Consider the following 281494-nt stretch of genomic DNA (forward strand, 5'->3'; position numbering starts at 1 on the left):
TCGTGGTGTTTACTTTCTCCTCCCTGAGATGGAGCTGAGTGTGTCATCCTGTGGGGATAACAGACCAAACAATGCTTTGGAATCAAAGCAAATCCTGGTTTTTCCATGGTTGTGACATCAGCAAAGCTGGCTTTACATGGCCAGCAGAGTTTGGGTTGTTCCAGAGTCCCATCAGTGCACGTTTTCACTACAAGCTGATTTCAAATGATGCTCATCAGGAACAAAAATAGAAGGAAAAATAGAAGGAAGATCAAGTCAAGCTGCTGGAGAGGTGTCCTTCACTCTTCCCATTATCTTCTTTATTTTCCAGCTGCTAATTCCTGTTAAGGACATGCACAACTGAAAAGTCTTTTTTGGGGATTTGAGAACCCTGGGTGCTTTCATTTCCTGACCCAAAGAGGGTCACGTTTTGCTGTGTGAATGTTCAGGTGCTGTTGAGTGAAAGCACAGTTGGACCAGGGAAACCTCATGGAGGAGCAGAAAAGCAAAATTTGGCCTATTTTATGGAAGTGTAGAGTCCAGGAAGGGTTTGGCTTGGAAAGGACCTTAAAGCCCATCCCATTCCTTTGGCAGGAACACCTCCCACTATCCCAGGCTGCTCCAAGAGTCCAGCCTGGCCTTGGACCCTTCCAGGGATCCAGCATGGATTTCCCCAGGCTGCAGTTCCCTTTTTATGCAATCCTTGTTCTCCCTGGCACCAGGAGTGCTGTTCCCACACACAAGGCTTAGTCACTGCAAAGCCAACCAGCTCAAATATATCCTCATTTCCAAGCTGAGAAGGAAAATACTCGGAAAAAAGGAAATGATTTATTAGAAAACAGCTTTGCCGTGTAAAATATCGGCGTGAAGCACAAAGGTGAGCAGAGCAGATTGGTTTTCTGTACCTCAGAGGCAGCATGAGCACAACCTCTGATGTAAATGTTACTATAGTAACAGTGGTTTTATTTAAAAGCCATTAAATAGACATATCAAACACATCCAGCCTGTCAAAATGAAAGTTAAACTGCACAGCCTGCTGCTTCAAGGACCACTTTTTTTTGGCCAAACTTGTATATTTTGCTGCAATTTCCCCCTTGAATGCACTCAGGATCCTCTTTTTGCCAAATGACACCGTGGCTCTTGGGAAATAAGCTGCACTAATGGTGACAGCACTAATTACCTGGAACCTCTTGTGCAGCCATGTGAAGGCTTAAAAAGGGATGGAAATTTGCTGTAGATCATTCCCTTCTGCCTCCCTCAAAAGCTTATTCCTAACAGAGCTTAACTATTAAAAAATAAAGAACATATTATGAATTCTTATCTGTTCATCCTTCTTCTTCCACAGGTTCAGCTGAACTTCCCTTGGGAAGCCAAGGGTGTTTGGTGCCTCTTGGTTTTCCTCCCTTTTTTCCTTCTTCCCTGTCCATGAGCAGCTGCTGTGGCTCTGCCCCTGCTGGCCCAGTGTCAGTTCTGCCTCTCAAACCAGGCTTTGATTATAAAGTAATTACAGATTTGCATAAATGAAGAGTCATATCTTGGGAATATCTTGGGTTTTATGACTTCTGTGCTCTTATTTTTTATTTTGGAAACTTCCCTGTGCTTGCTGTGGTGTAAACTCCTGGTGTTCTTTGCCTAAAAGAAGAATAGTTTGGACAAGGGATGGAGGGACAGGAAACGAGGGAGTGGCTTAAGGAAATTTAAAGGAAAGTAGGTTTGGATTGGATATTGCAGAGAAATTCCTGGCTGGGAGGGGGGCAGGCCGTGGGATGGAATTCCCAGAGCAGCTGTGGCTGCCCCTGGATCCCTGGCAGTGCCCCAGGCCAGGCTGGAGCAGCCTGGGACAGTGGGAGGTGTCCCTGCCATGGGATGGGATTTAAGGTCCCTCCCAACCCAAACCCAGCCTGGCATCTCTGCTCCTCCTCAGAGAATTTACATGGATGGAAAAGCAGGCAGGAGATTATTGACTCAGGAGAGCTGAGCAGGGGATTAGGAATTTTTCTTTGTAAGAGATCGGGGAATTATTATGAAGTGCCACCCAGAGGCTCTGTGACTGTATCCAGCATAATTGGTGGAAGGAATTGCTTTAATGTCACATATTTAAAATAAATAAACCTTCAAGGCTGAAGTTTTGTTCTGTTGGAGAACAGTTCTGTGTTTCTTGCGCACACTTAAATTCAAAACATGCACATAGGTCACTGAAATCTTCTCATGAGCTTTGCAAAACCACTCAGGGCTTGGTATTTTATGGTATTTTGATGTTTTTCAACATGAAACTCGTTGAAAGGCTTCTGGCCCCTTGTTATTTTTATAGTGCTTTGAGGGAGAGAATCTGAGGTGAAACGTGGAGGCTGAGGGGAAAAAAAAACATTTCCTTGTTTGTATTTATAATAAAAGCCTCTCCAAAAGCCAAAAGTTGTTCTGGTTCCACAAAGGGAGGAGGCCTGAGCAGAGGGGGTGCTGTGCTGAGGCTGGAGGACATCCTGGATTTCCATATCCTGGTGAATAAAGCACAGAGAAACTGAAAATCCACGAGTCAAAATAGAAACTCGCTGAGCTAATTCAGACAGGAAGAGAAACACAGCAGGGATGAAAACGTTGGAGCAGCAAGATGTCAAGAATAAAATATTAATTTTATTATTATTATTATTATTGATTATATATTACCTTATAACAAAAAAACTTATAACTACTCTTAAACTATAACCAAATACTTACTCCTGTAAAATCTCACAACCTCTAAAACGAATATTTATCTAAACAAATCCCCTTTCCATGGGGAAATTCCTGCTGGTCCAGCCTGAGCCTCCTGTCCTGTCCCTGTTCCCCTGTCCCAAATCCTGCCAGGGCTCTGCCCTGAGGCCTCCAGGAAAGCTGATCTATAAAGAAAGACAGAATAAACTGGAATTGAAGTTTACACAAAGGATGAAACCACAATGTAACACACGTCAAAGACCTCTGAAAGGAGGAATTACCTGTCTTCTGTCTTCCTCAAGAGGATTAAGCTCAAGGAAGTTTTAGTTTAGGTGTTATGGGCGGGGAAAAAACCTTCAAAAATAAATAAATTTGCACTAGTAGAGGCTTTGTAGGGGATGGGTTTTTTTTTCCTGGCACATGGGGAAGTGAAAGAAAACTCTGTCAAATGTTTGTCTCAAAATATTCTAAATAAAAGGATTTTCTAGTGGCAGCTTTTGACAGCTTTTGCTTATGCTGTGAAAGTCTGGGAAACGAAAGCTTCAGTGGCTTCCTAACCTCAGACATGAGCTGTATTTAGTCAGATTTCCCAAACTGCCATACTATAATCAGAAAATATTTTAAAAATAGAGTTTATCAATTAAGAGATGGTTATTTTAATAAGGAGCGAAATTGGCTGATGCTGCTTTGAGGAAATGCGTTGTGAATTACAGAAAGTCAATAAATAAATTAAAGCCAATCAGTGGGTTTGCTCATGGGAGAAGTGTTTACACCACCCAAAAGATAGTTCCAGTCTGGTTACTTGAGAAGAGCTTGCAATAGGGAAACAAAAATATTTGTCTTTATACATCAGGAAGCAGAGATAGTTGGTTTGCATTTCTTTTACAATAATATTGCTGAGAAGAAAAACCATTGTATAAAACCCTCAGCTGGGCCTGGCTGGGACTTTCCAGTCTCCAGTTCAGTGGTTCTAAATTATTGCTGCCTTTTACAAAAGGATGAGCACAAGCAAAATTAAAGGTCCATCTTTCCTAGCAGGGCTCAGTCCTTGCTTGAAATTCCATGAAATAATTTTTGGGTGTTATTTTTTTAATTGCAAGTTCCTGTTAAATACGTGATATTGCTTTATATCTGTCATCTCCTCAAATGCTGAAGAGCAAAAGGGTCAAAAATGTGATTTAGTCCATTACTTGTGGAGTAAAAGGTAATTTATAGCAACTGCTCTTAAATTAGAGCCAGCAGATGATGGATATGTGCATTATAGCACAACCAGGTCCTGAGATATTTGAATTAATTAACATCATTAGGAGGCGCCAGGCCAGGTTGGATGAGCCTTGGGCAACCTGCTCTAGTGGAAAGTGGCAAGGGTGGAACGAGATGGGCTTTAACTCTTCCAAGGTTCTCCCTCCTGCTGCGTCTGTAGGAATTTTATTTCCCGCTGCCTTGTTATCCTTCCTGCTCCTGGTCAGCATCGGTGTTTTTATCCCAAAGAGGAGATTCTGCTCCAACATGGGGAGCACAGCCCGACCCCCTGGCTGTCCCCTCCTGGCAGGAGCTGTGCAGAGCCACAAGGGCCCCCTGAGCCTCCTGTGCTCCAGGCTGAGCCCCTTCCCAGCTCCTCAGGGATTCTCCAGCCCCTTCCCAGCTCCTCAGGGATTCTCCATCCCCTTCCCAGCTCCTCAGGGATTCTCCAGCCCCTTCCCAGCTCCCCCAGGGATTCTCCAGCCCCTTCCCAGCTCCCTCAGGGATTCTCCAGCTCCCTCAGCCTCTCCTGGGGCTCCAGACCCTTCCCTGCTCCTTCCCGGCTATCCCGTGTGAAGGTCTCGGAGTTTCAAACCCTTCCCGGCTATCCCGTGTGAGGGTCCCGGTGCTCCAAACCCTTCCCCGCTCCCTCCCGGCTATCCCGTGTGAGGGGCCGGGGCGGGCGGGGCGCTGGGCCGGGGCGGGGCGGCGGAAGGGTCGGGGCTGAGGGGAACCGGGGGAAGCTGAGGGGAACCGGGGGAAGCTGAGGAGAACCGGGCTGGGGACGGAGGGATCGGGGCTGAAGGGAAGCGGAGGAGGCTGAGGGGAGCCGGGCCGAGGGGTCGGAGCTGAGGGGAGCCGGGCCGAGGGGAGCCGGGCTGAGGGAAGCGCCCGTGCGGGGCTCGCCGTCGGAGCCGTGGCAGCGTCGCTTCGGCCGCCAGTCGGAACCCCGAGAGCAAGGAGAAGCAGGTTGGTGAATTTACTTTTTATCCGCTTTTTTTAAAATCCGCTTTCCCCCCCACTCTATTTCCTGAACCATCCCCCTGAACACAGCCCGCAGCCGGTTCCACATCCCGCTCGCAGATCCGGGCGGTTTCAGCACTTTCCCTCCTTATATTCCCTGAGATGCAGTGTCAGAACAAAACAAAAATAAATCTGGGTGAATCTGGCTGTGAGTCCCCGGTGCTGCGGGAGCTGTGATAGAAGAGAACTTCGGAAAGTTAAAGAGAGGTACAACATTTATAAATGTGTTTTATAAGGAACACACTGAGAGCTCTTAACTCCCAAGCCTGCCTATAAGGGGATGTAACCTCTAAGTGCCAAGGAATCCCAGGAGCTCTGCTCGAAGGAAGGACAGATCCACAGCATGAATGAGGAGCGGTTTCACTACAAACGAGAGAAATTCGGCGGTCTGGAGAAACTCTGAAGAGTTCGGGACGTTTTGCTGTCGAGTCTTGGGGGAGAGGCTCCACCAGCAGGTTTAGAGTTGGATTTGTAGCTGTGCTTCTGCCCAGCTTGGGTTGCCTTTATTAAAGCTTTAATATGAACAAAATTATTCAGTGTGGGTCGTACTCATTTTCTATTTTGTGTGTACCACTTATTCAGAACTCTTTATTAAGAATGGTTTTTAATATACTCATTGGCAAATGGAATTCCATGCCCAGACTGACAGGACTGGAAAGCCCTTGGCACCCTTAAAGAGCAGGTCAGAAGATGTTGTGCATAGACATTACAGCTAAAATATTTTTGTGCTTTTTAGAGATTTTTAATATTTAAAATCAGCTGTAGTGCAGTGCTTGCAAAAATCAGGGATGGTTTATGTGGGTTTCCATGCCCAGTGTGGGTGTTTGTGGGTCCTGCTCATTTCAGGTTGTGCTGAACCTGTTTCCCATGCTGAGAAGCCAGGGAATTCTAGGACTTCTCACCTGTCCTGTAAATAAAAATGATCTTATTTCATTGCTCTCCTCCTTGCCTCTCATATCTGTTGTGTTTTGGTTTTAATCCCGACTCTTGGTGCTGAGCTATTCTGTGATTGATATGGAGAGGAATATAGTATTTATATAAGAAATCAGAAAATTTCTTGTACACAGCAGCAGCAAAGTCAGTGGTTCCAGAATAATTTAAGATACATTTGTTCAAAAGGACTCAAATTCCTTCCTTTTGTACAGACACTTCCCCAGCCTCAAATAAACCAATTTGTCCTGGCTGTGTTCATTTATTCTCTCCAGGACAGAGCTTGCAAGTTGTAATAATTCTCTGTATTTAACTTCCTGTTCCCTGTAAATGCTCCTGTAAAACTTGTATTCTTTCTCACAGTGGAGTAAGGAATTCTGGCAAGTTCACTGTTCTCACTGGAAAAGATTTTGGTGAATCCTGTCTGCTCCAGCCGTGCATTTATCCTGCCCTGGGATTTATCTCTTTTTACCCAAAGTTTACACAAGGAAGGCTGAACTTTGAACAGAGAGGTGCTTGATTCTGTGGCCATGCAGCTTTCAGGGCTTTTTGGTCATGTTCAGCACTGGGTTTGGTCAGGAATGTTGGAAAAACAGCTCTGTAAAGCCAGCCTAGTTTGATGTGACAGGAGATCCTAAGCTGGGATCAAAAATGGTTTTGCCTTCTGCTCCAAATGTGAAATTAGTGCTGACATCTCTGACTGCTCTGTCTGGCCATTTTTATGTCAGAATCCCAAAATCATTAAGGTTGGAAAAGCCCTCCAAGGCCATCAAGTCCAGCCTTGTCCCCAGCCCTGAGTGCCACTTCCAGGAGTTCCCTGGACACCTCCAGGAATGGGGACTCCAAACCTCCCTGGGCAGGATCCAATCCCTCCCTTCCAATCCTGACCACCCTTCCCAGCAAGAAATTATCCCTTAATTTTTTTTCCCTTCCATCTGGAAATTAAAAAACCTTTATCTTCACTAAACTACATAGAAATTATAATTTCCCTTCTGTATGGGTTCCAGGACTCTGTGGTTGTTTTTTTCTCAGTGTAAATGGGTATTTCATTGGGGAAACTCTAACACCCAGGGCCTATGGATAACTTTATACATTTTGGAAATGGATGTCCAGTTTTCTTGGAAGTGATCTCTGCCAGTTTCCTGCTGGGAAGTGGTTGAAGGATGGACAGGGATTTTTGTTGCACCCTTGAAAGAGGAACATGGGCTGTTTCTCATTAGATCATTTAATAGTGTGAATAATGTACATTTATGTCAAATGAACTCCTTTAAAAGGTACTTTTTGCTTCTGAAATTAGGGAAAATCTAACTAATTTCAGTTATTTGCAAATAATTCCTGTCTGTATCTTTGTGAAATGACCTGATAGCTCCATAATTCCTCTGGCCCTCATGGCTCTCTAGCAGAAATAAACTAATGGAAAAGGAACGGGTGAGGTGGGCCACCTACCTGCTGTGCTGAGAGCCAAATTGTCCCCTGAAATTGGGGCTGGGAAAGTCTGAGATTCCCTCTTTAATTGCTGAAAATGGAGCTGAAAAAGCCCAGTGGATGGGGAGAAAAGTGGATGGGATTGGCTGATCCTGCAGAGCACAGTGCTGGGGAAATTCAGCTCCACAGGCAGGAGACAAGGACCTGGGAACTGTGACTTCCCTGGGCAGCTGGCTGTGCTTCAGGTAGATATGGAACATAGAAATAAATCTATTTTCCAGGACATGCAGCCCCAAAATGTGTTACATAACCTTGGCACTGCCTCTTTTGGCTCCAGGGATGCTCTCAAGGAAACTGCCCTCAGAAATATTCCAGGAATGGAACCCTTTGGAGGGATTCCCTAACTTGAATTTCTCACCCTGGCATTTGCTGCCTGACTTGAGCTGTGGATTTTACTCAGCACTCAGCTCTTGACTACAACAGCAGCCAAACTCTCCTCTCTGGAGCTTTAACTATAAAAATAGATTTTGATTTTAGCAGAATTTATGTAACTATTGGATGAAAATACAAAAGAACAAAGTACCTGAAATGAAGGAACAATGATGAAATGTTGCTGTAAGGTTTAGTGAAGTCTTCACTGTTGGAATGGGTGAGTGCTTCTGTGTCTGCTGCACTTGGAAAATTCTGATTTTTTTCTCCCTTTCTGGCCTGTTCTTCCTTTCCTGGTGTAGAGAGAAGTGTCTCTCCCCATCCCAGTGTTGGGAATTAGATGATTTTTAAGTCCCTTTCCAAACCATTGTGGTTTTCCATGATTCTGCTTGCAAAGGTATGAGCACCAAATGAACTGAAGTGCCCCAAAATGAAATAATAGACTGATAATTATAAGCCCTCCATTAATTTTCTGTGTGTTTTTCAGGTCAGCACTACAAAACAAGATGTGTTGGCAAGTCATTCCAACCATGTTTGTGCTGATGGGTAAGTCACTAAAGAACATCCCAAAACGCAGCTTGGGATAATTTTTCAGATCAGGAAACATCAGCACACATCCAAATAAATGCCATGGACAGATCTGATGATACAAAAACTTGTGGGGAGTTTGTTTTGTTGCCCAGAAGTGCAAGGAGAGCTCCCCTGCTCCTGGGGGATGCTGCCTTTCCTGCTCCCATGGGCACCACAGGGCTGCCAAAGGGTGCTCAGCTCGCTCCAAATGCTGCATTAATAAACTGGGAAATGCCTCTGACAATATTGGCATCTGCTCTGCAAGGACAGCTGGTATTTGCCTTCCTTTTTAAATTTTTTCTTGTTAAAATAAGGACTATTTAAAGGGTTTTGGTGGTGGCGCTTAGGGAGAAAGCAGACCCTGTAATCCAGTGGAGTTATTTGGAAAATTTGTGTCATCTTTGCAAAATATGAATCAAAAAGAGGAATAAATCATTCAATTTAGGTACCTTTTATATAAATAAACACTTTTTTGTCTTGCTCTATATGCATTGTTATCCACTCAGTATCAAATATTGCATTGTTGAAATTCTTTTAAGTACCTTTTGTGATCTGAACATGTTGAATAGCTTTAATTGGAAAACCTGGATGCTGCAGGGAGGTTTCCTGGGATTTCAGAGCAGTTTGTCACCATCTGATGGCCCTGCTGCTCTGGGGACAGAACTGCAAGTCAGGCCTTCCTCTGGGTCATTTTAACCTCAATTTTTCTGTTTCTGAAGAAAGGGGCTGAGCACATTTCTTGACTTTATAATGTTTAATTAATCCCTTGAGATGATCTGTGATACACAAGGGGGAAGTTCCTTAGAAAAAGAGATGAGCTGGGGACAGTGCTGCTTCTCTGTCCTGCTCTGTGTCGCTTTTTTGTCTTTTTTTAATCATGGCTTATGGCCTGAGAGTTTGTTTGCTCCACTCCTCCTGCTGGAGGCCTAATGAAGCTGGGATTTACAGAGGCACAAACTCTGTTTAGTGGGAGAGGAGGGAAGAGAGAGCCCTGCAGGAGTCTGGCAGCACAAAATCTGTGTGGAGAGAGAGCAAAACCCTCTGCAGAATAACACTCTGCATCTTCTGCTTTTAACAGCTTTTTTTAGAGCTCTCATTTCATGTTTTGGTATTATTTAACTCATGCTCTGTGCTAGAGAATTATGAACTTCTATTAATCAAACAGTGCCAGAGATATTCTGGTATTTCTTGTTTTGGCTGTGGCAAGGCATAGAGCATCAATTAATTTCTATTTAATGAACTGCTTAAAATTTCTGCCCTTCCCAAGCAGAATGCAAAGTGCACCCATGCCCCTGTGCCTTGCTGCAAGCAGAGCTTTAATCTTTAAATTCAGAGTGTTTTACAGGAAGTTGTTCCCTGCTCATCCTTGTGAGCACAATTCAAGCTATGACATCAACAAATGTGCTCAGAGTGGTTTTATTTTAAGTTTTATGGAAAAAAAAATTATAATTTTCCTGCCTCTCACTTCCCAGATAATGCCCTGGGGTTGTGCAGTTGCACCCACAGTAATATTGCCCTTTTTCATTTCAGAGTTACAGTGGGACTGTGTTTTATATTTATAACAGGATTATATTTTTATTGAAATGGAGCTGTTTTAAAAGAGCTGGAGGGGATCTGTTCCAGCACTGCATGGGGAGATGCGACTCACACCCAGTTTAGGATTCACTTCAGGATTCACTGCAGTTTTGGTTGATAAAAGCCAATTTATCCCAAAGAGGTGCTTTGCCTCAATCTTGGCCTTGACTTTTTCAAGAGATTGAGAAAGCAGAAGTTAATTTGCAGTGAGGTTGGGGTAAAATCTGGAATCTGTCACCTGTGACATCATTCAGAGAGGATGTTTTTATTAATTTTGTCTTTACCTAGAAGGGATATTTTTATTAATTTTGTCTTTACCTCAGGGAACAACCCCTGGAAACAACCTCATTTTTACCTATTTCTGTATCACATAACCACTGTCTTTTAGCTGTTCAAAGATATGAACTTTTCCTTTTATTTCCAATACTTTTCCCTTTATATTTGCAGACTTCCTTCAGATGGCAGCTGCCCATTGCATGGTCCATCCAGTTCCTCCCAGGAATTTCACACTGCCCTGTGTGCTGCTGAATGAGACCTTTTTGAGCCCTTTCTCAGCTGGGAGCTGGTCTGGTTTGAGGAGAGAACTTGGAGCACCCAAATTTAAACCTTTAATGAATGAAGAAAATTTTCTGTGCTGCCTTTGGAGTGCCAGCAACATTGATTGTTCTTTGTACAGAGCAAGCATGCAGGCAAGGAAGTTTATTCCTTCAGAAATAAATCTCTCTGCTCCTCAGAAAATAGGTGGGTTTAGCACTCAAGGGCACACGGAGTTAATTATTCCAACAATATTTAGGGTTTTTTGTTGTTTGGGAGGAGAGGGGTGGGTTGGATTAATGAGAATTCACTTTTATCCTGGGCAGGCAACACAGTGTGGCAAATCCTTCCTTAGGGTGGCAAAATGCTTCCTCAGTGTAGCAAAATGCTTCCTCAGAGTGGTAAAATCCTTCCTCAGTGTGGCAAAATCCTTCCTCATTGTGGCAAAATCCTTCCTCACAGTGGTAAAATGCTTCCTCAGAGTGGTAAAATCCTTCCTCAGAATGTAGTGGAAGATGGAGGAATTGTACAGCAGAGTTTCAAAAGGGGAAAAAAAAAAGTTGGCTGTCTTTCCAGGGGAATTGTGAATAAAATATGGAGCACTGCATAAGAGGACATAAACCCAGATCTTCAAAGGAGTTTAGACAGTGTGAGGAATATTTTAAATATTTTTGATGGATGTGGGCTTTAAACTCCATCAACAGGCAGGGGAGATGGAGAGCAAATGGCATCATTTCTACATGAATTATGAGGCTTTAAATAATAAATGTGCAGTAAATGTCTGTACATGGATTAGGATTTTTTTCCCGAGGTTTTTTTTCTTCTCCTCCTGTCTCTGAGGAGCACGGAGCTGGCATCCTGCTGCCAGGAATCTCCTTGACCTCAGTGGGTAGAATTTCATTTTACAAATCCCCAGCTGAGGCTGTGCCGCTTCCCAGGACACAGCAACCACCATCAGCTTCATTTTTCTTCACCCTGCAGCCTTGTACCTAAATCCAGGTAAAAAATATTCCTTCTTTAATCATGACAGTGCACAACCACGTGGATTGTGAGCCTTGGGAGTGTTTAAGGTGCTCAACTCAGATTATTCATAATTATTTTCCCATCTGTGGTGCAGCCTCACTTTCAGGAATATCTGTTCCTTGTCCTCTCTTTGTAAGCAGCTTCTGTCCAGGTATTTTATTTTGTTTTAATATGGTTCAGAAATGTGTGATCCCTTTCTTTTGTCCAGACTGGAGCTGGAACATAGAATGTTGGATTAGAGGCAGGCTGGACCTGTTGGTTTGTAACCTGCAGCTTTTGAAGCTGGACCTGAGAGCTGACCTGAAGGTGAATCTTTTATACTCTGGGTAAGTACAGGACTTACTGTTAAATCTGTCTGGAAAACTGAAAGCATCTCCTAAAATATCAACATTCCAGCTTCCAGCATGGTGGGAGCTTTAGCTCTGCAGATTTTGCTTTGTCCTGTCTAAAAGTAATCCTAGGTAAGATGGAAAGTTTTTGGTTATTGGAATGAAAAGTGGTTGGAATGGAGAGTCCCCCTTCTCTGTCCTTCCCATGCTTCTTAAAATATTTTAATGAAATCATCACTGACTTCTAAAAGTATCTTTGCTGTTAGAATTTCTTAATTTTAAAGTCTTGGTTCTGCTTTGTATTTTTTTTAACCATAATATTGTCTCTCTTGAAGTAACTGTGGTACTTTACCTGTGATCCAATGGCAAATGCTGCTCTCTTCTCATTGTCACTGTGGTGAATATTGCCTGGAATGCTGAGAGATGGAATCCTCCTGCCTGTGGGATGGGCAGGTCTGGTACACATTGGTTACAAAAAGATCTGTTTGATACCATGAAACCACCCTGTTTTTTTCTGGATTATTGATAGGTTTGAAGAGACACACAGAGACTTCATTTCCTGATGAAACAGGATAAACTGAAATAGTTGAATTAGCTGAATTTATAGAGGAGGACTTCCTGAGCAGCCAGATCTCATTTGGCACAAATCATCCCTGTAGTCAGAGCTGAAACCAAATGTATTATTTAGGAATAAATATGGTTGTTCAGCTGACACAATATTTAAATCCCATCTTGGTGAGGTGGGTTCCCATTTCCAGTGCTCCTCATGACTCTGACTCCTGAAATACCATTCCATGGGTGTTTGTGGGGGAAGCAGCTCTGCCTTTGCTCTGCTCCATCCAGGCTCAGCTGCACAGAAAAAGCTTTGCCAGTGATGCCAGTGCAGAAATCTCTAGATGGAAATTTTTTGGGATGCCACCAGACTGGAGCCCCAGCTGGGCTGAAGAGATTCCTTGTGTTAGGAAGGGAATTCAGTGAGTTCCATGCAATTTAGGAGAGCAGGCCCTGTGGACTCAACAGGGTCTCTGTTTGATTCCTCTTTGCTGCAAAGATGAGAAGCAAAGCAAAACCTTGGAGAACTCATTTCCCTCCCCACATCCCCTACTAATATTTTCCTTTTAGGGCCCCTGTGTTCTGGAGGAGCAGCAAGCGCAAGCATTTCAACCTTTGGGAAGGTGACAGCTTTCCCCGTTGGCTCTCTGATACCTTAGCATTTTATTCCTGAGCCAAAATACCTTGAAAACATTCCCAGTTTTAAAAATATGCATTCCTGGCATGTGTTTCTCCCTGGGAGTCTGGAGATCCAGCCAGGATTCTCACATGCAGGGCAATGCACAAAAATAATGATACAGGAGAATCTACAACAGAAAGCTTGGGTCTCTCACAGCTTTTTTTTTTTTTTTTTTCCTTTTCTTTTCCCCAGCATTGAAAAAGTCTCCTCTTATTTACCACATCCACAGTTTTCCTGCTTGGAAATAGGAGGAATGGGAATGTTCTGTCCTGCCCATGGCAGTGCCCTGTGAGAGGCTGAAGTGAGGGAGAGGATGGGGCTTTGAAAAGGTTACTCCAAAAGAATAGAAAAGAAGATAAAAGGTTATTCCAAAGCTTCATTAGACTAATGGGTTGATTGTATACCAAACATCTTTCCAGCTGTCTGATCCCAGGAATGCTGTAAAGCCCAGGGTTAATTCCAGGAGCTGGAATCTTTAGCCTCAGGGATCCCCTTGGTTTAATTTTGAGCACTGATTATCATTTGCCCTTTGAACTCATGAGGCTGCATTCATATTTTGACTTATTTGAAGTACCTGGGAGGCTCTCCTGCAGTTCTGGGCCTAAATTCCCATGTTTTTTAAGGATAACTCATGCAATCAGTTGTACATTGAGCCTCTCCAGCCAGAGAAAATCAACCTCTCATTGGAGATTGATGAGCTCAGCAGCCCTCAGATCTGCTGCAGCTTCATGGGGCAGCTTCTTCAAATAAGGATTTTTCTAGAGCTACCATTGATCGAAAGAATCCGAGGTGATTGAGCTGTCAGGGTTTGTCTTGGCTTTGCTGCTGGGAGAAATTTGGCCACAAATTATTTGCACTATTAAATTCCCAATCTTGGGAAGGCTTTAGACACTGGATACCTGCAGAATTCCATAAATGTGGGTTTCTGGAAGAGCCTGAACAGTGGAGATGAGGATGAAGAATGCTTTGGGAACTGCTGGTTCTGAAGATTCCGATGGGATATTGGGAAGGAATTGTTCCCTTGGAGGGTGGGGAGGGCCTGGGATAGATTTCCCAGAGAAGCTGTGGCTGCCCCTGGATCCCTGGAAATGTCCAAGGATGGGGCTGGGAGCAGCCTGGGACAGTGGAAAAGGTCCCTGTCCGTGGCAGGGGGTGGGATGGGATTTAAGGTCATTGTACATTCCATGATTATATTATTCCCTGTAATGCTCAATTGTAGCAGGAGCTGGAGGGAACATTGACTTGTTTTGGTATTATTTCAGTGCCTCACGAATGGGAATTAGAAATTCATCTCTTTTGGGAGGGCAGGGAAGGTAAAACAACACTGTGTGCCTAAAAAGATCTGGGAATTCTCTAATGGAATTGTGTTCATTACTTGAAAAGGATTTTTCTAGAGCTACCATTGATCAAAAATGTTGGAAAATATTTATGGGAAAGATCCTGGAAGCCCCAGACAGCTTTGCTCCATCCTTTCCCAGTAAAGGCAGTGCTTGGAAAGGATGTGGGAATAATGTGACAGCAGAGTTACAATGGTGACCCTATTTCACAACCACCTGCTTGGAATGGACCTTTCCTGAAAATTCGGGTGATTTGCCCTAAAAAGAGTTTTACTTTTTCTTTTCAATTGCAAGAACAGGATTGAAATTCAGTCAGGACATTTTGCAGCATCTAATTGAAAGTCTCCCAGTTCCCCATGGGGCCACAGATGAATTTAGCAGGAGAAGCATCACCTTCTGAAGGGGGTTTGAATATAAATATAAAACATTTAGGACTTCCTACATGTTTTTTTCTGAAGTTTTCCAAGGTGTTGGCTAAAAGAACTCTCTGTGACAGGATTTGGGTGGAGGAGCCACTGACCTCTCCTCAGCTTGTGAGGGTTAATAAGTCAGGAGAGGAGGTCTTTAGCATTTTTATTCCTTTATACTGCTTTTTTTTTGGTGCAAACAAGTTCATTTGGATGGTTAAAATTTGAAATAATTATTAGGAATGATGAGGAGCTGGTGTGGTGGTAACCACTTTCCAGATAGATCAGATCAAAGACATGGTTTGAAGAAAAAAATATGTTTTCATGGATTGATTGTGGCTTTTGGAGACCAATAAAATCTGTGAGCAACAGGAGAAGGCAGAAAAGCTTCAAGCAAATTCTGCAAAGTTTTTGAAAGGAAATTCAGGAGAAAACAGCGGAGCCACATCTAGAAAAAACAAATTATTCCAAGTAATTTCAGAGCTCTATGTCTGCCAGATTCCATAATTCCTGTGTCCTAAAGTCTGTGAGTCCTGGTGAGAATTACTCTAGGAATGTCAGGATTGACTGTCTGGGGCATTAATAAATGTAAACCATACCTTGACATGGACCTGCTTGGGGTTGTTCCTGCAGAGCACAGGAGCTGGGAGGGCAGGGCTGCCCAAATTCCATGGTTTTCCAGCTTCAGAGCATCCCAAGATGCAGAAAAATCAGTGAGGGATGAGGCCAGTGGGGCTGGGGTGATCCAGGAGTGGTTCCCTGCAGTCCCAGCCTGAGCTCTTCCCATCCTCCGTAATTCTCCTCAGTTTTTTGCCCTTTTCCTCTCTAAGCAGGGCAGGATATGGAAATGGAATTGGTGAATCATGGCCGGTTGCCTGTGCTCTGCTCTCAGATAAATGGAGCAGATAACAAATGGACTAAACCCAAAAAATAAAGCGGCAGATCTCGTCCTTCCCTCTCCTCCAATGCAGGGATCTCTGCCCTGCCTGAATCCAAGTGTTCCAGTGACTCATGCCAGCTAGAAAACCATTGGAAAAATGTACTGAAAGGCTCTTATTCCATGAATTTCCATTTCTTTCTCTGAATTAGTAAAACAAAACTGGAGAGAAGTACTTCCAAAATCACTTCAGAACAATTCCAAATAGGAGTTTTTTGGTTTTTTTTTTTTGGGGAGGGCCTGGGATAGATTTCCCAGAGAAGCTGTGGCTGCCCCTGGATCCCTGGAAATGTCCAAGGATGGGGCTGGGAGCAGCCTGGGACAGTGGAAAAGGTCCCTGTCCGTGGCAGGGGGTGGGATGGGATTTAAGGTCATTGTACATTCCATGATTATATTATTCCCTGTAATGCTCAATTGTAGCAGGAGCTGGAGGGAACATTGACTTGTTTTGGTATTATTTCAGTGCCTCACGAATGGGAATTAGAAATTCATCTCTTTTGGGAGGGCAGGGAAGGTAAAACAACACTGTGTGCCTAAAAAGATCTGGGAATTCTCTAATGGAATTGTGTTCATTACTTGAAAAGCATTTCAAAAGGGAGAAGCAGCAAAGTTAAAGTGATTGGTTACAATTATTATTTTTTAAATTAATAATTTTTTTTTTTTTTATAAATAAACCATATCCAGATGGCCACACCTATTGAGGTACAGAAAACTCTTTTGTTTCCTGGTTTGTTTTTCCCCCCTGCAGGTCAGAGCTGTCCCTGGGGGCTGCATCCACGAGCTCTCTGCAGGGCTCAGTGAGGGTGGCTCCGTGTGACTGCAGGGACCAGGCCACCTGCCAGTGCCTGGTGGCCACCCCGAGCCTCAACCACACCTACCTGCTGTGGCTGGAGATGGTGGCAGCTGGCACAGCCCTGGGGACACCGCTGATGGCCCTGCAGCCCACGGACATTGGTGAGCATGGCTGAACCCCCTGAACATGGAAAACTGAGCCAAGGGGTCGAGCTGGGAATGCAGCTAAGAGAGGGAAAATTGTGTATTTTAATTAAGAGCTTCAATGATTCAAGGGGTTAAGGTAGAAGTGTAGTTAGCAAAGGTCATATATTGAGTAGAGCTTAACAAGGAAATTAATTGATTCCAGGTGGGGATAACTGAAACAAGGTTGGGAATGACAGGTGATGGATGAATATTGAAAAAGTGCAAGAGCCATAAATACAAGTGGCTTCTAAGAGTGAGAGGAGGTTTGGACTGCGAGCAGCAGGCCAAGGAGCCCTGGCAGCTTGACATGGGTGAGGAGTTTACCATGGGGAAGAGGTCTTACTTCCTCTTCAAAGGAAGTAAGTCAGAACTTACGGTTCTGAAATGGTTCAGAGCCATTTCTTTGGGTTCTGATCCATTTCAGAGCCCACTGCCCATGGTGGGCTCTTCTGACCCATCTCAGAGCCCACCAACCCAATTAAAGAGGACAATTGCACAGCCCTAATGGACATGCAGCTAATTGTAATACAAAGTGAGAGGGTTAATGATTATGTAATAGGTGTCCTGGAAACCATCTGAATATGTAAAACCTTTTTGGATAAATAGAGAGTAGGAGTTTGGGACACCTCACACATGTCTTTGGGAGGTTACTCCCCAGGTGTCCAGCACTGTGATAAATAAAACCTCTTTTCAGCACTGTGATAAATACACCCTTTTGTCTGCACTGTAATAAATGTACCCTCTTGTCAGCACTGTAATAAATGTACCCTCCTTTCAGCTTTAATTAGTTGAAGAATCATCTGTCCATGCTTTAAAACAGCAGCAGGATGGCTCTGCTGGGAAAGGGGGCACAGACAGGGCAGGAAAAGCTCCCTAATCCCTGTCTGGGCTCCAGTGCAAACCACACTGAGCACAGCCCAAGCACTCAAAAATTGCTTATTTCTCATTTTTTCCTTTCCAATCAGAACCTCTCTGTGCACAAGACGGGCCCAGTGGTGGAGCTTGTTGCTGAGGGCTTCAAATAAATTTAAAAAGCTGTTCCCAAAGTTGCTTAGCAAGAAATCCCACCCATTTTCCCACCAGCTCTCTGATCCTGATGTTTTCTTCCTCACCCATGCAACCCCAAGCTGGAAAACATTCCAGTGTGTTTGATCAAGCTCAAACTCTCCTGACATGATGAATTTGATATGTGTTGCTATCCAGCGTGCCCAGTTATTACAGATTTTGGCAGATTTCATATAGGCAGGAGCTGACAGCTGCAGGGGAAAAAAATTAAAGTTTTATGAACATCTTATTAACTTAAAATCTTAGGAATTTTATGAACTTCCTCCGAACTGATGTGCTCTGCAGACAGAACCAGTTAAAATCTCTGGGTGGGCTGGTTTGGAAGATGAGAGGTGGCATTTTTCATCCTGCTGCTTTGAAATGATGCTGCAGGAAAAAATTAAAAATTCAGGCTGGAGTCTGCCAGTATTTAAAAATGACACAATGAGTTAAGCTCTGCTTAGTGAAGCATGTTTTAAAAATGCACAATATTAATATATGTTCTGCCAAGATTTAGCTCAATTAAAACTATTTCGAATGTAAAACTCTGAGTGCTTGTGCCACGTGGATTTTATTTGCTGATAGTGGAGCAGGTGGCATCACAACCATCATTATCTGTGGGATCTGATTCAGGGAAATGTGGTGGCAAAGCCAGTCAGTTTTATTTGCCTCCTCCCCAATCACTCCCTGCTGGCCTTCCTGAAGTTAATTGCTTTGAGATGGTCTAGAAGTAGAAATTAAATAAAATCTGACTTGGTGTGGTAGGTCTGAAAATTATAAGAGAATTTTGATATAAATAATTAAATAAAATCTGACTTGGTGTGGTGGATTTATACTGAAAGTAATTAAAGATATTTGATATAACTGAGTGACATTCCAGTAACGCACTTAAATGGGACCCTTGGAGAGCTGGACCCCAGAGCAGATGGAATTTGAAGGGAACATTTGCCCACTGCCCAGGATTTCTGGGAATGTTTTCCCTTCTGCACGTGATGCTCACCCTGCAGTGGTTTGGAGCAGGGTTTTACTCTTCCATGGGCAGAACTTGGCTGTGAACAAGGACAGGGCCAGCCAAGGTCTCAGTACCAGGGAAAAGCAGGGCCTTGGTTCCTTGGCATTGTCCAAGGAATGGAATCCTGGGGATTTCCCACCCAGAGCTCCCTTCATCCCCATGGGAATATCCAAACTCTCCGTTTTCACTCTCCTGGACACCTTCTTTCACAGCCATAATCCCTGTGGAAGGATGGGAATATTTAGGAAATCCCTGTGTACGCTGTAAGGAGCAAATTGATTTTCTTAGCATTCCCATCCCTCTCCTCCTCATTCCCTCTTCCCAGCAAGGCAGGTAAGCCAGGGCTTGGCTACTGGGAAAAGCTGTGGCCTGAGGGAAGAAATTCCTGCAGGTTTAAGGGAAATGGGAGGTCAAACACATCAATTTCTTGATGACTGCAACAGTACCAGAGTGACTTTTCCAGGGATATTACACAACACTGCCATGCAGTAGAGCAGCTCTTGAAAACTGAGTTTAAGAGAACTGAGTTTAAGGCCTGGATTGTGAAAACCCAGTAAAACCCAGCAGCCCTGGAGGAAGCTGGGGCTAACCTGTGGATGAATTTGTGTGCAGTGAAGCCTGAGGCCCCGGTGAAGCTGCACCTGGAGCTGGCTGAGAGGGGCCAGGTGAAGCTCTGCTGGTCCAGCCCTGCCCCGCTGCCCTTCCCTCTGCAGCACCAAGTGAGGATCTCTGCTCCTCCGGGACACGGGGACAGCCAGGTGAGGCAGCTCCGTGCCTCCGGGGCTGGGGCATTCCCAAATCCCAGCATTCCCACCACTCTCCTTGGCCTTGGACTGGGAGTGTGCCTGATCTGGTGGAGCTGGGCTTAGCTTGCTGCTGTTTCCTGGAGAAGCTGGGCTTAGCTCGCTGCCTTTTCCTGGAGAAGCTGGGCTTAGCTCGCTGCTGTTCCCTGGAGAAGCTGGGCTTAGCTCGCTGCTGTTTCCTGGAGAAGCTGGGCTTAGCTCGCTGCTGTTTCCTGGAGAAGCTGAGCTTAGCTCTCTGCCTTTTCCTGGAGAAGCTGGGCTTAGCTCGCTGCTTTTTCCTGGGGAAGCTGGGCTTAGCTCGCTGCTGTTTCCTGGAGAAGCTGGGCTTAGCTCGCTGCTGTTTCCTGGAGAAGCTGGGCTTGGCTCGCTGCTTTTTCCTGGAGAAGCTGGGCTTGGCTCGCTGCTTTTTCCTGGAGAAGCTGGGCTTGGCTCGCTGCCTTTTCCTGGAGAAGCTGGGCTTGGCTCGCTGCCTTTTCCTGGAGAAGCTGGGCTTGGCTCGCTGCTTTTTCCTGGAGAAGCTGGGCTTGGCTCGCTGCCTTTTCCTGGAGAAGCTGGGCTTGGCTCGCTGCTTTTTCCTGGAGAAGCTGGGCTTGGCTCGCTGCTGTTTCCTGGAGAAGCTGGATTTTACATCTGTCCCCACTGAGAGAAGCTCCATCTCCTGCTGGCTCTCACAAACAAACTCCCATTTTTCTCCTTGGGTGAAATCTTGGATTCTGTGAAGTCTAAATCCATTTTCTTTCAGCATTCTATATGTTCTGTAACTCATTTGTGTTTAATATTTATAAGTTTTATTATAAATAAGGGTTTTTTTCTCTTCCTACCACGCAGGTGGCTTTGGAATAACAAGCAGCTGTTAATTAGCAACCCATAATGAAACAACTTGTTTTCCACAGAGATATATAACTTCCAGCAGTCTCAAATTGACACTAAATTTAAAGAAGAAAGATTTTTAACCCAGCTTGCTACCTAAAAACATAGAAAATTCTTGTGTAGAATATGAGGATGTTATCTCCTGTCTCTTAAGGAACAAATGTATTTGCTCAGCACTCCCATCCTTCTTAAAAACTGAGTAGAAAGAGAAGGCAGGAAAGTGAATTCAGGGAATTCTGACTCCATACAATTTATTTATGTTCCTTCTGTCTCTTTTCCTCTTTCATTTTACAACAATAACGGATTTGGACAATCCAGCAGATGCTTCAGGTTGCCCTGGAAAGCTCTGTGGCCGTGGACAATGCCCTGCTGGACTCTCCGTCCTCAGTGCAAGTGAGGAGCAGGAATCTCCGTGGTCCAGGCTTCTGGAGTGACTGGAGCACACCCTACAACCTCACTTTGGGAGGTAGGACACCTGCAGGGTTTGGGGGATAAAGCTGATTTTCCGGCTGGTTTTGTGGGTTTTGTGTTGGAAATTGAGTTGGGATGAGAAATCCTGTGGGAGTTTTTCCTGCCTGAGGCTCAGCTCCCTCCCTGTGCCAGGCTGGCACTAGGAACTCTGGAGAGCCCACCTCTGGGGCTGGCACTCCCTCAGCACCACCTGCCCAGACCCACAAAAAACTCTTTTCCTCAGAGCTTTTCCATTACCAATTCCAGTTGGCAGCCCTGAACCTCCCCTCAATTCAGGATTTTTCTCCTGATGCTTTCTCTCACTTCTGGTTTTGGTTCTGTAGCTGAACTGAAGGCCCAGAGCAAAATCAAATGTGCTTTTTATTTACAAACCAGTGCAGCCTGGTTTGTAATGCTGAGCCCGGTGCAAAGCTGACTTTCTGATTATTTTGTTGTATTTTTCCATGCTCTGCTCAGAATTCCCTGGGAATATTTTGGTCTGTGCTGCCACAGGAATTCTCTGAACTCTTTATATAGGCACCTACACCAGAGAAAGAGCTACACCTTGGAGAAAGAGCTTTTTTCCTAAAGCTGCTTTACTGCCTGCAAAAGGGAAATCTGGGGCAAATCCTAAAAATCCCTGCCTGGTTCCTCAGAAGGGGAAGCAAACCTGACCTTTAAAGGATTTAATGCTGGTTTTGGGGTGTGCTATGCAAAGCTCCATTCCAGCTCCACCTGTATCTTCCTTGAATCCCTGACTGATGGGGGCTGAGTTCAAACTTCTTTAAATCCTTGGAAAAATTCAGTGTATTTGAGCCTGCATTGGGCCACTGCTACAATTTGCTGTTAGTTTCAGTGCAAAACCCGTTTTTGGGACTTCAATCTCCTGCTGACTTCAGGAGGAGGAGGAACAGCAGCTCCTGGAAAGATGGATTCGTTTTATTTTGTTCCCCTTGTGTTGCTTGCACTGCACCCTCCAGGGATTTTCTGCTCTTTTCATTCAGATTTGCCTGGGGATATTAAAGATTATTTAAATCAGAGTTTAGAAACCTCAGGTGTGGAGGGAGACAGACCAAGGCCCATTTCTGCTCCTGTTCTTAGTGGTTAAGAAGTAGGAAAGTTAGAAAAACAACTGGATGATGATATTATTATTATTATTTTCCATTAACAAATGTTTTTATGGTTTTTTTGTTCCATTTTCAATTTCAATGGATTTCTCCCCGCCCTGCTTTTTCCTTGTGTGTAACCTGTGGATATTAAAGATTATTTTAATCAGAATTTAGAAACTTTTGGTATGGAGGGAGGCGGTCCAAGGCTCATTTCTGCATCTGTAGTAGTAGTAGTAGTAATAATAATAATAATAATAATAATAATAATAATAATTTATTATTATCTTTAATTTATTTTATTTATTATTTATTTATTATTATTCATTATTTATTTTAAAATAACTATTAATTAGTTTATAATTATTATAATAATATTTCAATATTATAACACATAACAATATAATATTATACTATTATATAATGATATAATAATATAATAATATAATTATAATTATAATTATAATGTAATATATAATTATAATTATAATTATAATTATAATTATAATGTAATATATAATTATAATTATAATTATAATTATTGTATTAATTTAGTAATACTAAATTATTATAATAATTATAATAACAACAACAATAATTATTATAATGGTGATGATGATGATTATTATCATTATCATGAAATTATTTTTGTAAATTATTATTTTATTGACAAACCCTTTTACATTTTTTTGGTTCCATTTCTACTTCCAATGGACCTTTCCCCCTTTTTTCCCCCAGCTCCAGTGCTGTACTTCCCCGCCCGGAGCCTGAGCCGCGCTGGCTCCAGCCCGTCCTTCCTGTGCCTCTTCAGGAACGTGTCGCGGGCGGTGGCGGCCCGGGAGCTGGTGTGGTGGCTGAACCTGGCCGAGCCCGTGCCCGCCAGCCAGTACTCCGTGCTGGGCAGCCGTGTCAGCAGGGTGACCCTGCCCAACGTGAGAGCCACCCGGCCCAGGGGGAGCTTCCTCTACAGCGCCCTGTACTGCTGCCACCGCGGCGGGCAGTGCCACCACGGCTACGCCGAGTTCTACGTAGTAGGTGAGGCCCAGGGCAGTTCCCGTTCTCCTCTGGGCATTTCCCATTCTCCACTGGGCATTGGCATAGCAAGGATGGAATATTCCCAATTAAAATTCCCGTATCCCCCTTGGCTTTTTGGTTTTTTCCTTTTTTTTTTGTTGTTGATATGCCCAATTCTACGTAGTAGGTGAGGCTCCAGGGCATTTCCCATTCTCCACTGGGCATTGGCATAGCGAGGATGGAATATTCCCATTTAAAATACACTTATTGCCCTTGGCTTTTTGGTTTTTTCCTTTTTTTTGTTTTTGGTATGCCGAATTCTATGTAGTAGGTGAGGCCCAGGGCAGTTCCCGTTCTCCTCTGGGCATTTCCCATTCTCCACTGGGCATTGGCATAGCGAGGATGGAATATTCCCATTTAAAATACACTTATTGCCCTTGGCTTTTTGGTTTTTTCCTTTTTTTTGTTTTTGGTATGCCGAATTCTATGTAGTAGGTGAGGCCCAGGGCATTTCCCATTCTCCACTGGGCATTGGCATAGCGAGGATGGAATATTCCCATTTAAAATACACTTATTGCCCTTGGCTTTTTGGTTTTTTCCTTTTTTTTGTTTTTGGTATGCCGAATTCTATGTAGTAGGTGAGGCCCAGGGCATTTCCCATTCTCCACTGGGCATTGGCATAGCGAGGATGGAATATTCCCATTTAAAATACACTTATTGCCCTTGGCTTTTTGGTCTTTTCCTTTTTTTTTGTCTTTGATATGCCGAATCCTACGTAGTAGGTGAGACTCCAGGGCATTTCCCATTCTCCTTTGTCATAGCAAGGATGGAATATTCCCATTTAAAAGGCACTTATTGACCTTGGCTTTTTGGTTTTTCCTTCTTTTTTGTCTTTGATATGCCGAATTCTACGTAGTAGGTGAGGCTCCAGGGCAGTTCCTGTTCTCCTCTGGGCATTGGCATAGCAAGGATGGAATATTCCCAATTAAAATGCACATATCACCCTTGGCTTTTTGGTCTTTTCCTTTTTTTTTGTCTTTGATATGCCGAGTTCTACGTAGTAGGTGAGGCCCAGGGCATTTCCCATTCCCCTCTGGGCATTTCCCATTCTCCTCTGGGCATTGGCATAGCAAGGATGGAATATTCCCAATTAAAATGCACATATCACCCTTGGCTTTTTGGTCTTTTCCTTTTTTTTTGTCTTTGATATGCCGAGTTCTACGTAGTAGGTGAGGCCCAGGGCATTTCCCATTCTCCTTTGGGTGTTGTCATAGTAAGGATAGAATATTCCCATTTAAAATACACTTATTGCCTTTGGCTTTTTTTTTTTTTCCTTTTTTTTTTTTGTTCTTATTGTTTTTGGGGTGTTTGTTTGTGGGTTTTGTTGGTTTTTTCCTTTTTTTTTGTTGTTGTTGTTCTTTTTGTTATTGTTTTTGGAGTGTTTGTTTGTGGGTTTTTGTGGTTTTTTGTTTGTTTCTTTTTTGGGTTTTGGATTTTTTTTGGTTTTTTTTGTTGGGTGTTTTGGGTTTTTTGTTTTTGTTTCATTTTGTGTCGGAATTTGAAATGTAGGGAATTCTCAGAACTTCAGGTTTATAAGTCAAATCTCAGAATTAAACACAAGATTTGATCTGAGGCTTTGGAAAAAAATTCTAAACTTAAGTGTTAGAAGCGAGGATGTGGATTTATAGTTTAAAGACATGCTAAGTAAGGTTTAGAGTTTTGGAGTTTAGGATATGGAAAAAATAAAAGTAGTTATAAAGGTAAACAAGAAATTTAGAGTGCAGTACTGTAAGTTTGTGTGTTATAATAAGATTAGTTAAGAAAGCTTACACTGTAGCATGAGTCTATGAGACAAAGCATTTAAAGATTGAGTTAAAACCATAAATATTTTGGTTAATATTGTTTTATTAGTTAATAACTCCTTAAAAAGTCTTGTAACTAAGCGATGTGTGACTTTTTAAACTGTGCTGTAAGGATGTGAGCTGAACTCACTTTTCTTACTTATGTGGAAGATAAAAAAAATAAACCACATCATCAAAACCAGTTCAAAACTCCCATCTCAAATTACATCAAAAATTCCTCACTGCTTTTTGTTTTTTTGTTATTTTTTTTTTTAGCAACCATTGTGTCTTTTTAATTAAGCTTTTCATGTCTTTTAATTAGACATGGATTTTAATATCTCCTGTGAGACTGATGGATACCTGACTAAAATGACTTGCAGGTGGTCTGCAAACCCAACCACCTTGCTCCTGGGGACTCTGCAGTTAAGATATCACAGGTATGGATTAAATTAAATTAAAAGAGAATTAAAATCTCTTTTTATGTTTGGAAAGCACTGCTCAAAATATTTTAGTATCAAAGAATTCTGGAGAAATGTAATTATAGAACTAACAGATTCTTTAGTCTGTGTGCAGGAAGGGAACCAGAGATAGCTGAGTATGGAACAGATTTATGAGGTTTTTCAGCATTTTTCAACCTTTTTGGGAGCCAGTTCTCTTCAAGAAGATTTCTTGGATCAGTTAAAAAGTTATTCCAGTTGCTCCTGCCTACAAGTTGTAAGGAAATAAGGGAAAAGCCCATTCCCAGTGGGAATGTGTGGCCTGGGGGAGCTGTAGAATCCCTGTCCTTGGAGCCTCTCAGGTCCTGCAGCTCCATCTGGTCTGAATTTAACTCTGCTCTAAGTCTGAGATGGGACTTGAGACCTCCTGAGGTCTCCACTCAGTCTTTGATTTTTCTATAATTCTGTATCTTTTTTCTTTTCTACATACACACAGGTTAAAATAGAGGCTGAAACAAACTCATTCCAAGGTGGGAAAAAAGTCTTGCTTGGAGAACCAGACCTTAGCTTGTGAAGGGAATGTTGCTTTGTGAAGGCAGCAGCAGGGACTGCAGCAATTCCCAGAATCCCACTCTGGTTTGGGTTGGGAGGGACCTCAAAGCTCATCCCATTCCATGCCTGATATGTTGAGGGTTTCCACTCAGACAGACAGACAGACAGCTCTTCCTGAGGCAAAAAATCCATAATTTTACTGCTCTGCTGGGCTGGAGATGCAGAAATTTTGGCAAACAGCTTCCATCAGCCCTGCCTAATCCTTTGGAAAGGCAGCCTGTCTTCTCTGGTGGAGTTCTGAATGATCCTGGTGCCCAGGTGAATATTTCCCAGGGTTTTGTGGACTGAAGGAATAACTGGAATGCTGGAAAGTTCAAGTGGAGCCTTTTGGGGCAGGATTAATGCCTGGCTGAGTGCTGAGCTAGCTCTTGTTTACTCTGCCTTCACAAATATGAGTCTAATGAGTGCACTGCTGGGCAGGGAGCTGGGAATAAACCCCATGCTGCTCATCGTGGCTTTTATTCCCACTTCCTCACTGTTCAGGTTTAGCTAAAAATGTAATTTTCTAGTAGGAGGTGATAATGTGGAGATTTGTTCATGTTCCTGCAAGATCAAACAGTGACATTACCACTGCCTGCAAATCCTTCCCAGATGCTGCTGATCCTTCTTTTTGTTCTGGTTTTTGTGGTTATTTGTTCAGAGTAAGACCTGAGAGAGGGAAATGCAATAAAATTCCTGCTGCTGTTCCCTTTAGGAGCTGGAGTGCAGCACTGCTGTGCTGATGCTCCGGCTGCGGGGTTTTGTTTTGCTTGGGCTGTTCCTACATCTTCCTCTGCAGGCAGTGAGAAACAGCTCCAGAGGGATCATCCTGAGGGAGCAGGGAATGCTCCAATGCCAGCCTCCAAAGCATCAGGCACTGCTTTAATCCTGGGGACACAAAGAGGGAACTCCAACCCAGTGTAACTCTGGTGGTTCCTCTGAGGAACTCACGCCCCCTCCAGCCCCTCTCCTCACAAGTCTGAGGAGAAAGCTGAAAAATTCCCACTCCAAGGATTTACCCAGTTACATTTTGTCCAGAATCCAGAACCTTCTCTTGCCAGGTGTGATAACTGGACATGGGATTTTTAATTCAGAGTTAATGTTTTGATGGGATTTCCATCTCCTGGAGACCTCAGTGGGTCTCTGCAGCAGCTTCCTCCTGGTTGCCAGTTGGGATTTTGGAAGTCATTCCTGACTGGAGTAGATTCTTGGCAGATTTGCCTTGCTGTGTTCATTGCCAATCCCTAAAATCCCACAATTGATGAGGATTTGGAGCTGCCTTCTCTTGTTGTACCTGCTGCTTTTGTTGTTTGTCCTGCTTTTTCCAGAGCCAAAGCTTTGAGGAGTGACACTGAAATGTTTTTTATCCCTTCAGTGCAGATCCACGTTCAAGATCCAAATAATCCTCAAAATCCCAGGCCATTTGCAGTGCCTCCATTCCTTTTAATTCCCTCCAGATTTACACTTGCAATGTATCAGCTGAATGTGGTTTGGTTTTTTCCCCTCTTTTAAGGAGCCAGATTTACTGCTCTGACTTTCCAAGGCCGTCTCCAGACTCAGAGGTGAAAGAATGCCTTTTGCAGAGGAACCATTCCTACGAGTGCACATTCCAGCCCATTTTCCTCTTGTCTGGATATACCCTGTGGATAGAGTTTAAACACTTCCTGGGAACCCTGGAATCCTCCCCAGTTTGTGTCATCCCAGCAGATGTGGGTAGGTCAAGATCCATGAATCTCTCTTCCTTTGTGACCCTGGATTTTTAAATGGTGTAGGGAAAGAATTTTTCCACAGGTTTTCAATAAAAACATGAGAGTTTTGATATTACCTTAAAGAAAAATTGGTTTAAGTGTTATTTCCATACAGGATTTTAAATGAAACATCCATTTCTGCCTGTTATTCTCTGTACAGAAAATGCAAGTGTTATATTGCAAATATAATGAAGCTCATTTTTAAGGTTTTGGTTATTTAATTTTTCAGATTGATTTGTCTTCAATTAATTAGTTTATACTCCAGTATTATTTGCACAGTTGGTTTTTATTATTTTTTAAATTGATTTATGTATTTATTTATTTATTATTATTATTATTATTTGCACAGTGTGATGTTTACACAGTTAAAAACCCATTAAAATCATGGGGACTGTCCCTGCTCTTCCATGCTGCTGCAGCATTTTGTGACACTGAATTTCAGAGCACTGAAATTTGGATAAAAACAAGAGGCAGGAGCAGTGTTTGGGTGTTTTGAAAACTCCAAAATGTGCAAATCACCTTTTCTTACCTGCTTTGCGACAAAGAATTCACTGGGTATTTTTTGGAAACAAATGTGAACATGGGTGAGAGCAAACAAGGCAGCTGGATCCCAGAGGTGCTACATGAAATAAATTCCAGCTGTTCCCATGCCTGACCACCCTTCCCATGGAGAAACTTTCCCAAATATCCAACCTGAACCTCAACATTTATTGCCAGGCTCTGTCTTTTGTTCTTTATCCCAGGGCAGGTGGCAAGTGCCAGCACAAAATAATCTGCCGTGCTTTAAATGAAAATGAAAATGAAATACCTGGAAACATTCCCGTGGATTCTGCGTTTCCAGTCCTGCTTTCCCTGGAATAGCAGAGGCCTTGTGTTACCCACCACCCTCAGGACAAGGAGAAGCCATCCATGCTTTGATTTATTGGGAAGTGCCAGTGCAGACGTTGCAGTCATTTTTTAATTTTTCCATTTTCCAGTGAAGCCTCTGCCCCCTTCCAATGTGGGAGCTGAACTCACCAGGAACGCGGGGCTGCTGAACGTGAGCTGGACCCCGCCTGTCTTTGCCAGCAGGGATCTGACATTCCAGATCCGCTGGAATTCAGGGAGCAGGGAGGAGAGTCCATGGCAGGTATGTCTGTTCCATCTGGCCTGGAGCAGGGGTCATTGCATTGCTGTAGTGTGGAGCTGGTTTTTATGGAATCTGTCCATGGGGGAAATCACAAAATGCAAAAGCATTTGCAGTGTCCACAAAGGAATTTTCCTCACAATCCCGCTTCCTCATGGGATTAATTTTCAGGAATTTTGACTCTTAAGAGCTGCCTAAACATCCCTTCATCCTCACTGTGACTGTTTTGCCTTCTGTGCCAGCTCTATGAAGTCCCACAGCCCGCAGGCAGCTGGGCTGTGATCCAGGTGGAGCAGCTTTGTGTGGAGTACGTGGTGCAGGTGCGCTGCAGGGAGCTGGAAGGATCCGGGTACTGGAGCGACTGGAGCACAGCAGCCCAAACCCTCCTTCAGGACATCAGAGGTCTGTGCTTCCAGGGACATCCTCAGGGCTGGGACTTGCCACACTCAGCTGGGACTGTCCCTCCCAAATTGTTGTTTTGCAGCTCCCTTGCGAGGCCCGGAATTTTGGAGGATCGTTTCTGAGGATCCAGCAAGGAAGCAGAGGAATGTTACACTCCTGTGGAAGGTGGGAGCAGCTGCATTTGGGGCTTTCCCTGTGATCCTAAAACCAGGTGGGATTGCCAGAAGGGGAGTCTGACAGGCACATGAGGCTTGTGGGAATTGGGATTTGCCTTTTTCTGTGCTCCTGATAATGGCTTGGCTCATCCTAGAGGCAAGAGGTGAATCCTGGTGGGAATTCTTGGATAAAATGGGAGATGGTTTTGTCTTCTTTGCCTTAAAATGTTAATGCAGGACAGGAAAAAATTCCTCAGTGCCCATTCCTGTTTGTTCATATGCTGCTCTGGGGTTTGAACCCTGAAAAATGTGTAAATTAGGGAATTGCTGTGGGAATCTGAAAGTTTGGCTCTCCTTGTCCTTCACTTCCCTTTGCTGGGAGGAGAGGGAATGAGAGTCAGCCTTTAAAAGGATTCCAGTCCTTGGAGAAAAAGACAGCAGCCAGAATCTCTTTATTGGGTCCTGTTTTCTTAAAATTGGAGCTGCCCAAACAGCCTTTGCTCTGGGAATCAGGGATGGAATTCAGGAATTAATGCCCATGAATGAATTGCTGCAGCCCCTGATGCAGAGTGACTCGTTGTGCAGCGTGAGCAGATACATCATAAAGCACCAGACCCCAGGGAACACCTCCTGGGAGGAGTTTGTGGATCATGGCACCAGCTGGACTTTCCCATGGATGGAGCCAACCCACACCATCACCATCTTAGCCATGAACTCAGTTGGAATTTCTGCAATTAATTCCGACTTAACTCTATCCCAGCAAATGAGCACAGGTAAGAGCAGCAGTGAGGGGGATGTGGGAAATGCCAGGAGTCCTGGTGATGTTCATGGGGAAAGCTTTCTTTGGGATAAAATTCCCTCCATTGGAATAAGGAATGTTTTATGGGGATACATTCAGCACCAACAGAGCTGTTGGAAAACTCAGATTTCCTTCATGAAAATCCTGTGATTTTTGGGATAGGAAAAAAAGTTGTCACTGGGCTGTCTTCATTAATAAAATATAAAGTAATTAATCAAAGAAAAACAAAATCCTGCTGGAGAACTGATCTTTCATCTCCTTTGTTTTGGGAACACCCAGTGTTCCTGCTGGAGAATGTTTTGTTGTCTCCAAAATGAGATGTGGTCGTGTTTTGGGCTGCCAGGGTACAGAATCCTCAGACTTCCTGAGCAGCAATTCCTGCTCAACTTCCTGAGCAAATTCCTGGATTTGGCTGCACTCTGCTTAATTTATTTCTGAGAATTCAGGAATTTTTAATTTTTCGGTTAAGGATAATTAAGGAATTGCAGGTAAGATCTGGGATTTTTGATGTCTGCAAGAAACTTGATCTGTTTGTGCTTGGGACTGGTTTAGTGTAACCCAAATTTTTGGTGGCTTGAAGAAAAAACCTCTCTGCTGAATTATTATCTGGCTTTATTATTCAAAAGGCAATTAAAGTGATAGAGTGGTGACACTTTAGCAGTTTATGGAATGTGGATTCCAGGTGTTTTCCCTGTTTCCCCAGTGGATGCTGTGCAATCCCTGAGTGCTTACCTGGTGAACAGCACCTGTGTGGTTCTGGTTTGGAGTCTCTCCCCCCAAATCCCTGGGATAAAATCCTTTGTGATTGAGTGGAGGAACCTGAACAAAGAGGAGCAGGTGAAATGGCTGCGAGTTCCTCCAAATCTCAGGAAATATTTCATTTATGGTGAGTGTGTGCTTGAAAATATAATTTGTGCTGTTAATTGGTGTGGAACAGAAAAATGTGGAATTTCTGAGCTCTGAGCCCTTTTCCCCCTCTGTGTTTCTAATCACATTTATTGACCAATAAACCAAATTTTGATGCTCATTAGAGGATTGCCTGTTGTATTAATAATCACTTTAAGCTCTGGAGTGAGTTCATTTTGTGGCAACACAATAAAATTAGTTCTGGAATATTGAACACGCCAGCTAATTATTCAAATGAATATCTGCATTTCCTTTGCATTTTGACTTTACTCCTGGAAATTATCACAGGAGCTCCATAAGGTGTTCATTCCATGACAGAATAATGCTGGAATAATAGCTTGAGTCTTGGATTTTGAAGTAGGGATCTGTAAAAGATGGATCCATTATTGCCCTCTCTGGGCTGATCTGAGCTCTGATCTGTGCCCAGAGGCTCTGTGGAGGGGATTATTTAAAAACTGGATGATAGTGGGTTCCAAAGGCTGATTTTCCCTTTGCAGATCACTTTATCCTGATTGAGAAGTACCAGTTCAGCCTCTACCCTGTGTTTGCTGGAGGAGTTGGCAAAGCCAGAGCCACGGATCAGTTTGCCAAAGGTGACTGACAGGAGCTTTTCCCCTGTTTTCTATGAAGTAAAAGTGATCTTGGGAAAAAAAAAAAAAAAAAAAGAAGAAAAAAAAAAAAGTGGTAATAAAGTCACTGTAATGTACCTACAAACAGTGAACAGCTTTAATTTGAAAACTCTCTGTGGGCTGAGCTGAGGGATTAAACTCCTATTTAAATAATTCCTTTTTGTCTGTTTATTCCCAAGGGAAAGGTTTGTCCATGTGCAATAAAACTGTTGCTCAAGGTTATTTCCCCATCTAAGCTGTTGTTTCTACTGTTTGTTATTTCCCTGTTGCCAACTATTTGCTCCCAGACAAATCACTTTGCTGCATTAATAGCTGAACTCCTTTATTTCCAGGGGGATTTGAACCTGGGAATACTGGCAGCCTCCACGTGGTTCTTCCCATTGTTTTCTCCACCTCAGTTCTGCTGCTGGGAGCGTTGCTGGTTTCACACCAAAGGTACCTTGTTCCTGCCACCCAAACTCCAGCTGCACTGGGGCCACTCTGCTGAACTGGTGTCACAGAATCCCAAACTGGTTTGGGTTGGGAGGGACCTTAAAGCCCATCCAGGGCCCCCCCAGGGACACCTCCCACTGTCCCAGGTGCTCCAGCCCCAGTGTCCAGCCTGGCCTTGGGCACTGCCAGGGATCCAGGGGCAGCCACAGCTGCTCTGGGAATCTCTGGGGCTCTTCCCAGCCCCTCCCCACCCTCCCAGCCAGGAATTCCTTCCCAATCTCCATCTAAATCCCCCTTTTCCAGCTTACAGCCATTCCCTGTGTCTTATCCCTCCAGCCCTTGTCCCCAGTCCCTCTCCAGCTCCCCTGGACCCTTTTAAGCCCTGTGGCTTGTGGGCATTCAGCACAGACTGCACCCTTTATATTTTGCCAAACTGCCACCTGGAATGTCCCTTCTTTATGGTTTGGGTTAAATTTGGGCCATTTCTCATCTCTCCATTGATTATTCCATGGCCATAGTGCTGTGGATAAATGAAATGGCAGAGATTCCTTCCCAGCACCAACCCCAGCTTTTCCCTGACATTTCAGGATGAAGAAGCTGCTCTGGGAGGATGTTCCCAATCCCAAGAACTGCTCATGGGCACAAGGAGTTAATTTCCAGCAGGTTTGTATTTCCCTGGGGCTGCTGCTTCCTCCACCCAGGGCTGTTGTTCCAGCTCTGTCTCCAGTGGAAATCCAGCCCCATTCACCCCTCTGGCTCCATCCAGAGGTTCCAGGCCTCTGGATTATGCATTGGATGTAAAAAGTATCTGCTTTTAATGATAAACTGTTAAATAATAAACTGAGAAATACCAGTTTTTAATAGGTGACAGATGGTGGCCTTTGCCAAAACAGCCCTGGCCTTGGCTGGGAGGGGTTTAATCTGTGTTTGCTGTGGTGTCCATGGAGAGGGGAAGGGACACAAACATCTCCATTAGGGATAACCCACATGCATGAGGAAAAAATTGTTATTTTCATTGTTTAAAAGCTCCCTGTTCATTTTGATGTGGGAACGTGATGGATTTGTGTGGGAAAATCCCAAATTCAGGGCCCAGGTGTCACCAACAGCGAGTCTGGACTGAGTAGAGCCCAAGAGTTTTACTCTTTGCTCTGATTTCCCACAACTCTGAGTATTTTGACATTTTCTTCATTATTTTGGCAGCTTCCCTGCTGTAAAACATGGTTTGTTAATCCACAGAAAACCTGGGTTTATCTGTTTTGTCCTGAATTCATTAGGAAATACGAGGGAATTTTCCTTTGGAGCTCTCGTGCTGCTGTCAGTTCATGCTGGTGGATAGTTTACATCTGCATTTATTAGGAGTAGTAAATCCTGCATCCTCCCAAATAGAGGAGTTTCACTCAGTTCAAACATGCAGCTGCTATTCAGGTGGGAATATTCCAAAAATCCTATGGAAAGGTTGAGTTTGACCTGGATAATCCAGTCCTAGCAGGGAACGTTCCTTCAGCTGATGGTAAATCTGTCGAGGAAATTTTGTCATGGAGGATTTTCAGCTATAAATTCTTAAAAAAATAATGTGTGAACTCGATGTGGCAAAATTCCATCCTAGCAGGGAAAGTTCCTTCAGCTGATGCATCAATGGTAAATCTGTCGAGGAAATTTTGTCATGGAGGATTTTCAGCTATAAATTCTTAAAAAAATAATGTGTGAACTCGTTGTGGCAAAATTCCAGGCTCCTGGGAACGACCTTTGATGTTGGGTGCTGTGATCCATAAAACCTGGAGAGTGAAATAAAGCTGTTCCATAATAAATGAGCATTAAAATCCCTCTTTTCTTCCAGCCTGAGACTCTGGAGCATCTCTTTGCCAAGCACCCCGAGCCAATGTCATGTGAGCCCCTTCTCCTGGAGGCAGAGATGGTGCTGGAAGACATCAGCATCACCAAAACCTCGGGAAAAGAAGAGCCAGGGGATTTTTTAGGAATCGACTCCACGTTTCCAAGCCCCCAGGACTCGGAATGTGACTCGGCGTGCTCCAGCAGCCACTTCCAGAGCAGCAGCTTCTGCAGGAGCTGCCAGGATGGAGAAGGCACGGCTCAGGGTGACCTCAGATACGCCGCTGTCATCAGCAGCTGCCCCTCCAGCGGGCTGTGCCGACGGAAAAGCAGCCCGAGGAGCTCTTTGGATAGCTGCTTCCCAGGGGAGCATTCCATCGTTCTGGGGGCCTTCTCCAGTGGTGCTTGGGAGGTTGGGAGTGGGGCAGTGCTGGTGCTCCCTGGCTCCCAGCCCAGCAGGGCTCTGTCCCTGGTGTCCTCGGAGGGGTTCTCGGAGCCTCTGGACGAGGCTTTCCCAGGCAGCGCCGAGCGGAGCCTGTGTTACCTCGGGATAACAGCCCTGGACAAAGGACACAGGGACATTCTCCTGGCAGACAGCTCCAGGGGCACGTGGCAGCCCCAGAGCACGGATCTGCTCACGGAGGGGGAGGTTCTCCAGCACATCCCAAGCAGTGTCAAGGAGTTTATCCCAAGCAGCCTCAAGCCTAAAGGCGCCGTTCCCTATGTTCCGCAGTTCCGGATGGCTACAGCCAAAGGGCAGGAGAAAAAGTGACAGAATCACCCCAAAATTCAATATTCTTGAAGTTTTTCCAGGTGTTGATGCATTCTCCCATTTCCCCTCTCTTTATTTACCCAGCTTGTTCTGGTTTTAGGCTTCACCTGGAGCCCCCAAGGGTGACAGAGCTGATCCGTGGCCTGGAATATTTCTGAGGGAGAAAAGCTGGAATGGGCCATTTTCCTGAGGGTGATTTGTGACATTGAGTCAGCCTGGATCTGCTTGCAAGGAATGAATCAAGGAGTGAAAGGCTCAGGGTACTGCAGGAGGAGGAAGAGAATCCAAACTCCTGTGTCTCCATTAATTGGATAAAGTGATGTATTAAAGTATCCACATTTTATTGTTGAACACAAGATTCCAAATGGTGAGTTTTACACTGACATCTCTTCCCAAGCTCTTTCCTAAGATTCCATGGGAGAAAAGACAGGAACTGGATCCAAGGACCCTGCATTTTTGATTTTGGGGGATCCAACGTCTCTGTATGGCCTTGGAGAAGTCACTTTGCCTTTACAACCCTGCCAGGAAGCCTCAGGTGGGAGTAAATCAGGACTGCATTTTCTGGAAGAAGCAGAAAAACAAGCCCACACCTATTTGCGAGCCAAAGCTATTTTTTTTTTGTTTTATTTCATAGTTCATAAATATTTTTCTACACCTGTCCTTTTAGAGAACTATTTTGAGGAGTGAAGGAGGATGAATTTATTGTGTATTCCAAAGAATCTATTTCTGTCAGAGAGACAAAACCAAAGGGCAAAACTGATGTTAAAAACCAAAGCAAGGGTGAATTTAAGCCCTTGTGAATTTAAGTTTAACACAAAACCCCACTGCTGGGTTTTGTTAAGCTGCTGGCCTGGCTCTTATGGGGCTCTTTGGTGCTGGATGTGACACAGATCCCATGTTCTAGTGTGGGGTGAGGAACTCAAACTTGTTTTGTGTTAGGAACCAAGACTTGTCACTGTGGTTGGAGATAAACTGCAGGCTCCTGTGGCATTCCAGGCTAAAGCTGTGATGGATGCTGGATTTAGGATTCACTTCCTGCTGTTGGGAAGGACAGGAGAGCCCAGTTCTCTGGAGAATGGAATGATCCTTTCATGAAAGTGTCCAGAGAAATTATTTGGTTGTGTTTGAAGGTCATCTTTCTCCAGAAATAAAAAGCTGATGTTGATTTTGACCTGCCCAATCCTTTCCCAGTAATTCCATATAAACAGAGGGAGCTTAACCATGGCAATGATCAGCTGAGGGACCAGGGAAGGCTTTCCTGGGAACATGGAAAATTCAGGAGCTAGGAGATGTGCAGGAGGTCTCTCCTCAGTGGACCCTGGCAGATTCCCAGGTTTCACCTCCTTTGGGAGCCCAGCCCATCCTCCCACTGCCATCCCATGATTTTCCTAATGGCCAGAGCAGGTGGTGCTCCTCAGGAAAACCAGTGGATCTCCTCTGCAAAAATCCTGCAGGAAATGCAGCAAATCTGAGCTGCTTCAGCAAAAAGGGAAGATTTGGGGTGTGATGAGTGTAGAACCAAGGGATGGATCCCTTCCTGGGCTGTTCCTGTCCACATCTGCAATCCCAGTGCTCCTGAGGATGCTGCAAATCCAGCTCCTGCCCCACAGCACGGGGCAGGCCACGGCTCCATAAATAATTCCTGAAAGTGGCATTTCCATCCTGATGGGAGGGACATTCGATCCTGCTCCTCACCTCTCCGTGCTCCCACGGAAAGCCAAAATCTGCATATCCTGAATGCTCCATCTGCTGCCTCTGGCTCCGGTTACGGCTCCGGCCGCTCCCTCGGGCAGCAGCTGCCTCGGGAGGGAAAACTGGGAGCTGGGGAGAACTGAGAGCTGGATTATTTTCCATCATTATTTTCCCCCTCAGCTTCAGCTCGGGTTGTTTCCCACAGATGAGCCTTTCCCGATCTGAGGGATTGCTGTGTTTGCAGCCACAGGAGCAAAATCTCCTTGGCTCATTCCTGGCTGAGCTGGGGATGGCAATGTGCGCTGCCCGGGGATTTTGGAAGGTAAGGAAGTTTTTGTTGGAGCCACAAGAAGCTGCCACTCGTTCCAGAAGAACTGTCCCTGCAAGGGACACAGGTGTCACCCGGGGGAGGGCTGGAAGGGGCTTTGTTCCAGGAGCTGTCCTTGGAAATGTCTGGAGCAGGGAATCTGTGCTCGCTGCCTCTCCCAGGCTCCGGTTCCTTGGCAGGAGAGCTGGGAAAGGAACCAGGAGCAGGGAGAAAGTAGGGAACAGGGTCATGCCAGGACCTGTGCTGGGACAAAAATGGGTTTCAAGTGATGATCTTCACCTCCAGCTCTGCTCCGAGGGGTCTCCTCCACTCCTGGCTCGGTGCCTGGCAGACCCAAAGGGATTCACCTGCCCCTGGGCATGGGGAGGGAGGAAAAATCTATGGAATTGCATTTGGGAGCATCCCAAGAGCAGCCACAGGAGTGACCCAGCACAGTTCCTGTTTCCTTCCCAGGGAAAATGTTGCTGCTTCTCCAGAAATGTTCCTGTGCCACAAACAATCCTGAGCCAATTCCCAGGGAATGTGGGCATTTTGCAGAGAAATGGGATTTTTTGGCCGTGGCCTCACACTCACCAGGAAAGGCTTTTTCAGTTTGAACCAAGCAATTACAGGAACCATGTGCAGCTTCTGAAGTACAAATTAAGATCCTGCAGATTCATTTTGAAGAGCGTTCAGGACTGCAGCTCTTTTATGTAAGAAAATGAATCAAATGTGTCATTTTCCCTTTTCCATGTCACTTGCAGCTACAGTTAAATTCCCTTTTTTTTTTTCCTTTTCTTTTTTAATCCGGGATTGATGTTTGAAGCAGCAAAAACTTCCAGTGCTAGGGATTTGGAACTCCATGATCTTTAAGGTCCCTTCCAACCCAGGCCATTCCATGATTCCCTGATTTAAAAACACAGAAGGGACCAATACATCCTCCAAATCCTTACCCAGGCCGTGATTTTGTCATGGACATTCCAGATTTTGTGGTCCCTGCTGAAGAAAAGGGAATTAAAATGCAGGTTCCTGGTGGGGATTTCTGCAAGAGGAAGGATCCCATTCCTCCAATCTTCCCTCTGCTGGGAAAGCAGCTTATCTCGAGGTTTGAATTGAATCTATTTGGGGTGTGCATCCAGGTTTTTCCCAGTAAAACACCGGGATTTCAGCACCTGCCCCAGTGCCCAGATCCTGCTGTTGGCAAGGACACTGCAGCACTGGCACACAGCCCCAGCCACACCAAAAGGACCCAAAAAACCCCAAATTCCTTTCAGGAAGAGCCAAACTGAAGCCCCAGCATCCTTGTGGTTGGAAAAGCGGGAGGTTTGGCAGGTGCCATTGTGCTCGCTAATGATCCCAAACAAAAACCGGGAATTGTCTGTGGGGCCTCTCGTTAATTAATGACTCCTCATCAGGAGCTGCTTGTGCCAGGGCTGTCAGCAGCAGGGCAGGGCCGGGCTCTGAGAGCTCTCCCCGGGAAGCTGCAGAGCAGCCCCGATGGCTCCTGGAATAATGCAGAGTCCTGCTGGCAGGGGATGAAGGGAAAACCAAGGGATGCAGAGGGATGGAGGAAGGGACAGCCCGGGGGGGTTGGATGCTGATGGAAAGCCGTGGGCAGCTCTGGGCTCTGTGAGAGATAAAGGTCACGGCAGTGCCACCTCTGCAGTTCAGAGCTAATTAAAGGGTCTCGTCTGGCCTTTTTAATCACCTTTCTTTCACACAGCCTCCCTTTTCCCATCGTCCTGGGTGGGCCCTTTTGGGATGCAAATGAAGCTCGTTTCCTATCCCTGAAAATTCGTTCAAAAGCGGCCATTTGTACCTTCAGATCCAAGAGGAGACTAGGGACAGGTGACAAACACAAACCTGCCTGCTGCTGCTTTCCCAGCAAAGAAAGCAATTTCCATATGGATCCTGCACTTGGCAAAGGAGAAGGAGCAACCTGGGCTGCTGGAAGGTGTCCCGAGCCTTGGGTGGAATGAGATTGGCTTTAATCTCCATCCAAATCCAAACCATTGTGGGATTCTAGAATTCTGTGAGTTCTGTGAATGGGATTTTATAATTCCGTGAATGGATGGGATGGGAAAGCCAAGGAGCAGCTCTGTTAGATCCCCCAAATCTATCCAGGACACACAGGTGGGCAGGAGACTCAGCTCAGGCTGCAAAGGAGCACTCAGAGCCCCATCTCGAGCCTCCAACGATGATTAAAGATCTGGCAGGGAAAGAATTATTTAATCTTGTGCCTGCCTAATGTCAGGAGCTCGTCAGAGACCAGCTGCTGTTTGCAGGAACAGCTTGGAATCCCTCTGCTCCAGCTGGGTGGTCAGGAAAACTCCAGCTGGATCTTCAGGAAAACTCCAGCAGGATCATCAGGGAAAACTCCAGCTGGATTATCAGGAGAACTCCAGCTGGATGGTCAGAAGAAGTCTTGCAGGATCATCAGGAAAACTCCAGCTGGATCATCAGGAAAACTCCAGCTGGGAGAGGACCACGTCCCTCCTCAGCACAGGGAGCAGCAGGGACAGTGATGGACTGAACCCTGCTCCCCATTTCTGCCCCCTGAACCATCCCACACTCCCTGGAGACAACTTCTGGCTGGAGCAGGGATGCTTCCAGAGAGATTTCTTCCAACAGCTCCAGCTGAAGTGAAGGATGTTGGGTTCCTTTATGTTTTCCATCTACAGCATTTTGAAAAGATTGTTTTAGGTTGCTGCTTGTATTGGAGCTGGGAAGGATCTGGAATAGTGGATGGATCTGGGAAGGGTCTGGAGCCCCAGGAGAGGCTGAGGGAGCTGGGAAGGGGCTCAGCCTGGAGCACAGGAGGCTCAGGGGGCCCTTGTGGCTCTGCACAGCTCCTGCCAGGAGGGGACAGCCGGGGGGTCGGGCTGTGCTCCAGGAACAGGGACAGGAGGATGAAAGGGCTTCAAGTTACCCCAGGGAAGGTTCAACTTGGAGATGATGGAAAATTTTTTTCATGGAAAGGTTCTCCAGCCCTGGCACAGCTGCCCAGGGCAGGGCTGAGTCCCCATGCCTGGAAGGGTTTAACATCCCTGTGGATGTGGCACTTGGGGACATGGGGCAGTGCTGGCCTTGGCAGTGCTGGGAAACAATTGGACTTGATGGTCTCAGAGGACTTTTCCAAGATTAATGATTCCAGGATTCTATGATTTTATAACTGTGGGAGCCTTTTTCTCTTTTTCCCATCAGCTGGATGTGGAAATAGATGTTGAAGCAGGAGCCCTGTGAGGACTCCAATCCAATTCCCTGTCTGGAGCTGGGGGAGATTGCTCTGAACCCCTCGGAGCTCTGTGGCCTCTCTGACTGAAACAGGGAGGTTAAAACTGCACAGATGGGAATCCAGGAGATCTGAGGATTATTTCCCTGCAAGTCCTGCTTTGTGTCACCTGCCCAGACCCTTTCAGTGGTGACAGCACCCAGAAATACAAGCCAGGGCTGCCAGGCTGAAACACAGAAAGGTTTCTTGTTAGTTTAAAAATCTGCTCTGTTTGTTTGTTTTTGTTTGTTTGGGTTTTTTTGTGTTTTTGATTTTGGTGGTTTTGGTTTTTTGTAGGCAAAAAGACAGTGGAACCTTTCCTGCCAATCTGAGCTTCTTTTTCCCACTCCAAAAAAACCCCAGTCCTAGGATTAGGGGCTAAAATCTTTATGGCCACTGCTTTGGTGTGGTTTTAAGGAGCTGATGTGAATTAGCTGAGCTATTTACAGTGAGGAAAATCCCTTCCCTGGGCACTTCCCAGACTGTCCCTGGGAGGGTGGGCAGGCCCTGGCACAGATTTCCTGTCCCTGGCAGTTTCCCAGGCCAGGTTGGAGCACCCTGGGATAGTGGAAGTGTCCCTGCCCATGGAGGGGGGACTGGATAATCCCTGAGCTCCCTCCCAACCCAAACCATTCCAGCATCCCATTCCATGAGGAATTCAAGCTTTAATGTCAGGACTTCTTGTCTCTGTTCATATAAACTTGTGTTTATTTAGACAAAATTTTAGCTCCTTCCTTCATCAAATCCAAGGACCTTCCAGCCTTGGCTGTTTTGCAGGATGAATAATCTTTTCAGTGGCTATTTTTTCCCAGAATACATCAACACCCAGACACAAATCCTCCTCCAGCTGGATAAACTGGGCTGGGGACAAGCTGTGGGTTCAGGGCTGGCAGCAGAGAGGAGAACATTCCCCAGCACCTCTCAGCCCTAACCCACAGCTCCTCCTGGACCCTCTCAGGGATTGGGATGCTCCCAAAGAACTCGGTGGGATGAGTCAGCTCCGTGTCTGCCAGGCTGGTGCTGAGGGGGAGGAAGAGGAGTGAGGAGCTTGTGATGATCCAGGGAAGCTGCAGCACTGGAGAAAAGTGACAGAATCTTCTTCCTTTCTCAGTTCCTTGCCTGGAAAATCCACCTTTTCCTGTCCTTCCTGCTAAACCAACACCTGGTCCCTTGGTGGCACCTTTGGGGCTGCCAGGAAAGCTGAGGCAGTGGGAACATCCGTCTTTTCCAAAGCAGGCACAACATAATCCTAATCCACCTTCCTGCTGGTATATTTTCTGCTCCATTCCATGTTTTTTTCCAGAGCACCCAACACTTCCCAGCTCTGTCAGGGATGATGCCCATGGCTAAGGACTCAAGCCCATCCTCCCTCCTAAAGCCCAGGCTACAGAAAAATTTGGAATCTGAGATCTCAGCCTCACATCCCAGGAAGTGCTGCAATGTTCCTTGCTGCTGTCTTTAACCAAAATATTTGGATTTCTAGGTTTGTTTCAGGAGAAATCATCCATGGAATTACCCTCGTTGTTTTAGGACTATGACAAATCCTTCCCACTTCCCATCTTCTGCACCTGCCTGCTGCTTTATGGATGAGAAATTCCAGTGGTTCCATTCCAGCCTTGGCATTGCTCCAGGGAAGTGTTTGCCTTTAAAAACTGCCCAGCATTTTCAAAGTAATAAAAAGCTTCAGTGGCTCCATAAGCTCCTGCCCTTTTCCTAGGAAAGCTGGTTGGTCTTTTTTAGGGAAGCCACCCTGCTGGATGGGAGCTGCCTGGATTGCTGGTTTATCCATTTCCATGCAGGATTTGGGAATCCACAGCAGCATCCTCAGCCACTCCTGAGAGTGAAAAACCTCATCAATGCCTCACAAAGGGATTTTTGGAGGAATAGGAAGCACATCCTTCACTGCACAGCTGCTGCTCCATGCACTTCTCCCAAATAAATCCCTAATAAAGCTGCAGGAGGGATGGAATGTCTGCCCTGCACCTCTTCCCTCCTTGCTCAGCTTCTCTCTCCCTCTTGATAACAAAACCAACAATTCTTCTACTCCTGGTGTGAAATGGGGAGGGGAAATTCCATTGCCTGATCCCAGCATCTGTTACATCCTGTTTAATTCCCATTTATTTGATGTCCATGAGCTTCTTCAGCTGGGAGGACAGAGAAGAGAGCACAAACATTCATTAATTCTGCCCAGCTAATTAATTAATTCATGGATCTCTTACAGCATCCGGGGTGTTTGTTTCCTTTCCCTGTTTCCATCCTGTCCTGCTCATCTCCCAAAAATCCACAGCCTCCCTCAGTTTTCAACTAAATCCCTTTTCTTGGCACCAAGATCTTTATGGAAGAGGAGGGAAGATGACAAAGACATTTGGGTTTGATGAGCTGAGGGCACAGAGGGGAAAAAATCCTGTGGGGAGTCCTTGGCTGGCTTTGCTTGGTGTGGGCAGTGCCAAGGATCTCCTGATCCTCCCTGAAAAGAGAGATTTTGGAGGGGGGAGGACACCAAGTCCAGAATAAACCAGAAAATCGTGGAAAATACCCCAGAATGGTCTCAGTGGAGGATCTGAGGCTGCCTTGGGGGTGCTGGAGGGCACAGGAACCAGGACCCACTTCTGTTTATATCAACCATTCTCATTCCAAACTCATTTCCTGCGGCTCCCTTCCTGTTTTAATGGGAAATGTTTCCTTTGACAGGACCTCACCGAATCCATTTATCCTGCTCTGTTCCAGCTCTCCTGCCACATTTATCACCCAAGGATCTGAGTGCATTCAACACAACCACAGACATCTGCCAGCTTATTTTTTTTTCCCTCTCAGTCTCCTCAGGAGAAAAAAATGAAATGAGTGCAACAGTTTTCCTATTTTAGGAAGTTGGACCTTTCCCCCAGCTTCTCTCCCACAAACATTGCTTTAGTTTTAGTTTTTCTAGTAGAGAAAACAAATCCCCACAGGGTCCACATCCTCAGGTTTGATCCTGAGACAGTTTTAGTTTCCAGAAACAAAGCTGGACCATCCCTCCACTGCCCAGCTCAAGGGAAGGGATCAGGAATATCAGGAATACTCTTCTTCTCACCAGGCAGCTTTTTGGCTGGAGGATTGGGAATCTAGGAATCTTGCACCACAATGGGACAGAAATGGCCACAAGTCACAGGAAAATGAGGAAAAGCATCACCTGGACTGGTGAGAGCTCTGTATCAACAATGAATCCCAAAAATCCTCCTGAGCTACTGCCCAAAGTGATCCCTGTGCATCATCTCTATGGTGTTGGCATTTAAAAAAGAACATGGAATGGTTTGGATTGGGAGGGACCTTAAACCCATTTAATTCCAAGCTTTGCCATGGCAGGAACACCTCCCACTGTCCCAGGTGCTCCAGCCCCAGTGTCCAGCCTGGCCTTGGGCACTGTCAGGGATCCAGGGGCAGCCACAGCTGCTCTGGGCATCTGTGCCAGGGCCTGCCCACCCTCCCAGGGAACAATTCCTGCCCAATATCCCAATATCCCATCCATTCCTGCCCTCTGGAAGCCATTCTCTGTGTCCTGGCACGGCAGAACTCTGGAACACGGGTGTTCACCCACAAATGTTCATCCCCTGCCTGATCTTGGGACCTTGCCAGGGGAGGAACACGGAGAAAGGGATGTCCCCCCTCAGGGAGCAGCCTCAGCCTGGTTGTGCACTATCCTGGGAATTGCTGTGTGGAAGGCAGCGGGATCCCAGCTAAAAATGGGGAAGAGAGAGGAGGTGCCTCCCTCCCGGCTGCTCCTGCTGAGGGAGCTGTCCAGTTCCTGACTGCCCGGAGAATTCCTTCATGCCCCGTGTGCTGTCACAGAGACGCTCCCGGAGGTGCCTTTGGGCAGCTTCCCGAGGACTCTGCCAGGAATGGGGAGGTCTGGCCAGCAAGAGAAGCTGGATAACCAAAAATCTCCAGGATTTCACAGAATGACAGAAGGGTTTGGGTTGAAAAGGACCTTACCGATGACCTCAAACCTGATCTCAGAGCTGCTGTGTGTGAGAGCTCAGGCTGTGGGAAGGACAGGGGCAGTGAGGGGACAGGGCTGCTCACTGGGAAGTGACCTTTTCCCAAGGCTGCCAGGATCTCAGATGGATTTATGGATATGGAGTCCTTTGGCATGGTCAGAGCTTCTCAGTAGTGAAAAATTGGTGCCTGTGAGTGGCACTTGGTAACTGCAGCAGGGCAGGGAGTGCTGCAGCTCTCAGGATCCACTTCGGTGTGGATCAGGAGTGCTCAGGGCCTCTGGAATGTCTCAGGAATGACTTCTTGGAGCTGGCTTGGCAGGCTCAGCAGAGGCAGATGCGAGTAACATGAGCCCACGATGCGATCACAGCAGGAGCTCTGAGGAGTGCCTTCATGTCATCCTCCTGCTCTCAGCATCCCTGCCAGCATCCAGCCTGCCAGGAGGATGGCAGGGAGGAGAGGAGGAACCCTGGGAGCTGCAGACAGGAACAGCCCCGTCCTTCCCAGCAGGGTGAAGCACTGCTGCTGTTCCCAGCCTCTGGAATTGCATCCGTGGCTCTGAATCGCTGTCTGGATCAGGATTGCTGCTCTCTCCTGTTGCCAGGGAGCTGAAAAGCTTGGATGTGCTGCCTGGAGGCTGGGAATGACCAAGAGCAGGATTTGAATTTCCCTGGCCTTGTAGTCTGGAGGAGCAGAGTTTCTTTCAGCCATTTGGGAATTCTGTATCTTGCCCTAATTTGTGTTGTCCGGTGCTTACAGATAAGGGACAACTCCTAAATATTCCAAAGATTTGCCTGAGCCTAAACCACAGGGTTTACACCTAGAATCCAGGGGAGGATTGCAGAGGTGGCTTCTCTGTGGAGTTTCACAGAGTTTAACAAGTTTAACACCTTTGCACACCAAACTCTGGACCAGATTCCCTGATCTGTGTCCAAGGCAGCAGAGAAGGACAAAAATTCACCTTGGTTCTCCTTGCTGCAGCCCAAATTTTGTAAAAGGTATTGGCATGTTGAAATTCGATTGATAATTACTTTTGTATTTTAAAATAAACTCCTGTGTGTTATAGAAATCTCTCCATTAATTTTTAACTCTTAATTTTACTGAGCTGAACAGACAATCTTTTCTCCTCTGTAGGATTACGTGGCACAAAACTTTCATTCAATATTGTTCTTTTATTGCATAAAGAGTGGTTTATCAAGATCTGCTGTGGTCTGCCCTGTGGGCCTGTGGGATTTTGGGCCATGGGATGGGACTTGAGCAGGAATCCCAACACAGCTGCCTTCTGTTCACTTTTCAGAGGCTGAAGTCATGAATCCCTGGAAAAAATCAAGGGGCTGTGTGTTATCCACAAATAACCAGTTTAACTCTTCATTTAAAAGGTTAAAATCTATCATGAATAGATTTTATTTTTCCCTGCTGGACTCTGAGGTTTTGGGGAATTGGGATGGGTTCTGTAAGCCTTTTAAATGCTGCTCCTCGGCCCTGAAGGCCAGAAAATTCCTCTTTTACCACGTGAGCCAAGTCTTCATGTTATTACTCCAGAAACTTGGCCTTTGATGAGGGCACCAAACACCCCAAGATCTCATGTTTAGGACGAAAAATAAGTGAACAACCATACAATTACCCTTTATGTGCTGGGTGTTTGGGGTGGTGTGACCAGGCAGCAGCTCCCACAGGTGTGACATGTGACATTAAATCCTCGAGGTGAGCAGCTCCTGTTTGCCAGGGCCTCGCAGGGAAGAATTCCTGCCCAGAATCCCGGCCCAGCCGTGCCCGGGGTTTGTACCTGCTGCTTCCCCCGGCTGTGGAGCATCCTCTGCTCCACGCGACATTCCCTAGGGACACTTCTCGAACCACCACCACCACCAGCTGCTTCCTCTCTCCCGCTCTGCCCCTATGGATGCAATGATATCGAGGAATTCGTGTTTGATTCCTCGGAATCCCGGGCTGGTTTGGGTTGGGAGGGACCTCAGCGCTCCCCTCATCCCACCCCGCCACGGGCGAGCGATGCCACGCACCAGCCCAGGCTGCTCCCAGCCCCATCCAGGCTGGAATTTGGCTGGATTTGCTGCAGAGCCGCTCCCGGGGCTCGCCTTGGCCCAGACCCGGCCGGGGAGGACCCGGGGCCGGGGCTGCGGCGGGGGAGGGACGGACGGAGCGGGGCGGGACGGACGGAACCGGGAGGGGAGAGCGGAGCCGAGCGCTGAGGGAACGGGAAGGAAGGAGCAGAGCGGAGAGGAGCAGGCGGGGAAGCAGAGGGAAAGGAAGGGGCGGAAAGGCAAAGGAAGGGAAGGAGAGAGAAAGGAAGGGAAGGAGAGGAGCGGGGAGCGAAGGGAAGGCAGGCGAGGAGCCGAGCCGAGCCGAGCCGAGCCGCCGGCGCTCCCCGCGGGGCCGGCCCCGCTCGCTCCGCAGCGCTGGGGAAGCGCGGCCGCCGCTCCGCCGCCAGCGCCGGGGCCATGGAGCGCTGAGGGCGGAAACCTGAGGGGAGCGTGAGGGGAGCCTGAGCAGAACCGGAGCCGCCGCCGCCGCCGCCGAAGGTAAGCGCTGCCCGCCCGTGGGGCCGCGGCCGCCGCCCGGGGCCGGGGCTGTGAGGGGACCCTGCCCGGCCCGGCCCGGCCCGGCCCTGCCGTGAGGGGGCCCCGGTGGGTCCCGCTCCGTGCCCGATGGAGCCCAAGGACCGAGTCGCTTGTGGGGTGTTTGCGTGGCCCCGGTTAAGTTTTGTCGTGGGGAATCACATGGCTTTAAGAGAAGAAAAACCCCAACAAACAAGGGTTGCGGTTTGCCAGGGAGCAGATGTACACTTTAATTGTTTTGTTTTTTTTTTTTAATGACTTTATTTCTGCGCCCTCTGCACCTTGTAGATATTCTGTGTGTATGTTTATTTCCCTTCTATTTCTCCCTGTATTCATTCCGCCTCGAATTCCTGTTGGAGTCGCTCATTTTATGCTGGCCATCGTGTTCCCTAGAACCGCATTCCCGGGATTTGCGCCTTCCCGGCCCCGTGGGATGGCGCTGCCCTTGCCGCCCAGCCCAGCCCCGTGCCGAAGCCTCGGCGGCGGTCTGCAGCCCGGATCCTCGGCACTCCGAGCGGGATGAGCCCTCCCGGTGCTCCTCTGCCGGAGACATTTCCTCTGCATCATTTCCCTGCCATGTGCTTTCAGCCAGTTTGTTTTTCCTGAGCCTCCTTTTCCCAGTTCGGAGCCTGGTGGGAGTTGAGAGTTCAGAGAGGGTCTGGGAGTTGTTTCCTTGGTGTGGTGAGCTCTTTGCCCTCCTCAGGTGGAGGTCGGTGAGTTATAAATCAGTTCTGTTGAGGAGCGAGGTGTTTGCTGTGATCTCTGGGGCTGGGATGGAGCCACAAGGGCACCGAGTTGTTTTGTGTGATGCTCAGCATCTGCTGCCACAGGAAACATCCCAAGAGATCCTCCACTGAAGAGAGAATTCCCGGTAGATCTCTTTTGTGTGAGACTCTTTCCAGCAGAATCCATACAATGCCTTTTGTTTTTTTCCTCTGGAATCCAGGTGTCCATAAGAAGCAGCAGCGAATAAGCTGAATAATTGCATTTGCAGGTCATAAATCCAGTGGAACAGGGAACTTTTTTAGGCCACTGTGAGAGAGATGCTTGTTTGTAGTGTCCCTCATTATCAGCTCCGGAGAGGGAGCTGATGGTTAAAAAGGTTCTGAACAAATCTGTGATCTATAAATCATCTGGAATAAAAGCTTGTTAGCACAACAAGTGCTTTTCCTGGCAGATTATTCATTGGAATTCTGTTTCTCTTGTCATCTCATCTATTTTAATGTTTTCGTGTGCCTGCTGAGGTGCTCCAGGTACAGCTGTATCCTACTTTATTCTCGTTTTTGGACATTTTAGATTCCAGGAAATAATTTTCAGTGCTTAATGTGAAGCTGAAGTAAAGGACGATATTGAGCCTTTTTGGCTGTTTTTCCAAAAACATATTCAGGTTTTTTCTCCACCACTTCTGTATTTACTTCCCAGCTCTTCCCACGTCACATGGAAACCTCTCCTTATTCAGCATTCAAATCCTGATTTATCCATCAGGAAGCTTAACCCAGATTAGCTGAGTAATCGTCTCTGGGAACACAGGGCTCCTTTAGAGAGTCATTCCAACCAAATCCCTGGAATTTCCATCTTTGAAATGGATAGCCACGGGTAGAGCTGGAAAATCCTGCCTAAAATGGCAGCTTTTAATTGGAATGGTTTGTTTTGTCCAAAAATCCTTTCCTTGGAATGATCCACGTGGAGCTGTCCCTGGAGAAATGGGGGAGATTTTAAACATTTGGGAACAATAGTGACAAAACAGTGCTTGGAAACACCTTTATTCCTTTAAATTAAGTGCCTGTCTTTCCAATTTTCAGTCTTTATATGGTTCCCTCAGCAAATAAAATGGGATAATTATGGCAGTGGGATAAATACAGCCTTGGCAGATGGGGAAAAAAACCCAAAAAGAAAACACTGGGAAGGTGTAGGACAAATAATGAGGTGAAAAAAGTCCCTTAAACTTGATGTCTGTTGCAAACAGATGAGTAGATATTTATATGAAATATTGCTTTGAAGGAAAAGGATTTTAACCTGTTATAACTCACGCTGTGGGGTTTTTTTTTTCCCCTTTTCCCTCAGTTTAGAGAATGAAAATAATTTGACAGTTTCACTTTGGGCTCCTTGCTGCTGCAGTGTTTTGGTTTCAGGCGATGCAGGGGGATGCTTGAGCTGGGGTAGGTGAATTTCAGCTGAATTTTTTTAATTATGAAAACAGCTCTCAGCTTCAAGCTTGTTTTTACAAAAAATGAACAAATTGATACCATCCTCTTGTGCTAAAACATGCAGGGAAAGCCTGGCTGTGCTTCCTGTTACATCTCTGACTGTTCCACTCATCTGTGAGCCCTTCGTATCCCAAATAATTCAAGGATCTATCCATTATTCAGGTTAAAATCTTAGAAAGAGTTTGATGAATGGTACAGAGAAAGTAAATTAAGAACTTTCCTCTTGGTTATGCAGCAAAATTGAAAAATCCAAGCCTTTTAATTTAATTTTTAACTTAATCTTTCATTAGATGTCTAATTGGACCAAGGGTCCATTTGCCAGAGTGTCCTTGGAGCACAAAACATGGCAAAGTAATTCCTGCCAATCACAGAAGTCTCCAGAAGTCTGAGAAACTTTGCAAATGGAAAAAGACAATTTATGAGAACAATAAAGAAAAGGGAAAATGGTTTATCCTTTGTACTTTAAACCAGGCTGAGAGATAAGAGGGAACTTCCTGGGAGAGCAGATTATTCCCTGTCTGCCTCCAGTGGAATTCCTGCACTTTCTGCTGCAGCATCTGGCACTGCTGGCAGTGATGAGAAAATAGATTAGAGGATGAGGCTGGGTTAAATCCGTGCTTATTCAGGTGCTTAAAAAATGTCATTTTGTGCACTCTGAGTTCGGCTTTTCCTCGTGTTTGGCCACTTAAGGATACACTTTGTTTATAAAGAACTCAGGGGAGGAAAATCCAGAAAATTCCCTTTTTTTTGGTCTTTGTTTCTCCCTTTTCTGTCTGTCCATGTGGGGTTTTGTGTGTGGATCGTGGGATTTTTTCCTTTCCTCCATCCATTTTCTTTCCTGAATTTCTCTCCTCTCTGGAAGCCAAGAGGGTTGTGGATATTTTTACCGATGGGAATGAAGTGGAACCAAGGCAGATCCAGGGCCTGGGAGAAGTTAAGGACAATCTCGGTGGTGCTGAAAATACAGGCTGGGAATTGGGACAGCGTGGAGCAAAGATATTGCATAGAGTGAGATGTTTTATAGAGCAAAATTATAAAAAGTGTTCAGGCCTGAGCACTGGAAAAATGCTGAATTATGGTCTTTAAACTGTGGGGGCTGGAGCCAAGTGGGCAAAACCCTTTTGGGCTGGAGGTCAGACCCAGTTTTCCATTAAAGCCTGCTGTGCTTCTGGGATTCCCCGTGGGGATTTTCCCCTCAGCTTTCCCTGTTGGTTGCCCAAGGAACATCACAGCATTCCCGTTGTCCTGTGGGCTGCAGGGGAAGTGGGGAAATGCCAGTATTTCAGTAGATAAATGAGGTTAATTTCTGGTGACAGAAAAGCAGCAGAAGTCCCAAGATCTCCGTGTCAGAGCAGTTGAGGGCACTGATGTCCCCTCATTTTTTGGAGGGTCCTGAAAGGGAATTGATGTGTGGAAGAAGCCTCTATAACTGGTAGATTCTTCTGCCCCCATGTCTCAGGGTGAAAAACCTCCCCAGTGGCTCTGTGATGGATGAGATGGCATTTCTGAGGAACATTTGGAATATTCCTTTGCAGACAGCTGTTGAGAACGTTCCACTGAGCTGTTAAAGAGTTAACTCAGCCTCGTTTGCTCTCTAATTAATTTGCTGGGGGATAATACCCCACGTCTGACCTGATTTTGGCAGCAGATTTGGTGGGAGCAGCTGCTGATCCTGGCGCAGGCTTTGCCTCCGTGCAGGAGGTGTTGGGGAGCAGCTCAGGACCAGGGGACACAGTGAACACACAAAACTCTGCTGCAGGTGCTGCTCCCTTCCTCATCCAAGCCCTCCTGGCCTGAAGGAAGTAGGACACGGAGTGTTGGCAATAAAAGGATTTATTTTTTTTTTCACTGTTCAGGGCAGATCTTGTGGAACAACAGGCAGAGCTCGCTGTGCTGCAAGCGAAGATGTGGGAAGAGAGAAGAGGGGAAAGAGAGGTCAGCTAAAATAAATCCAAGGAAACAATCCAGCCTTGGTGACTCCAGAGAGCCAGGGAAGCGCAGCAGAGAGGGAACAGCGAATAAACTGATGCCAGGGGGGTTTATAAGCCAGAGAATTTCCCTGAGCTCTCCTAAATGCAGAGGGAATCTCTGCCTGCTGTAGGGACAACAATCCCTGGGTGTTTTTGGCACAGGGAAGCTGAGTGGGGCTGCCAGAGGATTTGCTCCTCAGGATTCTTTTGGATGCTGTGCTTTTATGTCAGTGGTTCTGAACCTGGAAACAAGAAGTTGACCCTTTGCTTGGGTAAATAAGCACCAGGTTTTTAGTTTTGTTTCTTCCTGGGTTCCTCTGTGAGCTCAGGTGCCTCTGGCACATGTAAGGAATTGTGTTTCTTCTGGGAGCTAAGGCAAATAAAGGCACTGCCTGGAGCTTAGAAGGAATCTGAGACTTGGAGTTTTCTCACTGATGTGCAGGAATTGGCTTTGGTGTCTGAAATCTGAAATTTAAAGAAAAAAAGAGAGAAATTTCCCCTGATGGAGGAGAACCTTCTCTAACCTTGTTGTTGCTAAACAAAGCTCAGCTTCTGAGTCACTCCCATGGATCTGGGTTGAATATTTGCTGCCTGCAGGATGGGCACCGAGGGATAAATCCCTCCTGAGCTTTGGGGAAGGATTAGGGCTGTGCTCAGATGGAAAAATAAATTCTTGCCATTGATTTTTGTCCCATTCACGCTTTTGTAATTCAGCAATTGCTCGAGGAGGGCACAGACAGGATCCCACTGGAATAAACAGTGCAGAAAATCTGGGGTTGCCAGAGCTCCTGGGAAATGTGGGAGATAAATCTGGAGAGGAGCTCCTTGCAGCAGGGACACTTGCAAGGGTGCTTATAAATAGTGGGAGCAGGAACTTGGGGAAGAGAGAAATCCAAAAGGAGGAATCCTCGGGAGTCACCGTTTCTGAAAGCAGCAGCTCAAACGAGAAGCAGAAAATGATCCAGCAGCACAAGAGCTCTTGAGGAGAAAATCAGTGGGAGACATACGGAAACCTTCAGGGCCAGGCTGCTCTGTCTGATGGGATTCTGCTCAAGGAGCAGCAGATCCTCGGCATGCCCAGCGTGCTCAGGAATACTGGTCAGGAACCTCCCAGGGCCCGTGGTGCCATGGCTAAACCCACTCCTGTCTGGAAGGAAAAATATCCCATTTAACATTGGAAAAGTGTCACTGGAACAGCACAGCATTCCTCATGTTCCAACTGGGAATGGCTGCTGGGGCTTGTGGGGGCTGGAGCCAAGTGGGCAAAAGCCCTTTGGATTGGAGAGGAGCTGGAGTTCACACCCAGTTTTCCATTAAAACCTGCTGTGGTTTCCTGTTGGTTAGCCAAGGAACATCACAGCGTTCCCATTGTCCTGTGGGCTGCAGGAGAAGTGAGCCTGGGCAGGAGCAGAGCAGGATGTGGGATATTCTTTGGAGAGCTTGGATTCCCAGCACTGCTCCTTTCAGAGGTGCTGCTCTTCCTGCTGGAGAACTCTGTGTGGAACTTTTGGGATCCTCAGAGGAAAGCAGGGAGCCTGTCCCAGATGATCCTTGGAGAGAGGCCTTTCCAGGAGGGGGTTCCAGGGCAGGAGCAGCAGCTCTGGGGTTCCTGCATCCCACTGATCCCAAGGATTCCATGGCAGGCTCTGGTCTGAGACGATTCCAAAAGAGGCTCCCCATGGCAAAAAATGTTCCCCCTGTGTTTATCTGTGACTTGGTGACTAAAGCAGCAGGGTTTTCACACAAATAGAATCAAATCATCATTTCCATGATTTTTTAAAGGATAAAATATCTGGAGAGGGCTTCTTTCCCAGTTGGAATTCCAGGAGAAGTGTCTCCCCCTGCCATAACTGTTACTGTTCATCCAGAAGAATTGTTGGGGTGCCCTTTCCCACTGGTTCCTCCCAGGCTGGGAGAAGGGAATATTCCTCAGTTGGTTTTGTGTGGCTTTTTCTTTGCCTTCTTTCTTTCCTCTGCATTCAGTTCTCAATTCTGCATTTCCTTTCTGGAATTCATCCCATAATTGCTATTCCAAGGCCCTTTCCCTGCACTTTCCTGAGGAGTCCATGAAATCTCTGCCTCTACTTCCATTGTTTGAGGTGTTGTTTGTGTGTGTGCAGTTCTGGGGGAGAACTAGGGCCATGGTTTTCCCATTTTCCTTATTCCTGCAGGAGCCATGGGAACATTGTGGGGTTTTTCCCAGCTTGTGGGTCACTGATGAATCAATTTCCATTAAAAAATGGAAAGATTTCCATGCCTTTTTCCCAGAAAAGCAAGAACAAGGCAGTGTTCAAATGAAGTCAGGCAGAAGAACTATAAAAATAAACATTTCTTTCACCTCATTCTTCAATTCCTTCTGGAGCTGTATTCCCAGAAATCCAGTTAGTTTTAAAAAAGGGAAAAATAATCCAGTCACAGGCACTGAAAAGAAGTAGAAAAATATGTTTTTGTCATCTTTCCTTGTTTTTTAATCACCCACTCTCAAGATAAAAATATTTAGTGCAAGACTCTTGTAATGTAAAATAATTGTAATTAATTCCTCAAGTCAGGACTGTGTAGGAAAATTCAGGAAGAATTTCCTGAGTGCAGGATAAGGGATTTATTTAGACTCGTGGAAAACTAAAGAAGTTTTATGATTAAAAAATAATGATTTAGTTCTGAGCAGACTCTTCCTGACTTTTAAGACGCTTCAGTGAGTTTTCCTGGATGAAATACTGGATTTTTTCCATGACCTGAGGTGTTCCTGGTGTGGATTTTGCTGGAGAAATTGAGGCAGCATTTTTGGGGATATTTGTTCATAAAACAGGAGCAAGCAGGAGAAATCCTGTCATGGAATGGCAGCCAATCCCCCAAAATTCCCTTTTCCCTTCCCATAATTCACTGTATGATCAAGTTGGAATATTCTTGGCTATTCCTGACTATTCCTTTTCCCATTTTACTCATCAGAGTTGTTGAATTATTCCTTTTTTTGGTCCATCCTGTGCTGTCTCATGGATCAGCTTCCCAGTATAGCAATTCCTCCAATTTTAGTTGGATAAACCAGATTTTCTTTAACTTTGCAGGCAAACAAAGCTATTTTGGGTTTTATTATTGACATTGTGCCCTTGGGAGTAAGGCTGGATTGATGCTGGGAACCCTGCAGCTGCTTTGGTTTGGATTTCAGATCCACCCTTCCACCAGTTTTTTTAGGAATTGTGGTTGCACTGATGGGTTTTTAAAGGGTATCTGTAGGTGTGTAACAACTGCCCTTTAATCAGAGGGATGGAATTCATGGAAATTTGTCATTTGAGATGGAAAAAATTGAAGGCAGCATAAAAATGTTCCCCCTGTGTTTATCTGTGACTTGGTGACTAAAGCAGCGCGGGTTTTCACACTGGAAATAGAATCAAACCATCATTTCCATGATTTTTTTAAAGTAGAAAATATCTGGAGAGGGCTTCTTTCCCACTTGGGATTCTGTGGGCTCGGATCTTCTTCCCTTTTCCTGCAGAGGAGGGGAAAGGAGTGTTCTCCATCTGGCTGGGGGCTGATCCTGTGTTTTGATGGCTCTGCAGAGGAGTTCAGTTCTGCATTCCACGCCTGAACCTGAGGGATTCAGTGGGGAAAAGAGCAGGAATGCCTCATTCCTGAGCCATTCCAGCTGCAGGAAGTGCAGGTTCTCCACTGCACCCAGTGGTTTCCATATTTCTGGGCTGGTATTTGAAGTGGGACTTTTTTCTTTCAGCGAGCAGGAGACACATTCCTAAAAATAAACGGATCAAGTGATATTGGAATTTTCATATATACATTCTCTGGGGATCTGCCAAAACTTCCATCAGAGACCTGCAGTCATTTGGGAGGAGGCACAGGCTGTTCCCAAGCCGAGGGAATTCAGGTGGGAGGGAGGGATGTGGTGAGGGGGAAGAAATTCCTTACTGAGGGTAAAGATGAGGTTTTCCAGAGGATCTTTGGCTGCCCCTGTATCCCTGGAAATGTCCAAGGCCAGGTTGGACGGGGCTTGGAGCAGCCTGGGACAGTGGAAGGTGTCCCTGCCATGGCAGGGGTGGGATGGGATTTAAGGTCCTTCCCAACCCAAACCAGTGTGGAATTCTGTGATTCCGTGGGGTCGGTGCTGTTGGATCCCAGTGGGAATGGAGCAGGGAATGCCCTCTTTCCCTGCTCTCTGCTCCCCTTCCCTGCTCCACTTCCTGCTCTCCAGGCTGAGGAAATGTTTCCATTTTCCCCATCCCATCCCATGAGGGAAGGGAAGGAAAAAGGGAAGTGAAGGAAAAAGGGGAAAGGGAAAGGGGAAAGGGGAAAGGGAAAGGGAAAGGGAAAGGGAAAGGGAAAGGGAAAGGGAAAGGGAAAGGAAATCCCTCTGTTCTCTAGGGTAGAGTTGTCCCTTCAGTTCTCCAGCTCCAAAGCTGATCCAGAGGAAAATAAAAGGGGCTCATTGTGCTCACTCCACCACGTCAGGACCCTGGGATTGGCCCGGAGTTTGTTGCCTTTTCCTGCCTTTTCCAGCAGCAGAGGTTTCCCGTTCAGACCCCAAGGATTCAGCCCCAATAAATCAGATTGCAGCTGCTCCTGTGCTCTGGCTCCCAGCTTTGCTTCCAGAGGGCTCATTCCCTCCATGCTGGAGTGGATTATATTCCAAGCTGTTCCCTGCTCCACATTTGCTGCACGAAAACAGCTGAGGGCCCAGATTTTGCGGTTTTATTTTGGGCATCTTGTTTGTTTTGAGGAAAAAACCCATTTCCTTCTATTCTGAGTTTTCAAAGGGAGGAATATCAGCATTTCCTTATCTCAGTGGAAGCAGATTCATGAGGAGAGCACCTGAATGTGGGAGCGAGCTGGGAATGAAAAGCCTTTGGAAGGAAGAAGGGAGAAGGGAGAGGGGAAGCTCTCCTGGAGTGCCTGATCCTGGAGCAGCAGATTAGGGCTGAGTGTAATTAATAACGAGAAGAAATCCATGAAGTTGTTATAGTAACTGGGAAGTGAGGTTGGAATTTATGATCCGAGTGACTCAGCTCTGGGGGAAGGGATCTGGGAGCCCACGGAGGGAGAGCTGGAGCCTCCCTTTCCCTGCTCACCCTTCCCAGGAAACTCTGGAATGCCCATGGACAAGGATCTTCCAAACCCTGAGCGGGAAAACCAGCTCAGCCCATCCCTCTTGTCTCTCTGCATGTCTTGAGATCCTGGAAAAGTTGGGAAAAGTCTTCCCAAATAATCCATGTAGCAATTAAATCCTAATGGTTTTTTTCCCCAGGAATGCCCTTTAGCTTTCCAACAATTTCAAAAAATGACAGCTGTAAAACTCCTCCCCTGTTGCTCCTTTGGGAATTCAGGGAGCTGGGTGGGGATTTCAGGATTTGAGGGTTGTGCATCCTCTTAATCTGCATTTTTTGTCCGAGGAAAACACATCCTAAGAATAAAATGGGAAAACCTGTGGAGAAGTTGAGTTGTTCCTGTGACTTGGAGAATTTTTGTGTTGTATTTTTATATTTGCTGCACTGATTGCCCAAAAAGAGAATATTTGGGTGTTGTTGGGACATGGTTCTTTCCAAGTAGCCTCAAGTTTGGGTGGAAAAGTCTCCTGGATTAGTTTGAAATGCTTTTTTTATGCCTCAAGGCCTCAGCCTCCAAAATCCCAGAGTTCAGGACTGGTTTGGGTTGGAAGGGAAATTTAAAATCCTCAAATCCCCACTACCCCAAACTGCTCCAAGCTAGCCTTGGACATTGCCAGGGATCCAGGGGCAGCCACAGCTGCTCTGGGAATTCTATTCCAGGCCCTCCCCAGCCTCCCAGGGAGGAATTCCTTCCCAATATCCCAGAGAATTCCATCCTCTGGCAGCTTTTTCCATTTTCAGTCACAGTCATTCCCCAGAACTGAGATTTTCCTGGTGAGGCTGGATGGATCCAGGCTGGGATTCCTCTTGGAACACCCAGGCACCCTCCTACATTCCCATATTTCAGAATTCCCACTTTTTCTATTCCCTCTGCAACCTCAGCGTGGAACAATTTGACCAGCAGAGGCAGATGTTTTTTGTGGTGTCACCCAAGGACCCTGGCACGGAGCTGATCCCTGGGAAATGAGAATTTCCTGGGGGAAGTGCTGGGATTTTGGGAGGAGGGGTTACTGAACAGAGTTAATTGCAGCCTTTGAAGTGATGGAATTGGATAAAAACTTCCCAAAATGTTCAGCAAGAGGCAGTGCAAGGATCACTCCTCGTAATTAAAGGGGTTTTTGATAGCTGGGAATGAAATTACCAGGAGAAGTTGGGAGAAAATGCTGGAATTGCCACTTTCACCTCTCTTCAGAGCTCTTCATTTGGGAGAAAATTGCAGAATGAGCTAAATCACTTCTTCATTAAAAAAAAAAAAAATGCTGATCATTCTGCCTGGCATCAATAATAATGCAAATATTTGCCCAAGAAGCAAAATATCAGATCCAGAAGGAAAGAAAACAACCAGAGTCTAAGGAAACAGGAACATCTGCTTTGGCTCTGAGGAAAAATCCTGAAGTAAGAAAGCTGAAATGTCCCTGTAAATCAGGTTTTTCCCCTTTCATCTCCTGTTATAAATTAGTGCTGTCCAAGATGCCACTTCAAATATCTGAAATAAAATATGGAAGTGGCTGGTGGAAAACACGGGGGCATTTCCAGAATGCCAAATGCTTTTTCTCTAACTTTAATTTCCTTTTTTTTATTGGATGGGCAGACAGAAATTTCAGTCTGGAAATTGCTAACATGGAAAAAAACCTGGAATAAATCAGATTTGGAACTGACCACAGTGCTGTCATGTCCTGTTTAATATTCCCAAAGCCAGGCTTTGCAGTTTTGGATGAATATTGAGGAAAATGCAATTTCTCTGCTCCAGAATCCTTTTCCTGGGAAGGAGAGGACACGGAGTGCAGGATTTAAACAGCAACAGGAATTCCTTGTGGCACAAATCCTCATTTTCCCTTTTTATTTGGATTTTGCGTGTGCCTGTGGTCAGAAAAGTTGGCTAATTGATTGGAAGTGTTTGTTCTAATTGGCCATGGAAGGTGTTTTTCCTCAGGCCCTGGGGTTGGTTTTAGCTGCTGTTCCATGGTTGTGTTTGGGAATCTGGGATGGGAGAAAAGCAGGATTATTTTGGGCAGAAAACCAGGATGCTCCATCCTGAGGAGCCCAGATCCTCATCTCCCATTTTCTGGGTGGGAATCCTGGAATGATTTGGCTGGAAGAGACTTTAAAGCTCATTTTTTCCAACTTGCTCCAAGCCCCTTCATTACAGGTCTCAACTTTCCTTCAGTTCTTCAGGGTTCTCCTTTAAAAAAGTGGATTTAAAAGCCTAAAAAAGTTGGGTTTGGGGCAATTTTTGGCTCTGCAAAATGGAATTTTGGGTTTAAGGACTTTGAGGTTTCAGCCTGGAATTCTGTGATGGAATTCTGATGTTCTTGTGGTGTTTCCACAGGAGGTTGAGCTTGGAAAGCCCATAAAAAGGGAGCTTAAAAGCTTTAAAAAAATAATTTTAGGGCAATTTTTGGCTCTGTAGACATGGAATTTTGGGGTTGAGGAGTTTGGAGATTCAGCCAGAATTCCTTCATGGAATTCTGGTGTTCTTGTGGAGCTCCCAAGGGGCTTTGAGCTTGGAAAACCCTGAAAGAGTGGACTTAAAAGCCTAAAAATGAAGTTGTTGCTCTAATTTAGGATTTAATCTTTCCCCACTATATTTATTTCATCTTCCCCATTATTCTTATTCCATTTTCCAAGAGGAAAAACTGACAAGGTTTGGAATACTCTCTATTTTCCAAGACTTCTGGAGGATGAGGTTGGTCTCTTTGCAGGCTCAGTTCTGTTTTGGTGTTCTTGGGGTCATTGTGTGGCTTTGCTGCTCGGCTCTGAAACAAAATTAAGAAGAAAAAAGGGGGAAATTTCCTTCTTTTCAGGCAATTTGGCTTTCCCCAGAAAACTTCCTAGGGAAGGAGATCTGAGGATTTTAAAACCTTTTCTTCTGGAGCAAAGGTTCTAAAACTCAACCTGAGGGAGAGTTTAGGAGGGGAAGGAGTAAATGAGGGACAAGAGGCAAGGGCTGCTTTATTTCTGCAGTGTTTATCCCATAATAATCCCAATGGATCTGCAGCATTCCTGTTTTCTGGGAGGCCCAGCAAAGCTTAGGGATGACAATAAAAACACAGGGGGAACATCAAGTATAATTTAGAAAAAAATTAGCCTAAAAGTGTGTGGCTGAATTTTCAGGGGTTTGGTGTATTTATTATTATTATTATTATTATTATTATTATTATTATTATTATTACTATTATTATTATTATTATTACTATTGTCATTACTATTATTATTGATATTATTGATAATAATAAAATGAAATATTGATAATTTGAAAATATAATAATTTTTATAATGCTAAAATCAAATAAATACATTATAAAATAAAATAAAACGTGATGATAAGAATGATAATAATTGTGATTATGGTAATAATAACAATGATAATAATGATAATAGTTCTGATCTCTGAGAGCTGCTCAGCTGCCCTGAGGAGTGGGAGGCTTTGCAAATAATTTGCTCAAGGAACAAGAAGGAGAGAAATTGCATCTTTTAATAGTCTGCCTCATTTTTCCCTTAATTACCTTGGAAGTCCTGATGTGGGGAACACTTGAACTGAATCTTTTGGAGCTGTCAGAGCTGATTGTTAATTTCACTTCATTTTTGCACAATAGGAGATGAGCTTTTTAGAAAGAGACAAGATTAAAAATCCCTGACATAATCAGGAAAATGGAAATTTTTTTCTGCTCAAGCTGTGAATGTTTGTCTGGAAGTTTCCTATGAAAAATGGGCTGGTGAGAATTCAAGAAAAAGAAATCAGTGAAAATTTGGGAAAATGTCACCAAAAAAAAACCAGTGAAAATTTGAAAATTGTGTTTCATGGGAATTCCACAGAGCGCCTCAGGCCTAAGGACAGCAAAATATGAATTTTTTTTTTTTTTAATTGGAACTGAAGGAAATGAAGAGAAATGACAACCTGGTTGTCCCCTCTGCAGGAAATCCAGGAATTCCTGGAATTCCTGGGACAGACTGACTGGGGCATTCCCAGCTTTAGTGCTTGGACTGACTCCAGAGAAAGGAATCCTTGCAATCCTGTTGACATCCTGGCAAGGAACCTCCTAATTAAAGCTGAGGCACAGTTTTAATATTAATTAGTTATTTAAAGATAATTTTTTGGCCATGCCCAACTTTGTTGGAATTTTCTCAAGCATCTACAAAGATCATTCTGCTTTTAACATTTTTTTTACTGGTAGGAAAATCGGCTGGTTTTATTCCTGGAGATAAATTTTTGACTTTATTCCAATGTCTGATTGCTTAAACCAGCAAATTTGGGTTTTAAACTCAGCCTGGAAATTGGGAGAGGTGAAAGGGGGAAATCTTTTCTCCAGAGCCTTGGGAGAGACCAAACTGGGGAAATCCCTTCTCCAGAGCCTTGGGAGAGACCAAACTGGGGAAATCCCTTCTCCAGAGCCTTGGGAGAGGTCAAAGGCGGAAAATCCCTTCTCCAGCTTTATGATACTGGTGGTCTCATGTTGGTTTTCCAGGAAAATTCTGGGAAGCCACGTGGGAGAGAGGAAGGTGTCGCATGGCAGGAGTTAGAACTGAGCTCTAAGGTTCCTCCCAACCCAACCAATGATTCCATGAAATCCCTCTTTTCTGAATCACTTTTCCCAAGTTCCAGCCATTAGTGCTAATAGATGCCCTTGCTTATGTTTTGCAGAGCTCTGTGAAATCCTTCCAGCTTTTGCTGGGAATGAGAACAGCTTGGGTTTTCTGAGGAGGAGGGAATTTCTTGGAGCTGCCAGAAGCTCCGCAGAGCACTTGAACTGTTGCTGCTCACAAGAAATGGGAAAAGGTCACAGAAAAGAACAACATTTTCCTCAGCAAATAAGTAATAAAAAGGGGAAATTCTTAGGGATGTGTCCAAGGAGGGCTGGAGCAGCTGAGGGAGCTGGGAAGGGTCTGGGTTCCCAGGAGAGGCTGAGGGAGCTGGGAAGGGTCTGGAGCCTCAGGAGAATCCCTGAGGGAGCTGGGAAGGGGCTCAGCCTTCTCCAGAAGGATCAGGGGGCCCTTGTGGCTCTGCACAGCTCCTGCCAGGAGGGGTTTGGGATCTGCTCCCAGGGAACAGGAACAGGAACAGGAAGAGAAGGAACAGCCCCAGAGGAGGTTCAGGTCGGATACTGGGGAACAAATTTTCCCTGGAAGGGCGTGGGGCATTGGAATAAGTTGCCCAGGGAGGTGTTGGAGTGACACCATCTGGAAGTGTTCCAGCCTTTCCCTCCTTTCTCGTTGCCCAGAGAAGCTGAGGCTGCCCCTGGATCCCCGGAAGTGTCCCAGGCCAGGCTGGAGCAGCCTGGGGCAGTGGGAGGTGTCCCTGCCCATGATGGGGTGGAATGGGATGAATTTAAATCTCCCAGCCCAAAGCACTCCATGATTTTATGTGAAGCAGGAGCCCATCTGTTCCTCCTGGGAGAGCCAGACCTGAGATTGTCACTTTTTTTTGGTGGCTGTCACCCTGTCTGAGTTGGTGCCTCTCCCTGTGAAGTGCTCATGGATTTTAAGGAGAATCCAGTTTGAATCCCAGCTCACAAATTATGTAATTCCCTGTGGGATCAGATGATCTCCTTCATCCCTTTCCTTAGAAAAGCTTCTGCAGTAATTCACAATTCAGGTGCCTGGGGTTTATCTCTGAGCTTTTTCAGGATCAGCATTTTGTTGGGAGGAAAAATCCTGCTCTGGTGCTGTGGTGGAAGTGAGGAAGAAGCAGGTGTGGGACTGCGGGATGTGCTGTTACCAAAATTTCACTGGGATTTGTTTTGGGTTTCCCTCTGTGTTTGTGTCCTGCCTCCATGAAAAGTGGGAGGAACTGGATTGGGAGGCTGAGAGGAGCTGGATAAACACTTCTGCTTCCCAAAACTGCTGTTCATCCAGGCAGTGGGAAAATGGGATTGGGAGCCAGCCTTGGCTGTGCTTGTGGGACAGGGGGATCCTTTAGGGTGGAGGGGCTCCATCTGCTCCTCACACCCCCTGGAGTTCTAACCCTGCCCATGGAGAAGCCCAAATGTGTGGGAAAGCACACGATGGAACGTGGGTCTCATATTCCAAACCCTCCCGAACTGGCACATGAGGATGTGTTTTAGGAATTGCTGTAAATAGTGGATTTCACACAGGATGAGCTGAGCAGCTCTTTTGTAACCAGTGTGCAGGAAAATCAGGAAAACAGTGCATCCATGGGATTTTATCCTCACTGTCAGCTGCATCTTGGGAACCCTTTAACTCATACCCTGGCTGGATCCCTCTGGAATTGCTGGAGTGCTTTCCCACCAGTTTTGAAACATATGAAACACAAAAATCTTCAGGTGGAAGCTTGGTGTAAAAAGAAAATTCAAATTCCACGTGGGATACGTTCCAGGAAAATGGATCAGACCCAACTGCAGCACTGATTTTTTTTCGCATTTTATTGACAAAGCTTTGCTGCTGTTCAGCATTCCCTGATCCCAGACCCAACCAATCCTCTGGGATACAGGGTTTTTTTGGAGGATTTGGGTACTGGAACTGTAATAAAAGTCTGCATCAATGAGAAAATGTTCATGAGGAAAGAATTCCCAGGAAGCCTCTTTGGAGCGTGTTCCTCTGGTTTATTCTCCCCTTAAATGTTCATCCCAGGTGTCAGATTTTTCTGGGAAGGCACAGGAAAGAATGAGTCAGATTTTAATGGGAATTTAGTCATAACTAAAGGAAGTGTTGGGTTTTCTTCAGGCCTCAGAACTGCAATTCCTGTAAAACAAAAGCTGGATTTTATCGTTATCCATGTTCTGCTTAAATTAACTTTGACAAATCAATAAATATTTATAAAGTTGTGGTGTGAGAGGGGTCAGGTTTTCACAGAAATGATCTTCCAGTCAGCCTGGTCCATCCCTCCACATCCCATTTCCTGCTGTCTAGCCTGGTCCTGGAGTTCAGCAAAATTTGGGAAATATTCTTAAACTCTCATTCCTTTGGATTTTTTCCCCAAAGAATGTGTGGATTGAGGTTTAGTGGAGCATATGGAGGTGGTGCTGGTTGGAACTGATGATCTTAAAGGTCTTTTCTGGCCTTGATGGTTCCATGATTCTCAGAAGTTGCTCTGGATATTTATTTATGTGGGTGTTTCTTTATTTTGTCTTTCCTTATGAAATTCCACATTTTCAGGAAGCAGCTTCAGTTTGTGCTGGGATCCCAATCCCTGTAGATCAGGGCAGTGACAAACACCCCAAACTGGCTTTGTTGATTAGGGTAATAACGAAATAAAAAATGCATCACCACAGCAGGGGCTGAGCTGCTGAAACACTGAGATATTTACACGTAGAAAAGGTGGGATCCAGAGCAAATATTCCATAAATCCCAGCTGGGATTTTAGTGGCTTATTTGTTAGCAAACCCAGTTTAGCATTCAAAAATATGTAAAAATTTATATACAAAAGATATAGATAGATAGATAGATAGATAGATAGATATTTTATATATATTCTGATTGGCATATAGTTAATTAATATAATTAATATTAATTAATTATTCTGTAATGGTATATTGGTATAAATATATAATATATAATTAAGAAATGTATATACAATTTATATATAATTGTATAGTATTTATAGACATCATTATATATCTTATATATTTATATACATAATTAGATATATTATATATAATTACATCTAAATAACTCATACATATTCATATATATGAATTTAAATGTATGAGCAATATATAATTATATATAATTTTATATGTATATAATTATATACATATGTATTTCAATTGAATTATATAAATATATAATTTACGTGTGTTATGTATTTCACTTTAATTATATAAATATATAATTTACATGTGTTTATAAATAAAAATATGTAACAGTTTTTTTCTTTCAGGTTGCCCCTCTGAAAAAATTCTGTTTACCTGAAGTTTTTTATCCTGGTCTGCACTTGAAACTTGATAATGAAGAAAAGCAGAAGTGTCATGACAGTGACTGCAGATGAGGTGAGCTCCTGCTGAAGGTTTATTTTTTCTTCTTTTTCTTTCCTTTTCCTTTTTTTTTTTTACGTTGTGAAAATGAGCTGGAAAGTTGATTTTGTCTTCTTTGGTAAATATAAACTGGTTTGGCTTTGATTGCTGATGGGCAGTCTTAGAGGATTTTTAGATAGGAAGAAGAAAATAAAAGCTGCACATTAAAAAATGAACTCAAGCCCTGGAAAGGTTTGGAGGAGTTTTATCCAGGTCTTTTTGCTCTGGTGGTCTTTGGCCAGTGTGGTGTGGGCAGGGAGCAGGGAATGCTGCTGGGATTTATGGAATATTTGCTCTGGATATATCTCACCTTTTTATGTGTAAATATCTCGTGGAAGAAATTCTTTGTTTGTAGAATTTAGTTGTGGAGTTGTGGGATAGTTCTGGGTGGAGAATTGAGTGTGTTTTACCCTCATGGAGGAATAATAAATAATTTGCAGAATTTAGTACTGGACTTGTGGAGTTCCCATCTCCTGGGATACTTCTGGCTGAAGAATTTAGTTTCATCCCTGTGGAGGAAATAATTTGTTTGTAGAATTCAGTTCTGGACCTGTGGAGTTCTCTTCTCCTGGGATAGTTCTGGCTGGAGAATTGTGTTTTATCCCTGTGGAGGAAATCTTTTGTAGAATTCACTTCTGGAGTTGTGGGATAGTTCTGGTTGGAGAATTGAGTGTGGTTTATCCTCGTGGAGGAAATAATTTGTTTGCAAAATTCAGTTCTGAAGTCATGGGATAGTTCTGGCTGGAGAATTGAGTGTGTTTTACCCTCATGGAGGAAATAATTTGCAGAATTTAGTTCTGGACCTGTGGAGTTCTCATCTCCTGGGATAGTTCTGGCTGGAGAATCGAGTGTGTTTTACCCACGTGGAGGAAATGCTTTGTTTCCAGAATTGAGGGATCTCAGAGGCCTCTCTGTTGCAGAACTCCCTGGATTACCTGGAATGTGGGCTCAGCAAATCCTACAGCACTTCCAGCCACGCCCTGGGCATCGACCTGTGGAGGGGCCGCCGGTGCTGCTCGGGCAACCTGCAGCTGCCCCCGCTGGCCCAGCGGCAGACAGAGCGGGCCAGGACACCTGACAGGGACATCAGGACACCTGAGAGGGACATCGTGTGCAGACCCACCACCCTGCCCCTGCTGCCACCGCCCAGCATCGCCATCACCACCTACCACGACTGGTAAGTCTCGTTTCATTCTGCTTTCAGTAATTAATTGATTCGTTTGCTGGTTTTCTGGTTCCAAATTGGCTTTTTCCCTTCTTTTTTATTATAAACACACATCTAATTATCTTATATATATATTAATCTGATTAATCAGTCTCTATGAGTTGTTGTATCATGGATATAAGTTTATAAAAAATTTTTTTTTTAAATTCTACTTTGTTAAAAACCTCTCTTGAAAATTCTGATTCTGGTCTCAACCAGAGGATTTGTGTTCCTAACTTTGCTCCCACACGAGTTCAGGATGGTGCTAAACTCTCCCACAAAGGGTCGAGGGAAAGGCTCTGACTGTCTGGATGTTTCCCATCCCTGTGTGAGGAAAAAGGCTTGGAAAAACCTCATTGGGATATAAAGTTAAGCTGGAGATAAATCCCCAAGAAACCATCAGAGAGCTGATTACAAGGGGGTTGCTCCGAGGTGAGATGCAAAGTTGGAACTGGGGTGAAGTGCCAAAACAAGGGAATCAATCCAGACGGGAGGAGAGTTTTCCTGTACTGGAATTGGGTTTTATGGCAAAATAAGGACGTGTGTCCTGCTTGTCATAGGAATATTGAGGTGACATCAGTGTGACCTTAAATTCTGTGCTCTCAACTTTGGGTTTAGAGTCAGTTTTAGGTTCTAGCTTATAAATGCTCCACTCTCAGCTCCATTTGCTGGTTCATGTTCCTAAGCTGGAATCTGGGTTTCTGTTAAGCTCAGCACTCTGCATTTGTACAACTGGAAAGGATCCCATAAGCTCAAGGTAAGTCCCAAGAAACCATCAGAGAGCTGATTACAAGGAGGCTGCTCCGAGGTGAGATCCAAAACTAGAACTGGGGTGAAGTGCCAAAACAAGGGAATTAATCCAGAGGGAGAGGAGGAAGGCAAAACCTTGGGTGTTCCTGTGCTGGAACTGGATTTTATGGCAAAATAAGGATGTTGGTGTGCTTTTCATGGGAATATTGAGGTTATATTAATTACACCTTAAATTCTGTGATCGCACTTGGGTTTAGGATTGGTTTTAGATTATTATCTTTTCTCTCTTGGCTCCGTTTGCTGCTTCATGTTCCCATCATTATTCCAAGTTGGAATCTGGGTTTCTGTCAAGCTCAGCACTTTCCATTTGAACAGCTCTAGAGGACATCCCAAATCCATTTGTTAAAGTCCTTTTGAAAGTTTTCCTGCTGAAAATAGGATTTTTAAACTGCCCTGGAATAGCTGAGATAGAGGAATTGCAGGAGCTTTTGTCCAGGTTTTGTGATTAATTGCTGAGATAAATGTAACCAAACGAGTTCCCTGAGTTCAGATGGATTGGGAATTTTGGCAATAAAAGTGTTGGCTCACCTCTGTGGGCATTGTGTGACTGTTCCCTTTTGTGGGGCAGGAATTTGCATTCCTGACAGCGGGAGCCTTTCCATAGGGTGGGCTCGGCAGGATGGATTCGCTCTGAGCTTGGAATGTGCCTCTGTCCATGGTTTGGGAGGAATTGCCAGGGATTTATCAGGGATTTATCACTTGGAACACAAGAGGGCACCGCTGCTCCTCTCTCCCGGTCCAGCAGAATCCGTGCGTGTGGATATTCCTGGAACCCTGGCAGCCCTGCTCGGTTTTTGCTGTTTCTGTAGGGCTGAAAATTCCCGGTTTTCCACAGGAACTGGGAGTTACTGGTGTGACTGGGATGCAGTGCTGTCCCAGCTCCTTTTTCTGCATCCTTCTCACCTCCCTGAGCACTTAACATTGGCTGATCCTATAAAAACTGGGCTTAAATTTCCCATTTTTTACTGAACTAATTCTCACCTTCCTGACCACTTACATTGTCTGATCCTATAAAAACTGGGTTTAAAATGCCCATTTTTAATTTTAGTTCTAATCCTCACCTCCCTGATTGCTTACATTGGCTGATCGTATAAAAACTGGGCTTAAATTTCCCATTTTTTATTTCAGTCCTAATTCTCACCTCCCTATCCAGTTACATTGGCTGATCCTATAAAAACTGGGCTGAACATTGCCATTTTTTATTGAAATTTTAGGCATTGAGGGGTTCTGGACCAGGTTAGCACTGAGCTCTGCCCCGTTCCAGGCAGTTTTTCCCTACAGAATTCCCAGTGACTCAGGGCCTGCCACCCTCTCAGGAGCACAGCCATGGAATCATGGAATGTTTAAGGTTGGAGAAGATCATGGATTTGGGATGGAAATCCAACAGAGCTGCAAGCTCAGTGCTTATTAGTGATACAAAACCCAAATTAATTGAAGGTTTGAAGGAAAAAAATAGTGGATGAAACATGGAAGATGTTTCTGGAGACAGCCAGAAAAATAAGGGAGATTGATCCCAAAGCAGTAATTCCAAACCAGGTGTGATGTGATAAAATTTTCTGTGGAAAAGGAAGGGAGTGTTCCCACAAAACAGCTTTTAGGGATCCTGCAGGGCAGGAGGGACATGGGATAGAGATCTTCAGGTGACAATCTGAGTGGAGAAGTCTTCCAAGCTTCTTCTCCACAGTTTTTGTCCCTGTTTTCATCCAAGTTGTTCAAATGTTTCCCCACTCCAGCTCCATATTTTCTGACTCCAGCTTTGTGATAGGAAAGCCAGGCAGGAGGGAAGAGTGAGGGTGTGAAGAATAAATTTGTAGCTACACTGGGAGCATCCAGAAGAGTTCTTTTCCCAATTTTTTTGCTCCTTAGCATCTCCTGGGTTAGATTTGGCTGCTCATTCCCACCATTTCTCCACGTTTCCCTCAGGTGTGTGGGGGGTATTTGGATATTTTGAAGGGTTTGCAGCAAGTTTTGATGTTGAAACAAAAATGGGATTCATGGTGAATCCCAAAGCGTGAGGAAATCAAGGCTTTAAGAATTCCATGAGGAGTTGATCTGGTTTCATATTAAATATTGGAATGCACTTTTTTAGGGATTGGAGAGGCAGATAAATATTTAGGATATGGCAAGAAATACATTAAAATACAGATTTGTTGCCTTATTGTCCCTCATTTATGGCCTTTTTCTTCTGGAATTATTTTATTGTGGAGCCTGGAGATGAGAATCCGTAAGGAAAATATGAAGGGATTGATCCTATTCCCCACATCCGCCTGGAATTGGGATAAATCCACTCAGTCTCTACTCCTGTAGTACTCCCGTTGTTCTCCAGATGGTGGTGGTGGGCAGCAAATTAAAAACAGCGTTAAGAGCTAAATCAGCCCGAAATTCGGGATAATTTTGGGCACTGAGTTACTCCAAACCTTCCTCGGGAATTCTGACTTCAGCCAGAGCCCGCTCGTCCTGCCTGGGAGGCTGCTGGGAATTAATGCGGGATTGATAAAATGGGCATTAACTGGGAATTGATAAAATGGGAATGAATTGAGATATTGATAAAATGGGAACTAATTGGGGGATAGATAAGTGGGGATTAATTGAGAGATTGATAAAATGGGAGTTAATCGGGGGATCGATAAAATGGGAATTAATTGAGGGACATATAAGTGGGGATTAATTGAGGGGTAGATAAGGAAAGTTAGGATGATAAAGAGGATGAGATTTGCATGGAGAATTAAGTATAACAAAGCTGGAATCAGGATGAGAAACCAAGCTGATGCTCCTTCCATATCCCATGGATGAAAGGAAATATTTGGGAAGTTTTAAAGGAACTGAAGGATGAATCCCAGAAATTCAGAAGGAGATGATGTTTTGAAGAAATGTGGTTTTGAGGTTTTTTAAATTTTATTTTGTTTTTTCAATGCTGTTCCCGACCTTGTGATAATGCCCTGAGAAACTGGAGTTTTATCTCTTAGATAATTTCAAATTCTGGGAGATGGGAACTGAAGGAATGTGCTGCGAGCTTGGAATGGGGGAAAAAAAAAGATGAGCTAGTTTCCCGTGTGGAGTGAAAAATAGAAAACCTGAAGGAAAAAAATATTTAAAACCAGGGTTTTCATTTTTATACTGATATTTGAATTGTGTAATGGACATCACCAGGTTCAAAATGTGGGTAATTTCCATAAATGCCATCAGTTTCTGTGCTAATGAGCAGGATCAATTATTCTGATTGAGCATCCCTCCTGGATTTCAGAAGTCTGCTCTGCATTTCTGGGGGACATTTCCTTACCTTGGAAAAGGAGGCCAGTGGTGTTCCTCAGAACATCCCATAATCTGCAGGCAAAAGAGGTTTTCATTATTCCTTGCTGTTTCTGGGAAGTGGCTGTGGGAACTCAGAATTCCTGGGGTTTTTCCAAAGTTTCCCAACAATATCAGAGGTGTCTTGGAGAAATCTTGGAACAGCCATGAGGGATTTTCTCCTCTGGGAAGAAATATTTCCATGGAAATATTTCTGGGTCTGTTTAGGGCTTTTTCCTGGGAATGAACTGGGGATTTGGTGGGATCTTGGAGAGCTGGGATCCCTCAAAACATGGGAAAAGCTGGGAATGTTGTTGCGAGATGAGAGCCCCTCATTATCTGCAGGGGGGATCATAAAAATTCAAGCTTAAATCTGTTTGGAATCCACAAAGTGGGAAGCAGGGCCTTGCTTGTTGTGGGAAGAGGAAATTCCTTGGATTTTGGCCTCATTGCCACCATTTGGACTCCTCAGAGACCTGGAGGAGGAAATGGCCATGGGAATTCAGGGAACAACTTCCATAAAATCTGCTGTTCCCTCACGGTGTGAGGTGTTCCCACAGGGAATATCCCACATCCCTGCTGAGGTTGGGATGGGGTCATTCCCAAAGTTCTGAGGTGCTCCCATGGGGAATGTCCCATATTCCTGATGTGGTTGGGATGGGGTCATTCCCAAAGTTCTGAGGTGCTCCCATGGGGAATGTCCCATATTCCTGGTGGGGTTGGGATGGGGTCATTCCCAAAGTTCTGAGGTGCTCCCACAGGGAATGTCCCATATTCCTGATGTGGTAGGGATGGGGTTATTCCCAAAGTTCTGAGGTGCTCCCACAGGGAATGTCCCATATTCCTGATGTGGTAGGGATGGGGTTATTCCCAAAGTTCTGAGGTGCTCCCACAGGGAATGTCCCATATTCCTGGTGGGGTTGGGATGGGGTCATTCCCAATGTTCTGAGGTGTTCCCACAGGGAATATCCCATATTCCTGGTGGGGCTGGGATGGTGTTATTCCCAATGTTCTGAGGTGCTCCCACAGGGAATGTCCCATATTCCTGGTGGGGTCATTCCCATGTGGAATTGAGGCTCAGTCAGAGCCATAAACCCGAGCCATGGCTCTGTGTGGCACTCAGGGCTTTGGGTGTCACATCTGACATCGACCCCAAATCCTGGAGACCTTCTATCTATAAAATGAACCCCAAAAATCCTTTCCATCCAAAAAAACGTGGGCAGGCCAAATATCCCAAGGTCGCTGCTGCTGTGTCATTGCAAATGCCAACCTGTCCCAAAAAAAACTGGGAAAAAAAGGTGATTTTGCTCTCTCTGACTTGAATCTGCTGTTATTTCTCAGCCAAAAATACCCAGAGAAGTGTTTTGTCTGCCTATATTTAGGTTTTGGCTGGTGCCATCAGTTTCTGAAGCTCTTGCACCTTCAAAAAACTGTATTTTTATGTTTTCTTGGAGGCCTAAATAAAAGAACTATGATTAATATGAGGTGTAGTTACCCAGAGGAATTTTAAGATGGATTAATCATAGGTCAGGAATTAAAATTATGGTTATTTCAAAATCACTTGTTGTCCGCAACTTTTATTTTGTTGTTGCCACCTAATGTTTTAATTCCTTTCCATTTATTGAATTCATTGAATTTTACTCCAAATACTCTACATAACATCCCCTTTTTGTGTGAATTGCAAGGTGATCCCAATAATTTTATTAAGGATGAGCCTGTAAGTTCAGAACTGCAGGAGATAAAAGTGGTTGAAAACAGAAGCACACAAAAAAAAAGGCTTTTAATGATTCAATTTTAATTATACACCTCAATCCTGAGTGCAAAAAGACAGCTTGGGATGTGTGTGGAAGGGGAAGAAATGAGTCACTGTTAATCAGCAGAAGACAACGAAGCTTCTGAAATATTTTCTTCAAACTTCACCCTCGCTAGCAGAGAAAATAAATGAAAATTATGGAAATAGAGTTGATGGAAAAGCTGAATCAGACACGAGGTTGACAGGATTTTCTGACTAATGATAACTCATCTCCAGGGAAAGAGCAAACCCCGTTTGTTTTCACCTGCACAACCTGCTGGGGCTCAGCTGCTCCAGGACATTCATCCCTGGGAGGGTCCTGGGCTGGGCTTTGGAGTGAGCTGAGCTCTGTGTGCCCTCCCAGCCCAAACCCTTCCATCATTCCACCATTACATGGGTTTTCTTCAGGATTCCGTTCCTTTTGTCCAGTTTTTGATTGGTTTTGTTCACTTTTTTGTTGTTTTTATTCAGAATTTAATTGATTTTGTTTAGGTTTTGATTATTTTTGTTCAGTCTTTGGTTGTTTTATTCAGCTTTTGATTGGTTTAGTTCAGTTTTTGGTTGGTTTTGTTCCGTGTTTTGGTTGGTTTAGTTCAGTTTTTTGTTGGTTTTGTTCAGTTTTTTGGTTGGTTTTGTTCAGAATTTGATTGGTTTTATTTAGGTTTTGGTTGGTTTTCTTCAGTTTTTTGACTGAAAGCCTGGTTATTTTAGTTCAGGATTTGGTTGGTGTTGTCCAGTTGTTGTTCAGTTTAGTTCAGTTTTTGGTTATTTTCCTTCAGTTTTTGGTTGGTTTAGGTCAGTTATTAGTTGGTAACACCTGAGGACATGGTCAGTGGTGGACATGGAGGTGGTGCTGGCTGAGGGTTGGACTTGCTGATCCTAAAGGTCTTTTCCAACCTTACTGATTCTCTGATTCCACGATTTTGTGATTTCCTAAGCAAAGCTCCCCAAAATCCACCTATAAATCCCATCTTCAAACACTTGTGGCCAAGTTCCTCCCTCATTTCCCAAATTCCTCTTGGTCCACCTGGCCCTGGGGGGCTGTGATGCCTTTGGACCTTTCCTGATGTTTTTTTCAGTACCTCCATCTGGAATATTTCCAGATTTCCCTTTTGTGGCAATTTCCTGATGTGTTTTCAGTACCTCCATCTGGAATATTTCCAGATTTCCCTTTTGTGGCAATTCCCTGCTGGAATATTTGGAGCAGAGGCCTGGAGAACCCTGGGAATGTCCCTGGAAGGAAGGAGAGGATTGGGAATGCAGGATTGTCCCATGCTGCTGCCTCACCCCAGCTCCAGAGTCTTTTTACCCAGCACTGGAGATTTTCTATCCCTTAAAAAATCATGGAGTGTTTGGTTTGCTTGGACAGGCCCCAGCCACCCCCTCCCTGACCCTGTTTTTGTTGGCAGTGGCACCAAGCTGCTCTCGAGGAGTTTTGGCTGTGGATTTATTCCTTTAATTAAGCCATAATGGACAAAGCTTCCTGGGAATTCTGACAGCAGAGCAAATCCTGCTCTTTCCCAACTCCAAAATGTGAGGCACTGGCAAAGCTGGAAGCTGTTGAACAGGGAGTGTTGTGAGTTTTGCCTGGAATTCCTTAGGGAAAAATAGCTGTAAAAAAATCCACCTTATAAACTTGATTCTGGTTTATCCAAGGGAGCTGATAAGGGGGAGATGAGCTGAGACACAAATAAATAAAATAACTGGAATGAAACTGGAATTATTTCTGTAAATCAACTGAAAGTCTGGGAGAGCAGGAGGAAAATAGAAAACTTTGGATTAATTTGGTGGAATTTTCTGTTCCTCGGCCATTGTGGGACCAATATCAGAGAAATTTGTGGGCTGGTGAAGATGATTTCAGTCCTTTTGTGGCAAGGAAGAGGAGGGTGCTCCAAGATTCCTTTTTTGTCCTTTTTTTTGGGCAGTTTTCCATAGGAATCCATGGCAGGATGCAAAAATGGCCAAGCAAAGTGGGTGTCTGGATTAGATCCAGGGGATTATTTGTGAGCACTAAGAAATGACAGAGCAGTATTTTGGGGGGTTTTGTATTTGTCATTGTATTAAAAAATAATGGAATTGTTTAGGTTGAAAAAGCTTCTGAGGTCATCAGATCCACCCATGTCCCCAAGTGCCACATCCACAGAGCTTTTAAATCCTGCCAGGAATGGAGGTTCCACCCCTGCCCTGGGCTGGAAAAGCCTTTCCAGGAAGGAATTTTCTCTGCTTCATCTCTGTATTAACACAAAGCCTTTTCTCATCAGGATATACCAAATTTTCAGATTTTTTTCCATCAGTTTCTCCTTTCTCTGGAGTCACCCTGGAGGTCTCTGCCCGTGAGGAATAAATTGAATTTTTGTGGTAATATATTACAAATACTTTGTGTAATCTATAGCTGTGAAATGAGGAAATAATCACAATTAATACAGATTGCTCTGACATATGGGATTACTCACTCTGGATATATAGAAGGCATTTCAGTGTTCTCTGGGAATAAATCAGGCACAATCCCAAGTTGCTAAGCAAATTCCCTTCTTACATCACGCCCTGGTGGCTTATATAATTTGATAATAAAATCTAAATGATATAAATTTATAATGGATTTATAAATATCAATTTATTGCCAGTTACTAGGAGGGAACAGCAGAAATACCTGCAAGAATAAAGCGTGGTATAAAATTGTATTTTTTGGCAGATGAATTGCGTTTTGTGGGGGATTTAATATGGAAAAAACTGATCCAAATCCAGTTTAGGACAAATGGGAAGGGAAAGGCACCGGGTTTGCTGTTCTTCCCAAATCCTTCATGCGTGTTCTAAATGCAAATAATTTCCTGTGCCAGGGAACACCTTGTAAAGCTCAGCTCAAACAGAAGCAGGGCCTGCCTGACGTCGGGGATTAATTCAGGGTGAGCAGATGAGCACCCAGCCACTCTCAGCTCCCAGGGAATATTTCCTAAAGATGGAATTGGTTTTTTGGGACTCATCTGGAAATTATTCTGGGTTTTCTTAGCCTTCTTGAGATTCTGGGTGTTTTAATACTGGAAAACTTATGGTTTAGTTCAGCTTTTGGTGGGTTTAGTTCAGCTTTTGGTTGGTTTAGTTCAGCTTTTGGTTGGTTTTGTTCCATTTTAGGTAGGTTTCCCAACCAAAAATTCTCTTCCCAAAAATTCCAGGGCCCCCTAAATCTGTGGGAATGGAGATCCAGACTGGATGATTTTAAGCTATTAAATATAAAACAACCTTATCTCTCAATAGGAATCTAAATAACAGTGGATTGTTATTAATTTTTTTTGCCTCTCAAACGTGGGGAATTTGTCATTTAAACCTGTAATTAGGGATGGATTCCTGCTTCTCTTGCTGCAGGAAACTTTCAGGGAAGGAGAAGGAAAGTCCTTAAACATGTAATTTCCAGTTTTCTGTTGTGGAGCCATCTTTTAGCAGCTCAGCCTGTGAGGCAGCAGATGCAAAGGCAGGTGGTTTTTGGTTTGTTTTTTTTTTTCCTTAAAAATTGACCAGCTGAACACCATGAAACCTTCTGTTTTTGGGCTGGAAAGATTTTCCTGGGATTTGTTCAGCCTTCTGTTAAAAAGAGATGATTAAGAGAGGGTTGAAGATTTTTTTATTCTGTAGAATTCCAGACTGGCTTGGGCTGGAAGGGATTTTAAGGATCTTCTCATTCCATGGGCAGGGACACTTTCCATTATCCCAGGGTGCCCCAAGCCCTGTCCAGCCTGGCCTTGGGAGCTGCCAGGGATCCAGGGACATCCCCTTTATCTCTGGGAAATATCAACAGCACCTCTTCACAGATAAAGGGATGATGCTCCCCAAAACTTCTTTGCTGTTCCATTTTTGTTCTGTTAAACCCTGGCTTTGGTTTGGGTGTTCTGGAGATGTGGCTGGTCCAGTGCAGCTCAAATTCCAATGGTGAATTCCTGTTTTTCAGGTGAAATCATCTTTTTATTCCCCAGGGTTGGGTGGGATGGTTAAAATGCTGGTGGAGTGTTTAGGTCAGGCCTTAAGCAGATTTGCTGCTTCTCTGAGGGAGCTACAGCAAAACTGGGACTAGGATGGAGTAGAATTAACTACTCTAGGACTGCTCTGTCCCTGATGGAATTAGTGGCAGTCACCTGGGATGGGCACAGGACATCTCTTGGATGTGATGGAAGGGAAATAAGGGGAAAAAATGAATTTGTATAATTTCCTCTCATGTCAGTCCCTTCGTGCTCCTCTCCTTTTTTCCCCCCTTTTTCTCCACTCCTGCTCCACCCCTGCAGAGGTCCCACAAACAAAGGGGTTTGTACACAAAGGGTTCTTTGTGGGTTCTGTACCACAAACACGTCCTTCCCTGCAGCTCCCTTGGATTTCCTGGGAATCTTGTCCAGCTTTTCACAGAGCTGCTCCCAGCTGCCCTTTCCCCATCCCTGCCTCCTTCCCCTCACCTTCCCCGCAGCCGCTGCTCTCACTCCAAGCCTTGCCTGTCACTCCTTATCCTGACATTTCAATCCACTTCCAGTTCCACATTCAAGCCCCTTTCCCTAGCTTCTCTTCTCCTGGCTGCTTCCTTCCTCCAGCTCCCAGCTCCTTGATGTTTTCCTTGTCTTGCTCCAGACATTTCTCTCTCTGATCCTTTTTCTTCGTCTCTGCCTGTCTCCACTGCCGGGGTTGCTGTGATTTATTCCTGGTGCTGCCTCATCCTGGCAGCTCCAGCTGCTGCCTCAGGGGCTGAGCTCAAGATCACATCCCTGTCAGTCCTGTGACATTTCCACCACAGATTTATTCCGTGCTCTGCTGCTGGCTCTGTAACCCAGTTATTTTCCAGTACAAATGACAATTCCCGTATTCTCTGCTCTCTCACTCCTTCTTTTTTTCTCTCTTCAGTCTCTGTGTTGGTTTAGTCCAAGAAAAAGTTGTTGTTTTGTAGGGTTTTCTCCTGCCTTAGCTTGGTTTGCTTTTCCTCAAAATCTCCTTTTCCCACCCTTTCCCAAACCCAGACATTCCTCCTTTCCTTTTATTTCCTACTGGGAACGAGCTTTGGCTGATTTCCCTGTCTCCTCCTCAGACTCATGTTCATCTCTCCCAGAGCTAATGGAGCTGGTTGGCTCCTGGAATTTCTCTCCTGGAAATCCATCATAGATCCTTTTCCAACCCATTTGGCAGAACTCCACCTTAAGTAGGGACGGTGCTGTGAAATCCCATCAGGTCCTGGCCCAATAATGGGCTTTTTTCCCATCAAATGTGGTCTAATTTTAGTCTAAAAGGGATTTTAAGAGGTTGACTTCTTCCCTCGTGCACCCTCAGCTTTATAAATGTTTGGAATTGTCCATCTCTCCTGACCTTTCCAATCCTGGGCCTGATTTAAGCCAAGGAAATGCTGCTGTGTGTGAGGGACCTTCCAAGTAATTCCAGAACTAATGAAGCCCCTGTTGCTCCAGGAGCACATGGATTAAATAACAAATTACTGAGCAGCAATTAAAAGACACATAGGGGATCTGTGATTTTTATTTTATAAAGAAAAATCATAATTTTCAGATTGTTTGGAAGTTTAATAAAGATTTTATATTTTCCTGTTAAAGGGGGAATTCTATCAGCCAGGATTTCTGGAAAGGAGACTTTGTACTTGATTAAAAATATGTTTTCCCCTGGGTTTCCTTGCTTGGAAAAAGAAGCCCAAGTAGCAGCAGCAAAGTGCAGTCCCTTGAAGTAATTTCTCTCTAATTAATTTGCTGTGGGGTTGGTGGAATCTTTTTGGGATGCCCTTGGGATGGCACAGGGGCTGGAATAAGAGAGGGGAATTCCTGACTGTTTTTATCTAAATGTGCTCTCAGGAAAAATTTTCCAATTGCTGTGCCCCTGGCTTAAAGTGCTGTGAAAAGTCAACTAAAAGCTTTTCCTTTGCTACTGGAGCGTGTAGGACACTTCAGAATTCCCTTTTCCCTGGTGTTTTACTCCATCCTGGCTATCAGGACTCAGGAACAGGTAAATAATGGTGCTGCTGAGGAAGAAAGATGTGTTCTTGTTGCTTAGCAATTGCTCTCAGCACACTCGAGATCAGCTTTTGATGAGGAGTTGCAGGCTTGGAAATGTTGTTTCCCACCCTATCAGGTATTTTAATCAAATATATTGAAACTTCCAGACTCTTCAGCGAGCTGGGAAGCGGGGATGGAATCTCACCCAAATGCACTTAAACTTCTGAAAGTTTCCTTAATTGTCCTTTTTCTTCCAAGTGGTCTCATTTTCCTGCCAGGCACTTTCCTTCAATCATCTTTTCCGCCTCCTCAACAATTCTTTCATATTTCTGCTCCCTTTTCTGATGGAATTGCTACCTTGGGCTGCAGACAGTAATCTGTGGGGATGGACAGATCAGTGCAGGGTGTTCCTGGGCTCTTCAGGGAATCGTTTTCATTTGTTAACCAGGGTCAATCCAGGCTTGGGATGAACAGAGGGGAAACAGCCCTGGGAGGATTGGGAGGGATGCGAGGTGAGACTGGGCTGGATCTGCCCCACTCAGGTGAGACTCCACTGGCAGAGCTGCCCCAGCCCTGGGGCACAGGGATGTGGAGCTGCTGGAGAGAGTCCAGGGGAGCACCGGAGCTGCTGCAGGGCTGGAGCCCCTCTGGAGCCAGGCTGGGAGAGCTGGGGGTGCTCACCTGGAGAGGAGAAGGATCCAGGGAGAGCTCAGAGCCCCTGGCAGGGCCTGGAGGGGCTCCAGGAGAGCTGGAGAGGGACTGGGGACAAGGCATGCAGGGACAGGACACAGGGAATGGCTGGAAGTTGAAAGAAGGTAGATTGAGATGGGATATTTGGCAGGAATTCCTGGCTGGGCTGGAATTCCCAGAGCAGCTGTGGCTGCCCCTGGATCCCTGGCAGTGCTCAAGGCCAGGTTGGACATCGGGAGCACCCTGGAATTGTGGAAGGTGTCCCTGCCCCGGGCAGGGGTGGCACTGGGTGAGATTTAAGTTCCCTTCCCACCCAAACCATTCCAGGATTCCATGAACCCCCAGAAGCTCTGATGCCCTGGGTACTCTCTATTCCCTGCAAACATGGGGAATTCCTGTCAGGATTTTCAGATCCCAGCTTTCCTGCCAGTTAGCTCCAGTGTCTGCTTCTCACCTCCTCTTGGCTCATCCTGGAGTGAAGCAGTGTGTCTGGCCAGAATTCCAAGCTCTAAATCCATGGTGAGTTGGGAGATGTTGGCTGCAGGGTCCCGTGGGTGTGGAACACCAGGAGTTGGCAGTGTGAGGGGTGGGAGCTGGAGCTCCACGAGAGCTCCCCTGGGACCTTTCCCAGGGAGTTTTGTCAGGGAAGTGTGGATCCACTGCCACCAGGAGCTGGAAGGTGCTGGAAGAATCTCCTGTGCTCAGAATCATCCTCCAAAGTGCTCCAGACAAGCTGAGCTTGGAGAAGCTCTGGCACTCCGATGGATGGCACTTTGTGTCCCTCTCCTCCTGCTTCCCCGAGGGAATGGAGCCTTTCTTCCTCCCCCAGTCTCCTCTCCCTCCTCACCAGCTCCATTCTCTGGGGTTTCTCTGCCCATCTCAGCACAGGACCTGGTCCAGGCTCCGGGGCTGCCACTTCATTACTGATTTATGGATGGCCAAATGATGGGAAGCACTTCCTTAATGGACACTTTGGAAAACAGTTCTATTGCTTTTGAAATGGGATTTCCCTCTGTTCTCCCTGCCCTTTGAAAAGCTTTAGGAAAAGGCATGGAAATTTCTTCAGTAGCAGATGTATCCTCACAAACCCCCTCCAACCTCCCATTAGAGTTAGAAAGTTCATTTTTATTTCTGTTTGGGATTCCATTGATTATTTCTCTTGGAAATTTCATTTTTTATTTCTGTTAGGAATTCCATTTTTTATGTCTGTTTGGAATTCCATTTTTTGTTTCTGTTTGGAATTCCTTTTTTTTTTTTTTCTTCTGTTGGAATTCCAGATTTATTTCTGTTGGGAATTCCAGCTCCAAAGCATGTGTGTGGATTTGGTTCCCCCTTCAGCTCCCAGGCCCCCTTTGTCTCTCCCTGCCTGTCAGTGGAGTAACAGATCCCAGCCTACCATGTCAGAATTCCTGAATCATCCAATATTCCCGTTGTGCTGCTGCCTGAAGCTCTCAGGATTAAATCCCACTGCAGTTCCAGTGCCCTTAGCGAGGCTTGGGCAGATATTTTGGTTTATTTTGGTTTTTAATAACTGGGAATAGCGCACAGGGAAGTTCTCTATGATGAGGCTTTGCTGGAAGCAGAGGAAGGCACACTGGTGTTCCTGGCAAGAGTTTTGGGATATTTGATGGAAAACCCTCTGGAATGGACAGGGATTTGCTGTGTGATTGATGCCTGCACAGTGCCACCAGAGCACTTCACTCATGTGCTCTCCTTGAGTCCTCGTCCTTTAAAAACATTTATTGTGTTTGCATTTTTGGTCACCGTATTTTTACCAGTTTGAAAAGTGCCCCTCCCTCAGGGATTTATTGTGCTGTTACACTCCTTGTCTTTAACTTCTTTACTTGAATGTTGCTTTTTATCCTTGGAAAAGTAGAACTTGCTTTCATGGTGTTTATATCCAGAGATAAAATTCCTATTTTTTTTCTGTTTTAAATACATAGACTCTAAAAATTACTGGAATTGGCAGGGAGCTGCCAGCTCCCCCATCCTTTGATTTGGCAGAGGTTTGATCCTTTGGCTCTGCTTCCCAGGACGATGGAGCCTTTCCATGGAGCAGGAATTCCTGCGTGCTTTGTTCCTGCAGAACAGAATTCCTTTGTGTTTGTTCCCTTTTAGCCTTTATCTCCACTCTTAGCGCTCTCCCATCCCTCCCAGAGCCAGGGAGCAACATCGGGATGTTGGGCAGGTCCTTAAAATTTCCTGGGGATGCCCCGCGCTCCCCGCAGGGCAGGACAGAGTCCGGCTGTCAAAATAACCCCGAGCCAATGAGCGCGGCCTGGGTGGAGCCAGCGCCGTGCGGGCAAAACTAATTCTCAATGAAAGCCCGGCCTGAGAGCGCGGGATGCGCGGTGCGCGGAGCTGGTCCCTGAAATCCCAGCGCGGTCCGCTCCGGGGAGGGCGGGATGCTGGAGCAGTGCGCGATTCCCTGAGCTGATCCCTGAAATCCCAGCGCTGTTCCGCTCGGGGAGGGCGGGATGCTGGAGCAGAGGCTGATGAATTTTTCATGAGCGGCCACAACAACAACACCGGGAGCATCTTCCCAGGAAAAGCGGGGGCTTTGTGGCAGCGCTGCCGGATCCTCCTGCCGCGGATGCTGCCCGCTGAGTGAGCGGGGGCAGCTCCGCGTTGCCAGCGCCGGCGCTCGGGGGATGCGCGCCCGTGGCCATCGCTGAGCGCTCGCAGCTCGCCCAGCGCCGCAGCGATGACGGCCAGGGAACCTTCCCGGGAACTCGCCACTCCCGAGGCCGAGGTTTACATCAGGACTTTCAAGGAGCAGATGCACCTGGAGCTGGAGCTGCCCAAGCTGCCCGGGAATAGACCCACGTCGCCAAAGATTTCTCCTCGCAGCTCGCCCAGGAACTCTCCCTGCTTTTTCAGAAAGTTGTTGGTGAATAAAAGCATCCGCCAGCGCCGTCGCTTCACGGTGGCACACACATGGTAAGCTCTGCCGGGTTTAAACTGGGTTTAAACTGGGTTTAAAACCAGTGGAGCTGTGGTTTGAAGCGGGGAGAACGAGCGCGGGTCGTTCGTGGGTTCTCCCGGCGGTGAATGGAGCAGAAAAGCAGCCGGGGGATGTTTGGTGCGGGGCCTCGGCCCTTGTTCAGCCGCCGTTCTCCGGGAGAAATCCAGCCCTTTATTCCCGGGAACAAAGGCAGCAGCCGGCAACTTTGCCAGGCGCCGTGTGTTTGTGTGGGAGAGCCCGGGGTTTCACTGCAGAGCCCAGGAATTCGTTGCAGCGCCCAGGAATTAATTTCATGACCTGTGAATTTATTTTGTAGCCCATTAGTTCATTTCAGAACCAATGGAATAATTTCAGAGCTCATGAATTCATTTCAGAGCCCAGAAATTAATCTCAGAGCCCATGAATTAATTTCAGAACCCAGAAATTCATCTCAGAGCTCATTAATTCATCTTGGACCACATTTCAGAACCCAGGAAATTCGTTTCAGAGCCCATCAATTCGCTTCAGGACCTGTGAATTAGTTTCAGGACCCAGGAATTCATTTCAGAGCCCAACAATTCATTTCAGGCCCCATGAATTGGTTCCAGGACTCATTTCTGAGCCCATGGATTCATCTCAGAACCCATGAATTCATCTCAACACATTTCAGAGACCAGGAATTCATCTCGGAGCTCAGGAACTCATCTCAGAGCCTTCAGGCCACGTTTTTTCCTTCACTCTCTCAGCTCAGGGTGATTGGAGCAGGGCACTCTCAGAGCTAAATCCTGGAAAAGGCTTGGAGACAGTTCTTGCTGGCTACAAATCTCCCTCTTTTCCACCTTTTTTTCCATGGGAATCCTGGCTGAGAGGCTTCTTTTCCCTCCCCACAAATCTCTAACCCCAAACAGTCGATTTGGGTGCCATTACAGCTGATTGGGGCTGCCTCTGACAGTCACTTATCCTCCTTAAACCATAAACATCAATCAAAAGATGGAATAAAATCCAGGAAAATCCGTGAGGATCTCACTGGTTCATTTCCTAAATTTCCTCTTGCAGGATCCACCTTTTAAATTCCAAAATATGCACCAGTTGAGTGTGGGAATTGAACCAGAAAACTTTGAGTAATGTGAATTTTTTTAATCCTTCCTCACACAGCCATATATCCACTACTTTCCCATTCCTTTAGAATTCTGGAATCCTGCAGAATTCCTGCTTTTTGGTTTGTTTATTGGTTTTGGTTTGTTTTTTATTTAAATCCAAGCAGTAATAACAGCCTCGAGCTGGTTATGAGCTGTAGCAGCTCCAGAGTGTTCTTGGGGATTTTAATTGCTCGGAGTCACTGGTGATGGGGTTATTCACATTAATTCCCTGGAACATCTGTCATGGAGCTCATCTGATCCCAGCAGCCTATCCAGGGAAATCAGGGAAAGATGCTCCAGCTGGGAATTAGAGGAGCAGGATGGAACCAGACTCAGCGTCTGTGGTGTTTGGTGAAAAAGAATTCACATATTTCATTTGGAGATGAAACTTGGATCAACTCGTAAAGGAGGTGGGATCCCTCTAAATGGAAAAGAGGGAAGGTTTTCAATTCAATTTTTTGGTGATTTGGAACGGTTTTAAGCTTAGATAAGAAAGAAATAAATGTAGAAATTAAGAAAATCACTCCTAAAAGGTTCCAAGGATGTTTGAGTGTGAGCACACCCTCAACACAAACCATACACCAAACCCACCTGACATTTAATTTAAATATTTAAATTAATGTTCAATATTTCCCTGTGCTCCAGAATTTCCTTGGAGTGTCTGGAGGGTGTTCCATGTGTGCTGTGGGGTCCAGCTGAGCCCCTGGATGTGCTGGGGAATTTTGGGATTGGGATGCAGGGCACGGAGCAGCCTCACCTGTGCCCAGCCAAATGCCACTTACGTAAGGTGCCCTTTGTGGGAGCTGGGAAGGAAGGGAAGGAGTTGCCTCGGGAATAAACGGGCAGTGCCAAGCCAGGGAATTCATCCATGTTGGATTTTATGGAATCTGTAACTTCTCCAGCCTCCTAACCAGAGAACTTCCTCACACTGGGGGGGTAAATCAGCATTTTCACCACACTGATGCTGTTGTTTGAGGAATCTTCTGCTCCTTTTCCTTGTTTCCAGTTTTCTGCCTTCCCTCACTCCTCTTTCCCTTTGAAATAATGGCCTTTCCGGGCATTTTCCTGCTTTTCTGACAGTACATGGCAATTCTCTCCTCTTGCTGGTGCTGATGGAATCTGTGTCACCACAGCCTGCTCCCATATCCAGACAGATCTTGCCCAGAAAAAAAAAAAAAAAAAGGAAAGCAAATATTGAGGTTTTTTTTTAAGAATAAGGCCATGATTCAAGTGTTTCCATGATCCAAATGATTCTTTTCCTCAGGGAAAAGCTGTTCCCACTGGCCACGATCCACATGTTACCACAGTGACCTCCAAACCTGTGTCAGCCTCATCCCTGCCTGCTCCAAACTCTGGATCCCATTTCCAACTGCCTCATTCCCATAAAAGAACAGCACAAAACCTCTGTAGCTCTGGGATTTTCCTCCGCCAGGATCTGCCAGGCTCATTCCTGTCTTGCATCTGGCAGTTCTGCCTCAGAGATCCCAGAATTCCAAATGCTCCTTCTTCCTTTGATAATTCCCCTTGGTGCATTTTGGGGAGATTGTATGTGAAAAAAGGCAGGCAGAAGCCATGGAAATTTTGGACATGGTGAATTTCCTTTGGAATGACTGGAGAGGGAGCAGCATCTCCTGGAGGTGGTCCTCAGCTCTTTCTCCTGCCAGCCAAATCCCAGCACGTTCCCATTCCACATCCCACAATCTGCTCTCCCTCACCCCATCCATACTTTGAGGATTCCAAAGGAATAATTTTTAAAATATCTTTGATTTTTACACTTCTTCCATCTTATTTTTGCCAAGCAAGAACTTCATCCATTTTACCCCCATAGCAAGGTCCTTGCCAGCAGTGGCTTGGAAGATCCCAAAATTCAGTGTTTTCCAAGTCACTCTGCAGTTTCTAACACTCATTCCTTTGTTTTGCTGGATTTAGCCTCCAAATATAAATAGTTCCTCAAGGCCAGGTTGGACAGGCTTGGAGCAACCTGGGATAGTGGGAGGTGTCCCAGCCCATGGGAATGAGATGAGATTTAAAATCCCTTTGAACCCAAACCATCCTGGAATTCCGCGAATATTTCTCCAACTGAAATAATATATTCAGTTTTTATTTACTCAGGCTCTGCTGAGCTTTTAAAGAAGGGATTTCTACAATATGATGTTGATTGTCTTTACTTAATGAAGATTTTTGTGGATTTTTCCCAAATTAATTCACATTTAGCTTCATTAATTTAATAGCTACCTGTTACCTTGTGGATGAAGAAAATACAGAACAGAAATTTAATCTTAGGAAATTTCGCTCTGTTTTTTCTCTTGGTTATCCCTGAGTGCAGCTAAAACACAGCCAGCAATTTGCTTTTCAAAATATAATGTCAAATATAAATAATTTTATTTTAAATAAATTCTTTTTTTTTTTAAAAAAAAACATGCTTTTGTTTTCATGGCACAACAATCTCCCGTGGAGGAATTCAGGGAGTTAAATAAGATGGCACAATCCACAATCCAGTTGAGATTTTTCCAAGCCTGGTGAGTAACAACAGAGCTCTTGAATTCCTGGAAGCTGCAAAATTCCATGGAGGCGGATGGAAGTGGCCAAATTATTGTGTTGGCTTTTGTTTTATGATCATGGAATGGTGCTTCAAAAAGATGGAATTTTGGAGAGTATTTACTTGGAATTACTGAGGAGAACAGGAATTGATAAGGTCCATTGATAAGGTCTTCTGTGGTTTGGTGGTGGTGGAGGAGCTCAGGTGCTCCTGGTGCTGGTGGAATTGATGAGATCCATGAATTTCTCAGTGGTTTGTTGCTGTTGGAATTGATGAAATCCATGAATTTCTCGGGAGGTTTGGTGCTGGTGGAGGAGCTCGGGTGCTCCTGGTGGCTCCCTGGAATTGATAAGATCCATGAATTTCTCTGGGTGTTTGATGTTGGTGCTGGTGGAGGAGCTCAGGTGCTCCTGGTGGCTCCCATCCATGGATAAGATCCATGAATTTCTCTGGAGGTCTGGTGCTGGTGAAATTGATGAGAACCATTCCCAGAGGATCCCTGGTGGCCGAGGCCTGCCTGGAGAGTCCCTGGCCTCCAACCCTCATGCGTGGGCTCAACTGAAGTGAAATTTTCTGTGGCAAAAGGGTTTCCAGGAGGTTTTCCTGCTGGGTTTGGCTTTGTTGGAAGTGTTGATGTGTGGAACTTCCCTCGTGGCAGCATCCCCACGTTCAGGCTGTGTTTTTGGGATGTTCACTTCCCACGTTTGGGCTGTGTTTTTGGGATGTACACTTGGCTCTTCCCGGGCTCCGCTTGGTTGCCAGGACAGACTGTGGCAGACACATTCCTGGTTTGTCATCATTTAGGCACTGTGGGTTGGCTTCACTGTAGATCTCAACATTCCTTGATCCCATTTTTGGGGGGTTTTTTGTAATTTTTTAGCTTTTTTAGTTCTGAATAATCCCCATGTTTTACTTGGATTGTCTGGCATCACCTCAGAGGTTCCACAGGGATCAGGGGATCATGGAATCATAAAACCAGGATGGTTTGGGATGAGAGGGACCTTAAAAATCATCCCATCCACCCCCTGCTGTGGGCAGGGACACCTTCCACCATCCCAGCTTGCTCCAGGCCATCTCCACCACTGCCCTGGGCAGCCTTTTCCCATGGATCACAGCCTTTTCCATGAAAAAATTACCCATCTATCCAACCTAAAAATCAACTCTCCTCCTGTCCCTGTTCCCTTGGAGCAGAGCCTGACCCCCCCCAGCTGTCCCCTCCTGTCAGGGGGTTGTGCAGAGGCAGAAGATCCCATTGAGCCTCCTTTTCTCCCATTGGTTTTTTTTTTTCCCTAGGATTTTCTGTATATTCTTAAAATGTTTTGTGCTGTAGCTCCAGAAGCTTTAATGAACCCTGCAGGTTGAAACTGCAGAATGATGGATGACTTCATTAGGTGGAAGTTGCCTTCCCTACCAATAACAGAAAATTAGCTTTTCTGTGTTATTGGATCTGTTATTCCTGAGCTAACTGCAGGAGATGAGCCTGGAGTATTTTGGAGCCCATTCCACAAAAATGAGGTTTAAGGAAACTCAGAATGTTCAAAGGCATCCAATCCTTGTAGCTTCAAAGGTATTTTCAGATTTCTGTCCCTTAAAGCATCATAGAAGTCAAATGATGTGTTATTAATTAGAGCTGTTAATGCAGCAAACCTTGGGAACATGGACAACGCTCCCTGGGATTCCAGGCTGGAATTCTGGGGTGTCTGCAGGGCCAGGGGTTGGACTGGATGATCCCTGTGGGTTCCTGTGATATCCCAGGATTTTATTTTGGTTAAACAGTCATCTTGCTTGGTTAAACAGTCATCTTGCTTATCTAGGGATTCTTTTATTCTGTGGTTTTTTTTTTTTTTTTCTGAGGAAGGTGGAGAAAGAATGGAAACACATCAAATATGAAAAGTGGAATTTTGGGATAGGGTTGACACAAGGAGCAAGGGACAAGGCAAAGAGAGAAAGGGAGAAGGGCAAGTAAATCCAGGTCTGCTGCTCTTCATACATCCTAAAATCTTGTGAAAATAAGGAAAATTCACAGCATGAGAAGTTCATGTTCCTCATCCTTCCTTATCTCTCAAACGTGGGAATTTATCCTGGAATTGCTGGTGGATATTGGAGTGCTGGACAGCATTTTAAATTTGAGTTTTTCCTTAGTGGCTGACTGAGGGAGGAAAGTTTTGAAAGCAACTGGTAATTATAGAACTGGGATCACTCTAAATTAATGATGGCAAGAGCTGAGTACCCGGCTGTTTTCCAAAGCTTTCTCTTGTCCTTAGGGAATGTGTCCTTTTAAATCTGGATTGTCAGACTGGCTCCCTTAACAGGCTGTTCTGTGGAGTGCTGGAGGTCAGGGCTGGGACAGGAGCACAAATGGCCCTGGTGTCATCTCCCCCATGGACTGAGCTGCTTCCAGCTGGGCTCAGTGTTCCCCTTTTCCAGGAGTTTTCTGTTGGATTGAACCCCCGGATCCGTTTGTAAACAAACTCATGGAGAGACCACAGTGGGTTCATAAATTATGACTTTGGGTTTGGTGCTGTTGGATATCGATTTCATCTGGAGCCTCCTCCAGCTCCACAGGAGGTGGATAAAAGCAGCAAATGGATTTATGAGGCAGAGCCAGGGACAGCATTTATGGATTTGGTTTTCCTCTCAAAGACAGCTGGGAACAAAGGAGGAATTTTGTCCTTACCACAAAAAAACCCACAAACCCTCAGACGACTCCATTGTCGTGTAAGTGATACTTGGCAGACAAATATCCATGGGTTTTGAGAGGAGTCCATGAGGAACAATCCTGCTGGCTCAGGAGATTTCCGTTGGTGCTGAGATCCAGGTGATCCCATTGGGATATGGCAAAGAAGGAACATGAGGGAGGAGATGGGACGGGATGGAGAAGATGCCTATGGAATGAGAGCTGGGGTGATGAGCAGCCCCTGCTCTGTACAAACTCTGATCAAACCTGAAGGGTTTCCCTGGAGTCCAAGGTCTTGGCAAGCTCCAGGCTGGGATCCAGACTCAGCTGTTGCCGTTTTTTCCAGCTTTTTCTTCCCTACAAACACAAGGTTCTCTTCTCCCACCCTGCCTCCAACAACACCTTCCCCAGTCACCCAATCTTCAGTCTTTGGTTTTTCTAGCAGAGGTTGATGGAAATCCATTCTGCTGCACTTCCAGGCTGCCTCCAGAAGGAAGGAGAGAAATCCTGAAATGCTGAAATGTCAGCCTTTGCTATTTTTACAGCCTTTCCCGGGAAGCAGCTCCGGCTGTGCCGTCTACATCCCAGTCGGGATCTGCCGGAGCCGATGATCCCTGTTTGGCTTGGCCTTGTCAATTGTTGTTGTACAGGGTTAAAAGCTGTTGTAGCAACTTGGAAATGCCTCCGTTGGTCAGACCAGGATGAGTAGAGTGGGAATAATCCTCAGCCGTGCTTGGAACGCATCAGGAGCTTTGGGCAGTAGCCTTGAACCTTTGGATTGGGATTTCATGGATTTGAATTCTGTGAATCACAGAATCCTGGGATGGTTGGGGTTGGGAGGGACCTTAAAGCTCATTCCATGTGCAGGGACACACCCCAGTATCCCAGGATGCTCATCCAGCCTATCCTTGAACAATTCCATGGGGAGCCCACACCACTGGGATTCCTTGGCAACAAGAACCAAGTCTCCAAGGAAAAAAACATCAGGGCTCTGTGGGGTGGAAATCCCTCCTGAGAGGTTCTTTTGTGGTGTTTGTTTCTATTGTTGGGAATTCACTTTTCCCCACTAACAACCTTTGACAGGGAACGCTCGGAGTTGCCTCCAGCTGGGCTTGAGGTGGGCTCAGATCAGCTAAAATTCCTTAAAAGGACTTCAGTCAATGTTAGTCACAAAGCAAAATGTGAAAAATATTGTGAATTAAGCTTGTGGATCTATTGTGTAGTAACAGATGGAAAAATGAGGAATTCTCGTGGGCTGTGCTGACAATTGGATTTGTGAGAGAATTCCTGTCGATCCCAATCTGGATCACTCATCCCCATCACTCCTGTCACTGGACATCATTCACACTCACATTTCAGACCAGTCTTTTTATTAATTTTGCTGTTAATTAACTTATTTTTGCTTATTATCTAAATCTCAAAATCGCAATTAAATGGAAAACCAGGAGTTGCTTCAGTGCTGTGAGGTGAGAGAGGAACATCAATGGTGGGATTTGATCTTAGGGGTCTTTTCCAACATTTCTGGTTCTGGGATTTTAAGGAGCAGGAAATAATCAAGCACAATAATTACAGTTGTTTTATTAACGGCGTAATGAGGATGGAAACAAGCGCAGAAATATTTGGGGCTGATGTTTTCAATACTCATTTAGAGTTTTGTGTGTGGCAATATGAGGGAAATATCCAGAAATCTCGAAGAGATGGAATTTATGAGTTAAAATTTACAAAACCAGTGACTGGACAGTCGAAACTGGTGTGAACTGGGGGTAGCTGGAGAGGTCAAGCTGGAGATTCAAATCTCAGGCATTTCATTGTCTCTTGGTTGGGTTTTGCATTTATTTAGTGCTTCCCACTGTGTTTTATTGTTAAAAATCTAATTTTCGAGTTGTTCAGGATAAATTGCTCTCCTAAACCAGGTCTCGGCTTATTTCTGGTTTCTCTTAATGAAGGCAAAGAGAAAGAAACTCGAATTATTTCAGTGCTTCAAAGCAAACATTCCCTGTGCAACCAGCATCCCGGGCTGGTTCATCCAGATGTCCCGCGGTGGGAAGCGATTCCCTGGGGAAGCAGCAATCTGGGGACGAGTGGCAGCAGCCATTGTCACATCCCAGTTCCCTCTTTGGGAAGGGAAGGGCCTGGGGAGCAGTGACACAAACTGGGAATGGCATTGCCCGAGGCACATCAGCCCCTGTCGGCTGGATTTGATTTTGCAAAGATAACAAGCTGAGCTCCAATTTTGCTTTCACTTCCATTCATGGCTCAAGGAAGGGGAAGAGAAGAAACTGAAACAGATTATTAAATGTGCCTTTTAGCCCGGGATCACTCCAGGCAGAAGGCAGGGTGCCTTAAGGAATATCTGGGAGAAAAATGCAGTGTTTAGAGAGAAAAATAGAATATTTAATGTGGTTTTGTTCAGTTTAAAACGACTGGGGGCTTGGGGAGAGCATTTGGCTAAATAGCTGATGAATAATTCAGGGTCACTAATTTAGGAACTCTGTCATGTAGACTAAAATCCAGCGGTTTTGGCTGTAAACAAAGAGAATAAACACCCGGCATTTAACTAAACAGCAAATTCGGGGTTGAAGCCTGTGGACCTTTGAAGGGCACCAGCTCTTGGCTGAGAGAGGGACGATTTAATTAGCATGGATTTTTGTAGTAGTCAATATTAAAACCTCTCCCCAGAAACTGTAATTCTAATTCCACGAGATTATATTCCTAAAGCTCCAGGATTTATGGGGAGGAAAGTTTGGATCCAAGCACAGGGGGGATTTTGGGAGCTCCATCTTCATCCCATAATTCCATGGAATGGTTTCGCTGATCCAAATATCTGAGGCATTTTTGATGCTGTCCCTCTGCCAGGCTTGATCTGGAGCTGAAAAACAAAGGGGAGGATGTTCCCTGGTGAGCTCGCAGCCTTAATTAACACGATTAACAAATACAATTACCAGAGAGAAAGGTTAGAAAGAGATAGGAGAGATAAAAGCAAATCTCCAAGAGGGACAAGAATGAACGCAGGGATATCAATGTGCAATCCTGGGAACAGCAGCCCCGGATCCAGATGCTTTTCCCAGCTCCAAGTGCCCCATTTTCATCCTGGATCTCTTGATCTGCGTTGGCAGGAGTTGAAATGCTGCATTTCAAAGGCAAAGGAAGAATTCCTGAGACTTGGAGAACAGAGGAGTGTAATGTGTGTCACCTTTCCAGGCAGACACTTCTGAGGCACTGGGGATTTACAGGAATGCAGAAATCTCCAGAAAATGTTCATTGTACTTGGAAATAACCCTTTAGTTCCCATTCCAGTGTGATCCCAGGGTAGGGAATTTCCAGATATTCCTATTGGACAAATAACTATTTCCCATTCTGGTGTGATCCCACTGTAGGGACTTTCCTGATGTTCCCATTCCATGATGTTCCCATTGACAAATAACCCTTTATTTGCCATTCCAGTCTGAACCCACTGTAGGGAATTATCTGATATTCCCACTTGGGAATCCTGTAGTTTGTAAGAATTAAGTGGATGCTCCTGCTCCTGCTCCAAGGGAGAACTGTTCCAAAATTCCCAGTAATTTTACCTGAGACAAAAAAAAAAAAAAAAGCAGCGATTACTTAGAATTTCAGAGCTGTCCCTTCAGTGGCTTTTTTTTTGGGACAGACATCTCCTTCCCTTTTTCCTTGATTTTTGCTGCTCCGGCAGTGCCGTTGGGGGGTAATTTTATTGATTTGTTTATTTAGATGTGGTTGGTAGTTTTTTTTCTGAGGATCTGCTGTTCCATAGGGCTTTCCTGTGGATCTGGGAGCTGGGCTGGGAGGATTTTGTGGTGCAGAATTGATCTGTGCAGCCCCAGGCTCTGAATTAAATTGATGTGAGAACTGTGACTGGTCTTGTCACCAATAATTCCTGCCTCGAGCAGGATATTAGAGGACAAATGAATTCAAAACAAAGCCACCACCGACCACACATTTTTTATTTCACTTCCTGAATGTTCAATTAATTGTTGACAGAGATTTTTTGGGTAGATTGGGTCGGGGCTGTAAATTAAGCTTTTGTGGGTTTGTTTTGCATGCAGGGAAGATCCTGCCCGATTTTGAAAAGGTCACCACCGTTAATCATTTCAGGAAGGCAAGAAAATATTCCAGTAATGACTCAACTGAAAGGAATAACCAAGATTAAAAGCTTCTTAGTGCTTAATAAGTGTGATCTTGATTAATTCATGCTTTTGTGACAAAGGTTGGATTATCGAGCTGAAAGATATCATTTTTTGGGGGGGTGTTATTTTGGTTTTGGGTTTTTGGCTTGATTCTGCAATTTAAAAATTGGAGATTGATGAGAGGAAGGAATAGCAGGTACCTGGTGCAGCCAGTCCTGATCTGGAATTGTCCCAAATGTATTTTCCAGGAGATCATTTGGGGGTGGAAGAATTGTCCCAGGTCTCATAGGAACGAGATCCTGTTTTCATTCTCAGGCTGCTTTATTTGTCAGTGGTTTTAGTCATCCTTTCAGCACCACAAAGTGATTTTTGGAAATGATCCATCACATTTCCATAGAGCTTGGGTTTATGTTAAATAGGATGTATGGATATAATACAAATAGAGAATTGATCATCTTTGAAGGAATTCAGAGTTGCTTGTTCTTGGTTTCCTTCCCCTCACCCCAAAATCTGGGATTCCTGGCTAAATACTGAAGGATTTATCATCATAATATTAATTTATTGTAGTTTTTATTATCTGCCTTGTGTTTAAATGTATTTTTAATATACCAAATGATCAGGACTATTCATATTTAGTAAATACAGCAATCTAGAATGATTTTTTTTAATAATCCACAGTTCTATTCTGCATTTCATTCCATTATTCCTGGTAATACTTTCATCTTTTACCACTCTAAGATGATTTTATTTTTTTTATTAATACCTGCAAACAAATGTTGACAATCAGCATAACTATTTTAGCTAAAAGAGGGCTGTTTTCCTATCTTAATCCTTCTATATTCTAATCCCAGGGGGGTTTTATGCTGGTGTTTTATTTCCTTTCTAACCCATCTCGTTTCTCACACACGTTTCAGGTGAATTTCTGTGCTTGGAGTGTCCCTATTGTGCTAATTTCTCCCGCTAAACAAGGGAATTTGGAATGCTTCAGACACATGATCCAAAGAATCCAATTTCATCCCAGTGTCCTGCTGCTCTTGCATCTCTCTAATGCATTTTCCTGTAGACAATTTGTTTAGCTGAGGATTTAATCAGCTGGAACATCTATTTTTGATCCTGCTTTTACCAGGCCAGGCCTCATAGGGAGTGGATGAATTTGCACTCAAGCTGAGGTGAATGATGTCACATTTCTAATCTTGAGTTTAGTTTTTAGAATGATGAGGTGCATCTTCATATTTTTCAATATTTTTAGGGCCCTGGCTCTAGCTTTTAAAGCATTTTCCCTTGTGTCACTGCTCTAATCCTTGGCTGTACTGGTTTGGATTGGTGGGACACGTGTGGGGCTCCTTGGATTTACGTTCCCTGCACCAGATTAATCTCCAGGTCATCAAGTTGAAGTCTCCTGAGGACAGAGAAGGAGGAATTTTCTGTGTGGATCTTTCTGGATTTCAGTGGCTCCACCAGCATCCAGGTGGTGGCTGCTGTCCCTGTCCCCACTGTCCCTGTCCCCTTGTCCCTTTGGAGTCCCAGTGGGGTCAGAGTGCCCAGGGAAAGGGCCAGCACTGTCCCAGTGATGCCTTAGGATTTTGGCTTTCCTGTTTTTCATGTATTTGTGGTCCTGCAGTTCTTTAGTGCTTAACTCATATTCGGTGTGAGCTGCTGCTGTCCCATTTTGGGCAGACTCAACAATTCCTCTCCAGGCCTGGCAGTCAGGGACTCCTCACTGCCTCAGGTCCCAGAGATGGAAACAAAAGGGAGTTGGGGGAGCAAACTTGGGGTGAATGACTTCATTACCTGAAGCTGTAATTGGAAAATTAACCCCCAGTATGCAAATGGGCCAAACTTATAAAAATATGAAAACCCCAGACCCATTGTAAATTTTGGGTGCAGCCCAAATTTGGGTGGGCTTTGTCTGCCCAAAATGTACCTGAAGGCCCTGAGAAATGTAACCAAAAGTGAGTTGGGGGTGCAGACTTGGAGTAAATGACTTCATCACCTGAAGCTGTATTTGGCAGATTAACTCCCAATATGCAAATGGACTAAATTTATAAAGGTGTGAAAACTTGTGACCCATGGTCCATTTTGGGTGCAGTCCCTGGGTGGGCTTTGTCTGCCTTAAAGGTACCAGAAGGCCCCTCAATAAATAGAACTGCTTTTTATTCCCTTAATTTTGGCCTCTGCTCCTAGGTGTCCCCCTGACGTGGTGGCACTGCTGAGCCCTGGCAGGGGACAGCAGCAGGGCTGGCAGTGGCTCTCGGCTCCCCTGGGGTTTCACCAGACATCCCTCGGGTGCAGGGTTTGGTGTTTGGGGTGTGGGATGGGGAGCTGTGGGAGCTCTGGATGAGGGAGAGGAGCAGCTCCAGAGGAGTTTGTGTCCAGAGGGACAACGGCAGAGGAGATGGAGCAGGGAGGGGAGGCTGGTGGCAGAGGGAAGGAGCCACACCTTAAATAAGAATTAACTTTAGGGGAAACGATTTTAAACTGCCAGAGGGCAGGGTTAGATTTGGGATATTGGGAGGAAACTGTCCCCTGGGAGGGTGGGGAGGCCCTGGAATGAATTTCCCAGAGAAGCCATGGCTGGATCCCTGGAGTGTCCAGGGAGGTGTCCCTGCCATGGCATGGGTGGCACTGGATGGGCTTTGAGGACCTAACTTACCCCAGGTTGTGTTTGTAGGGTTTTTTTGGGTTTTCTTTTCCTGGCAAACCAATATTCCTGGGCACCACGCTGTGTTTGAAGCAAGAGCAGACCCAATTCAGTAATTGCACCCAAAAATGTTCAGGTTCATCTGCTGGTTTTAATTGGGTTTTGGTCCCTTAATAAGCCCCCTGTGGATAATTCTGTGGAAAAGTGCAGTGTGATCACTTTATTTCTTCATTCTCAAAATGTCTTTGTATGGAACCTGTGATTCCTGGCAGTGTTTTGGATTTTGGAGAGCTGGATTTTATGAGTTTGCATTAATTTTTAACAGCTGAAGATATCCATAGGGTGTCCTGATGGAGTACAAGTGAAAATTGTTCCAGTTTTGTTGTTGAAATAAGAATTGGGAATTTAGCCACTCCAAATTTTGAGTTGTTGTGTGGTTGAGGGCAGTTGATCTGATAAAAATGAGGCTGAAACGCAGGAATTTCCAACATAAATCCCAATTCTTTGTTTTCCTTGCAGCACAAATTGGCCAAGGTCTCTTTTCCGTGCCTGTGGGTGAGTTCTGAACTCAGCACAGCATGAGGGGAACCTGCAGTTTCCAGGAAATGTTTCATTCTTAAGTTCTTTATTATGGATGTTCACAGTCATCCCATTAATTCTTTTGGGATTTCAGTAGTTTTTCCCTAATGGAATCAGTAATATTGCAGATAGAAATTCTTTGTATCTGTGGGACTTTGGTGAACGGTGTGGTCAGGATTTATGGGCACTGAGTGTATCTGGTTTGTTGTTTTCCTGTCAAAACCATGGAAAAAAGGGTTTGTGGAAGCTCTCTTTGACCTAACACCAGGCTCTGGTGGAAATTATGACGGGAAAAAAGAGGGAAAGGATATGGAATTTTGAGATTTCTGCCTCCTCTTGGCTGCTGATCATACCCAGAGTGGGGAATTTCCTCTTCTTGGAGGAGTGACCATCCCACTGTTGGGATTTTGGAGTGACCATCCCATTGTTGTTTCCCGTGGGATTTTGGGACTCTGTGCAGACACCTGCCAGGTGAAGCTGCTCTGTGTCAGATCCCAGCTGGAAGCTGTGGGGCATTCTGGAAGCTGGCAGTCAGGAGAGATTGCTTTTCCCCCATTATTTCGGGCTGTTCATGGCTGATTTTGCCCTTTGAGGAGCATGACTGTTCGATGATTCACGGCTGCGTTCGCGGAGGCATTCCAGCAAGGAATCACAGCCACGCCGCTCCTGTTGCTGCTTGTTTACTGCAGCAAACATCCAGAACACAAATTGGAATTCATTAATCTGCCTGCATCTTCCCAATTAGAATTGTTCAATTAATTTTCAGGGGTTTTGAGCCAATTTCATGGGGATGATCTCTGTGTGTGCATCACACTTCACCACCGGCCTTGTGCTGAAAGCTGAGCTGCTTTAATACTGAAATCTTGATTTTAGGCCAGCAGAGAGGATTGATATTTTTGCCTCCAGCACTAAAAAAGAATTGTTTTGTGCTTTGTAATCTGTTACAACAACAATTTGCTTCTTCTTGCAATACATCTTTTTATTTGGCTGGCTGAGCAATATTTTCATTTGTAACCTCTGTGTCCGGAATGGAAAATGTAACATCAGAGCAGCCTAAGGAAACACCCTCAGAGCAAATAATTTGCATTTTCACAGGTTAATTTTAGGAGATGCTACAGAATTTTGCTGTGAAAAAAGTGTGGCAGACAGGAAGAAGCAAAGTAAGATTTTCACCAGAAAAGAAAAAGGCAGAAATAGCAGAACATCAGGGGAGGTTTAAAAATTGGTATTATTTACTCTCCAGGCAGTTGCTTTCTCTTAGTTCCATGAAAATTGCAGGAGAAGGAAACTTCTTCTCATTTAAGGCCAGGAATAATTCCAAAACTGCGGCAAGGAACGTAATCAGGATCTGGGCACTTGGAAGAGCTTTGGAGGGAGGATGGAGAGGAGCTGAGCTCCATTCCCTGGGCAGGCTGCGAGGTCTTGAGCCTCAGTCCTTTGCTGAGTGAGGCTGCAAAGTTTTGGATTAATTAGGACCAGCTTTGGAGGGTGGGAAGAGCTCAGAACATTCTGGAAATGTTCCTCACAGGCAGGAACATCTCACCTCACAGGGGTGGATTTCTGCTCCCAGCAGAGGGACAGTGGAGCTCCAGGGAGCTTCTGTGGGGAGCTGAAGGAATTCCTGGAGCAGGTTGGGTTGGGAGGCATCTCAGGATTGTCCCGTTCCCCCACCATGGCAGGGACACCTCCCACTGTCCCAGGTGCTCCAGCCCCAGTGTCCAGCCTGGCCTTGGGCACTGCCAGGGATCCAGGGGCAGCCACAGCTGCTCTGGGAATTCTATTCCAGGGCCTCCCCACCCTCCCAGGGAGCAATTCCTTCCCAATATCCCATCTAAATCTACTGTTTCCCAGCTTCCAGCCATTCCCTGTGTCCTGTCCTTGTCCCAAATCCCTTTCCAGCTTTTTTGAAGCCCCATCAGGCCCTGGAAAGCTGCCCCATAACAAGGTAGTACAAATAGTAAAACAGCAGCTCTGAGCATAAAAGACCATTTATCTTAAAAACCATTACTCATTTATCTATTTAAAGACCTTTTTTTTTTTTATGCAGGTGAGTACAAATCTCATTGTACTCCATAAATTCAGGGAAAAGGAGCCTCTGGCAGCAGTGCCAGGGTGTTCTGTCAGAACTCCACCTCCCACCTCTGCCTCTCTGGGCTTTGTTGGCCCACACAACTCCAAAGGAATAAAAGCTGCATCTGCTCTAAAAAAGAGCTGGGGAGAGAGGGTTCGAGTGCAGTGGGAAGGGAGGGTTGGAGCAGTCACATCCCTGCTTTGCCTGGAGGTTTATTCTGTAAAAATCCATGGTTTTGGTGAATTTGTTGTGTCAGAGATACCCTGCACAGGCTGATTAGTCACTGTAATTAAAGGTTGAAGCTCCCTGGGAAGGCAGAAGTCCCATTATTTCTGTGTGTGTTGTTTGAACTGTGGGTCAGGGAGGGAAGTAATTGCTGACAAATTGCTGGCTGCAGCTCCCAAAGTCACAGATCCACTTTGCTCCCTCCTGCACTCCCAGGGTGTGAGGTGAAACATGGCAGGAATGTCACCAAAAACAGCAGCAAAGGGGGGATTCTGCCCCTCCCAGGTGAGGCCCCACCTGCAGAGCTGCCCCAGCACCTGGAGCTGCTGGAGAGAGCCCAGAGGAGCCCCCGGAGCTGCTGCAGGGCTGGAGCCCCTCTGGAGCCAGGCTGGGAGAGCTGGGGGTGCTCACCTGGAGAGGAGAAGGATCCAGGGAGAGCTCAGAGCCCCTGGCAGGGCCTGGAGGGGCTCCAGGAGAGCTGGAGAGGGACTGGGGACAAGGCCTGGAGGGACAGGACACAGGGAATGGCTTTAAACTGGAAAAAAGGGATTTAGATGGGAGATTGGGAAGGAGTTCCTGGCTGGGAGGATGGGGAGGGGCTGGGCTGGAATTCCCAGAGCAGCTGTGGCTGCCCCTGGATCCCTGGCAGTGCCCAAGGCCAGGCTGGACACTGGGGCTGGAGCACCTGGGACAGTGGAAGGTGTCCCTGCCATGGTAGGGGTGGGATTTAAGAATCCTTCCAACCCAAACCATTCCAGGATTCTTTGGTCCTGCAGCATTCCCATCCTCATTGGGACTGTTCCCAGCAGATTATTGAATTCCATGAAGACTCAGATCCTCCAGGTCTCTTCAGTGAACTCATTTTATTGATAGGATTTTTTCCTGTTTTTTGCTGGAGCAGCAGCTCTGTCTCCCCTTCCTCCCTCCTCCAAATAGTGATGTCTGGATTGTTGGGAAAGCTGGATTCCATTATCCCTCCCTATGAGACCAAAGCCCTCTCTCCAGGTGGTGCTGCCACCTTTACATCCCTCCGAAGAGGAAATTTCCCTAAAAGTCTTGTCCCCCTAAATTATATCCATGTTTACATGGAACAGCAATGGATTTTTTTTTTTTAATCCATCAGAATTGTGTCTTGTCCAGCACTGGAGTGAGACTGGATTTGCTTTATTCCAATTATTACAATGAGTGTTATATGAAATCCAGGAAATTCTTATTTAATTCCATTTATTTTTTTTATGGAGTTGAGGAACTGGCAAATGGTGCAGCTCTCCCAGAGAAATTTTCACCTGGTTTCAGTGCTGGGAAATGGTTCCAGTTACTGCCTGTATCCCCTGATTCTGTGGATCCAACTCTGTGATGCCAAAACCCAGCAGGGTTTTTCTGGGCAGGATTTAATTTTGTATTTCTTCCTTACTAAAGTATAAATCTTTGTGTTGTTAATCCAATTCTTTGGTCTCTGAATAGAATAAAAGCAGCCCTTTATATTAGGCAGGACCTGGATCCAAGGTTAATTCGAATTTTATGGATAATCCCTCATTCTGTTCTGGACACAATTGGATAGACCTTCCCAGAATTTGAACATCACATCCTTAATAAGGTTTTATTTTGTTTATAAAACATTTTAGTGGCAATGGATGAATGTTCCCACTCAGGTATCACCTCAGGAGTGTACTCCTTGATTGTTTTATTTTTAATTTATCAGGACATCACTTTTTCTTTACTCTTAGGTTAAAAGCTCCTTTGCTTCCTGGGACACTCTGTCCCTTCACCCAGGAGTTCAGTCAGTGAGGTGAAGCCCTGGAATTCTCACTAAAAAACCAGAAATCTGATTTTTATTTCTTCAGTTGTGCAAATTACTGCCCATTTTCAGGGATTCAAACAAAGATGATTTCTTTTTGCTGTTGGCTTCTCTTCTTAAATCCCCTTAAATGTCATTTATACTGTAGGATATTATGGAATCATGGAATGGGTTGGCTTGGGGTAGAGCTGGATGTGCTTCAGGGCCCCTCCCAGTCCAAACCAGTCTGGAATTCCATGGTCATGATGAGATGACAAAACGAATTTAGGAATGGAGTGAATTCCATTCCTAGGAATTTCTGCTTTGCTCCACAGTGCTGTCCAATTCCCAGCACTGGGAATCCTTCCTGCAGAAATTTGGGAATCCTTCCTGCAGGAATTTGGAAATCCTTCCTGCTGGTATTTGGGAACCCTTCCTGCTGGGATTTGGGGATCTTTCCTGCAGGAATTTGGGAATCCTTCGTGCTGGGATTTGGGAATCTTTCTTGTGGGAATTTGGGAATCTTTCCTGCTGGTATTTGGGAACCCTTCCTGTGGGAATCTGGGGATCCTTCCTGCTGGAATTCTGTGTGCTGCTGTGGATGCAGATCCTTATTTTTAAACCAATTCCCTCCTTCCCAGTTGGCAGGACCCTGTTGCCTGCACATGGAGCAGAGTTCAGTGCCAATAAATCCAGAAGAAGAGGAAATGATTGGATAATTCCCTGGGTCAGCAATAATGGGAACTAATTCAGGGTACTTTGGGAGATTGAATTAGGGTTTGAAGTGGACCCTTTATTAAGAGCAATTTCAGAGGGTCCCCTTCTCCATCAAGCAATAATTCATAGGGAAAACTGCTCCTGACACCTGAAACCAGCCACACAAAATGGGATTTTCAGAGCTGTTTTTAACTGGGAGCACTGGCAGTTTTGACCTTTAAATACACACTTTTTTTTTTTTTTTTTTTTTTGCCTTTTTAAATTAAACAGGATTTTTTCTTTCCTGTGTTGGGTGTAACACTCATTAAAGGAGGTGCCAGCACCCAGGTCCTGTTCTGTTGTAAATAAATAAGAAATAAATTATAATTTTGGGGTTGAATTACCCCAAAGAGGGCACTGAGTATGGAAAAAATATCCTTAATTTAGGAGAATGGAATCAGCAGAGCCTAATAAAGGAAATAAATGCCTACCACTAAAAGAATTCATTTTTTAAAGTATTTCCATGGGTGGAAATTTCCATCCTGTCCTGCAGTTGGGTGTGTTTGAGTTTGACTTTGAGGTGACTTTGTGAAATGCTGGATGTTATTCCAGCCCTGGAAAAAGCAGGAGCTGCTCCTCTTTAGTCATCAGGAATGAACAGATTTTACTCCAAGTTCTAACAATATTAATTTCTGGCAGGGCTTTTCCATAGGATCTGCTGATGGGAATTGCTCTCAGAGGTTTCTTCCAATCGAAACAATTCTCCTGGAATCCTAAAACCTGTTTTTGTAGGAACCTTAGTGGTTTAAATGGAGGAATGTGGATGTTGCAGCAGTGTTGGGATGCTTTTCCAAGGAATTTTCCTTGTTTTTATTTCAGTGGAAGCTTTGCTTTCCCTCATTTCCTGACAATGGTTCTGTCAGTGACAGAACTTGGGAATTCAAAGAGATTTTACCAGAAATTGGGAGGTTTTAATTTAATTTAAAATTTTAATTTAATCATGCCAAAGACTGAACATCTTTGACTGCAGACACATCCCAGGCATTCAGCTGATGATTAAAACCCAAATAAAAGGTGGAAAGGGCAAAAAAAGTGGCTGAAAACAGAAAGATTTGGGCTTTGGCCTTTTCAAATTTGTTTTAATTGGTTTGAACTGTGTGGATGCTGTGGCATGGAGTGGCCTGGAGTAGGTTCAGTCCCAAATCCTCGGCTGTCACTGCCAGTTCCCTGTGACATTTAATGTCTGTCACTTGCTCATCACTTTAAAAACAGTGGTGGAGGGGGAAAAAACTGGGAAATAATGGGAAAGCAACGCTTGTGTCAAGAAAATGCTTGAAATTCTGCACTTTAATTATTGCCTTCTGCCGTGAAAGGCACAGGTGGGAGTCATTAACTCCAAAATAACCCCGAAAAAACAACACACCCCAAAGCAGCCTCTTTGAAAACAGATAATGGGGAAATTACAGGTGAATTCAGCAATGAGAAAAATGAGAAAATTGCATAATAAGGAGAAGATTGACAGCAGTAAAATTTTTCTTGGAAAGGACCAACAGGGAGCAAAAAAGGGGGAATGTTTGGAAATTCCAGTGAAGATCTCAAACTGCACACAAGGCCCAGGATACAAGCCAATATTGTGAGGGGAAAACCACTGGAAAGACCAAATGTAGGAATTACTGCCTGGAAAAAGGCCTCTGCATTCCAGAGCATTTACTGGGGTATTAATCCAAAGAACGTTTGGGAATTCCGATGAAGATTTCAAATTATGAGCTAATACGAGGGAAAAAACACTGGAAAGTCCAGCTGTGGAGATTCCTGCCTGAAAAGGGTCTCTTATCTGTACTCCAAAGCTTTTATTGGGGCATTTATCCAAGGAATGTTTGGGAATTCTGATGGAGATTTTGAATTGCACACAAAGCTGGAGGTACAAGATAATATTGTGAGGGAAGAAACCACTGCAAAGGCCAAAAGTGGAAATTCCTGCCTGGAAAAGGGTCTCATATTGGGGTCTCTCTGACTGGGGTCTTAATCTCAGAAATGTTTTGGCAAAATGGAACATGAGTGGGTTTGGAAATGAAGGAAGATAGGCTGGAATTACACCTGGCAGGAAAAAAGGTTCAAAGACCTCTCCTGGAGCCCCCAGGGGTTGCTGAGTGTCCCTCCAGTCAGGAACATTGCTGGGATGGGCACTGGGACAAGGGACAGAATAATCAGGAGAGCTTGGAGCCAGCTCAGGAGCCCTTGGAAGTGCTGAGGAACTTGTTAATAATCAAAGCCATTAAAATATAATGAGAAGAGGGGGAGGGCTCATCCTGGCTCATCCCCTGCTTGCTGCTGTGCGGGGGGAAATTTCCCTTGGATTCTTCCTGGGATTTTAAAACACCAAGTGCCCCCTCCAAAAGCCCCTGGATGGGGAAGGGAAATTTCCCTTGGATTCTTCCCAGAATATTAAAACAGTGACTGTCCCCTCCAAAAACCTCCCTGGATGTGGGATCCGGGGTGGGGAAGGGAAAATTCCCTTGGATTCCTCCTGGGATATTAGAGCAGTGACTTCCCTCTCCAAAATCACCCTGGATGTGGGATCCAGGGTGGGGAAAGGAAATTTATTTCCCTTGGATTCTTCCTGGGATGTTAAAACACACAGTGCCTCCACCAAACCCCCCTGGATGTGGGATGCAGGGTGGGGAAGGGAAAACTCCCTCTGATTCTTTCTGGGATATTAAAACAGTGACTGCCCTCTCCAAAAACCCCCCTGGATAGGGAAGGGAAATTTCCCTTGGATTCTTCCCGGGATATTGAAACACCAAGTGCCCTCTCCAAAAACCCCTCTGGATATGGGCACCGAGTGCCCCCTCCAATCCCCCTGGATGGGGAAGGGAGAATTCCCCTGGATTCCTCCCGGGATATTAAAGCACCGAGTGCCCCCTCCAGTCCCCCTGGATGTGGGATGCAGGGATCCGTGCCGGCTCAGCTGTTCCCGAGCGGGAGAGGCGAGGGATGCTTCCTGCGGCATTGTTGTAACCATGACTCCACGGACGTCATCCCGGGAAAATAGCGCCGGGAACATTTGTGGAACAAAGCTGAGGGTCCTGGCGGAGCGCTGCCATATGCACGCCGCTCATTTGCATATAGATTAACTCGCAGAAATTGAAATCGGAGCTGCTAACTGAGCCGCGGGAATAATTGCAGGATTCAGGAAGGTGATTCCAGGGGGATGTTGGGATGGGGACGGGGTAGGTTCATTCCCAATGATGGAATGAACCTACCCCGTCCCCTGCTGATTCAGCAGCTTTGGTCCTGCCCTCTGGAATAATCCTGGTGGGAGCTGGGATGGAAAAGCATCAGAGCCCTGGGAGTGCTGTTGAAGTTGTTTTCATGGCTCTGTTGGACCTCGAGTGACCCTGGTGATAAAAAACACCGGAAAAAGGGGGGAAACAGATGGGAAACAGAGAGGGATGAAGGAGTGCCAGTGGAGAGGGAATGGCGTGGAGGGAAAGGACCAAGGGGATGGAGGCTGGAGGAGGAGAGAGGAGGGATGGATGGATGGATGGATGGATGGATGGATGGATGATGGATGGATGATGGATGGATGATAAATGGATGGATGGATGGATGGATGAATGGAGGATGGATGGATGGATGGATGATGGATTGATGGATGGATGGATGGATGGATGAATGGAGGATGGATGGATGGATGGATGATGGATTGATGGATGGATGGATGGATGAATGGAGGATGGATGATGGATGGATGGATGGATGGATGGATGATGGATTGATGGATGATGGATGGGTGGATGGAGGGATGAAGGATGGATGGAGGGAGGCAAAGTGGAGCAGGGGTCAGCAGAGCTTGGACACCACAGCCGGACCTCCCTCCTCTTCCCCATCCTACCAAGATTCCATTCTGCTGCCTGGTTTTGTTTCCAAAAGCTGGAAAGGGGAAGGAGCACTGGGCTCTGGGCACAGGCACAATCCTCTCTGGATCCACATGGATTCTCTGCTCCTGGGAATGTGGGGCATCCCTGGGCCCTGCTGCCCTGCTGGAGGCACATTCCCTTTCCTTCCCAGCCACTCCATGCCATGGTTGGAATATTTCCCACCTGGAAGATCCTAACAAGGTACAGGGATTCTGCCCAAGGGCTTCTGTGTGCTGCTGCCTTAGGATTTATCACAAAAACACTTAAAATTGAATTTTTGGGTTTTTGTTTTTGTTTATGCCAGGGCCTTCCGGTTCTGCTCCAGTTTTCCCTGGAGTGGAATGAAAAAATATAGTGGGATTGTACAGGAATGATCCCATTGGAAATGGCCAAAAAGTAAATCCCCCCTCGTTTGCAGTGGAGTTGTTTGGCACGAGGTCAGAGCAGCAGGAAATCATTCCAAGGGAATTCCCAGGTGTCCTTCCAAGCTGACAGGGTTTTCCTGGAAATTTGAAATGCACCTCCAAGGAACAGGCTTTCTTACCCCCTTGAAAATTGAAATTTTACCAATAATTCTCAATTATTTTTCCATGAAAACTGAAGCTTTACTGATAATTAATAAAATTAATGAACGGAAAGATTAATTATTATTTTGGATATTTGACCTTTTAAAGAAGACAGAGTTATCCATGTTTGTGGATAAATATTGCTATCAGAGCTTTTTTGTGTGTAAAATAAATTGTCAGGAAATAAACTGGTAGTAAACATTTTTATCTCTTGATGTAGTGAGAGGAAAACGATGTTTTGAATAAGTTCCTGGGGTTTAGGAATTAGTATTCCAGAGAATACTAATTCAGCAGAAAATTTAATTCAGCAGAAATCCTGGAGAAATTAAGATTTCTTTTCATTCCTGTGGGTTTTTCCAGTCTAAAAACTGGGCATCACTTTCCCAGTCAGGAATATTCCTGTGCTCAGGTGACTTTCCTGCTCTCTTTTAAGCCAAAGTGCATTTTTTCCCAGTAAAAATTTCCAGTAAATCCTAAAGTAGTTATCATCCATAACCGTATTCCATGAGAGTGCTGCTGTTGGGATTCTCTGGGCTGGAAGGAGAATTTGGGCAGTTTTTCCCTTTATTGAGGGCATCCAGATCATCTCCAATAGATCAAAGTCCCTCTTCGAGAAGTGATGGGTCTGACTCATCTTCAGCTGAGTCATCCCGAATATTGAGCCATCCTTCAAAGGAAGGAAGTCTTGGAAAACTTTTCTCTCCTGGCAACCCCCACAAGAAAGGCTCGAGTCAATAAATCCAACACGGGAGAGGTGACATCAAAGGATTCCAAGTTTTCTTTGGCAAAACACATCCCAGCGTGAGAAGGAAGGTAAATCCCTTCCCAGCTGTGCCAAAATCCTGGGATTTTGGGGGCTGTGACCTCGGATCAAAGCTTCCTCTCTCCATCGTTTATCCACGCTGGGAATCATTGTTGGGTTTTCCAGAATTCCCTGGCGCTCTGCAAACCTCTGTGATGCCTTGTGCAGGCTGCCCTGGAGCACATCACCTGAAGGTGGAGTTTGGAGTGAGCCACAGGACAACCACAGCCACCCTGGCCTGGGAAATCATTCCAGGCAGGAAGAGAGGATGGGTGGGATGAGCTCACCCAGAAACTTGGGAGCAAAGGAAGTGGCTGCTGCAGCGATTCCCTGCTGGATGCATCCCAGGATTTGTGCTGGGTGTCGTTGTCCAGAGAGATTCCTGCCAGCCCTGGGCCAGCCTGGAAGGAGGCATTGGAGTGAGGAACATCCTGGGTGCAGTTCAAACGTGGAATCTGGGAATGGATTGGGTGGGAGAACCTTAAATCCCATCCCATTTCCACCCCTGCCATGGGCAGGGACAGGGAGGGACACCTCCCACTGTCCCAGGCTGCTCCAGCCCCAGTGTCCAGCCTGGCCTTGGGCACTGCCAGGGATCCAGGGGCAGCCCCAGCTGCTCTGGGAATTCTATTCCAGGGCCTGCCCACCCTGCCAGCCCGGAATTTCTTCCCAAAATCCCAATATCTAAATCTACCCACATTCAGCTCACAGCCATTCCCTGTGTCCTGTCCCTCCAGGCCTTGTCCCCAGTCCCTCTCCAGCTCTCCTGGAGCCCCTCCAGGCCCTGCCAGGGGCTCTGAGCTCTCCCTGGATCCTTCTCCTCTCCAGGTGAGCACCCCCAGCTCTCCCAGCCTGGCTCTAGAGGGGCTCCAGCCCTGCAGCAGCTCCGGGGTCTCCTCTGGGCTCTCTCCAGCAGCTCCACATCCTCCTGATCCCATATTCCTGGTGTCTGCAGCTTTAAAACTGAGCTGGGTTGACTCAAATCCCTCCCTGGGATGTGTGGAAGAGGGATTTGTACTACTCCATCTGCTACCTGAGGAGGAGGGCGAGAAACGCACTTTAATGAGGAGAACTTGGGGAAGACAAACATATGGACTTGGGAATTTGATGGATTCCTTTTTAATAGTTCAGAGCTCTCCAAGTGAGGCTGAAAGCATTATAATTCCCAGGAAAAAGGCACAGGGAGCAGCTCAATTGGACGTGAGCAAGATGATGTGAGTGGAAAGCAGGGAGTACTGAAATAGCTTCCCGTGGTAGGTTCTCTGTCAAGAAAGTGGAGTTTTGCAGTTCTTCCCTCCTAAATCAACAGTTTAAGATAAAAACTGAGGAATTTCTCAGCTGGATTTTTAAGAGGTAGAGGATTGTAGAAATTTGGGGAAAATTGAACAACTGGGGACTTCCAGCATGGTTACAAAACTCACACTGAGCTATTTTTATTCCATATCCAAGTGGAGAGAGGTGGAGTTATAGGGAGGGAGTTTGGAAACAGAACAGATAAATTTGGAATATTGATTTGCCACTTGTAGTTTTTCCCTGGTTTCCACCTTTCCTAAAAAAATTCCCTTTGGATGGGAGGTCACACCCAGCAAAGCTGCATTCCCACCTCCTGATTCCTCTGCTTCCCACCTCAAATTTTCCAGATTTTTCCTTCCCTTTTCTGGCTTTGGAAATTTCTGAGCTTATTTAAAGATTTTGAATGAAAATTTTATTTAAATGCAAATAAAGCAGAGTTTATTTTAATTTAGATTTTAAGAATTTATGGAGTATCCATTCCAAACTTAGGGAATACTGCAGTGGTGTTACCACAGAATTCCAGTGGTGCTCTTTATCTGTTTATCCTCTTCCAGACCTCTATTTTTGAGGATTCTGATCCATAGGCACTAAAAGAGCTAAAATTTGATGTTTTGTTCTCTTAGAGCATTTAAATACCTTTGGAAAAGAGCTTTGCTGTAAATTATTCAAGTGATAAATATATTTGGGAAGCGTTCAAGGTTGGATGGGACTTTGAGTAACCTGGGATGGTGGGAGGTATCTCTGTCCATGGCAGGAGGTGGAATGGGATGGGATTTAAGCTCCTTTCCATCCCAAACCACTCCACAAAATACAGATTTTATCTTTCCATACTAAATGTGAAATCCACGTTTTTATTGACTTGATATATTCAGCATTTTTCCCAAATTTCTTACATTTGTGGGAAGGTTCCTAATTGCCAGCCGTGGGATTTGATGGTTTCCTTGAGTTTCATCCCAAAGAAGTCTGGGAAAATATAGGATAATAATTAGGTGCTATTTTCTTATATAGAGATATAAAAACATACATATAAATATGGATCTAAAATCCTGGAATGACAAACACGTGCACAGTCAGGATGCAGCTGTTGGGGAAAAACATCCCTCAATCATGGGAACAATTGGGAAAACAAATCCTGTGCCATTTTTAGGCCATCTCCAGAGAAGGGCTCATCAAATCTGCATGAATTCCATCCCAGAAAGGGCTCCCAGCTCTCCCTGGGCCCGTGTTTTCTCTGGAATGTCGTGCTCTGCACATCCAGGCAGGGTTCAGGAGGGTCAGGCTCTGATGGATTGCACTTGGCAGCTCCGTGGCCTCAGGGCTTCCGAGGGAGCTTCCTTGGAAGGCAGGTGAGCTGCTGGGAAAGAGGAATTAGCCTTTTGTGTCCCTGCTGCAGTTTTCCCCTGCAAGTTTCCCTTCTTTTTTTTTTGCAGTGTTATGGATTAGCTGGTGGTTTCAAACATCCATGGAAAAGGCAGAGCAGCTGGAGCCCTGTGGGGGTCAGAGGTGTCCTTGGGGGTTCCTCTAACACCTGGAGGTGGCACCAGGGCTCCCGTGGCTCATCCAGGTGTAGGATTGGATCTATTCCAATGGGAGCCCACCAGAGAGAGCCTGGCTGGGAATTGTCACGCCTGGTAGTTCTGAGGGAATGGGAATGATTCTGAGAGCTGCTGTCACCATCTCTGCCACCAGAGATTCCACAGGGATTAAACCTCTGGACTGGAGAGGAGAAGGATCCAGGGAGAGCTCAGAGCCTCTTGCAGGGCCTGGAGGGGCTCCAGGAGAGCTGGAGAGGGACAAGGAATGACAGGACAAAGGGAATGGCTTCCCAGTGACAGAGGCTGGATAGGAGGTTGGGAAGGAATTCCTTGCTGGGAGGGTCGGGAGGTCCTGGAATAGAATTCCCAGAGCAGCTGTGGCTGCCCCTGGATCCCAAGGCCAGGTTGGACACTGGGGCTTGGAGCAGCCTGAGACAGTGGGAGATGTCCCTGCCCATGGGAATGAGATGGGATTTAAGGTCCCACCCAACCCAACCCGTTCCGAGATTCCATGCTGCACAGCTAAAGCAGGGAGTGCCACATTCCATCTTTTCTGGATTTTTTACCTGGAAAACAAACGTGAGCCTTCACAACACCTGGGGATGGATCCTGGAGTTCCCGAGCTGCTGCCTTTTCCTGCCAGGGTTTGCTGGGAGCTGCCATGGGATCAGCACTCCTGGAATGCTTTTTAATCTCCTGTAATCACATCCATCATCAACATAATTCCCATCCTGCTCCTCTCCTGCCTCTCATGGAAAACCATCCAAAACTGCTCCTAATGCGGGATTTTCCTGAAGTATTCCAAGTAATTCTCTTTTGATCCAGCTGTTAATTGATATTTTTGATGGCATTTGTTTTACCTGGAATTATCTTTTCCCAAAGTGTGGAACAGCTTTGTTGGGAAGTTCTCTTGGCATAAATTTCAATCCAGGGAAGGATTTTCCTGAACATGGAACTTTTCGTGGTTGTGTTGGAAGTTTTCCACAATCGACTGGGGCTGGAATTTCATGTGAAGGGTGAACTTTGCATTCTCATTTGATTTTATGATTTTAGTTGAATGCTAATGAGCCTTTAATTATAATTTCTGAAAGTTAATGACTGAGATAATGGGCTTGGGGCTGTTCCCTGTGCTGCTCCATGGGGAATATCCAGATTCCTGCACATCCTTGGGATGAGCAGTTGGATGCAGCTCCAGGCTGGGAACAAGCCCTGCTTTCCCCAGCTCTGGCTGCTGGAGGAGGAATGGAGGGGCAGGTGCCAATCTTCCTCTCCATGACCAGGGACAGGATCCAGGGGATTTCCTGTGCCAGGGACAGTTGAGGTTGGATATTGGGAAAAGGGGGAGGAGGGGCACTGAACAGATCCCCAGGGAATGGTCCCATTCCCAAGGCTGCCAGAGCTCCAGGAGCGTTTGGAAAACAGGCCCAGGGTGGGATTGTTGGGGGGTCTGTGCAGGACCAGGAGCTGGATCAATGATCCCTGTGGGTCCCTACAGCTCAGCACATTCCATGATTTTCTGGTTGTGACATTCCTTTGTCCCTGATGTTCTGTTCTGGCACCACCTCACTCCTGTCCCTCTCCACCCCTGCGTGGTTCTTCTGAACTTGGAAGCACAGGATTGATCCCAGTGCTGGACAAACCAACTTCCCATCCTCATCCTCACATTCCCTATGAAACTCCCCAAAAACTATTGAACTGGGTCAACCAAACCCAAATTTTGAGTTCTCCTCAAGACCCCGGAGCTGATTGTGCTGTTGCTGCTGCAGACCCACTCTGCCTTCCCCATGTTGTTTTCCTGTTGCTTTTCTATGGAAAAAGAGGATTATTCTGGTTGCAATTTCCATGGAAACAATTACCATAAAGTATTGATCGCCCAGGATAGATTGGGAAGCATGAAAGGATAGAGGTTGTCTCCATGGAAACACGGACATTTCGAGCTTTTTATTCCTTAAGAAAAGAATTCTTATGGCTTTCCTTTAAACAAGTTCCTGGTCCAATTGAAAATAATTGTGTAGTTTTAATTAAAATTCTTGGTGTAATCAAAAATCTGTTTTAATAGCATTCCTATATTGCAAAGAAAAGTGTGGAATAGCATTTTCCTAAAAAAAATAAATAAAGAATTTGCATTATTTGCACAGTATTTTTCACACTGAGAAGTAGCTGAGCCACATCATTAATTGTCCATGAAAAACAGGTCAAAATTTGGCTTTTTCCTTTTGGAATTTTGGATTTTTTGGTAGGATTTTAGTGTTTTGTAGGATTTTAATGGGTTGGTAAAGGAATCACCAGCGTGGGACAGTTCCATGTGGCACAGGGATTTCAGCTCCTCAGGTTGGAATTTGCTTCAGGAAGAGCTGAAGTTGGTCTTGAATTCTTCTGATTTTAAATCCTTTATTCCTCATCTGGGAACCTCCAAGGATTCAGTTGCTGGGGATGTTTTGGGCACTTCAGAAATTCCTCAGGGAAATGATGAGAGAACAGATCCTTTGTTGCTTCCGGAGTGGTTTGGATGCTCAAACCTCAAATCCCAGAATCCCAGGCTGGTTGGGGTTGGAGGGACCTTCAAGTCCATTTTGTTCCTCTCCGGACACCTTCCACTGGCCTGGGACACTTCCAGGGACCCAGGGGAGTCCGTGACCTCTGTGGCTGAAAAATTCCCAAAGAACCCATCCCAACTGCCAGCCTGGCAATCATTCCAAGCTTTTCCCTGGATGGTTTGGGATTTACAGGCGTCTTGCAATGGGTTTAGAAATCTGGTGGAATAAATGGCCCAGAGGAAAACCCCTGGAACATCCAAATCCCCGTGGAGGAGTCTGGGTTTGGAACTGGGTGGGCTTGAAGGTCCCTTCCAACATGGAATCGTGGAATGATGTGTCTGGAAAGGACCTTAAAGCCCATCCAGCCCCACCTCTGCCATGGAAATGGATTTTTTCTATTTCTAGCTTAATACTCTTAAAAGCGGATTTTTGCTTTTATGGCTTCCTGTCCATTTTTCTGTACCAGACTCCAGAGAGTTTTTCATCATTCCCTTTTTCAAATCAAAAGTTCAGAGCTGACCTCACTTCCAGATCCTGCTCTGCATCATTCCTTACGTTTAAATCTCGATTATTCCCAACAAATCCAGTATTTTTCCTGCTCTATCCCACAAGCCTTTGCTTTCTGTGCTCTGTCTTCCTGCTCTGGTTCCCTTCATCAGCATGAGAGCTGATAAATATTTAGTGTGATATAAATAAGTACCTCAATACCACATTAAACATTCCATCAATTAAAATTCCTGCTAATTGAAGGCAAAACTTGTCAGTCTGAGGGAAAATAAGTCCATTAAGGCAGGAAAAATGGCATTTAAGAAGGAATGGGATTGTTTTGGCAGCTATGAAACAATTGCAGCTTTTTCAGACTAGATATAATTATTTTCTACTCTTTTTAAGCTTTTTTCCATGGAAATTGAGGGTGAGACCTTGCTAGGGATTTGGGTATTCCAGAAACAGGAATGTGCAAACTCCTCCTTTTCAGCAGGAAACAATCAGGCTGTGGAGACAAAACAAAGGGTTTTTTTACTTTTTTTTTTTTTCATTCCAGGATATTTTCCCTCCCCTTTTTAGTGGCATCAGGAATCTCTGGTTTTTGTAGCTTGGTTTCAGACTGTTTCTATTTGTACTTGGATTTAAGGAGTTAATCCCTGGTTACAATCACAGAACTCTGGAATGTTTTGGGTTGGGAAGGACCTTGAGGATGATCCCATGGGCAGTGACACCTTCCCACTATCCCAGACTGCTCCAAGCCCCATCCAACCTCAACCAAAACTGGGAAATACTCCGTGTTTAATTTTGGAAATGAGGGGAAATGGGAATTACTACATAGCAGATCTGCTGAAGCAAGAGGAAGGGGGAAGTGAGAGGATCCAGGAAAAGCTGAGGATGACGGAGCAGAGGAAAACCAGGAGCTGGAGGATGCACGGGTGTGTGGGCTGGCAGAAAATGTGGATCAGCAGGAGACAGAGCAGTCTGGGATGTCAGCAGGGGTGGGGGGATGACAAGGCAGGTATTTAAAGCTGAAATCTGCCACTGGAACTGGGATTTGCTTCCCAAATTCCTGGTTTAATCCAGAGTTGGCAGCTGCTGACGTGTGGCTGGGAGCAGAGTTTGTCCTGGAGATCTGCAGGGAAAATCAGAGTTTGTGGTGGAGACCTGGAGTGAAGGACTTGGAGAGGCCAGGGAAAATCCTAACGAGTCCAACATTCCCCTTTTGTGTCCTTTTTCCTGGAAAAACACAAACAAATGGATTGTGGGGAGGGCACAAAGGGTTTCCTGTGCTGGGATATGAGGTGGCTCTGGGCTGATGAGGTCAGGGAAGGGATCAGCCTTGGAGGTTGGGATGTTCCTGCTGCTCCTTGATACTGAACCCATGGGCATGGGTTGTTTTCCTTCTGCTCCCAAAACAGGGGTGGTGAGAGCTCAGCCTCTGCCCCAAAAACGGGAGGAGCACTGGGAAATCTCCAGCTGGGAGTTCGTGCTTTGATCATGGACATTGCCCTGTGGAAGCAGGAATTCATTGGGAAGGAGCCTGTTCAAAACCATTCATTTATCCCTGATTTAGGCAGAGTTTTCTGCCCAATGTTTCCCTATTTTTATGTAATTCTTGGTGGCTTGGGAAGTTTTTTCTCAGAGTCCCCTTTGGCATTTGGTGCAGTTGGAGATTTTTCCATCCCGGACTGGTTTGGATTGGGAAGAACCTTAAAGCTCATCCCACCCACGGGCAGGGACACCTTCCATAGACCAGAGATCCAGCCTGGCCTTGGGCACTGCCAGGGATCCAGGGGCTGCTCTGGGAATTCCATGCCAGCCCCTCCCCTCCCTCCCAGCCAGGATTTCCTTCCCAATCTCCCATCCATCCCTGCACCCAGCAGTGGGAGCCATTCCCTGTGTCTTGTCCTTCCATGCCCTGTCCCCAGTCCCTCTCCAGCTCTCCCAGAGCCCCTTTAGGCTGTGAGAAGCCCCATAAAGCTGGAATTCCTGGAGCAGTGCCCATGGGACCACTGCTCCTGATGGAGGGGGCTCTCTTCCACTTGCTCTTCCCTCGGGATCTATGGAACGATGGGAACAAGTCGAGGTTTGGAGCTGAGTTGTCATTCCAGGGATCTCTCTGTGTTTCTCATTTCGGTGTTACCTGAATCAAATCAGGGACAGCAGCAGTGGCTTTGTCACTGCACCCAGCAAATCCCATTTTTATGAAGTCAAACCTTTCCTGTTTGTTTTGAGAACTCTGAGGTGAATATTGCAATATCCAGAGGAATAACCTGTTTTCCCTTGGGAAGGAGAATGTCTCCTTTATCAGCCTCAGCAGAATACTGGGATTGGAGTTGTCAGGTGGAAAAGAAACTTTTTTTTGTTATTATCGAGGCCTTCGCTGACATCTTTAATCTCCAGCTGAAACTCTTTAATCTTTTATGAGAAAGAAATGATTCAATATCCCTGCAAGGTGCACAGCAAACCTCTGCCTTGCTTCCCCATCATTCCATCAGCTCAGTCAGCTGGAATTCCAGCCCTTTCCCAGCCCTGTTCTGCAGGAAGCCCATCTGGAATTTTATATTTTAAATTCCAAGCAAACCCTTTAATCTCCAGCTGTCCCAGCTGCTGCTTGCCTGGAAGTTGAGAGGTTATTTTTGTGTTACTTTGGAAGGAATACTTGGAAAATTTCTGTCTGTGCAGAAGTTTTTGGGATACTTTCTGTCTGTGAATTCCAGAATCCCAGGATCACTGAGGCTGGAAAAGCCCTCTAAGACCATTGAGTTTCTTCACAGAATTCCAGGATGGTTTGGGTTGAAAGGGAACTTAATCCCATCCCATTCCACCCCTGCCACCCCTTCCACCATCCCAGGGTGCTCCAAACCCTTTCCAGTCTGGCCTTGGACACTTCCAGGGATGGAGACTCCACAACCTCCTTGGAACCCCCAAACTCACAATTAACCCATCCTAACAGCCAGCCTGGAAAACATCCCAACCATGGGAAGAAGCTGCCATCATTTCAAGGATCTTCCCAAATTAAAGGTGCCATCCAGGAGACCTTTATTCCTCTGGGACCTGATTCCCTCTTGGAAAAACACGGGGAAAAAAAAAGCTCCTGCACTTCATCCCTGCTGTTATTTTCATTCCTTTGTGTTCTGTTTGCACAGAAGCTTCACAATCCCATTTGCTGCCTCCCACACGGAGCTGGTGCCTCCCAAATGCAGCAGGTTCCTGTGGAACCGGGAGCAAACACGCCCAGAATCCCAAAAAATAATGTGGAATTTTGGTTTGTGCTGTTATCTGAGTGACCAGGCAGAGAATCGGGATGTATTTGGATTTTGGGATGGGATTTGCCTCTGGGAAAGGCTCTAAATTAATTTTAGATGTTGGTTTTGGAATTGAATATTTGTGCTTTCCCATAAAATATAAAATTTATTAAAAGTATGGAAGTGTTGTTTAATCCTGGTTTTACCTCCCACTTCCCAGTTCACATCAAATTATTTGGTTCTAAATTCCTTTGGAAAAGAACTTTGTGATGAAAGAGCAGGGTTTGGGTTTTGGGAGTTGTTTAGATGCTTTCCTTGTGTGTGGTTTCCATAATTTTATCTGGAATTTCATTATTTGGAATAATTAAATGAATAAAATACTCATTTAATGCCATGAAATTGTCACCAACAAAAAGTAGAAGAGGTTATGGTTTATTCTTGGTTTTGGCTGAAGATTTTATTTAGATTTAACTGGAAATTCCTGCTCAGAGTGCAGCAACTCATCCCAAACGTTGGGAATGGGCAGATTCCATGGGATCCTGGGAGTGGCTGCCAGCCTGGAAAAGCCAAATTCATGGATCCCACAAAATTGGGGTGGGAATTAGAGGGTCACACAAAATTGGGATGGAATCCAGAGGTTTTGGATGGATGCAAAAACAGAACCTGAGGCAGGTGAACAACATTCCTGGGAAAGGCAAGCTGCAGATGGATGTGGATCAGTTTCTTGGGACTGAGCTTCCTGGAATTCCATCCATTTCAGGAGCTGTTCCCAGGAATATTTTGAATATTCGTGGCACATTTTATGTACTAAGAACAGTGTGTTATGGATGGATGTTATGGCCATTGTAATTGTAAATTACAGCATTTAGCAGGGTAAAATTCCTAATTAACTCCCTAACGAGCAGCCAGGGCAATTAGCAAAGCCAGGCCTTTAAAGGATGTGGGGAGAGCTGGATTTCATGGATGTGGGTGAGGAAATTTGGAATTAAATCTGGAAAAGTAGAATTTATTAACCAGTGTTCCACTGCTCCAGTGCTGGCTGGGAGACATGGACCTCATTCTGTGGGATTCTTTTTGAGGAAAATAGGAGTTTTCCTAAAAATCCCAGCAGTTGCCTTTGGCCACATCTCCAACCATTCCTGATGGATCAATCCCTAATTTTTAGCCTTTCTGGGGCAGATTTCCAGGGACAGGCTTTAACCTGAAGGGTTCAATGGGTTTTTGGGATGGAATTCCTGGCTGGGAGGGTGGGGAGGGGCTGTCCTGGAATTCCCAGAGCATCTGTGGCTGCCCCGCATCCCAAGGCCAGGTTGGAGCACCCTGGGACAGTGGAAGGTCCCTGGGGTGGGAATGGAGCTTTAGGGTCCTTCCAAGCCAACCCATTCCCAGATTCCATGGTATTCCAACAGGATTTAATTAGAGTCAAAGGTAATTAGATTAATTAGCTTCCCTCAGATAGAAGGAGTTAAAAATGGGAGCAAACCAGCTGAAAACACATCAAATTCCCCATTTCGGTTTTCCACATGGGGAGGACAAAATTCCTCATGAAAATTGGGACTAAAATCCATTTTAAGGAGGATTTGTCTGATAAACTGAATTATTCATGGCAGCTGCAATGGCAGGGAGGGGCTGCAGGGAGATTAATTAATTAATTACCCCCCTCAGCCTCATTAGGGCCACTGGAAGCCCCCTGGGTGGAATTCCTGTCGTGTCCAATTAGCAGCTCATTAATCCAGAGGTGACTCTTTCCTTGGGGAGGGATCCCATTTGTTTAGTTCTGGTTTTATTAATTGGGATCTGATTTTGTTGACTGGAATCTGATTCTGACTTGTTTGATTCTGATTTTAATAATTTGGTCCCATTTCCAGACACAACAGTTTCCAGTTCCTCTCCAAATCCCAAAAAATTAAACATTCCCTGGCCTAAAACCTCAGTTTTCTCAGTTTTAGCTAAACACACCAATGTTGGGGTTTTCTAGGTGGGCTCCTCATGTGGAAAACTTGGGGAAAAAATCAGACTCAGGCCAAATTTTTGTTCTTCTAAATTCAGGAGTAATTTTGCAGCTAAGTCTGCTCCCCCCTGGAATTGCCCTTTGGAGTGGCAAAGCCTTGGAGTTTTCAGAGCTTCCCATTGCAGATTTTGTGGGAGTTGTTGGAAAAATTTGGATTTTTGTGTGGAATGTGTGCGAGAATCATGAAATCATGGAATATCCTGAGTTGAAGGACATGCAGGGATCATTGATCCAAGTCCTGCCCTGCAGGACAATCCCAAAATCCCACCCTGGGCATCCCTGAGAGTGTTCTCCAAACTCAGGAGGTTTGGGAATGTGCCCATGCCCTGGGGAGCTGTTCCAGCTCCATTCCTGATATTTCTAAGGGAATGAACTCCAGTGGTTGAACTGAGCCAAACCAATCCTGGTTTTGTTCTTCCAGGATCCACATTTCCCTTCCCCACATATCCATGGTTTTATCTGACTTCCAGATTAAGTAATCCGTGGCACAACAGATCCTGTGGGAATTCCTGGCATTCCAGCAGCTCAGCACCCCATCTTTTACAAAAAAAAAAAAGGAAAAAAATCAGGATTTCAGTAGAGTTTTATAGTTTGAAATGGTCATTTCAGGTTTGACTCCTCTCAGTAGCTGGGATGGTTCCCAGGACACTTCTTTGGTGATGAAGAGATTAAACCTCTGTTTTAACAAGAAATTTAATCTAATTTTCAACACCAAGCGTAATAATCTTTATCCATAAAAGATGAAAATTCCCTGCCCTGTGCTTCACCTCAACTGCTTCAACTCAGAATGTTGGGATGCTTCCTTTCATTGAAAATTCCTCTATTTATGGTGGAAAAAAACCCTAAAATGCAATGTTTAATCCAAAAACATGACAGGCAGAGGATAAATCTTCCTCATTTCCAAACATTTGTACAAGGAAAAGGAAAATCCATCCAAATCCAAGGGAAGAATCTCCAGGGAGCAAATAAAACTTCGGGGCTGTGGAAGAATTTCACTCCCAGGCTCTTTCTTGCTGTGTGGAACATGAAGTTACGACTTTGTAGCTCTTGTTTTTCATCTGGTTTTTAATTTGATAAATTTGTTTTTAATGTTTTATTTCCCTGAGCAACCCAACAGTGAAATTTAACAGAAATGTTTGATGATCTGCTCAGTGCACAGCAAGAATACCCTGGAATTTAGGAAAGTATCCAAGGATCAAACCCAGCAGTGGAGCTGGAGAATGACTCAAAATTACGGATTTAGAGAAGAAACAATTGCATGATTTTTGATATTTCTTCTTTGGATAAAACAGCAACTTCACAGGAGAATTTCAGAGAGAATTCTCTTAAATTTCAGGGTGAATTCTTTCAAAATTCAGAGTGAATTCTTTTAAATTTCAGGGTGGATTCTTCCAAATTGATCTTTTCAGGTGATTTTTCAATACAATGCCTTTGGTATCTCTTTAATTGCAGTGCTACAAAGATTTTTTCCAGGAAAACTACCAAGGTATCATCAGCACAAAGGATTGGCCAATATATTTTCAATTAACTTCTCCAATTTCTTGACCTAATTCTGTTATCCCAGGGTTGGAAAAGAGTTCCAGGATCAAATCCAACCTCCAGGGAATGAATCCATTTTCCCTCTTGATTTTTCAGCTTTGTCACCTGCAGGTTTTCTTTCATTCTCTCGTGTTCATCACCTCAAGTTTTTCTTCTGATCCTGGCTCAGAGCATCCCAAAATCCAAATATTCCAAATTATTTTGATTTTCAAAGGCCAAGCAATTCTTTCCCTCAGCATAAGTCCGTGGGTTTATTGTTTGGGTGGATACAAAGATTTCCTCCTCCAATAATCGAGATAAGTGTGTTTTCCTTGGGTTCTATTCCTAATAAAACAGTTGGGATTTCACATCTCGGGGGCTAAAAATAGCCAGGCCTTGGGTTTAATTACAGAGTTTTCTTTTCCCGAGGATTGTGTGCGCCGCAGGTTGGAAGGGTTTTGTTTCCAAGGAAACAAACGCTCTGCGCTCACCGTGCGCGGAGGGGTCCTGCAGGAAAACGCCATCGCCATTCCCGGGAGAGGGCAGGGATGGGGGCACCCGAGGTGGGAGCCAGTGCCAGTGGTGCTCCAGAGGCAGAATGCTCAGGGAGCTCCATCAGATCCTGCCCTAGCTGAGATGGACACCATACAAACACACTCCATTTTCAGAAGGCTTGAGTCTGTTTTTATTCTGGCGTGCATGCTTTTTGTACATCCTTACAAAACTCAGAAGTTTGCACTTTACTCATTGGTCACGAGAGACAAACAAAGTGCTCATGGAATTGTTGCAGGTTTCTGTTATTTATCCTTCTTTCTGTCTTGGTTTCCATGCCAATCGGTCTTGGTAGGAAATTCTTTCAGGGGTGAACATGGATCCTCTTCTCAAACTTCTCTCTGGCTCACAGAAGTCACTGTAAAACCTGTTCCACAAGAATCATCAGCCCCTTCCCCAGTGATCCAGAACTGCTACCCCCAGAGGGAACTGGCAGCTTCCAGATTAATGTGCTTTATAATGGGAATAATGCTGTAATTCCCACAGGAGTTACTGGAACAAGAATTTTTGGTTATAGGTAAAGGCAGAAGTGGTGTTTTGGGGTCAGAATTGACCCGTCCCTTGTTTTGGCAAATTATCATGAAGAATTAACGGTTTTAGCTCAGGCTTTGTGCCCACCATTGGGATGGGGGCATCACCTCTGGGACAGCACCTGGATTCCCATTTTCCTGGCACTGGCAGGGTTTGGATCCAGCTGCTGTTGGAATTGCATGGAAGGGCTGGTGGCCCCATCCCAACCAGCTCCGTGGGGTCACTTTGTGCTCCAGGGCCCTTGGAAGATGTGGGGCTGCTGGAGTGATGTTTGCAGCTGGAATGACACCCCTGGGATTGATCCCAGCTCTGCTTTCTCATGGAATACTAAATTCCAGAGTAAATAAGGAAGTCAGAGTGGTTTTGCACTTTTACAGGGTGAGGGGACACATGGAATGGCTTCCCACTGCCAGAGGGATGGATGGGATTTAGGGAAGGAATTCCTCCCTGTCAGGGTGGCGAGGAATGGAATCCTGGAATGGATTTCCTAGAGAAGCTGTGGCTGCTCCTGGATCCCTGGAATTGTCCTGGACAGGGCTTGGAGCAGACTGGGACAGTGGAAGATGTCCCTGCCATGGCAGAGGTGGAGTGGGATCATCTTTAAGATCCCTCCCAAGCCAAACCATTCCAGGATTTTGGGAATATTTTGGGAATAGTTGTTTTTATGTGTTGCAGGTGTGATGTGGGAAAGGGCAGAGCAGTGCCAAGGGGAGAGGCTTCCCAACCCTATCCCCATTCCCCTAAAATTAGGGAAATGGGAGCAATAAAAACAGTCTGAAAATCAGAGGAATGGGCAAAAACTTGGAGTCCAAACATTTTTGTGTGAGTGGAGGGGTTTTGTTGGGAAAACTTTGGGAAGAGCCTCTCTTCTCCCTGTTGTGAGATAAGGATATTTACAGGGTAGGGAATGTAAGTGATGAGGAATTAATTAAATATTTCAGTTAAATCCATGACATTACAGTTAAATTCAGACATTCACCGTGTGTGGATGTGTGACATGGAATGTTCTGGGAATTGGGATGAAATCCCCCAAAGGACCTGAACCCCCCTGAACACTGCTCTGGGAGCAGCACTTCCCACCAGACCAAAGGGACTCCCCAAAGCCATCATTTTGTGTTTTTAAGTTTCTTGTTGAGCCTCCTTGGAGAACAGGTGCACCCGGGTGGAATTTGAAGGAAAATCCACTTTTATTCCCAAGGGAGCAGCTCCAAGGCTCTGTTTTTCCCCACCAGGCTCTGCATAACAAAGCTCAGCTTATCTGTGTGCACTTAACTCTGGGAAACGTTCTGGCACATTCCCTCTTTCCAAATTGTTTAAAAATTAGTGCTGTTGTGAATGTTCACAGTTTCCAGCGTGCCAAAATCTCCTGGCTTGGCTGAGTGCAGGGAGAAAGGAATATTAATGTGCTGCTGGGGGTTGGAATGGGAGTTGTTTTCCATGGAAAAATAACTGCTGTCTGTTAGAATCCAAAATGCAAAATACTCTCAAAGCTTTAAGCCTGTAAACCAAAGCTTAAATTAAACAAAAAATTTAATCTGAAACTTTAGGAAAAACTTCCAAACTGAAGTATTAAATACAAGAATGTAAAATTACAATTTAAAGCAAAACCACATTAAATAAAAAAATTACAATTTTAATGTTTAAAATATATTTAAAAAATAGTTACAAAGTAAATAAAAAAGTAAAATACGAAGCTATAAGTTTATATTTCATAACATAATTAACTAAAAACTTACACTATAACATACATCCATAAAACAAAATATTTTAAAATTAAGTCAAAAACATAAATATCCTTATTAACAGTATTTTTTTAATCAATAACTCCTTAAAAAATCTTATAACTAAAAGTCTAAAAGCCTTATAAACCTATTATATAAACCTAAACCTAATATACTATTACAATAGAAACCAAACTCACCCTTCCTATCTATATAAAAATTAAATTAAAAAAAAATAAAAAATCAACTCAAAATGCCATCTCAAATTCCTTCCAAAATTCCCCACAAATAAATGATCCCACTGTCGAGAGGAGTTAATTTGTAATTGATGGGGGAGCTGCAGTGGGTCAAGGCAATGATCCCAGGATTCCAGCCAGGTTTGGCTGACATTCCATGGGCAGGGACACCTTCCACCAGCCCAGGAGGCTCCAGCCTCATCCAGCCTCGTCACCCAAAGGATCTGGGGAACTGAATCCCAAGGTTCGTTGGTTTTCCAATATTTCTGCTCCTTTAGTCGTCAGAAAGGGTTTGGAAGGCTGAAGATTCCCAACTTTTCATGGTTTAGGAGCTGTTTTGGAGTGAAAATCCGCGGTTGGAGAGTTTGCTAGAGGGGGATGAAGAGCTTTGTCCTTAGGATGGCAGGTCTGTCCTGTCCTTTCCGTCTGTCCTGCCCCAAGGCTCCTCGTGTTCCCGAGGGGACACCTGGAGATGGGACAGTGGTGACAGCAGGCAGCCTTCAGGAGCTGCTGGTGGCCATCTGCAAAGATCTGGGATCTCCTCCTGGGATTCACCTGGGAATTCTCCATGGCCATGGTGGGGAAACCTGTGGAAAACGGGATTAAACTTCCCTGGCTGCCCCGGGGCTTCCTGCCTGCCTCAAGCTCTGAGAAACATTGTAAAACATTTCCATGCCGATGGATTTGTGCTCCAAGGAACTCGAGAGATGGTGGGAATGAACATTAGGGGAGAGGAGAAAGGAGCAATCTGAGGAAAGTGCTGCTTTCCCTGACTCCTGGCAGGAAATCGCTCCTTAAGTGGCACTCCCGAATTGTCAGCTGCTTGTTTTAACACAAAATGTGTAAAAATTCCAGCCCTGCTTCTCTCCAGGAGATGGGAAAGCTCTGGAGAGCTGCAGCTTCAGGGCTTGGAGACAGGGAAGAAAAAACTGTGGGGGTTATAAGTCATAATATTATGGCCTATTCCACAGGCAGTGATTTTATTCCCAGATAAATCAGCGCAGTGGAGGAGGTGCAGGGAAACCAGGAAGGTTTGGGGATGCTCAGGGCCTTTCCTCCCCCATCCTGCTCCTTGTTCCACAGCTGGAGATCCAGATCTTTGTGTCAGGATCTGGATGCAAATCCAGCTTTGGACGCTGTGGGCTGGAAATGCCATGTGGGGGTTTCTTACTCATCCAGGGGCTCAGCTTCCCTCCTGGCCTGGAAGAGGGAAGAGAATTCCAGCACTGGGCATTCCTTGGGCTTCTCCAGAGGGCTTCCCTGGTGGAGAGGGACCCGCAGTCAGAGCTTGGAGAGCTCGGGAAGGCTCAGGATGCTGGGTGGGAGAGATGGCTCATCCCGGGTCATCAGCGTGCCCACAGGGGTCCTGATCCACAGGGAATGTGCAGCTGGAGCACAGGAGGCTCAGGGGGCCCTTGTGGCTCTGCACAGCTCCTGCCAGGAGGGGACAGCCGGGGGGTCGGGCTGTGCTCCGGGAACAGGGACAGGAGCAGAGGGAACAGCCTGAGGAAGGGTCAGGGTGGACATCAGCAGGAATTTCTCCATGGAAAGGGTGGTCAGGCCTTGGAAAGGGCTGGGCTCCCCATCCCAGAGGTGTCCAGGGAATTCCTGGCAGTGACACTCAGTGCTCTGGGCTGGGGACAAGGCAGGGCTTGGGCACTGCTGGGACTTGATAGCCCGAAGGCTTTTCCAACCTCAGTGACTCCATGAATTCCAGCACTTTTCCCCTGCTGCTTCACTTCACCCAGGGAACAGCCAGCACTGCTGCTTCCCTAACTGAGGGAATATCTGCATTCCAAAGGTGTGGAGCAGCAAAGAAAGTTCATTTGAGGCCCAAAGTTTGTGTCAGTTTCTGCTCCTGGAATCACTTCCATGCTGGGAACCCACATCCCTGCAGCAGCTTCTCAAGCTGTGAAAGCTCCAGAGGCTGGAAGGAGCTAAAGTGAAACATAAAATTCCAGCTCCCTGAAGGTGCAATAAAACGGGAGGTCAGGATTTAATCCAGATGGGAACCTGGGAATCTGCTGGGAGCTGCTCATTCCCAGCCCCGGGGTTCTCCGTGCTCCATCAGCGTGTGCTGGAAGGATGTCAGCAGAGCTGGTGTTGATGGAAAATAGATCCAAACATTCATTAATTGCCAGCTCAGCGAGCCCCAGACCCCTCTGCACGGAGCAGCTGCCGCCGTTGAGTCATTCTGTTGGAAACTCTTCAGGAACTTTGCAGGGATGAGATGATTTTCCTTATTTTTTCCCATGTTTTCCTTCCCTCTGCTCCTGGTACAGCTTTTCCTGCCTCTGTCCCGCTCCCCCCACCCCAGTCTGGTGGCTGTGGCTCCCAGTTTGGCCCCTCTGGGTGCGGGGTTTGCTTGGGAACTCCTCCTCTTCCACGCTGGATTCCTGGGACAGAGCGTTACCTGCCAGAAAATGGGATTTTGTTTATGGGAAGCTGGGAAGGGCAGTGTTGGTGGGAAGGATGGAGGTGAGGTGTCTGCCTGGGGAAGGTGAAAGCTCCTGAGGGCACTTGGGGTTGGACTTGTGGAGCACAGGTCAGGGTGGCTTCAGAGCAGCTCTCCAGAAATTCCCGCCGGAAAATGACTTTTAGGGATCCCATTTTTGGAAAACGTTGAGTGCCTGTGCCATTTCCTGAGAGTTTTTATCCAGAGCTCTGGAAGCTGAGAGGAACTTTCTGGAATGAGTCCAGGGGATGCCCTGGAGCTGCTGCAGGGCTGGAGCCCCTCTGGAGCCAGGCTGGGAGAGCTGGGGGTGCTCACCTGGAGAGGAGAAGGATCCAGGGAGAGCTCAGAGCCCCTGGCAGGGCCTGGAGGGGCTCCAGGAGAGCTGGAGAGGGACTGGGGACAAGGCCTGGAGGGACAGGACACAGGGAATGGCTGTGAGCTGAATGTGGGTAGATTTAGATATTGGGATTTTGGGAAGGAATTCCTGGCTGGGAGGATGGGGAGGGGCTGGGCTGGAATTCCCAGAGCAGCTGTGGCTGCCCCTGGATCCCTGGAAGTGCCCAAGGCCAGGCTGGACAGGGCTTGGAGCAGTCTGGGACAGTGGGAGGTGTCCCTTGAAGGTGGCCCTGGATGGGCTTTCGGTTCCCTTCCCACCCAAACCATTCCAGGATTCCATGATTTAACAATGCAGCACCTGGCACACCAAATCTGCTGCAGGTTTCAAGCCACCCTACTGTTGGTACAGCTCATTATTCGTCGGATAGAATTCCCAAATGTCTGAAAAAAAATAGCTGATCTGAAAATTGGGGTTTGTGAGCTAATTATTGTGAGTGGGTCTGTGTTTCGGGATCTGAAATAAGTGTATTGTTCAGGACTTCATGGAGAATGGTGTTTATTGTGAGGGTTGGTAAAATAATATTCCTGGAGCTCTTGGGCAGCCTGTTCAGGAAAAAGAAGCAAATTAGAATTGCAGATCAGGATTTCATCATCCTCAATCAGCGTGGCCAGCAAGGAGGGATGAATGGAAAGCTGCTCAGGAGCCTCGGCAGGCGCAGCCTTCCCAGACCCATAAATGGCTTTGTGCTCCCTGGAGGGACACTGGCATGTGGCAAAAAACCCCAGGAATTTCAATATTTGGGAATGGGTTAATGCTGTGGAGAAAAACAGTCAATAAAATGCCAGGAGCAGTGTGGGGGAAGCTCCTTTTGGGGTGGTTTTTTGGTGATCAGCTGGGGTGGTTGTGTGCTATCCTGATTATTCCATAATTAGCAATGAGGGGGAAGAAAAATATCCCTGAAAACATATTTAGGATTTCTTTAGCTGGGGTGAAACCCCATTATCTGGGGTGAAAACCCCAATATTACATCAGTGTAGGTATTTCATCTGGGAAGACGGAGCACGGAATAAACTTATTTTTATATTCTGTGCTTCTGGTTTGTCTCAAAATTCCCAAAATATCCGCTGGTGTTTTTCAGGCTGCTGTGAGGACAGGGAACATTCCTGAGCCTTCCCTGCTGCTCTGAGGGAATGAAGGTGCCCGAGCACTGGGGGCCTGGAGAGTTTCAAGGCAGCAGGAGAGCAGGGGCTGCCTTATGTAACTTTGCTCAAAGATGTGGAAAAAAAAAAACAAACCCAAAACCATTCCGGGCTGGTTTTCCGGTTTCTGTGTGATTTTTCAGGAAATGTTTGAAGTTTCCCTGGAGGAGCATCAGTGTTGGGGCTGCCAGGATGGCCCGGTGGGAGGAGGCTCCTCGTTAGCACGGCTTGCAAAGACTAATTAATAAATACATGGAATCTGGAGATCCAAATGAACAATTTGGGGATTTGGGAGTGGGAGGGAGGGAGGGAGGCCCAGTGGGTTCTGATCCCAGCCCTGGGATTTTATTCATTTCTGTCCTGTTGATCCTGCAATTCCTGGGTTTTCACTCGGGATAATTACTGAACTGTCTAAGAAACTACAGGAGGAAAATCCCAGGGAATGATTATTCCCCTTCCCACCCAGCACCCTGTGATTACTGCCACGCTCTCTGCAATTCCCCATGTCAAATTCAGGATGCTGATACTGGGAAAGGCTGGATTGTGAAGGGAGATGCCAGAAAAATGGGAATGGGAAGGGAAAAGGCACAAACTCAGCGTGGTGGGGTCAGAAGAACCAAGCTCATGGAAGTGGCTGCTCCAGAATTAGCAGAGAATTCATTTTGGCTCTTTCCCCAAAAACAATGAGGAGAACATGGCAAATGTTCATTCCACAGGATGGGGGTTTCCAGGCATGGAAGGTGGAGGGACAGGACACAGGGAATGACTTCCCACTGCCCAGAGCAGAATTAAATGGGAGATTGGGAAAGAATTCCTGCCTGGCAGGGTGGGCAGGCCCTGGATCCCTGGCAGTGCCCAAGGCCAGGCTGGACAGGGGAAGGGGTCCCTGCCATGGAATGAGGTGGGATTTAAGGTCCCTTCCATCCCAAACCATTCCAGGATTCCATGGAATTAAGGGATTTAAGGTCCCTTCCATCCCAAACCATTCCAGGATTCCATGGATTTAAGGTCCCTTCCATCCCAAACCATTCCAGAATTCCATGGATTTAAGGGATGTAAGGTCCCTTCCATCCCAAACCATTCCAGGATTCCATGATTTGGACCTGTCTGTGTATCTGTGTATTTACCTCTACCCATGGATGCTGGGCACCTTTTTCATGGATAAGAGGCAGAATTCTGTGGTTTACACAAAATTCTTCACTCCTGTGAGTAAAACTGGCTCCTGCCAAACCAGAGTGGAGATGGAGCAAAGCCAAGGAGAGGTGCAAACTTTTGGAATATTGGTCATCCATGATCCATCCTGATAATTTCCTTGTACCTTTAATTTGCCCCTATTTTTATAGGTTTTTTAAAATCTTATTATCAATAACGTCAATAGAATAAAAATAAGGATTTATGTCTCATCTCCCAGTCAGAGGAGAGAACCACACAGTTTTCCCAGTCTGGAAAAGCTTTTCCTGAGCTTTGAGTGTGTCAGAGCAGCTGGGGAGTCTGAGTGGGGATGGAATGACACTGCCACTCTCCCCCTTCCCTGGATTTTTAAATTGGATTTGGCATCTTAATTGCTGAAACAGCTCCTCGTTCTGCCTTTCCAGCTCGGAGTTAACTGCAGGGAGGGGGCTTGGATTGTGGATCCTCTGAGATCCGTGGGCTGGCCCCTGCTCTGTCCCCTGCTGTCCCCTCCTGCTGCTTTGGGAATAGGGAATGTTACGGACCACTGATGGCTGATGAAATCTATCCATCACCTACAGAAATCCCATTTATCCATCACCTGTAAAATCCCATTTATCCGTCACCTGTACAAATCCATCACCTGTACAATCCCCTTTATCCCCCTTTGCCGACACCTTCGATTCCAGCTGATGGATAAAATCCCTTCCCTTGGTTGTCAAGGTGAAACGTCTGGAGTCTTCAGGGGGAAAACAAACAAACAAACAATCAAACAAACCAACCCGGCGAAGGGAGAATGTTCCGGTGCCTGCTGCGCGTCCGATGCCACCGAACTTTGTCCTTCCCGAGGGGAGGAGGCGCCATCGGGTCCCCTTTGTCACCCCCGCAAGCTGCGGGCGGGGCAGAGCCCTGCCAGCATTCCCGATCCAGCGCGGTTTCCTCCCCATCCCTCCCTCCATCCCTCCATCCCTCCATCCCTCCATCCTCGGCTCTCCCAGCCCTCCCTTTGTCCCCGGGTCCCCTCCCGGCTCCGGCGGGGGCGCGGCGGGGGCCGGAATTTCGGGAGCCGCTCCCGAGCGGATGCGGCCCCATCTCCCACCCACCCCTGACGTCTCGCTGCACCAGGGAGCCGCGTCGGGTTTGATGTGGAGCGGCGGGATTTAGATCTTGTAAATCTTGTAAAATTCCATTTTATGCAGAGAGAGAGGCACACACACGCACAGAAATCCGCCGGCGCCGCGCGGGGCGAGGCTGCGGCTGGCGCGGTCCCGCCGCCGGGATTTTCCCGCAGGAGCAGCACCTGGATCGGGATGGACGGGGCTGGGAGGCACAGCCCCGCGCCCGGGTGACAGCAGTGACAGAGGGAGTGACAGAGCGCGGAGCACTCCCCTCTGCGCTCGCGGTGACCCCTGGCAGGGAGCTGGCAGCTTTCCTGCCGTTCCCGTTGGGCGGGATGGACGATCCAGGCCTTTTGCCACCAAAACCCGCTCCCTGCTGCCCGTAACCCCGCAGCCGGAGCTGCGTCCCTGCTGCAGCCCGCATCTCATCCCTGTGGATGCTCCGCGGGAGGGACCCGCCGCCGGGGCTTCTGCAGCGTCACAAAACTTTGCCTCGGCTCCGGAGGAAGGAGGGATGTGACCTGGAAAGGAGGAACAGCAAAAAGGGGATGTTGCTGCAGCTTGGAAAACGTTTTTTTCCCCCCCTCTCTCAGGATCATTGGAAGGGATTTTACAAATGAGAGCAGGAAGCTGCAGTCAAAGGGGGGGTGCCAGAAATAGATTTATTTTTTCTTTCTCCTGCTAGAAATGAAGAAATTTGGGAGTCCATAGAGGCTGTTCCACAGGCACCCCCACTTTTCGCTTGCCAAGGCATTTGCATTCCTCTGGAAAGTGGCATCCACCTGCAAGGGGAGTTGCCATGTAATCCCAAAGAATAAAAACTCCTGGAAACATCTCTGTGCCACTGAGCCAACTCCAGAGGGACCCAAACTGGGAATTGGCAGGACATGTCCTGACTCTTTTCGGATGATAGAGGAGAAGGATCAGCTGGGAAGATGTTAAATATTAATATTTTACCCAATCGCCGCCATTCGTGGATTTGGTGAGTATGCCATGGGTTTGTCCGGATCACAGCACTTCTGGTGGGCACAAATGCTTGGAAATCAGGATTTTTCCAGGCTGAGAAGCAGCTGCTGGATGGGTACATGGATAAGGGGGTTCCTGGAGATGTGGGTTTGCTGAATATTTTCTTCTCTGATCTTCCCTGCTCAGAGTTTGATCTGAGGCACCCTCGCGACACCTCCGAGCGGGGACTGTGGGGACAGGGTGGGGAAAGGATGGAAAATTCCCCGTTGTCCTGGTTTATTTTCCTTCTCAGGTGTTTATGAACCTCAATTTTCCTTTAAAAATTAATGAGTCCCTAAAACGTCCTTCTCTGGAGCGATTCCATGGTGCCACCTCGGCACCTTCTCCCTGTTGCATTTTAATGAGCAGATGGAGCAGCTGCTGCTGCCTCTGCTCGGGCCAGGGCAGGGGGACAGCGAGAGCCCTGGGAATTCCAGAGGCATTTCCAGCTTGGGGCTGGGACACAGCACCAAAACCTCATTTTATAGGTACAGATCCTCTGGTGGAGTTCAGGGCTGGAGTCTTTGGCTGCTGTGATCCATGTGGTCTTCCAGTCTGGATAGTCTATGGAATCTGTGGGAATCCAGGGATAATTTTATATTCTGCTTCTTCAAATCCTGCATTCTGTGATCTCTCCTACACACAAATATTCTGGGTTTACACAGAATTTATTCTCTGTAATCTCATTATGGTTTTTAATCGTTTAACTGTGGCTTTGGGATCAACCTACAGGTCAATATTTGTATATAGGAATAAAATTATCCCCTGAAATATAAATATATACATAAAATATAAACAAATATGTATAAATATCCAAGGCTCTGAGCCTTGGAATGGTGCTGGGGAGAGATTGGGTTCTCCAGAGCACGTCCTGCTCCTCTTGTGTGCAGTTCCAGGGAAGAGAATGGGAAGGGGAATGGAGAAGAGGACAAATAGAGGGCCTGTATTAAAATTATGGAATCCTGGAATTGTTTGGGTTGGAAATCATCTCGTTCCATCTAGGGACACCTTCCACCATCCCAGGCTGCTCCAAGCTGGCCTTGGACACTTCCAGGGATCCACAGCTTCTCTGGGAAATCCATTCCAGGGCCTCACAGCGAGGCATTCCTTCCCAACATTTCTTCCTAACACCCAATCTAGCCCAACCTATCTTGGGATTTTTCCCATGGCTTCCCCTTGAAGTTTAGCAGGGGCAGTTGTTGGTTTGGTTTGGAAAGTTTCTCCTGAGGAGAAGCCCCAATAAGGCAAGAAAGAGGAATATTGGGGAGTGCTAATTGATTTGCCAGATTTACAAATGAAGGGAAGGGGAGAGACTTGTGCATTAATTATGGACAAAATCAAGGCCCAAAGAGCCCAGGAAGTTATGGAAAAATGGATTTCCTTTGGAGAAGGCAGAACCCCATTTCTGTGGCTGCAGGAGAACAGAAATCATTTTAGCTGTAGGAGCTGAAACAAAGCCTGAGCAGCCCCAAGTCCCAGCAGGGGAGATTGTCAGGGATGGGGCTGGGACAGATCGGAGCCATGGGATCAGCCAGGGAAGTTTCAGGTGATGGAAACTGTGCAGCTCAAAGGGAGCCTTGGCAGGGTGTGGATTTATGAAGGAAGGGATAAAGTTATCCCAAGAAAATTCCCTTCAACTGTACCCAGGTGAAAACAAAGCCAGTTCTTCACCTTGTGCTGGCTTAGCTTGAGTCAGGCTGAGCCTTGCCAAACCAGACCTGTGTAAGCTCCTGGTTGCTGTTCAGAGCCCACACAGGGGGTGAGACTCATTAATTCCTGTTTGAAATGTTTTCAGGGATTCCTCCCCTCTGGAATAAATGTTTTCGACTTCTTTGGAGCTTCTCCCTCCTCTGTTCCATCATCCAAAAGGAAATGTTGAACTGGATCTTCTCCCTGGCCTGGGGGAAGGAGTCCTGCCCATGGCAGGGGTGGGTTTAGCTGAACTTTCAGTCTCCCAAACCTTTCCATGATTCCATGGATGATCTTTAGCTTCCACGTTCTCCCCAAGCCCAGGAGAGGAGCTGCTGGCTTCCATCCCCTCGTGGACCATGTGGGGTCTTGGTCTCTGCTGCTTTGGGCTGCAGAGGGGAGGGCTCTGCTCTGTGCTCAGGGCTGGGAATGGGGCTAGGAACTCATTTTGGGGAAATGGCAGCTCATTTCCAGCAGAGAGAGCAATTCCTGCTGGAGCAATGTGGGAATTCGTGGTTGTTCATGGGGACGGCCCCAGACTCAGGCCTGGCCACTGCAGCTGCAGAGGCTGAACTTTGGCAGGGGAGGGAGCAGAAACTCTGTCCTGAGGTGAAGTGGTGGGATCAAATCCCGGGATTTCTGACAGCTCAGGAATCTTGGAGAGGCCACAGCTCCCAGATAGCAGCTGGAGTGGCAGCAATATCTTTGTGTTGGGATATAAACAGATTTATCAGTGCAGTGATAACCACGGGCCAGGAGTCACCCTGACCTTGGCTCCCTCTGCTCCCTGGCTCAGGCTCAGCTGTGGCACTTGCATGTGGGGCTGGAGGGGTTTTCCATAATGTGGCACCATAATCATGGAACGACTGAGGTTGGAGAAGCCCCCTGAGACCACCGAGTCCCCCAGCACTGCCAAGGCCACCCGTGTCCCCAGGTGCCACATCCACAGGGCTTTTAGATCCCTCCCGGGGTGGGGACTCCAACCTTGCTCTGGGCAGCTGTGCCAGGGCTGGAAAGGAAGAAATTTTCCCAAATATCCAATCTAAACCTCCTCTGGGACAACTTAAAGCTGTCTCCTGTTGTCCTGTCACTGTTTCCTGGGAGCAGAGTCCGATTTCCCCTCATTTCATGGACAAAAATTTCACTTTGATTTTTTATATTGACTTTCAAAATGCTCTGGGAATTAACACTCTCCAGATCTGTGGGTTAAACCTTCCAGTCACCTTATTTCCATGGATTTCAGCTGGATCTTAAACCATTTCAGTTCTCCTGACGGATTAATTCCTCAGCCTCCTATAAATAGGCAGGATTTCCAACAAAGCAATGATTTATATGCAGCAGGTAGATTTGAGAGACAGAACTCTGAAATCTGTAGGCACAATTTAGAAAAGGAGAGGCCAAATATTTCTCCTGCGCTCACAAGAGCCTGGAGGAAGCACAAAGAACTCGCTGTGTCTGCAGCAGAGACAATGCCTGCCTGCAAGGAGCTGGGGAGCAAGTGATGGGATTTAATTGGCAGCGTTTGGCAGTGGGGAGCTGGATGTGGAGGGGCTCTGGGGGAGCAAGGGGTTGGTATTTCATTCTTGGTATTTAGTGACCTTTCCCTTCTCCTCAGGCTGGGTCTTTTCAAGTCGTTCCTGGCTGTGTTTTCCTGCTGCTTTTGAAAGGCAGAAGATAAGAGTTAGAGGCTGCTCCTGATGTATTTGTATTTCCATATTTCCATTCATTATCTTCACTTCCAGGGAAAGGATCTGGGTAGCTTCACTGGGATGGGAAACTTTTCAGCTGAGTTCAGGGACATCTCTGCCTGTCATGCACACAGAGCTGTTTTTCCAGGCTATTCCTCCTCCTCCTCCTCCTGCTGCTCCTTGCCTTGTCCAAGAGGCACAGTCCGAGTCCCCCCTGGCTGCAGAGACCCTCAGGGTGAAGGAGCTGCTCCCCAGCCTGGTTTGGCGTCTCCAGTGAGCATCCCTTGGGAGAGGTGACAGCCAGGGAGGACTGGAGGCCCCAGGATGACTTTCTTGGGTTTGTGTGACTCCAGGAGGAATTGGAGCTGCTGGAACAACTCCAGAGAAGGCCTTGGAGCTGCTGCAGGGCTGGAGCCCCTCTGGAGCCAGGCTGGGAGAGCTGGGGGTGCTCACCTGGAGAGGAGAAGGATCCAGGGAGAGCCAGAGGGCAGGGATGGATGGGAGATTGGGAATTAGGAATTGTTCCCTGTGAGGATGGGCAGGCCCTGGAATAGAATTCCCAGAGCAGCTGTGGCTGCCCCTGGATCCCTGGCAGTGCCCAAGGCCAGGCTGGAGCAGCCTGGGACAGGGGAAGGTGTCCCTGCCATGGCAGGGGTGGCATGGGATGATCCTTGAGGCCTTTTCCAGGCTGAGCCATTCCAGGATCCTGCGAATGCAAACTCAGCTCTCAGCATTTCTAAGAAGTTCTGGAGCTTTTTCCACTCTCACATCTTAGCAGGCTTAGGAATGAGATTCCTGTTCTGAAAGCCTGATCAGGATTTCTTTCCTAACCCTCTTCTCCAGGGGCTAATAACTGGGATATGGATTTCTTTTAGCTCAAATTCCCTGGCAGATTAGCCAATCTCAGGCACTCAGCACGATGGGAAAGGGGTTTCTTTTCTTCTTTCCAGGAGAAAGAAGAGAAATTTAATAAGGGAAATTTGGGCTTCCTGCTGACCTGGAGTTTGTCACACACAAAGAATCCCAAAGTTCAGTGAATTGTTCTGTTTCAACACGGCCTGCACAGCTTGTGCTTTCCAGCTCTGCCATCCTGAGAGCAGCTCCCTGCTCCTGCTGGGCCAGGCCCCTGCAATTTATCCCCTTGGAAGGTGGGAATAATGGCAGAGCTTTTCCAGGGGCTGGGCCACATTCCCAGGCACCTGCTGTGCTCCAGTTCTTCTGCAGGGATAAATCCAGGTGCCTCCTGTGTCCAAGTTCCCTTCCCAACACAGAGCAGGGCAGGTGGATGTCAGGAATTCCCTCTGCTCCCCAGGCCCAAAGCTCAGCCCAAGTTTAATCCTAAAAACTAAACAAAGGATTTTCTAGTGCTTTTCCCCACCCTGACTTCCACAGCAGCCTCCTCAGAACTTCTCAAAGGAACCCAGGTGTAATTAAAAACCTTTCCCTCCAAACTGCAATCCCAAAGCCATCATCCTCATCATCATCACCCCTCTGCTGTTCCCACTGCCCTGGGAATTCAGGGCTCTGGCAGAGGGATTAAGCTCTGGGACCAGACAGGGAATGTCTTTGCTGCTCATGCTGAGGGCAGCCACTACAGAAAGAAAGATTCTGGAGCTTAGAATGATGGAATGGTGGAATAATAGAATCATGGAATGATGGAAGAATGGAATCCTGGAATCGCAGCATCCTGGAATCACAGAATATCCTGAGCTGGAAGTGACCCAGAGGGTCGAGCCCAGCTTATATCACAGAACACCTTCATTCCATGCACTATGAAATGGTTTTTTAAATGAGGGTTGGAAAATCACTCCCTAAGCCGTGTGAACCCCAGTGCAAGGAGCCATTCCATCCCCTTCGGAGGCACACAGAGTGTCCTCCACAGCGTTTGCATTGTCTTGGTTCACTTTGTCACAGAATCCCAGCCTGCTGTGGGCTGGGAAGAGCCTTGAAAATCCTCTCATCCCAGGAGCCGAGGCCGAGGCAGCTGGGGCTGACCCTCGCTGCTCACTTTAATCGTGTTGTGTTTGATTTAAAAACTCGATGAAGGGTGCGAAGAAAGGCAAACAAACCAGCAAAAGGTTCGGGAAGGAGAAAAAGCCCTCGTTCCGCTGGAGGAGCCGCCAGGTTTTTCAGCCTTTCCTCGCCGAGTTCAGACGTGCGGGGCTGCTTTGAAAGCTCCGGCTGACGTCAATGGAGCGGCGGAATGGGAGCATCCGCACATCCCTGCCCTGGCACCGCTCCAGCCCCGGGCTGCTCCCAAAAAACCTCCCCGGCGCCCAGGGAATCGCCTTTGTCCAGCACAATTAACTACAGCCATATTAGGGATGCGTTAAAGCGCTAACGCTGCTCCTTAATGCTGGAGTTTTCTTTTTTTTTTTTTTTCCGGGGAGAAAAAAAAAAAAAAAGCAAATTTCCAAGTGGCAAAATTATTGCTTGGCTTAAAAAGTGGTTTAATAATCATTTTATAGGGTCTATTCATCATTTTATAGGGTCTGTTTCTCCCCAGCCCCAATTACTTGGGTGCTTTTGTTGTTTTTTTAATGTAAACTCATTTATAAATCTCATATTTTTTTATGTAACTCTAAATTCTAGGGCAGAAAATGCCTGCGAGCCTTTCAGAGCAGTTTCGCTTTTTTTAGCTTTTTGTTGGAAGGAAGAGCCTGGGAAAAACGTGTTAATTGTCTCAATATGGGAATGCTGCAGAGCAGCTCCGCGGGAACCAGCCCGTGCCACCGAGCTGATGGATTCCTGCCGGGAGCCCTCATCCCACAGATCCTGTGGCTTTTCAGGGATTGTCCCAGCTCACCCAGCCTTTCTGAGCACAGGACAGCATCTCCTCAGCCCCCACGGGGCACGGCAGTGGGAAATGCTGGGAAAATTTGAATTAGTGAGGGAAACGTGGCCGGGATGAGGTCTCAGGACGCAGCAGGGAAGCGGAAAACTGTGTAGGGATAAATCAAATTATCTTCATTCTCTGTAGCACTGTGGAAAATTAAACTCCCAAGTTTATTCACCCTGGTGATGAGGGCAAAACACCTGGGATACAGAGGTTGGAGAGCAGGGAGGGGATCAGGGGAGCTCTGCAGACCCACTGGATGCCCTTGGTTGGGATGAAACCACCGGCAGGCATTCCAGAGTCCTGGAATGGTCTGGCTTGGGAGTGACCTTGAAGCTCATCCTGTGACAGGGACACCTCCCACAGCCCAGGCTGCTCCTGGGCCCCCTGAGCCCCTCAGGGTCCCTTGGGAATGCTGAAGGGGCTCCCAGCCACGCGTGGATTCCTTTCCAAAGGATCATCCCTGAGCAGCCACGGGTGTTTCCTCGGGAAGAGGCTGCTCCTGGCTAACCCTGGGCTCTCCTGCCAAGTGGAAAATGGAGCCTTTGCAGAGAGAAAACAAAACAAACAGAGCCTGGAGGCTGCTGGGCTCGGGAAGAGCAGGTGGGGCGGGGCACTGCGGCTTCACCGTGGGTTTATGCCAAAATCAGCTCCTGAGTTATCCCAAAATCAGCTCCCAGGTTTATCCTGAAATCATCTCCGGGGTTTATCCCAAAATCAGCTCCCGGGTTTATCCTGAAATCAGCTCCCAGATTTATTCCTGAAATCAGCTCCTGGGTTTATCCCAAAATCAGCTCCTGGGTTTATCCTGAAATCACCTCCTGGGTCTATTCCTGAAATTAACTCTGTTTCTCCAGGAACTTTCTGAGCAGATTCCATCCCGAGCAGGGGGAGCTTGGCCCAGCTCTGGAATCATCCCTGGGATTGCAGTGGGAGGTTGTAAGGAATTTTTGCTGTGCCTCCCTCAGGTGTTTGTATTTCCATGTTAATTCCAAATAAACTTGAACAATTCCGGTAAGGAGCAACAAGAAGACTAAACTGAATTCTGTGGTGGTTACCACAGCTCTAAAACTTCATGAAAATTCCCACTTTTCTGATGGAACATTCCCACATTTCATTTTCTGGCTGTTCAGGTTTGCCTGGATTGGATATCAGCAGGAAATTGGGGTTGTAATAGAAATGGTACATGTGGAATTTGGGATGAGGGCAATTCCCTTCCGCGTCCCTTTGCTGCCCAGGCACCTGCTGGATCACAGGATTGGGGGATTCTAGGAAACATCCCAGGCTGTGCTCCCACTCAGTGTGAGGGAATGGGGCTCAGTGTTCCCTGGAAGCTCCAGGATATCCCAGCCTGATGTTTATCCCTGTTTCCTTGGATGGAGGCCATGGGTGTTGCTGGTGAAATGGGAGTGAAGTGAATTAATCCAAAGGGTTGGATTCCTTTGTAAAATATTCTTAGGAGCCATGGATGAAACACGACAGGTTGATGATATGAACTCCTGGAATTATTTAATTCTTTGATGATTTTTTGGGTAGGAATACAGAAAAAACCAGAGGACTGGGAAAAGCAAATATGACTGGAAAAGATGCCCAGGTAATGGTGGGGATTCTTGCTCCCACAGGATTAACCTTTGCCATGGATAGCTGCCAAAAAAGCAGATTTGCCCCATGGAAGCAGCAGATTCCAAGGGGAATCTGGAGCTTTTGTATTCCAGGGGTTTGGGCCATGCTGGGAAGCCCCAGCAGGAGCCAAGCACAGCAGCTGGGATGGGTGGGATCCTTCCTGGGAGGCAGGGAATGGGACAGGAGCTGCCTTGGGCAGACAGGACATCTATGGCTTTTAGGAGAGCACAAAAACAACTTGGAGCTCTCAAGCTGAGGCTCCCATCAGGGGGGCTGGGGCTGGAGCTGAGGGTGGGAGTGAGAAATCCATGAGGAGCATCCATGGGATCCCACCAGGACAGGAGCTCCAGGAGCTGGGATCACCCAGCCAGGAGGGATTCTGATCTGCAGGGGAATGAGGAGGAATCCTGGGGTGGAAAGGTTGGAGAAATGAGAAATAAAAACTTGGTTTGCTGTGTGTTGGAGGAGGAGAGGGAGCTGGGAAGGGCTGGACGTGGGTAGCAGGAAAGGTGAAGTGAGGATGAAGCCAAAAATGCAGGGAATATCAGAGAAATAAAGGGGATGTCTGGGAAGGGCCGTGTGGAGCAGCAGCCTCGGTATCTAGGGCAGCACTGACGTCTTTCCTGGGAAGGCAGAGCAGCTCTCAGGAGCTCAGGGCTGGAAGCAGCAAACGAGGCAGATCCAGCACGAGGCAGGGCTGGGGAACCTGCAGGAGCCCCCCAGGTGAGGCCCCACCTGCAGAGCTGCCCCAGCACCTGGAGCTGCTGGAGAGAGCCCAGAGGAGCCCCTGGAGCTGCTGCAGGGCTGGAGCCCCTCTGGAGCCAGGCTGGGAGAGCTGGGGGTGCTCACCTGGAGAGGAGAAGGATCCAGGGAGAGCTCAGAGCCCCTGGCAGGGCCTGGAGCTGTGTAATTAGCTGTCAGGTACCTGCGTGTGTTCTCTGACCTTCAGTGCCACACCAAGTTTACCACTCCCAGGGAATATCAGGGTTCTTTTGGAATTGTAGGACAGATCCGCACGTGGGGGAGACTGGCAGAGTGACAGGGCTAAGAAAGGCCTTTCCCCATCTGACGTCACAACCTCATTTCCAAACAGGTTCTGCTCTTTCATCTCCTGGTGTTTATGCACATCTCAAAGTGCAGCTGCTGCCTTCACCTCCCAACACACTCACTGCAAAGAACACTAGGATCATCCCAAGTTTCCTTTTGGGATGATGAAAAAAACCCTCTTCTTGTGCATTATCATAGAATCCCAAACTGGTTTGGGTTGGAAGGGACCTTAAAAATCCCTACATTCCACCCCTGATGGAGGGACACCCTGGGCAGGGACACCTTCCCCTGTCCCAGGCTGCTCCAAACCCATCCAGCCTGGCCTTGGGCACTGCCAGGGATCCAGGGGCAGCCACAGCTGCTCTGGGAATTCCATCCCAGGGCCTGCCCACCCTCCCAGGGAACAATTCCTAATTCCCAGTGTCCCATCCATCCCTGCCCTCTGGCAGTGGCAGCCATTCCCTGTGTCCTGTCCCTCCAGGCCTTGTCCCCAGTCCCTCTCCAGCTCTCCTGGAGCCCCTCCAGGCCCTGCAAGGGGCTCTGAGCTCTCCCTGGAGCCTTCTCCTCTCCAGGCTGGGCATTCCCAGCTCTCCCAGCCTTGACAGTCTCTTCCTGTTGGATTCCCTGTATCCCATGCCTGGACCTGTTCCCTTATGTTTTCCTGATTCCATGGCTATTTTTCTCTCTCTCGATGGTTTTACTGCAGGAGGATCTCCTCTGCTGCCAGGACAGAAGTGTGGCATTGGGAGTCATTCCCTGAAATCCCCTGGGGTCAGTTAAGGCCGTGCCACTCCTTGGGATGGCAGCAGAGCCCTCCAGGCCGGGCATGCCCCATTCCCTGAATTCCACGGAAATATTCCCATTCCCCACATGCAGTAAAACATTGCCCAGTTCTGTTTTTATGGCACGGCCACATCAGTGCTGACCCAGAGCTGTTGCACTGAGCAGCGAGCCCCTGCTGGCTGATTCTCCATGCAGCACACACAGGAGCAGGATATTCTGGGATCGCATCCCGGGAACAGCCGTGACTCATCAGCTGCAGCAGCAGCCAGGAGATGAGGAGCTATTTATTACGGCTCTTCCAGGCTGTGAATTCTTCTGAGCAGCCAGTTCAGCTAGGAATTATGTAATTATTCCTCCTGGATGGTTTCTCTTATTGGTTTGTAATTACAAAATCTTCGCAGCACACTCCTGGATTTTCAAATGAAATCCTGGGAATGACTTAATGTGAGGAGAAGGGAGAGATTCGATCTCTTGTTTGTGTTTGTTTTGTTCGGCTTTAGCGGGAATGGCTCTGCGCAAACTTCCCCTTTTTTTTTTTTTTTTTTTTTTTGGTGAAACTGTTTCGCTCCTCGTTTACGGGTTTGGAAGTTTATAAACAAATGTTTGGGATGAAATCATCTGGCCTTGCTTGGAAGCTGGCAGGAGGGGAATTCCATGTGGGAGTTCCCGGCTGGTTGGGTGGGAGAAGGGCTGGATCTGTAGCTGTTGGAGTTGTCCTCATGTCTCCCAAACGCTGGCTCATCCCAGAGAGGGATGAGGAGATCCAGGGGTTTGTAGGGAGGGAGTGCTGCCCTCCCCCAGCTCTGCATGTTCCATGAACAACCGGCACTGCCCGTGCCTGCTCATCCCAGAAGTGAGAGGAGATTATTGGCAAACCCTTCTTCCTAAAAAAGAGAGGAAAGTGGGCGTGAAACCCTCTCTGAGGCTCCTGGAACAGGAGCTGGGGGTGCTCCTGGTGCCACCCACAGCCCCTGGAGCTCTGGAGCAGCATTCCCAGCCCAGTGTGCCCCTTTCCAGCCCTGTGGGAAGCAGATCCTCTGCCCCATGCTCAGTGGAATCAGCATCAGAATCAGGATCCTGCTCCGTGGCATGCCTCCCTAAAAGCAGAGAACTGAGGATCTGGCTCCTGACAGGCTCCACTTGTGCTTTGCTGAGGAGGTTGGATAAATATTTCTTAGTTTTAATCCCCAATAAAAGAGCTAAAAGTCACATCCTTCAATTTATAATCTCAGAACTGTGCTATAAACTCATCACAACCTGAGTATTCCAGAAGTCACACGGAGGGTGAGCTGGCAGAGCTCTTGGAAAGCTCTAAATCACATTTCAGTGTCCAGTTTTCTTAGGGAAGTCTATTATTCTTACACTGATCGTGGATAATTTGGCTCTAATCTTTATTCTATGCTCTGTTTTGACTTTGCTGGTCAATTTTTATCACTCCCTTAGGAAGAGGCATTTAAGGATGGTTTGGCAATAAGTTTGGAAGGAGAGATTAATTCAAAATCTGAAGGTGGGGATGGAATGGGTCTGTCTCAGGTGCATCACTCGAGCTCCTATTGGCTGTTTCAAATGAGACATTTTTTTCCCCCCCAAGATCATGTAGGATCATGGAGTGGTTTAGGTTGGAAAACCTCTCTCAGATCATCGAGTCCAACTTTGCCCCACATCCCCAAGTGCCACATCCACAGGGATTTTAAATCCCTCCAGGCATGGGGACTCCACCCTGCCCTGGGCAGCCGTGCCAAGGCTGGAGAACCCTTCCATTAAGAAGTTTTTCCAGTATCCCAGGTGGGTAAGGAAGGAGCCATCCCATTCCCGATGGTCTCAGAGTCCCTGGTCCCTGCTCTTGTTTTTTGGGAACCATTCCCTCTGCAAGTCCCTTCTGCCATCCATGGCATCAGTGGCTCAGTGTCCCTTGCCCACCTGTGTCCAGCTCCAGGAACCCCTGGAACATTCCTTGAGCGTTGGGCTGGGTGGGATTGGCAGGCTGAGCCTGAACAAACTTTACCGGGAAACGCGCAGGGGAAGATCCTGAAGGCAGCCGGAGGAAGCACAGGCAGGAATTTCTCCCAGCTCATCCCTGTGTCAGCTAAAGGAGAATTCCCACCACGTCAGCGCTTCCCGGCTCCCCAAAGCCCCGGGGCATTGGGGCCGGTGACATCACAGGGATCGGGAATGATTTCACCACCAGGCTGACGCCAGGGAAAATTCCAAGCTTTGGCGGCTGAGCTGAGCCTTGCAAAGCGGGGCAGGGAAAGGCTGAGCGCACAGAGAGGCTCGGTGAGTGACTCAGTTTGGTCTGAGACTGGTTTTGGGACCAGAGTCCTCTTGTTCTCCTAAACAAACCTTTCCTGGTGGCCCCGAGCGAGGGGCAGACACAGCTCCGTGGTTCTGTGTGATCCCACCTCAGTGCTGGAGCTGGATAAATCTCCAGTCCCCTGGGACCACCTCCAGGGCTGGGGGACACTGGAACCAGAGGGAGCAGCTGGATCCCAGCTCTTGGCACTCAGGGACACTCAGGAGGACAGAGATTTATTGGGGCACAGTGGCACTGAAGGAGAGGCTCTGTCTGTGTCTCTCCATTTAAGTGCATAAAAGAACTCTGGAAAATCCAGAGAATAAATATTGGCTGAAGGAATTGAGGTCTGTGAGTGAAGGCCCAAAGTGGGGCTGTATTGAATGTCCCAGTTTCCCTCAGATCACAAAAGGCTCCGACATTTTCCATCCATAAAGACATTAAATTGTTTGGAGTGGAGGCTGGAAGAACAAGCTGACCCCCTTTTGCTTTGCTGCATCCAAATTGTGCAGTGTAAGAATTATTCCATTAAACTCTGCCCTCACTGCTGCTCTCCCAGACCAGTTTAGCTCCAGGAATGAAAGCCCAGTTGATGACAGATGGAATATGATGGGTTTATTTCAGATTAAGAGTGTTAAAAAGTGGGTTCTGGCAGGAAAAAAAACCCCAACCATGTTTTCCTGAGGAGACACAGGAAATTGTCAAAGCTCTAGGAAACTGTCACCTTCCATGAGATCTGACCTGGCAGCACAGCAGCTGTGGAGGAGGAACTGTGTGAGGCTGACAAAGGTCAGTTCTTCATCCAGGCTGGGAGGGGCTGGGGCTGCAGGGATCCACAGGCAGGGGAAACATTCCATGGAATCATGGAATCATCCTGTCCTCCCCGTGCCGTGGGCAGGGACACCTCCCACTGTGCCAGGCTGCTCCAAGCCCAGTGTCCAGCCTGGCCTTGGGCACTGCCAGGGATCCAGGGGCAGCCACAGCTGCTCTGGGAATTCCATCCCAGCGCCTCCCCACCCTCCCAGGAACAATTCCTATTTCCCAGTATCCCATCCATCCCTGCCCTCTGGCACTAGGAGCCATTCCCTGTGTCCTGTCCCTCCAGGCCTTGTCCCCAGTCCCTCTCCAGCTCTCCTGGAGCCCCTCCAGGCCCTGCCAGGGGCTCTGAGCTCTCCCTGGATCCTTCTCCTCTCCAGGTGAGCACCCCCAGCTCTCCCAGCCTGGCTCCAGAGGGGCTCCAGCCCTGCAGCAGCCCCTTGGATCTTTACAGAATCAGAGATGGAGTTTCTGAGTGTTGACCAGCCCCTCATGTCACCCTTCAATAAACTCTGGCATTCCATCCTCCCTTCAGAAGAGGTGGAGTTTCTCGGGCTGGATCTGCAGGGCTCCAGACTCCCAGCTGGGGACAGTGGCAGCCAGGACTGCCAGCCCAAATCCTGTCTCTCTCTGCTTCTCCAAGTTTGTAAATTTGCCTGTCACCTATTTTTATGCAGTTTAATATCTTTCCCATGGCTTCTTTTTCTCTCCTGTTATTTGAGAAGCAAAGGAAAAGCTCTCCTGGGCATGAATGAGGAGCTGTGTAATGGGTTGCAATGGCTCCATCCAAACCATTGTGCTCTGCCTTGTGAATATCTATTTAATCAGTGGTTTTAAAAGAGCTGATTTGTGCTAAGTGATTTTTCTTTCTTAGGCTGCAGCAAGAGTCTCATCCTCTTGTGAGGATGCAGCACAAGCAGTGCAGCTATTCTGGGCTTCAATGGCCCCATTGAGCCGGGAAGAGGTTCAGGAGCAGGGATCCATTGAGATGATTGTGGGGAAGGAGCTCTGCAGGAGGCTCTGCTGGGATGAAGCACCAGGCTTTATTAACTCAGCCATTCCACTCAATCAGGAGCTGAGTTATGTTTTCTACTCACAGATTTGCTGTGCTTTAGGAGTTAGGCCAGCTCTGGATGTCTTTGAGGCACGCAGCCTTCAGGTCTTGCTGCTGGAGGGAGCTTTGCTCCTGGCAGGAGCTGCCCTCAGCACGTGTGCCTGAGGTGGCACTGCCGCCTCTCTGCCACCCCAGGGCAGTCACAGGGTGACCAGAGCCACCAGTGTGGCCATGGCTGCATTCTCAGGCTGTCTCAGTGGCTTTTTGCTTCCCCCTCATGGAAAAGGATTGGGGTTCATCATGTATTTGCTCACTGCAGGTACAAATTTAGCCAGAATTTGGATTTGTGAGTGGCCACTTAACAGCACTGATGGGTTTAGGTTCAATCCCAGAGAACATCCCTTGCAAGAGCACAGTAAAAAGCCATCATGGATGTTGTGAGCAGCAATAAATCTCTCACCTGAGCACGGTGAGTCCTGCCCAGCTCCCCAGGCTGGCACACACTGCTGCCCTCACTCCTGCCCTGAGCCCTGCTCAGCCTCCCTTGCCCAAACACAGCAGCACCTTGGCACAAGGCAAACCCCAACTGTTTTGGCCAAGTGCTCAGCACAGAAGGCTTTGACACGAGGGTTTTGTTGTCCTCTCCTTATCTTGTTTGCTCCTCACATGATCACCAGCAGGCCCTGGCTATCTGTGTGGCATTTGCTGTCCCCTGGGTCAGCTGTTCTGCGGGGTGACACCGGGGTATTAATAGACACTGTCACGTTGCACTCTGGCTGAGGGCTATCAGGACAATCCCCTTGTTTGCCTCTCACCCTGGCTCTGCATGCTGATGGTTCCCAGAGGCTGTCAGGGCTGGCACTGGCCAGCAGCCAGCCCCAGGAACATCCACACAGTGCCACAAACATCTCCTGACCTGGGAACCCAGGGCTGGCCCGAGAAGGACAAACGGAGACAGATTCCTGCGGGAGGCAGGGTCACCCAGAGCTGTGACACAGGGACACATCCGGGTGGGTTTGGAACATCTCCAGAGAGAAGCTCCATGACCTCCCTGGGCAGCTGTTCCAGTGCTCTGCCACCCTCAGTGTAAGGAAGTTCTTCCCCATGTTCAGGTGGAATTTGTGTTTTCATGTATGGCCATTGCTCCTTGGCCTGTGGCACCACTGAAAGGTCTGGCACCATCTAGTCCAGCAGCTCCTCATAATTGCAGGTGTTTTAATCAGCTCCTCATAATTTCAGGTGTTTTAATCAGCTCCTCACTAATTTCAGGTGTTCCCAGCAGCGCCTCACTAGTTTCAGGTGTTTATATCAGCTCCTCACTAATTTCAGGTGTTTTCACTAAATCCTCACTAATTTCAGGTGTTTTCATTAAATCCTTACTAATTTCAGGTGTTTAATCAGCTCCTCACCAGTTTCAGGTGCTTTTATCAGCTCCTCACTAATTTCAGGTGTTTTCACTAAATCCTCACTAATTTCAGGTGTTTTATTCAGCTCCCCACTAATTTCAGGTGTTTTAAGCAGCGTCTTACTAATTCCAGGTATTTTGTCTCCTGTGTTCCATCAGTGAACTCCAACATCTCTTCCCCCCCATGAGAGTAACCCCTCAGTGCCTCCTCTCCACAAGTGTCACCACCCCAAATGTTTGCACACAGTGAGTCAATATTTTTAAATGGATCCACTTTGGCCATCGATTACCTCTGCCTACTCATTCTTCATTAGCTCAGGTCAAACCCTTTATCAATACCCTTTATCAATAGTCTAAAACAGCCAGGATGGCTCATTTCTCATTAGCTCAGGAATGAAGCTGTAACTGCAGTCAGATACAATGATTTTGTGCCAGGCACACACATTTGTGCTTACTCACACTGCAAACTTCACCTTCTGTGTAATTAAGCATTAATTAATTGTAGCAAGTGCTCTGCTTGTATTCATCCCAAATTTCCAAGTGTCTGTGGCTGCTTTGTTGTGTTGTTAGATGCTCCTGCATTTGATGACTTGTTTTAGACTTTAGTTTTGGGCTGATTTTGCTCAGTGCCCCCACGTCTCTTATTTCTTTTGAAAAGCTTTATGGTTTGGAGGAAGTGATTCCAGTGATTCCAGCAAGTGATTTTCAACATGAAACAGAGCTTCTAAGGGATCATTAATTAAGGAAGATCAAAATGAGCCCCGGAGCAGGTCTGGAGAGGATTTGCAGGTCTAGGGAACATTAATGGTGTTATTAAATGATATTTTGGGTGCCAGCAGCGCTCTATCTGTTTTTACATCACAGCAAAATCATCCCAACAGGGTTTGATTTGCTGCCTGACCCCACCATTTGGCACAAACCCCATGAAATGTGCTGCAGGAGTTTTACCCTGCCTGGATTTTTGGCCTCACAATCATTCCTTTAAAAGGTTTTGTTCTTGCTGCTCACCACCTCTGACTTCTCTCCACGCTGGAGAAGCTTTTCCTTCTGGTAAATCCAGTTTGCTGTCCTGAGTGATTAAAGCTCATTGCAGACCATGTGATTTAACGGCAGAAAATTAAAATCTGGGGTTTAACTTGACCCTCTTTTTCCCCCTTTTGTTTTGCAGCTGCCCGAGGAGGAGGGGAGGCAGTGCGGGCAGGCAGAGCTGTCCCTTCCGCCTCACTGGCCTTGGGAAAAATGCAAATTTATGGAAATACTGTCTGGGCCGGCAGGCTTTGTATTCCCTGGCTCTGCCTGCTCGAGAACTGGGCTGGGCATTTCACAGAATTGTGGAATCCTGGAATGGTTTGCATCGGAAGGGATCCTAAAGTTCATCTCGTTCCTGCCATAGCAGGGACAGCTCCCACTGTCCCAGGTGCTCCAGCCCCAGTGTCCAGCCTGGCCTTGGGCACTGCCAGGGATCCAGGGGCAGCCACGGCTGTGCCAGGGCCTGCCCACCCTGCCAGGGAACAACTCCTTATCCCAAGTCCCTCTCCAGCTCTCTGGGAGTCCCTTTAGGCCCTGGAAGGGCCTTTAGGATCTCCCTGGAGCAATGTTTCATAAGTTACACTATTAATCCCACCAGGAATAACATCAAGTTGGTGTTTACCCCCATCACTCCCACAGGAAAGCTGTTCAGTGCTCTGGCTGCTCTCGAGGCACAGATTTCCCACTGATTTCCAACCTCAGTTTATTCCTGTCCATTTTATCCCCTCTTGTTTTTACACCAGTGTTGTCCTTCAGCCGTTTCCTTCAGTGGCCTTTGCCTCAGGCACTTGTGACACCCGTGTGTGGGGAACAGCAGGTGCCATTCCCAGCCATGGCTGAGCCCCTCAGGCAGAGCAAACCCTTTGTGCCACAGGGCCAGGACTTTCCATCTCTCAGATTTCCTCTCAAACAGCAGCAGGTGGCAGATGCTTGGGAGCTGGATGACGCAACCTTTGCATTGAGCTTCTGCTGGCCCTGAAATGATCAATGAGAGCTCTGAAAAAGATTGCCCTTGGAATCACATCCGTGGGCTCTGACATTTGCTATCACAGTGTCCTTTCCCGTGGATAGGGAAGATGGGGAGTGCAGGCATTTGAGAGATGTGAAGCAAGGAAAATTTTGCTGAAATGTACCCAGCTGGATTAATTATTGTTAAAGGCCGAGTCTCCAAAGGATTTAAAGATCTGAATACCATCTTAGGACATTTCACTGTCTTTTTACTGACAGGCTCCACGGATCCCAATTATGGAGATAAATCCAAAAACCAGGTCAAATAATTATTCCATGAATCAAGTGGAAAGGCTGGATACATTTCTGAGCGCAGCAGCTTTCCACACACCCATTGCTGGAGTTTTGGATACCATGGAAGAATGGGGGAATTTAAAACTTTAGTGCAGGAAATGTGTAAATCTGCCTCCTCAAAGGCTGCCTGTTCAGCTCAGGTGAAATGGAAACTCTGTGGTGTCTGTAAGTTGTCACCACGGTTGTCACTTTGTTCCTGTCTCCAGTGTGGTTGACAGCAGATGAGAGGAGCTCTGTGAAGTGGGGCTGGACAGAATGAAGCAGCTCAGAGCTTCCCCCCCTGCTTGGAAAGGCAGAAGTGCCTCTGGAGCTGTGCCAGGATCTCTGTTTAAGGGCAGGATGGAATAAAGCCTGGCTCTGGCCAGCAGCCTCCTGATGCTCCAGCTCTGTGCAGAGCCAGGAGTGCTTTCCTGTGTGCTGGAAGCACAGGGCGTTTGTGCAAGGAACCCTGGAGACCTGCTGAAGGCTTGGCTCTGGGAAGGGAGTTAAGTGCAGATTGCGCTTTAGAGGGGTAGGAGATCCTTGAAGATGCATCAATAAAAGATGGAATATAGGACTGGAATTCCCCTTCTGTTGCTGGTAATGTCCCAGTGGGGGAAAGGCAGGGCTGGACACCGTGTTCCCACTTGCTGGGTGGAATTATCCCCCCACACTGGTTATGGGCAGGGATCAAGGCTTGTCCAGAGGCAGAAGGGCTGGAAGGTGTCCTGGAGCCCCACCAGACAACAGCAGTGTCCATGTCACATGAGCCAGGCCACCGCAGGCAGCCTCCAACATCCGTGTGCTGTGGATTGGGAGAGACAGTCTGAGAAATGCTACAGGGCTTGGCTGGAGCTGGGAAAGCTGGAAAAGCTGAAGTGACACTGAACAGAGCAGAGCAGCCAGGCCAGGCTGGGTAAACACTCCCTGTGGCTGGAATGGAAACATCTGTGCTGTGGGACAGCAGTGTGTCACAGAGCAGGTGCTGCCAAAATCCCGTGTCTGGAGCACTGTGCTGTCCCTGTGCCACCTGTCCCACCGGCCACGAGACATTCCAGCACTTCCCACAGGGACAAGGGGCAGCTTTCACCCTGCGGAGACTCAGCTGGGTTCTTCATGCAGCAAAGGCACAGCTGGTGCTGGAGATTTGGTGCTGGTGAGCTGTGGGTGGGTGGAGGGTGCTGGGCAGAAACCCCTGGAGGGTGAGCGGAGCTGTCAGTGCTGCACAGGGAGCGGCACCACGGAATCCTGGGATAGTCTGGATTGGGAGGGACCTTCAAGCTCATCGTGGGCATGTGCAGGGACACTTTCCACTGTCCCAGGCTGCTCCAGGCCTGGCCTTGGGCACTGCCAGGGATCCAGGGGCAACCACAGCTGCTCTGGGCACCCTGTGCCACTCATACCTTGTTATACCTTAGCTGGGTAGGAAAGGAAGCAACTGCTCCATCAGTTGATAGCTGGAATGTTTTCAGGAGGAAAAAGCCCTTAGGAAATGGCATTGCTGCCCATGTTGGGAATGATCACGCTCACATCCATATGTCTTTCCAAGCTCAGGAAGTAAAAATACAGGCAGGGTGTCTGCTTTGTTTGACTGTGCCTTGCAATTTCCAGAGATTAATGGCAGAGAACCATTGGAAGAGGATAAAACAACCCAGGATGTACATTTGGAAAAATAACAACTGGATTTAAGCACTCTGGATTCCTTCTCTGGGGGACTTAAAACAACCCCATGATGTTCACTTGTTACAGGATAATGTCAAGCTGCTTATCTGTAGTAAACATTAAAAGGATTAAGTTTTTTGGAACCCTTTGTGCTAAGAGAGAATCCAAACTCATTTTTATCTCCTGCTGTACTTTTCCAACTATCTCCTGGTGGCTGCTCCAACCTGGCATGGTGCTGGATACAATCCCTGACATTTGCTGTGCAAGCCAGGAGCCTCCCAGGGTGCTGCTGGATGGGTTCTGAGAGCTGGGAGGGCTCTGGAGACTCATTTTTACCTCGGGGTTCTGCTGAAGGTGGATTTGGGTTGCAGAGGAAGCAGCAGCAGCTCGTGGTCTGTTTTGGGCTCCAGGTGTGAGCAGGGCAGGGGCTCTGGTTGTTCTGTCTTTATTGTACCCATTGAGCAGGAGAACAGAAACAGAGAGTGAATTAAAGTCACAGAATGGTTTGGATTGAAAGGGACTTAAAGATCATCCAGTGCCACCCCCTGCCAAGGGCAGGGACACCTCCCACCAGCCCAGCTTGCTCCAAGGCCTGTCCGACCTGGCCTTGAACCTTCTTTATTCAGAGATTACAAAGTCAAGTAAACATATATTTTTGCTTTTGGATACATGCAGAGGCTTAATGATGTGTTTAGCAGCAGCTGACAGCTTCTGTTAGAAACACTTCAGTCAGTGCTGCCGGGCTCCTGTGCCAGGCAGCTGTGACAGCGCTGGGAGGGACTGCAGGGGCTGCTGCCTTGGTGTGGGGACACTGAGCTCTGGAGACTGTGGGATCACGGAACCAGAAACCAGACTGGCTTTGATGGCACCTTAAAAATCAGCCCATTCCACCCCTACCATGGCAGGGACACCTTCCCCTGTCCCAGACTGCTCCGAGCCCCGATGTTCAGCCTGGCCTTGGGCACTGCCAGGGATCCAGGGGCAGCCACAGCTGCTCTCAGAATTCCATCTCCGTCCCTGCCCACCCTCCCAGCCAGGAATTCCTTCCCAATCTCCCATCCATCCAGAAGGCTTCCCTTCTGGCAGTGGGAGCCATTCCCTGTGTCCTGTCCCTCTATCCCTTGTCCCCAGTCCCTTCCAGCTATCCTGGAGGGAGAGAGCTCGCCTGGCAGGGGCTCTGAGCTCTCCTGGATCCTTCTCCTCTCCAGGTGAGCACCCCCAGCTCTCCCAGCCTGGCTCCAGAGGGGCTTCAGCCCTTGGAACAGTTCTGGGGCCACCTGGACTCTCTCCAGCAGCTTCACAACCTCCTGAAGTTGGACCCAGGGCTGGAGGTAGCACTGCAGGTGAGGCCTCACCTGGATAAAAAAGTCAGGAGCCACATGAGAGACAAACCCAGCAGAGGGATTTGAACTTTTAAGGGGTTCCTCAGAGTAGCAATGTTTTCCCTAAGTGGGAGAAGGTCGGGAGGGGAAGAAGGTCAGTAATGCCTGTGGAGCTGTGAGCTGTCACCCCGGGGAGCCCTGATCCCCTGCCAGGGCTGTGCTCAGCTCCCTGGGTCCCATCCTGGGCCATTAAGTGCTGATGGTTTCAAGCACAGCCCTTTCCACATGGGAGATTATTTAGGAAAGCAGCAAGCTGTTCGGATAATGGGGAACAGGTGCACAGCGTTAGAGAGCGGCTAGGCGGTGGAAGGAACAGCATTTTTCCATGTTTATGGAATCTCAAAAAGGAGCTTTGTAATTAACAAAGTCTGCCCAAACCTCTGGAAATATTTTGGAAACATTTGATATCATGAAGGTGGTACTGTAGTTAGGAGATGGGGAGTAATGTCCTCAGGAATGACTCTGGGAAGGCAAAGCAGATGGTGAACCTTCTTGGAGAGTCAGTGCTATCATCCTCGGGAAAAGTGTCAATTCCCAACATAAACAAAAATCCCCGAGCCTGCCTGGTCTGCTGGGCTGGAATGTGTTTGTGTTTCATACTCCAGAGCAAACTGTGGGCTTTGCAGCTCTCATGGAAACCACTTGACTGGCAATGACGACTCGAATGACTCTGAATTACATCCAAATCATGGCACATTCCTGTTTCTCAGTCCTTTTGCCAAATTTTGCCACATCCCACTACTGGTGGGAAATGCTAATCCAGGGACATTGGTTCCTGAAGCTGGTGAAAGGTCTGGAGTGGAAATATGAGGAACAGCTGAGGGCACTGGGCTTGTTCCTCCTGGAGGAGGCTGAGAGGAGCCTCAGCAGGGTCTGCAGCTCCTCCCGAGGCACAGTGGAGGGACAGGCACCAATTTATTCTCTCTGCGACCAGGGACAGGATCCCAGGGAACAGCTGGAGCTGTGTCAGAGGAGGTTTAGGTTGGATATTGTGAAAGGTCCTTTCCCCGGAGGGTGCTGGCACTGCCCAGGCTCCCCAGGGAAGGGTCCCCTCCCGAGGCTGCCAGAGCTCCAGGAGCGTTTGGACAGCACTCCAGGGATGCCCAGGATGGGATTGCTGGGGATCTGTGCAGGGCAGCAGTTGGATCGATGGTCCCTGAGAGTCGCTTCCGGCTCGGGAGGTTCTCTGATCCTGTAGTTGTTACAGTAGCACTGCAGCATTCGAGCAGTTGGGGGTTGCTGTTATGAATTCTCTTTGTTTGCAGAGTGACTCACGAAGCCTCGCTGTGTTTTACAATGATTTCTCCTGGCTCGCCGTTGTCTGCTCATTACCGCGGCTCAGGCACAGCTCCGCACAGGTCCGGGGCCGCTGCCCGCTCGCAGCTAACTCCTGCCACCTGCTGTCTCCTTCCTTCTCGCTTCCCTGAGATCCTGGCTTCTTTCGGGATGCAGAGGGATCAGGGAGAGGAGCCGCAGCTGCCCCGTGCTGAGCGGTGCTGTGCAGCCGCTGCTCCCCGCTCTGCCCTCCCTGCTCCCCCCTGCTCCTCCATCCATCCCCCGGAGAGCCGGCACGCGGAGTCTGGAGAGAATCCAGGGAAAGGCACCTTCCTTCCCAGCTCCGCCCTGCTGAGCGACAGCACTGCCTGGGCTAGGGCCCGTCCCACTGCATGGTGGAATCATTTGGGAAAGATCTCCAAGATCATCAAATCCATCCATTCCTACCTCTGACCGTGTCCCCAAGTGCCACATTTGCACGGCTTTTAATCCCTCCAGGAGTGGAGGCTCCACCACTGCCCTGGGCAGCTCTTCTGGTCCTGCTGTCACCTTTCCTCCTCTGGAGCCTGTTTGACTCTGGCAGGGCTCAATGGCCTGGAATCCCTTGTGGGGAGTGTCCAGCACTGGGAAATGTTGGTCAATAGATCTGATAACATAGGTTGGAGGCAGGCAGGGAATGCTGGCAGCTCCCACATGTCCTAAAGGGACAGGGATTTCTGAATTTATTTCTGAAGGATTTATAGGGACCTTAGATATCAAATTTCTGGTCCATATGTTTAGATAACACAATTTATATCAGAAATGGGGTGTCTTGCTGTGAGTGCTGTTACTTGGGGATAAACTGGAAAGAAAATTTGGGGGTTTTTTTGGTGCTTTGTACTCTGCCATCCTTATTTTTAAGCAGGCAAATGCAGGTTTTTTTTCCACTTGGACAAAGCCTGGGGGGTGTGCAAACTGTGGGGAGGACCTCACAGTCTGTGCAGTGTTCTGAGCACAGTGATGAAGTTTTTCCAGGAGAGCTCAGCAGATAACTTCCAATAGAAAAAAATTAGTGGGAAATGCAGCTCTGAGAGGGCAACTTTACAATCCCTCTGCAGTTCTTTCCAATTCCAGCAAGTTTGTTTGGGGGATATTTTTGGCATCAGGACACAGTTCCGGTGTTGTGCAAACCAGGAGCAATAGGTGACAAACACAAGGTTAAACTCTTGCTCTGTGTATCTCAGGTCACATTTTCCTGATGTTGGATCATCCAAGGGGAATATTTTCCCATATTCCCGTTCTTGTACCTATTAAAAAGCAGTGACAGCAGAGTTATTCCTGGGTTTGAAGATCTTGTTCACAGGCTGTACCTCTGGGAGTGCCTGTTCACTCCTGGCAGAGGTAACTCCAAACTCTGGGATCAGTCCCTTTTTGGGGAATTTTCTGGCTGAGCACATGGGTGGCTGAGTGCTGGATCAAGGCCAAGGAAAAAGAGCCTGAGGAGCACTGGTGTGGCTGCACATTGAACTTGAGGAAAGGAATAAAAGCACTTTTCAGTTGGACTAACCACGTGATCCGTACGGCAGCATTCCAGGTGCTGGAACAGGGAACATGGGAAGCAGGCAGCAGGAGCTGGAGCAGCATGGTGTTCCCAGCTGGGCATTGGCTGTGCCAGGCTTCTCACCAAGGCAGCCAGAATGTGTCCAGCTCATCCCAGTGATGTAGAAATCTGGAAAACTTGCAGGATTCAGGCAAGTTCAGGCATTAATATTTTATGTGCTCTTCCTGCTGCAGTTAAAGCTCTCCCTGCAGAGAGGAGAGTAGAGGAGAGGAGGGAGTGCTGGGGTCTTCTCTGCCACTGTGCTCAGGGAATCTTCTGGATTAAGGAGTGGAGGGATGGAGAAAAACATGGCAGAAAACACAGCCTGGTGTCCTGGTGTGGGATGGCTCATCCCTGGCATGGGATGAGCCGCTGGAGCGAGCACTCAGCTCCTACTGCAAGAGACAAAACCTGACTTCCAAAGGCAAGGAAATTCCTCCTGAGCATGGCTGTACCTCACTTGGCTTTCTGGGCCATGGTCACACATCTGGTGTTTCTGTCAGGCCCAAAGGAGGCCAACCTGCTCATTTTCAGCGTTTACGAGGGGTGTCACTTGCTGGAGTGGCCAGGGAAAACATCCGTCATGGGATGAGCCGCTGGAGCGAGCACTCAGCTCCTACTGCAAGAGACAAAACCTGACTTCCAAAGGCAAGGAAATTCCTCCTGAGCATGGCTGTACCTCACTTGGCTTTCTGGGCCATGGTCACACATCTGGTGTTTCTGTCAGGCCCAAAGGAGGCCAACCTGCTCATTTTCAGCGTTTACGAGGGGTGTCACTTGCTGGAGTGGCCAGGGTGACTTCAGCCACGGGTTACAGCAGCCAAGCTCTGAAACCACAAGAAAGTGGGTGTAAAATGGAAAAGGTGACAAAAAGTTTAGTGCTTTTTTTTTTACTTTTAAACAGCCCTGCATTTTACAGCACAGCTGTTTAAAATTCACTGAACTGATACCTTGAATGGATAAAACATGGTTTGGGCATCCAGCTCCCACAACTGCCCAGTGCTTGCAAATCTTGCAGGGTTTCAAAAGTTTGGCTCCGGAGCAGGTGGGCACAGGGCTGGGCTGAAGAGTGTTGTCACATTGTGGTGCCTTTGTCCCTGTTTTGCTTGTAAGACTTGGAGTGAGGTTTGGCAAATTGAACCCCAGGGCTTGTGCAAAAGGCATGGAGGGTGGAGTGGGGTGTTTAGAATAATGGAATCTTGGAATGGTTTGGGTGGGAGGGGCCTTAAAGCCCATCCCATTCCATCCCCTGCCATGGCAGGGACACCTTCCACTGTCCCAGGCTGCTCCAGTCCCAGTGTCCAGCCTGGCCTTGGGCACTGCCAGGGATCCAGGGGCAGCCACAGCTGCTCTGGGCACCCTGTGCCAGGGCCTGCCAGGGATGGATTCTCCATCATCTCTAATCTATCCCTGCCCTCTTCAGCTGCTGTGAGCTCATGCTGAGAGCTGTGCTGGGCTGTGAGACATTCATGCTGAAGGAAGCATGAGCAGAGGCAGCCAGAACAGGAGCCTCCAGGGTAAATGTTTATGGCCATGTAGGACCCTCCTTGCACTCAGGAGAAACGGGCCAGCGAGCGGCTCCGGTGGCCACAGGCTGGCACGGTGTGAGCCGCGGTGAGGTGACACAGTGGGAGCCGTGCTGAGTGACACGGTGGTAGAGAACCGCCCTGAGGCGACACGGTGAGGGCCGTGCTGAGGTGACACGGTGGTAGAAAGATGCACTGAGGTTACACGGTGAGGACCGTCCTGAGGTGACACGGTGGTAGAGAGCCGCGCTGAGGTGGCACGGTGGTAGAGCCGCGCTGAGGTGACACGGTGAGCCGTGCTGAGGTGACACGGTGGTAGAGCCGCACTGAGGTGACACGGTGGTAGAGCCGCGCTGAGGTGACACGGTGGTAGAGCCGCGCTGAGGTGACAGGGTGGTAGAGCCGCGCTGAGGTGACACGGTGGTAGAGCCGCGCTGAGGTGACGCGGTGGTAGAGCCGCGCTGAGGTGACGCGGTGGTAGAGCCGCGCTGAGGTGACACGGTGGTAGAGCCGCGCTGAGGTGACGCGTGTCCTACGAGCCCTCTTGTGGCAGAGTGTGACCCGCGGTCTGTGTTCCGTTCGCAGCTTCGATGTGGAGAATGGCCCGTCGCCGGGGCGCAGCCCGCTGGACCCGCAGGCCAGCTCCTCGTCGGGACTCGTCCTGCACACGACATTCCCGGGCCACAGCCAGCGCCGGGAGTCGTTCCTCTACAGATCCGACAGCGACTATGACCTCTCACCAAAGACCATGTCCAGGAACTCCTCCCTCCCGAGCGAACAGTAAGCATCAATCCAGCTCGTGTTTTACACTCTCCTGGAGCGTTCTGTGCTGCTCTAATCCTCAGAGCTCTGTCAAAAGGAGCTGATGGGTTGTTCTGGCACATTCATAGCTGGAGTGCACAAACAGGTGCTGATCCAACATCTTCTCCCATCCCATCCCTCAAATATTCCCATTTTCTCCAGAATTTTTCAGAAGAGCTTCCAAAGGCATATCCTGGAATAACAGGGAAGTTGTGCTGTACTTTTATTTACAGTGTTGCTGTTCCCCATCCTGTTTTGGGGCTGTTCCCTAGAACCGAGTGGAAAATGAGCCGAGACAGATGGCTGAGCTCGAGAGGTTCGATACGCACAGAGTGTCCTGGATTCCCAGCCCCTTATTTTGAAAAGCACATTTTGAAGTTTTAAAGTGGCCATTAAGCTATTAAAAATGTGCTCGTTAAACAAAGTTGAGCTGTTGCGAAAGTTTTGTCACGGAATGGAAATCTGAATATTAGCCAGATCCGCAAGAATTCTGCGAGAAAATATCCCTGCTGTGAGTTAAAACTGAGTAAATATTTATTGAAGGAAACACTCCAATTTATGCAAATAGTGTTTCGTGTAAACGGTGGGTTGTAACAATTCCCAGCAGTCTGCTGGGGTGGGGGAATCCCATAATTTTTCCCCAAATTCGTGCCTGTCTGCAGCTGAAGTGTCCATCCACCATGGGCATCGAGGCTCTGTTAGCACTTGGGACAGAGCCTCCATGAGTATGGAGACAAATTTACTTAAATTTAGACTTAATAGCACTGATTCCCAAGGGAGGACGAGGGGATGACCTCTGGCAGCACAGCCAGAGGGAGAATTCCTCTTTGGAGGGGTCCAGCACTGGTGGAGAGCTCTCCAGAGGGTCCTGTGGCAGCCTGGAGCTGGCTCTGCTGCCCTTGCTCAGTACATCCTGTTATTAATTGTGGGATTAAGAATAGAATTGACCAAAACGTTGCTCCTAAGAGTGACTAAAGGGGCTCCAAGAGAGCTGGAGAGGTACCTGGGACAAGGGATGGAGGGAGAGGACACAGGGAATGGATTTAAGCTGAAAGAGGGTAGATTTAGATGGATATTGGGAAGGAATTTCTGGCTGGGAGGGTGGGGAGGCCCTGGCACAGGTGCCCAGAGCAGCTGTGGCTGCTCCTGGATTCCTGGAAATGTCCAAGGCCAGGCTGGATGGAGTTTGGATCCACCGGAGTACTGGAAGGTGTCCCTGCCCATGGCAGGGGTGGGACTGGATGGCTTTAAGCTCCCTCCCAAGCCAAACCTTTCAATGATTCTGTACTCTGCCATCTCTCAGTTAGGTAAATCATACAGAATGTTCCATACACGCACAAGTACCATAACTAATACAAAAAAAAATCAAAGAAAGAAAAAAGAAAAAAATCCCTCTTATTACTGGCAGTAGTGTATTTTGCTCACAACTTCTGCTCAAATCTTCCATGATGAAAACAGCCGGACAAAACCCGGCGTCTGAACAAGGTTAGAGACTGCGACAGAGATCAACAAAAGCCAGGAAATTCAAAGGTGACCTTTCCCCGCACCACTACGGTTGGGTTTTTTCCACCGCGGTGCGAGTGTGAGCCTTAACTTTTGAATTTCCTGGCTTTTATTGCCTGGCGTTCCCAGTCCGAATGCTCCTCCAGCTGGTTGTTTTGGATATACACGGTGACCTTTCCATTAGGAACAAGCTTTTATGTGGTGTTAACTAAATGCTGCGTGGGTATGTTTGTGAGGAAAACCCCCCCGGGAAAATGCTCCTTCCCTGAGGTGAATTTCACTCTGTTTGAAGGTAAATTTGTAAAGAAATTTATACATTTTTCTCCATTTTTCCTTAGGCATGGCGACGACCTGATTGTCACACCTTTCGCCCAGGTGAGTTGGTGGCATATTGGCCTCTAAAATAGTTTTTCTAAAGCATTAAAGCAGAGAAGGTGACACCTGCGGTTTTGTCTCCCTCAGGTGCTGGCCAGCCTAAGAAGCGTGAGGAACAACTTCACGCTTCTCACCAATTTACACGGCACCTCCAACAAGTAAGCCTGGCTTTTTAAGCTCCTTTCGTACACAAGAGGAGCCGGCGTGGCCCGAGCCGGGGCGGCGGGGGCCGGGGCGCGGCGGCCGCGGTGCCTCAGGCTCCGCCATGGCCTCAGGGCTCCGCCGCGGTTTGCGCGCGACGCCAGGGGGCGCCGTCTGCCCTTCCCTCATGGCTCCGTCCCCTCATCCCCTCATGCTGTCATCCCTTCTTTCCCTCACAGCCTCGTCCTCTCATCCCCTCATCCCCTCATGCTCTCATCGCTTCATTCCCTCACCCCTCTATCCCCTCATGCTCTCGGCCTGTCATTCCCTCACCCCTTATTCCCTCACTGTCTCGTCCTCTCATCCTCTCATCCCCTCATGGTGTCCATCCCCTCATCCCCTCATGCTCTCATCGCTTCATTCCCTCACCCCTTATTCCCTCACCGCCTCGTCCTTTCATCCCCTCATCCATTCATCGTCTCATCGCCTCATCCCCTCATGCTCTCATCTTCTCATCCCTTCATTCCTTCACCCTTCATTCCCTCACCACCTTGTTCTCTTGTCCCCTCATCCTCTCATCCCCTCATCCCTTCATCCCTTCATCCCCTCATCCCTCAGGTCCTCCCTACGGAGGTCTCCTCCCTTTCGTCTTGTGCAATGTCCCCTATGAATCATGGGGACAGTTTGGGGCCCCACACCACAAAAAAAACCATTAAGGGGTCGGAGAGTGAGAAGGAAACGGATCTGCGGAAGGGTCTGGAGCCCCAGGAGAATCCCTGAGGGAGCTGGGAAGGGGCTCAGCCTGGAGCACAGGAGGCTCAGGGGGCCCTTGTGGCTCTGCACAGCTCCTGCCAGGAGGGGACAGCCGGGGGGTCGGGCTGTGCTCCAGGAACAGGGACAGGAGCAGAGGGAACGGCCCCAGGCTGGGCCAGGGGAGGTTTTTTGAATACCAGGAAGAGCTTCTTCAAAGAAAGGGTTCTCCAGCCCTGACACAGCTGCCTGGAGCGGGGGTGGAGTCCCCATGTAGAAAGGGTTCTCCAGCCCTGGCACAGCTGCCTGGAGCGGGGGTGGAGTCCCCATGCCTGGAGGGATTTAAAATTCTTGTGTATGTGGCACTTGGGGACATGGGGCAGTGCTGGCCTTGGCAGTGCTGGGTTGGACTTGGTGATCTCAGAGGTCTGCGTCAACCTAAACAGTTCCATGATCTTTGTCACGTGGCCACCTTGGCTATCCCAGGCACTCCATAATGGTCCTGCCCTGCATTTCCACCACTGCTTCACAGAGCAATAATAATCCCAGAATTGTCCCAGCTGGAAGGGATCCAGCAGAATCAAGTCCAACTCTTAATTGGCCCATAGAGGGATCAAACCCCCAAGGTTGGTGTTACCAGCACCAGGCTGTACCCAACGGAGCCAACCTCGTGTGAGCTGTTCACGGCCAAAGGGCAGATGTCAAGGGGGGCACCCCAAACCTGGGGCTCTGGGGACAACAAGGATTTCCCAGCAGCAGCATCCTGGAGCTCAGCTGCGAGAGGGCTGCCTGGAGAACTGAATCCCACATCACTTCCTTTGACACTGATTGCTCTGGAGGAGGAAGGTGATGCACTCAGGAGGAGGATGTTGTTTTTCCTACCTGCTGAACAGGAGAAACCAAACAAACTTCTTTTTACGCCTTTGTCCGGAACCACCGTTTCCCCTTGGCTATTTATACTGAGCCAGTCATCGTCATCCTCTGGCCTGCTGGGCCCCAGGAGAGCTGCTCAGCCTGCAATCATCACTGATTCCTGCCCAGGTCTGCTGTGCACCCACCCGTCCCGCTGATCCCACCCTGGCACTGGCAGGCTCCACTGGCTCCAGAAGGGAAGGATGAGGTGCAGGGATGTCCCCAGAGGGACACCACAGGCTCGCTCCACTCCAGGTGTGAGTGGCATCACCTGGTGCCCACCACGAGCTCACCATCTTTATTTTACATAAAGCCCAGCATTTTATCCAGGAGTGAGGTTTTCCCTGCTGTTGATTCCTGTTGGCAAATTTTGATGGGAAGGAACCGCCGCATTCCAAGGTGGAGGTTAATAAAAAAAACAGATGGCTTAAATATTCCTTTTTTTTAAGCTTTGCTTTTTTGGAAAGCTCAGGCATTTTGGCACTTACTAATGAGGAATCTGAAATTGGACAGGGCCGGAAGGAAGTGAGGGTGTAACCTGTAGGACACACAGGCATCTTACAGTGTCCTTTGGAAAGTGTTCCCAGATTTGATTGAGGTATAAAGTGTTTGCCTGGCCAAAGTAAAAGTCATTAAATTTTTAAACCACCCCATGCCAAACATCCCAGTCCATGGCGGAATGTGCTTCCAGGTGCTGCGGAGCTTCCTGCAGTTTCCAAAGAGCTCTGCTGGGTTGCAGCCGTGCTGCCAGCTCATGATTTTATCATCTGTCTCATGATATGTGATATTTTACTGAAACTTCTGCTCTGGGGATCATGAGAATCTCAGCTTTCCTTTACCCTCTTTTCTCTCTTCTCTTTTTACCTCCTCCTCCTCCACCCCTCCTGGCCCGAGCAAGGAAAAAGAGGATGCTGTCCCACATATTTGCTGGAAAATATGAATGTTAAGTCCTGGAGGAAAAAAAAACAACTGGCAGTCATATTTTTTGGACTTTAACGTCAGGGTTCTTGAGGCAGTTTCCTGATTGGAAAAGAGGAGAGGATGATTAATGGCTTTGGAGTGCCGGAGTTTGGCAATTGCAGCCCAGGACGCGGTCGGGAAGCATCCGGAGCCTGCTCGGTGTGATGCCCTGCGGCAGGAGGGACGGAGCGGGCAGCGGGAGCCGCTGGAGCGCGGTGGAGGCTGAGGAAGGGCAGCCAAAACTCACCTCTCCCGTCCCGCGCCCCGCCTGCCTGCCTGGAAAACAGGATGGGCACATGGATCTGAGGATGGCGGGAGCGGTGCCGGCTCTGGAGCGGGGAATAGCGTACGGAGCAGCGGCTCGTCCCTCCCCACCCCCCCAAAGGCATGTCTGTGCAGCTCAGGGCTTGGAGATCCCTGGAGCTTGGATCCCTCCGCTCTGGGAGTGCTGCAGCCGCGGCGTGCTGTCCCTGTCGGGGAGTTTCTGTTTTTTAGAGATTTCGAGATTTGGCTTTTCAAAGGCTCAGCAGAGGCAGGTCGGGGCACATTTGCAGGGAATTGAGCGCCCGGCGTGTGTGCCCTGTGCTGAACCCTCCAGAGAGCCCTGGTCCTGCGCATCCTGCCAGAACAGCCTTTGGATGCCAGGGTGGCTCCTGCCGGAGCGGGCTGTGGAGCCCGGCGGCTCGGAGGGCTGGAAGCAGGGCTGGAATTGCGCTCCAGACCTCACCTGGGCAGCAAGGCCTTCCCGGAGCACTTCTGAAGAACCCCCCGGAGCTACAATTGCAGCACAATTGAGCCGCTCTGCCTGCTTTGATTCCAGCTTCAAAGGAGAGCTGGCGAATAATGGATGTTGCAGTTCAGTGGCTGACTCCGAAATTTGGGGTTAGGAAGGAGGTTGGCGAAGGGAGAGTGTGGGGAAATCTGGCTTCAGTTAAAATGGATCTGAAACTTCTTTAGGGAAGCAGAAGCCCAAAGTTTCATTTCTGGTCAACCTGAAGTACTGCAGTCAATCCAAACTGAAGTGTCTTGATTTTGGTGTCAACTCTTTTTACTCCTTTAGAAAGCAAGTCTCTGATGATGGTTTCAGCTTGAAAAAGTAACAGTTTTGTTTGGCAAGTTTCACAGGGAGCTGTGTTGACATTTGGAGAGAATCTGCACCTTTTTCCAGTCAGACCCTGTTGGCTTGACTTGAACCAATTTTTTTCAAATAGCTTTTGGCCCCTCCAAAATCCAGGAATTGCTGCTGAGATTGTTGCTCAGAGTCCATGAAGTGTCATTCAGCTGTTTCAGAACTAAACAACAGTGACTGCAGCATCCTCTTCCTCGCTTCAGGAGGAATTCCAGTGTTAACTGGAGGGTTTAAAGGCACATTTCTGACCTTACCTGTGGCATTGCCTTGCAGCAGTTTGACATCACTTCAGGGTCCATTCCAGACTCCATAGGGAAAAGCTTTATGGGAAAAGGCCTTGGCTGTGGGGGAGCCTCCAGAGCCTGGCCCTTGCTGCCTTCAGGCATATTTTGAACACAAAGTTGCAAAGGCAGCATGGGATGGTTCCATTTCTCCTCATTTCCAGCCCGTGGAAAAGGCAGGGAGCAGCCATCTCTGGCTTTTCCTAACAGATCTGTCAATGCTGCTCAACAAATCTGTGAAGTGTTTGGGGTTTTTTGGGAGAATGGTAAAGAATTTTTAACTGAGGGAGCTGGCAAGTTTTAGAAAGATAAAATCCCACCTCCTGACAGAGAATTCCTTTTCTCTCTTAGGAGATCTCCAGCCACGAGTCAGCCACCTGTCTCCAGAGTGAACCCACAAGGTACGTGTGGGATTTGGGGATGGGCTGCCAGGCCAAGAGCACACAACATTTATTGCCCAGTTCTGCTCACAGCTGCTCTCCTGCCCCCTCCCCGGTGCAGGTCTGGGTTCCTCCTGCAAAACTCACAGGAGAGAACTATCAGGCTCCAAATATTGTTATTTTAATCGTTTGGTTTGGGGTTTCTGCTGGTATATTAGCACAGGAGATGAACATGATTTTGGTTTGATAGTCATGGCCACAGTGGCTGCTGTTCTTGTGAGTCCCTGTGAGCACAGGCCTGGACAAGCCCCAGCCTACGAGCCTTGAACAGGCTCAGGCACAGCTGGGTCTTTTTTTTATTCTGTTTATTTCAGTTTGTTTCCATGTGATCTGTGTACTCAAACCTTTCCTGGGTGAGATTTCCTTGGCTTCCTGCTGGGAAGGGGGTGCCAGGGCAAGGTGGGGTGGGCAGCACCGTGAGGGCTGCTCAGGCAGGGGGAAGGACGAGGATGAGCAGCAGAAGCTGATTACTTAGGACAGGTTTATTTGCTTGGACACCTGGGTTTAGCCAGGCTGAGGGTCTGTAGAACCCCGCTCAGGATCAGGGCTGGCCCTACTTGCACTAATTCAAAGGTTGCTCCAGAGAGAAGGAGATAAGATTTGGATCAGTGCCCATTTGTAAGGTTTAATCTCAGCCCTTCCAATAATTACATGCTTGGAGGGACTAATAAAGCTTAATTTTCACAGTGTGTGAAGCCTGGATAACTATCATTTCCTCTCCTGCTGTGTTATTTATTCTCAGGGGACACACAAAGTCCTGGACGCTTCCAGGTTAGGTTCCTCCAAACTTGTTAATGGGAGGTAGAAACCTCTGATGCAAAAACAAAACTGGACAACACAATCTTAAACTCCTTCTCTTTCTGTCACAGCCAGCAGGAATGCAACTCATCACCTGATCTAAAGCTGGGTCTAGCAAAGCTTTGAATTTGTGCCTGTGCGGAAAAAAAAAAATCACGGAAAATTTCCTAGGATTTCAATGGATTTGTTTATATAAGTTAGACAATCTAATAATGAGCAGAGAATACCCTTCCGGGAATTTTTAGGTTCATTTTCTTAACACTTTCCATGGAAAAAGTTGCTCTCAACTTTTTAACACTTTGGGGGTATTTTTCTACACTATTTCCAACGAGAGCTGTAGGACACTTGGTACTTTTTAGCTGATCCAAGCTTCTGATGCTGGGAATATATGAAAATTCCTTTAGTAATGAAGTGTTTGACACACATAACTGTAGAGAAAGTGTTGTGTTACCTTGTAAAGGTTGGATTTGTGGCCCCTCAAGTAAATAGGTTTTTAACCATGATTCTTAGCTGCTTTTAGGTGAAATCGTCAAGTAAAATTTTAAAAAGTGAGTTGGATCATTACAGCTTCAGTAAATTGTGACACTTTGTAGGTAAGGAGATGCATTTTTGAGATTAATAGGAAATTGTGTGATTTCCTACGTAAATTACATGAAATACCAATATTGGCATTATGGGTAGAAAGTCCTGGGGTTCTTGGTTAAATTCAGGTCATTGCCTTCCTCTGCCTCTTCACAGCCACTGTCACAGTGACTTCCTTTCCAGGCAGCAGAAAACAATCACAACCCTTGACTTTCTAAGGAAGTTTCCATTTAATTCGGTAAGAATAGAGATTTTTAAGGAACTTTTTCAGTGTTTGCACCTTTTTTTCCCCCGTTGATGGCTTCTGCTTTGGAAATGACGAACTGAAGGGAAGATTTTCCTATCAGAACCCTTCCAGTTCTGTGCCAGTGGCTGGGAGGATGCAGAGTGTTTTTCCTGAAGGTTTTTCAGAAGGAAGCAGTCGTGTTTTGATTGGGACCAGGCTGCTTCACATCTCTCTAGATAAAAGACTGTATTTGGAATGGACTGGGTTTAGATTCACAAGATTTGTTGAAGCTTGGAATTTGATTTTAACCCTCCAGTGTCACCCGTTGATTCACTGCTTTACCACAAGCCCTTTTGACATCACTGTGAGCATCTTGTGGATGTCTCCTTTGATTTGTCATTAATGGGGTGATTTATATCCTGTTCTGAGAAATACAGAACTCAGGGCTTAAAGCAAACGAGGCTGCATTAATAAAATTACCCTGGAGGGAAGCAAATTACATCCAGCATTTGCACTGCAAGGAATACACGCCAGCTATTTACTCCAGCTGGAATATTCCAGGATTTTCCAAGCAACAACAGCCAAATCTGTTGCTGGTGTTGCATCACTGAGGACCCAGGCCCGTGGTGGAATAAATGAGCCGTGGTGAAATGAGGAAATTCATTTTTGCTTTCATTTTCTTTAAGCAGAAAATCTTTTGGCCGGGTTTTTCCTGGGACAAAGGGCTTTGAAAGGCACTGCTGGTGTCACTGTGTGTATTTCAGAGCTTTCTTAACCTTGCAAGCACAGCCAGAGAAGGAAGGGGAATATGGATTGAACATCCTGTGTTTTGTCCTTGGTATCAGCTGAAGTAAATCTGGCAGATTTTTCCTGTTATTTTGTTATAACTGCAGCTCACAGGAACGCACAAAATCACTTTTATGAATTAACCGAGAAACCATAACATGGAAATACAAAGCCATAGCAAAAGTCCATCAATCCTTAATTAGCTGGGCAGGATGATGGGAGTGCTGTGGGGTTCCTGCGTGGTGTGTGGCATCCCCAGCAGCTGTGCAGGGCCACCTCTGGGTTACAGGAACAATGAGGCACGGTGTCACGCAGTGTCCCTGAGGGCTCTTTCTCCTGAGGTTGGTTTCTCCTGTCCCCCTTTGTTTCTGCTGAGTGTGGCCTCTGCCACAGTTACTCTCGGTGACCTTTGTGCCACCTTGGGCTCAGGAATGGATCAGCGCCTTCCCTTCTCCCTCCAGCTCTCCCCTCCCCTGGCCCCAGTGAAAGGTCTGCAGTTCCTACCCAATGATTCAACCAATAACACCTTTAACCAGCAGCAAGTCTGGCTTTTCCTGCTTGGTTTTGTTCTTCTTCCATGTTTATTCCCTTCAGTGATCCTTATTCCCTCTGAATTAAATCACCTTTCACTGGCTGCCACCGTCAGTCCAAGCCTCTCATTCTTCCACAAATTTGGTACAAACTTTTCCCAACCTGTTTTGTTCCCCCACCATCAGCCCTGGGATGGGCAGTGTTTTCCCATTCCTGTTTGATGCACAGCCACATTTAATGTCACCAGTGGTGACAGGAGCAAAGCACAGAGCTGTGGGTCAAACAGCACCCAGGTTTTCCCAGACTGTGGGGGGTTTGCAGAGACTCTTCTCAAGGTCCCCTTGGGTACTCTCAGCACTCACTAATGACAGTTCTCCTCACAATTAATTGTGAGTTCTCCTCAGAATTAATGGCACAATACTGCTGATCTGCCCCAGGCTCGGGGGCTGCTGCCCTTTGGGATATGTCACCTGCAGCATTTCAGGGCTCAGGGGATTAAAGCTTTGTTCAAATTCCTCTCTGGGGATGGGAGGGAAGGGTCGGTGTTTTTCTTCCTTGTGCCTTAGCTCTGCTTTCCTGTACCTCGGCACGTTTGTCTGCTCTTCTCACATGCCTTTACACGACCTCCAAACTCGTACTCTTTCATTTTTCCTGTGGGTGTAGGACGTACACAGACTCGTGCACGAACCTTTGTGTAAAGCATAAACAAAGACTGGATAATGCTCGTGCTGCTGAGAGCCACAAGTTTTTGTAGGAGCCGGGGAGCCTTGTGCATCCAAGTGAGCTCTGGGTTACAAATATCTCTGAATCCCGAGTAATTAGCACGGAGCTGCTGCTCTTGCACCATCCTCCTCTGTTTGGCACGTGCAGGATGGCTCTGGGCACACACGGAGTAGTGGATTCACTTTGAAATTCAGTTTCTTTGCTGGGAGTTTGGCTGAAGATTTGACCTTTTGATTTGGAGAGCGACTGTAAAAGTCAAACGGCTGTGGTGCTTTAGGCTTTTACAGGAGTGCAGAGGAACCACGAGTTCCTGAGCAGCTGAGCCACAGAGTCACTGGCTGCGTGCACAAACGGAGGCTTGTGAGCACCTACAGATATTATTTTTAAAGGCTGCGGCGCAAGCACGATGCAGATTATTCAGAAACTAACCAAAACCGAGTGAGAAATCAGGTAGATAATGAGCTTAATGACGCGCCTAAACGAGGGCTGGTGAGCGCTGAAGCGATTCTTGCCGCTTGTCACATTAAAAGAGCGTTTCAAGGCGAATTTCCGAGCGGGGCTGAGGCAGCTCCGGCCATCCCGGGGCCATCCCGAGGCTCTTGCCGGCTCTCCGGGGGGAGTTCATTCCTGCCGGGAGTCCGTTCCGCGTGTTGCGCCCGCCTGCCTGGAACACACCCCCCGAAAGTTGGACTCATGCATCTTAGTAAGTATTTCAGTTATGCTATTGACGTCAATGCAGTCATTAAATAGATTGCCGGCCCTCCCAGCAGCAAACCTGTGCCAAAAAGCTAGAGGCAGACACATTTTAAAAGAAGAACATCAGGTTTGCTTTTAGCATTTGGAGAGAATAAGGGAAAAGTTTCTTCTGAAGTCACCCTTTGCAATAAGGGTTGGTTTTTTGCTTCATTTTCTAAGGCTCATTTTGGGTGAGGATAATTGCTGTGTTTTATTGAACGCACGTTTGTTGTGTTGCTGTGTGCATAAACAGCTCCAAACCAGACTAAAAAGTCATTTTTGTGAGCCCGGCTCTGGCTGACAAGTGACACTTGTTTCAGGTCCCCTGGCTAGATTTATTTGTGTATCAAGTGACAGGAGGCATTCAGGCAAACCTGCTTAGCCTTTGACTCCCGAAATTCTGCCGGGATTGATTTCATGACATCTATATAAGAAAATAGCCTTCATTTCTCCTCGGCAAGCTCTGAAGACACACAAGCTAATCATGACTCCATAGCAACGGATAAAAACTGTTTTCCCCTCCGCCCCACCTGTGGATGTCACATGAAGATGCTCCACGTGCTGCTGCCATCAGGAGCCTGTCACTCCCCAGGCCAGCTGCCTCCTGCAGCCCCGGGTGTGCGGGACTCCCCGAGCATTCCCGCTGGCCTGCTGCATTCCCGAGGCTGCCTGGGACATACCCAGGGCTGGAGGCAGCTCTGCTCCCTTTTTCCCATCAGGAATGGCTCTGGACAGGCTCCCGAGGGGCTGGTGATGCCTTGGAGGGGCTACCTGAAACAGAGGCTGGAGAAAATTAAGAGAATAAAAGCAGGTATTTATTGAAGGCCTTCAATGGGCACACCTTGGGCAATCAAAAGCCTCTGAGGGCTACACCCAAGATGGGTGATGGTCATGAGATTTTCACACTTTTATAAGTTTGGTCCGTTTACATATCAGGGGTTAATCCTCCAATTACAGCTTCAGCTAATGAAGTAATTTATTCTCAGTTTGCCCCCCTCAATTCACGGTTGTTTGCATCTCTCAGGGCCTGAGACAGTGAGGTGTCCTCGAGTTTCAGGCCTAGAGAGGAATGGTTTTGTCTGAATAAAATAGGAGAACAGTAGCTGACAGGCTGTGGAGCTTTAGAGTACTAAAGCAGGACAGGATCTGAAAAATACATATTAAAAAAAAAAAAAAACCAAAGTAAAAATCTAAAAACCGTAAAAGCTAAATCCTAAGGCATTAGTGGGAGCTGAGCCCTGAGGACACACGTAGATGGCATCCTCAGGCAGCTGAGGGAGCAGCTTTGCCTTGCCAGGAGGAGCAGGGCTGCTCTGACAGCAGCAGCGGTGAGTTTTGGAGGGCTCACAGAGCCAAACCTCTGGGTTTTTGGTCAGGTTGGCGTTTCACTGATGAGCCCACACTCAGCTGCGTAGGATAAACCATCGATCCGGCCGGGTTATCAAAGGGCTTTATCTGATGGTGGCTTCGTTCCGAGTGACCCAGGCAGCTGCAGCTCCGTGGTGGCGCGGAAGGGACCCCGGGGTGGCACGGTCCCGTTGTGTCCTGGCTCACTCTGCTCCCTGGGCTCAGGTCCCGTTCCTGTCCCCCTGCACTGGGGAAGGGACCCCGGGGTGGCACGGTCCCGCTGTGTCCTGGCTCGCTCTGCTCCCTGGGGCCAGCTCAGGTCCCGCTCCCAGCTCCCGTCCCGCTGCATTGCGCAAGGAAGGGCCCTGCGGAGACAATTGGGCTCTGCCATCGCTGATATCAGCGCTGATAAAATCTGTGTCTCCTTTGTTTGCTGCACACAACCGTCAGGGCTGCTGGGGGAGGTTTTGACAGCGCACTCCTCGGCACCCTGAATCAGTTCCAGATGAGAATGAGAGCTGTGTCCTGGATCAGAGGGAAAAACAGCCCAAACCAAACAAAACCACCCAAACCAAACCTCTGGCAGGCCGGGTTATTTTTTTAGGTCGCAGGGCACGGTCTGTGCGTGCCCCGGGGATGAGCATTGTCCCGCTGGTTGAGTCCTTTCCTCTTCCATGTCACAGCGTATCCCGGCACTGGGAATTGCAGTGGCCTCCCCAAAGCCCCCAGCAGCAGCTCGGCCCCACAGCTCTGGGGAAGTTCCTCAGTGCAGAGCATTCTGTCCTGGACACACCATGGGAGAAGCTGCATCCAAAATCCCTGTGGAGACATTCCCAGGGAAATGCACTGCTCACATCCCACAGCCAGCCCCAAAGGCCAAACCTTGGTCCTCCTGCAGGACCTGGTTCCCAGTGGAAATTGCTTTCTTCTTGTGTTTTAAAAAGTGTTTTGAACGTTGTGTTCTGATTTTCAGCAGCCAAATAATTTGGTTTGTAGTTGGGCAGGAATTCCCAAATATTTTTTTTTATATTTATTAGTCTTGGTGGGAGCAGGGGTTGGTTCCAGGTTGCAGGGCTATGTAAAGAGGAGAAAGGGCTGTTTCTGAAGGACAGAATTGGAATTTGCTCTCCTCTGCAAGGACATTCTGCTCATCAAACTTAACTCTACAATTACAAAATAACAATTACAAAGATTGAAACTTTCAGAGCTTTAAAAATCAAGGTGGAATTAAAAGAGGAAGCAAAGGGTTGCTTGGAACTTTTCCCTCTATTCCATATGGAATTGCCTCCATTCTGATTCACGCTCAGCAGTTGCCAAACAGTGACACTGAATAATGAACATATTGATCGTTTCGATGTTCAAATCACCCAGAAATGTTCTGCTTTTATCACCAGTTTCATCTCCTGATGAACTAAAAATGATTTCTGTAGCCAAGCAAGGTGTGCTAATTAATGTAACCATCATTGTGCAAGCGGGGAGGAATGTTACACTAAGAGTTAATGAAACATTTCATTGTAATATTTGCTCCAAGAAGTGCCTGTAAATGACAGCCTTAAGGATGCTATAATTGCAATACCTTTTTTGACAGAAAGGAAACAGCTGCTAATTATTTATGGTTATTAATCAAACCTGTCAGTTTATTCAAAGTTCATTCAGTTCACTGTAAATATGTATGATTACCAACATTTAAATGTTTTAAGCAGTAGCCTTTAAAAACTATTTAAATACACCTCTCCTCCCTGTGGGATATATTCTCACATCCAAAAGTAGCATTGATTGGCTTTGCTGTGCGTTGGAGCACAGAATCATTTTAGGAACTCAGAATTAAAAAAACCCCTCCAAAATCCTGCAGGGTGTTGATTTGACAATTAATATCTTTTGATTTTGTAATCAGGACTGTGCCTCTGGAGGTGACAAACATGAGCCAGGAGCAGGATCTGACCCAAGGTTTGCTGTGATCCAAGATCCATTATTCAGTGCTAAGGAACTCCATGGTTAAATTGAATTTTAAAGGGGCTGTGCATTTTAATGTAGATATTCCAGTATAAATATCCTGCTGTCAGAAATCTCCCTTTCCAGGAGCAAATTAATCATCTGTGCATGCTAAACTCCTCCACCACACCTTCACACTCTTCAAAAGCTTTCTGAAACAGACTTTTTCCCTGGACCTCAAAGGCTCCAGGTTCCAAGCACTTGGAGAGAGGTTCTGGCTGCAGCTTGCCAGGTCCCCTGGAGGATATTCCAGACACCCCAATGTTTCCATTCCGAGTGGGTCCAGTCCAGTCAGACCTTTCGTGCCTCCAGCGTGTGTTTAGGGAGGTTTGTCAGGCTTAGCACTTCATACCAAAACGCTTCTGAAATGTCACATTTTACAAGCAATGTCTTTTTCTTTAAATACCAGATATTAGGCTGACAAAAGCAGGAGTTGATCAGAGGAATCTTTGTGTTCTCTGAAAAAACCAGGGGAGAGTTCTGGGAAGTGAAAAAGCCAGGCTGTTTTCCCGTGCCTCTTCCCTCCCTCCCCGCCTCATTCCCTGTACAAGTTTTACAAGAAGTGACCCAAAATCGTGTCCCTGCTGTTGCTGACTTGAGAACAGGACGTTTGGATCCATGCTGGGAGCATTTGTGCTGGTCTGGGACAGCCCAAGAGGATGTGGGATAATGTCTGTTCTGTGGGGATTGTCACTGAGCACAGCGTGGGGCCAGTCCTGCTAAGAGAATTCCAAGAATAAACACACACAAGTGCAGGGTTTGTTGGAAATGGACTTTACTGGCATTTGACAGCTGTGAAATGTTTCCCTCCCTTTTCTTCCCAAAGATACTCTTGAAGAAGAGAACTCCAGGGAGAAGTTTCCAGTTGAACTGGAGTGTTTCTGGTTTAGACTTTGTGGGACGGGATCCCCATCCATCTCCTCCTGAAACACTGCTGGGCCTCCACTTGAATTCCAGCTCTTTGGGCAGGGTATTTCCCAAAATTCCTGTTGCAGCTTCCTGGGTTTCAATGCTGCTGCACACAGCTTTTCAACGTTTCCATCCCCTTCCAGTGGGATCATCCCGTGCAGTCAAAGCCAAAAAGCTGCTCCTCACCCTCTCTAGGTCAGGAAGGAGGGACCCAGGCAGAGATGCTGCTCACACCACATTTTCCAGCAGCAGCTGCTCCCTCTTTTGTGACACTTCCAAATGTGGCTCTGAGTGCTGCTAGAACAGCTCCTGGTGCACATTGCCTCGAGTGGGGACTCACGTGCTGAAATCAGCCTGAAATCCACCAAAACTCTGGGAATTGTGCTGAATTTCCTGCACAGAATTCCTGACAGTGTGAGTGACAGCGCAGAGACCTTGGCCAAGGCTGACACCAGGTGCCTCTTATGCTGCTAAATGTAAGAAATTCTGCAAAATGCCTCAGAGTATAAAACTTAGAGCAGGAAGAGTAAGCCCTGGAATAATCCCCAGCAGGCCGAGCCATAGCTGACCTTCAGTGGGGAACATTTCCATTTCCATGTCCGTTCAATTCTGATATTTGAACTGGAACTGTTAATAAGAGGTGCTTTTAATGCTGACATTTTGATTTCTTTGAACTCAGATTGAGGTGCTTAAATCAATGTATTTTGAGGGCTTTAATCAAATGGTTTTTGAGAGTGAAAGGCTGTCCTCAGCTCTGCTGGCTGCAGCCATTTGGGGAGTGGTTACACTTTCAAGTCTGCCTGCCATTACTGGGTCACGTTTGTCCCCATCTGCCCCTCCAGGCATCTCTGTGGTGTAAAAATCGGATTTGGGTCAGGACTGACCCCAGGTTTAAGGAATGTTGTCATACAGGACTCCTCACATTTGGCTGAAATAGTCCAGATCTAGAAAAAAACTTACAAATAAATTAATATCTGGTGTTCTGTAATATCAAATTCTGACTATGGATAACCAGGGAATGAATCTGATGTTGTTTCCCTGGTAATTTCAGGGGAAATGTGGTCCTATGTCCCAAACACACCTTTTAGACAGCCAGGGTGTGCTGGCCTCAGCTCCCAGGTGGAGATCAGCACGTGCAGGGTTTAATATGGAACATTAAAAGCTGTCAAAACAAATGATGCTGCTCTGGAGGCTCCTGCCATCTCCCTCTTCCTCCCCACCCCGTTCCCTGTGGGACTCAGTCCGTGATTTTCAGCACATTATTCCAAAAGTTCTACGTGCACTTGGGGAAACAGAAAGACCAGTGAGTCACGAGCTGTGCAGGAGGGAGATGAATACCCAGGATTAGCACGGGGAAGTCTCAGCTCTGCTGTCAGCCACGGAGGAGTTTGAGTTTGGGGCTTGAGGCTCACCCCAAAATCAGAGCTATGGTGTGGGAGTGGACAAAACCTGTGTGTTTTGGGGAGCCACCACCCAGCTCACCTGCAAAATATTCAGCGTTTTTAAAAGCTGGAGGACTGTGGATTAGGAAATTGAGGTTGTCCAAGCTGTGTGTGCTGGTTCTGCTCCCTGAGCTCACGCGTGTCCCACGCTGCAATCCCGGATCCGCCGATAGCGCTGACTCACGGCTTCACTTCACAGCCCAATCGCTCCAAGCAGGCCATTTTTTGCAACATTCTGCATTCTTGGGTGACTGCTCCCTGCGGATATCCCTGGATTTCAGCTGGGGGATGACAGTCCCAGGCATTTCGGTGAGAGGCAAACCAAGGGCACAAAGTTCAGCCGAGGTGAATCGGCGGGGTTGGCATTTCCCATTGGGTGCATAAAATACCTGTTGGAGGAAAACAGATTAAAATTCCAAAGTGAAGCAGGTTTTTAAGTTGCCATCCGAAAGGATAATGCTTTCAAGTAATTACATTTAGCCATGAAAAAAACACTGTTCCGTTATGTTTTATAATTAATGTCATTGAAATGCTCATTCAAAATGTAAGGGGTGACTTTGTGTCCTGCCTTTCCATGGCTTGAGCAAGGCATGGGGACACAAGGGGTGCTATGTGCCATAAGGAATTCCTGTGGATTATAGCTGGGATGCTTCCTGAAACCACATTCTTAACTTTCATATTGAGAAACTTCAGGAAATTAAATTGAGAGGAAATAGAGGCAAATTTAGTGTTAAATTGTGACCTTTTAACCTTCCCAGGAGCTAAGGAACTTGATTTGAGCAGGTCTAACATTTTACCAGTGGCCTGTTCTACGTGGCTCGGGTGACACGGGCAACCTTGCTCTGCCCCTTGTTTAACATTTCTGTGTTAAATAGTAAATAATAATTTTCCTCATGAAGAGCTAAGGATTATTAATAAACTTTGTCTTATGCCAGTGGCCAAGTGGAGCTTTTCAGGTACATCCAGGATTGTGCTTTGAACTTCCAGGATTCATCCCTGAGGTTCCTCCTCCATTTCCTACTCCAGCATTTATTTCACCACAAAGGACTTTCACTCTTGACGGACTCTTTAGACCAGAAGTTTTATTATGTCCAGGTTAAAACCTGATTTAATGGCCCCAGTTGGGTGTGGGGATGAAAGCAGCACCTGGATTTGGGGGCTGATCCAGGCGAGGACCTTTCTGCCCGTGGTTTGCCAAACTCTTGTGAAACGGTGACACAGAGCACAGTTAATCCTGTGCATCTCTCAGACTTTGGGGTTGTTTTTTCCTCTGGTTGAGCTCAGATCGTTGCTGTGTGGTCTGGCTGGGAGTTCCTTCCGTGCCCTGGGCCTCTTGTGAAAGTCAGTTGGAGGTTTCAGAGGGGGAGGTTTTGGGGCGCCTGCAGGGGTGCAGGAGGTGTTTGTGCACAGATGTGAGGATGGAGAGAGCTGGGCATGGAGGAGTTTGGGACGGGGAGAGCCCCTGGGCTCAGCTGGGGGCTGGCACAAGCCGAGCCCCTCTCCAGCCCAGCCAGCTCCCGGTAGGAATCCTCGGCCGGGCTGTGGCTGAGCCAGCTCCAGAACCGGAAGCCATCCAGCCACAACAGCCCAGGACGGTGCCCCACCTAATTAAGGCTGTTGAAAGGCAGGGCTAATTAGTTTAGGTGGAGCACCTCGTTAGCACAAGGCTGTTGCTTCCAGGATCCAAGTTGGTTTCCCCCGCACGTGTGAGCTCCCCAGTGCTCCCCACATGTAGCAAATGAGATAATGCAGTGCCCAGGTAAATCCTAGGTGGGTACCAAGGTCGTTGCATCATCATATCCTGAGTTTTCCAGGGCTTTCTCACAGCCCTGCACTCACGTGTGCTCGGGAAGAAAACACTTCTGCTCACACAGTAAAATGTGCTTGCTGTGACCCAGCCTGGCCTCGTTTAGTTAGAGAAACAGAAACACAGTGTGGGCACAGTGTGATTTGCAAGAAGTTGGGATTGGGATTTGACATCTTTAGGCTCAGCTCTAGGGCTGGGTGGAGGCTTCCCTCCCATCCAAACCAATGGGCATCTCCATCCCAGCCTGCAGCTCTCTGGGCTCTTCTCACTGCTCTTTGAGGACTGTGGGGAGTAAAGCTGTGCTGGGGCTTCACTTAATGTAAAAATCCATCATGACCTTGGAAATTCTGTCTTCAGCAGTGTTCAAAGTGTGTTAAATTCCCTATGAAATCATTCCCAGTGTTCTCCTTGCAGCTCCCTCCCTTGTGTGCACCGTCCACCTTCTGCACTCACTGTTAGACCCTGAGTAGGAGAATTCCTCTCTTGCTTCGTATTTCTCCTCCTGTCTTGTGATTAAGGCAAGAATCCTCCAGGGCAAGGAGGAATCACCGTGGTCAGTGAAAGGATAATGTGCCAAACCCTGAGATAAAGTTGGAACTGAGGAATCTTTCATTCATTCGACAGGCCAAGATTAGATTCCGCCTCTCTTGCCATTTCTGCTTCTCCCTCTCGGTGGACAGAGGAATTCCTACTATGCAGGCAAATCCCGTTCCCAGATTCCCCGGTGATAGCGCTGCTAAGTGACATCTGACAGGATGCTTCCTGCATTTTGTTACTTCCATTTGGCACCATAAAAGCACTGTCACTTACCCCTCTGATTTGTGGCACCTCGGCTGCATTGTTCCCTGCAGGGGGAGGGACACTGGGAAACGGGATTGCCCTGTGGTAAAACCATCCCACCCTACAGGAGATGCTATCTCCTGAAATCCTTCCTCAGAATGTCTCCAGTTTTCCTTCCTCGTTAGCATTTCAGATTAAACCTTTAGGCTTATCTCCACATCAGAAATTACCTCTCTGGGAAGCTTCATCAACTTCTATCAGCCACCTTTAGGTGTTCTTGGTGTTCACGCCTCGTTTTTTGCAGCTCATTGTCATGAGAAAGGTGCAGTGGAGCTTGGTTTTGGGAATCTGGAGCTTTCATCTCTCCCTGTAGCATCTTCAAAGCTGAGCTTTGCAGGGCTGACGTACAATCGGACACATTAAAACACACAAAATGGATATAAAAATGTTTTTGGGTTTAATTCAGGAGCAAGACTTTTTATTAGCTGCTCCTTTCCAAGAGTTCCCAATGCTCTGTTGGAGATGTTAGTGTTGTTTATTGTGTGGGAATGATGATTCCTGGTGAAACATCTTCTGCAATGCCCATTGAAGCTCAGGCCCTTCACTCCCAGCAACATTTGGGATTTTGGAAAGGCAGTACTTGAGTAACCCCACCTCTGCATTTTTCAGTCTGTTTCTAAGGTGTCTGTGGGGCTTTCCCCGGGTCTCCCTGAAAAACTGCAGTGACTCCTCCATCAGTTCAGAGCTTCCACTTTTGGATCCATCTGCTGGGCTTATCCCAGTGCTTTTCCCAGCTCCTGTTGCCTCTTCCATGTAACCCCTCTCCCAGAAGCAGCATCCCCATCCTCTCCTGGAAGGGGTGATGCTGTTGGCACTGCCCTGCTGCCCACCCCAGGGACCCTGGCTGATGCCACTGAAGGGCTGGCTCCCTGGGAAGCGCCATTCCCACCAGGCCTGGCCAAACCCAGCGGCTTCTCCAGCTCTGGAGATGAGGAACCGCAATCACCGCGCTGTGCACTAATTGCTGGGCAGTCTTGGCTCCTCTAACAGGCAGTGGGCTGTCAGCGAGCTGCCAGCCCGTGCTGGTGGCCTCGGTGACCCGGTTCTCATGACCTGGGTGGTGATCCACCACCCCAACCAGTACTGGTGGGTACAGCCAGGACTCTGCAGGTTTGTCCAGTTCTGCCCTAACCGGCTTCCTCTGGCTTGGCTCCTGCTCCAGGCTGACCTCTGGGGATGACCTCCCTAAAAATGCTTCATTTCTGCACTCAAACAGCATGGGAGCCCCCATGGCTGATGTCCTGCTGCTCACCCCGGCGTGGGTTACGGGAACTGGGATCACACTGGGACTGGCCAGCACCAGGGCTCTGCACCAGCTCCTCTGTTTGCTGCCCAGGCCTTCCACTCCCACTTGCTCTCAGGACTGTCATTGTCATAAGAATAATTTCATCCCACTTCAGCCACCTAAAAATTATAGACCAGTCTTAAGTGATGGCTGCTTTTTGAAGAAAAGCTCAGGAGCAAACCATCCTGTTGTGCAGGAAGATCAGGAATTCCAGTGGAAGCCAACTTGGTGAAGCCAGGAGCTTCTCAGAGAGTCAAAATGCAAGAAAGGAGCAGGCAAAGAGTGAGAAAGACTGGGAACAAGGGAGGCATGGAAGACTTTGGGCATGTGGGGGGTGTTGGGCTGATGAAGCTGTGAGTGGTGAGGGGACCCCAGTGGGGGTATGGAGCAGGGAAAGAAAATACAGAAAGAAGTGTTGATCCATGGGTGAAACAACCTAATGATAATGGTACAGGAAAGACCAAAACAGTCAGCAGTTTTTTTGTCTCAGTCTTCATCCCCCAGCCTGCTTGGGAAGATAAGGGATGGAGGACAACAAGAGAGCAGCCAGTTGGGGACAGCCTAGAGGAGGTGGAGGTGTCCAGGCCCACATCACTGGACAAGGGTCAGGCCGTAAAAGCTGTGAGGTCAATGTGAGTTAGTTGCCCATAAAAATCGTGGTGCTTAGGAAGGTGACAACAGGAAAAAGGTGCATCTTTGAGAAGGGTGGAGCAGATTAGGGGAGCTGTGGACTGGTCAGACTCTTCCCATCACTGGGAGGTCACTGAGGTTTTCCTCTGGAGTCTATTTCCAAACACATGAAAGACAAGAAAGAAGACTGGGAATGGTGGGTGCAGACTTCCCAAAGCAAGTTGTGTTGGAAAGGCTCCATGTCCTCCTCCGAGAGCTGGAGGGTGGCCTGGCCCTGGGGACGTGGAGGGCCATGGGTGGGTGCAGGGAGCCCTTGGGCACCATTTCCCACAGCATTCCCACATGGCAGCTGCTGGCAGGGCTGGGAATGGCTGGACACCAGGCTGCCAGGCTGGGGGTGAAGGCTGCCGGTGGCTGATGACAGGGGGGCTGTGGGGTGTCCAACAGTGCCCTGCAGCTGCTGCTGCTGGTGCTCAGCTGGGATGGTCCCACTGTGGGTGGGAGGTGACCTCTGGGGGTCCCTTCCTGTGGCTAGGACAGCGAGGAGCCTGCTGCAGCGAGCAGAGAGCGGCAGCACCTCCGGAGGGTGATTCAGCCCATCCCAGAGCACTGAGAATAGACCAGGATCGCCCCTTGGAGCTCCCAGCCACTTTCCACTGCGGTGCGGGGAGCTTAGGTGATTAACTGCGGGCTGGCTAAAGATAGCCCAGCTGGCCCCGCGGCAGTGACAGTGACATTTCTGCGGGCTCAGAGTCCCGCTCGGATTACCCCGCAGCTGGCCCGGGGCTCAGGCTCAGGGCTGTTGACTCAGAAACATCACTGCTACTATGGCACTGAGTGGCTGCCCGGGCTCTGCTGCTCTTCTGGCCCAGCCGAGTCACACTGCAGGAATTCCTCCCCTCGCTGGGAGCCTCTGCTTCCCAGCTGGGCCTTCTTCCTTCTTGGGATGCTGCAGCCCTTTGGTTTTGTGGCATTCCCTGCAGACGGGAGGTTTCCCCTTCTCCTTTTCATTCCCTGTGGTGACAGAAGCTGGGGCTTCTTCCTTCTTGCAACCATTTTTGTGGCATTCCCTGTAACCAGGAGATTTTTCCTTCTCCTTTTCATTCCCTGTGCCTTCTCTTTGTGAGACATCTCCTCCTGCTTCCCAGAATCTTCCAGTTTGAACCTGGATGTGTCCTGGATGTTCTTGGCGAGTGCTGTTTAATCACTGCCATGACGTCTTCAGCAGCTCTGGAGACGTTTTTCTTGGGGCTGAGTTTTCCCAGCAGCTGGAATGGTGTGTCCCAGAAAGGACCTGTCTTTAATTAGGGAACTTAGAATGCCAGCCTCCTCAGCAATCCAGCCAAAAAGTTCCTTTTTCCTGCTCCCTGTTGTTTGGAAAAGAGAAAAGAGAATAAAAATGCCCCCCAAAATCTTGGCTGTATTTTGCCAGAGGCTGTAGCTGATGTCAAACACTCATCCCCAATTTCAGTCTCCCACATTATTCCTGGCAGCTCCAGTTCGCTCATTTCCTGGCATTTTTCGCAATTAGCAGTAGAAAGCTTTCACTTCATTTTTTTGTCTCTATCTTCCCCTCTCATCTCTGAACCCAGCCTGAATACAGGCCCCATTGTTCCTGGAGCTTTGGAGCCCCTGTTAAGATTTCATCCCTGTTCCCCCACAGCTGGATCTCCTCCAGTGCCACCTCCTCAGTGACCCCCTGCCAGTGGCTTTGCCAGTTCATCCCATTGCTCTCTCCGCAGGGATTTCACTTCCCAGGCCTTTCTGCCCCCATCTCATGTATTAACGCTGGCTAGCAGAGAAAAAAAAATCTACATTTCCAAAGTCCTTTTTTGTTGAAGGAATAACTGTGAGACAACTCTGTGCTCATTTGCATGCGGTGCCCGTGCCCGCTCTGGCTGCGGCGTTCCCAGCTCCTGCCCAGCTCGGGCACCCGCTGGCCGCACTCCACAGCCAACAAAGAGCCCTTCCTCTCCCTGCCACCTCCCCTGCACGCCGGAGGGAGGCTGCAGGTGTGAGAAACCTGAGAGGGGACAGCTCGAGTGACTGGTCGGACTGGAGTCCCAAAAATACGACGAGGGGAGAAGGGCAGGCTCGTCCATTTGTTGGGGAGTTGCTCAAGAGCGTTGTGGCTCCACCTGTTCCGCGGGCGCTGGGGCTCTGAGCCTTTCTTAGCACATCTGCACTTATCTTTGCAAAAGATATAATTAGGCTGTGTTGGGATGGTGGGGAGGAGGGGCAGTGCAGCTGAAGGCTCCGTGGTTCCCATGGGTTTTGCTCACTCCGGCGGGTCAGGAGCGTGAGTGTCCGTAGGAGCTGCAGGAGGAGCACACTGGGATCTGGCAGCGATGGGGCTGGGTGGTGCTGCTGGATGCAGTTTGCTTTCCAATCACAGCTTTCCAATCACACCTTCCTCAGGTGTGCGTGTGGCTCTTGTGCTTGGGAAGAAATCTGTTCTGTAGGTTTGCTGGATATTGGAAGGTGCAGGGAGGATCTGATGCCTCAGGTTTTGGCTTTTCTATTCTCAGACTCTGAGCTGCTTTATCTATAAAAGAAACTTGTAATTACAGGATTTTTTCAGTGCTTGCAGTTTGGGAGGTGGTGCTGTAAGATTTGGACATTTCATTGCAGATTTGAAGTGAATCCCAGGGGTTGTGCTCTGCGCCTTTGATTGTTTTCCATGTGAATTTCCAAATCTGTCCAACAGAAGGATTTCCACAGGAATATTTTCTGGATCTGGTAGAACAATGCTTTAATTCAAGGAAATAGCTCTCAGAATCACTAACAGGATACATTAAACAAATAAATCACCCGGTGTCAGTTATTCCCTCGGCATTGTGAGGGATAAATATGTAAACATGTCCACACGATCTGTGAGCAACCACAGCTCCATTAGGGAAGGCAAAGGGTGAACGGCTCCCAGCCTGCACAGGGCCCTTTTCCATCAAGTTCTGGCACGTCCTTTGTTGATAAACCTGTTTTACTCAATGTGCTCTGGGGTTTTAAAGTGATGCTAGGCACTGGGAGTAATTAATGTGGGGCAATATTCCTGCTAATGAACCTCGTGTTGTGGAGGTGAAATAGCCATTTTCTGACACTGGTTAGTAATTAATGTGGGGTGATATTCCTGCTAATGAACCTTGTCTTGGGGAGGTAAAAGAGCCATTTTCTTTTGGGGAACGGGCGGGCCTTTGGTCATCTGGATCTGTGGGACTTTTATCTGAGCCATGGCCATGTGGGTGCCTTGGTCAATCACTCTGAGCACCCTTCTCTTCCTTCTTCTTCTCCTCCTTCTCCTTCTCCTTCTCCTTCTCCTTCTCCTTCTCCTTCTCCTTCTCCTTCTCCTTCCACATCTCTTCTCCATCTCCTTTTTATCTTCCTTTCTCCTTCTTCTTTTTCTTCTCCTTCTCATTTTCTCCTCTTTCTCCTTCTACTCTTTCTCCTTCTCTCCCCATCTCTTTTCTATTTCATTCTCCTTCCCTTTCTCCTCTCCCTCTTCTCTCTCCTCCCTTTTCCTGCCCTCTCCCCTGCCCCAGGAGTTAAGATCCCACAGTTCCCAGCGAAGCCCAGGTGGGATCAGCTGCTGGATCAGTTGGGATGGACTCTCCCCCAGAGGGGCTCTCTCCCACCTTCCCCCCACACGAGCTCTTAGTCATGAGCAGCCAAGGAGTGAGGAATGCAAATGAGGCCTTCAGTGACATTAATGAGCTCTATCAGCTCCCAAATAATCATCTGCCATCCATATGATCTACTCCAGCATCTGTCTGCTCTCCCCCATCTTTTGTGTCATCTGCAGTAATGACAACAATGGTGATAATCTATCATAAACTGAGAATGATTAAAAGTGGGCTGGTTTGAGGTCCTCTGATGAGTGCAAACGCTGGGCTTGTGTCCTATGGCTTCACCTGGGAATTAGGGACATTTTAACGTTGTATCCTTAATGTGTTTTCCAGTTGGGAGTCTGGGACTGTGCTGTCTGACTTTTCCTGTAGCAGAGTTTTCATGCACCAGGATAAACATTTCCACCTGGCCACACACATCCATGAGGACTCCAAAATCCTCATCTCGCCCAAGAGCTGTGGAGGAGGAGCTCAGTTCCCAAATCTGCTCCCTCTTCACCCAATTCCCTGTCGCTCCTGGAGGGAAGGAACCATTTTCCCATGTAACACTTGGATTTTCATCTTTGGGGGTTTATGAGAGTTTGTCTGCTTTAGGTTTTGTTTAATTTTATCAGCTTGTCCAGCATTGGGGGAACATTTCAGTGCCACATTTTACACACTGGATTTAGGAATAAATCCAAAAATTTTCCAAGGCAAAAGGGAGCAACTGCTCTTATTTATTTTCCTTTTAGGGGAACAGATTTTATCTTGAGTCTAAATTGTTGAGGTAAGGTTTAGATAGAGTGATAATATTTTATTAAATCAGTTGCAATCTCTGGAAAATCACTTTGGTGACCTCGAGTCTCAGCTGTTGTTGCTTCAAAGGCAGCTGGAGTTTGGGCTGGGAAGGACAGCCCCAAACACTGAAGAACTTTATAAATAGTCCCAATTTATTGCAGCCAGGATGAAATGAAGAGTAAATAACTTAGAAGATGTCTTATGGCACTGTAAACATGTGGAATGGGATGGATAGACTGAGTAAAGTCGGGAAAACTGCTGCAAGCTGCTTTTAACCTTCCATGTGAAAGTTCCTCTTGGAATTTTTGGCAGTTTTTGGGTGTTTTTTTAAGTCTTAAGCTCCACATTCCAAAGGTTTACAAGGAAAGTTGTGATCCAGTAGAAGGAATTCTTCTTTTTCCTTGCAGAAGTAGAAATGGAGACTTTTACCAGTACAGAGAGCCCACAATTTGATCTTTAACAGTTAAGGAGAGCTGAGTTTGAAAGATGTTGGCAAATATTTGTCTTCAACATTTCTTGCCCACCAGATTGGACAGTCTGTTCACAATGCAATCCCACTGGGAATATTCCTCCTGGTTTATGGAAAGCTGAGGTTTTTGGCAGCTGGAAAGAGAACTGCAACTGTTCTCCAAGTTTTTTAATTCACCTGGTTGGGATGTGGTGTTTTGGCCTTAAAACTCTTGTGGCTTTATGGCCTTTGCACCTCCCTCCAGAAGAAGTCCTAGTGCTTGTATTTATCAGGGTGACAAGAGAGAATCATGAGGGAATCAGGAGGGAGAAAATAAACCCCACTTGAAATTTTGGCATTTGGATCTCTCTTCAAAATGTTTCCTGGCTCGGTTCATCTCCTGCGTCAGCCGAGGGCAAAGCCTCCAGTCCCTCCTGCAGGCTGGGGACTCTGCCCACCCTCCTGCCTTGCTGTGGCGCTTGGGGACATGATGGGGACAGTTTGTGGGTGAAGAGAGGAACTCTGCAGCTGCAGATAATGTTGCCCTCGTGCTCAGCTCCCTGCAGGCCCCAAGGGGCCGGAGCTCTGCTGGGAGAAGGATGGCACAGATGGGGTTTGGGGGGAGCCAAGGGTGAGAGTTTGTCCCATTAAGTCCCTTCCCATCTGTGACACAGATAAAGTGTGTGCTTGTCCTTACACTGAACTACTCCCAGAAAAGAGGATGTTCCCCAAAACCTTTCACTTTCCAAGTATTCAAGAGGGAAAAATGGTCTCAAGTCCATCTTGATGAGCAGCTCTCACTTTTCCTCTGTACCCAGCCCTGGTGAGGCCACGCCTCAAATCCTGGGGTCACTTTTGGGTCCCTCATGACATAAAGGACATTGAGGGGCTGGAGCGTGTCCATGGCAGGGAGTGGAGCTGGGAAGGGGCTGGAGAATCCCTGAGGGAGCTGGGAAGGGGCTGGAGAATCCCTGAGGAGCTGGGAAGGGGCTGGAGAATCCCTGAGAAGGATTTTTGAACCTAAACAATCGTGTGAGAAAAAGAGAGCACAGAAATGTCAGTAAGTGGGAAAAAGCCTCTAAAAAGGGGCTGCTAAGTCACCTCTGCAGTGAGAGATCCCATGTGTTCCATCACCTTGCCGAGCTGGCAAAGGAACAGATGGCAAAACCCACCAAAAATGCAATTTTTGCAGAATCCTGGCACTGGAAAGGTGCTGCATTTCAGGACACTGGAGCGTTCCCAGTGCCAGCAGAGAAACACGAGGCAAGGGCTGCCTCTGTCCTCGGTGGGACTGGCAGCAGCTCAGGTCTTGTGAGGAAATGTCACCTCAGTTCCTGCTGGAGTGCCAGCCCCAGCCCTCCTGCGCAAACACTGGGTAGGATTCAAAAACTGAAACTCCTGTTGTTCTTCACTTCCCTATTCTGTGTCAGCAATGATTCCACCCCAGCAAACATGACCAAAGCACCGCTGTAATTTACGGGTTCGGCTTATGCAACCCCCAAATATAAACTGAAATGTGAGATGGTTGAAGGTGCATCCTGAAGTGTTCCAGGAGCCCCGAGCCCGAAATGGCAGCAGTGTTTCCAGAAGTGCCCATGTGCCTCAGCTGTACCAGGAAGGTGATGGAAGTCAGCCACTGCCCGGGGTTTGGGAACCTTTCTGGCAGGGGGAGTTGCTCTGCTGATGTCAGTGGGACGCTCACGTTGGGTTCAGGGAAAGAACAACTCATGGAGCATCTAAACTTGTGTTTACTGTTTGTGGGAGTCGCTGTAGCAACAGCAGATACCACTCAGGGAGAGGATCCCAGGGCACTTCATCCCTGTCCTCTGCTCTGGAGCCAGGCTGGGAGAGCTGGGGGTGGCCAGCCTGGGCTAGAGAAGGCTCTTGAGAGCCCCTTCCAGGGCCTCAAGTGGCTCTGAGAGAGCTGGGGAGGGACTGGGGACGAGGGATGGAGGGACAGGACACAGGGAATGGCTTCCCACTGCTAGAGAATGGAATTAGATGGGATATTGGGAAAGAATTGTCCCCTGTGAGGCCCTGGAATGGATTTCCCACAGAAGCTATGGCTGCCTCTGGATTCCTGGCAGTGCCCAAGGCCAGGTTGGATGGGTTTGGAGCAGCCTGGGACAGTGGAAGGTGTCCCTGCCCATGGGTGGAACTGGATGGGATTTAAGTTCCTACCCAACCCAAACCATTATCTGGTATCCATGAATATTAAATATGAAGAAAGCCAGAAAATATTTGTTATTTTAAGATCATTCCCACACAAAGTTTTTAGATTGGTAGAAGAGCAACTCCTAATGGGTTCTATATCTGGCTGTTATTCTGGGGTAGCTGTGGATCTTAAAATATTTCACGGGGGACTTGGAGGGTATATTTTAATTTCACATGCTGGTCTTAAAAGCAAATTTAGCCTTAGGAGTGGGACTGTAGCCTCTGCTTTCACAATTTATTTGTAAATACCCCCAGGTTCATCAGAGGGAGTTTGTGCAGTTGCACACAGCCAAGGAGGGCTGGTTTGATAAGAGCTGGGGTTTCCGGGGTGATGGGCTCAGCCTGCGTCACTCGGCGCCTTCAGGGACAGCTTTGAGTTTCTAAGAAGGGTTGAGCTGGGCCCTCTTCCTGCTGTGGGCCAGGACAGCCACTCTTCTTGCCTGGCCCGTGTGATTCCGTGAAATGAGCGGGAATGTGGTGCCTGTGACGTCCCTCCTGCCCCAGCAAAGGCAGTGCTTCAGAAATGACTGCCCGCTGACCACGGAGGGCAGGCAGGAGGAGCTGCAGGGCACACACCCAGCAGGCATCGTTTCACCAGGCTGCTTACTTGAGAAAATGAGTGAAAAATAAAGGATTGGGATGAGTCAAAAGCCAAAAACACCAAGAAGAGCTGCACAGGGATGCAGGTGCTGCATCTCACTGGGTGCCAAGGCCAGAGGGAGTTGTGGGCAGGCTGGGCAGTGTCAGGAAAAATGCAAATTCTGAAAGAAAAATGTGAATGGTGCTTTTTAAAATCACTTCTGCCCTGGAACAGCAGCAGAACTCACAGTTTTCCCCTTAAAATGATCCTTAGCAAGAGCTGTTTGCTCTCACTTTTTTGCCATTGAAATGACTGGAGGTATCTTAGGTGGCCATTTTCAAAATATCCGAGTTTAAATCTTGAACCCATTGGCCTCTCAATGGTTTCAGTGCAAAGGCTTAGGCAAGTGACAGTGTTGTACATGAGTAAACCATGGAGGGATCCCTGCTGCTCCCAGGATTCCTCCAGGAAACCTCCTGGGAATGAAGCAGGGAGGCAGAAACCGAGGGAAGGAGGGTCCTGATGTGCCCTGCTAAAAATTCCAGCGAATATTGACAATGTGTAAAATAGTCACTCTTTATTTAGCTCATCTTCTGAAACCCAAAAATAAATATAAAATACTTACAGCCAAATCCCTGAAGCCCTCAAGTTTCCTAATTCACCTCGATATCCCTAATATATAATAGCTTTGCTTGTTTTAGGGTTTTTTTCCCCCCTTTTATTACATAAAACTCAGATTACAGAGTAAAGGAATATTCTGAATATCAGCTCTGGGGAATGTGAGTCTTTCAATATCAAGAGCAGATTTCTGTTCTGGGTCCTGCATTCCCTGATGGCTCTTTCCGAGGTGAAAACTGGAATTGAAGTGACAGTGGCAGCGGGTCCTGCGGACCTGGGCAAGGCTGGAAATCCCCCAAAAGGCTAAAATTAGGGTCTGGTGTCAGAGTCCCTGTGAACCTGTTCCTTCTCCTCCTCCAGGAATGCACACATGCCGTGGCTGTGCTTCCTGAGGAGTCTCAGAGCAGGAGGACACGGGATTTGATTTAAACATAGGGGGTTTAGTTTGGCTGAAATGGGGTTTTACCTATTCCTAAACTCATTTTACCTGTGCTGGTTTTATCAATCCGAACATTTTCTGCAACGAGTAGTTTGAGCCCTTCTCACTAATTTACATGAAAAAATACTGGAGAGGGAATGGGAGAAATTCCCTCAGTGGAAATGGGAATTTCTCATGGGAGAAAGGAAAATACACTGAGCTTTGTGTGATTTTGGCTAATTTCACCTGCTTTGTGATTATGCAGGAATGAGAGAACTTTGAATGTTTGGAGCTCTGTGAGCACAGGAAAAAACCCATTAGCTTCCAATGGCACAAAGATTTGGATTCACCAAACCTTTCAGATGTGTCTGTGCCAAGTTTATTGCTGAGTTATCTTTGGCAGGGTTTATTTTCCGTTTATTCTCAATCATTTAATGGAAGGTCCCTCTCCAATGCTGCTTTACTGATGTGGTGAATGACAGAGAGGATCTGCCCTTGGGAAGAGACACCGGCACAGGCTGCAGCTCCTTCCCCTGGGGACTCTGGGACACGAGGGACACGAGGCAGGGAGGGCAGGGGGACACGGCTGGAGCTCCAGCTCAGCTGCTGAGTGTGTCTGAGCAATCCTGCCCTGTGATGTCACCGGTACCTGCCGGTAGGAACGCTGAATCCATTAGCTCTGACAGATTTATGGGATGAGCATATGTTACCGGGATTATGAGAAGCAGTTACATTCATGGGGAGATTTTATGATTCACTGTATCCGCTTGTGGAAACCTTAACTTTTACCCCAGAGCTGCTCAGGAGCGCCGTGTCCTGCTGGCAGGGGTGGGAGAGCTCGGGGAGCAGGGACGGTGGGTTTGGGGTGCAGGGCCTCCCGAGGAGGAGAGGGGCTGATGGGGACAAAGCCAGCAAAGCTGGGGAGCCAGGAGTGACAGGAAGCAGAGCCAGGAGTGGGGAATGGGGATAGGAGTGGGGAGTGGCACCAGGAGTGGGGAATGGGACCAGGAGTGGGGAATGGGACCAGGCAGGGCTGGCAGCAGAGCTGGTGGGGATGGGACTTGGGGTTAAGGAGCAGGGCTGGAGGGGTTGGGCAGCAGAGCTGGTGAATGTGGGGAGCAGAACTGCTGGGGAGCAGAAGCAAGCAGGGTCGGGGAGCAGGGATGTTGGCAGCAGAACTCTTGGAGAGCAGGGCTGATGGGATGCAGGACTGTTGGGGTTCAGATCTGTCCGGGAGCAGGACTGTCGGGGAGAAGAACTCTTGGGCTTCAGGGCTGTCGGGGTGCAGGCTCCGGCTGCTGCGGGGAGCGGCGCTGGCTCAGGAGCAGGAGCAGCATCCCGCGAGCGGCGGGGGAGGCCGATCCCCGCAGCAGCCGGGGCGGGGGGGCCGCGATGACGCTCCCGGAGCCGCAGCCCTGCCCTGCCCTGCCCTGCCCGGGGGGCGCTCGGTTCCCGGGGCAGCGCAGCGGCGGCCGCGTGATGAGGGAGCGGAGCGGCACCTCCGGCAGCGCTGGCGGCGGCTCGGGCGGCCCCGCCATGGAGAGGCGGCCGCAGCGCCAGCCCGACTACATGTCCGTGTGCCTCTTCGCAGAGGAGCCCTACCAGAAGCTGGCCATGGAGACGCTGGAGGAGCTCGACTGGTGCCTGGATCAGCTGGAGACCATCCAAACCTACCGCTCCGTCAGCGAGATGGCATCCAACAAGGTGAGCCCGCGTGCGGCACCGGGATGCGGGACGGGGATGCGGAGAGACGCGGGGCTCTGAGCCTGATCCCGACCCGTCCTCGCGTCTGTCCGGGACAGCAGCTCCGAGTTAGTTGCGGTGAAGGGGCTGCGCGTTTCCCCGCCGAGACCGGGAGAACTCGCGGAGGATGGCGTGGGGATGATCCGGGATGGAGCGGGGAGAGCGGTCCGGGATGGATCCGGGATGGATCGAGGAGAACGATCCGGGGTGGATCGGGGAGAGCGATCCGGGATAGACTGGGGAGAGCTATCCGGGATGGATCGGGGAGAGCGGTCCGGGATAGTGTGGGGGGCGCGATCCGGGATATCGTGGAGAGCCCTATCGCTGCCGCAGGCTCATTTCCGAAAATTAAAGAGGTTTCAATTAGCGCCGGTCCCTCGGAGCCGATATGAGCAGGAACACTCTGCAAACGCCCGCATTTAGCAAATCACCACGCCAGAAGTCAATTAACTTCATTGCTTAATAATAATAACGGCGAACTGTAAACATTGTGGGTCCGGTATTTTACGGCTGTTTTGGCTTTCGGTGACGTTTTAATTTGCTTTTAATGCATTGGGCTGGCATCGCTAGGCGGCACATGGTGAGGGTGGGCAGACAGGGAGGGTGACAGGGAATCGGCTCCGGGGGCTGCTGCTCTGCGGAGCTTTCCTGGGAGCCAAAGGGGAGTTGTGAAGTTTCTCTGCACAGAATAAAGGGCTGAAGTAAAGCTAGAAAAGTCCGTGATGTTTAAAGTCAGGGAAGCAGGGGGAGAGCAGAGTGCCTGGAGTGTCCTGACACGCAGCAGAGAGCAAAACGCGAGTTCTGAACAACTTTTGGGAGTTGGTGCTCCAGCCCGCCTGAGCCCAGCTCCGCTCCAGCATCTCCCGCAGCCCGCCCGTCCCTGGCGGCTCTCCCCGCCCGCTGCCCGCGGCTGCAGGAGCCGGGCACAGCTCCGGGCACAGCCCCGGGCACAGCCCCGGGCCAGCCTGGCAGCTCCCGGCCCGCTCCTGTCCCTTCCAGGGCTCCAGACACGCTTCCAGCCCCGCCGTGCCCGCTGGAGTTGTCACAGTCACAAATTCCCAACCCAGCGCCCGTCGCATCCGCGTCCTTGCCCAGTTGTGATGGTTTTAAACCCAGTTCTGCACCACCCCGATGTTGTTGGTTTGGGGTGGTTTTTTTTTCCTAATTGGAAATGACTGCTATCAGAAATGCTGAATCAGAAACTGAATTTATGGGAAAAAGTTGAGCAAAGAAATCCCGCGTTGTTTCAGCTTCCTCTTCTGGTAGTGATTACCACGATGTGCAGGGGCAAAGGAAGCAGTAAAAGTTTTATAGACCAAGCTTTCAAGAAAGAAATATTATTTTATTCGTTTGAGTTTGTGTTGAGGGAACCCTGGATAAAGGTTGAGGAGGGTTCAGGTTCAGGCTGCACCTCCAGTGTGAACACGGCACCCTTCAATTTGAGGTTACTTTTTTTTTTTTTTTTTTTTTTTTGTGGACAGACAAATCTGGCCTCGTGAAGGTGAAACTAAATTGCCTTTGTAGCACTTTAAAGTTGCGATTACTCGGGGTGCAGATGGCTTGCAGCTGGCTTGAGAAAAACTTCCTGAAACTTTGTTCTTTCATAACCCATTTCTGAAATGTCTGCGCTTTTTTGGTCAACTTCCAGTTTCACAGTTTTCAGCTGTGAAAGAGAAGCATAAAATGGCCTCACACCTCGCCTGCCTCTGCTGTGGAGCTGTAAATATTGTCACAAATCACGGCACGGTTCGGGTTGGAAACTTTGGTTTCAATGCCTGATGATTTGGGGGATTTGTGGCTTTTTGGGGGATTTGGTGGCAGACAACGTGCGGAGTCTGGCAGTGCTGGGTCGCTCCTGCATCTTCGGGAGGAGACTGCAGCCGCCCTTCCCCGCTCCGAGCATCCCGTCCCAGCGCCGGCTCCGCTCCGGGGCATCTCCATTTGTCACCGGTAAATAGCAAAGCCGGCAGATGTTTTGAAAACAGGATGCTTGGGCTGCGCGTTATTAAAGAAAAAACGGAAAGAGAAACAGTCTAGATAGGAAGAAAGCAAATCGGCTCGGCATGCTCCCAAGCGCAGCAGCAGAATAAACACTGACCTATCTTCCTGACCTCCGCTCTCGCCAGTTCCTGGCCCCGCGCCACCCCAGCCAAACTACGTCATTTGAGCCTGATAGTAGGCATGGCACAGCTGTTGCAAGTGTGACTCGAATTTCCTGTCTCCTTCCTGACAGACGTAGTTTAGAAAATCCAGAGTTGCAACAACAGCGCCGAGAGAGGCAGAGAGGGAGGCTCTCGGCATCCGTGGGCGCAGGGGGATTCTCAGGAGCGCTGCGGCAAAAAAAAATAGACCAGGCTTGTTCAGAGCTTCCTGCAGTCCCTCGAGTCCAGAGAACAGAATTTATGCTCTCAGGGGGTGTTCTAAGTTTAAGCAGGCAGAGTGTGAGTGGTGTCCTCTCATGACTTTGCAAACTCCCTTGCCTCTACCCAAACTGTTACTTGGAGGACTCTTCCTTGCAAATCCTTAAACTCTCTTATTGCAGCTCCTAAAGATGTTTCTGTTATTCCCAAGTCCTGGATAACTCAAGCCTTGTCCAGCTAGCGGCCCGGGACAGCAGCACAACTGCTCCGTGTTCCTCTCTGGCTTGTGAGCCGCAAGATAAACACAACCGATCTCATTTTGCTCGGATTTCAAAGGGCATTTGGGCCAGAAAAGCGGAGCAAGGCCGCACCTCGCTTTCGGGAGAGGGTGGCTAAATAAACATCTGGCCATGAATGTAAACTGGCGCTGGAGGTCGCGGCCAAGTGCCAGCCGTGGATGTGCCGGGCTGCACAACGTCCCCTCGCTGCGGCCAGCCCGGCAGCCCCCAGCCCTGTCCCCTCGCTACGTGATGTTTCCCTTAAGTGGTGCCGAGCTGTTTAGTCTTCCCCTGGCTTTGCGCTGGAACTTCCTTTGTTTAATCGCCGCACAAAGAGAGGTTTGTTCGCTGCGGCAGCCGGCGGAACAAAGACACTTCCACGTCTCCTGTTTTTCCAAGGCGGGATGAATCACTGAGCCCAGCTCGGTGCCGGTATTCCCGGCGATTTGCGTCGGGGAAGCGGCGCTCGGAGCGCGCCGGCCGGGCCGGCGGGGCCGCGCTGGCCGCGCTCCCGCAGCGCCGCTCCCGCAGCGCCCCGCGCACATCGCGCCGCTTTGACGTCGCTCTTTAACCCTTCCCTGGCCGGGCAGCCGCCGCTGCCGAGCAGGACCCCGCGCCGTCGGCATGCTCCAGGAGGTAGGAGCTGTTTCTGGCTGGGTTTGGGGGTGTTCCCCCCAGCCGGGGGTGATCTGGCGGGTTTTGTCCCTGTTGGGATGTCCTTGCGCTAGAGGACAGGGCGCCGCGTTCCTCCGGCGCTGCGGGAGCGGGGTTTGCAACACAGGCGCTCGGAGGGGTGAGCAGGAGCTGCCAGGGAAAGCTGCTGGATCAGGAGGGAGCAGCGCTGGGTGCTGGCTCTGACCCAGGCTGGAATCCCCTCGGGATTTGGGGAGCTTGGTCCCAGTCAGCTCCCGTGTGTCAGTCTCATCACCGTCATAAATGGACTTTAGGGTGGCTGTCTCTGTGCCCTCCTCCCGTGCTTATTGCCCTCTGAAGTAAATCATTCTGGGGGTGTCGAATATGCCCTAAAAGCAGGGTGGAATATTGGGGCCATACATAATTAATAATGTGATATTTCGTCCTTGCCAGCCCTCTGGGCTGTCTGTCCAGATATCTTGGTTAAACTGCTTCAGATATTTTAAAAATTGAAATATTGGAAAGCTGCAGCATTGGTTGTGGGATGTGTGGGGACAGGATTAGGAGACAATGTCATCATCTGGGATACCCTCCTGGAACAAAGAGATTTTGAGTGCTGGATGCTTTCCCATCTTTTGGGATGTTGTGGAAAATGTGTGGAGAAAGCCCATCCAAGGGGGATCCCTTGGCCACTGCTGGTGCAGAGATCAGGGCTTTGGCAATAGGATTTTGGTTCAAATCCTTCTCCCCAGGAGCCTTTTGGGGAGCTGTCACCCATCCTCTGAGCCACAGCAGTGCCCAGGACCTTCCTGCATGTCCTTTACCCAATTCTGGTGTTCCTGGGACGTGATGGGGTTTTATAAGTTCAGCATTCTCAGACTTTTACGTTATAACACGTCAGGGTGGGGCTTAAATAAATAATAGCTCAAAGGCAGGTTCAAAATGAATCATGAGCTGAGGGCAGCACTGGAGAGTGACTAAATGTGGGGAGCAGGGTCCTCTCTGGAGTGAAGGATGCTGGTGACATCCCAGAGGAGCAGCATCACTCGGGATGAAGGAGCTGAGAAGGATTGCAGGGCAGTGCTAATCCTCATCCTGCTTTTGAGTGGTTTTGTGGACAGCCTGACTCCAAACTCCTCATCTTCTCCCCAGCTGTGTCCTGCGGGGCTGATCCAAATATTTGCATGAAGTGAAGTGAATTGAAAGATGTCGAGTTATCAAAGGCAGGACAAGTTGTGGAGATGGTTTGGGATGGAGATTCACCCTCAGAGCTCTGAGAGGGAGAGATTCCCCCGATTAAAGCCTGGCTTAAAGCAAACAAACCAGAAGAGCCTCACCTTGCTGCTGGTTTAGCACAGCTGGGCCAACGGCAGCAAAAGCATTCTGAGGAGCATTTGCCTATCTCTGTGTGAGAAGGAGTTTTCATTTAATTTTATCTCCATTAATTAGTGCCTTCTGTATGGGTTTGATGCTTGCATTAGGCTCATTTTCATTTTGGCAGGACCAGCTGCCACATTTTTGGGGGGATGCTAAGCTTCACCAACTTCTTCTGGATTTTCAGTCCCTCTTCCCAGGACTCCCTCTTTATCCCGTGTTTTCTGAAGAAAACAAACTTCTGTTGATTCAAAGTTGCCAGAATTTTTTTTTCCAACACAGGCATCTTGGAAAAGTCTTCTCAGGGCACGAAGTTATTTGAATTTTCCAAAGCCTGTTCTCCTACTCAGGTAAAACCCCAGCTGAATTTGCCTAAATGATGACTGCAGAGCTTGATTCAGATTTAAATTAAATTTAAATCGCTGCTTCATACGATTAGCAAAATCCCATGTTTAATTGCATTGCTCTCTTGTTAAATGACAAATGCTCTGTTAGTTGTTATTTTGGGGGTGTTTCTCTGATTGAGGATATAATCCATGTTATTCCACCCCAGATTCCCAGCGTCTCCTGGTTTTTAGAGGAGCAGGGCTGGCTCTGTGAGCGCAGGGAGGCTCTTTGGTTTGTGGCTCTCCTGACGCAGTCGCTCGGCTTCCTCTGGCACCGAGGCCCCGGCGCTGTGGTCTGCAGGGGTGTGACTGACACAAGATTTGGGGCTGAGATCTGCAGCTCCTGCAGCACTCTCTGCTCTCACAGATGTTGTCAGGGCTTTCTTTAATCGCCTTCGTGTCAACAAAGGAGCTGCTGGAGGTCTGCCTTTTGTGCTGCTGCTTCTCAGCAGCTCCCCTTCCTCCTCAGTCTCCTTTTGCTCTCCACACATCCAGCGTTCTTCCAGCTGGTGAAAGTCTAAAAATGACATTGCAGAGCGAGTGTTTTGGCCTGTTTCTGCTTTTGTTTACTCACCTCTCCCTAGAGGGAGGAATAAAAGCAGTGCTGGGATGAGAAATCGGTGTGGGCACTGACCATGCAGCTCTGGGAAAGGTGGGACAGGTCTGGGGAGTCATCCCTGGCCTGGGATGTGCCTTTTGTGTGCTTCTTCCTCCCAGCAGAGCCATTTGTGTTACAAAATGCACCTTTCAGTGGGGGAGAGAGAGGAAATCCATACAAAACCCAACCAGATGAGCTGTACACTCCAGATATAGCTGCCAAAAGAATTGGGTAGGAAAGATCTGTTCTGGATATTGGGAAAGCATTTTGGATGGAGTTTCCTCCAAAGGATCCCAGAGCTTCAGACTGGGCTGAACCTCCCTGCTGGGGTTTTTCTACCCAAGGAGAGCAACAATCTGTCCTTTGTCCCATCACACAGCGAGAAATAACTGTCCAAGGCCAGGCTGGGCAGGGCTGGGAGCAGCTGGGATGCTGGAAGGGGTGGAAGGAGATGGTTTTCCAGGTCCCTTCCAATCCAAACCAGTGTGGGCTTCTCTGGAATCTTAAACTCTGCCAGTCCTGCTATTTCACATCAATCCAGCCAAAGAAAAATACAGCCCAAGGATTTGGGCAGTGGTGTTGGAGACAGGGATCCATGGGCAGTGGTGCTGGAATATTGAGACTGGGATGCAGGGCAGTGGTGTTAGACTCTCCGGGACTGGGATCCATGGATTGGGATCCAGGGCAGGGGTGTTGGACTCTCCAGGACTGGGATCCAGGGCAGTGGTGTTGGAATATTGAGACTGGGATCCATGGATGGGATCCAGGGCAGTGGTGTTGGACACTCCGGGACTGGGATCCATGGACTGGGATCCAGGGCAGTGGTGTTGGACTCTCCAGGACTGGGATCCATGGATGGGATCCAGGGCAGTGGTGTTGGACTCTCCAGGACTGGGATCCAGGGCAGTGGTGTTGGACTCTCCAGGACTGGGATCCATGGATTGGGATCCAGGGCTGTGGTGTTGGACTCTCCAGGACTGGGATCCAGGGTCTCCAGGAGCAGGCAGGAGCAGATCCGGCCCCGCAGGGCACTCGGGGATTTCTCCAGGTGCCAGCCCCATCCCGCACCTTGCCCACACATGACACACGGGTTTCCAGGGAAGCACAGCGCTGCTTTCTCCGTGACCTGGGCCCTTCCCCGCGGCGGCCGAGGGGGATTTTCCTCCCTCAGCGCTGAGTAACACCCGGAGTTCTCGGGAATGGAGCAATCCACTCTGGCTGTGGAGCAGCACGAACCCCGGCGCTTTCCTTGGGCAGGCTCCTGCAGGGAGTTTTTCCTTTCCGGCATTGGGAGCAATTTGCATATTTCGAGTCTCATTTGGCTGGAAACGAGCTGGAAATGCCCCAGTGCTGCGAACGCTCAGCTCCAGCTCCCAATTCATCACTTTTTTAAAGCCCCGTGTTGCGTAAATCCCGTCCCACCCAAGGGAGGTTCTGCCGCTCTCAGAAATGCTAAACTTCGCGGGGGGGAAAATCTGAATATTGTTCTGTCTACATCAGATAGATGTTCTCGCTTTCATGAGCAGCCACATGCTGATTTATGGCAACCTGCTATTTATTTATCAACATTTACATTGTGGATTTCTAAATTATTCTAATAACATCAGGCCAACAAGTTGGTCATGATGTTGCTCCTTTAAAGTCTTCCTTTGAACATCTCTATAAATCAAGGCTGCTTTGATGTGAAATTGGAGATTTCATAAGCCTGTGTTTACTTTTGGGTTTCCAAAATCAGCTGAAGGGAAAACAAAAAAAACCCCAAAAAACAAATAGTACTTTGTATCTCATTAAAAAGAGTTTCTAGCGCATTAAACGCGATATTGTTTTAGGAAATAAGAACTAGAAAGAGCTGCAAAAGAAATTTGATTTTTTTTAATGACTGATAGTTGACTGCAACCATTCCACTTTTCTCCAGGCACTGAAATATGGCTGAAAACTTTCTGCTTTTGTGCTGTTTAGTGTGAAACAGGCTCGTGTTTTTTTGGTTTTTTTTTTTCTTTTTTTTTTTTTTTTTCTTGTTTAAGCATTAAATGCATCTCCCATCATTCTCCATGGAGTACCTAGGAAGGAAAATCGATGGGAATTATGAAGTAACAAGGACAGCTGCAAATCTGTTTGCCACGGTCCTTTCTGTACGTGATGTAACAGCAGGAAAACACAGATAAGCGGGGCGGCTGCTGCTCCAAACCCAGGAATTTTAACTCTTGGCTTCCAGACTTTCGAAGAAATGCTCCACGATTCCAAAACCCAGGAGTGTGGTTGGGAGGAATGAGATGTCAGGAAGAGAGGGTTGGGCAAACAACAAATATTCCTTCGGCGGGGTGGCATTAACCCCATTTTTTTTAACCTGGAGTGTCGCATCCATGCCCATCCCAGACTAACGCATTCCGCACTCCCTGTCTTCTCCCGCTGCGATGGCTCACATGAGTAATTTCCCTCCTGGGTGTAAATCATTTCCGACGGGGCTGGGGCAGGTGAGGGGCGGCTCTTCCCCGGCGAATCCCGGGAGAAGAGCTGCTCCACGCAGTCCCACCAAGGTCTAATTGCGCCTCTGCACTGCACTAATTACCCGGGTAATTAAGCGGGGAGGATGAGCCCGGCTGCCTCAGCGAAAGCAGCCCCGAGCCCACGAACCCTTTGGCTCGGGGATTTCTCGGGAGTGGGAGCTCTGCGTCACGAGGGTGGGTCGGGAACGGAGTTTGTAAACAGCGGAGATCTGCAGCGAGATTCCTCCATCAAAGTGTGGGCCAGGATCCCCCTCTGCAGAGCCTCTCCTGCATCCGAGCTGCTCTTTTATCTCCGCATCGCCCTCAGCTCCTGCCGGTGGCTCCGGCTGGGTTTCGGCAGCCTCTTTGCATAAGGACTCCTGGCCTCGGGGAACCCCAGCTGGGCTAAACCGACTTCAAAGGGTTTCCATCAGCAGCAGATCCCTGCTGCTGTCTTTATTCTTCTCCCTGTGCTGCGCCAGGAGCACCTCTCCAAACTCCAGAGGGAACGGGAACAGGAACAGCAGCAGGATCCATCTCTGGAGTTGGGATGGGCTGTGGGTGCTTCTTCACTGCCCTCCCCAGGAGAGGAACAGAGCTGTTCTTTCCATAAAGAGCCAGAAAAGAGGGAATTTCCACACTAAGTCATCGGGGGGGTTTTCCCAGTTCCTATCGGGGTCATATCATGGAATCCTGGACTGGTTTGTGTTGGGAGGGATCTCAAAGCCCATCTCATCCCACCATCCCAGGCTGCTCCAAACCCCAGTGTCCAGCCTGGCCTTGGGCACTGCCAGGGATCCAGGGCAGCCACAGCTGCTCTGGGAATTCTATTCCAGGGCCTGCCCACCCTCCCAGCCAGGAATTCCTTCTCAGTATCCCATCTAAATTTACCTTCTTTCAGTTCACAGCCATCCCCTGTTCCTCCAGGCCTTGTCCCCAGTCCCTCTCCAGCTCTCCTGCCCTGGAAGGTCATGGTGGGGTCACCCTGCACCCCCCAGTATGGTTGCACCCCTAAATCTGTCAAATTCGATCATAAATTAGGCCAAATTTTCTTCCTCTGCAGAAAAATGAAGCACATTTTTAGGTTAGGATGGGGTGACAGGGCAGCTGCCAAGTGGCTCCAGGAGCTGCCAGGATCCCTCACCCAGGATTTCCATGTCTGGAACCAGAGCTCAGCAACGGAATAAAGGTGGGGAGAAGCCCTGAGCAGGGAGGGTTTGCTGTGGGCAGCAGGAGAGGAGCTGGGAGTGAACTTTGCCACTGTTAATCAGGGAAATTCCCACCTGCCCGCATGGCTGGAAGGGAGCTGGGAAGGAGCTGTGATTCCCTGGAGCACAGCATGCATGGAACAAGGTCACTGCTGGTAATCCAGGAATGATTCAGTTCAGGGAGACTTAATTTGGTGCAGATGAGTTCTGCAGTTGCTTCAGAGCAGGCAAAACAGGAAAGCTCCACGCGATGCCGGGGCTCCAGATGCTTCCAGGCCAGCTGGGATCGTTGGCTGTGCCTTTGGATATGGAAAATGGCACCTGGGCTCGAGCTTTATTGGTGTTATCTGCACTCCTCCCATCATTAGAGGCGTTAATTGCATGGTCCTGTGGTCAGAGTTTGGGGTGGAGGGAAAGGAGTCCTGAGCATTTCCTGATTTTCTCCTTTTTAAGGGAAACCCCCCGGATCTGGGGTAAGCATCCCCTCCTCATCCCTACACTCCTAAATCCCATCTCTTGGTGAGTTTATCAGTGCTAATTTCCTTTGGAAAAGGCGCGGGGATGATTATTAATTACGAAAATTAATGAAAATAGCGGCACGGGGCCGTGCCGCAGATGGGCATTACCGTAATTACGGCGTGGCCGCCGGCGTTACCGTAATTGCAGCGCGCTCTCCAAAGCCCCGAGCCCTGCGTTTGCTCCGCTTGGAATTTTCTCCTCGCTCCCTGCAATCTGTTTGTTTTCCCCGCCGCTGTCGCACGGATTTAAGGTCGGGGTTGCTCCAGGGGGGTTGCACATGATATAAGCCATTGATCCCTGCAGAGGCAGCAGCCTGCCTGCTCCCTGCAGAGCAATTCCCGGGAAGCAGCGCCGCTCCTGGCATCGAGGAAAAAATCCCAAAAACCCGCCACGAGCAGTGGAACATCCGGGCTGCCTCGGCGGTTTTGGAAGGGGGGTGTGTGTGATAAAGTAAATCCTGCTAGGTGCCAGCATCGCTGGGGTGACAAATCCCAATAAAGTTTGCAAATCCTGTGGGAATTGCGCCACAGCTCCGGGTTTGACCCTCGCAGTCCTTCCAGCAGTGCTGTGGTTCTGCTGCCCGTGTTTATAAAAGGCTGCTGATTAAAGGGCTGGAAAAGTGAGGGAGATTAAGGCTGTGGGGGGCAGATTCCTGCTTCCAGATGGGATACCGGAATCCCGAGGATTTTTTTCCCTGCTGCAGATGCCTCGGGTGACCTTGTGGCGGCCACTTAATCGCTGCGTGCCTCTGTGGGAAGGCAGTGGCCGCCCTTTGTGCCTTGTGAGGCCACTTGTGAGGTAAAGACATTTTTATCAGCTGTTTGTCCACCAGCACCGGGCTCATTGACCTGAAAGGGGCCATTGTAAGGAAAGGCCGGAGATGAGAAGTGGTTGGTGTGATCATCATCTGCTGACGGTGGTTTCCTGGTGCCCGAGAAGGCCTGGCTGCAGGGAGATGCTGCAGCACATGCTGGGCTGTCAGGCTGTGGGAGGCTCACGTGTCCCTGCTGCTGCTGCTGCTGCTGCTCCGCACGGACGTCACCGGGAGCAGGGACGGGGTCAGGGCTCCCTGCCACCCTGCAGCCCCTCCTGCTGCTCCCCGAGCCTCTGCGGGGCTTTTCAAAAGGGCTCTGTGCCTCCTGGCTGGCAGGAGGTGGAGTGGGGACCCGTGGGACAAAATCCATGGCACAGTGCTGTGGGATGTGTTCCTGGGCAGGCAGAACCCTTCACATCCCAATCCTTCCTGCATCCCATGGGATGCCAGCCTTGACATCCCAATCCTTCCTGCATCCCATGGGATGCCAGCCTTGACATCCCAATCCTTCCTGCATCCCCTGGGATGCCATCCTTCACATCCCAATCCTTCCTGTATGCCGTGGGATGCCATCCTTCACATCCCAATCCTTCCTGCATCCCATGGGATGCCAGCCTTGGCATCCCAATCCTTCCTGTATGCCGTGGGATGCCATCCTTCACATCCCAATCCTTCCTGTATGCCGTGGGATGCCAACCTTCACATCCCAATCCTTCCTGTATCCTGTGGGAGAGGATTTAAGCTGCTTGTCTTACCTGGAATGTGAGGTCTCACTGTGTGATGGTGAGAGTGGGACTGGATGGGATATTGGGAAGGAATTCCTGGCTGTGAGGGTGGGCAGACCCTGGCACAGGTGCCCAGAGCAGCTGTGGCTGCCCCTGGATCCCTGGCAGTGCCCAAGGCCGGGTTGGAGCAGCCTGGGACAGCGGGAGGTGTCCCTGCCATGGCAGGGTGGCACTGGATGGGATTTAAGGCTCTTTCCAAGCCAAGGCATTCCAGGATTCCCTGTTTCTGTGGCACTGGCAGGTTGCTGTGGGAGGGGACAGCAGGGACAGAGGTGGCATTGTCCCAGCAGGTCACACCCCACCTTTGGGCTGCACAGGTGAAAGGGAGGTGCCATCAGCTTCCCACCTCTGCTTGAATCTCCTTGAATTTCAGGAGAGGAGCAGATGGGTCACAACTTGCTCTGCTGGAATCCCATCTGGACGTGCTGGAGCCGTGCCTTGGCCAGCCGGGGCTGTCAGAGGGAGCAGGACCAGGATTTTGGGCTGTGCCCACGCCTCACGTGTCCCTCAGCACGCGGGGCAGCCTCGTGCCACCACCCCAGGAGGGGCTGGGAAGGCAGCTGGAGACGGGAGAGGGTTTCACAGCAAAGATGGCCCTTTTATTTTGGGAATCCTGGCCTCTGGCGTGTGCTGTGTTCCCGGCACAATCGCCAAGGACGTCCTGAGCAGCGGGAGAGCTGCACATCCCACTGATCCCGTGCTGGGAGCGTGGCACAAGGGGATTTTCTTTGGGTTCCGTGTCAAGGACAGCTCCAGCTTCCTCCTAAAGGGATTGCTCATCTGTTTGAAACAAAAACTGCAGAAGTGATTAAATATTGAAATCTGGATTGTGAATGACAGAATGGCTGGGGTTGGGAAGGACCTTAAAGCTCATCTCGTTCCTCCCCCTGCCTTGGGCAGGGACACGACAGATGCATTCTTTTAAGAATGAATGTATGAATTTATGAATTGCAGTTACAGATTTAAGGTGGTTAGTTTTAATAGCTCTTATCTGAAGGGTATTTCAGTTTGTAAAGGGACATTTTGCTGCATTGCTGCAGTTTGCCCTTTACCACAGAGGAGGAAAAACCCGATCACGCTGAAAATGTGAAAAACCCTTTTAAAAATCCAGCTGGGAATATTTTGAAAGCCCCTGTAGGGAATAGCATTAAAACAAAGCAGGAAAGGAGAGGAGACTGCCGCTTGCTTTTTCCTCATTGAAATATTCCCGGAGCTTCCTCCATTTTAATTTTCCCATAAAACATGGCTGTGTTAGCGGAGCCGGCTAAATCAGCATCACTTCCCTGGCGCGGCTCAGCTGAGCCGGGCTCCTGCGGAGCGGGGAGCCCCTCCAGGAGCTGATCCCAATCTGCCCAGCGCTTCCCGGCACGCGGCTGGATCCGTGCGGATCAATTCCCCTTTTCCTTTGTGCATTCCCGGATCTCATCCCTCGCATCCACCCACGGGCAGCCCGGAGGATGCGCCGCCAGGCTGGGCTTAGGCTGGGATTAGCGGCTGCCGCTTCTTGCGGGATCTCTGCCTCGGATGAACGCTGAATTTTTGGGATTGGGGAAGGCTCCTCTCCCGTCGGAGCGGCGATTTCTTCGGGAGGATTTGTGCTGGCTTGCCAGGAGCTTTCCAAAATGCCTGAAGCTAATTATTTGTTATCCGTGTCTTGGGGTTACATTAAGGTGGGTTTAATTCCTGAAGGATTATTAATTACCGAATTATTAACGGCTTTTTTTTTTTTTTTTTTTTTTCTCTGTATTGCTAGGATAAAGCCTCTGTGAGGAAAATATGCTTTAAAAATGCTGATTTCAGTGTGTTTTGGCTAATCATGTGTGTAGTGTGCATGCAGAATCCATGGATGTCGTTTTTGGGGGGAATTGGGTGTTGCAGGTAAAAATGATGCAGCAGTGAAAATGTTGGATTATAAAATCAGCAGGATCTCAGCATGAATATCTAAGGGAATCATGCCTGAATCCCACATTTTGCTGTATGATCTTCAGATTTAGGGCATACTTCTCCTCTGGATATGCAGCTATTTGTTACAAAATGGAGCAAATTTAGAAAATCCAGAACAAAAGAAGGTTTAGGGGTGAGGAATCTCAACCTGAGATAAAAATCTGAGCTTTCAGAGTGGTTTATCTGAATCGTTCTCTCCTCGTTTGTGACAGTAGCAACTAACGAGCATCTTTAGAGGAAATTATTTCCGTGGGCTGAAAAGAAATACCCAGTCACGGTGATGCCGAGCAGGGTGGAAATGAAACCATCTGTCGCCGACTCCATCCCAAATATCCCCGGAATCCTGCGTGTTGGGGGAGTCTCCCGTGCTACCGCGGTGTGGATTTGGGAGAGGATTCCATAAAAATGCCATTTTCCTGTGCTCTCCCCCTCGCAGTTCAAGAGGATGCTGAACCGGGAGCTCACCCACCTGTCCGAGATGAGCCGCTCCGGCAACCAAGTGTCCGAGTACATTTCCAACACTTTCCTGGGTAAGGAATGCATCCCCAGCTGGTTTTTGGGGGCTCAGGGAAGGGTTAAGGGCAGCCCCGCTGCCCCCATTCACAGCTTCCCTCTTGGGGTTTTCGCTTTCAAAGGGATGCGGGGAGGGGGAAAATGGTGCTTGGATAAGAGGAATTCCTTCCCGAGCCTCGGGATGTTTCTGGGAGGATTCCGTGGTGGCTGCCTTATGCAACGCTGGTTTTTGTGGTGACCTTATGGAAAGGACAAAGTCACCCCGGGCCAGCTGCAGCCACTGCCTCGTTCAGCTGCGCCTTCCCTTCGGAGATGGGGTTCAGATTAAATCATCCCCGAAGTTTTATCCATTGCTTTGTGTAAATCTGCTCGTTTTGCACCAGAAGTCAGAAAGAAAAGGGAATATTTTGCATTTCATTCATTCTGTAGGAGCTCACAGCTCCACAGACATGAATGAATCCTCCGCGTCAACATTTGTTAGAACTAATGGGGTTTTCTCAAGAAACTGATTCAGGATTTGTGACCATTTGCTTCTGAAATGAGGAGCCTCATGTTTATGGACATCCCTGAACCCAACAGCTCCAAAGGCCGGGTGCTGTGGGTGCTGGGGATTCATTCCCCCAGGCTGGAACGGCCGGAATGCGTTCCCTGTGTGACACACAATTATTCCCATTAAGGGTTTTAAAGTGATTCCAATATCCAGCTGCAGCTGGAACTGCTGCCTGCATTTAGGACACTTGACAGCATTAATAATCCATGGAAGTTTGGAGCTGCTTTGTGGGGATGCATTGATTTTGTTGCTCAGCTGAACCTAGAGTGTGAATTCAAGCAGGGAGGGAATAGGGCTGGACTGGGATGCACTGAGGGGCTAATCCAGGGATTTGCCTGGTGGTCAGCTCTGCCCAGCAGCCACGTGAGTGTGGAGCAGGAATTGCCAATGTGGCAACCAAAAACAAACCCCACAAACGCTCAGGTTGATGGAGCCTGAATCCCAGCAGGGGCTGATGAGCCAGAGCTGCTGCTGGGGTTGTTTTATTCACGGAATTCCAGACTGGTTTGGGTTGGGAAGGACCATAAGGATCATCCAGTGACACCTCCCACTGTCCCTGTCCAAGCCCCATCCAGCCTGGCATTGGGCACTGCCAGGGATCCAGGGGCAAATTCTATTCCAGGTCCTGCTCAACCTCACAGCCAGGAATTCCTTTCCAATATCCATCTAAACTTTCCCACTTGCAGCTCACAGCCATTCCCTGTGTCCTGTCCCTCCATCCCTTGTCCCCAGTCCCTCTCCAGCTCTCCTGGAGCCCCTCCAGGCCCTGCCAGGGGCTCTGAGCTCTCCCTGGATCCTTCTCCTCTCCAGGTGAGCACCCCCAGCTCTCCCCCTCCAGAGCAGCTCCAGGTCTGAATTCCTGCTCTTCCCATGCTCAGGCAGCTCCGTGTCCCCTGGCAGGGCTGGACAAGGCTCTGTCCATTCCCATGCCTGGTGACAGTGACATCCCAGTGTGAGGCCACTCAGGGCCTGGCACTGCTGAGGGGGACAGGCTCTCCAGCCTGATTGCTCATCTTCAAAAAAAAAAAAAGAGGGAAGCTTTTAAAAGGATTGTCAGTTGTTTCAGGAAGTTGTGCTGGTGTGGGTTTTATGAATTCATTTTTTCTTTCCTAAAATTTAATTAAATGAAATGAACGCCCAAAATAACAGGAGTCTGCAAATGAGGAGGTTGAACAAACAAACAAAAAGAAATGTGTGGGTAGGTCACTCCTTTATCTCCAAAGGTGGGGATAATTCAGAGATATTAAAGCCAGATCATGTGACTTCATCCAGCCTTTTGATTTTATCAGGACAAGGAGGGACAGGACACAGGGAATTCGTTCCCACTGCCAGAGGGCAGGGATGGATGGAATATTGGGCAGGAATTCCTCCCTGTGGAGGGGATGAGGCCCTGGCACAGGGTGCCCAACACCCCTGGCAGTGCCCAAGGCCAGGCTGGAGCAGCCTGGGACAGTGGAAGTGTCCCTGCCAGGGCACGGGGTGGAACCAGATGATCTTTAAGCTCCCTCCCATCCCAATTTATTCTGTAATTCCGTGATGAAACGGGCTGGGAAGGCTCCAAGAAGGAGCAGAGGGTCCAGCCCTGCATTCCCAGCAGGGACAGGGCTGGGAAGGTCAGAGAGGAGCAGCAGAGGTTCCACACCACGTCAGAGGGACCGTCCCACTGCCCGTGGGTCACACGCTCCTCCCGAGGGCACTGCCCCCCCCGTGGGACACTGAGCAACAAATCAGGGATTTCTGCTCCAGAATGGCCATTTGATGCTGCCTTAGTCACTGCTAAGGAGATTATGGAGAGGAAAGTCCATCGGTGGTTCAGCAAAATCCAGGGAACACCCTGTGATGTCAGCACGGCTGTGCTGTGAATAATGACTCCTTTCCTAATTGCTGCTGCTGCTGCTTGGGGTTTCACAGGGGTTTAATTAAGCCCAGGCAAAAGCAACTCCTGTCTGGAAGCCTCGTCCCTCTGGAGGTCCTGAAGGTGTTCAGAGGTTGTGGTAAAATCCATGAGAAATGGTTTGGATGGAAGTAATGAGCTGCCAGACCTGTGCTTTAACAAATCAGCTGTAGGGCAGGGAATACCACCTGGTTTTGAGATTTATTTATTTGCTGAACACATCTCCACAGCCAGGTTTGGGCCCTCTTCATGTGCACTAAAACTGTGATTGTCCCTGAGAATGGCAACGTGCTTTGGATAATTGTTAGGGAAAAATCTTTAATAAATCAGTGACACCCATTTGTTACTGGTTTTAAGAGCAGGGGGTATTGACCCTAAAAAGTGAAAATAGATTTGGTTTTACCTTATTCAGGAAAAAAGTGTGTTGTTTGAACATATATTTTATTTTCTGCAAATAGAGAATAAAACTAATTGGGATTTATGCCCAAGGAGAAGCTGGTGCCTTTCAGGCATGGAAAACCATGGAATTGTTTAGGTTGGAGTTCATGGGGTCCAGCACTAATCCTTGTCCCCAAGTGCCACATCCATGCACAGAGAGACATTCCTGGATGTGTCCAGTGTCCCCAAACCACACAGTGGCTGCAAGAGAGCAACCAGAGCTTGTGTAACTGTTTTTTTTTTTTAATTTTTGGATCCCAAAATGAGAAAACCCCCTGGGTTGAAGTGGGGAGCAGAGGCAGCAGCTCGAGGGCTGATTCTGGGTGATGTGCTGGGAGCTCATGTTGTGCTGACTCATTTCCCCCTGCTCTGTTCCAGACAAGCAGAACGATGTGGAGATTCCTTCTCCCACCCAGAAGGACAGGGAGAAGAAGAAAAAACAGCAGCTCATGACACAGATCAGCGGGGTGAAGAAACTCATGCACAGCTCGAGCTTAAACAACACCAGCATCTCACGGTTTGGGGTGAAGACAGAGAAGGAAGATCACCTGGCCAAGGTAGGGGAGATTCCTGCTCTTCTGGGAGAATCTGGAAGCTGGGAATGGAATGGATTGCTCCCCCTTGGAATTAGTATCCCTGAAGTGATGTGGCCATTAGAAATGCTGTAATTAATGGTAGCCTCAAGAGCATATTTTATGCTTTAAAACACATGAAAATAGCCCTAAAATAAAAAGAAAAAAAGGTGATGAAGGCTGAGGAGAGCAATTATGAAGCACAAAATCAGCCCTTTCACAGTTACTCTGTGTTCACTGAGCTCACACGTACAGCACTTACATAATTAAAATCACCATTACATTTGCATATTTGTGAACTTTTTGGGGACTGCAGAATTGCCTGGAAAACCATTCAAACTATTATTTTTTGGTGCTCTCCAAAGGAACTGGAAGACCTGAATAAGTGGGGCCTCAACATCTTCAACGTGGCCAGGTATTCCCACAACCGGCCGCTCACCTGCATCATGTACGCCATATTCCAGGTGTGTGTTCCTGCAGTGCAGGCTTCCCTGCTGCTTCCAGCATTGTTCTCGTGTCTAATTCCCCTCTGCTTCCCTGCCTGCTCCAGCCTGAGCTGGCACTCAGCTGGGTGTTTGTGCTCTGCTCCCTCAGGAGCGGGACCTGCTGAAAACCTTCAAGATCTCGTCGGACACGTTCGTGACGTACATGATGACCCTGGAGGACCACTACCACTCAGATGTGGCCTACCACAACAGCCTGCACGCTGCTGACGTGGCCCAGTCCACCCATGTGCTGCTCTCCACCCCTGCCCTGGATGTGAGTGCCCTGCTTGGCTTGGTTTTCAACGTGGGGTGGGCACTGGTGGCTCTTCCGAGCGCTCCCTTCGCCTCCATCCTTAGGAAATCTCAGCATGGGGGATCTCTGTCTCACCTTCACCTTTCTGCAGTGCCTTGTCCCATAAAACCAATTGAAACAGCACAATTTGTTCTCCTCAATCAGCTTCCCCAGCTGCTGAGAGGTAAAACCCCTCTGACTAGCTCCTGTTTTTCCATCCTAGGCTGTCTTCACAGACCTGGAAATCCTCGCTGCCATTTTTGCAGCTGCAATCCATGATGTGGATCACCCCGGGGTCTCCAATCAATTCCTGATTAACACAAGTGAGTTTTGTTCTGAATCTCTCAGAATTTCACCCCGAGAGCAATGGGAATGCTTTTTACATGCCACAAATGACAACTTGCAAGCTGTACTGCCCTCTCAAAATACGGTGCAGTAAAGGAGTGAGACATTTTGGACTCAAGCAGGAATTAAATGCAATCCCTGACAAAGGGAACCATTGTAGCACAATTTGTAAAGTCAATATTTACTACTTGCTAACACATAATAATTCTGCCAGCCCTGAGTGCAAACTTTACCATTAAGATAAGAGGAATAATCCTATTGCTATTGACAACCAGAAAGCCAAATATTGGCCTTTGAGTTGTGTTCTGCCATGGGCTGAGCATGGATCTGGATTCCAAAATATGGGCATTGTTGTGTTTTGGGAAGGATTTTTGCAGGATTCTGTTGCCAGTGACTTGTAACTGAGTCAACTGAGCATTATTTTGTCACTGGGACTGAGCAAAGGCTGGTGGAGTGCTGGAGCTGGTAGTCATGGAGCTAAAAAGAATCCCAGAATCCTAAAATCATCCAGTATCCCATGGGCAGAGACACCTTCCCCCAGACCAGACTGCTCCAAACCCCATCCAGCCTGGCCCTGAACCCTTCCAGAGATGGGAAAAGAAACTTCCCCTCACTAAAACCTTTCAGTGCCCAGAACAAGCTCCTGTTGGGAACCCCACATTTCCCATCCTGGAGTCTCACCCTTGGCACTCCTTCACCAGATTCCGAGCTGGCCCTGATGTACAACGACGAGTCCGTGCTGGAGAACCACCACCTGGCCGTGGGCTTCAAACTGCTCCAGGAGGAGCACTGTGACATCTTCCAGAACCTGACCAAGAAGCAGCGCCAGACCCTCAGGAAGATGGTGATTGACATGGTATGGCCACTCCCTCCTCCTCTTCTGAACCAAAAATGGTCGTTTTTTGTGGCTTCCCCTCCTGAAATCCTGTTTTTCCCCCATTCTGGAAAGGTGCTGGCCACTGATATGTCCAAGCACATGAGTCTGTTGGCTGATCTGAAGACTATGGTGGAAACTAAGAAGGTGACCAGTTCAGGAGTTCTCCTTCTGGACAACTACACGGACAGAATACAGGTGAGGCAGCCAAATTCCCTGGGTTTGGGGTGTTTGGGCCAGGATGAAGAGGCCACACTCCTGGTTTTGCCTTGGAATTGATCATATAGAGAAGCTGAATTCTCAGCAGTCTTTTCCTTCTGCACTAAAAAGAAGCACGAGGTGGTCCCATATTTTTTAGGTGTTATTTTCTAGGTGTTAACCCAGAATTAGGGTTTTTTTAACACCTGGAACTGCAAACATGGCACATTCTGAGGTCAATTTTTGAGGGCTCCAAAATTTCCTTGCTGCTTTCTCCCATTTGTTTCTCCTGTTACAGCATTGCAAGAGTTTCATTCAGAACTTCACATCTAAATCACCTCAGAGTGAGCTGGAATTACTGCTGTACAGTCTGTTCCCTCTATAATTTAATCCTTGGTTTACAGAAGTGACCAGGAATTGCTGGAACAGGGCTGTGCAGTGAGCAGGACAAGATACATCCTGCTCTGCTCTCCACTTTGATGACCAACTCCTTAAGAGCAGGCTCCTGGGAAAACTCTGTAAATTTTTTATTTCAAACACTGGTGCTGCCTAAATCCTTGTGGCCACTTAGTCAGGCCTGTTCTGTGCGTGTGTGGAGGGGATATTACTCACTCCATAAAGTGGGAACATTTCAGCTCTTTCCCTGAGAGCATGGACGTGGGTTTTGAATGGTGGGAAGCAGCTGGATCCCCAAACAAACCTGTGTGATGTCACTGACACTTCCACAGCTGCTCCAGGTGTGAGGCTTGGGCTGTGTGAGCACCAGGGAGCACGTCTGGCTTTGGGGCTGGGGCAGCCAGCTCATCCATGGAGAGGGAATCACAGAATTCCGGACTGGTTTGGGTTGGGAGTGACTTTAAATTCATTCCATCCCATCCAACACCTCCCACTGTCCCAGGCTGCTCCAAGCTCCAGTGTCCAGCCTGGCTTTGGACATTTCCAGGGATCCAGGGGCAGCCACAGCTGCTCTGGGCACCTTGTGCCCACCCTCCCAGGGAATTCCTTCTCAATATCCCATCTAAATCTCCCCTTTTCCAGCTCACAGCCATTCCCTGTGTCCTGTCCCTCCAGGCCTTGTCCCCAGTCCCTCTCCAGCTCTCCTGGAGCCCCTCCAGGCCCTGCCAGGGGCTCTGAGCTCTCCCTGGATCCTTCTCCTCTCCAGGTGAGCACCCCCAGCTCTCCCAGCCTGGCTCCAGAGGGGCTCCAGCCCTGCAGCAGCTCCGGGGTCTCCTCTGGGCTCTCTCCAGCAGCTCCAGGTCTTTAACGTGCTGCCGTGCAATGTTTCTGTATTTTTATGGTCTGTTTCATAATCAGAGAATCTTCTGGTGCAATGTTCTGCAGACCCAGCTCGAAACCCTCCTCCTTTTGCAGCTGATTTTATGAGTTTCCTGATGGATGTAATTGCAGGTTCTAAGGAATATGGTGCATTGTGCAGACCTGAGTAATCCCACAAAGTCTCTGGAGCTGTACCGGCAGTGGACGGACAGGATCATGGAGGAGTTCTTCCAGCAGGGAGACAAAGAGAGGGAGAGAGGCATGGAGATCAGCCCCATGTGTGACAAACACACGGCCTCCGTGGAAAAATCCCAGGTAATTGGCCCTGAGCTGCAGCTTTCCCTGCCTGAGCTTGGCATTTCAAAGCAGAGACAGAACTCAGCTGCTTCTGCAGCACAATTAGGAGAGGAGCCAGCGGTTCAGAGCCTGGCTTCTGATCCACCCTGACATCCAGCTCTGCCTGGGGCTCCCACAGGCTGGGGAGGCTCTTCCAGCTCCTCTCCATCCCCCTGGGCATCTCCTCGTCCCCTGCTCGTGTCCCAGTTTCCAGAGGGAGTTGGGTCCCTTTGTTCCCCAGGCTGGAAAGGGCAGTTCTGCTCTGCCCACCCTCACAGCCTGTCCTGCCCTCACACCTCCTCACCCCACTGTTGTACCCACTGATCTGCAGGACTGGGAGCTTCTCCCACCTGAGATCCCCCTCAGCACCCTGCAAAACTCTGGCTGTCACTCATTATCCAGGACAATTCTGCACTGCACACGTCCACTTGAATTAGAGGCTTTTGGAGCTGCCCTGTGCAGAATTAATCCCAGAAATATTCATTTACGTCCCTGCAAAACTTAAAAGGAGCTGGATTTGCCTCTTCATTTTTTTGGGGATGAACTGGCTCATCCCTAGTTCTGATTCATAAAATGGTTTCAAGGTCAGATTTTGTTCTGACCTGTGTAGCACAGGCCATAAAATTTCGCCTGGATAATCTGGAACGAAGCCAGGAATTTATGTTTGTCCAAACAGATTCCAGCCTTTATATAATGCTGTCTTGGTTGTTGTTTTTGAATGACTCCAGCAAGTCATCATTGAGGTTTTTCAGCTTGAATAAGTAACAAAATTGATGATAATTATTTCCAAATGTCCTCTTGGGCTCGGCCAAGTGCTTTCAAAATTATTCACTCAACCGCGTGGTGATTTTGTTGGAAAAATCTGTCGGATTTCTTAACCTAACAAGAAATGAATCCTTCAGCCAGGCTTGCCCATGTGCTCCACATGTGAGCTCCAATTCATTCCTTGCTTCACATCTGCGCTTCCCAGAGGCTTCAAAATGCCATTTTTGCTGTGCAAAAAAGACAGGAATTATACAAAATGTCCATCATGAAATGGCAAAGGGAGAGAGGGAGGTGGCGCGTCCGTGCTGGAGGTTTCCAAATGACATTTTTGCTGTGCAGAAAAGACAGGAGTTCTACAAAATGGCCATCGTGGAATGGCAAAGGAGAAAGGGAAACAGTGTGTCCGTGCTGGAGGGAAACAAGGAGTGGATTAGAAAACAATATGCAAATATTTCAAAGCTTGAGATGCCCTCTCAATATTTTAGGATCGGCGCTGAGCCATGTGGCCAATGATTCCATGATTTGGGATGTTTTTAGAGGAGCAGTGACCTGAAACAACGATTTTAAAGAAATAACAATTTTAAAGAAATAACAATTTTAAAGAAACAATGATTAACAAGTGCTGATTGTTACCCATCGGCGCCATGGAGCCCTGGAACACTTTGAGTTCCAACCATCCCAAACTCTTTTTTCCCCAGTGCAGCAGGAACTTTTCATCACCTTTCTGCTGGAGCTGCCTCCCCAGCCCGTTCCAATTGGATGCTCACGGTGCTATTGACATCCTGTTGTGTCTGAGGGAGCCGGGAGCGATTTCCAAAGCAAACATCTGCGCCTTGAGCCCGGCTCCTGGGAGAGCCTTTTCCCTGCTCCACACAAAGCCGTGGAGCGGGACGGGCTCTGCCAAGACGGAAGAATTCCAATCCCCTTTATGGCCGTTCCGCCGGCTCCATCCTGGACGTGGTTCCTCCCTGAGTCAGAGGAGCGCGGCAGGGTTGAGCTCAGCGGAAGGGCTGAGCGTCCCTCACTCTTTCCAGCCCTGGAACGTCACCCCACGGGGGCCAGGCAGCATTCCCGGGATGAGTGGCCCTGCTGGCTGTGCTCTTCCTGAGGAAATCTCTCGTGGGGCTGCTTGGGCAGGAGGAAAACGGGAATGTTGAAAGTGCAGGATCGTGGAACGGTTTGGGATAGGCACAAACTGCACCCCATAGGAAAATACACCCAAAGGTGGAACTTCAGCCCATAAAGGCTGCTCCCCTTGGGAGCACTGGGGTATTCCCAGCTGTCAGTCATGTGGGAATCCTGGGATAAGGCCATAAATGCACCAGCCTTGTCCCCAGTCACCTGGGAATTCTGTCTGAGAGGAGCAGACTCTCTCAGTGCTGAGAGCCCCATCCAGTTCCAGCTCCATGGCAGGGACACCTTCCACTGTCCCAGGGTGCTCCAAACCTGGCCTGGCACTGCCAGGGATCCAGGGGCAGCCACAGCTGCTCTGGGAATTCTATTCCAGGGGGCTTCTGCACCCTCACAGGGAGCAATTCCTTCCCAGAATCCATCTAGCCATTCCCTGTGTCCTGTCCTTCCATGCCTTGTCCCCAGTCCCTCTCCAGCTCTCCTGGAGCCCCTCCAGGCCCTGCCAGGGGCTCTGAGCTCTCCTGGATCCTTCTCCTCTCCAGGTGAGCACCCCCAGCTCTCCCAGCCTGGCTCCAGAGGGGCTCCAGCCCTGCAGCAGCTCCAGGGCAGAGGAGCAGGATTCCCCCTCTCCTTTTCTGCTGCCCACACTGGGGGACCATCCCAGGGCTCTGTCCCCTGAATTTCCTGCTGGTTCCTGCTTTTAGTGAAACTCCATCCGAGGTTTGGTTTTGGACAAGACGTCAGCCCAACCCAGCACTGTGTGTGGGTGCAGCTCTGGGTATCAGATAATGAGGTGTGATAATGTGATCATTAGGCTGTGCTGGTTTGGGGACTTGCTCCTGGTATTTTGCTTGTAAAACAAATATAAAATGACCTTTTCAGACATCCACCCTTTCCTGGTTATTCCCTTGCCCTAAGTGTGCGTGCCCCTTTGTTTTCCAGGTGGGATTCATCGACTACATTGTCCATCCTCTCTGGGAGACGTGGGCTGACCTGGTGCAGCCCGATGCCCAGGACATCCTGGACACTCTGGAGGACAACAGGAACTGGTACCAGAGCATGATACCTCAGAGCCCATCCCCTCCCCTGGAGGAGCGGGGCCAGGACTGCCAGGGCCTGATGGAGAAGTTCCAGTTTGAACTGACGCTGGAGGAGGAGGATTCGGACGGGCCCGAGAAGGACGGCGAGAGCCTCGGCTACTTCAGCAATACAGAGACGCTCTGCGTGGCCCAGCCCGGGGAGGAGGAGCCCCAGAGGGAGGCCACCATCGAGATTGTGACAGAAGACACATCTCCTGTGGACACATAATGGCCTGGCCCCGCGGGAGTGGCTTTTAAACACTTGCGGAGCTTGCGAGCGGTCTCCGACAGCCTCTGCAGCCGGGGCTGAGCCTCTGCCACGGGGCTGGCAGATCCTCCAGCTACTTGAGATTGGAGTCAGGGTTACAGATGGGGTAGGGAGTGATTGCTCAGGAAATGCACGGGTGATTTGCGTTGTGGTTTGAGCCTCGTCAGCCGAGAGCACCGCGTCGTCCTGGAGCTGGCTTGGGTCGGGCCGAGGCGGCGCTGACACACAACTGAGAGATTTTATACTGCTAGTTTTGGAGTTTATACCAGTTAGACTGATAGAAACTACTGATCAATAACTCATATCCAACCTGTCCACCTGTCTGCAGACCTGTGTGCCTTCTTTGTAAACACTTTCATGTCTTTTCAAGAGTCTCTTAATTCAACACACGGAGCTTGGTAGTTCAAAAGCGACACAAGGTGTTTCGGAATTGACGGCTACTTTTTGGATTCTTCCTGTTACCAGAAGCAGTCTTCCTTTTTTTTTCGTGGGCAATACCTGTCACTTTATTGCAGTTAATCACTTTGACAGACTAAACAGAAGGGGAAACCCTCTGCTTTGCATTACTGCACCTTCAGTGTGTTCTTAATCCCCCCGGTGACCCGTTGGGAGTCACTCGGTGCCGTCGTGCACCGTTCCCTCGCTGGGAACAGCGGGATTTTTTGCCTCCCCGGGGTTTGGGTTTGTGGTGAGCAGGACAGAGGGCAGGGTTTTTTTTTCCCTGGCACAGCTCAGTCCATCCCTGAGTAAGCGTGGCAAGGCAGTGTGTGACACGCCTTCCCCCTCGGCAGCTCCCTGGAATTTGCACGCTCGGTTATTTGTGTTTCTCTGGCCTCTCATCCACGCTCCCTAGGTTTAGGTCCACCATCCTCCTCCTGCACTGCCTCGAGCTCTACCACCTCCATTACTGTTTATAACAGTGTATTTATTACCTACTGTACATACTGTAATGTTTTGTAAGTTATTAATTTATATGAATTAGCATCGCCTGTCGGCGGCGATGTTAATGGGGTAGAAAACTCGGAATAAGAGTTGCCTTTTTTTCTTGTAACCTTTTGTATTGCATAAAGTCCAAGAACCTGAACATAGCTGAAGAGACAGACACAACCCAGGAAGGGCATTCGGGTGGCAGCCGCCCGTGGGGAGGGGACACCGCATCCCAGGGCAGCGAATTTGGGAATTTGCCAGGAATGCAGAGAGGGGGAACCGAACAAAGAACTCCCCACGCCCGGGCCGGCTTTTCAATGTCACAATGTTCCAATTTCTGAACAACCCAATGTGAATCTCTATGACAAAACAAAAATGTGAACTGATGTAATAATTGTGCTGTGAAACTTCCTCTGACAAAGCTTGTCCGGCATCGTGAGCGGTGTCAATCTCAGTTTGTAAAATATGTTTCAAGCTTTTTGGTCCAACTCGTGACTAATTAGTTCATGACAATAGCACAGTTGTGCATGATCAATGGGTTTGTTTGTCTGTTGAACACTGCATTGTTCCAGGTGGTTATTTTATTGTTCCCCAAAGTTTCACACTATGTATGTTATAGTATTCTATATTGTGTTCAGACGCATTCTTAAGAGATTTTTATATGAAGTGAATAAATGAAAGCATGACCCAGCCTGCGGCTCCTTGGGGGGCTTTTGTCAACAAGACAGCGTGGGCCATGTCACCACTGTTTAGGGGACAGAAAATGGGACCCTCCAAACCCAGAACCCTCCTATGGCATGATCCCAGAACTCTCCTATGGCCAAAGCCCAGAACCCGGATGAGGCCAAAACACAAACCCCTCTGATGGCTGAAATCCAGAACCTTCCTTTGGCCAAAATCCAAAACCTCCCACACCCAAAATCCAAGGCCTGTCACAGCTGAAATCCAGAATCTTCTGCAGCTGAAATCCAGAACCTTCCTTTGGCCAAAGCCCAGGACCCCCCTACAGCCAAACCCCAGAACCCTCCTGTGGCCATACCCCAGAATCTCCCATAGCTGAGACCCAGAACCCTCCTGGAGCCAAAACCCTCCCTCCAATGGCTGAAACCCAAAACCTCCCATGTCCTAAACCCAGAACCTCCCATGGCTCAATCCCAGAACCCTCCTACAGCCAAAACTCAGAACCTTCTGTGGCCAAAATGCAAAATCCTCCAGTGGCTGAAACCCAGAACCTCCAACATTCTAAACCCAGAATCTCCACTGTCTGAAACCCAGAACCCTTCTATGTCCTAAACCCAGAACCCTTCTATGTCCTAAACCCAGAACCCTTCTATGTCCCAAACCCAGAACCTCCAATGTCCTAAACCCAGAACCCTTCCATGTTCCAAACCCAGAACCTCCAATGTCCAAAATCCAGAACCCTTCCATGTCCCAAACCCAGAACCCTTCCATGCCCCAAACCCAGAACCTCCAATGTCCAAAATCCAGAACCCTTCCCTGTCCCAAACCCAGAACCCTTCCATGTCCCAAGCCCAGAATCTCCATGGCCAACACCCAGAAGCTCCCATGTCCAGCCCCAGAGCCTCCCTTCCCAGTGGCCCTGGCGGGAGCCGTTCCTCAGGACGGGCAGAGGAGCATTCCTGGTGGCACGGCCACCGTCCCTGGGGCGCCTGGGACCTCGTCCTTCCTGCGGGGCCGGTGGCAGCGGAGGCGACAGGAAGGCGAGCGCAGACAGGAAGCGGTGGCCGCGCACGGCCCGGCCCGCGGGAGCTTTCATGTCCCGGCCTGACCCAAAACAAGCGACTTTCCAGTAAAAAACATCCTGTGCCAGGGCAGGAGAGCGGGGCCGCGGTGCCGCCCTCGCCGCGGGTGACACCAGCGGTCCCTGGGGCTCCACTGGCTTTCCCTGGATCTGCTGGCTCCGAAGTGAAGTCACGGGAAAACAAGTGTGGATCTCATCCTGCATTCCCAGCCAGCACTCCCTGGGGCAGCTGCTGCCAGGCCACCTTCTGTCACATCCCTTCTGTCCCAGCAGAAGGGGCTCCAGCCGGTGGATCCTGGGGGATTTTCCCAGGGTTTGAACCTCTGAAACTCCTGGTGAAAATTCCCTGGTAGAAACTCCTTGAAGGGCCAGTAGTGATTTGTCTTTCCCAGTGGATTAACACAATCTCAGAACTGGTTTGGGTTGGAATGACCTTAAATTCCATCCAGTGCCACCCCTGCCATGGCAGGGGCACCTTCCACTGTCCCCAGCCCCAGTGTCCAGCCTGGCCTTGGGCACTGCCGGGGATCCAGGGGCAGCCACAGCTGCTCTGGTACCCTGTGCCAGGGCCTGCCCACCCTGCCAGGAACAATTCCTAATTCCCAATATCCCATCTAAGTCTCTCCCCTTTCAATTTAAACCATCCCCCCTTCACCCCAGCTCATCCTTCCCACGTCCCTGGGCTGTGGCAGCCACGTCCTGCCCGCGGCTCCAGGGATGTGCAGGGATGGGAAAGGGATGGGAAAGGAGTGATTGTGCTGGAAAAGCACCGGCACTTCGGGGGGAAAGCACCGACCTGGGGGAGAGCAGCAGCGCCGGGGCTGCCGGTGAAGCTGGGGCAGGGCCGGGGGTGCTCTGCCCGTGCCCCCTCCCCAGCCCCTGCTCTCCTCATTCCTGTCCCTTCCTGACCCAGTTCTGCCAGGCAGCTTCCCCGGGATGCAGGCAGCCCTGGAGTTGGGAAGAGCCGCCTCTCCCTGCTCCCTCCCCGCAGCAGCAGCCGGGAAAATGTTCCAGCGGGCGCTGCACCTCCAAACCCACCGGAGCCTTCTGCTTTCCCTCTGGTTTTAGGGTGGAAATCCCAGTTCAGGTGCTGGGAGATTCGCTGGCTCAGTGTCCTCCGTTCCTCAGGGGATGAGGATTCCAGTGCTCTGCTTCACCACCCTCACATCCAGAGCTGGATTGGCACGGATTCCTTCGGCATGGGAAGGTGGAGCAGGGATATGCCGCTTCCTCCTCTCTCCGGAGTGGAGCTGGTGGGGCTGCTCCCCTCCCTGGTGGTCCCCAGGTCACTTCCAGGGGCTCCCAGCAGCTCCTGCTGTGTGTGGGGTGGAAGGTGAGGGACTCGAGCTCGGCGTCTGCTCCTTCCTGGGACAGGGATGTGCAGGGATGCGCAGGGATCTGTCCCCTCCGTGCTGCCACCATTAACCACAGATGTCACCCAGAGCCCCTGAGTGACAGCTGGCCTTGTCCCCAAGGACGTCATTTCCCACTGGGGCCATGGAGCTGGGATTTCAGGGGGATTTCCACCAGCCCTAAAGCCACCCAGGGCATCAACCCCAGGGATGAGCAGTGGGAGCAGATCCAGCCCTTCCCGGGGTGGGGGGACAAGGGTCCCACGGAGCCCCTGCCACTGCCAGGAAACTTCTGACCCAAGATCACCCTTGTTCACAGAGACTGTGATGCAGAGAAATAAAATAATAAACCAGCCCTGCTGCTTTTCCCAGCTCAGCCTGCTCTCCTGGGGGTGCAGCTGCATTTCCATCTCCTTTTCCCCCGTTCCGTGGGAGCTGGGGATGAGCGTGGCTCACCAGTGATGTGTGACAGAGCCAGAACCAGGGACAGGACTAAATGGCCTCAAGTGGCACCAGGGGAGGTTTGGGTTGGATATTTGGGAAAATCTCTTCATGGAAAGGGTGGCCAGGCACGGGAACAGCTGCCCCAGGCAGTGGTGAGTCCCCATCCCTGCAGGGATTTGAAGTCCATGAGGATGTGGCACTTGGGGTCACTGGTGGCCTCAGAGAGCTCTTCCAACCTCAGTGATTCCATGTCTTTCTGTCCCTGGTGCACAGCCCCCTGTCCCTCTGCTTGGGATGGAGCATTCCAGGTCCTGATCCAACCACGAGGATCTGCAGAGTGCCGGGAGCTCTTTGCCAGCCGAGGGGATTTGGGTGCCACTGGAGCAGAGTTCACCTGGAACTGCAGTGGATGAGCAGGGAGAAGTGAAAATGTGACGCTCTGACAGTTCTGCAGTCAAAAACAGGAAGGAGCTGGGGGCAGGCGCACAAAGCCCAGATTTTATCGGAGCTGGAGCGGGGCCGAGGGCTCCCGGCAGCAGCAGCAGCTCCGTGGGAGGGGGAGATGCCAGCCTGGCCCTGGGGACACTGCGGGGACACGGCGGGCCAGGAGGGACAGGGCAGGGTGTGGCTGATGGGGTTTGAGGTGGGTTTGGGTGTTTCAGCTCTCCCAATGTCCCTTCTGGGGTGGCACGAGGAGCGCAAACCCAAGAATTCCCATTCCCGAGGTGTCCCTGTCCCCGAGCCCTGCTGCCCGATTTCCCGCTCTGTTGAGGGCATTTCTGCCACCCTGGAGCGGCACCGTCCCCACCTCTGTCCCCGCGCTGCCGGGGACACTGGGGACAGCAGAGGGGGTGCGGGGTGGGGCGGCAGGACCAGGGGAGCACGAGGTGCCGGCACATCTGTCCGGCCCCGCACATCTGTCCGGCCCGGCCCTGCACAGCTGCACAGCTCCATCTGCCGAGCTCCCGGCGCTGCACAGGGCGCGGGGATGCCCCGGGAATGGGGAATGTCCGCTCTGGGGACACGGCGGGGACACGCGGAGCCGGGACCGGCCCGGCGGAGCTCACACAGCGCGGGCGGCACAGCTGGAGCCGGGCACAGCTGGAATCCCGGCACAGCTGGAACCCCGGCACAGCTGGAACCCCGCACAGCTGGAATCCCGGCACAGCTGGAACCCCGCACAGCTGGAATCCCGCACAGCTGCAACCCTGCACAGCTGGAGGCAGACGCTCCAGGGCCCTATCCTGTGTCTTTTCTGTGAATAAGTCAATTTTAAGAAGAATTCAGAGTTCTTTATTAGCTGTGGCCCAAGCAGACAGGCCCAAAAGTGATCAGGATGACACCCAAAGACACCTTAAATTTTAATGGAAGACTCCACTGGCATTTCTGAAGCTCTGGATTATGTCAGGGCAGAATTTGTTTCTCTGGGTTTCTTTACACAGCTGTGAAATTTTACCTCAAGGAGGCAAAAGCTCCGTTCCAGTGCCAGGAACCAAACCCAGTAGGAATGGTGTGGGCAGGGGGATGAGCTCCTGCAGCACTGATCCTGGGGGCACAGGGGGATGGATCCATCCCCATCCTAAAGCACATCCCAGGGATCAAACCCAAAATGGCTCAGTGATACTTGGTGAGGCCCGTGGTGTGAAATGGGGGTGCTGGCTGCAGCCCCCCAGGCCTGCATGGGGCTTTGCCAGTGTTCCTGAAGGCCTTTCTTTGCCCCAAAAATTAAGGATTAATCAATGATCAGCATTCTGGAGCACCCTGGGGCAGCTGCACCTGGGGCCCATCGGGGTGGTGCTGATCACCCTGATTAGTCCCTGGTTATCAGGGCTCAGGGAGGGCCCGGGGCTGATCCTGGGGCCCGGGAGGAAGAGCAGGAGCAGAGGGAGGTGGGATCCATTGTGGGGCATGCAGGGACCTTCCTCTGGGATTTTGGGTGTTCCTGGGCCTGGTTGTGGTGGGGTTTGTGGGGGTTGCAGCAGGAATCTGGCGGGTGCAGTGAGTGTCTCTGTCAGAAATTTCTTTTTCCCGGCGCTGTTCTCCAGCCCCATCCAGCTCTCCTCCTCTCCCTGCTGTGTCCCGGGGTGGGGGCTCATTCCCACATCCCTCGTGTCCTCCTGGGAGCAGCTCCCGGCATGGGAGTGGCTCGGTGGCTCTCTGTGCCTGGGAAAAGCCAGGAGTCATGGAGCAGGAGGGAAGGGGCTGAGCTGGGAGCTGCCAGGGGCTGCTCCCATGGATTCTCCAGCCCTGCTTCTGCTGGGATACTCTGGAGTATCCCAGAGTAGATTTGAAGTATCCCAGAGTAGATTTAGATGGATATTGGGAATGAATTCCTGGCTGGCAGGGTGGGCAGGCCCTGGAATAGAATTCCCAGAGCAGCTGTGGCTGCCCCTGGATCCCTGCAGTGCCCAAGGCCAGGCTGGATGAGGCTGGGAGCACCTGGGACAGTGGGAGGTGTCCCTGCCCTTGTCCCGGGTAACCCCAGTTTTACAAGGAACAGGGAAAAGGCTGAACTTCCCGGGAAGCCCATCCCGCTGTGCCCCAGCTCCGGCCCCTCCCGGCAGGAGCAGCCCCGGGCTGAGCCCGTTCCCACCCGGGTTTAATCCCGGCCCATCCGAAGGGGCGATGCCGACAACCCCCGGCTGCTCTTAATGCCGGGATTTGCCAGGGCCGCGTCCTGCCGGAGGCTGAGGATGGGATTGGGGTTTTATTTAGCAAATCCCGGCGCTGCTGCGGGGCCGCGCTCCTCGGGCTGTCACATGGAGCCGCGGCTGACTCTGCCGGCAGATGAGTAATGCGCTCCGTGACTCATTTTCTGCCGCTTTTATTTGGTTTTTTTTTTTTTTTTTTAGTCTTCAGGCCCTTGACTTCATCTGTTGCTGGCAGCTCCTCGTGCCTCTCCTTCGGGAGCTGCTGGAGATTTCCAGGGCTTTTCATGGGAATTGTCCTTGAGGCGGCTCAGTGGGGCTGGGGGGCTTTTGGAAGTCAAATTGCAGCGTTTGGAAAGATGAGCTTTGCCTCGGGAAGAGGGGTTTGGTGGCAGCTCCCTCCCCAGGGACACGGGAATGCTCCAGGCTCTCCCTGTGCCACCTGCTCTTTGGGAAGAGCCCGCTCGAGGAGCAGCTTTGTGGGGTTAATTTTGGCCACAGGAAGGGCAGTTTTGGTCAGGCTCTGTGGCAGGAGGTGTTTCCCAAGGCTGAGCCATCCCATGGATCCAGGGAAAGCTGGAGTTGCCTGGGAGGATGCCCAGGTGTGATGGGGAGGCTGCCCAAACCCGGTGCTGAAATGGGGAATTCTGGTGGAAAGGGTTTTTGTGTCCATGCCTGGCCTGGGAAGGGATTTGCAGGGAAATCCTGGCTCTGCTTGTTTCCTTCAGGAATTTCAACCCTCTGGAGCTGTGGGAAGGGGGCACTGGCTCTGTCCTGGATGTGGCACCACAGAATCCCCAGATTTAGGTTTGGAAGGACCTTAAAGCCCATCCACCCTGCCACGGCAGGGACACCTTCCCCTGGGATTGCTCCAGACCCTGTCCAGCCAGATGGGAATTCCAGGGCTGTGCCCATGGATTTTTGGGGGATTGGTGTTGTTTGGGTGTGTCCAGGAGGAATTTGGGCAGGGAAGGTGCCCGTCCATCAGCGGGATGTCCTCCCACGTGTGCCAGCCTGGCTCCTGGGGCGTTTGAGGGGACAGCGGGACAACATTCCAGGGGCTGTGCTCAGCCTGGGATTAGCACCAGAATTCCCGAGGGCGCTGGGCTCCCGTCCCTGCGCTGGCAGAGGGGCAGGCAGGTCACAGGAGCTCCTTGCAGGGATTACAGGAACCATCTGCTCAATAATCCCGTCCCTGCTGTGGCATTTCCCACCAGCTGGGGTGGGACCGGGCTGGGCTGGATGCAGAGACCCTGCTCAGCCCCTGTTCCCTCACTGGCTTATCCAGACCCTCCGAGGTGCTTGGCTTTTGGATTCGTTTTTTAAATGGGAGGGAAAATAGATTTTATTTTATTTCTTTTTAAATTTCTTACTATTTTAATGGGGCAAAAATTTGATTTTCATTAATGTAAAATAGTTTGGTTTTTTTTTTCAATGGGAAAAACGATGCGGGCATTGCTCCGGCAGGGATCAGGGAGCAATCCTGACAAACCCGCGGGGATGATCCCGAAGATGCTGATGCGGGGAGAGAGGCAGGAGGGAGGTTTTCCATCCCCGCTCCGCGGTCACGTTGAAAAGCCACACCGGCGAGCCCGGGACGCGCGGCTGTCCCCAAGCCGCCGCTGTGTGCCCTGCGGGGACAGGAGGGACACGGCGGCTCCTCGGGGGCCGCTGGGCTCGGACCGTGCCCAGGGGCCCGGCTGGGGATGGGGGTCCCGGGAGAAGCCTGGGGGGGTTCGAGCGCCTTTCCTGCCAGGGAAAAAAACCAGCCGGGCTTTCGGAGCTGGGCGCAGCCGGGTTTGCCAGGGACGCTCTTAAATCCCGCATTTTCTTGGATAAACCAGGCGGGATCCCCGTAATTTGGGCTGAGCCCGTCCCGGCCCCAGGGAAAGGTTGGGAAGGGAGGAGGGACCAGGGGGGAGCTGGTGCCGGGGGTGGCACCGTGGGGGGACACGGGGCAGGGGGACCCAGCGGGGGGGGTACCGTGGGGGGACCGCGGGGACACGGGGCAGGGTGGCACTGTGGGGGGACACAGCGGGGGTGGCACCGCGGGGACACGGGCACGGCCCCGGCTCTCGCAGCCCCCCCGCTGCCTCCCGGCCTCTTTTGTTCCCCGCTCCGCTCTCCCTTCATGCGAGATTAATTCCCGGGCGCCGCTGCAAGCAGTCGGGGAGGAATTTCTCCCGCATCCTCCTTTCGGGGCTAATTGCTGGCGCCGTGACGTCAGCGATGGATTTGTCCCCGCGATGGCAGCGGCTGGCAGCAGGGCCCGGCTCCGTCCCCGCGCTGCGCTGCCTCCTCCAGCCGGGATCGATCCCTTTTCCCCAGCCCCGCACGCTCCCGCTTCTGACAGCGGCCGGGAATTAATCGCAATAGGATTAAGGGAGGGGAAGTGCGTCACGAGGTGCGGACAGGGGTTCTGCTTTTGGGGAAAACGGAGGGTTGGAAAAGGGGGGAAGGTTGAGAGGAAAAAAAAAAAAAAAAAAAAAAAAAAGAAAAAATCTGGGAAATAGGTTGGAGCGCTCCCGGGGGGTGTGTCGGGAGCGAGCGCGCATGTGAGGAGTGCGGGGCGGGAGGCAGCGAGCCCGCCTCGTCCTCCCTTTCTGCGAGCATCCTCCGCGGTGCCATCCTGGAGGTGATACAGGCGCAGCAGCATCCATGGCCTGCCCCTAGCCGCGGCGTTCCCGCGCCTTCCTCCTCCTCCTCGCCCTCCTCCTCCTCCTCCCCGCCGCCTGGGAAGCGCTGCTGACCGGCAACCGCACTCTCCTGCGTTTTTTCAGGCTCCTGGGAAATTGAGGAATGCAATTCTGCCACCATGATGGAAGGTAGGTGATGAGCCGGGCGCGTTCCGGCTCCGGAGCGGGGGAGGCGCCGAGCCCGGGCCCGGGGGGCTCCATCCTTTCCTAAATAAAAGAATAACGCTGATAATAATTCAATCAAACCCTCCCCTCCCCCTAATCCCGAGCGATCGGAGGCTCAGCCGGGCGGCAGGGCGGTGATATAATACCGAGCCCATCAGGTTATTTGCAATTCCATCCCCAGCCCTGTGTAGGCAGCTCGGGCTGCGCGAATTCCCGGCTTTCCGCGGAGCTGCCGCCTCCTCCGGCCCGGAGCCGGCTGGATTTGGGTCCCCAAATGCCGATTTTATCCTGCACACAGGATGGAGCTGGGGCTGTGCGGCTGCTGGATGGGGTTCGGTGCTTTTCCCTGGGTGGATGAGCATCATTTCAGTGGGAAACGAGGGAATCGCAGCTCGAGAGGATTTTTTCTTGCCGAGCCGTGGAGATGCAGGTCGGGGGCAGGAGGAGGAGATGCTGAATTGGGGTTTCTTGGCATAAAAAGGGGGATGAGGAGGAAATATGGGCTCCAGGCACAGGATGCTTCAGGGAGCTGTGTCTGATCCTGTGTGGGAAAAGCCTCTGGGCATGACAGGAATTTTATCCTCTGTCGTCTGTCTCGGCCGTATGTAAAGCTCTCCTTTATTATTTATAATTTTAATTCCTCCTGGAGCAGGATGCAGGCAAAGGATGTCTTGGATTTAATTGTATTTTAGCAGAATGGATACTCCAGCGCAAACGAGAGCAAAATATATTGAATTTTCGGGGATTTCTGGCCCGTTGGTGGCAGCAGCAGGGCCTGGCTTGGTGGAGCCTCTTCCAACCCAGGGAGCTCCCTGGAATGACAGGCAGAAATTGGGAATTGCTTCCCGGAGTATCCCCGAAATCTGGGGCTGCCCCCTGCCCAAATTCACCTGGAGAGGCCTCGGGGCCCGTGGGATTTTTGAGGGTTTAGGGGATTTCCCTGGCCTGGGGAATTGGGGAGCTGTCCCTGCCCTGTGGGCACCTGGAGCGGCCTCTCCTGGGCTGGGCTTTGCTGAGAGGGAAATGAGTTTTGTTGTCCTTTAGATCCCAGGAAAAGCCTTCCCTGCTCTCCCTGGTGCTGATGAGAGTCACAAGCAAAAGAGGTTTTAATTTTAGCCCATGACATCAAACCCATCCCACGACAGGAGCAGGTCATGGCAGGGAAATGCCGTTAAAATCCTGGCTGCTCCCAAAATTCCAACGCTCACGGAGGAATCCATGTGGATAAACTGAAGCTGTCCTGGTGTAGGCCTTGGTTTGAGTTATTTATTCTGTTTTGAGGCTGCTTGGGGGAAGTAAATTGGGGTTTTGAGGCTCTTTGGGGTTTTTGATTTGGGTTTTTTTTTTTTGAGTTTGGTTTTATTCCTTGAGGATTTTGGCCTGGCAAAAAAAAGCCAAAGTGGCTTTGGTCACTGCCCAGCCCCACACTGGAGGTGGATCCAGGGCTCTGGCAGAGGTGGGATCACCTTCCATGACCCAGTCATGCATGGGGAAAAAATGAAACACTACTCATAAAAAGTGAATTATTGAACAGCTTGAAACGTTCCCCAAGCGGTTGATGCAAACCTAGAACAGGAGTTGGAAAATTAGAAATAATTCCTGGGGTTGGCTGAGTTTTGAAATAGTTGGAAATTGGTTGGATTTGTGGGAAAGTGGAACTTCAAGATCCCTCTGAAACATTTGCAGGGGTGATTTATTTAATATTAATACAATAATTCAATGGTTTTAACAAGCTTGGCTTAACTGGAGCTGGAACTTTTAAACCTGTGCAAAACACCGAGAGTTCCTCACAGCGAGCGTCTCAAAGGGGTTTAATTATCATTGTAATTAATTATTTAATTCATTTCTCCTGTGGAGTGGTGGACACTGAGCTGGCAGTGGAGGGTGGGCGCAGGACCTGAGGCCACCCATGGCCAGCAGGATGGACCTGGCTCAGGAATTCCCTTTGGATCCTTTTCCTTGGGAAAAAGAGAATTCACCTGCTTGGGAAGGGCTCAGGATGAGCAACTTTGCTGGCTATGGACATGGTGCTCAGTATATGGAATATTTTGTCATTCTTCTGGGAGATGGGTGAAAAATGTTTGTTTTTGTGGATGTCTAAAAACCCCCAATGATATCCAAAAAAAACCCCCCAATGATATCCAAAAAAAAAAAACCCCAATGATATCCCAAAAAAAAACATTTAAGGTCCCTCCCAACCCAAACCAGCCTGGGACTCTCTGGTCACGTCCAAACCGGGAAAATCCTTCTGGAATCATCTTTTAGCCCTGGTGGGCTCCATTTTTGGATTGCTGGGCCCAGAGGCACCAAAGCACATCCCAAAAATCGTTTTGGTCGGTTGAAAATTGACTTTATTTTCAGGTGGTCTGGTTTTGGTAAATTTTGTTGGAATGCACTCAGTGTGGTCTGCAGGACTCAGCGAGGAAATTACCTGGGAAAATTTGGGGCGTTTTGGGTTTGAGGAGGGAAAATTTGGGGCGTTTTGGGTTTGAGGAGGGAAAATTTGGGGGTTTTCTTTGAGAAAGCCACCAGCAGGTTTGATGAAATGTCATGAATTCAGGCATGGATGGAAAACCATCCCAGAAAATTCCCAGAACACGGAGTGAGGAGCGGGATTTTCCAGAGCTGGGTCAGAGATGCGCGGCTGAGCTCGGCTCCGAGGAGAACCAGGGCTTGGTGCTGGATATCCCCATCTTTGTCCTCTGGGATGGATTCTTCCAGACCTGCTGGAATTTTCTGCAGAACTGGGAAGAAAACCACTTTTTGAGGACGTAGGAGGAGATTTTTTTCCCTCTTTTCCCAGGAAATGCTGAGCCTGATCCAGGGATTTGGCTGCTCTTGTATCCCAGGGTGGGCTGGGGGTGGGGACATCCCACCACGCTCCAAGACCAAAGATGTCCATGGGGAATTTTGGGATGTTTTTGGGGGGCTGATCCTGGTGGGTTTGAGCTGTCAGGGAGGAGTTTTGTGGGAATGAGGCCTTGGGAGGGAAAAGCTTGGAAGAGAAGTGGGAAAAAGCTCTGGAGCTCTCGGGTTTGGGGTTCAAAAAAAAAAACAACAAAAACCAACCAAACAAACAAAAAAACCCAAACAATAAAAAGAGGCAAAACCAGGGGAAAGGAATGTGGCAGAACCTAAAGGAAAAAAAAAAAAAAAAAAAGGGGAAAACCTGGGGGGAAAAGTGGTAATACCCAGAAAAATAAGGCAAAACTTAAAAAAAATATATATATAAATAAAAGGTGAAACTCCTCCTTGGGGTGAGCCCAGTTTAAAATGTGCCCTTGGGCATCTGGAACTGGTGCCCAAACGCAGGAATTTGGGATTTCCTGCCAAGGCAGGAATTTCCTGTGTGATTCACCAGCCTCACTCTGTTCTGGGGATTGCAGGAAGGAAAATTCCAGGTGAGGTCAGGGCTGCTCACCTTGGACCCCCCCAGGGCGGGGTTTTATCCCTTAAAAACGTGGATTTGGGGGAAATCCTGCCCTGATGTTGATGTTGAGCCCCCAGAGCTGCTGGAGGTGAAAAATGGGATTAACCCAGAGTTTGTGCAGGAATCCCAACCCAGTTTGGGATTGGAGAGGAGGAGCGTGAAGGAAAATGGGATTTATTAGGATTTGTGGAACCCCAACTCAGTTTTAGGATTGGAGAGGAAGACTATGAAGGAAAATGGGATTTATCCAGAGTGTGTGGCAGGAATCCCAATCCAGTTTTGGGATAGGAGAGGAGGAATAAGCAGGAAAATGGGATTTATCCAGAATTTGTGGCAGTTCTGGGATTGGAGAGGAGGAACATGAAGGAAAATGGGATTTAGCCAGAGTGTGTGGCAGGAATCCCAATCCAGTTTTGGGATAGGAGAGGAGGAATAAGCAGGAAAATGGGATTTATCCAGAATTTGTGGCAGTTCTGGGATTGGAGAGGAGGAATATGAAGGAAAAACTGGGGAGGAGGGGAAGGCAGAGCTCCTCCCCAGAGCAGTGACCTGGAAGTGTTGGGATGCTCCAGACCTGACAGTGAGGCTCCATCTGCCTCAGCAAGGGAGGGGCTGGGAATTCTGCCTCTTTCCCACACACATTTATACAACACCTTCTCAAATATATATATAAAAATTTGCCATATATATATATAAATTTTCCCTGTATATATAAAATTTTTCCCCATATTGTTATATATATAAAATTTTCCCAAATATAGATATAACATTTTCCCCTATATAGATATATAAAATTTTATATATATATATGCTATTTATATAGCTATAACTATTTATAATATTTTCCCATATAGTTATATCTATCTATATAATTTTCCCATATATAAAAATATATATAAAAATATATATAAAAATATATATAACCCCCATTTTAATGTTATTTTTCCCCCATTTTAGTGTTAATGTGGTTTTTTTTCCCCCATTTTAATGTTATTTTTTCCAATTTTAGTGTTTTCCTTTTAAGTTTTTAATTTTTTTTCCATTTTAATTCTTGGGGCTGCCCTGCAGGAATTCCTGCCCCTGCCCTGCCCAGCAAGTTTTGGGGTGGGATTGGGAAGGGGGAATCCCCAGCACGTCCCAGTTTACCCTGGATTGGTGCTGGCACTGAGAAGTTTGTTTAAAAGCAGATTTTAATCCTGAATTGTCTGGGAAAATATTCCTTACCCACCCCAGCCTTGGAAAAGCTCTTCTGGGATTGGCACTTTTAAATTTGGGTTTAAATTCTGGGTTTTTTTTTTTTTTTTTGTGTGTGTCATTTGTGTTTAATTTTTATTTTAGGCAATGTATTGAGGAAAAAAATCTTAAAATTCTCCGCCTACACCTGGTCAGGAGTTGAAAAGTTGAGGTTGGGGTTAATTTGTGGCAGATTTCAGGAATTTTGGGATAATTGGAGCAGGAGGGATGAGATCTTCCAGCAGCCCCACAAATGAATTCAATAAATACATCAAATAATATTTAATGTTAGATTTATGGAAACCCTTCAAGGTGTGCCTTGTTGTTAGAGCTGGTATTGATCATTAATAAATAATATTTGGAATATTTGGGTTGGAAACACCTTCAGGCTCATCCCATTCCAGCCCTGCCAGGTCAGGGACAATTCCCAATGTCCCAGGTTCTTCCAAGCCCTGTCCAGCCTGGCCTTGGACACTTCAGCAGCCCTAAATTAATTAATAAAGGATGATTAATATAATTACTGTAACATGTCACATAAAATGGTATCAAATACTGTAAAATACAATATATAAAATACCAACCAGATCATATACAATATTATAAAATAATATAAAATGCTACAAAATGCAATGTAGAAAATCTTATATAATAGTATAAAATAATATACAATACTATAACATAATGATATAGAACATAAAATATAATACATATAATTAATATAAAATACTAGAAAATGCCATATATAAAACATCTAATATTGCATGTATTACATTATAAAATAGAAACCAATAAAAGTAATATTTAATATAAAATAATCTATATTTTAATTAATATTGTCAATATAAAATTATGTAAAATACAATATGCAAAAATGATAATATATAATACATACTATTAGAAAAGATAAAATAATATAACATAATATTGGGATTGGAGAGGTGGAACATGAAGGAAAATGGAATTTATGCAGAGTTTGTGGAATCCCAACCTGATTTTGGGATTGGAGAGAAGGAATATGAAGGAAAATGGGATTTATCCAGAATTTGTAGCAGGAATCCAGATCCAATATTGGGATTGGAGTGAGGAAAATGAAGGAAAATGGGATTTATGCAGAGTTTGTGGCTGGAATCCTGATCCAATTTTGGGATTGGAGAGAAGGAATATGAAGGAAAATGGGATTTATCCAGAATTTGTAGCAGGAATCCAGATCCAATATTGGGATTGGAGTGAGGAAAATGAAGGAAAATGGGATTTATGCAGAGTTTGTGGCTAGAATCCTGACCCAATTTTGAGAGAGGAGGAACATAAAGGAAAATGGAATTTATCCAGAGTTTGTGGAATCCCAACCTGATTTTGGGATTGGAGAGGTGGAACATGAAGGCAAGTGGGATTTATGCAGAGTTTGTGGCAGGAATTCCAATCCGGTATTGGGATTGGAGAGGAGGAATGCCAAGGAAAATGGGATTTGTCCAGAGTTTTAGCAGGAATCCAGATCCAATATTGGGATTGGAGTGGAGATCCAATCCAATATTGGGTGGAAAATGGGGTTTATCCAGAGTTCGTGGAATCCCAACCTGATTTTGGGATTGGAGAGGTGGAACATGAAGGAAAATGGGATTTATGCAGAGTTTGTGGCTGGAATCCCAGCCCAGTTTTGGGAGAGGAGGAAAATGAAGGAAAATGGGATTTATGCAGAGTGTGTGGCTGGATCCCAGCCCCGTTTTGGGAGACAGGAGCAGTGGCACTAATTGATCCTGGTAATTAGAGGCCGGCTGAGGGGACGGAGCTGGCACACAGCTCCTGCAGCGTGCCCAGGGTGTCACAGCCCCTCCATTCCCCCACTCTGGGGACAATTCCCACATCCTGGGGATGTTCTGCCGCTGGAATCTCATCCCTGCTCCGGGCTGAGCTCGGCCCCAGGGGGATTAATCCCAGCTCGGGGTTTTGTTTCTGGCTGCATTCAATGCCAGGGAAGTTTGGGCTGGGTTTTTGGGGATGTTTCCTCATGGGAAGGGTTCTCCAGCCCTGGCATGGCGGTGAGTGCCCGTCCCTCCTAAAATGCCCAGTTTAGACCCAAATTTAGACCCAAATTTAGACCCAAATCTCCTGGCTGTGTCCCAGCTCTGGGGTGAACTGCAGAGCCCCAGAGCAGTGGCACTAATTGATCCTGGTAATTAGAGGCCGGCTGAGGGGACGGAGCTGGCACACAGCTCCTGCAGCGTGCCCAGGGTGTCACAGCCCCTCCATTCCCCCACTCTGGGGACAATTCCCACATCCTGGGGATGTTCTGCCGCTGGAATCTCATCCCTGCTCCGGGCTGAGCTCGGCCCCAGGGGGATTAATCCCAGCTCGGGGTTTTGTTTCTGGCTGCATTCAATGCCAGGGAAGTTTGGGCTGGGTTTTTGGGGATGTTTCCTCATGGGAAGGGTTCTCCAGCCCTGGCATGGCGGTGAGTGCCCGTCCCTCCTAAAATGCCCAAATTTAGACCCAAATTTAGACCCAAATCTCCTGGCTGTGTCCAGGCTCTGGGGTGACCTGCAGAGCCCCAAAGCTGGGATGAGGATTTAAGCTGGGATGTGGGTTTAGGGCCTGTAGGGTTTTCCCTGCTGCAGGTTTTTCATGGAGGAAAAGCGAATTTTTATTTATAAAGCTTGTATTTCTGTCATTTTTAAAGGTTTTGTGTTTGACTCGAATTGGCTGTAATTTTTTTGCCATTTATCCTGTTGGTTACAAGGTGCTTGTGTGTGCATGTGCCAGACTCTTTTTATGGGTGTTTGCATTATTTTTGGTGGCTTCTTATGGGCTGGAGTTACTGTTTATTAACGTTGTTTGTTATTTTGTTATGACAGGTGTAACTTATTTTTCTTGGCAAGAACAGGTTGTTGTGCAAACTCATTCCTTAGATTCTTTCTTATGGGAATTAGCTAACTGCACTTAGCTGGAGCAGCAGGCCTCAAGCACAATTTTCTATTTTTCTTTTATAATATTTTTATTTGTATGTAGCACTACCCTGCCTCAGAATTGAATTTACTGTGTGACTTTTCCCACTGGGAATACCTGAGGATTTCAGGAGCTTTGTTTTGCTGTGCTGAGGGTTGTTCTCCCCTGAGGTTCCCACGGTTCTGGGCTCTTCCAAGGAATTTGGGAGGAATTTGGAGGTTTGAGTATGCTGGGCAAAGCAAAGGACAAGTAAATTCAATTTTACAGCAGGGTGATGTTACCTACAAATAATTAATTATTTTTAGGCAAAATTTATTTACATTTTAATATATATATAATATAAATATATGTTTTATATATATTATATTATTATACAATTATATGTTTATAATTTATTTACATTACATTAAATACCTACAAAAATAATATAAAAGAAAGGCCTTATGAAATTGTGGTTTAGCTCAGTGCAGTTAGCTAATTCCCATAAGAAAGAATCTAAAGAATGAGAATCAGTTTACATAACAACATAACCTTGCCAAGAAAAATAAGTTACACCTGTCATAACAAAAGATCCATCCCATAAGAATCCACAAAAAATAATGTAAACACCTATTAAAAAAAGTCTTGCACACTCACACACAAGCACCTTCTGACCAAATAGGACAAGCAGCAAAAAAATTACAGCCAGTTTGAGTCAAACACAAAGTCTTTAAAAACTATAAAAATGTGAGCTTTATAAATGAAAATCAGCTTTTCCTACACAAAAAAAATTATTTGAGGCTGCTCAAATCCAGCTCTGAAACACCCCCCACACCCAAACCAAAGAAAAATCCATCCTAAGAGTGATTATTTCATTTTTCCCCTCCTCTCCTTCTTTCCCTGCTCCTGAGTCTGTCACAGATAAATTTTATCTTTGTGCACAGATGAAGTAGAATTCACTTCAAGCAATTTTTTTTTCTACTTTAATCATCACAAAGAGCACCCACTCTCTGAGAGGTGTTTTCCTCACGAGCTCCATGTTCCCAAGTGAATCATTTTCCCTCCAGGGACCTCCCTCAATATTTAAAACTTAAATTTAAATTTAAAAAAAAATCAATATTTAGGGGTCAGCGGCAAGCTGGGGGTGGAGGGTGAAGGGCTGGGTTTGGGGGAATGGGGTTGGTTTGCTCCTAGAATTCAGGTTTTGGTGCAGAAAATGATGTTGGTCCTTAAGAATAAAGCGGAAAATTCCAGAGTTTTAAAATAGAGTTTTAAAATTGTGGAATTCTTACGGATAGCAGGAAAAAAAGGGGTTTGGAGGTGGCTGATGCTGGGTTTGGAGAGGTTTTTGTGGCCGAGGTGAGATCAGGCTCAGCCTGGCTCTGTTCTGGCAGCCCTGGCGCCTCCAGCCCAGAGAATTCCCCGTGGAATTCCCGCGGCTCGGGGCTGGCACCTTTATGGACGAGGGGTTTTTTTGTTACTTTTTGTAAGGCTGAGTCCTGCCAGGACAGGTTTTGGGGAGCTTCAGCCCCGAAAGCTGCTGGCAGGGGACTGGAGGAGCAGATCCCAACCTGAGCCCAGCCCTGCTCCTCGGGATGGGGAATTCTCCTGCTCCAGGGGCTCAGGAGCTGCAGGGAGATGCCAGCCCTGGGATTGTCCCCCAGCTGTGTCCCCCTGTGGGGGCTCTCACGGGGGTTTGTGGGGTTCCTCTCAGCACCCCCTCCAAAGGCAGAGCTCCCTTTGCTTCTCCTTTCCCAAAGATTCCTGGTTTTCCCCGCTCCCCTGGAGCTCGCGGCGCCCCGAGCAGATGGAGCTGTTACACAGCCCAGCTCCCGAGCACATCCCTGCCACTTTTGGGGTTCTGCTCCAGAGGAGACCAAGCAGCAGCTCAGCCCCCCTGGGTCTGCCCGGGGCTCGGGGGAGGAGGATTCTCCCGGGGAGATTAATGGGAATGTTCCTCACCTGAGCCTTGGTGGGGAGGGAAAAGGATGGATTTGGGAAAGCAGAGCCAGGAATGCGGCGGGATGAGCCTGCGGGGCTCAGCTGGTTTTGTGGAATCCCACAGGCTGGAAAACCTGGCATGGGGGAAGATGTCCCTGCCCGTGGGGAGCAGGGTGAGCTCTAAAATCCCCTGGAATCCCAAACCATCCTGGAATTCTGCAAAAAGAGGGAAAAGCTTGGAGGAAGCCACTGCTCTCCAAGGGCTGTGGTGGGGCTGCTGCTCCTGGAGCTCTGGAATTCCAGGATTCCCCAGCTGGCTCTGGAATCCTTGATGCCAGGCACTGAGCAGATAAAAACCAGTGCTGAGCACAGTCAAGCTCAGGTTTAAACTGGGTTTTAACACCCAGGAGGGTTTTTCCTCCTTTCAGCAGTGCCCAGAAGCAGCACGGGAAAGGATGGAGTCATTAAGAAAAATATTGGGAATAATAGCTGGGAAATATTAACTGGGAAACAAATATTAACTGGGAAATATTGAGCGGGAAACAAATGATGAGTGGGAAGTACTGACTGGAAAACAAAGAGTGAGTGGGAAATATTAACTGTGAAATAAATATTAGCTGGGAAATAATAACTGCAAACCAAATATTGAGTGGGAAATATTGACTTGAAAAAAAAAAACATTAGGTAGGAAATATTGACTAGGAAATAATTAACTATGAAAAATATTAAATGTAAAAAATAATATTAACTGGGAAATAAATATTAACTGGGGAATAACTCAAAAAATATGGAGTGGGAAATATTAACTGGAAAATAATTACTGTGAAACAAATATTGAGTGGGAAATAATGACTGGGAAATATTAACTGTGCAATAAATATTTGCTGGGAAATAATAACTGCAAGACAAATATTGACTGGGAAATATTAACTGGGAAATAATAACTACAAGACAAATATTGACTGGGAAATATTAACTGGGAAGTATTGACTGTGAAACGATTACCTGGGAAATAATAACTGTGAAACAACTATTGAGTGGGAAATAATAACTGTAATAAATATTAACTGGGAAATAAATATTGAGTGTGGAATATTAAGTGGGAAATAACTCGGTCCCACACACTGGGAGGGAGTTAATTAGTGTCAAATGAACAAATAAATGGCAGAAAGAAATGTCCCCACACCCCCCTGGCAGTCCCCTAAAGCTGGGTCTCTGATCCCTTGGCTCTTCCCTTTTCTCGCCTCATTTGTGGGCTGCAGCCAGGGAGGGACTGAGGAGCCTTGAGGGGGATTTATTGGGGGTACATGAATAATTCCTTTTCCTCTGTGTTCCTCCCCCAGGACTGAAAAAGCGCACCAGGAAGGCCTTTGGCATACGCAAGAAAGAAAAGGACACTGATTCCACGTGAGTGATCAGAGCTGTGAGACCTTCATGGGCTTTGAGCAGGAATTCGGGGCATCCCGGGCCCTTGTTGTCTTTGGATGGAGTTTTATGGCAGACGCATTCCAGCTGTTCCCTGCACATGCAGCAAACGTGGGATTTCCTGGGAGCTGCTGGGAGCTCTTGGGATTTTTGGGGACGGGTGGAAAAGGAGGACTTGGAGCTGGAGCAGATCCCTCTCTGCTCTTTAGAGCTGGTTAGAGATGTAAATTGAATTTACAGAGGTGTTTGTGCAGGGTTTGGTGGCTGGGGAAGGTGCAGGGGCTGGTGCAGAGCAGGGTTCTCACTTCCCAGAAAACATCTGGATTCTTCCCACATCTGGTGGGGGGTGCTGTGGGTGAGGGTTGAGCCTGGGCTAGAGCCCCAGGAGAGGCTGAGGGAGCTGGGAAGGGGCTGGAGAATCCCTGAGGAGCTGGGAAGGGGCTCAGCCTGGAGCACAGGAGGCTCAGGGGGCCCTTGTGGCTCTGCACAGCTCCTGCCAGGAGGGGACAGCCGGGGGGTCGGGCTGTGCTCCAGGAACAGGGACAGGAGCAGAGGGAACGGCCCCAGGCTGGGCCAGGAGGGATCAGGGTGGAGGAATTTTTCCCTCAAAGGGAGGTCAAACCATGTGGTTTGTTTGGGTATCAAATTGCTCCTGCTTTTCCTGCTGAGGTTTGACAATGCCCTCCTAGTCATTCCCGGAGAACCCCAGAATCCCAGAATCAAGGAGCACTCAGAGCCCCATCTCGAGCCTCCAACGATGATTAAAGATCTGGCAGGGAAAGAATTATTTAATCTTGTGCCTGCCTAATGTCAGGAGCTCGTCAGAGACCAGCTGCTGTTTGCAGGAACAGCTTGGAATCCCTCTGCTCCAGCTGGGTGGTCAGGAAAACTCCAGCTGGATCTTCAGGAAAACTCCAGCAGGATCATCAGGGAAAACTCCAGCTGGATTATCAGGAGAACTCCAGCTGGATGGTCAGAAGAAGTCTTGCAGGATCATCAGGAAAACTCCAGCTGGGAGAGGACCACGTCCCTCCTCAGCACAGGGAGCAGCAGGGACAGTGATGGACTGAACCCTGCTCCCCATTTCTGCCCCCTGAACCATCCCACACTCCCTGGAGACAACTTCTGGCTGGAGCAGGGATGCTTCCAGAGAGATTTCTCCAACAGCTCCAGCTGAAGTGAAGGATGTTGGGTTCCTTTATGTTTTCCATCTACAGCATTTTGAAAAGATTGTTTTAGGTTGCTGCTTGTATTGGAGCTGGGAAGGATCTGGAATAGTGGATGGATCTGGGGAGCTGGGAGAGCCCCAGGAGAGGCTGAGGGAGCTGGGAAGGGGCTGGAGAATCCCTGAGGAGCTGGGAAGGGGCTCAGCCTGGAGCACAGGAGGCTCAGGGGGCCCTTGTGGCTCTGCACAGCTCCTGCCAGGAGGGGACAGCCGGGGGGTCGGGCTCTGCTCCAGGAACAGGGACAGGAGCAGAGGGAACGGCCCCAGGCTGGGCCAGGGGAGCTCAGGGTGCATTTTTGGGAATATTCCTCCTGGAAAGGTCCTCCAGCCCTGGCACAGCTGCCCAGGAGTCCCCATGCCTGGAGGGATTTAAAATCCCTGTGGATGTGGCACCTGGGGACACGAGATGACCTTGGCAGTGCTGGGAATGGTTGGGTTTGATGACCTCAGAGGGCTTTTCCAACCCCAACAATTCCATGATTCTCAGCCACCACCGCTGTGGCTTTGGGGTGGATGTCCCCAAGTGCTGTGGCCAAGGAGCCTGTGCCAGCAGGTTCTGGGGACAGGCAGCAGGGAGTCCCTGGGGACAGCAGGGGACAGGGGACAGGCAGCAGGGAGTCCCCTCCTGTAGCTCTGCTCAGGTTTCATGGTCAGCAGAAACTCCGAGGTTTTTCCTTTTATTCCATTCAGATTCATTCCCCTGAGCTGTTTTATGTCCTGGTGGGAGCTGCTTGGAGGTTTCCCATGCCGAGGGACACAGGCTTGGCCAGGTGACCCTGGTGGCACTGGCATCTCTGCCGGGCTTTTCCCACTGCCAAGAACAGGGGACACACGGAGCACATCCCAAGAGAGGAACGTGCGGCCCCGAGGTGCCATCCTGCCGTCCCCAGGGATGGTGGCATCCACCCAGCGAGCCGTGGGACAGCCGGGAGCTCCGGCTGGGAGCGAGTTCATTTCATCCATCATTTATCCCGGTGGGCGGGAGTGAGGCTGCTCTGCATCTCCTCCCCTTGGAAAATCGCTGGAGCCGGGGCTGGGCTGCCTTATCCAGGGCTGAGATCCATCCCATCCCTATTCCCATCCCTATTCCCATCCCATCCCGCTGCTCCCGGTGGGCTGGGAGCTGCGGCAGGCCCGGGAGGGATCCCGGCCGCTGGGGAGGGCGCGGAGAGGCCGCCCCGAGGGCGCTGCAATTAGCAGCAGCAGTGATTAACACGGCGGGGTCACGGCGCGGGCACGGCCCCAGGGGCTTTGGGCGCTCTCCAGATCCCCGCCGGCAGCGGGGATGGAGCGGGAGAGGAGGGAGGGGATGGAAGAACCGGGAGAGGTGCGAGGGATGGAACCGGGAGGGAAGGCAGGGGATGGAAGAACCGGGAGAGGAGGCAGGGGATGGAAGCGGGAGAGGACGGGGAGATGGAAGCGGGAGAGGAGGGAGGGGATGGAACCGGGAGGGAAGGCAGGGGATGGAGAGGGAGAGAAGGCAGGAGAATGGAACCGGGAGAGGAGGCAGCGATGGAGCTGGGAGAGGAGGGAGAGAACAGGCAGGGATGGAGTGGAAGAAGGCAGGGATGGTGGCATCTGCCACCCCCGGCCACCACCCTCCCAGGACACCGGGGTCCCTGGAGCTGCTGATGGGTCTGGAATGGCTCTGCTGGAGCTGCTGTGGGAAGGGTCTCCCCAGCAATTCCAGCCGGGATGGGAGCAGGAGGTGACACCCCTGTGCTGGGGATCACGCAGTGAGGGGGAAGCATAACAGCAGAAGGGATTTTTGCCACGTCCAGAGGATTTCAGGGACTCTTGTGCAAAGAGATGGAGCCTAAACAGGAGAGAAGGGAGGCAGCATGGATTAGTGGGAGAACTTTGCGGGCTGCCGCTATTCCCTGTGAACGGGGAGCTCCCGGTAGGGATCCCGAGGCAGGTGTGAGCTGGTGGCACTTCCCTGGCGGTGCAGGAAACCCGGGATGTGCGGGAGGCGGAGGAGCCCGTCTGCATCCCATGGATATTTGCATTCCCCAAAGCCCGGCATCCCCTGCAGAGCCTGCGGGACCCAGCCCCGATCCCAAATCCCATCGGCAGCTGGGGATTAGGGTCCCCGGGGAGCCTCGGCAGCTCCCAATCCCCCCAGCAGAGAAGCGTCTGTCCTCCTGGCAGGATCAAAGCCTGGAAATTCCTCCAGATGGGATTCCTGTCCCCTGCAAGGATGGACACGGGGCAGGGATGCGGGATGGTGCAGGAGCCAGCTGGGACAGTGCCAGCCCCAGCACTTCATTTCCTGATAAACCTCAAATTTATCAGCTGATAACACGAGGGAAAAAATTTCTGTGACCTTGTGTGTGTTCCACAAGGAGCAGGTAACTCAGATGTGCTGATAATGTCATAAACAGGAGCTTTTGCTGCCATGAATTCATTTCAAAATTTAAAAATTAATTTCCACGAGTGAATTGGGTGTGGTCTGGGCACTAACACAGCTCCTTTTTCTGCTCTTTCCAGGGGGTCACCAGACAGGGATGGCATCGTGAGTATTGCCCAGGGTCACCTCCCCTTCCACCACCATCAGCATTTGTGAGAGGTTTTCTGTTTAATATAGAAAATAAATGTAAAAATCCATGTAAAAAAAAGGTAAATTCCAGGTTTCCTATAAAAATACCAGCAGGGGAGGCCTGAGGAGCACCAGGGGCAGAGGGAGCAGGTGTCCTGCTAAGCCCAGCTCCTCATCCTCATTTCCACCCCTGCTAATTGGCTTGGGACAGATTTGCTGCCTGAGGAGTTCATTGCCAGAGCAGCTGTTTCCAACCTCTATTTTTATTTTCTATATTAACCTGAAAACATGACAATGTTTGTGGTTTGTTGTGGGGTTTTTTTTTTTGTTTGTTTGTTTGTTTTTTTTTTCAATTATTGCTGCGTTTATTCCTGGTGTTAGACTGAAATGTCCCTGCTGGAGCTGGGTAGGAGATGGGCCCTGACCCCTTCAGTGTTTGATATAAAAATTATTCTGGGTTCAGACTGGGCTTTATTTCTTCAGCAAATCCAGATTTTAGAATTTCACCTCAAAATAAAGATGAGCTCCTTGTGAGGCTCCGCAGGGACAGCAGTGCTGGGGTATCTTTAAAAAGATAAAAATTTGGGGGCCAAACTGCTCCTTGCAAGAAATAATTTTCATTTTCCCCCCAGTCTGACCCAAAATCCTTGGCTTTGGGCACTCCTTGTGTTTTTAAGCTGCTTGTTAGGAAATAGAGATGAAAGTAAAGGTAGTGCCTTCAGGGCTCTATTCAGCAGAGATTAATAAATAGCAGGTTTAGATGGGATAAATTAATAAATAGCAGGTTTAGGCTGGATAAATCAATAAAGACCTGGTTTAGGTTGGATAAATTAACAAATAGCAGGTTTAGGTTGGACGTCAGGAGGAATTTCTCCACAGAATTTGTGGAGTTTGGAGGTGTCCAGGGAACACCTGGATGCGGCACTTGGTGACAAGGTGGGGATGGGGCACGGCTTGGGCTGGATGAACCTGGAGGTTTTTTCCAATTTTAGTTCTGTGAATATCCAGGGAACATCCCCAGGCTGTTCCCTCTTCCAGCAGAAATCCCATGGGCAGCTTTCCTCACCAGGTGTGGGCAGAGGGACCTCAGGTGTCCTCTCCAAGGATGCAGAAATGCAATTTTTAGGGGACAAAACGAAGATCCTGGAGGTGTTTGAGGCAGAGGGATTGGCGATGGAGACATTTGATATAATTTTTCATCCTCCAGACCCTTTTCCACATAATTTTTGCAGCCACTGGGGTGGCCAGGAGGCAAATCCTGACTGCTGAATAGAGCCCACAGGAGCATCCACCTTCAGTCCTGGTGGAGCCACAGCTAAGCCTTCCTTTCCTGACAAATTCGTGTTCCCTAGTTCCTAAAACTTAATTTTGCGCAGTTAAAAAGAAAACCCAAAAAAACCCAGCCAAGGAGCAGATATTTTAACCCTTTTTCTGCCACCCCCACCCTTGCAGCAGCCCAGCCCTCATCCCAATGATCCAACTTCCAATAGCAAACCCGAGGGCACGCGGGAAGGAGGAAATAAAAACGGGGTAAGGAAAACTGAGCTGGGCTCCCAGCTCCCATGGGGGTGTGGAAAACAGGGAGCACCCCTTGGTTTGGAATCCAGAGTGCAGGAAAATCCCTTTAGGGTCAGCCAGGCCCATGGAAATGGGGCTAAATACAAAAGGATGGGGGAAAAGCAGGAATCCCCTGGAACAGCACCCAGAATTCCCACGGAACAGAACCCAGAGGAGATTTTCTTTCACAGCTGAGCTTCCAAGGAAGCTGCTCCACCCAGAGGTGTGGAGGTGAGGGGCTGCACCCAGCCCTGGATCAGGGAGTGCATCCTGCAGCCCCCTTGGAGGGAGCTGGGATGGGAATGGTCCCTCTGGAAGTTCAAGGGAACTGGATTGTCCCATTTAGGTGCCCAGAATCGTGGTGGCCGTGGGACTTGGGATGGGTTTGGGTGCCCAGAGCCAAGCAGGAAAGGGTTCCAGAGGTGAGGGATGCCTGGAGCCTCTTCCAAACGGAATTCCCTCAATGCCAAGCAGCAGTTCCTGTGTGTGTTGGTGTTTCATGGCATGGACTCATCCCAGACCCTTCCCACTGCTCCATCCTGAATTCCCAATGCCTGGCATGTGGGATAACAGGATCTGAATCCTTCCTGGGATTGCCCTTTCTTGGGGAAGGGGTTTAATCTCCCAGGAAATATTTCCTGAGAAATTTCCTGGTGTTGGGAGCTTCCCAAGGGCTGGAAGTCCCCAGCACAGGGAGAAGTGGCCCTTTCCTCACTTTTCCCTAAGGAATGTTGGATGTCCACCTAAGGAATATTAAACCCCCCCCTCCTTTCACCTCTCTGGGATGGGAGAATCCCAGAGGTGGGGAATGCTGTTGGGTTTCTGACGTGGTGTGGGATAACAGCAGCAGCACCTGCTAAGGGATGTGCTGTGTTCCTGCTTCCTCCATTTGAACCATGGGAATTTTCCTTTCCAGAAGAAAACCAACGGAGCCCCAAATGGATTTTATGCAGAGATCGACTGGGACAGATACGTAAGTGCCCCCAGGAGCTTCCCTGCTCCCAGCTGCATCCCATGGGATCCCAGGCTCTTCCCACACTCATTTCGGGCTCTTTGGGTGAAATCAGCTCTGTCCAGACCCCAGTTCCACACCTGCAGGTCAGCCAGAATTCCCAGGAATGAGGTGGCTCTGGAGAGCTCTCTCCTGGCCCATGGGAATGTTGCAGTTTAGCCAGAGAAAACTTTAAATTCTAAACAGGGATTAAAACTTTTCCTTCTGCAAAATTAATCAGGGAATTTGAGGTGCCCTTGGCTCTGTGTGGCCCCAGAAGCTGGGCTGTGCAGGAGATCCTTTCCCACAGGAGGGAAGAGCTGCTCCACCATTCCAGGAATTCACACTCCTCATCTTCCTGGATTTCTATTTTTTTGTTCCCTATCCAGAACTCACCTGAGCTCGATGAGGAGGGATACAGCATCCGACCCGAGGAACCAGGATATATCCTTTGGTTTTGGCTTTGCCTCTTGGCTTACAGCCTGTAACAGGAGCTGGGGTTCACAGGCAGGCCACTGACTCTTTTTATTTCGTGGTTGTTATTATTTATAATTAATTATAATTATTTATTTTCACCTTTGGATTTTCATTTGGAACTGGCTCTCCACAGATAAAGCTGAATTCCCGAGGGAATTACCTGAGGCATTTGAATTGTCTTTGATTCACTGCTGTGAAATGGGGAGTGGGGGAACATCCCACGGGATGCTCCATGGAGACCAAAATGTCCGTGATTATCCTGGAGAAAAGGAGGATCAGGGAGGAGCTTCTGGCTCTTGACAAGGAGAGTGGATGGGCTCTGCTCCCAGGGAACAGGGGATAGGAGGAGGGGGAAGAGCCTCAAATTCCAGGGGAGGTTTAGGTTGGGTATTGGAAAAACTTCTTCATGGAAAAGACTGGTCAGGCATTGGAACAACTGCTCAGGGGAGTTATGGAGCCTCCATCCTTGGAGGGATTTAAAATCCATGTGGATGTGGCACTTGGGGACATGGGGCAGCTCTGGGGGATGGCTGGACCTGATTGTCTCATAACCTGAACAATTCCATGAAATCCAGACATGGAATCCAGACATGGATTCATAAATCCAACCCCTGAGCTGGATTTATCCCTGAGAACAGCAGCTCCTCGTGCTCTGGCTGCACAGGGATGCAGCAGCGACAGGCCCAGCACAGGATCTCCTCCCCTCTTTTGGGGTCAGCATTTCGAGACCAAAAAAAAAAACAAAAACAAAGAGAAGCAAGCTCTCTAGCAAGCTTGGAACACCAAGGAAGGAAAATTCCTTAACTGAGCTGTACCTACCAAAGGAAAGCACGGGATGCGGCAGCGACAGGCCCAGCACAGGATCTCCTCCCCTCTTTTGGGGTCACCATTTTGAGACCAAAAAAAAAAAAAACCAAAAAAAAACCAAAAAGAAACAAGCTCTCTAGCAAGCTTGGAACACCAAGGAAGGAAAATTCCTTAACTGAGCTGTACCTACCAAAGGAAAGCACTTCTACTCCTCCAGCGAGTCGGAGGAGGAGGAGGAGGCGCACAAGAAATTCAACATCAAGATCAAGCCCCTGCAGGCCAAGGACGTCCTGCGCAGCGCGGCCACCGTGGACGAGCTCAAGGCCTCCATAGGCAACATTGCACTTTCTCCATCCCCTGTGGTGAGTCCCCCCGGCCTTCCCCGGCCTTCCCCGGCCTTCCCCACTCCTTTCCCGGCCCCCAGGGCAGTGGGTGTCACAGTGCAGCTGGTTTGTAGCTGCCACATAAATTTGGTCATATCGATGCCTTGTGCAGGCTGCCCTGGAGCAGAGGCTGGGCAGAGCTCCAGAATAAAGCAGGGATTGATTCAAAGGATCTCCTCCATGGATCCACCTTGGGCAGCACAAGAGCCCAGCCAGGGCTGCCCCCAAGATGAACCCAAATGGTCCCAAAATGCACGAGCGCTCACTTTCATCAGCTCTGCTCCATTTGCAGGTTGCAGTTCGTTGTCCAGCCAAGAGTTTATTATGGCAGCCCCTTTTATAGGGGATTCAAAATTCCTATGGACAACCGATGGGTCGGGATCTCTGCAGCATCCAGGCCTTTAGTCAGTGGTATTTTTGCATTTAGGATTAGATGGGGTTGGCTGAGGTTGGTTTGAATCCAACCCACCCTTGCTTTGTCTGGGGACTCATTTTACTTCTAAGCTGGTGGAGTTTGAGGTCTGATTTGACCAAATCTGTCTGGCAGCTACAAACCAGCTGCACTGTGGCAGTGGTGGTGCACAGGGATCATCCCAAGCTCTGATGTTCCACTTGGCTTTGGTGTCCTTATTTTGGGGTCTGGTCTGCAGGGGTGTGGCTGCAGGTGTTGCTCAGATGTATTGAAATGATCTTTCCAGTTCAAAATGTCACAAAAATCCCCTTTTGTGCTCATAGAAGACATCACAATGTATTTTTTTTTCCCTCTTATCCTTATTTTTCAATGAGGAAAAAGGGGAATTTCAATCAAGGGGAATTTTCAGTCATCATCATTCAGGGTTTGCCCTGACTCCCAAGCCAAGGAAAGCATCTGTGGGGTTTTCCATGGGATTTGAGGGATGTTTCCCACTCTGGAGGTGAATCCAGGTTCCTGGAAGGAAAGGTCATTTTTCCTTAGTCCATCCTGGCATAAAGTCCATCCCCCTCTGCTTTTCCTAGGGCTTGTTAAGATTCCTGTTGGCTCATCACAATCTGTTCAGCCATAAAAAGATTGGATTCTGGGCTTTCGGGAGGTTTTAGTGTGGGCTTAAGTGACTTCCCAGACAAAGCTTTCCATGATTTATAAATAACCTGGATCTGAATTGTGAATGGCTCTCCAAGCCAAAGTGAAACAAAATCCCTGTGCTTTGTTTCTGCTTCCCAAGCAGGGAGTTTGTCTGTTGGCATTCCAGGATTAGAAATGGCAGTTGGATGCTTTGGGAAGCACAAAAAAAGGAGGGGAAAACCCAACCTCAAAATGAACAATTTAATATTGATGATGATAATAATAATATTAGGAAAAATGAGTTCTCGTGGAATGAGCATTTTACCAAGTAGGATTTTTGTCTCCTCTTCCCCGTGGTGTTTTTCCTGCCGAGGCTGGGGGGTTTGGGGAGGGGTGAGGAGGATCCCAGTGTGGGGTGGGCTGAGGGATTTGGGTGCTGGGCTGGAGGGGATCCCTGCAGCCAGAGCCTCCCGTGGAATGTGCTCAGGGAAAGCCCCTGCCAGGCTGGCAGGAGGATCCCAAAGCCAGCAGCCAAGGGAGCAGATGGGCTGGGCACTGGAGCTGGATCCTGGCACGGGCCAGGAAAGCACCAGAGCCCCGGGCAGGAGCTGCCTGCAGGAACCTGGCACCCACAGGAATTCCAGAATTCCCTGCCAGCTCCCTGCCCTTGTCCCGGGCTTGTCTTCTCTCCCAAACCAGGCACAAAGCCCTGCTCTGGATCTGCATCCCTGCTAGGAGGGAGATTACAAATCCCATGGATTGGACTGGGAGAGACCCAAAATCCCATCCCATTCCATGGGCAGGGACACCTCCCCCTATCCCAGGCTGCTCCAGGCTGGCCCTGGGCACTGCCAGGGATCCAGGGGCAGCCACAGCTGCTCTGGGCACCTGTGCCAGGTGCTGTGTCTGCAGTCACTGTCACTCCCAGCCCTCTGGACTGGGAATTCTGCTGCCTTAACTGGGAATGAAGCAGACTGGGAATAGCTAGCAGGGCCTGTCATGATAAAACAATGGAATTCTTCCCCTAAAATGGCTCAGACACAATTTTTCCATTTCCAAATTCTCCCTCTCCCACGTGAGGGTGAAGCTGGAGCACTCCTGTCCCTCTGCTTTGTCTTTAACCTGACACAAATCTTTGATTCCTTTATTAAAAAATCCCTCACCTTCTCATTCCTTCTTTTTGTTTTCTCTCTGCCTTCTTTTAGAGGAAAAGTCCGGTAAGAAATGCAATTTTTATCTCCTGGAATATTTTAACCCAGCTTTGTGTGTGCTCTTGTCCTGTCTCTAGAGCTGAAATGCCGAAAGCAAATAACAAATCCTGCCCTTCTAGAATGAAGTTTAATTTCCTTGATCGCTGACTTAGAGCTTTTTAAAATAGGATGTGTAGAAATAGAGCTGGGCTTGGCTCTGAGCGTGCTTTGGGGGTGTAGTTTGGGTCCAAGAAGTTGGACCAGGTGTGTAAGGGCTTGGATTTACCTGGATTGGGGCACATCCAAAAGGAGAAGGCAGGAAACACATCCGTGGTGCCACTGGGGTTTCTCCAAGAGAACTCAGCTTCCAGGGGGGAAATCCCCCCATTTTCCAGGACTTGGGTTCCCCTGGGGGGCTGTGCCAGGGTGACCCACGAGGTGTGGTGGCAGCTGGGGACCTTGGGGTGCTGACGTGTCACTCTCTGACCAGGTGTCTCTTCTCTCCCCTCTCGCTGACCGCAGCGGCGCAGCCCGGTAAGAGCCCGCTCCTGGGAATGGGAATGGGGTCATGGGGGTCCTGCCCGGGGTGGGCACAGGGCTTGGGGACAGCTGCCAGTGGTGTCACACAGCCCCTTGTGTCACCCCAGTGGTGGTGGGTGGGACCTCAATAACACAAAGGGGCCCTGTCTTGTATTTTCTGGGTTCCCAGAGGAAGGAAGGAAGGAATCTGGCTCCATGCTCTTTGAAGGCTAATTTGTTATTCTATGATCTATATTATATTAAAGAATGTTATACTATACTAAAGAATACAGAAAGGATACAGACAGAATGCTAAAAAGATAATAATTAAACTTGTGAGCCTCTCCAGGGTCTCGACACATCTTGGTTGTGATTGGCCAATGAGTGAAAACAACTCACATGAAACCAATGAAACCATCTCCAAACCTCATTCCAAAGCACGAAAACACAGGAGAAGCAAATGAGATAATATTGTTTTCCTTTTTCTCTGAGGTTTCTCAGCTTCCCAGGAGAGAAATCCTGGCGAAGGGATTTTTCCAGAAAATATGGCAGTGACAGCCCTGAGTGATGGGAATCCCTGAGATCCCACTCTGGTTCTGGGGTGTCCCTGCTCCCGTGGTGGGGAGGGTTTGGCTTTTGCCCCACGAGCCATTGGCACAGCTGGCCATGGCAGTGGAGAGTGCCCATTCCCAGAGGGATTTACAGTCCTGTGGCCGTGGCACTCGGGACAGCAGAGCTGCCAGCTGTGGTTTTGTGTGGCTCAGGAATTTTCTGCAGGGTTTTCTGGTCCCTGGAGTTCAGGCACCTGCAGGAAATGTCCCCTCAGACAGCTCCTGCTACCTCTGCTGGGCTGCTTTGCTCCTGGGGTGACAAGTGCCACCCACCCCTGTCCCTGTGCACCCCACTTATCCCTGTGTTTCTCCTTCCAGGGGACGATTAAAAGGAATTTATCCAGTAAGTATCTCCTGCAGCCTGTGAAAACAGCACTCACTGCAACTGCTGGAGGGGTTTGGGGAGTGGGGGTGGGAAAAGGAGTGACTTAAATTTGATTTAAAGTGGTGCTGGCAAAGCAGGTGGTTCCCAAAAGTTCTTCCTGGAGGAGTGGGGGACATCCTTGGGACACCCGTAGCAGTGCAGCTCCCTGATTTAGCTCTGCACAGAAATAAATCAGAATTAAAAGCAGATTTTTCCTGCCAGGAGCTCTGCACAGCAGGGTGGGTGGGACACCAGGGGGATGCTGTGGAGGGGGAATGACTCTCATCCACGTGTGTCCTGTCCCAGGTGAGGAGATCACGCGGCCCCGGCGCTCCACGCCCACGCCAGACCCCGCCAGGTCAGTGCAGAGCCCGCCTGGCATCACCCAGGCTCGGGCTCCTCATCCCACTGGGGCTTTGGGAAGGGATTGTTCCCTGGGAGGGGGAGGAATGGAATTCCCAGAGCAGCTGTGGCTGCCCCTGGATCCCTGGCAGTGCCCAAGGCCAGGCTGGACACTGGGGCTGGAGCACCTGGAACAGTGGGAGGTGTCCCTGCCATGGCAGGGTGGCACTGGGTGGGCTTCGAGGTCTTTCCAACCGAAAACATTCCAGGTTTTTGGCAGGACTGAGGGGTTGGGATGCTCAGTGTCCATCCCTGCTCTTCACCAAAAGCTCCAAGGACATTCCCTGCTGGAAGCCACCTTGAGCCTGATCCATAAAGGGTTGGCCAAGCTGTGGGGGATGTATTGATTTAGGACAGCAAACATGCAAGTTTTTATGGAATAAAGCCAAATCTCCCTGGGAATGTGCCCTGTGCAGCTCCAGGGGTCGACTCAAGGTGTGTTGTAGCAGAGCATAGTTCAGACCCCAAGTATTTATTTTTTTAATCCTTTTCCATGAAGTTTTGACCAACCCTAAAGCAACTCATTGTCCCAGCAGCTGCTGTGGCACCGCAAGGTTGGCACTGTGGTGCTGCCACACTCCTTTCCCTTTTTCCCACCTGGAACCCCGTGTTTGGCCAGCTCCTCTTTGGCCTGGGGTAAAGAAAAGTCCTCGAAGATGTTTGTGTTTGCCTCAAAGATGGGGTCAGAGCACAAACGTGCCCCTCACGGCTGCTGTGCTCCTCTCTCCCCACAGCAAGAAACCCGCGGAGGATCCGGCGGCGCTGGCCCCGCTCTTCGGGCCCCCGCTGGAGTCAGCCTTCGAGGAGCACAAGCTGGAGGGTGAGTCTGGGGCATGGCAAGCGAGTTTGGGGCAGGGTGAGTCAGTTTGGGGCACGGCAAATCACTTTGGGGCATGGCAAGTGAGTCTGGGGCCATGGTGGGTGAGTTTGGGAAATGGTAAATCACTTTGGGGCTGGGGCGAGGGCATTTGGGGCATGGCAAGTGACTTTGGGGCCATGGCGGGTGAGTTTGGGGCTGAGGCGAAGCAGTTTGGGGACCTGGGAAATTTGGGGCACGGCAAATGACTTTGGGGCTGGGGTGAGGGCAATTGGGGCATGGCAAGTGAGTTTAGGACTGGGGCGAGCGAGTTTGGAGCGTGGCAAGTGAATCTGGGGCCGGGGCAGGGGAGTTTGGGGACCTGGTGAGCTTGGGGCTGGGGTGGGTGAGTTTGGGGCCATGGTGAGTGAATCTGGGGCCATGGTGGGTGAGTTTAGTGACAGGGTGAGTTTGGGGCTGTGACAGTCAAGCTTTGGGGCCATGGTGACTTCAGACCATGGTGGGTGAATTTGGGGGCCTGGTGAGTGAGTTTAGCAACAGGGTGACTTTGGGGCCATGGCAACTTTGGAGCCATGGTGGCTTTGGGCCACGGTGGGTGACTTAGGGGACCTGGTGAGTGACTTTGGGGCCATGGTGGCATCTCCTGGCAGGGACACAGGAAGGTTCTCCAGCCCTGGTAGGTGTGGAGTCCCCATTCCTGGAGGGATTTCAGAGCTGTGTGGATGTGGCACTTGGGGACAAGATCAGGAGTGGAACTGGCAGTTCCATGGGCTCTGAGGGTTTTTCCAAGCTGGACAATTCCTGGATTCCTGGGTTCCCAGCCTGCTGGAGAAGAGAGCCCAGGCAGGGGTTGAAGGACGGGTGGCCACGTCCGGGATTAATTCAGGCTGGGTGGAAACAGAGCAAGTGCTTAAGTCAATTAGCTAATTATGAGGTCTGGGAGAGATCCTGACAGGGAGCAGCTCAAGAATATCAAAACTCAGCATTTTCCAGTCAACCCTTCACCCTGGAGCAGGGGGGTTTAACTCCTTCCAGGATTCTGGAGGCAGCTGTTGGACAAGCCTTGCACCCCTCCATGCCTAGGAAATGCCAACTCAAAAATGTCATTTTTCCTTCCTTTAACACAGAGACACTTTGCTTCCTTCCAAAGCTGGTTTTTCCCAGCTTTCCCAAAGCACAAGAGCCTTGCAAGGCTTGTTTTCCCCAAAACCAGCCCCATCCATGCTCTGGAGTGGGTTCTTCCCAGAGATCTTCTCCTCCTCCTCCTCCTCCTGGAGGGCCACTGCCCTCATAGCCTCGTTATGTCCTGTCATTAACGCCTCCAGTTAATTCTTTTAATCAAGACAATGTTTGCAAGCACTTCTCTGCACAAAAACTCCAAGAAATCTAAATTATGTACAAAAAAATATTTTTTTTCTCCCCCTTTATTCTCTGGGAATACAATTATCTTTTCATTTTACTACCTGATGGGTTTTTTTGTTTGCATATCCTAAAATTCCAGACCATTTTGGCCATCAATACAATGTTTTTCTTCCCATAATAAGCCTCCAAATCCATCCCTGGCATTGTTTTGTTTGTCAAACAACATAAGTGTCAAACTAATTGCACGTCCTGCTTCAAAATCAGACAGGATTTTAATTATCCACCATTACAGAACCCCCTGTCCTTAATTAATGAGGTTTCTCTCACTGTCTGGGCCCTCTTTTCCCAGAGCCTCAGTGTCTCATCACTGTGTTTGGGTGATGGGAAGAAAATATTTGGGTTTTTCATTGCTTTCAAGTGTTTATTTTTGATTTTTCAGCTCCTCTGGACCAGCCTGAGATATGGGGGTCAGTCCAGCCCATCAACACAAACGTAGAGTCCCCAAAACTTCCAAGACCTTTTCCAACTGGAAGTAAGTGACCATGAAAATAAATAAATATATCCAGAAATCAGGTCAAAGATTTGAGCTGTCCTCATCCAGGCTGTGCAGTCCCATGATATTTTAAATTAAAGGGGTTTTTTCCCCTTTGTTTGGCTTGGGTGACAGCACTGTGGGGTGGAGGAGGGAGTGGGATTGATAAGGGATCAAGGGATGGGATGGATCCTGACCCTGCACGTTCACGCCGAGGTTACTTGGCTGGAAAAGTTGGAAGCACCGGTTTTTCCAGGATAACCTCAGGGAGAGCAGCACAGCCCAATCCCGGATTTTTATTGCAGCTTTCCCTCTGCCCGGGGCAGCTGCGGAGCCATTTCCTCTGCAGAAATGCCCCTGTAAAGCACAGCTGGTTAATTAGCCGCTGTTAATTAGCCCCAGCATTCCCGATCCCGGATCCACATCCTGGATCCACGTGGGATGGGAACGGGAGAAAGGCGGAGGCAGCTCCGAGCCTCGGAGGATCCAGGTTTAATTAAAATGCTAATTGAGGGCGTTGAAACAGCCTGAGATGTAAAAAAGGGGGGAAATTCCATCAAACCCAACAGAAATGTCTTCCCACTGCCAGAGGGCAGGGAGGGATGGGGTATTGGGAAGAAATTAATGGGATATTGGGAAGAATTCCTCCTTGTGAGGGATGGGCTGAGCTCCCAAAGCAGCTGTGGCTGCTGCTGGACCCCTGGCAGTGCCCAAGGCCGGGCTGGGAGCTCATCCCTGCCTTGTCCCCTTTGCCCAGCGATCCCTTGTGACATCCCATGGGATGTGCCGCGCCTCCTGCTGCTCTCCAGCTGAACTTTCCCCTCTCTGTGCTCTGTTTCAGCCCCTCCGCCGCTCCCCCCGAAGAACATCCCGGCCACGCCGCCGCGCACCGGCTCCCCCCTGCCCCCGGCCATCGGTAACAACGGCTGCTGGGGGGACACCGGGGGGACAGGGACAGCCCCGGCTCGGGGGGGACACCGGGGAGGGGACAGGGACAGCCCCGGCTCGGGGGGGACACCGGGGAGGGGACAGGGACAGTCCTGGCTCGGGGGTGGCTCTGGGGATGGGACGGGGCCATCCCCAGCCCTGGGGTGGCTCTGGGGGTGACATGTCCCATCCCCAGATCGGGGGTGACATGTCCCCTCCCAGCTCTGGGGGGACACGTCCCCGTGGCTGTGTTTTGGGCACTGATTTGGTCGCTGTGCATCCTCTGCCCTTGGAATTCAGAGAATTCCGGACTGGGCTGGGTTGGGAGGGGTTCCTGTCCTATCCAGTTCCCACCTGCCACCGTCCCAGCTGCTCCAGCCCCGGTGTCCAGCCTGGCCCTGGGCACTGCCGGGGATCCAGGGGCAGCCCCAGCCCTGTGGTGTCTCAGTGGGTGCTGCAGTAGAAGCAGCACAAAGATGTTTTTGCCTCCCAAGTCGGTCTCACCCCAGTGAAATTCATGTTCTGTACACCATCCCTGCCTTTGGATCAGTCGCAGTGCAGGATTAGCCTCAATGTCCTGCTGAAAGCTGGGATATATTCCCAGTTCCAGAGCCCTGCACGGCCTGTGCTGAGGAAACCAGAGGTGTGCAGGGTCTGCCTGTGGCAGGAGCTGCTCCTGCACTCCCTGCCCCCAAATCCCTGCTGAGAGGTGGGAAAAGCCCCCCTGATCCTGCAGCCAGGGGCAGGGAATGGAAATGGTGCTGGGAATGAGGGACAGCCCGAGGGCAGGGATGGAAATGTGTTGGATGCAGCCAGAGGACATCAGGTGCTTCCAAGCATATAATTCATGGTGCTGGCTGGTGGGAAAGCAGGATCTGAGCAGGGAGGGCAGAGGGCACTGCATGGGGCCAGCCAGAGCCCCTCGGGGTGAAACCCCTGTGCCACGAGGAGCCCCCTGCTCTGCCCATCCCCATCTCATCTGTGCTCCCAAATCCCCATTTTCCAGGCTGGCAGGGTGTCCATGTCCATCCATCCATCCATTCCCAGCAGCAAATGCTCCATCATTTGCTGGGCTGTGCCTTGTGTATTTGTGAAGCAAGTGGCTGAGGTCTGGTTCTGTCTGGTTCAGCAAATCCCTGTTTTATCCCCCCCTCCCTAAATGTAGATGCCCAAAACAGAGCAGGGATGGGGTGATGCTGCCACGAGCATCCCAGAGGGCATTTATTGTCATGATCTCCTTTCCCTGGATGTGAAATGCTTGGCTGATGGATCTGTGGTGGTTCTGGAGTCAACTGGGAATGTTGGTGTGTGGTGGCTCAGCAAGCAGAGCCCTGAAATCCCCATCTATGCCCTGAAATCCCCTTCTGTGCCCTAAAATCCTGACCTGTTCCTGCTTGTGTCTGGACTGCATTCCCTGTGGCTGGAATACACTCCCTGTGTGCATCCTGTGCTGCATGCCCAGACTCCAGCAGCGTCCAACCAGCATGTCTAAATATATGTATTTATACCTGAGTGTTTATAAAAGAGAGAAGAGAGTGGGGCGTGCCAGAGTGCTGAGTGCACACCTTTGGTACCTGCTGATAAATCAGAGTTGCTGATAAGGACGTGGTGTGGTTTAGAAGACAGAAAAGGCTGTGAATTCAGGGGGAATTTGGGATTCTTGGCTGTGAGTGCTGGCTCGTGGTGCATGCTCCCTCCTCCGGCCTTTGGATCCCGCGGGATTCATTCCATGTCACACCTGGCTGTGGTGGAAACGTTCTTGCCCATGAATTATATAAATATAGATGAGAAAAGGTGATTTTAGAGCCTCTCCCGTAGAAGTAGAGCCCGTAGAGCACAGCCCTCGCTTAACGCCCGGTGTAAAATAAACCTCCTCTGACCACAGGAGGGGACCAGGCAGCAGCAGAGCCCAAACGGGACAAACTCCCGTCCATCAATGACTTGGACAGCATTTTTGGCCCCGTGCCGTCCCCCAAATCTGCTGCTGCCACCGCGGAAGACAAGTGGGTCAATTTTTCCGACCAATCCCCGGAAAACGCGCCTCCGGAGTTGTCGCCCCGGGAGAAAGCGGCGTCGCCACCGGCGGCCGCGGGCAGCCCGGCCAGCGCTCCGGCCGAGCCTCCCCGCCCGCTGCCCTCGCCGCTGCAGCTGGAAGACGCTCCCAAGAAGCTTCCCGAGCAGCCCCACCTTAAGGATGATTCCGCCGAGCCCGTCGCCTCTCCCAAAGATTTTGGGCCGGGCCAAAGGGGCACCCCGCCGCCCCCTCCGCCGCCCACCTACCGCGCCGTGGTCTCGTCCCCCGGACCGGGCACGGGAAGCACCAGCGGTACGTGCTGTGAGCTCGGGTGTGCTGCCGTGTGGCCGTGGTGACCCTCCCGCCTGGCTGTGTCCCGCCGTGCCCCGCTGCCAGCCTGTGTCCTGCGCCTCCCGTGTCCATCCTTCCCTGGCGCTGGGAGCTTTTCCCGATGCTCCTTCCCACCCCAAACCGGGCACGGGCTTCTTGTTGTTGTTGGTGTTGCTGTGGTTGTGTTCTCCGTGGGGATGGAAATGGTTCAGGTAAATGGTCTGAGCGAGCCTCAGATGCGGGGTTGGGGTGTTTGTTTGGATCGCAGCCTCTCATCCCGGTAATTCCCAGGTGGGAAGGGTGCTCGGCTCTTCCTGCCTCTGGGTGTGGATGGGGAGATGAGTTCCGGGGTGAACCTCTCCCCCGGGAGAAGCTGCTGGCTCTGCCTGCCTTCAGCTGATTAATTATAAATGTTCATTACGGCAAACGAGCGGGGAGGCTCGGCTTACTCTCATTCCCTTCTTGAAGAGCTGCAGCCTGAGCCCAGCTCCACCCTGTGCTCCCACCCTGCATCCACCAAAGGCGATTTTTGGGGCAATCACAGCCTTGAGGAACCTGCACTGGTGGTGGGGTGGGTGTGCAGCCCCCCAGCTCTGTGACCCCTGCTACCCTCCTGATGGGAGCTCGGAATTTGTGTCACTGCCCCCGGGATTTGTCACCTCCAGGAGGGTGCCCTGAGTGTGGCTGGTGCTGCAGGTGTGGCTTTGCTTCAGTGCTGGTGGCTTTTCTGTGCTGGCTCGGGGGGTGGGCGGGGTCCCTGTGGGGGCTGAGGCGTCCAGCAGGAGCTAGAACTTCTCCAGGAGCTTCCAGGAGCAGGAAACAGCAGGATCCATCCTGCTCCCAGCTGAGCACAGGATGGAGACGTGCCAGGCTCCCCCCGTGGGGGTGGATGGGTGGAGAAGCCTGTCCCAGAAGATCCACATCCCTGCTCCAGGAATTTCTCCTGTCTCATTCCGGGCAGCAAGCTGGGAAATGGAAGTGTGGACACAGCCACACAGAAATGCTGCAAATCCTCCAAAAGCTGCAGCAGGGCGTGCAGCACAGACCCAGCGCCTGTCCCACCTCTCCCACCTTTCCAAGCCTGGTTTTTGGGTGCTGGGGAGCAGAGCCACCCCAGGATCTTCTCCTGCCTTCACAGCCCGTGGGTGTCACCAAGGCTCTGCAGGGTCAGGATGGAAGGGCTGGGTTGGAAGGGATCTCAAAGCTTGTCTTGTTCCAACCCCCTTCCACCACCCCGCTCCAAGGCCAGCATTCCAGCAGATTTCTGATTCCATGCTGGTTTTCACATGCTGCCAGTTTCTGGTGTAGGAAATATCCATTCCCTGCATGGAAGCCACCATCTGGCCAGGCTTTGGCTACCTGGTGGCCACAGAACCCTCCCTGACACTCAGTCCTGCAAAGTTATTTTCCCCTCAGTATTTCCTATTTTCTCAGGCTTTTCTTGGGATAAGGAATGAAAAATTCAAACTTTGGTTCCCAAATCAGGCTTTGAAATAAAAGTGGATTGAATTTTGGAGTTGTGCAAAGGAATGACTGGAATTTACTCCCTTTATGCCAGGCCCTCTCTGTCTGAGCCTGCTCTCCTTCACCTCTTCTTGTTTCTATAAATCCAACTTTGATCTTTACTTAACCTGAGCTATCACCCAAAGAACTCAGGAAATTATTTTCTTGTAAGTGGGAAAACTATTCACTTATCATCTCATCAGTCTTTGCGATGGAGCTGCTGAGCTCCGTGGAAGCTGTGGCAAACACTGGCTCAGCTGTCCTGGCACTGAGCTCTGAGTTCCCTCCCATTCCTGCTGCCCTTCGTGTCCTGGTGCCCGCTGTGCCTGCTCTGTACAGCTCCAGTTCTTGCTGGGCTTCTCCTGGAAGGAATTCCTGTGTGTGGAGCAAAGCAGGCTCCAGGATCTCCCTGAGGCACCTGTTGCAATTCCCATTTGGTCACAGAGCTCCCCCTCTGCAGCAGGCTCTGTGTGAGCCCTGAGCTCAGCTCCCTTCTTCGGGAGCCTCTTCCAGAGGGTTGGGAGCTGCGTTGTGCTCCCAGCAAATCCCAGAACCTTCCTCTTCCACCCTGCTTTGCTGGGCCAAAGCTTTGCCCTGCGATGAGGATCCCAAACTCCCACTTGTGCCAGCCCTGGAGCAGTATCTCATCCATCACCCCATCCCTCCTGCCCCTATTTTTGGGAAAGCTGTAAGACTCCGATTTTGCAGAGGAAAGCGGGCATTGAGCAGCCCCTGCCGGGAACCCACGGGCACCAGCCCTCCTGGCACGTTCCATGCACAGCTGCTGGCTGTGCCACCATCATGGGGAGCCCTGGGCTGGGCAGCAGCGGGGGCAGAGCCTGCGGGCACTCACGGCTCCGTTTGTTGCAGGTTCCTCGTCCCCGGCTCGCCCCGGAACGCCGCTGGCCACGTGTGGCACCCCCCCGCCGCCGCCGCCCCGGCCCCCGTCCCGGCCCAAGCTGCCCCCGGGCAAGCCCCCCGTCAGCGATGTGGTACGTGGGGAGGGGCTGGGGGCACGGCAGGGCTGTGCCAGGGGAGGAGGGTGGCATTCCCAGTCTGGAATGGGACAGCGGAGCAGGGCGAGCCACCCGCGGTCACCGGGGTGGGCTGGGCTCTTCCAGGATCTGTGGATTCCCCGTGGGAAGGGCTGTGCCACCTCTGCTCTGCCAGCCTGGTGATGCCAGCCAGGGTGCTCAGTCAGGGCAAGGGCAGGGAATGGGCTGGGGTGGGAAGGGTTGGGGGACAGAGCAGTTCCAGCCTCCCAGGAGCAATGCCAGCTCAGGGCTGTCCCGTGTGCCACCCCAGGCTGCTCCAGGTAAGGCGTGAGGGCTTTGGGGTTGATGCTGAGGGTGGAAAATGACCCCCAAAGGCTCCCTAAGGGCCTGGGGAGCTGGCACCTGGTGGGCACTGCTCCCTTCCCAATGCCCAGCCCATTCCATCCATCCCACGGCCCCTGGAGCTCCCACCCTGGGTGTGGATGGGTGGAATCTCAACATCCACCCCCACAGTGGTGGGGATAATCTGTTTTCCCAGCTCCAAGCTAAAATGCCATTGGTACTAAAACAACTCAAGTCATTCCAATTTTTCCTCTGGGGCACCGGCAGAGCAGTCAGGAGGGTCCAGGCAAAATTTTATTTGTGTGATGCAAATGTTTCTGTTTGGATTTTTTTTAACTTTGTGTTGTTTTATGTTTCTCTCCAGTCCAGGCCTTTTAGCCCTCCCATCCACTCCTCCAGCCCTCCTCCGATAGCACCTTTAGCCCGTGCTGAAAGTACTTCTTCCATATCTTCCACCAATTCCCTGAGTGCAGCCACCACTCCCACCGTTGGTAAACACACACAGCGCTGCTGTTCTTTCACCTTTCCTAGCCCTCCAAAAATTCCTGATGCCTTTTCATTCACTAGGTCATTCTTTGGGGTCGGATTCGTTAGTTTCCATCGGGGTTTTAAATGCTAAAAGGGATTTGAGAGGGGTGACGGATCAGGAGGGTGATGCTGCGAGGGAAGTTTTTCCAAATGTTGTGGGAAATGGATGTTTGGTGAAAGTCAAGGGAATTGTAACAGAAAATGTGGTTCTGGGCTGTAAATTGGGGCAAAATAAGCTTTTTTTGCAGGGGATGCTTGTGCCTGGAGGGGAGTGGGGCTGGAAGCCAGACCTTGGGATCTAGGGATATTAAATCTCTTGGAATGTCTTAAATTCACACTTGCCCTTAAAGCAGTAACAGAAAAGGGGTCTTGGAAAAGCAAGTGGCTCTTTCCAGCCACTTGGCACGTCCTAGGGCAGAACCAAACGCTGCAGTTTCCGTCCTGGGAAGAGTGGGGTTTGCCAAAACCCCGGGGCTGAGATGAGGAATGGGAATCGAGTCTGGCTGGCAGCTCCCAGCTCCAGGCGTGGGCCCCCCACGCCTCCCTCTCCATCCCCTCTGTCCCCTCCTGTCCCTTCTGTCCCTGCTGCCGGCTCTGCCCCTCCTCCTCCATCCCTGGCTGCCAGTCCCTCGCTTCCTGCGGCTCCATCTCCTCCAGGATCACCTCCCTCCTTTGTCTTTTCTTCCCAACCTTCTGGAAAACCCTGCCTGGCGGGAGTTCCCGTGCGCTCGGCCATCGCGCTGGCTGCAGCGTTCGTCACCGCGGGGAGCGGTGGCACTGCCACCAGTCCCGCCCGGTGGCCGGCAGGTGCTGGTGACAGCGTTGTCCCCGCGGTGCCGGTGGCACCGAGCCCTCCCCGTGGCTTTGCTGGAGTCTCGACTGCGTCTCCGTCCTGTTGTCACCTCACAGGTGTTGTAGGTGCTCGTGCCTGTTCCGGCTGTTGGTCACTGTCACAGCGCCTTGCTGGAAAAGATGTCACCAGGACAGCGAGCCCTGAGCGTCCCCTGTGCCACTGGCAGCGGCCTCAGCAGTGCCTGAGGGCACGGCGGCCACAGGGACACGGCGTTAGGGGAGGGGACAGCCAGGCTGAGGACAGGGACAGTCCCAGGGGCTGCGGGAGGCTGGGAAGGGCGACGGGAGCGAGCCACCCCAGCTCCCTCAGGCTCTCTGTTTGGATTGTTTTTTTTCTCTCATATTTTTGGGATCAAAAGCTGCTGTTTGATGATTTAGTGACCTCCCTGTGCTGAGGAGAGGGGATGAGGTTGCTGGGCTGGGGGGAGAAGCTGGGGTCCCACACCCTCCATGGAGCTTTCCTGGAGCAGAGCAAAAATCAGGGCTCTGGGGTCACCCCTGACCAGGGAACTCCAAACAGGGCAGCAGGAGGAGCATCCCAGATTTTGTAGGTGTTGCACTTCCAGCTCGATGCATAGATAATGCTGAGTGAGAAAGGACCCACAGGGATCATTGATCCATCTCCTGCCTTGCCCAGACCCCAATATTCCCACCCTGTTCATCCCTGGCAGAGCTGTCCAAACCCTCCTGGAGCTCTGGCAGCCTCGGGGCTGGGATCATTCCCTGGGGATCTGGGCAGTGCCAGCACCCTCTCGGGGAAGAACCTTTTCTGCTGGCATCCAAGCTAAACCTTGGGAAAAGCTGGATGGGGCACAGAGACAGACGGACAGGGTTTGGGGTCTGCGTTGGGAAAGCATCTCCTTGTCCCCACCAAGGCCAGGGTGGGCACTGGTGCTGGGTGAACATCCATGAAAACCCACAGCAGAGGAGGGACAATTCCCAAAAGAAGACAAGCTGGCCTGGGAGGTGTGCAGGGATGGGCAGGTCTGGGATCAGGGACTGCTGCAGGTTCTGGGGGGCTGGGACACCCCAATCCAGCTGGGGCTGGAGTCTGGCTCCACCACTTTCCCCATCTCCCGTGCCCTGTGGCAAAGTCCCACGGAGTTTGTCCGGGAGCAGGGGCAGGGCTGTTCCATCCCCGTGTCCTCCGTGCTGTTCTGGTGTGCTTTCCTCGTTGGCTGCATGTCAGTCTGGACAATTCCTGGCACAGCAAGGAGCTCTGTGGTTCCCGTGTCGGTGCCCCTCCGTCATTTCTGTCTCTGCGTTGATACAAGTGCGCTGCTTGGTTTCACTTGGGATCCGTGTTTTCATTCTTTTTGTGTTCTTTTTTTTTTTTCTTCTTTTTTTCTTTCTTTCCTTCCTTTGCGTTTCTTCTGCTTGTGTTATCAGAGGATGATGCTTTTGTTGACAAACTGCCCGCGTTTGAAGGGCGCAGTGAAACGCCGGCAGGTACTGTACTAGCAGGGAGTTTTCCGAGAATTCCGCCTTCGGAGCGGCGCCCACCGCTCGCAGCACCTTGCATGACAGTTTCTCAGTGAGTCAAAGGACTTGGAGGTGGAAGGTTGGCACCTCCCGAATTCCGAAAGGTTCATTTAGCAGCTCCAAAAGCTGTTGGCCCCATCCCCCCGTCCCGCCCTCACATCCCGAGTTATTCCAGCGTGGCGCCTTTGGAGGCGGCGGGAGCGCAGGGAGCTGGCTGTGATGGGAAGGGAAGGCTCCAGCTAGGATCCGCTGCTCTGTGTGCGTGTGTCCGGTTCTCTGCAAGTGTCGTGTCCTGAGATGCGAGAGCAAACAGCCACGTGTCACTGTCCCTGAGTGTCACTGCGGGGTGGCATGCGGAGCAGCATCCCGCCGGGAATGCTGAGGAGCGCCGGCCCCGCTCCGCGCAGGCGGAACCCGGAGCGCATGAGCCGACAAACCTCTTCTACCGTGGCCACAAAAAGCCAGAGCACCCCTGCAAACCGCTCACCCAGCGGGCAGAACGACTCTTCCATCTGGGCTTCCATAGCTTTGCTTCCCGCTTTCTGTCCCCCGAGCCAGCGGCCGGGTGTCACGCCCCTGTCCCTGCACGTGTGACCGCCCTGCAGCGCCTCGCCCCCTCCCCGTAGCGACACTAATGACCTGCTCTGTGACTCACACTGTGTCCTTCTCTCTCCCTCTCCTTAACCTTTCCCATCCCGCTTCAACTCCTGGCCATACAGAGAATGAACAGCCTTCCCTCGTTTGGTTTGACAGAGGAAAGTTTTATTTGACTTTCGAAGGTAAGTAGTGCAAAGCACAGCCGGTAACCACTCGCTCCCCTCGCTCTCTCGCTCCCGGGGTTCCCTTCCGAGGCTCCATTCTATGCAGCTTCCCGGGCTCCATCCATCCAATGCATCTTCCCGGGCTCCATCCAGCCCAGCTTCCCGTGCGGAATGCTATGGCTGCTTAGATGACATCGCCAGTCCGGCCGGAATCGTTTTGATTTGATTTGATTTGTACCATTTGTCCCTCTGAGCTCTTTTTTTTTTTCCTTGTTGATTTCATTTTCAAAAAAAAAAAAAAAAAAAAAAAAGAAAGAAAAAAAAATCCGACCCAAGCAAACCAAAAGCCCAAAGGAGCATTCCGAATATTCCCGGACGGAGGTGAAAACCAGGGAGCGGAGCCGCTTGCGCTGCCGAGGAAGCTGACCCTGCCACCAGGGCTTCTGTCCGCTCTCCCCCTCGCCCCCGGAGCGGGCTGGGGGCGGTGAATTCAAACCCCCCGGAGCCCTGTCCGGCCTCCTCCCCTCCTCCCGGCCCGGTTTTCGGCAGGAAGGGCTCCGGGAATGCGCTGGCACTGCCAGCACCGCCCGGGCTGTGCCAGGTTGTGCTGCTGGGGTGCTCGGCTGGAGGTGCGGGAGGTTTTGGGGTCCCTCGTGGATGAGGGGCGTTGGGGAGGATGCAGGCAGGGGAACACCTCGGTTTGGGGCCGATGGCACCTTCTCCGAGCAGTGTCACATCCCAGAGAGGACAACGCCCCAGGCTTTGGGGGCAGCTTCGAACCGCAGGCACGGAGCCAACATTTTCCTTTTAACAGCAGAAGGAGAAGCAGGGGTTTGCCTGCAGCAGGGAGGGATTGCCGCAGATCCCAAGGAAGCGCCTGGGGAGCTGCTGCGGTGCCTGCAGGCAGAGCTGGGGGATGGCTCCATGTGGGATTCCCAAAGTGTCCCCTCCTGCAAAGGAGGGGCCTGGGGTGGCACTGCCTGGCTGGGAGTGGCCCAGGATGGCCCTGCCTGGCATGGGCTGCTTGGGATCATGGAGCAAACCCATCCTGGTGACAGTGCTGGCTGAGCAGCAGCAGAAGGCAGGGATCAGGGTGGTGACTGGGGCTTGGGTCCTTCCTTTCCTCCTTTTTCCAAGGTCCTCACTCTGGCAATTCCTGCTTTGGTGTCCCTGCTCCGATGGCATCTCCCAGATTAGACCCAGGAGGGGTCGTGCAGGAGCTGCTTCCTCCTGCTGCTCAGGGCAGTTTTGCTGTTTCCAGCCAAAATCCCTGTTTGGGTTTCCTTTCTCAGGGGCTTGTTGGGAGCTCTGGGAAGAGCTGAGGACAGCAGGGACAGCGTTATCCCTCACAGGAATATTCCAGCTCCACATTCCCCCTGCTCTGTGCTTCCTCCCTGCCCCTTGCCCAGCACCAGCACTGCACATCTGGGGCTTTTCCTGTGCCTTGGAATCTTAACCTTGTACTGGAATTCCTGGGCTTGGTTCTGGTGGTGTGAACAGTCTGGAGCTGGGGTGGGATTATCCTGGGAATGCAGGAGTGGCACTGCCCCAGGATCATCCCACAGCCCAGCAAGGAGCTGTCTCACTTCCACATGCTGGATTTCTGATTGATCTCTAAATATTTAAGCCAAACTTGAAAAAAAAAAAAAAAAAAAGATAAATTTTATGTGCAGGCAAGTGAGAGGAGATCTGCTGAGTTTGGCATCTGGAACCCAGGGCATGGAATGCCAGAAGGGAATTATGGTTTCTTTCTGGATTTGGGGTTGTTTTTTGCTGGTTTGTTTTTGGTTTTTTTTTGTGGCAAGATCCATGTTCTTGATGAACGTGGGGCAGTTTGTCCCTGTGTGGAAGGAGATGTGGTGATGCTGTCATGTTCTGGAATCCCTGGCTACTCCACAGCTGCATTTTCCACCTTTTGTAGAGAAGAATAAAGTAAATTAAGCTGGTCTGCTGCTTATGGTTAGATCCAAAACTCCATAAAGTAGATTTATTTTTTTTCTGTTATTATCAGGTAATTTGTGCAAATGAAATGTTTATAAAAATGACTTTGGAAGCAGGAACTGAAAAGGCAGGTTTGGGGTGGAGCTGTGCCACAGCAACTGGATTTGTCTCTCAGGTTTCTGGACAATAATTGCAATTCTTATAATAGTTTATACTTTTCTTTTTTAGTGAAAACATGAGTGTAAAAAATTAATTTATTCCCTGAAGCCATGAAGAGAAGGGTTTATGGATTCATGAGGGAAGTGTGGAGGGGACCAAGAACCCCAATTCCACCCACATGATCTTCAGACCATTAGAAATGAGGATATTTTATTGTTGTTGCTTCTCAGATGGACTCACATTCCCACACCCCAGCTGAGCCTGGGGATCCAGGAGATCTCCCTGGTTATGCCTGATTTTTCATCCTGCAGAATCAAAGATACAGATGCAGAGGGATGAGGGAAAAGGAGAAATGAGGGAAAAGAAGAGAGGGAGAGGGAAAAGGAAAAAGGAGGAGGAAAGTGTGGTGCTGTGGCAGAGCCCTGGCTCACATTTCATGCCTGGCAAGGAGGCTGGAGAGAGGCTGGGAACACAAACCCTGTCAGGAAGCACTGAGGGAGCTGGGGGTGCTCACCTGGAGAAAAGGAGACTCAGGGGTGCCCTCATCGCTCTGCACAGCTCCTGAAAGGTGCCTGTGCTCAGCTGGGGCTGGGCTCTTTCTCCAGCACCACTGACACAACCAGAGCACACAGCCTGCAGCTGCACCAAGGGAAATTCAGGTTGGATATCAGGAAAAAGTATTTTCCAGAAAGGGTGATAAAGTTCTGGAATGGCTGCCCGGGGAGGTGCTGCAGTCCCCATCCCTGGGTGTGTTTAACAAAGCCTGGATGTGGCACTGGGGGCCAGGGTTGAGTTGGGGTGCTGGGGCTGGGTTGGACTCCATGGTCTTGGAGGTCTCTTCCAACCCAGTGATTCTGTGAATTTCCAGGTGGATGCAGTAGGAATGTCCCACTGCCAAGATATCGGCTGTGTTTGATGCTCTGAGGGGTTGTTGCTCTGGGTGGGGAGCAAGGATTTTCTCCCAAGGTGTCTTTGGGAAGGATTTTTAGAAAATGTGTTGTCCTGCGTGCCCCCTCAGTCATGGGCTTTTGGGGTGTGGTGTCCTGTTGCTTTGGGGACCATGCCCTCATCTGGAACTGTGTCTGCTCTTCAGTGGGAATTCCACCAGGGAATCCTGATGGATATCCTGGGCTGTGGGCTCAGGAGCAGGAGGCTCTGGGCTCGTTAGGGTAATGACTGTGTGTGTGGCTGTGGGTCTGCTGTGTGTGGGTGAGGTGTTCCAGGAACAGCGGGATCCACCCCTGAGCACCCCCATCCCGGGCTGCAGCTGGAATCCCGGATTCCCCTGAGCCTCTCCGGGGGTGGGACCGAGAGGGACACGTGTGGCTGCATCAGTGTTTTATACTTTTAGGCTGCATTAGGCACTGGAAGGGAAAATCCCTCATCTGTGCCTCCAGGAAAGAGCACTTAGGATTTATCCATTAACGTGTGAGTTCCTTGGGGAGGTGTGAGGATTCCTCCTCGCTGGTGGAAACCATCGTTTCTCCCATTAATGTACCCAAACTCAAAGTGTCATTGAAGTGACAGAAGTGCTTCCCCTGGGAGATGCTGCAAATCCCAATTTCCTGCTCCCAAACCCCTGTTTATTCCCAGGGGCAGCAGCACAGAAAGAAGGGAAGGGATCATTTCTGAGGATGGCCCAAGCAGAAGAGCTCACCAGGAACGTGACACGTTTTGCTCAGCTTTGCTTCCCCCTTATCCTCTGCCTGTGGAAGTGCTGCCATTTCCAGGGCTGGTGTTGGAATTCCTGTGGCTTTGGAATTCCTACAGCTTTGGCTGGGGCTGGCAGGAGCTCGTTGCTCTGAGCAAACCCTGGGCTGGATCTGTCCCTCTTTCCACCCGGGGGAAGGATGGTGATGGACTGAGGGGCAGGGATGGTGATGGATTGAGGGGATCCCTGGATAAACTGTCCCTCTGGAGTCCTTTGCTGTTCCTTTTTAGCTGCTTTGGGGCAAAATAATCCTCGTGCTTCACCCCGTGTACAGGATGTGGTATCAAAAAAAGGTTCCAAAATGATTCATTGCGGGAAATGGATGAGGCTGAAGGGTGGTGCCAGGGCAGGGAGTGACCTCTCCAGGGTTTTTTGGGTGTCTGTGGGATCAACACCTTGGACATCTGGGCTGATCTTTGGATACTTCTCATGGGGAAGAGGTGTGGGCTTGGCTGTGCCAACCCCTTGGTGGTGGGCACAGGACTTGTGGTCCCACCCACAGAGGGTTTCCAGCACACCTGGAGCTCCTGAGGAGCACTTGCAGTGATGATTTCATCCTCAAATGTCTTTTGGAAACAACAATTCCTGGCCAGCAAAGGGAAACCTGTGTGTGATCCTCAGGGCTGAGTTGTTTTAGAGCCTGGCAAGTGTCCAAGGATGCACAGCAACACCAAGGCAAGCTTTCCCCCTTTTCCCAGTCATGGAATCCTAGAATGGTTTTGTTTGGAAGGAACCTTAAATCTCAGCTTGTTCCAGCTTCCACTATCCCAGGTGGCTCCTGTCCAAGCTGGCCTTGGACATTTCCAGGGATCCAGGGGCAGCCACAGCTTCTCTGGACAAGCTGTGCCAGTGCCTGTTTTCCCAGGTTTCTGATGAGTTGCAGATTTCCTGTCGGGCACTGAGGGCTTCGTGAGTGAGTGGGGCGTGGAGGATGCTCCAGGCATCCACAGGGCAGGACAGCAGAGCAGAGTGTGCAGGGGCTTGCAGGAGCCCCCTCAGCATGGGGGGACATCAGGGGGACACTGCCAGCACCCCGAGCTCCCCGGGGTGACACAATGAACCCCCCCAGCCCCTTTTTACGGGGCCCAAAAAGCGACTGCAAAAACTGTCATGCAAAGCCTGCCGCGTGGCAGCCCCGCATGCTGCTCCCGCCTGGCCTCCTCCATCCTTTTCTTTGCTTGCTTCTGGCAGCGGGGCGGGGGGAAAGATCATTTCCCAAACTTTTCAAAAGCCTCATCCGAAGCCTGGGGGGTTTGGTGATTATGTGCCCATGGAGTCAGGCTGGGGGCACGGTGAGCGGCGGGCAGCGGGGCGCGGTGCCCGGCGGGTGCCAAGGGGGCTGTGTGCTCTGTTGCAGGCTCGTCACGGGGCCCCAGCCCCCTGACCATGGGGGCACAGGACACCCTGCCCGTGGCCGCCGCCTTCACCGAAACCGTCAACGCGTACTTCAAAGGGGCTGACCCCAACAAGTAGGTGCTGGCCCCCGGGGGTGTCCCTGCCATGGGGGGTGTTGTCAGGGATGAGGAGGGGGATTGAGGCCTTCCTCTGGTTCTGGTCCAGGGGTTTCCAGATGCTTCTGTCTCATCTGGGTCAGCAGAAACTGATGCCTTGTCCCAAAACCTGAGGCATCAGGACAGGAGGTGATGTGGCCTGGGGTGTCCAGGGGCAGGACACTGCTGTGGTGCCCCGTTTCAAAATGTTTCTGCCATGCGAAAGGGAGGTGAGGACTTTGTGTGAGGAATCTCAGAGAGCAGCACAGGAAGGGTAGCAGGGGGGCTGCAGCCTTTCCCTCCCGTGCCTGGACAAAACAGGATGGCATTCCAACAGAAACTCGGAGGTGTTTTAAGGCCTTCTAATAGATAGAACCCAAAAGGGCAGACCGAAGACAAATTAATTTCACTAAAATACTGAATGACATCAAAAATAAGAAGCTTCAAACAGGGTTTATTTAAGAAGATCCCTGTCAGCCCTTGTGCTGTTTCTGCTCTCTCTGAGGCCCCCAGATGTGTCGGGTGGGGAAGGGGGGACTGTGCCCACACCATCCATGGTGCCAGCCCTCCCTCGCTGCTGCATTTTGAGCCCCCTTTGCTCCCCCTGGCTCTCTGTGCTGGGCGCTGCAGGTGCATCGTGAAGATCACGGGGGAGATGGTGCTGTCCTTCCCGGCGGGCATCACCCGACACTTTGCCAACAACCCCGCCCCAGCCGTGCTCACCTTCCGCGTGCTCAACTTCAACAGGCTGGAGCACGTCCTGCCAAACCCCCAGCTCCTCTGCTGGTAAGCCCTTCCCCCAGCAGCATCCCAGGGCAAGGCGGGATTCCGGGAACACGGGGTGTTTGCGAAAGTATATGGCCCGAAGTATCTTCCTTGGAAGCATGTGCTGGTTTTGGGAGCGAAACTCTCAAACCCTCAAATACTTGATGAAATCCCAGAATGGTTTGGGTTGATAGATCATCAGGATTATCCTGATATCAGGATTATCCCATGGGCAGAGACACCAAGGGGCAGAATCCCCCCTTTGCTGCTGCCCACACTGGGGGATCAGGCCAGGACTTGGGGGGTTCTGAATCCCAGTGCAGATGGATCAGGACAAGCCAAGCTGGGTGGGAGAGAGGCAATGCTCCTCTGGAGGTGGGATTGAGTGCAGCCCCTGTGCTGTGCAGAACAGCTCTCTCCTGCCCAGGCAGGTTATCCAAAGGGTTCCTTCTCCTCTGTGCAGTGACAACGTGCAGAGTGACTCCAACTCCAAGGAGTTCTGGGTCAACATGCCAAATCTGATGACTCACCTAAAGAAGGTATCGGAACAGAAACCTCAAGCCACCTATTACAATGTGGATATGCTCAAATACCAGGTAGGGATTTTTTTGTGAGATAAAACTATGCAAAAAAAAAAAAATTAAAAAAAATAGAAGTGTGCTGATTATGGCTGTAAAAAATGGCAAATGTAAACTAAAAAATGGTAAATGTAAAAGATGGTGTTTCCCTAGTGCAGAGTGGAGCTAATGTGAGGTGGGGGCTTGTTGTCCCACTGTCCCTTCTGTGTGGCACTGGGTTGTCTGGCTTTAAGCCCAGTACTAAATTCAGGGGGAATTCAAGGTCTTGCCTCCAAGTGCGATGTCCGCGTCTGTAAAACGGGATTTCTCCCTTCAGCCCTATGGAAACTAAATGTTTTTTCTGTCATTTTGGAAGGTGTCTGCCCAGGGTATTCAGTCTACTCCATTAAACCTTGCAGTGAGCTGGCGGTGTGACCCTGCAAGCACTGACCTGCGCATCGACTACAAATACAATACAGAGGCAATGACCACGCCTGTAGCTCTAAACAACGTCCAGTTCCTCGTCCCCGTCGACGGAGGAGTAACCAAACTTCAAGCTGTGCTTCCTCCTGCTGTCTGGTAGGCATTGCTCATCCTGTCCCTGCCTGGAATCCCCATCCTGCTGCACGAGGGTCTGTGGGTGGGAGCTGGGGACACGCTGGGGACCCAAACCTGCCCTCCTCTTGTAGGAGGAAATGTTTAGCCCCACTCCAATTCCCTTTTTCTTGCCATTCCCACAAGAAAATGGTCAGAGATGAAGGGAGATGTGCAGGCAGCAGAGCATCAGCCCTTATTCTGTGTTTTGGCTGCTTTATCCAGGGTTTAGAGGGCTGCACAGGCAGGCCCTGGCACAGGTGCCCAGAGCAGCTGGGGCTGCTCCTGGATCCCTGGCAGTGCCCAAGGCCAGGCTGGACACTGGGGCTGGAGCAGCCTGGGACAGTGGGAGGTGTCCCTGCCATGGCAGGGGTGACACTGGATGAGTTTTAAGGTCCCTTCCAACCAAAGCAGTCTGGGATTCATGGAAGGATGTGTGGCTGTCGCTGCCATAGGCACTGGCACATGTCTCTTGCTCACCTGCAATCCTCATAACAATCATACAATTCTTTTGTTTGGAAAAGCACTCTAAAACTATCAAGTCTATCCATGAGCCCAGGACTTGAACTTTCACTTGCTGTGAAACCCAGATCCAAGCTCCCAGAATTGCTGCTCCAGAGAGCAGCACCAGAGTAGCTCCCCATCCCACAACCAGTCTTCAGCAAAATTCAAATTAATCCTTAGCAATTTCTTGATTCCTACAGAAATGCTTTTCTCCATGTGTTTGCAGGAATGCTGAACAGCAAAGGATATTGTGGAAGATCCCTGATATCTCCCAGAAGTCAGAAAATGGAGGTAATCCTGCAAATATGCACGTCATTAACTCAGAATCCTTCAGGCAGGCATGGAGGTTGCCATCACACGAGCCCAGACACTCGGGTTCCTGCTGGGGCTTGCTGGGGACAAAGCTATTTAATTTTGGAGCTCAAAAAGCAGGGCTACGTGCCACCAGCGCTGCTTTGCCAACCACCTTGGCATCCCGAGGGGCATTCACACACCGGGCTGGGATGTGGTGGGCTGCCAAGTCCTCGGCTCTACCCTACTCCAAGGCTGAGGTTGTCGTCTCCCACAGGAGATTCTCCAAGTGGGAAGCTGTTCCTAGCGCTGGGATGTGTGAAAAGCCGAATCCTGCTGGGAGGATGGGGGGTTTGGCTCTGCCTGCCGGGATGCCGCGGGGCCGTGGCTCCGCTGGCGCCGTGTCCATGCCCTGTCCGTGCCGGGATGCCCCGAGCGCCCTCCGCGCTCACCGGGCTCTCTCCGTGTCCCTGTCCAGGTGTGGGGTCGCTGCTGGCGCGGTTCCAGCTCTCGGAGGGGCCGAGCTCGCCGGCCCCGCTGGCCGTGCAGTTCACCAGCGAGGGCAGCACCCTGTCCAGCTGCGACATCGAGCTGGTGGGCGCCGGCTACCGCTTCTCCCTCATCAAGAAGAGGTTTGCGGCAGGTGGGTGCCTCAGCGGCGGCTCCTCCCCGCGGGTCCCCTCTGGCCGTGCCGGGATGCCGGGAGCGCTGGTGCTGGGTTTGCACACCGCAGCTCGGGCAGGGGGACAGCGGGACAGCAGCTCCCCTGCGGGAAATAAATCCTGCTGCCACCTGCCAGCCTTGGGGTTCATGGCTCATGCCTGCTCCTGCATGAAAGGCAAGCACTGGAATCTCCAGGGCATCTCCAGGGCATCTCCAGGATGAGCTTTTGCCCTGTTGCTGCAGAGAATAACGAGGATTTTTCCTCATTGCTGTAGAAATAATGAGGATTTTTCCTCATTGCTGCAGAGAATAACGAGGATTTTTCCTCGTTGCTGCGGAGAATAACAAGGATTTTTCCTCGTGGCTGCAGAGAATTATGAGGATTTTCCCGTGGGCAGGAAGGGCTGGTGGAGGTGGGCAAAAACTCCTGGGAATCAGGGCTGCTCCCTCCCCCCAGCTGATTTCTGATCCCGTTTCTAGGTAAATATTTGGCGGATAACTGATGGAAGCTTATGCAAGTCCATGGAAAATACTATGGAAAATACCCAAGGACTGCTGTGCGTGGAACGGGTTTTAATTACAGTTTAAGGAAACTGAACTAAATCCTGCACTCGGGACATTTCTGTTGGAAGTGTCGACAACTTTCAGCATTTTTTTCCTTGGAAAACACCGTCTTGACCAGTCCTCCAGTATTTACTTCTAGATGTAACATTGTTAATGGTTTTAAAATGTAATTATTGTATTTGTAAATTGTACTCATTCCAGTAAGGCTGTATTTTGGCAGTTAGACACTTGAGTTTTAGCATTTTACCATTCATGAAATGGATGTAATTTAAACTGTGGTATATAAATCTAATAGTAGTACTGTTGAATGGCACAATGCTTACAGAGGTAGATTGCATTTTGTCAATATATACAATTTAAATACGATACTGGTAGCTGTTATGAAGGGGGTGCCTCATCAAAAGAGAGTTCAGTAGGGCCCACAGGCTGATTTAATTTTCCTTCAGTCCTTAGTACGTCTCACAGCAATCAATAAAAACCTTCAGGTTTAGCTGGTTTAACTCCAGAAAAATATTCTTGGAAAGGTGGAGGTTCCTAGGACAGTCTCCCAGGAAGGAAATCTCACTTCTGCAAGGAGTATTTACTCCAAATTTCCAGCCCTGAGTTCTCTTACAGCTGCAGTTTCCCTGCTGGGATCCCAGCAGCTCTTCCCTGCCCTGTGCCCGGGTATTTTGCAGGGATACAGATGAGGAAAGAAGCAGCAAAGAGGCTGGGTGGTCCCTTTGAGCTCCCAGCACTGGCACAAAATGTCACTGTTGGGTTCAAGGATGTGTTTTCCAAGCTGCCTCTGGACGTTCGGTTGTGTTTTTGCGTTGCTTTGCTGTCTTTTTTCTGCCCTTCCCACCCATTTTTGAAAGCTCTACGGGTTTAGAAAATGCTTTAAAGAATTGCAGCAGCACCTGCTTCTCTATTTTAGCACTCAGGCAGGAAAATGTGTATGGAAAAGCACTGGGAAAGAATTCCCCAGGGAGCAGGAGCAGCACGGGGGCTGTTGATAGCAGCCAGGGCAGGAGCCCAGCTCGCCAGCATTGGGAGCAGCTGTGTTGTAGAGATGGCAAAACACATGGGAGTGCTAAACTGGGGAATGGGGGACAAAATCTTATCCCTCTGTGTTTTCCCTGTCCCGCTGTGTGCTGCTCGTTCCCGTGGGTCTCAGTCTCATGCCACTCCTGGCAGCACGGTGAGAGCGTTGGTGGCATTCATGGTGCTGCAGCCGCTGAGCTGGGCTTGTGAAACAGGAGAATTCGGCAATTTTGGGAAGAAAAATGAAGGAATCTTTGTGAAATTAAACACAGATGCACAGAGGAGCGTTCATGAATGGGGTGCTGGGACTTTGGGAATGTGTAAGGCGACAAAAAGTGCTGGTTTTCCAAGTGTTGCTAGGATTAGAGAGGTGGATTTACACTGGAAAACAGCCTGGGCATGTTGGGAAGTGCTTGCTTATAGAGCAGTTTGATGAAGGAAAACAGAGATCTGTGCCCATCTTCAGAGAAAAGAAGGAAATGTGGGGATATTTCAGGTGTGAGGTGGCTCCCAGGCTGAGATTTGAGGGGTGAGCTGTGTGTGAGTTGACAGAAGGCAGCGGCAGGAAAGGAAAAGCACAATTCACTCCTGCAGCTTCCCACATCCTTACAGATTTTGGGAGCGCACTCCCCAGTGTTCCACTCCATGAATGATTTTCCCCCTGAACTAGTAATTTGTATAAAGTGTGCAGCTCACCCCTTTCTGACAGAAATAGAGGGCAAACCCTAAGAATCAGGTTTATGGTGTGTACAATTGCTCCAAACCTATCCTTCCAAAAGAGATCTACAGTATAGACCTGAAAAAAAATGAATTTATATTGTAAATATTACCAGAACATAGAGATTTTACTTTATATTTCATCTGAAAGACAAGGTGTTTACATTAGCATTGGGTTTTCGAGTGCTTTTTAAACAGAAAAACCCATAACCCAAAGCTCCCAAGCTCATCCTGTTTGAGCTGGTGAACAGAACAGAGGTCACTTTTTGGGGATGCAGCCCTCACGCCTGGAGAGAGACATGGGAACAGCCTGGGACATTTTGTCCTATTTCTGGGACAAGTGGGATGTGCCAGCACTCCCAGCCCCACAGGGACACAGTCCAGCTCCAGGCACTGGCAGGTGGCACAAACCCTGTGACACTGGGACCAAAAGCAGCGATTTGGGACAGGTTTTTCCACACTGCTCTTGCCAGTTTTTGGCACACGGTTTTCTCAGAGTGCCCTGGGGTTTGTTGAGAATTCAGTGAGAGCACCTGGCTCCAGAGACCTGTAGTGCTCAGGGCATTCAAGCTCTGCAGGCTTCACCTCGGGTTTGAGGTAGGAAAATCTGTGTATTTTCAGGGATTGCATCTGTTTGGGGTTGCCTGCCCCCTCACAGAGAGCAGGGAGGTGAAATGGCACTGATTTGGTTCCATACAGATCCCAGACTGGTTTGGGTACTCCCAGCCTTGGAGCATTCCCAGAGGGAAGCACCACAGCTCTGTTTCCCAGCAGGGCTTTTCCCAAGTCAGGCTGAGGCTGGAGAGGGGGTTCAGCCCTCTGGCACTGCCCAGCCCAGGCACCCCTGAGCTCAGCAGCACTGGGATCCATCTGGGTGAGCAGAAGGATGAATAAAGGAGGCATTCAGTCATAAACATGTAATGCATGCACAGAAAAGCTTCAGCTCCATTCCTTCCATGAACATTTCCCTTTAGACTCTGTCCTTAGTAACCTCTCCCAAAGGAATTTTCCCCTGGGAATTTGGCAGCCCACACCTGCAGAGTCAAGGTCCCACTGGCAGAGCAGGAGAGTTTTCCCCATGGACACCTTCAGACTTGGAATCTTACGTGGTAGGAGCAGGAAGAAATTTTTTTACCATCTTTTTGCTGTTTGTTGCAAACAGGCACAATTCTCAGCCAGCTCACGGTGCTCCTCACAGGAGACCTTTCAGAGCAGTTTTCTACCTTAACAATATTTCTTAATAACTCTGAAATCTTTCAATAGTAGGAAAAACCACCAAATAATGAACTTTTTGTTTGGTGTCTGCATTTGTTCTTAAATATTACTGCCCTGTTTATATCTTCTTGGTTTTGTTCGCATTCGGTATTCCAGTGAAATTAATTTGTCTTCACTCTGCTCTTTCAGGTTTTATCTGTCATTTTTTAAAACATAAGTGGGGAAAACCTGCAAGTTTCTGCTGGAATGCCCTCCCCTTTTAGCCAGGCAGAGCAGGGATGGGAAGGTAGAGCCCCCCTGCCACCCTTCCCAGGCTGCTCCCTGAGATCCCTCCAGCAGGAGCATCCTAAAAGAAGAGTCACCACCTCTTTCTCCCAGCAGAAGCATTTTTCAATGGCTGGAGTGCACTGAAAAGGTGACAGATTTTTAATTTACCTAAGAGAGAGTCAAACTTTTTTCCCCTACCCTTTTGTGGTTTTTATGTGAAAACATCTTGGTTAAACCCCCTAATTTTGAAGCTAGTCATGACCAAAATACGTAAAGCCATCCTGTTGTACTTTCCAGGTTAGAAATTACTGTCTCAAAGATTTCATTTCATAGCCAGAATTCTTCTGTTCCTCTTTTCCTCACAATTTCCCAAGGAAATGAATCCGTGTAGAGCCAGGGAGGTTTTATGATAATCAGGATTATTCCAGTGAGGATTTTAATTCTTCTTTCACTGCAAGGCAAGGAAAAGATTTGCAGGAATATGGCCTGCTCCTGCCTGGCTTCCCTTGTCCCTTTAGGAGGGATGGTGCTGCTGGCAGTGGTTCTTGGAACCACGAATTGTTGACGGTGATGCTCTTCAAAGGCTTGGGGACAAGCAGGATGTGGTGGAACACACCAGATCCCAGCCAGGCTTTGGGGATGCCTTGTTCATCCGTCAGAAATTCAGATTTTCTGGGACAGTAGGAATCGCTGTGGATGTGCTGTCCAGCCATGTTGGGCTCCTCATCCATGCAGGAAGGGGTTTTTCACTCCCAAACGTTCCAAGGTTGATGAAATCCCCTGGATGCTTGGGTGACATGAAACAAATGGAGATGTGGCATGGTTTGAGCCAGGATTTGAGTTGGGATATGCCAGGACGCTCCCAGGGCTGGTGGGAGGAGAGCCCAGGATGTGGCACAACCCCACTGTGACACCCCTGCAGTGAATCAGATATCCCCAGGTATCACCCTGGACCACTTAATGAACTCCCTCGTGTACAAAATGTTTATAAATATTTGTGGATGAAGATACACAGGTCTATTTTTAAGATTTAAGTTAAATAAGTTAATGAATGGCTGGCCTTTTCTGCCTAAACGTGCAATGAGATATATTATACCTTTAGTCTACGATGGCCTAGGTACTGCTTAGTCTGTGATGAAAACTTTGCTGCTTTCCTACTGTTCTCAGAGAAAAAAGAAAAAAAAAAAACAACCTATAAAAGACGTACAGGTTTGTTGCACAGGGACTACTGCAGCGAAGCTTTGTATTTGACCACTGGTAATATGAATGTGTTGTATTGACTTGTTGAAGATAATCATGAAACAACATATTTTAAATGTTACTTGCCTTATAGATTAGAGTACGACTATGTGGATATCATTTTTGTAAATACTGTTTTTTATAAATGTCTCTCCTCCATCCTCCCCGTCACCAATTTCACCGACTCTCAAATATGCAATTATTTACCATGCAGAGCGTTGTGACAAAGAAATCCCCACGTCAGAACAAAGTTTATTCATTCTATACATAAGAACCACATGAAATACCCAACTGAGTTGCAATTTAAATGTGATTATTATTTTTTTTCCTTGAAAATAAACAAAAAAAATGTAAAACATTTCTTTTTTTGAGCCAGTTTTGCTTCCATGTGCAGGAGCACCCAGAGGAGTGGGCAGAGGGATTGAAGGCTGGCCCAAAAAAGGGTCCCTGTCCCAAAACCCATCATTGCTGCTGGAGTTACGTGCAGTGTCCCAGCATGGGGACAGGTTGAGGATGGCATGTGGGGACACATGAGGATCCACAGGGACTGTGGGGAGGGATGGAGCCTGAGGGAATGGGGCTGTGGGGACATGAGGGATGCGGGATTGGGGGACCTGTGGAGGCCATGGGGACACTCCAGGGCTGTGGGACATGAGGGATGCAGGGTTGGGGGGCCTGTGGGGGCCATGGGGACACTCCAGGGCTGTGGGACATGAGGGATGCGGGGTTGGGGGGCCTGTGGGGGCCATGGGGACACTCCAGGGCTGTGGGACATGAGGGATGCAGGGTTGGGGGGCCTGTGGGGGCCATGGGGACACTCCAGGGCTGTGGGACATGAGGGATGCAGGGTTGGGGGGCCTGTGGGGGCCATGGGGACACTCCAGGGCTGTGGGACATGAGGGATGTGGAGTTGGGGGACCTGTAGAGGCCATGGGGACACTCCAGGGCTGTGGGGACATGGGGGTCTGTGAGGATCCACAGGGATCACGGGAATCTGTGCGGGCTATAGGGACCCATGGGTGCCATAGGGGGCCACAGGGACATTTGGGGAGGCTGTGGGAACCCATGGGGGCCATGGGGACCTGAGGAGGTCACAGGGCCCCTCAGGAGCCTGGAGAACATAAAGGAGCTGTGGGGACGTGTGGGGACATTTGGAGGCCATGGGGGCCACGCGGAATCTTTAGGTTTACGTGGGGACATGTGGGAGCTGTGGGGATATGTGGAAGTTATGGGACCATGCAGGGACCTGTGGAAGGTGTAGGGACACAGAAGGACCTGGAGAAGCCATGGGGACCTGTGGAAGGTGTAGGGACACAGAAGGACCTGGAGAAGCCATGGGGACCTGTGGAAGGTGTAGGGACACAGAAGGACCTGGAGAAGCCATGGGGACCTGTGGAAGCTGTAGGGACACAGAAGGACCTGGAGAAGCCATGGGGACCTGTGGAAGCTGTAGGGACACAGAAGGACCTGGAGAAGCCATGGGGACCTGTGGAAGGTGTAGGGACACAGAAGGACCTGGAGAAGCCATGGGGACCTGTGGAAGCTGTAGGGACACAGAGGGACCTGTGGAAGCTGTAGGGATATGTGGGAGCCATGGGAACCTCCGGGGACTGTAAAGGAACCCGGAGACCTGTGGAAAACATGGGGACATGCGGGAATCATGGGAACCCGTGGGGACTGTAGGGACACACGGAGCTGTGGGGACACCAGGGACTGTAGGAATATGTGGAAACCACGGGGACACGCAGAGACCGGTGGAAACTATGGGGAGGCGGGGGAGCCGCAGAACTCACAGCCGTGAGGGTGGGAATGGCGGGGGCCGGGAACGTGAGGGGACGAGGTGGGGAACAGGAATGCGGAGGGATGGAGGCGGGGAACGGGAATACGGAGGAACGGAGGCCGGGAATACGGAGGGATGGAGGCCGGGAACACGGTGGGTGGAGGCGGGCAACGGGAATGCGGCGGGCGGGCCCCGCTGCCGGCGCCGCCTCCCCTCACGCAGCTGCGGGCAATGGAGGGCGGTGAATCCCCCGCCGAGCCCGGCTCGGGTGGGTGTCCATTGCTTCTCTAAAGCCCTCCAGCACTGCGATTTTTCCTTCATAAACTCGAGCTTTGCCTCGCAGGGCCTGCCAGGCGCTTCCCGGTGGCGGCGGTGGAGGAGATCCTGAGGGATGTGGTGGGGAGCGCCCTGAGGGAGCGGCGCTACGAGCCGGGGCCGTGCCGGGCGGCGGCCAAGGACATCGCCGAGGTGGGACGGGGACGGGGCACTTGTCCTCGTGCCTCTATGGGCTGCCCCAAATATCCCCCTAAAATGCCGATAAAAAGTGTAAGATAAAGGCTGGAGGCGGCTGGCGGGGTGCCGGCAGGGGTTGCTCGGAGGAGGATGCAGACACATACGAGTTAGTTAATGGATTTACAGGCTGGTTTGGGTTAGAGAGACCTTAAAGCTCATCCAGCCTCAGGGACACCTCCCACTGTCCCAGGCTGCTCCAGCCCCAGTGTCCAGCCTGGCCTTGGGCACTGCCAGGGATCCAGGGGCAGCCACAGCTGCTCTGGGAATTCCTGTGCCAGGGCCTGCCCACCCTGCCAGGGAACAACTCCTAATTCCCAATACCCCATCCATCCCTGCCCTCTTGTCAATTCAATACCATTCCTCCCTGCCCTGCTGTAAATCCATCCCCGTGTTTGAACACGTGTGGACTGAATCTGTTTTTCTCCGCAGGTCGTTAAGGCGCGGGTCAAAGCGCTGGTGGTGCCCAGGTACAAGATCGTGGTGGTGGCACACATTGGGCAGCTGGGCGGGCAGAGCCTGCAGATCAGCAGCAGGTGCCTCTGGGACCCCGAGAGTGACACGTTTTCCTCCTATGTGTTCAAGAACACCTCGCTGTTTGCCGTGACAAATGTCTATGGTGTGTATTTTGAATAGGGAGGTAGTTGAGTTTAACAGCAGAGAAATTAATATTCAGCCTAACTCTTCCCGGCTCTGTTGTTGAAAATATCTGTGAAGGACCGAGGTACTCTCACCTGCTTTGAAATGTGAGCCTTTGGGTGAGTGGAATAAGGGTCTTTCCCAGAGTTTTCTCTGGGAAGTGGCTTACTATGACATAGTTTGGCAGCTGATTGCTGCTTTCAGAACTTGCTCTGTAGGGGAAATATTTTCAGAATATTGCCTGGAAGTAATGTTTTCCCTGTTCTCCTCCAGAAGTATTTGGATTAGGGAATAAACCATGGGTTTTGCCTGCCCACTTTTGGGGCTGGTACTGATGGTCCTAAGTCTCTCTTGGTGCAGCCATTTCCCACCAAAGTGGGGTCTGGCTCACCTTGCTCTGAATCTGAAACCAGACTTTTTGCTGCCCCTATTTCCCAGCTGAAACCTGCTGTTAGGTATTCCTGAGTCAGAGAACAAACCTATCACAAGCTGCTTATTTTATTACATTTTAGGTGCAAAGCTGAAACCAGAACAGTAGTTAGTTGGGAAGAAATACTTCATGTGCTCATGACTAAAAGTTTAACCCACTGTAAACACTGTGAAATGCAGACAACCTGAAGCCACTTGCTGGTGTGCGCTGTGACATTTAACACCCAAAAGCTACAATTAAAGAACACAACTGAAAGGATTGTGGTTTATGTCATGATTATTTTAATCCCTGGCAGCTGTGGCACCGAGCTGCTGCGTTTAGCACAGGGAGCTGATCTCTGTCCTGCTGCAGCCCACGTTGCAGCAGGATGTGGCGAGCAGCGTGGCTGCCTCACGCTTGTTGAGCACAGGTACTTTGCTGGTGTTTTGCAAGTCTTGCTCAGGTTTGACGTCCTGGGGTTCTTCTCTGTGGATCCCCAGCCTTGGCTCTGGGTGTGGTGAGAAGTCAGCATTACCCTCGTGCGGGAGGTGCTGGGGGTTTTCACTCTCTGTCACAGGAAAATGAGAAGCTAAAAGTTAAAAGTCATGGAAAGATGAGTAATTCATGCTTTTTATCTTTACTAGAAAGACAGACCAAGCTACAGCCAGAGAGCTGAGTGTTGCCCTCTGATATGGGCACCCATCTTGGACTCCTCACTGTGAGGAGCAGTTTGTGATCAATGTGGTAAAACTGAGGAGTTCAGGGATTTATGTTGAAGAGTCCTGTGGTGCCTTGAGGCTTACACTGTGTATTTCCTTCTCCAGGAAAAACTGATTTGATGTGTCAGAGGCTCTTGCCCAGCACGTTCAGCTGGATCTGGTGGGTTGCTGAATTGCAGGTGTTGCATTAAGGCATCAGCTACCCCAGAGTTCTGGGAGTTCCACAGAAATGCCAGTCCAGCTGCAGTTGAAGCACCTCAGTACAGCTGGGCCTTGTGCAGTCTGTAAAGGTGTAGCAGTTCTCAATTTTTAAAAGCAAGGCTCTTCAACAGATTTTGGGGAGGGAGTTGCCCATGCTACCACTTTTGTATTTGTTTAAAGCTGCTGCTACAAGAGAATTTTCCAAAAATGCAGATGTAGGAAGTGCAGAAAGCCTCTGTTGCTGTCATCTGCCTCTGTTATTTTATTGTTCCCTATTTATTTTAACCAGAGTACAGATTTCTGGCTGTGCATGTAATGGTTGAATTTTCTGACTATCAAATCCAAATCTTCTGAGTATCAAGAAATATGCTAGTAAGTATAAATATACACAAAAGCATGTGAGAGCAGATATTCAACATGCTTTAATGACAAAGTTTTATAAGGTTTCTGGTTTCTACTGGGGAAAGTGAGGACCACAGCAAGACACTTGCACTGACTTCAGCAAAACTTGTCACTGAAATGAGATAGCAGAGAGATTTTCAGTGATAGCCTTGCCTTGGATCCTGTTCCTCAGGAGAGCTTGGAAAATCTTGGTCTTGAATTATTTTTCTTTAGCAAAACAGCCCAGGAATCTGAGCCAAACAAGCTGCGAGGAGAGGGAACACGAGCACAGCCCGTGCTGGGGGGTTGGAGCTGCAGGGATTGAGGGGAGCAGGGGGTGTGCTGCCTGCCAGTGCCCTGGGATCCTCTGGGATCCCCGGGATGCGGGTGCAGCCGGCGGGGCAGGCCGGGGTGCCGTGGCTGTACTCACCCCGCAGGTCGCGGTGCCTTCTCCAGCGCGAGCCGCCGCAGGTGAACACCACGGCTCTGATGAAGTCTCTCCCGCAGAGCCTCACCTTGTTCCCTTCCCCTTTCCCTTCCCGTGCCAGGAGCAGGAGAGCAAGGCAGCCCAGTGCCAGCAGCGTGCCCCTCATGCTGCCAACGTGGTGCTTCCCAGCTGGGTGTGGGCAGGGCAGAAGGGATGAAGTGGGGAATTCTGCTGGAGCCTTCCCATTTATACTGACGGTCTGTCCACTCCACTGGGTAACAGCTCGCTCTGAGGGTGGCAGTGTTTGCTAAAAACAAATAAACTGCTTGTTTCTGGTCATGTTTGAAGTGCTTTGGGATCTCAGTCAGGTATGAAAGATTTCTGAAGTCTGCATAGCTGCTTTACTGGGAACACCTGAGGTGTGACCGTTTATGGGGTATGGCTTAGGTGGATGCAGTTAGTGTGTGTTCTGCCAGAACAAAAGGGTGTTTGTGATGTGATTTGCCCCCAGTCGGTGTGGTGTCTGTGTTCCCCACACAGCCTGAGCCCAGTCCTGACTGGGATCCCTTTGTGTTGGTGATCCCAAAGAAAAATGGAATGAACTCTACCCCATGATGTCTGTATCGTGCACCTCTTCATTCCCCACCCTGGTCACTGCTAACTGTGGATGCTTGTGGGGAAACTCTGCCAGTGCCAAGCACTGCTGAGAAAATCCACTCCAGAGAGGTTTGTACCAAATGTTGGTATCCCAGCCAGGATTCCCAGTGTGCCAAGAGACAGGACATGATCCTGCAGCACCTGGAGCTGAGTCTCTGCTGTGGGAGCAGAGCTTGGTTCTGAGTTACTGGTTCCTAATGTTGGCTTCAGTGTATTTACGTTTCTATAAAAAATCCTTGCAATAAAATGCCTCTAGGAGGAAATTTCTGAGTTATACGGTCAGAAATTCCATGTTTAAGGACAAAATACATGAGGAACTTCAGAGATCTTCAGCCCTTCCTAGCACCACAAGGATTTTCCAGCACCATAAAGTTCCAGGTAATTGATTTTCACTGTGTGCAGGGTGGGTTATGATGTGTTACAGAAAGCTTGTTTTTTAGCAGTAAGCAAACAGTCATGGGCATGAATGGAAAATACAGGGTGTATTTTGGTCAGATTTATAATAATGATTAACAAATGATTCACCTTAACGAGTGTCTTTCCTTGAAACACACCAAGATGAATTTTATGTCAGGGGGAAGTTTGCATGTCCCCTGTCAGGTGTGCAGCACACAGAAGGAAGTGGATGTTAATGCAGCACAAATGATCCTTAATTCAGTGATGTGTTTGAGTGCTGGGTGTTTATTGTCAGGATAATGAGAGAGGCTGCATGTTCTGGATCTATAAAATACAACTTTCCATACGTAATGTGCTTGGCAGCAGGGCTACAACTTGTGCTTAATCACTCCTCTGGAGATGCTCCCTGTTTCCTGTGGGTAGGAAGTGCCTGGAAATCCTCCAGCTGGGTATTTTTTTCTGTTTCTTCTGCTCTGCCCCCCGAAAAAGCCAGCCTAGGCAGCCAAACACTGCTTGCTTTCAACCCAAGGAGGAAAGACTTTGGGGGAAAAGCAGAAAGGGATAAAGGCCCGAGGAGAAAACACTATGGAGACCTTTCCATGATCAGGATTCCAGAGAAGGCCACCCATGCATGAGCACTGGTGGTGCAATGAGGGGACTTGCAGGAGGAAATCGAGGCCTTTCAAAAAAAGTTTCTAAGCAGTGTGGCTTCAAAGAGAAACTTTATTGACTAAGAAAGATAACCAGTTTATGTTCACACTACAACAAGTGTTTCCTGAAGGAGAAGGGATAGCAGCTACTGCTAAACAGCTCCAGCAGGAGCAACAATGTCATACAAGGAGCCAACCTGGAAAACAAGAGCAAAAAGAGCTGATTGTTCTGTGGAATTCTGTTAATGCTGGAAAATAGCACTTTTTGGCAGGCCAGGTTGGGTTGCATTTGTGCTGTCCTATTTGGCAGCACGCAAACATTTATCTTGTTTGTAAAGGAAATTAATTTCCAGTGGTGTGGCAGCAGGAGAGCAGGAACCACCACCATTTAACCCAGTGCTGGAATTGTGATCCCAGCTATTGCAATATTGCCTAGCTGGGTGTTTCCCAGCTGGGGAATGAGCCCAGGCCCTGTGAGCACAGCCATACCTGGTCGGTGCTGGGGACAGGCAGGCTGTGCAGCTGCCACACGCCCACCTGGCCACAGCTGTCCCCCAGGAGCAGGCACTCGGCGTTCCTGGCAAACAGCAGGGAGCTGAGGTTCCCTTCAGGGCTGGCAGCACAGGAGAGCACGGGGTCGAAGCTGCAACCCAAGAGTTAATGGGTACCATGCATTTGTCAGCTGAAGGGCTGCACATTTCACCTTCTGTGTTCTAGGTTATCTCAGAAATTGGGAAGTGAGGCAGTGCTTGGTTTGGGCTCTGCCTGCAGAAAAATCCCAGCTGCTGTTAACTAAGATATCTTACTTGACTAAAATCTGTCCTAAGCTGGAGAGTGGTGGTTAATATTTTTTTATAGAAGAATAATTTGCAGGATGTGGCAGGGCTCTGGATCCACCAGGGCTTCACACATGCCAGTAACACAAAACCCAGAGCAGCTGGACAAGGTCACAGGTAACTGAGTCATCTCAACTTCAGACCATCCAATCTTTACCAAAGTAGCTCAATTTTGTTATTTTTCCTTCTAACTCTGCCACAATTTCTGCAGAGAAAGGGCACTTCTACACTTTATCAGCTCCAGGAGGCATCCAGCTCCTTCTCTTCTCACCCCATATCTCTGGTAACCACCATCTGCTTTTACACAACAAATATTTCAAAATGCAACGGTTTGGGCAATAATGATCTGATAAAAACACTGATGAGGTAACAATGTGTGACAATCAAATTTCAGACTCTTCCTTGAGAAGAGTCATTACTCACATGCTGACACTCAGATCCCAAATCTCCACCCTCTTCTCATTCACTGCTGCGAAGATGAGGGCTGATTTTGGAGCCCACTTGATGTCGTGAACAAAAGCTGTGACAGAAGTGAAGGTTAAAAGGGGGGTGTGGGAATCCCTGTGCCACAAAAGGATGCTCCAGTCTGCAGAGCAGCTGAGGAACATGTCTGTGCTGGAGGGATTCCAGGCAACTTTGTACACAGGGCCCTGTTTGGAGAGAAACAAACCAGAACTTGGTGTTGCTGCAGAGCTACAGGATCTCTTCTAGAGCTACCCAGCCTTCCTCCCACAGGTAAGACTATTTAACTCTACCGGACAATCAGATTTCTGATTGCTGTCTTAAAATAAAGCCAGAGCTAAAGCTTTAAAACAATTTATAGTACCAGTTTTAATAAATTACTTGAAAAAAACCTGACAGCACAGAAAGTAATCCTGTAAGACCATGATGCTTTATGCTATGGGAATTCACTCCTAATATAAGAAAAGATGTTTAGGTATCTTTTGTTGCAGATAAAATATAAGCAAAGATTACATTTTTGAGTTGAGCAGTTCCTGCTGTCCTTGTTTACAGTGCCACTCACCTTATGGCCTCTGTATGTGCCCAGAATCTGCTCCTTGCCTGAGCAAGAGCAGCAGTAGATGTGGCCCTCTTCTGTTCCAGCAAGAAAAATATCAGTATCCTGAAAGAAAGGGAAAAGTAGCCTAGGTTGGATGAATTTATCACTCCTGCAGAAATGATCCAGGGCTGGAGGAGTTGAGAGCCAAGGAGGAGTTCCTGTGAGTGGTGGGGAAAGTGGAACCACAACGTTGCACATTTGCTGGGTGTGTTCTCCACCAATGCACAACGTGCTGGGGTTTGACTCCTGAAAATCTTGGATTTTCAGCAGTCCACGTGGAAAATGCATTAATTCTTTGAGTGCTCTGTGGAGGAAGGACTCAGCTGAATGAAGAGAAGCTCAGCTGAGTCCTGGATGTGGGAGGTGTTGGACAAATTCTCCCAGCCTGGGCCATCACGCAGAGGGAAATGGCCCTGAGGCTTGCCCAAGGAAATGTCAGTAACGTGGCTGGGAGTGATGCCTGAAGTTTGAGCTTTCATATTTCCCAGACTCTGCACTGCATTGGTGTACAACTCTGCACTTCATATAAATGTTAGCAAGCTCTCCTCAGAGCTCAGGCACACAGAACAATCCTTTTCCAGCCCAGAACCAAGGACACCGCTGCAGCTTCAGCCCAAAAAGTGCAAACAGCAGGGAATGGAGGAGAGCAACCTGGGAGGGTGGGACTGCATCACCTGGGGCTGGAATTGGGCAATGAACCCCAATATGGAAACGGACCAAAAAAGCGTGGTCCATTTCCAGATTGGGGTTAAAAAAGTGGCTTTATAAAAGTGTGAGAACTTGTGACTCAGGGTCCATCTTGGGTGGAGCCATGGCCAGGCTCTTGCACTGCCCAGGTGTATCCTTTGAGGCCTTTAATAAATCCCTGCTTTATCCTCTAACATTGCCCAGCCTCTGTTCCAGGCAGCCTCCCTAGGCATCAGGAGGACAGGGCTTATTTCACCCATTTGGGGTAAACCTTAGTAGCTAAAAAGGAATTTATTTAAAAATTAATATGCTTCAAATAGCAGTGCCAAGTCCCTGGCCAGCTCCCATTAAAGCAGCTCCAGCTGAGCATCCCACCTCTGCTGCAGAGTTTTCCTGGCTAATACTTGAGGCAGGATGGGCTTTCTGAGCCTACCTCTGGATGGAAGTCGAAGCACATTCCAGCTGCCTGTTGTGATATGGGACCTTCACTTTTCCTTTCTCTCTCAGCTGGTACTTTTTTCTTCCCACTTTCTGTTCGCTTGATTTGCATCACATCTGTGCAAAGAGCGGGAGGTTTTGTCAAACAGGAGTGAGGAACTCGTGCTGCTCTGGGATGCCCAGTTTGTGGGATAACTGGTGTAAAGAATGCCAGCTGGAGTCAGGGGGAGCAGTTTCAGGGGCTCACCAGAGCAATCCAGCCTTTGCTGAATGAACCACTGGGTCATTCGCCCATCTCCTGAGATACACATCAGCCTCTCTTCTTTGTCACCTGCTGTTGCACCTCTGTCCTGTTCCACCCACCTCAGCTGCCACACAGGACCTTTGTGTTTATTTAGGGATGCACTGGGACAAAAAAATACTCGTGGTAAATCATAGATGAGCAAAGACAAGACAACACGTTTGAAAAACAATTAAGCTTACACTTTGTAATGAGCATTAAGTCTTACAACAGAGATATTTAGCTTTTCTTTTTAAAAAATGGTCTGAACATTGGTTGTTTTGTCCAGGAGAATGTTTCCTTATTAATCATGTTTGGTAATCAGTTTCAGGGCACCATGAAATCAGTCTGCACCTTGTAGGAGAGACCTGGGGAGCTGGCCTTAGGGCTTCCCTCATCACCACCCATCCCCTCTCTATTTTCTTCTCAATTCCTGCTCACCCCTCACTTTTATTGATGTTCTCTCCATTTTTGACAAGAGGGATCAGAGAGCAAGCACCAAAAGCCACCCTTGGTGTGCCGTAAGCACACCATTTATTACCCAGGGCTGGAATATCCCCGTCAGCACACAGAATATGAATCATAAATTGATAATTTATGAGGTAAAGAGCTGCAGCTCCTCAGAGGGTGAGGGACTGGCACTCCCTGAGCGGGGAGGAGGAGCAGCCCAGGCTGACCTGCTGTCCAGCAGCGCGGCGTCCCCGCGGCTCCGCACGTCGTAGACGGCCACGCGGCCGTCGGCCGTCCCCACTGCCAGCAGGTTGGGGCTGGCCAGGGAAAAATCCACAGCAGTGACGCCGTGCTCGCAGCGGAAAATGCGCTCTGGCCACTGCCAGGAGAGAGCACAGACACCTTCTGAGCTGGGTTTTTAGCTACCTCTCTTTTCTTAGCGCTGGGCAGCTCGAGTGATGGCGGCCACAGGGACCAGAAATTCTGACTGACACCATGTGTTTCTTGCTACAGCTGATAAAATTAGGGAAAAGATAAAGATATGACACTGGAAAATAAGTTAGGTGAGGCTGCTCCAAACCAAACACATAAAAATATCCATGGTGACAGCAGGGAATCATGAGAGTATTTGGTGTGGCAAAGACGCATCTAAGATTTGCCTCTGCCTGGTTTAAGTTAGTCTGATGCAGTTTTAGCCAAGAGAAGTTTGTAGCAGAAATCAAACTGAAATGTTGTCATTTATGGCAATCAGAATTTTTTTATTTTGGGACACTTTGTAACTGAGATTTCCAAATTATTTTTTTTAATGTCTAGTTTTAAAAGGATCCCTTTTCGGATGGATCTGCAGAGGTGTAAATGCTACATCTATGAAATCTCCTCTTTTACTGACAGTGTTGTGAGAAGCTAGAGTAAATAATTGTAGCTAAAAGGGAAATACAGCAGAAATTGTCCAGAGAAAAGCAGATTGCAGGAAAAGCAAACAAAAGGACTCGTTACCATGGGGTTCTTCAGTGACCAACAGCAAGCCAGGCCTTTCTTCTGATCCCGAGAAACAAATTCCCTGTAACCAACTGCCAAGAGATCCTGCAAGCACAGAGCAACAGCAACGCCTCAGTTCCACCTGCAGCTCAGCAGGACATTTCCAAAGGCACCTTTGTGCCTGGAATAACAAAGCTTCTGTCCTGTGCAGGAGATACATTGTTCTGTAATCATATTTTAATGTGCATTATTTAGTGGAGTACTTCTAATTTTCCCTCTCGGGCTTAGCTGTAAAAGGAGCTTCAGAGAGCACCTCAAACTCCTGGCTTTTAGCTTTCCACAATCCAGTGAATCCCCTTTCATTCCCTTTCATAGGCAGAAGAAAAAAACAGCAACCTTTAGCCTTCAGCTTCAGTAATTTTTCTTTTCTTGCACTCAACAAGTAGTTTGTGGAACTCACACTTTAAAAGCAGCTGACTGTTTGCCCTGCATTCTAAGACTGAAGTCTCTAAATGTGTCCAACTTTTTAATATCTGGACATCTGGTGCACTAAAAGCATGAAATGGTCTTTATTTTCTCTCTTTTTTCCCCTCACTGGGTTTCTGTTTCTCATCCTCAGCTGCTTTTACCTCTCTTCCATTAATTATTTTTGTTTAATAAGTGAGTTCTGGTAGGAAAACAGAGCTTTACATGACCAGACTTGGGAAGCTTTGCCTTCTGTGCTGTTATTGTGCATCTTACCCTTAAATTTGGAGGAATTCTGCTTTTTTGGGAGGTTCCTGTTAGAGACAAAGACGTGGTGTCTCAACTACCACAAATAAATCCCATCAATGATAACAAAGTTTAGCAGCAGGGGTTAAATTTCAATTTTGGAACAGACCAACGTCTATGAACATTGGTGCTCAGGGTAAACTGGAGCAATTAATGAAATTCTGGCCCAATTAAAGCTGTGCTGTGTAGGGAAAGCCTATAGATTAAAGCAGCAAGAGTGAGGGACTGGATCCACTTGGAGATGCAGCCCAGGATCAGGAGTTTACTGCCAGCCCCAGCTGCTTGTGGCCAGCTCAGGCAGGGTTTGTGGACTCACAGGGTTCACTTTGTTCCAAGCCATGCTGCTCACGCTGCGACCCCTGGTTAAATCACACCTGTATGACCACAGCTGCTCCAGCCTGGGGCCTGCCCCTTCTGCTGGGCCTGCATCTGGCTCTGCTGCTGCCTCCTGCTTCTCCTCATCCTCCTCCTTTTCATCTTCTTCCACCTCTGTGGCTGAGGTAACAACGGGTTCTAAAATGCACAGATGTAGAATCTGAGTGGAAACATTTCACTTAATTATAGGTATAATTAGATATATATTTATATATATATAATTAGATATATATATAATATCCTATATTATTATAAGTTATATGTTACTCCAATTATTATATTATCTATAACCTATATTATTATAAGTTATATGTTACTCCAATTATTCACACCAGAAGAAAACTTTGCCCTTTCAGCAAATATTTTGCAGGGGAAAAAAAAAAAAACAACCAGGAAAATAAGGGAAGATTTGAGGGATTAAGACATCCTAACTTCTAAAACTGTGACTAAACTTGGCTGGGGATAAAGCAGACAGCTGGATTGGGCTGGAGCCCTTTCAGCAAATATTTTGCAGGGGGAAAAAAAAAACCAACCAGGAAAATAAGTGAAGATTTGAGGAATTAAGACATCCTAACTTCTAAAACTGTGACTAAACTTGGCTGGGGATAAAGCAGACAGCTGGATTGGGCTGGAGTGAGCCAGGTCTGCTGCAGGTGGGTTTGGCTACCCAGGCAAAAGTGAGGAATTTCTGTGGAAAATGAGGAATTTCTGGCTGGAAAGAGGATACTGAGCAAGGAACAAACCTATGAGGACAGGAATCTGCCGATAAACTGCGAGTTTGGGTTGGAAAATGTTCTCCATGAGAATCCTCTCCATGACAACCAGATCCTGCTGCAGCTTTGCTGAAG

General features: G+C 48.9%; 6 protein-coding genes across 10 annotated transcripts in view; 4 read left to right on the plus strand and 2 right to left on the minus strand.

The window, feature by feature from the left end:
* The first annotated feature begins 7387 nt into the window (after positions 1–7387).
* On the plus strand, positions 7388–34750 carry LEPR (leptin receptor). The gene is made up of 19 exons (XM_041483260.1): positions 7388–7401; positions 8207–8265; positions 10312–10605; positions 11630–11747; positions 16411–16616; positions 19309–19454; positions 20691–20835; positions 22664–22960; positions 25103–25217; positions 27322–27521; positions 28534–28685; positions 28925–29084; positions 29167–29249; positions 29796–30012; positions 30742–30924; positions 31442–31537; positions 31906–32008; positions 32593–32668; positions 33843–34750. The coding sequence occupies exons 1-19, from the start codon at positions 7388–7390 to the stop codon at positions 34605–34607; spliced, it is 3429 nt and encodes a 1142-aa protein (XP_041339194.1). The 3' UTR covers positions 34608–34750.
* Positions 34751–63596: 28846 nt separating this feature from the next.
* Positions 63597–210426, plus strand: PDE4B (phosphodiesterase 4B). Of its 4 annotated transcripts, XM_041482971.1 has the most exons (16): positions 63597–63653; positions 64598–64854; positions 152651–152845; positions 154708–154744; positions 154832–154902; positions 159269–159318; positions 184257–184369; positions 198230–198323; positions 201567–201745; positions 202126–202224; positions 202355–202519; positions 202761–202860; positions 203584–203738; positions 203832–203954; positions 205362–205544; positions 208404–210426. In XM_041482971.1, exons 1-16 carry the CDS (start codon positions 63612–63614, stop codon positions 208767–208769), a joined length of 2229 nt encoding a protein of 742 aa, XP_041338905.1. In that variant the 5' UTR covers positions 63597–63611; the 3' UTR covers positions 208770–210426. The 4 variants fall into 4 exon arrangements, with proteins under 4 accessions (XP_041338905.1, XP_041338906.1, XP_041338908.1 ...); XM_041482972.1 differs by lacking the exons at positions 63597–63653; positions 64598–64854 and adding an exon at positions 126394–127074; XM_041482974.1 differs by lacking the exons at positions 63597–63653; positions 64598–64854; positions 152651–152845; ... (1 more) ...; positions 154832–154902; positions 159269–159318 and adding an exon at positions 183287–183320.
* Positions 210427–228464: 18038 nt separating this feature from the next.
* Positions 228465–263480, plus strand: SGIP1 (SH3GL interacting endocytic adaptor 1). The gene is made up of 25 exons (XM_041483214.1): positions 228465–228498; positions 229669–229732; positions 233466–233490; positions 234967–235044; positions 235988–236044; positions 236452–236506; positions 237533–237708; positions 239977–239988; positions 240484–240495; positions 241410–241434; positions 241762–241813; positions 242592–242677; positions 244476–244568; positions 245410–245484; positions 247381–247821; positions 250213–250334; positions 251044–251170; positions 254261–254320; positions 259471–259582; positions 260234–260389; positions 260832–260964; positions 261302–261504; positions 262250–262314; positions 262793–262957; positions 263458–263480. Exons 1-25 carry the CDS (start codon positions 228465–228467, stop codon positions 263478–263480), a joined length of 2451 nt encoding a protein of 816 aa, XP_041339148.1.
* Positions 263481–270003: 6523 nt separating this feature from the next.
* DYNLT5 (dynein light chain Tctex-type family member 5) lies at positions 270004–271576 on the plus strand. Of its 2 annotated transcripts, none has more exons than XM_041483352.1 (4): positions 270004–270050; positions 270126–270250; positions 270725–270762; positions 271444–271576. In XM_041483352.1, exons 1-4 carry the CDS (start codon positions 270014–270016, stop codon positions 271547–271549), a joined length of 306 nt encoding a protein of 101 aa, XP_041339286.1. In that variant the 5' UTR covers positions 270004–270013; the 3' UTR covers positions 271550–271576. The 2 variants fall into 2 exon arrangements, with proteins under 2 accessions (XP_041339286.1, XP_041339285.1); XM_041483351.1 differs by having other exon boundaries at positions 270725–270911; positions 271444–271541.
* Positions 271577–271678: 102 nt separating this feature from the next.
* On the minus strand, positions 271679–273234 carry INSL5 (insulin like 5). The gene is made up of 2 exons (XM_041483294.1): positions 273072–273234; positions 271679–271908 (listed from the first exon to the last, which is right to left on the minus strand). Exons 1-2 carry the CDS (start codon positions 273232–273234, stop codon positions 271679–271681), a joined length of 393 nt encoding a protein of 130 aa, XP_041339228.1.
* Positions 273235–274838: 1604 nt separating this feature from the next.
* Positions 274839–281494, minus strand: part of DNAI4 (dynein axonemal intermediate chain 4) — a 14579-nt gene continuing 7923 nt past the window's right edge. Inside the window, exons 8-17 of the mRNA XM_041483293.1 lie at positions 281390–281494; positions 280588–280784; positions 279519–279605; positions 278750–278901; positions 278040–278197; positions 277788–277909; positions 276632–276730; positions 276031–276257; positions 275261–275414; positions 274839–274968 (exon numbers count right to left, since the gene is read on the minus strand). The exon at positions 281390–281494 is cut by the window's right edge and continues 60 nt beyond it. Of these exons, the coding sequence (XP_041339227.1) occupies positions 274924–274968; positions 275261–275414; positions 276031–276257; positions 276632–276730; positions 277788–277909; positions 278040–278197; positions 278750–278901; positions 279519–279605; positions 280588–280784; positions 281390–281494 (1346 nt within the window). The 3' untranslated portion in view covers positions 274839–274923. The remainder of the gene's footprint in view (positions 274969–275260; positions 275415–276030; positions 276258–276631; positions 276731–277787; positions 277910–278039; positions 278198–278749; positions 278902–279518; positions 279606–280587; positions 280785–281389) is intronic.

This window comes from Pyrgilauda ruficollis, unplaced genomic scaffold (genome assembly GCF_017590135.1).
Source record: "Pyrgilauda ruficollis isolate IOZ18807 unplaced genomic scaffold, ASM1759013v1 scaffold6, whole genome shotgun sequence".
Lineage (NCBI taxonomy): Eukaryota > Metazoa > Chordata > Aves > Passeriformes > Passeridae > Pyrgilauda > Pyrgilauda ruficollis.

Excerpts from the sequence above, each read along its gene's own strand:
- PDE4B (XM_041482971.1), top strand. The coding sequence starts at position 63,612 with ATGAAGAAAAGCAGAAGTGTCATGACAGTGACTGCAGATGAG. Across the intron at positions 64,855-152,650 it reads ATCACCACCTACCACGACTG|CTTCGATGTGGAGAATGGCC; the intron begins GTAAGTCTCGTT and ends TTCCGTTCGCAG. Across the intron at positions 203,955-205,361 it reads ACTACACGGACAGAATACAG|GTTCTAAGGAATATGGTGCA; the intron begins GTGAGGCAGCCA and ends ATGTAATTGCAG.
- DYNLT5 (XM_041483351.1), top strand. The coding sequence starts at position 270,014 with ATGGAGGGCGGTGAATCCCCCGCCGAGCCCGGCTCGG. Across the intron at positions 270,051-270,125 it reads CCCCGCCGAGCCCGGCTCGG|GGCCTGCCAGGCGCTTCCCG; the intron begins GTGGGTGTCCAT and ends TTTGCCTCGCAG. Across the intron at positions 270,251-270,724 it reads CGGCCAAGGACATCGCCGAG|GTCGTTAAGGCGCGGGTCAA; the intron begins GTGGGACGGGGA and ends TTTTCTCCGCAG.
- INSL5 (XM_041483294.1), bottom strand. The coding sequence starts at position 273,234 with ATGAGGGGCACGCTGCTGGCACTGGGCTGCCTTGCTCTCCTGCTCCTG. Across the intron at positions 271,909-273,071 it reads AAGGCACCGCGACCTGCGGG|AGAGTGAAAACCCCCAGCAC; the intron begins GTGAGTACAGCC and ends TTCCTGTGACAG.
- SGIP1 (XM_041483214.1), top strand. The coding sequence starts at position 228,465 with ATGGGGGAAGATGTCCCTGCCCGTGGGGAGCAGG. Across the intron at positions 242,678-244,475 it reads CGAGGAGCACAAGCTGGAGG|CTCCTCTGGACCAGCCTGAG; the intron begins GTGAGTCTGGGG and ends TTGATTTTTCAG. Across the intron at positions 250,335-251,043 it reads AGCCCCCCGTCAGCGATGTG|TCCAGGCCTTTTAGCCCTCC; the intron begins GTACGTGGGGAG and ends GTTTCTCTCCAG.
- LEPR (XM_041483260.1), top strand. Across the intron at positions 20,836-22,663 it reads CTACAACCTCACTTTGGGAG|CTCCAGTGCTGTACTTCCCC; the intron begins GTAGGACACCTG and ends TTTTTCCCCCAG. Across the intron at positions 32,669-33,842 it reads AAGGAGTTAATTTCCAGCAG|CCTGAGACTCTGGAGCATCT; the intron begins GTTTGTATTTCC and ends CTTTTCTTCCAG.